The sequence below is a fragment of the Elgaria multicarinata genome, chromosome 2, assembly GCF_023053635.1.
Source record: "Elgaria multicarinata webbii isolate HBS135686 ecotype San Diego chromosome 2, rElgMul1.1.pri, whole genome shotgun sequence".
NCBI lineage: Eukaryota > Metazoa > Chordata > Lepidosauria > Squamata > Anguidae > Elgaria > Elgaria multicarinata.
In genome coordinates, this window is record NC_086172.1 from 36,901,525 (window position 1) to 37,139,488 (window position 237,964).

The 237,964-nt window shown below is 43.0% G+C and overlaps 1 protein-coding gene across 1 annotated transcript; it reads left to right on the forward strand.

Annotated features, from left to right (window-relative positions):
- Window positions 1-59,155: 59,155 nt before the first annotated feature.
- On the forward strand, window positions 59,156-227,376 carry PDE1A (phosphodiesterase 1A). Its single transcript, XM_063116298.1, has 16 exons — window positions 59,156-59,394; window positions 189,805-189,918; window positions 198,074-198,256; window positions 200,812-200,878; window positions 202,177-202,293; window positions 203,430-203,570; window positions 204,509-204,609; window positions 207,388-207,513; window positions 211,035-211,136; window positions 212,331-212,451; window positions 215,473-215,554; window positions 218,874-218,997; window positions 220,746-220,930; window positions 223,864-224,160; window positions 226,391-226,504; window positions 227,135-227,376. Exons 1-15 carry the CDS (start codon window positions 59,288-59,290, stop codon window positions 226,459-226,461), a joined length of 1,938 nt encoding a protein of 645 aa, XP_062972368.1. The 5' UTR covers window positions 59,156-59,287; the 3' UTR covers window positions 226,462-226,504; window positions 227,135-227,376.
- The last annotated feature ends 10,588 nt before the right edge of the window (window positions 227,377-237,964 follow it).

Below are 237,964 nucleotides of genomic sequence, written 5' to 3' on the forward strand. Positions count from 1 at the left end.
GACTGAAAGGTACACATATAAATACTTATCAATTCTTGTTTACCTGGATAAAATCACATCACAGGGTTGTAGCAAACTTAATAATTGTAAAGTACCCCAAACCCCAAGTTCCCAAAAATATTCAACTCTAAAATTTACTATGAAATTGCTATTCATTACAATTCTGCATTTGGCATTGTCTACTTTCTGAAGATGAAACACATCAATTTTCAGGACAAAATGCTGAATTGTTTTCAATTGATGTGAGACACTTAAAAAAAGAAAAGAAAAAGAAAAGTAATCCAAATGTTCTCCCCAGTTACATTTCCTGACTGATTCATGGCAACCATATGCTGGATCTTGTTTATATTCTATGACACTCTGAGATGTACAGTTGTATTTCATTTAAAAGTTGTTTCATACCAGCAGATAGTTTTCAAGCCTTTTCAGAAAAATCAACAGGAACACAAGTTTATAAAGGAGTACCCACAGTCCTGCGGAAAATGATTGCTATTATTATTTATTACACTTTTTCTCTGAAGTGCTGAAAAGCAGCTTACGTGTAGTTCCATGCTGGTCATCAATCCAGAAAGTTTATACGGCCAGTCCTGCTGAGCTTCAACAGCTGAATCATGTGACTTCAAACCATTCTTTCTGAGGATTAATCTAGTTTAGCTAAACTAGAGACACATCTTGCCATAATTCTATATGTACTCCTGGTCTAGACACCACCAGCCATTTATTTGCATGCAAACTGGCTCACAGTATATGAAATGAACAGAAAGAAATAATATATCTCAGAAACACAGAAGGAACAAATATAAACCATAATGTCAATAAGTAAATGCATAATTTTAAAAATCATTCAGTCCATACAACTATGTATGAAATCATACAAATAAACTGAACTAATCCTCCCAGCTCTCACCTGAGTCAAATCTCCTCTCTCTGTCCCGTCCCCATCTCTCACCCAGGGAGGTAAAGATTGCCAGTCCTCATTTAAGCCTCCCGTACACTCACAGTTTTGGTATTATTCAATCTCCGGGCAGGTTCACACAATAATTTTCAGCCACTATGGTTTGCAGTACATACCGGTCACCCCCAGCATCTGTTCATAGTTTGCCATGTTGTCCAAGCCTGCTGAGGATGGGTTGTTGGTGTGGTTAACAAACCACCCAAAGCCCGTGGGCAGTTTAAAACTAATACAGAAAAAAATAAATCTCCAGTCACTGACCAATTTAAAGGCATTTAAACTTTCATTATGGCCAGGGTCTAAAAGCCGTGCCACTGCTTAGAAGGGAGGCCATGGTAGGCCTTTACGCTTCATTGGCGTGTCAGGAGGAGATTGTTTTCTGCCTGTCTCAGACAATTTGCATGTTGTGGTATAAGAAGATTCTGGGAGTTTGTCATGATGTTGTGCTGCTGTCGGAGGATGCAATCACATTCTCAAAGCAGCAGGCAATTTACACAGTGGAGACCGGGAATGTACATAAATTGAAAGGCAGTTTTGAGTGCAGAGTGAGCAACATATGAAGTTTCTAACATATGAAGTTTCTTCTTCATGGGATCTGTAAAGACTTGGTGGTATTATTATTATTATTATTATTATTATTATTATTATTATTATTATTGAGATATCAGGCAAAATTGTTTTGATGGAACTGAGATGCACTTTGAGCTCTCAATCCTGAAGTGTATAGGCCCATGCTGTAACTATCCTAACATATTCCTGGAACAGTATAGCATTAGCTTAGCTCTGACTGTTTTACAAGCATAAATTGGACTCAACAATCACTTTTCATTTTACACTGCAGATGGTGTAAAATGCAAAGTGATTTGTAATTGTAGACTAGGGGCTGTAGCTCAGTGCGATAGAGCTCAGGTCTGGCATGCAGAAGGTCTCAGATTCGATCCCTGGCCACTTCCAGGTAGGGCAAGAAATAATCTGCCTGAGACCCAGGAAAGCTGCTGTTAACGATACTGGGCTAGATGAACCATGGGTCTGACTCATGTTCCTATATTGTATATCCCCCAATTTTTCAGATGATGATGATGATGATGATGATTTGTTAGGTGGACAGAGCGATCCTATGGTTGCTGGGAGAGCATCCCGGGGGCCATAGGATATAGCAGATTTCCCCACCCCTGGCATCCACTGTGGTAAGCTCTGCATCAGCTTCTCCTCCATGATTGCTTTTGTGAACATGGAAGAGAATTGGGGAGGTGTGCTGGTAGCAAGCGAGTGTGCTGGTAGCTGGGTAGGGGAGTGATTGGGTCTGCAGTATCCACCAGCCTCTCCATTCCTGTCCATTTATCTAAAGACTATGATCTAAGTGGTTGTGGAAAAGGCTAAGGCCCTGTACTACCTTTAAAAGGGAGTGACACCTTCTACCACACAACTGTGGGAACTGTAAAGTCAGTCCAATTAAATCTTCAGGGAGCATACAACAGCCTGCATTGGCCACTGACAAAAACTTCGTGTTGAAACGCGTTTGGCCTGTTCATTTTATGTTGTTTCTGTTGGATATTTGTTCCTGTGCAATATGTTATTGCACTTTTAATGCAATATCATTGTTAATTTCAATTTTATTTTTGTACATTAAATATTACTGCTTTATTGTATATATGTCCTTAACTTTTTGTTTAGTACTCTCCCAGATAGGCCAGTAAGTTAGACTGGCTCAGAGTACCATCCAGCTAAAAGTAGCTGACAGGAGGAACAACTGCTTTTGCTTCCTTCATTCCTCCTGCCCTGCCTGGCAGGACACTGATTTCAGAGCCCTTGGTCTATAGAGTGGCAACCCCTTAGGACTGCACCTTTAGTTGTCTTTTCCCAAGTGCCCAGCATGCACTATATGAGTGGAAACTAATAGATTCAAGAACACAACCTAATACCTGCTAAGCATGTAGTGTTTCATATAGATGAGTAAATGTAAAGCAAGTATGCAAGAACAGCTCTGCTGGATCAGCCCAAGGGTCCACCTAAACCAGCATCCAGTTTCCCAAAGTGGCCAATCAAAAGCCCCCGTGAAGCCTGCAAGCAGGACATGATGGCAATAGCCCACCTCTGCTGTTACTCCCACTGAACATGGAGTCATAAGGTAATAAAAGAGTAATCAGTTCTTTTTACCAAAGTAATTACGGTATTCCAGTAGTCTTTAGCTCTTGGGTAATTCCTTCATAGATGTAAAAATCTCCCTTTATACCATGGCAGCAACATTGGCCTGAACCAGATACTGCTATATCTTCTTCATCTTCCATGGAATAAGATGTCATTGGGTTGTCATTTTCAAACAATTTGGTCTTAAACCTTAAGCGAACAAAAAACGTTGATCCTATTATAAGAGGGGAAATCCTCCGTATTTCTTCTGGTGCATAACTTCTCCCCATTTGCTTACAAAAGGCTGCTATTGGGTTTAAGTCACCAATCACAGTGGTTGTTTTCTGTACCCACTAGTAGAAGCCGTAGTAGTAATAATAATAATAATTTATTTCTTACCCGCCTCTCTATTTTGATCGAGGCGGGGAACAACAATAAATGATAAAATACATAAAGTAATACTTAATAACATGATACACTTAGTAACAGTTATTGCCATATTTGATCTCGGAAATGAAGGACTCCTTTTTCTCTTGTTGGGGTAAAGGGAAGGGGAGCTAATGGCCCTCTAAAAGGTGTTGGACTGTCCATCGTCTCTATCCATTTGCTATAGTGGCTCTAGCTCATGGGAGATGGTATCCAACTTTATTTGGTGTATCACAAGTTTTACAACCTTGCAGATGTTTACACTGTAGTGAATCCTCATCAGGCTCAATGAGCAAGCCACTGGATCTGCTCAAGAGTCCAATACAACTCAAAAGTTTCCATATTCCAATACTAAGGGGGGGAAATGGCCCTTGAAATGCAACCACCAGTGATCGTGTGGTTGAAGATAGTGGAAAGCCCAATTAGCAAAATAGTTGGAAAGCCCATTTATCTCCCTGCCACTCCTCTGTGTGTGTGCGTGTGTGTAGAGATTGTGCTCTGTTGTGGTTTAATGGCAATACTTGATCATCCCAATACCAGTGCTGTGAAATGCCCTGCCTTGATTAATTGGACCTCTGTCAAGATTAAGATTTCTTTACCAAGATGAAAAGTAGCACTGTAATTGACGTGGGAACAGGACCCATTGTTCTTTATTCCTAGACTCTCAGTTTGTGAAGAATTAGTCTACATTTTGGCCTAGCTAATGAATGGCAATGTACCATTATAATCTTTTAAGAAACTGGCTGTCTGTGTTTCTGATGTCTGCATTTCTAATGCATTGATCGAATGCATTGTCACGTACAGCGCCAAGGTGTTTCATCATATGACACAATTAATGTAAAGAATGTGAGAAGTTGTCTTAATTAACAGGCAGCTCTTTGAATACCAGTTCTACAATACACATTCAGGCTTGCTGATATACGTTGAATGTCAGGGCAAGAAGGATTCAGATTATCAACTTTGAAGGATGTTTATCCTGTCACTGCTTTTGTCAAAGAAGAATTTGCCAATCAAATGTGCACCGTAAAATGGTTAGACTCTCACTTGCTTTTCAACTTTTATTATTCCCTTATTTTTGTCACCATAATTGTAGGGCTGTCAGTCATTAGCATGAAAAGAACCCTGTATCTTATGCAACAACGACACAGCCATCAACAGCAGAAATGTTAAGTCAACCTTTTCTTAAAAGCACCAAAGAGCTTCTTTTGAAACGGAATTTAACAAAACTTTTAGAAAAGACCCCCCCCCCACTCCCCGCCTGTTTTAGCAGAAGATTTCAAATGAGGTCTTTAAAATGGTAGGCTTGAAAGTCGACTTGTTTACTGCTTTTCTTCATCTTCAAGATGTCACATTTTCCTGTAAACTTCTGAGGGGCGGCAAAGCCTACGCAGCATGGCACAACGCCAAGTCTGCTGTGGAGTCCTGGCACTGACATTGCTTCATTGTTGATCCTCGCCAGCAAAACATGTGCAAGGCTGGGGCTTCATTTGACTTGTGCCAGATGGAGTGGGGTGCATGTGGATTTTTAAGAAGGTCTATAAGGACCATGTCTGAGAGAGAGAGGGTATGTCTAGCTCTCTCGGCTTTCCGGGAGGGAGGGGTGAGGATCTCGCGGTGTTATGCTCGTGAGATTCATCCCCTCATTCTACAAGCAGTGATGTTGTAGACGCCAATTTTTTTTTTTTGAAGATGAGCACTCGAGCACAAAGGTAAGGGATATATATATATATATATATATATATATATATATATATATATATTCCCACTCCACCCGACCCTACCCCTCTGTGCCCTATGCCTGGGTTACTCACAAGGAGCCAGGATGAAACCGTTACAGCGAGCCATACCTCCTGCTGTCTTGGGATCATCCGGAGATCACGGGAAGAACTGTGATTAAAGGGTAGGGTGATATTCTGGGGAAAGGGAGGCATCATCCCTCCCTGCTCCCGGGATCCTCTGTGCATCATGTGGGTGCACAGGGATGATCCCAGGGCAATCCTTGGGATATCGCCCCGTGTAGACATGCCCAGAGGCGGGGGTGCTTTTGTGTTCTGGAGAGAAGGAGCATTCACACGGTCCCATGTTGCTTCCCCCCACCCCCCATGGTGGAGGTTGTTGAGGAATGGAGCTCTGTGTAAGCCCTGTTGCCTTATACCAGGCAGGACTTGACTCTCCACCTACTGAATGGGACCAAGCACAAAGTCATTTGTATACCCCTGCCTCTAAAGCGAGTGGGAGGAGTCCTGTTTAGTTTATATTAATTGGCCCAGTATATTCAAGGCATCCAGAGTCATTTCTTCATATAGCCCCCTATTTTTATGATATCATGCAGCAACACTAGGTTCATAGCTCCATGATAGAGCAGATGCTTTGCATGTGGAACGTTCTACATTTAATCCCTGTCATTTTCAGTGAAGTGGTCAGGTAGCAGTTGCTGGGTAATGGTCTTACCTTAGGCTCCTGAGAACTGCTACCAGGCAATACTAGGCCAGAAGGGCTAATGATCTCATGCCTTATCAGGTCACTATATAGTATAGAAGGGAGAGACAGTATGGTGTAGTGGTTAGAGTGTTGGACTGGGAGATCTGGGTCCTAGTTAGTTGCCACTGGGTGACTTTGGGCCTATCACAACCTACCTCACAGGGTGGTTGTTGTGAGGATAAAATGGAGAGGAGGATGAGGATTAAGTACACTGCCTTGGGTTCCTTGGAGGAAAAAAGGTGGGATATAAATATAATAACTAAATAAATAAATAGGCACAAATAGTCCTTTGCTACTCTTCTTAAACTTGGCCTTACAAATCTGTCTTCTTAGTAATTTCCCTTGTTTTGCACCACCCTATTCACTGCTTTTCCTTGAACATCTTCTAAAAACAAACAGAAAAAGGCTTCTTCCTTCCCCACCCCCACCCCTAGCCAAAGGTCTTTCCAGTCAGCCAAAGACATTTCCGTATCACATCAAGGTTCTGAAGCAGTGTGTTAGAGGTTCTCATCATTGCTTCCAATGAGCATAGGTGCATTTGGAAGGCATTTTCCTGGTCATGAGGACTAGAAGCAACATTTTAAAAAACCAAACACTTAAAAACTGAATTCAGTTAACACTCATTTCGGGATGTGTACTAGTTTTCTTGGGGTACTTTCAGAGGAAACTTTTATTGTGCAATCCCCGTGTCGTTTATGGAATTTGTCCAATGATGTTGTTTTCTACTTGTAACAGTGTTTTCTCACTGTTTCTTCCATCTTTTTTCTTCCCATAAACAAAGCCAGGTAAGGAAGAAAACACAGAAGAACTTCACAGTGCCTTTTGATTGATAGCGCTAAGAGTCCTGACTGTTTCCATAAAATTCAGGCAAACAGAGGTATATGTATGCTCCCTCTCTATATAACTGCTTTGTTCCAAAGTACAGCTAGATTCTTCCTCTTCTTTTATGTTACTGCATCTTTGGGATACGGTGGTCATTAGAGTGGCCGTATGGAAAGGAGGGCAGGGCTCCTGTACCTTTAACAGGTGTATTGAAAAGGGAATTTCAGCAGGTGTCATTTGCATGTGTGCAGCACCTCATGAAATCCCCTCTTCATCACAACGGTGAAAGCTGCAAGAGCCCTGCTCTCTTTTGTATCTGACTCACTCTACAAAAGAGGGTAGGGCTCCTGCAGCTTTAACTGTTGCGATGGAGAGGGAATTTCACCAGGTGCTGCACACACAGAAATGACATCTGCTGAAATTCCCTTTTCTATACAACTGTTAAAGATACAGGAGCCCTGCTCTCCTTTCCATATGGTCATCCTAGTGGTCATGTGTCCTATTTTACAGAGAATGGTCCTCTACTGGAAAGGCATTTTGTTTGAACAGCTGTCCAATCCAAGTCCAGTTGATCAAGAAACACAGGAAGGGAGAGCAGGTGACTTTGAATTTGCTTTGGAAGTGTGTTTTTCTGGCAACGCAACAGCTTTGAAACTCGGGACTTTCGATAAGTATTTTGGCATATGACAGAAGAGAAGACAAAATGATGTCCCTTGGTGCATGCACTCCCCTAAAGGAGCCATCTGAATTGCAGCCCGATCATTCACAAAAGGTCGAATCTGTCTTTCAGCAGAGCCATGTTTTCACTTTATGAGGTCAATGCTACAGCAGTGATAAACACAATGGTTAGACTAGATGATTTGTATGGAAAATGTGTCCATCTTTGCATCTGGACCCCATTAGATACATAGCTGTAGCAGTGATGCATCACAAGGACTCAAACTGAGCAGGCAGGATGGAGAGAAAGAGTCCTTAATGCCAATTGTTGAATGTCTAGAAATTATGAAGGTGATAGTAAGGAGCTCATTAAATAAACCATCTGGGAAGGTTATTCTTTGAAAATGAAATGGCATTTATTCCAGTCAGCTCAATCTGGTCAATGTGAATTCTTCATGTATATACATAAGAAAAAGGCATCTATAAGTTTACAAAACAAAAAGAAGTTGTTCCCTGGAAATGTGTTTTGATGGAATGTACAGGGATCATGACTGGTGCTTCTAACAGTACAATCCTACACGTCTACACAGAAGCAGCCAAATGCTGCAGTCCTGTACTCAATTACCCATGCCATCCTATTCCCACTTACCTGGGAGTAAGCCACATTGAACTCAATGGGGCTTATGTTTGAGTAGACATCTGTCAGATTGCACTGCTCGTCTCCCTTTCCACACTTCTGATTCATTTTCTGAAAGCCAATGAATGCAGACCTGGGAAAATTGGCTTGTGCTGAAACAACGTGGCAAAGACGGCACTGAATATGATATCTAGGTTCAAATCCCTGTACAGAAATAAAAGTAAATTCGATAGCCTTTGGGCCCACTCCACACATGATACAGCAGAACGAGGAGGCTGAATTCTGACGCCTCACAGTGGGCTAAAGCTCTCTACTCCCATTGGCTGGATTTTTGAAGACACAGTCTATTGTTAGGGATGTATGACAATTTCGGTTTTGCTCGCCAAATATGTGAGCATGCCCTGTTTGAAGCCCTAAATGCAATTGCAATAGCAAGCATGGACCCACCGAACATGTTCGCAAATTGCTGGATGAGTGCTCGCATTTGATTTGCATAATGTTCCCGGTTTGATTCTGTGCACCTTCCATAATTTGTGCAAATTTCCCTCTGCAGACTAAAAGGCCTGCATCAGTCTGTGGAGGAAAGTTGCTGAAATTTGGAGAAAATGCAGAAGTTTCACACTCAGACACTGCTTGATTTCCACAATTTTCCTGTCTGTGCAGAGCAAGCAGAGATTACAAATGGGAAGAGGGTTCAGGCATGGAACAAGTGGCAAGATGATGTTTGGAGAATCCTGGTGATCACTTGTTCTCCCCTCCCTATCTATGGCTGCCTTCTCAGATGTGGTGAAAGAGAGTGGTGTCCGGCACATTCCTCTTTCCCTTTGTGCCTCTTAACTAGAAATGAACTTGTCAGGTTGCGCTGACAGACCAACACTTTCTAATTCTGGTCCAGGATTTCAGTTCCCTGTGATAGTAGTAAAGACTGGGATTTCACAGAGCGTTTTCAATTAATCTCGGTGTGAGATCCATCTTCTGGGCAGGTGTATAATATGGCTATTATCAGCCATCAGCTCAACTGGAAAGCTAGCAGAAGAATGAGAAGTGTTTGAGAGCGGTCAGTCAATGAACTCAAATAATCCATTCTTACTTTCAATGTGACAAATAACTGTGGGAGAATTACATTATTTTCATAAACACGCATCCTTGGTCCAGCATACTTTCCCCATTGGGTAGAGTTCCATAGTAGTAGCAGCTGCCACCCCATCCCCCAAATGCCATATGGACAATTCTTCAGGGGGGAGGAAACTTGCATTGTGTATGCTACTGAAAGCCTTTTGAACTTTAAATGAAGTGCAACACAGCTAAAAGGTGTGTTTGAATTTGGTGTGGTTTACAACACAATCCTGTGATCTGATTTGCACATAATGCTAACCCATGGTTTATTTAAACCATGTTTGGTTGTCCTACCCAGGGTTTGTTTAGCAGATGATCAAACAAACTGTGGATTGTTTTCTCCCTGAATTGTTTGTTTCCCTCCTCCTTTACCCACTCTCTCCCCGGAACCCAACTGCCTTTGTGATACTGCAGTACTGGCTTTCAAAGAAGCTGGGTTTTTTGACCTCTCTTGCCTGCTGCCTCTGTAGCCTGGTGAAACAACCCATGAACACCTCACAAAGCTGGGTTTGCACATAAGAACTACCCATGGTTTAAACAACCCACAGTTCACAAGCCATAAAAAATGATGGGTTCTCTTTGTGGGTTGTTTGTGATTAGCAACCCATAGTTAACCTATAACTACGAGTTGTTAATCACACGTTCACACATAATGACAATCCACAATTCAACAATCCCAGTGGTTTGTCATTACTTGCGAACCAGGCCTAAGTCTACTCAGAGGACAGTTCCATGGTTTTCAATGGGGTTTATTCCCAGATTCAGGGGGATCTTGGGCCCTTGGGGGAAGTGGCCATCAACCCTACCCCTCGCTACAGAGTTAGCCTCCTCTTGGACTTGGAGGATGCAGATGCCAAACAGTTATTTAGTTAAGGAGCCCAGATGTTTAAAAGTTCAGCTGCAAGACACTGAAATACCTGCCTGAGAAATAAGGACTTCTCATGAGAAAACGTATACTCATGAGCAAGGCTCTGCTTGTGAGTAGTAGACCATTCTTCAGGTGGCACTGCTGACCTGCAGCTGTGCTTTGGGTGTGATCTCTGAAGGCTCAGGCTTAAAAGCCTTCAGTCCAAGGCACAGAGTGCTAGAACTATGTCTGTGTGTCAGCTGTCATATTCCTGTCTTGTATCTGCGGAAGTGGAAGGCGAAATAACGAGACCAGACAACAGTTTTGGATTTAAAATAGGGGCACATTTGTTAAATTGAGTATAATGGGTGATGGAGGCCTAAACAGGCATCCTAACTAGGTCACTTATAGGCCGTATTGGGATTGGGCGAGCCCATCATATCCAGATGGGTGGTGCATGTAAGTCACCACCCATCGGGTAGGGAGACCTTCTGTCATGTTTCTCAGACGCTTGTACTTTCAATAGGAGATAAATGATGAGGCTTGCTAAGTAATCTACAAAGCTTTTATTAAGCAACAAACATCTCTTCAACTTGAATAGAGTCTACTTCTTTGAAGCGACCGCCCCCTAGGCAAAACTATGCAAACTAAGCAAGACAATTGTCTGTTCAAGAAGAGAAAGAAGTTACTTTTCAAATGCCCGTAACTTCAAAGCGCTTGGTCTGGTGGTCGGGTCTGGCGTGATCTCTCTGACTTTCTCACGGCTTCTTTACGCGCCATGCGTTTCAGCTTCTGGCGAATCCTAGCATTAGTTAGTGTTTCGGAACACTCGCCCCCAGAAGAAAGCTCACTTCCCACTGAGTGTGTAGGATTTGGCTTTGAGGAGATAAGCTCTGAGGGGGGCTGACTCCCAGCTGGGGAACTGCCCATGGGACTTACCTCCCCCACTGGTACGGGCTGGCTGGTGTCTGGCACTGTGTCTTCTAGTTCTGAATCTGATTCTGATTGATTACCTGAAACACCTTCTCCCGAAACAGGGGCAGTAGGTTTAGACATGACACCTTCCGATGTCACTCCCACTCACGTTGCAAAACTCTGAGTAAGCGAGTAAGGTTGGCCTCAGAGGTAACCCTTATCCCATCATCTGGTGTTGTAGGACTCCCAGACGTGGGACTCGGATGTTACCAATCACCTCAATGGTGCCTAAAAAGGGCTCACCAAACCTAACCTTGTTCCCGATGCCCATACACCTGCCACAGGGGAAGACGAGCAACTTGCTTTGTTGACCCCCACCACCACCACACACACCTAGTGCACAAAGCCTCCATCAACCCACTCCACAGATCCTGCAAAAACAAATCATTGCCCGTATCTGACAAATGGACACCTGTAAAGCTGCCTGTAAAGCTCCTCCTGCGAGCTAACTATAAAAGGGTGTTTAACACTGAAATCCCCATGTATTGTTAGGTTTTTGAAGATTTCGCTATTGGCTCTCCTCCGGGCATTCTCCATTGCTCGGTGGTCAGTCGCATTCCGCCAATTGATCCTGGGAAGTATACACAACCAAATTATTACGATTCTTGGCCAACGCTTCCGTATTGCCTGAAAATCTGAACTGGCCTGTAGTATTAGAGCTTTCCCTTTGAGGAGCCCTAGGTCGTTACTTCCCGGGTGAATCATCAGGAACTTTGGTGGAAATGACACCAAGTGTCGTGCAAACAGCGTGGGCAGGAGGAGCTCCCAACGCCTGCCACGACGCCCCAGCCACCTGATGTTGGCATGGTGGCTTAATCCAAGCTGTGATCCCACGCTTGAGGCTTCATCCCATGTACCTGTTTCCCTCAAATTATCCCCTACAGCACTAAGCTGTCGTTGTTGTTGTTGTCATTGTTGTTGTTGCTAGCGAAATCACACCCCAGGCAGCAGCGCTCCTAAGATCCTTTGCATACCAGGAAAAGGGTTTAAGGGGGGAAATGTAAAAAAATCATTAAAAAATCAACGGATGACCCAATCCAATTCAAATTTGGTATGCTTAAAGCTCTCCTTAATATCTATTACTGTGCCAAATTTGATGTCTTTATCTTTAAAACTTATGCAGGTGTAAGCATTTGTTTAATTTGAAGCTTAAAAGTATCAAATCCTGCTCCTGCGCCCCTAGTGGCTGCTTGGAAAACAACAAATGATTCGCTCCAGGAGTAGTAGCAAAATAGGTCGGGTCTGTTGGCTTTATAGCACAATTAAAGTAGGATGCATGGGACTACTTCATAATCAAAGCAGATTATAAACTGGAAAACTTCAGAGTCCTTTGCACGCAACTTGCAGTGATCGCACAGTATAACGCTGGTGTGATAAAGCTTTTGATCTGGAAGCCCTCCACACTGCCCAAAAGATCATGTTGTGGCCACAGATGATGACACTCACTGGGCCCTGTCCAGCCCACATATCTATAACAAGCGTAACAATTAGTGAACTTTAACTAGAACAAACTACTCAATCCGCTATCTTATGTATGACAGGAATGCCTTGGATTTCCACCTGCGAACCGCCTGTGCTTGTTTGTCTGAAAAGCCAATGCTATGCACAGTTGTGGCAGCCCCAATCCTGAAAGAATGGGTATTAAACTTGGTAGTATCAACACCTAGAGTGGTAAGGGCCCTTTTGGTGATTGTCCAGAACTGATATTTCCTCAAAGGGGCAGCATCCTGATGGCACAACAAGAAGCCTGGGGAATTGTTGCGCACTGCAATTAACTCCTGCAATGCCCTTACGGGGCACAGATCTGCCATTGCAGCCAGTGACAGGGATATAAATGTCCCCTTCACTGCTTGATCTGTCTTGGATCGCCTCAAATGAATTTGGATGTTATGTTTTAGGAATTGAATATCGTTGAATTGTAAAGCCCATCCGTGCGTGTCACCCTTGGAGGAAGCCAGGGGTTCTGATATTCGAAAAGCACCAAAAAAAGGCAGTCGGAGCAGCTGCTTGGAACAGCAAAACTTCGTAATTATTGTGGCATAAGGCAGGCCATGTCTGCTTAAGCCTTATCAAGGTCTGTGGAGACAGGGGGTGTCTCATATCAAGGGGTGTCGGCGATGATTTACTCCAACCTTTCAATGCCCTTTGAAAATCATTACTGTTATCCTTCATTCCCTGCATCCTACCGAGCAACGCCAGGGCTGCCAGCTTGCCCACTATTGTTCTGGTTGACAGGGCCTTCTCATGTGACATTATGCAAAATTGTAGGGTATGATCCACAGGAATGGGCCATTCCTGTGAGAGGCCATGGCTGTCTCTAAATGCAGTAAGCTCGCTACCTGTTCTCCGATATGATGCCCTGGTGCCAGGGGCAATCGACAGCCAGACAGAAATATGCTCTCTCAGCGTCATCCACCCAAAAACAAATGCACAAACATCCATACATAGAGAAACAAACATGCACCCCATTCACACATCATCACATAAATACGCACACAAACATGCACTCTCTCTCAGGATCAACCACCCCAAAACACATGCACAAACATCCATAAATAGACATACAACCATGCACCCCGTTCACTCGTCATCACATAAATACACTCACACGTTGCCAAGCTGCACACAAAAACATGCACACTCTCCCATGATCAGGCACCCAAAACACGTACACAAACACGCACTCTCTCTCAGGATCACCTACCTCCAAACACACACACACATCAATTCATAGACATACAACCATGCACCCCATTCCCTCATCATCACATAAATACACTCACACACTGCAAACACGTACACAAACACACACTCTCTCTCAGGATCACCCACCCAAGAACACATGCATGCATCCATTCATAGACATACAACCATGCTCCCCATTCACACATCATCAGATAAATACACTCACACAATGCGAAGTTGCACACACACACACTCAGGATCACCCATTTCAGAACACATGCACACACACCCATTCATAGACAAACAATCATGCACGCCACTCACCCATCACATAAATACTCTCACACACATTCCTCAGGCGGCTCCTACGCTTGTTTACAACATTTTACTAGCCATGCAGGAGCCAGGGGGGGCTTGCAACCTACATTTCTGAAAGTGCGGTAATGTGGTCTATAAGCCCCTCCCACTCAGCGATCCGGGCCTTATCTTGGCCGGCAAAATTGCACCGTCCAAGAAAAGGCACTGGATGGTTGTGCAGGAGCCGGGATTGTCTTGCATGCTTCAATTGCAGAAATGTGGGCTGCTAGCACCTGCCACATGGCAATCCAGGCCTTTTCTTTGCTGGCAACATTGCGCTGGCCAAGAAAAGGTCCCAGATGGCCTCATGGGACCTCATGGGAGGGGCTTACAGGCTGTGTTTTTGCACTTCTGTACGCATGGCCTGCAAGCCCCTCCTACTCAGCAATCTAGGCCTTTACTTGGCCAGCGACATTGAACCAGCCAAGAAAAGGCCATGGATGGTCACACAGGAGCTGGGAGGGTCTTTCAGGCTAAGTTTCCTGAAGTGCGGCAATGCGGCCTACAAGTCCCTGCCACGCAGCGATCTGGGCTTTTTCTTGTCCTGTGCAATGTCGCTGGCGAAGAAAAGGCCCAGATTGTCAGGGCTTAGGTGTAGGGAAGCCGTGATTTTCCAGACATTTGGAGAAAATGTGGGATTTCCCCCCGGACCCTGGGTTGCCCCCTCCCCATTTTTAGGACCTGTTAAGGGTTAACCAGACGGTCAGTCTAGAGGAGGCCAGTATTAACCCCATTGGGGAAGGAGGAAGCCAGTGGGGAAAGAGGAGGAGAGCAAGCCTAAGGGGGGAAGGAAGAGGCCGGTTGGCCAAGAGGAAAAGAGAGCCCTATGAGGAAGGAGGAGGCCAGTGGGCCAGTAGGAAAAGAGAGATTCTTGGGGGAATGAGGAGGCCAATAGGAAAAGTCAGTCCTATGGAAGATGTTGGAGGCCACTGGGCTAGTAGGAAATGAAGCCCCACAGGGATAGGAGGAGGCCAGTGGGTCATTAGGAGACCCGCAAGGGAATGGAGAAGAAGGCCAGTAGTGACTCCACAGGGGAAGGAAGAGGCCAGTGGGCCAGTAGGTAAAGAGAGCCCAAGAGGCAAAGGAGGAGGACTCTGGGCCAGTAGGAAAAGTGAGACACTTGAGGGGAGGAGTGGGCCAGTGGGCCAGGAGAAAGATGGAGCCCCACCCTAACCCTCACCCTCAGCCTAAAATTAAATATTCCAAGTTATTTTTGGAAGTTTAGTTATGGTTTTGTTTATGGTTTAGTTTCCTAGTCAATATACATGTAATTCCTACCTTTAATGATTGCCCTAAGAAGTGACCTCTGCTGGATGCCCAGAGGAAGGTGAAAAACCTCCAGGGTCTCTGGCCAATCTGCCCTGGAGGAAAATTCCTTTCTGACCCCAAAAGTGGCGGTCAGTGCTACCCTGGACATGTCAGCAAGGGCCATCAGCAAGCGAACCATCGCTGGTGCTTCCTCCGGCTGCTTTCCTTCGCAGATGTTTTGCTGGTGTCCTGCAGGCTCCACCATCGTCCTCCATGGAAAGTCATCTAGTCTAGGCAGTGTGATTTGGATTCAATCAATCAGGCCTAAAAAGGGAGGGGGGAAAAGAACTTCAGAGGAAGTCCAGAAATTGAAATGCTCCACTTGGTTCTTTTTAAAGGAAGCGGGCGTGAATATACTAGAAATTAAATAGATAAATTACCTGGCCATAGCTTCAGCTGGTATTGATGCAATAATTTCAGGCTGTCCTGATAAGGCTTACCCACTTTTGATTCATAGTCTAGATTCTTGAACTGCCTCACTCAGCGAGCAGAATCCAGGATTAGAGTTGTTTCATGTCTTCAGGCTTTTATCCACAGAGAAATAGTTTCGGTCATGGTCAGATGGATTTTTTGAAAACTGAGGAGGATAAGAACCATTTGTAACTGATGATGAAAGTGATTGACTCACCTCAAGACAAACTCCTGCGTCTCTCCTGATTTTGTAGGTTGTACTCTGAAAGGGCTTTGGATCCATTCCATTTCCAGAACTTCCAAAATGTTCCATACCTATGCCTCTTGTGGACTGTGATTGAACTACCTGAAAAGTCACAGGCATTATAACCAAAGAGAGCAACAGACTGTCAGGGATGCTTTAGGGTGGATTCCTGCATTGAGCAAGGGGTTGGACTCGATGGCCTTGTAGGCCCCTTCCAACTCTGCTACTCTATGATTTCTATGAAACACTTACCTGGTTCTCATTTTGTTGCCTTGAATTTAATTAACGATGTTTCCATTTTGCTTTGGAGATCCTCCACTTTCCTCCACTTTCAGGCTGGACAGTGGTCAGATTTAAGATCTGCAAATGTCTACTGATGCATTTGATTTTTTCTCCTTCAACTGAAAAATAAACCTGATTAGATGAAGAATTCCTCCTTGAAAAAGAGTCCTTACCTAGAGGTGAAAAAGGATCCACGTGAGAAAATCCATTTGCATGATCTCCACAGCTTTGGGGCTACCTCCTCACACAGATACTAAGGTTCAATGGTCAGCTATAGTCAAGACATAGCCACGGGGGGGGGGGGAATTAATTAATTAATTTACTATAAATAATTATATCTTGTTTTTTCAGGTGGGGATAACAGTAAGAAAATAAATACAAAACCACAACAAAGCAATTAATAACCAACACAAAAATATCACATTCTAAATGATGTCATGATCTTAGAAAAAAGATTAAATGTTTACCTCTCATTCTTGAGACTGGAGAGGAAAAGCAGATTGTGCCCTGAGTACAGAGAAAAGGAAAAGGGGAAATTTATAAAGTCTGCATATTACTTTATTTTCAATACTCATTTGAGAAAATGCTGTTTGCCAGAATGACACATACCTTAATGACAAAAAGATATCCATGCTGAGAGTACAAGGGAAAGTTGGACGGCAACTGGCTTCTAAGAGCAGCTTTTCATTCATCTTCCAGATTCTTGAAGTGCCTCACTCAGCAGGCAGAATCCAGAGGTAGAGTTGTTTCATGTCTCCAGGCTTCTATCTGCAGAGAAATAGATTTGCAGAGGGTCAGATGAAAATTTGGGGAGGAGGATAAGAAGATGATGAAAGTGACTGGCTCAGCCCCAATGAAACTTCTGTCCTGATTTTGTAGATTGTACCCAGAAAGGGCACAGGATCCATTCTGTTTCCAGAAGTTCCAAAATGTTCCTTGCCTTTGCTGCTTGTGGTCTGTGATGTATTGATTAAACTACCTGAAAAGTCACAGACCTAATAACCAAAGAGAGCAACAGACACTGAAACACCTACCGTGTCTTGAATTTAATTAATTACCGTATTTCTTCGATACTAAGACACACTTTTTCCCCCATATAAACATCTCTAAAAACGGGGTGTGTCTTAGAATCGCGGGTCGTTTATTATTTGCTTTGGAGATCTTCCGCTTGCCTCCGCTTTCAGGCTGGCCAATGGTCAGATTTGAGAACTGCAAATGTCTTCTGATGCACTAAATGCTTTCCCCTTCCAACTGAAAAATAAACCAGATTAAATGAAGAATTCTTCCTTGAGAAAGAGGGTATGTCTAGATGAAAGTTTATCCCAGGGATCACATGATGCACAGGGGATCCCTGGGGCAGGGAGGGATGATCCCTCCCTTTCCCCGGGATAATGGGCACCACTTTTATTCCAAGTTTTACTGCATCTTGGGATGATCCCGAGACCGCTGGAGGTGTGGGCTGTCATCCCGGTTTCATCCCAGCTCCTCGTGAGTAACCGTGAGGAGCCAGTAACTGTGCACAGGGCATGGAGCTCCTCAGGGGCTCCGTGCCCATCGGGCGAGAGATGGGGGGAGCGGGAAGTGTTTTATTTTTTAAAAAATTACCTTTTTTGCTGGAGTGTTCCTGCGCTCACTTTCAATAAATTTTTTTTTGCGGCCGCAACGTCCTCTTCCTCCCAGGATGTCGCGCGCCATGTTTAGACTGACAGGGAGGATCTCGCGATCAGCATATTGCGAGATCCTCCCCATCCCTGGTCTAGACATGCCCAGAGTCTTCCTTACCTGGAGGTGAAAAATGCTGTGCTTGAGAAAATCCAGGTGCATGAGCTCCAAATCTTTGGGCCTGTCTCCTCACACAGATGCTAATCTCCAATGGTAAAATGCATTAAATGGTCACTTAAGTAAACAGATGTAAATGTGTGTATGTTAACAGAACAGGCAAAGGATACTGATATGATTGACAAAGGGGAAAATTTCTGGAACTATAGAATGAGAATTGTTAGCCCAGATGGCCTTAACCTGGAGGACAATCCGCAAATATTATACCAATCATACCTTTGTTTTTCCTCCTAAGTAACTCTCACTCCAAGCATTCTAAAATGCCGCTCCTGATATCCATTTCAAGAGCACGGCTACTGTTGAAGGGGGAAGCCGAAACATTTAGCTTATGTATACTTTTAAAAATATTCTGTTGTTAGTCTTTCTATTTTTCTCATATATTTTACCTTTGGACTTTCTGCATCCTCAGTGGATCCAGGGCCTCCTTGCCCTTTTTGCTGTTGTGCCACTTCACGCCAACCTCTCTCTCTTTCTCTGTTTCTCTACATACATATATATGACCTGAGTACAGAGAAAAAGGAAAAAGGGATCTTATAAATTGTTATTTTCTCTTCCTTATTCAACTGAGAAAATGCTGTCTACTGCAATGGCACATACCGTAATGACAAAAAGAGAACCTTATTGATAGAGACAGGAAAAGTTGGATTGCATTTGGCTTCTAAAGTGACACCCTGTCCCCATAAACTATGATCCCACAATTCATTGATGTGGCGATAAGGAACCTCAATTGCTCACCAGGTCAACTGCGTCATCAAGAGTTTGGCGGGGCTGATCTCTTCCTTGGTAGCAAAAAACCAAGATGCCTTACTTACCTCACATTGCTTCAGTGCGTGTGTGTGTGTGTGCCTGTGTTGTGCTACTCCCTGTTACATTAGTTAAATCTTTTTTTCCTCCTGACACAAGGAGCTTGAGCTGTGGACTCTGGGGAAATGGCCTTGTAACTCCTGCTGCCCTTCTCCCATCCAGAACACTAAGCGCATCACAATCAGAGCACATGTCACAAGCACCATAAGTGAGAGCTGTTGGAGGTGGGGGGTGGGGCAGAGGGCCATTTACTGCTGCTCTCACAGAGCTATAATGGTCTGAGGTGTTGCATTTTGGGCTAAAGCCCCAGATGCAGCAATATATGTGGGCATCGCCATGAGGAATTCATTTGTTAATTGTGTGGCTTTCCCGACTACATCTTATAGAGACAATATCTTGGTTTATTACCAACACAGTCATTCTCCCAGCTAAGAAGTAGAATAAAGCTCCTTTTACATGGGAGAGCAAGTATCCACTCCACCAGTGAGCTAGGGCCTTCCCCTTGGGAAGAACACAGGCTCATCTCCCCACCCCCTGACTCCAACCCCCCCACCCACCCACAATATCCTCAGCGGCATTCTGTTCATTTTGGAATGACCAGGAAGATTTCCTCTGAAGATCGTAATTGCCGGTCTGCTAGGTACACTGGTCCCCAAGTTATTTTGGGCTTTACAGATTAATAACATAACCTTGTACGTGGCTCAGTAGCTAACTTGGCCAATTGAGTTGGCTTTATGCATGTCATTTCATCTTAGTTTAGACATTATTAGACTGGTTATGTGCCAGATCATGCTAGATGCTGGCTCCACTTTGTGGATTATTATGGCAACAGTATGTGTGAAGCTTGACATTTTCAAGGATTTGAGACTAGAAAGAGAGAGAGAGAGGAGGTTTGTCACAAGACATTTTGCTGCCTGAAGCAAAGGATAAGATATCACTGCCTTACCCACCCACCCACCCACTGTATGTACAGAGTCTGACTGCATTAGTAGTTGGATCTTACTGTAACTGTGGCATTGGGACAACTTCCTCCAGGATACCTAGGGTGGGAAGTAGGCTAGCTTAGAGGACTCAAGAGGAATGGTAGAAGGAAAGCTGTTTCCACCCCTGGTACCTACCACCTAAGGCAGTCACCTCACTCTGTCTAATGGTATGGCTAACCCTAATAGTTGGCCTGAGGGTTTGATGATGTACAGTAGATTTAAGCTTTATTTCCCTCTTTGTGAATTAGGTAGAGTAATACATTTATGAAGTTGAAGCCCAATGCTCTGCTGTGAAGTAGAACCATCCAACCATTACCCCATTCACCATTTTCAACTTTTTAGTCAATGGGCAATCTTAAATCGAATACATCTGAATGAATGGGTTGTCTAAATAAATATTCTATGCTATAGTCCAGTTACTATCCTGTCTAATGGCCTCTAAGGGCACAATTATATGCATGTTTGGACAGAAAAAACTCCTACAACTCCCAGCATTCCTTAGCCATGCTGGGAGTTGTAGGACTCTTTTTTTTTTAAATCTAAACATGCGTAAGATTGCGTCCTAAGTCTTCTATGACATTAAATGGTTAAACTGACTTCTAGGAACTTTTTTCTTCTTCTAAAAACCAAATCAAATTTGTATAGTTGATTCTCTGAACTATGTTTGGAGATGGTGAAGTAATTATTAAGCAGGGAAGATAATAATAATAATAATAATGATAATAATAATAATTTTGTTAATTGTTTTTACAAAGTTTTTGAACATAAAAAATTATGCTCAAGTCAACTCACAGTAATACAAATCTACAAAGGAAACAGATCTCCTTTCTGCTGGAGTGCTGTGGGCTAACAATTATCCCTCTGAATTCTGTGGAGGTGGCATAGTATGCTTCAGCTGCTGGATTGGAGCTGGCAGTTGTGTTGTGCTACGGAAAAATGGATTCTTTTAATCACTGGGGACGTTTTTGTGTAAAACTGATAATGCAGTGATCTTGCCACTTGTATGGGATCTGATATGCATGATGCACAGTGTAATCCTATACATCTCTACTCAGAAGTCAATGTTACTCCCAGGCAAGTGTCTATAGGATTACAGCCTTGTTCATTTTTTTTCCTGGCTAAAAATCAATTTACTCATATATTTGGAGGAAATTACATTTTAAGATGGCTTCTACAAAGGTTCTTTCTAGCCAGAAATTTAGAAAGCTCCGTTTGCAGAAGTGAAGGGTGAGAAATAACGAGACGAGACACAAGACTGGGATTAAATATGGGCCACATTTATTAAAAGATCTGCAAAAGGTGGGGAAGGCCTAAGCGGGCATAATCTATTGGCCACTTACGAGGCCATTGATGGGATTGGGCGAAGCAATCACTGCCCATCAAGTGACACTTGTTCATTAGCCACCAGATGGGCATCCACCTCCTGGGGTAGGGAGGCCTTCTGGTGTCAACCCCCCCCCCCCAGGCCACAGGGGTCTGAGTGGTTTGAGGAGGGTTGCCCTCAAAGGTAACCCTTATCTCGCCAGCTGGTGCCACAGGGCTCCCAGTGGTTGGCCCTCAGGGATTACCTATCACCACAATGGTGCCTGTGAATGCTCACCAATTTACACCTCGCACCAGATGCTCATTCCTATCAGCCTACCCAATAAAGGTGACCAAATTGAAGAACCAAATCAACCTAATTATAACACCCTACCTGTTTTACAGTGTGAAGTAGGTGAAAAAAAACTCATAACCAAGTTAGATTATGAGCAAAAAATTCCTACTTGGCCTCCAAAAAGATGACCAGTGAACCCACACTGTCTACAGGGAAGGGAGGGAGGGAGCCACACAGCGAAAGAGCCAGCTGGGAGGGAGGGGTGAGTCTGCTTTTATACTCGTTTTATACCTCCCAATGCTAGTGGCGCCAAATGGAGGTAGCCTATGGCTAACCGCCACGTCCCATCATACCACCCTCACCTGCAATTCGCCTTCCCATGCCCAGGCTTGGCTGGACATGGGTGTAAGGCATTTGTTGTGAATGTTCAATAGATCTACAACCCCCTTTCCCACCCTAACCATCCATACTAAAATAGAATAAAGAAGATATCCTAGCATCTAAATAGATGTTAGATGATGAAATGCTGAGTTCCAGAGGTGTATACCCAGCACTTTTCAATTTACAAATTCTTATTCAGATTACCTAAAAGCCTTACAGTATCTATGGAAACACATGCAGAAAAGGGAGGAAAGCTTCAGCTTTCAGGAGCGTTCAAAGATTTAAAAAGTGTGTGTGTGTGTGTGTGTGTGTGTGTGTGTGTGTGTGTGTGTGTTTGTGTAAAACACAATGTTAATGTCATAATAGGTGACCTTGTAATACTATGATGTGGGTGGAAAAGAGAAGGAATGGCACACGTAAGCAAATGAATATAAAAGGTGACTTTCACACTAACTGAATATATTGTAAAAGACTGTTGGAGTGTATACTTTAGGCATAGCTAATGACAGCCCCTGGTGGGGGAAGGGTATGTGTGGAAGGGCCATCCTGGAGCCAAAGAGAATTCTGGAAATCTGAGGGGCCTGTGTGCGCCATTCTCTTCGTGGCTGTTCTCATCCACCATTTTCTCTCCTGTCTCCCAAGTCCTCAGCCTGTTCACTGCCACCTAGTGTGGCCAGGTGTGCTCTTTTACAGAGAATAGTCCTTTATTTGAAAGGCTGCCGGAGGATGGTCTACTATTTGATGGCGTCTTCTATTTGAAGGGCTGGTTTTGTCTGAGTCCTATTTAAATATAAAGAACCATATATGTAGTAAGGGAGAATAGGGGCCTGGAAGTGGGCATCTGGACAGCAGACTGAGCAGGAGGCACACAGGTCACTTCTTCACAATCTTCCCCACTACGGAATTGTATTTCAATTTACATTATAATAATTATCTCTAAATTTACCTTTATACATGTCAGGTAGCCTGTGCACATCTTATGTTGTTTGCTTTTGCCCTCTTTTTTTCTGGGGGCGGAAATGCCTAAGTTGAGACCCACCACTGTTGTGTAGCTTTGTGGCCTATTCTGCCAGCTCAGCCAGACAGATTATTCCACAGAATTGGCAGTGATTGAGTTTGAGTTTGACAACAACAAAATATTTATCTATCAACCATGGATTATGAGGGTCCAGGACACACTCGCTGTATCCCTTTTACCTCAGAATAAGGCCCTTTCTACACCTACGGGTATAGAGGGAGGGAGAGGGGGCGATCCTGGACTTACCTTCAGGTTTTCAGATAAGAAAGTTGTGGAAAAGGATAGTTGCTCACTAAACAATTGTATACGGTCAGGTTATGCCACAAATAAGTGAACACGAAATATTGTAAAAAGTAAACAGGAATCATGAAAGAGATGCAGGTGAAGCTGACAAATAATGAAGTTAATGTATTGCTCCCAAATCATAGCTAAGAACTTGAGGGTGGGGTGGGAGTATGATAACTAATTGCTAGAAGAATTCCAGTCTTCTGATAAATGTACATCAGCAATTTATTTATTTATTTATTTATTTTATTGCATTTCTATACTGCCCAATAGCTGAAGCTCTCTGGACAGTTCACAAAAAGTTCCAAATAAATCATTGTAATATGAGAGGAAATCTTCAGAACTAAATACTAGTTCTCACCAGGACATTCCACCTTTCTTCATAGAACCAAACAATGGTTCTCCCAGGACCATTGGTTCAATGTTCTTATATCAAGTGTGACTCATGTAGGGACTACTTAAGAATTTGACGAAAAAGGTGAAAAGACACACCTGATCTTTGAATCCTCTATTTAAAAATTCTCTGCATTAATACCAGAGGTGTTGTAAACTTACAGATTCAAAATGGAATATGGCATAAAATATGTTAGCTGATGAATCCCATATCATAATATCCCTAGACAAGGACAACTCTGTCACACACGATGATACCTTTCAACATCTAATGATTTTAGTTGTTCTGTTTAACGGTTGACAAACGTTACTAAACAGCTTGGAGCTAATTTAGCTATAAAGCCGACTGTTAATCCTCTGTAAATCATCGGTCTCATCACCCCTACTGAGTGTTAGCAGCTAGCACATTAAGTAAGCACCCTGCTGATTCATCAAGTCTTGTAAATAAATGTGTCTAAGTCCTATTGATTTCCAGTTACACCTACTGTATTAGCCTAAATATAAGCATGTGCTACACACTTGGCTGAGTACAGAAGGTTTAAACATATAGCTGATCTCTGCTGAAATTTGTTTTGTATTACAGAAATAAAATTAAACAAGCAGAGGGGAGAAGATTTATACATTTTTCCTTGGGCATGGTAGAGTCTGCTTAGGTTTAATAAGGGACAGCCATAGCTCAGCCATAATGTCTGCCGACATGTAGCTTCCCATATTCATGGGAAGGTCTCATCTTTTATCTCCACTAGTCAGGCATTCAGAAAGGCCAGTCAGTCAAGACAAAGGCTAGAAATCTGGCAGCATAGAGGGAGATGAGGAAGTTCTGGGCTCCACAATTCAAGAAGGACGCAGACAAGCTAGAGGAGGTTCAGAGGAGGGCAACGAGGATGATCAGGGGTCTGGAAACAAAGCCCTATGAAGAGAGACTGAAAGAACTGGGCATGTTTAGCCTGGGAAGAGAAGATTGAGGGGAGATATGATAGTTCTCTTCAAATACTTAAAAGGTTGTCACACAGAGGAGGGCCAGAATCTCTTCTTGATCATCCCAGAGTGCAGGACATGGAATAATGGGCTCAAGTTACAGGAAGCCAGATTCCAGCTAGACATCAAGAAAAACTTCCTGACTGTTAGAGCAGTACGACAATGGAATCAGTTACCTAGGGAGGTTGTGGGCTCTCCCACACTAGAGGCCTTCAAGAGGCATCTGGACAACCATCTGTCAGGGATGCTTTAAGGAGGATTCCTGCACTGAGCAGGGGGTTGGACTTGATGGCCTTATAGTCCCCTTCCAACTCTGCTATTCTATGATTCTAAGAGGGAAAAAGCACTGTGAAAAGTCTATGAGGAAAAGAAGAGGCTGGCTCTGGTGCTATAAGATATGAAAGGAGGTTTTCTTTATGTATTATTGGCAGAACTGCTTGACTGCCAACGGAGGCAGAATGAATACAACTATGGTCCTTAAAAAATACCTAAAAGGTTTTAAATTGATAATTGCTTCAAATAGGAGTTCAATTTGTTGTATAGCTCCTGACAAAGGATCTCCAGATCTGAAACACTGAGCGTTTGTACAAGTTAAGTTGAAAGTTTTTGGAATTTTTTCATTTTGAATAAGGAAAATAAAGAAAACCTCCTTTCATACCTTATAGACCTGAGCCAGCCTCTTCTTTTCCTCATAGCAAAGAGGGAGAACCAGATTGCTTTCTATTAGAGAGTGGCATTGGATTGGCACTCTGGTGTCACCTAAATACCCAGTCCAGAAGGATTCTGGGGTGTCATATAAGTGTCCCAGCTACAACTGCCTGTAGTCCCTCTTTTTAGCCAGACATTTTGGTGTTTCATGGAACAGCATCCAATGCCTGATTCTCAGGACTCCTGGTTTAAGCCCCATCTCATCTGGCTCCACACAAAATGCAGTTGAAGGCAAGAATGTCAGAGTTGGTATTTTTATATTTGCACTCCAACAAATCATATTCCTAAATGTGTGCTGAAAACAAAGCCATTCAAGATGCTTTAATGCCGAACAGTAGACTTTGACATCAATTGCAAATGATTGTAAACTCTGTTGTAAGCATCTTCTGCTTGATTTGTTGGCTCAAGAGATAATTGGAAGTTAATCTACAAACTTTGTTGAAGCAAAGTAGATATAGAGTTCATCCCTTGGTTTGTGGTGATGTCTTTTACTTATTATACTTTTATTCCCTCTTCTTTCAGGAGTGGTCTACGTGAACCCCCACCATCACCCAGAACTCACCCATCCAGGCAAGTATCAGGTGGCAAGACGCTGTTTTATGTTCAGCTGATTTGCACGTGCATTTACATGGGGAGAGGGACTGCTAAACCTACACTAACAAAAGGACTGCAAAATGCAGTGGAGCACTGCTGAAATACTAGCTATTAATGGATGCTTCCTGATGTGCCATTTTACTGTGCAGTTGCCCTGCCTGATTCACTTAATTTTATGTGTGGGGTTTTCCACAAGGAACCCCCTTTTTTTTGCAGCTGGGCAGCATGTGGGTTTTGTTTGTCTGTAGTTTTGCAAACCATGATCCATCTCGAGCCCCTTTTTCTCACTTATGTGAAAGCACCCTTACTTCCATGTAAGTGTACAGGGTATTGGGCTGCCAGAATTGTACCACCCAAATGGCAGACATCACCATGCGTGTTAAGTAACATTTCGAACACCAGTATATTCAGAATGACCCAAGGTGAACTTCAATATATTAAACCAAAACAAGACAGATGTCCAAGTGAAATAAGAAGGTACAAATAAATCAGGAATTAGAAAGAAAATGACTACATTTCTAAGTAAAAGTAAAACAGCCTATTATTTCTGATGGCTGAGCTTCTGCATGGAGTTTTAGTCATTTGTCACCATTGTAGACCCTGGGCTTAATGGATATTCTTCAACTGTGTCCCAGCACTAGTGCTAATGCTAGCATAAACAATGCTTGCCCAATGTAACTAGCACTTGAAGGGGCAATGGAAAAAAGGCAGCAATTGCCCCGGGGTGGCAAATCGCTGCTTTTTCCCGTTGCCCTAGCAAGTGGTAGTTTCATTGGGCAAGTGTTGGTTTATGCTAGCACAACATCAATGGTACTTCTGCTGGCGTACAACCCAGTGGTCTTACCACCCTCCCCTTAGCTGCCCATTCTGTTTTGAAGCACACAACTTACATTTCTCTTCCCATCCTCCGACTGCCATTCCATGCTTTAAAATGGCTTCTACATTCCCAATACGATAGAACAACAACAAAACTGTTTGCCAACCCTGATTTTTTTAAAATGATAATATGCTGAGCTTGGGCAGTTTTTCATTTTAAATCCAAATCATGGTAGCATCATGAGTAATATAGAGTTTGCTTCTGATCCTGACACATGGGGGCTGTCTAAACACTTGGAAAGCCCCAGGGTGAGTGTCATGGCATCAATTATACAATGCAGCAGCAATCGCGCACCCACCCCGGGACTTTCTGTCAAAGCTGTGGAGAAAAAGCGTTGGGGACTTACCTTGACTTTTTTCTATGGAACGTGGCGAGGATGACGCAAATGCCATCTAAGCCTTGCAGCCATGCAATGGAGGCATGGCTGCGTGGATAGTGACTGATGATTGGTCGCTGTCCAGCCGGGCAGAGGACAAGGGCTGTTATTGGTGCCAGAAACCCCACGCTTTCACTGCAGCATCAAGATTAAAGCGTGGGATCTTGGATCATCATGGTGGCAACTCACGGCTGTAAAGACAGCTCCATTGTTCTATTCCTCAGTGATGAAAAAGAAATGATACCACAAGTGGCATGGACACCAGCATTTTGTTGTAAAGTATTGCCTGGCAATCCAAGAAGACTGACAACAGGAATCCACTGTGATGGATGGCCAGTCCCAAGCATTCCCCCATCCTGCCCTACAGTATCAAAAGGCTTAGAGTTTTATCACACTAGCGTTATACTGTGCAATCACTGCGAATTGCATGCAAAGGACTCAGAAGTTTTCCACCTTATAATCTGCTTTGATTGTGAAGTACTCCCATGCATCCTGCCTTAATTGTGCAATAAAGCAAAAAGATTCACCGTATTTAGCCCCTACTTTTTGAGCGTATCTTCCGAGCTGCCGCTGGATTTTAAACAAATGCTTACATCTGTGTAAGCTTTAAAGATAAACAGTAATAGATATTAGGGAGAGCTTTAAGCATACCAAATTTGAATTGAATTGAGTCATCTGTTGATTTTTAATGATTTTTTTACATTTCCCCCCTTAAACTCACTTCCTGGTATGCAAAGGATCACTCTCGCCCGGTAGCAAAAACAACTGCGAAAGCTTAGCGCTACGGGGATAATCCAAGGGAGGCAGGTATGTGGGATGAAGCTTTTAATCAATCTTGGAGATTCACTCACAAATGATCCACAACTGACGTTTATATTTCTCCATTCCAAAGGGAATTGCAGTTAAATACAAATATCTCAGGAAAGGTAGAGTGTTCTGATTAGAACACACAGGCTTTAGCTAGACCTACTTGTTAGTCCATGACGGAGGGGTGAAGATCTTGCGATGGTTTTATTGCGAGATCCCCCCTCTGTTTACACACGGCGCACGATGACCTCAGACAGAGAGGAGTTGCGCCAGCCATTTTTAAATTTTCTTAAAGAAGTAGCAGCACAGAAAAACCAAGCCTAAAGGGGAAGGTGAGATCCCGGGGCAAGGGAGGGATCATCTCTCCCTGAACCCAGGATCCCTTGTGCATCATGTGGATGCACAGGGATGATCCCGGGGATCAACCCGGGATTTCGCCTGGTCTAGCTATGCCGTAGTTTCTGTCTGCATGATATATGCATCCTGCTATGTTCAATGGGGTTCGCTTTCCCAGATATAGGCCCTGCTGAACATAGCAGGACTTACTTGTGAATAAATATGCACAGCATTACACTCCATGCCAGATATTTCCCTTTGCCAAGTTCTTCATTGTCCACCCCACCCAAGAATACAAAGCAATCCTATGCATGTCTACTTAGAAATAAGTCCCACTGAGTTCAATGGAATTTACTCCCAGGGATTGCAGCCCAAAAGATTAAAATGCAGATATCAAATGTAATAATGAATAATAAATCAATAACTTTGTTGAAATAAGGGATATAATAAACACAATTTAAATTATATAACTGTCATATGTCTGTGAATGAGTTAAATAATGAAGAAAACCCTGTATTTATTGGAAAGTCTGGTATGACTGACAGCAGAGTTGACTTATATAGAGTAAGCATGGCAACACAGCACTTAGTATTGGAGGTAATAAATGTAGGCTAGAGCCAGTTTGAAAGAAGTTCAAATCAACTTAATTTATAATGCTTTTATACCCTTCAGAGAAAGTTATTTAATGCTGTTTAAATACAAACAACCCTAAAGCTCGGTGTGGGAGTGTAACTGAGTGAAAAGAGCCACATGGCACTCCTTATTGCAGAGGGGGAAGGAGGAAGAGGAGGGAGCAGAAAACAGGAATTGATCAAGCTACAGGGCACTCCACCTACAGTGGAAGCATGTAGAGTCTTTCCTATTATCCAGCAATATTTAGTGGTGGTTAATGTTGTCTTTGAAGTCCAAGGGCAGTATGTGAAGATACAAAGGGGAAGGGGGAATCCTGGAGGTGCAGATTTTGCCCCCAGGAGGGCTGGATTTGAACCCCAAGCACGAGGTTCCTTTCCCTGGCCTAGCTGGTATTTCTATAAACATTTTGACAACACCTGGGCTATTAGGGTGAACATATGGAAAGGAGGACAGGGTTCCTGTATCTTTAACAGCTGCATTGAAAAGGGAATTTCAGCAGGTGTCATTTGCATACATGGAGAACCTGGTGAAATTTCCTCTTCATCACAACAGTTAAAGCTGCAGGAACTAAAAGAGGACAGGGCACCTAAAGCTTTAACTGTTGTGATGAAGAGGAAATTTCACCAGGTTATCTATATATACAAATGACACCCGCTGAAATTCCCTTTTCAATACAACTGTTAAAGATACATGAGCCCTGTCCTCCTTTTCATATGGTCACCCTAGGCTAGCTGCAGTGGTACAGGACCTTATGTATAGGGCAATCCAACCTCATTAAATCCATGGGAGTTCAGCCACTATCTCCAGCAGGATGTGAATCACACCCATAATACTGGCAAAAATGTTTTATAATGGGGATTACAAGTGACAGGTGGTGTGGCAGATGGACTCACCAAAGAGAGAACACTGCTTTTGCTAAGCTGGCACAGAGCAAGCCAGTCATAGCTATGCATGTCTCTAAAATAGGGGGTGTTGTAGAGGTACAAACTGCAGGCATGAGATACGGGCATGCAGAATAGAGAATCTTTATGAATTAGTCTAACCTTTTCATCCGTTTGGGTCGTGCATCATTTTTAATGAGTTTTGTTGCCATGAAAACACACAGGAGTCCAACTGACACTGAAGGACTGTACTTTTTTATTTTAACGCACGCTCTCTCAGAAGTTGTGAACCGCTCAGAGAGCTCCGGCTATTGGGCGGTATAGAAATGTAATAAATAAATAAATAAAGTTAACATAGAGATGACCAAAATTCAAATATGTTGTTATAAGTTGTATTGCTTTTTTCCAAGTTATTCAGGGTGGATTATCTGACCCAGAAGGCATCGTTCCCTGTTTCAAATGTGTATATGCTGAACAAATGGTGGGGCAGTTGAATTTTACCTGTCCCTGGATCCATTTCCATGAACTGACAGACTTGTGTAGACACAAGGAATGAACAAGTGTTCCAATGTGCACGTGCTATAAATGTGAATCCTTTGTCTTATTACTGATGGGTGGAATTAACAGGAAGGCCCCGACCCCAACTCAGGCTATTGTAAGGATTGCAGCTAAGTTTAGAAGGAACAGGGAAGCCTGAGGGGGGTTGGGGTGACAGATAATGTCCCTGTTCCTGCTAATAATAATAAAAAAATCCCAGCACTTTCACCCTGCAAGCCATGGCTCCACTACTACACTGGAAATCTGGAAACCTCTTACTCCTGCTCTCTGGTCTTATTTCCTCCCTCATCTGAAGTTCTTTGATGTCTTGGGTGAACTTGGGAAGCTTTGTTCAGGCTGTTATGAGGTAACTTCCTCCCCCCACTCCACCCTGCTGTGAGGTAATTTTTCCCTCTTGGACTGACCCAAGCATGGGATGCAGAGTCCAAAACATGTGTGCTGGACTCTTCTGATGACTTATGTGAGGGTGGAAGTGGGACAGAAAGAGTTACGTACACCCTCTTTCCACACCCATCACATCAACAGAGCTTTGCTGAATCTGCCGTTTGTCCTGGTGCAGCCTTTGTCCTGACTCAGGAGTCGGCCAATTCCAAGAGTTGGGGAGGCTTCATTCCTCCCCTGAATCCACCAGGGTCTGCACTCCACCTCCGCCACTGCTGAAATTGCTGCTGCGTTTCCCGCTGTGGTAACAGCAGCAGCAAAAAAAAAAATGTGGCAACTTTGCTAGCAGAATTGCTCCCCCTGGAGGCTTCTGGGAGCGTAACTCCCCATGTATTTTCTTTCCTTATAAAATTGCCACATTTCTTGCCACCATCACAACAAATTTGGAGGTGGCAGCAGGAGGTCACAGAAACAATCATGGGGGTGGGGGTGGGGAATAACATGAGGCCCGCGTATTGTCCAGCCTTAACTAAATGACTTCCTAGCCTTTAAAATCCTAAATGGATGCCTGTTTTTAAAGTGCTTTTCTTTTCTGCCTCATCAGTTTCCTATAAAACCAAATCCTCTCATTCTCCACCACCTATAGTATGAAAGGCTTACATGAGATACAATTGGCTAACATGGTGTTCTGGTTGTGGCCTGCAATAAACTCTGAAGGAAAGGAAGAGACACCTCTATTGCTCGATTTGCCCTTATATGGTTTACTATTCTATCCCTTTGGCTTTGCCCCTAGATTTCCATGTTTGTTATGAAAATGCAGCAAAACTCTTACTTCCTGAAAAGAAATAGAGTTTGGCAGGGTCTTTAAAGGGGACATGGGAATGTGTTTGTCATCTTAAAATCTATGGATAAAAGCGGTTCAAACCCCTCTAATTTTATGTTGAACCCGGCCTGTTATGTGTAAAAAGAGATTAGATGGGATCTTTGTCTTTTATCCACGAATCCAATTAAAATCAGCATGCAGGAAGATCAGGTTTCCAATAGATGTTGAGTCTGGAGTTAACACCAATAACTTCTATAATTTCCCAAAGATTTTTTTTTTATGGGGAAACATAAAACATGTATTTTAATAGAACAGCTCATTAGTACTTCTGGCTGAAGTCATGAATAAAGAGATCTTTTCTCTTTGGTGTATTATGCCAAAGTGCAAGGAAGCTGTGATAAAGTATAATAAAACAAGTATTTAAACTGGGTTGGAAAAAAGGGAAACAAGGATTTTCTGTGGACTGTGCTTTTATCTTTCTGACACAATCTTGGAAGCTTCAGAAAATAATAATAAGAACTACATGAATCTGCATTTTGCAAAAGCAATTGGAAGTGCATTCAGATTAGGAAAAAACTATTGCATTGTACAATTACAAAACTTTAGGCTGGTGGGATGTTGTATGGTGCATGGTTAGAGTGACCATATGGAAAGAAGGACAGGGCTCCTGTATCTTTAACAGTTGTAGAGAAAAGGGAATTTCAGCAGGTATCATTGTTATGCATGTAGCACCTGGTGAAATTCCCTTTTCATCACAACAGTTAAACGTGTAGGAGCTATACTAGAGTGACCAGATACAAAAGAGGGCAGGGTTTCTGCAGCTTTAACTGTTGGGAAGAAGAGGGAATTTCACCAAGTGCTGCATCCATAGAAATGACACTTGCTGAAATTCCCAGTGCAACTGTTAAAGACACAGGAGCCCTGTCCTTCTTTCCATATGGTCACTCAATACATGGCTAAAATCTCTGTCCTAAAAATTTCTGTCCCAATTTTTTGAAACAGGGGTGCAAAACCTCAGCCACAAGGTCCCAATCCTATATCCCTGGGGTCTCAATCCAGATCCCCAGGGTTCACTGGAAGGCCATGCCCTCTACCCCTAGTTCCACCCCTTTCCCCTGACCACTGATTGTTTGATGGTTTCCCAGCATTGGTGCAGTTCCCCCTTGCCTTCATTCTCTCCTCAGGCTTAGTTACTGGCAGTAAGAGCTTCAAGGAAAAATATTCTGACTCCACCCCCTTTGTCTTTGGCCCTGCCCACTACTAGAATGCTGCCCCAAGGAGCCGTTCTGAAATGGAATTTGGCAACATTTTATTTATTTATTTATTTATTTATTATATCCTGCCTTTTTTCCTCCAAGGAACCCAAGGCGGCGTACATAATCCTCCTCCTCTCCATGTTATCCTCACAACAACAACCCTGTGAGGCAGGTTGGGATGAGAGTTTGTGACTGGCCCAAAGTCACCCAGTGGGTTTCCATGGCCAAGTGGGGATTAGAACCCAGACCTTCCAACTCCCAGTCCAACACCTTAGCCGCTACACTACACATGAAAGCAATGTTGCATCAGCAAAATTAAAGGGGTTGAGATGGCTCACCCCACCCCTGTCATTTGAAAGGGAACATGAGGGGGTTGCAGGCCATGCAAGCTAGTCATGCCATCTGCACATTTTGAGCATGTGTGAAGGGGCTCAACGTGCAGAGCTCCTCCATGTGGGAGAGAACCTGGCCTAATCTGGATTCACCCTTGTGTGGAGGGGCTGTACATATTTACATAGGTATGCATGTAGAACCCCTTCTGATGCACGGGGAGCATGAGGTGTAGCAGCTAGGCATATTGGAGGTGGGGACTAAGCTAGCCTGCATGGGTTCATGGCTCCATGTAGCAGTTTCACAGGTATAAGTCATTACTTTGGGGGGGGGGGCTCTCATGGCCATGTGGGCTGTCTCCACCCACCAATGGAACTCTCCAGCCCCATCTCCTTGTCTGATGAATATTCCGTGGATGTTCATGTATGCACAACAGGGATGGGAAAACCAGCTATTTTTGAGCTCGCTTACATTTTCTGAAAATCACTACGCAGCTCTTTTCAGCTCACTCCCATTTTTGGTTTTGACTTGTTTGGGGGCTCATTCAAATGGGAAAAGGGTGCATTCCTACGCTTATTTTCCCAAAAAGTATTCACTTCCCCCCCATAGATTAAAATGTGAAAATACATTTTTTTTAATTATTTAGTGGGTTTTTTTTTAAGTGATTGCAAATTCAGGAATTTGCAAGGATTTCTTGGGGGTCTGTGTGCCCAGGCTCACATTCATGATTTGCAAACAGAAACGAATGTTCGTACATCTCTAGTTTTCTGTGCATACAGCTGTATGTGCAGAGAAGTTCCTACACTTGAGGGATGCTGCCCAATCAGCAGTGAACCCCCCCTTTTATGTTGTAGTCATTGAGTAATGAACATGTATGTGTGAATTAAACCCCAAGTGGAGAAGGATAACCTCTATGTAAGCTGCTGCCAAAGGCCACATATATATGTGACTGAAAAATAAATTGAGCTGTCTGAAGTGTAATGAACTGTGAATTCATACAGTATTTTCTTCCTTTCGACGTAAGATTGCAATCAGAAAACCTTTGAGATCCTTCATAGGCCTCAGTTCTAGACGTATTTCAACAGGAGAGGACTGAACAGAACAGCTCGTGGTAAGAGAAATTGTCTGAGGGCTCAGTTTTCCTAGGGAAAAATATTCCTTTATGTTTTCGATGCCAGATGAAACCAATACATAGAAAAGAGAGTGAGCCAGACCAATGTCATACTTTGAAGGCTTATAGAGAGAATATGGGGTCTGATTTCCAGCTCTGTAAATCAAGAGAGGGGAAGGGAATACTTTTGGAATTACACTGGCTGTAAGTGAGTGGGATGATATTATCGATTACTTGCCAATCTATACATCTGTTGTGGTTGAGGAGGGTGCAGTGGGAAGGAAGTATAGACTTCCTAGTTTGTGCCTACAGTGATATTTTGTTATATTCAAATATTGGGGAGGTTACAGAATGCCTTTTAAGATGCATGGTAGATTAATGTGATTATTTAAGGGCGGTTTCTTATTTGCTTAACAGTGCAGTCATGCACATCTACTCAAACACAATCCCAATTGAGTTCAATGGGGCTTCAATCCTATATATATATCTGGGAATACGTCCCATTCAACTCAATGGGGCTTGCATCTACACATAGGATTTCTGCGTTAATTACTTCTTATATTCTCTAGCAGATAATGGCCAGATCTACAGCAAGCAGGATATAGCAGTATGAAAGTGGTGTATAGAGGCAAGATCCTCACTACTGCTTTATAGCAGTATTGAAATGCACTGACAACTGCTGGGGCCCAAGACACATGCCATATACTGCTCTCATATCACTTTCATAGTGTTATATCCTGCTTGGTGTAGATGTGTCACGGGCCCCAACAGTTGTCAGTGCACTTCAATGCCACTATAAAGCAGTACTGTAGATCCTGCCAACGCCCATCAGATGTCTCTGTGTCTAAAGAGTATGGCTTATGCTAGGACTGTATTGAAATTAAATTTGGAACCTGAGTCAGTGCCCAGGAATGATGTCAGAACAACAGATTAAATTGCCAATGTGTTTTCCCAATAGGACAGATATAATCCTTCCAAGGTATGAAATGTTTTCAGCCAATGCTTTGCTTGCATAAATGGTTCTACTTTCAGTGAGAGTATACTAAATCTTGTTAATATGGTTCTGCATTCCTGATATAGTCTTCAGTTGCATATATATATATATACACACACACACACACACACACACACACACACACACACACACACACACGTGTGGATCCTGCAAGCAATACAGTGTTGCAGGGTATGCTCACCTCCTAATGTGAGTGCTACTGTGAGGGCTGGCCCAAGACATTTTGCTGCCTGAGGCAAAGGACAAGATGGCGTTCCCATTCCATGTACAAAAGCTGACTGGAGTGGCAGATGAATCTTCCTTCATCACAATGAAGGGACAACGTTCTGCACTGAACTTGAAGGCAGCAGGCTAATTTAGGGGGCACAGAGTAGCCAGCAAGTCTCATAGTCCTCTCCTTGAACATCTTGCTGCACCTACCAGCATTTGATGCCTGAAATGACTGCCTCACCCTGCCTAATGAGAGGGCCAGTCCTGGCTTCTTTTCAGAGTTCCTTTTCCTTTTCTACCTGACTCAGCTTTTTCTGGCCCTTGGATACCACTGAGCATGATCAGTTTTTATGGGGTTGGGGAGGCTGGGGCATTGGGTGGGATGCCTATTTATTTATTTGGTATTTCTGCAAACTTCTGTGTTCTCTTGAGCTTCTTCTCTTGAGCTTCCCTTGAGCTTCTTCCCTTGAGCTTCCCTTGAGCTTCTTTTCTTGAGCATCTTCCCTTGAGCTTCCCTTGAACTTCTTCTCTTGAGCTTCCCTTGAGCTTCTTCCCTTGAGCTTCTTTGCTTGAGCTTCTTCTCTTGAGCTTCCCTTGAGCTTCTTCGCTTGAGCTTCTTCTCTTGAGCTTCTTCTCTTGAGCTTCCCTTGAGCTTTTTCCATTGAGCTTGCTCTTGCTTTTTCCACAGTGGCCCTATTTTGGCTCCATTTCTGTCAGCACTCACCACCTGAGTTCACTATTAGAAGGAGAGGTGTGTATCACTTCAAATCTGTTCCCCACCACCAACACCATCTTACAGGAGAGGATTGAGTTCCCTTTCTTTGACTCGAGATAGGCAATTATTTTGGAATATAACAAGAGGTCAGATCTATACACGAAGCACCACTTCAACTGTTATCCTTCCATCAAGCATAGCTTTTCATTGCTGTATTAGCAGATCAGAGAAAATCAGAAAAAATGGAGGGGGAAGGAGAAATACTCTGCCACAGATGGTTAAAAAACAGCAGACAATATCCTGAATCAGGAGACGTAAACCTTAGCTTTGCAGTGTTTCCTACAATGGGGAAAAGTCAAGCCTGGAATGAAGAAATGTATGCCAGGCCACAGCTTGTGGCTTCTACTTGCCACTTCTTTCCTGCCTACAGCTGCTCTCCTCTCTTCCCCTGTCACTGCACGGTTAGTGCTGCTGGTTACCATGGGCTTTTTTGTTTTGCATAACAACATCACCATTGGTGACAGTGGAAAGGAAGGGTTGAAGAATGGAGAGCAGGAAAACCCCTAAAGCAAGGGACCCTCCAGATATTTTGGCCTACTGCTCCCATCATCCCTCACCATTGGTTTTGCTGGTTAAGGATGATGGGAGTTGTAGGCCAAAGCCTCTACAGGGCCAAAAGTTGCTCCCCCCTGTCCTAAAGAGTTCTCTCCTTACCACCGTTGCTGCAACTGTTACAAACATCTAGCATGTTGGTTGGTTGGCTTGGTTGCTCATTGATCTTGCACCTGTCCCCTCTTTGAAGATGTGTGTTTTGCTCAGAAGACCCAGACCTGCATCGATCCCATCATCTACTCTTCTGTCTCTTGCTTCAGTCCATATGAACTTGTGAACTTCATATATTCTAGTTTTCTTCAAGACATGGGAAACATTTCTTACCATCGCCAGGCTTTTGTCTGAAGTGACTCACAGAGAGTGTTTTGTTCTCTTCTAGTTAAATTTAGAACCGATGTCGTAGTGCTAATTTGAAGACAGGTATAATTTGAAATGTTTCTATCAATTTTCCACCTGTTTTTCAGTAATAGATTAAAATTCTCTCTAATGTTCCCTGGGCTTTCAGGTATCATCCTTCTTCTTCTCCTTCTCCTTCTCCTCCACCACACACATGCTTGTATGCTTCCTGGTACCATCTACACCACACCACATAATCCTTTATCTACAATTCAGCTGTATCTGTTCAGCTTAATCAGACAAAGGGCCAAGGCAGAGTTTACTTGAAATCTGTATCTAGCAACTATGTTTTTTTGTTCATTTTTATTTATTTTTAGAGTAGCTTCAGGGGTCCTGATCAAATCCTAAGCATGGGAGACAGGGCTTTTTAAAGATCTGGATCAGGCCTTCTAAAGTAAAAAATGAACAAAAGATGTAGCTACTAGATACTGAAGGCGTCAAACCAGGCATTTAACAAGGGCCAAACTGGTACCCAGGAATAATCTACTGCAGGACAGACCCAGAAGAGAAAACAGCAAAGCACCAATTATTCTCATGTATTATCCCGGCTAAAACCACTCAGTTTACAGCCCATCTTGGGGAATGGCACTTCTCTCTTACAGGCCTTGGGTGGTAGGCCGGTACTTGCTTACTGATAGCTGCACAGCCAAAAAACATTACACATCCGCAACAACAGATCTCGTTAACAGAGATGCTGTTACAGGACCTAAGAATGTCATCCACAACATTAGAAGTTCATATACTATGGCCGTTGCTAGACGAGGAGTAGCCCGGTGTGAGGCCCGGGCTCCCAGCTGTGCATCCAGATGATGCACAGGGCATCCCGGGGTCAGGCCAGGCTAAGTTCTCCCTTGACCCAGGATAACCGGATCTGCTTATGGCCTGGCTTTTCCGAAGCCCCGGGCTGAGGCCGGGGCTGCGGAAGGTCTAGCTACTTCTGTGGCTTTTCCCGGCTGCTCGCTTACTCGCGAGTAGCCGGGAGAAGCCATGCACTAGGCACAACATTCCATAGGAGTGCTGTGCCCATCGGGCTGGGGGGGAGATATCACAGGGGGGGGGGAAATGGGGGCCAGGGGAAAGAGCGGACCTGGCAGGAGAGATGGGGGGGAAGAGCGGAGCCAGGGTGGGGAGATCACGGACGGGGGGACGTGGAGGGGGCATCGGACATGGCAGGCAGGTGATCGGGTGGACATGGCGAGTAGGCTGGCGAGCGGGCAGGGAGGGCATCAGACATGGCAGACGGGGGGAGAGAAGAATGGGGCCAGGGCATGGCGATCGGGGACGGGCATGGCGAGTGGGGGGAAGATGGGCAAGCGAGTGGGCAGGGGGGGCATCAGGCATTGTGGGGGGGAAATCAGGGGCAGGGGGAGCGGGGAACCCTTTATTTTTTTAAAAAAACCCTACTTTTCCGTTGGTGCGCTCCTGCGCACATGGCCCTTTAAGTAAAAAATAAATAAATGGAGGACGCGACGGGGCTTTCCCTTACCGCGTCGCGTGTTACGTGTAGAAAAGGGTGATGGCCCGCACTAGCTGTAGCGCGGCGTAGCCCCTACTCCCCACCGGATTATCAGGTAGGTCTAGCAAGGCCCCTGGTCTTTTCCCAGTGCAATATGTGCCAGCAATGTCCTACTGCATTGTACATAAGACAAACATGACAGTCTCCACACAAAAGAAAAAGTGGACACTAATTAGACATTAGAAATAGCAATCTTCAAAAACCAGCAGGGGAACACTTCAACTTCCCAGGACTCTTGGTCAGTTGCCTTATGGCTATTCTTGAATCAAGGAATTTCAAAGAGTTCAACACAAAATTTCTGTACAAGACTTCATGAAGGGATTCAACTCTCTTTTCTGTGCTTTGAACAAAGATAAAGTTGTTGTTGTGGTGGTAGTTTTGTTTTTATTACACATGTTAGTTGGCTCACTATTGCCTTTCTGTCCATGCTATTACCCTACAATGTTTTGTGAATGGCCACAGCTAAGCTAATTATCACTGTCTGTAGTTTCTGTGTTTCAGTTCCCTTTGACGTCACTGTTTAGAATCCCACCCCCAGCAAGAGTATATAAATCTGCCAATGTGAGGTCTACAGTTCATCCAACTGATGAAGTGGTCAGTGTTCACAAAAGCTCATGGCATAATATATTTGTTAGTCTTAAAAGTGCTACAAGACTCTTTTTTTATTTTGCTTCAAGAGACTAACATGGTAACCCCTTTGGAAATTCTTCTTCTTCTGTTACTCTTTCCTAGTTTGTATGATATATATTTTAAAAGCCTTGAACATTTACTGATCAAAAGATGGGAAACTAAATAAACAAACAGAAAAAATAAATGGACCACAGAAGTGCTGAATTAGCATACCTGTAAGAAACTGATCAGACCCTTACGTGAGAATGAAATACAGTTACCCAAGCAGAGCAAGTTTAAAGAATCAAGACAGGTAAAACTAAAGTGTGTTTCGAAAGAAGACAACAGAACTTTCACCTGAATGCAGTAGCAGAAGGCGCAAGAGGTGATCAAGATCTGGGCAATGATTTTACAGTGGCAGGAATCCATCACTGAAAATATGCAATCTATGAGTATGACTTTGCATTTTCAGCAAATAATTAACTTTAGCAATGGACTGAGTGCAAACGTCTCTGGAATCATGGCGGTAAAGATGGACTGTAGTTAGCAGGGCAGGCAGATTGCCAGCATCACGTTCCTTTCCTATTTAATCTGCATTTCAGGTTTTATCTGTTTTTAGCTGTGTATATTTATTGTTGTATACTGTATGCTTTCATCTGTATGCCGCCCTGAGATCTTAATGATATAGGGCAAGACACAAATGTTATAAATAAATAAATAAATAAATAAATAAATAAATAAATAAATATTCTCAGATGGCTTTGCCTCACCTTCTTTTCCCTTGGTCCTCACACCCTCCAGTTCTTTCCTTTTAGGCCTCCTCCTTCTTTTACTTCTTCTTCCGTTTTCTTTCTTCAGTTTCTTTCCCACCTTTCTCCTCATTTCTAAGGCCTCAACCTCCCATGCCCCTGCTTCTCTACCCTCCACCCCTGCTTCCACAGCTTTCCTAGAATGACTGCTTCCTCCCTCCCTTTCCTCCTTGGTTCTCTTGCCTCAGTCTGCTGCATTCTTTGCCCCTTTAACATGGCTGCACTTCCACACATTCATATGGGAATAGCCATGCAAATAGTTATGAGCAGAGGAGAGAGATGATTTGATTAGTTGTTGACATCACAAAGGCATTCTGTCTGGTCTGCTCAGCCAGCCTTGTTGTGGTTATTTGCCTAAATGAAAAATAAATGACAGGTTCCCCAAACCATGGGTTCAACTTCTTTAAGGATGCGACTTAATGCAAAAGATATTGCTTACTGTGTTCATGTCTCTCATTTCCTTGGCACAAATTAATATTGATAATTAATAACAGCCCAGGCAAAGTTAGCTGCTGGCAGTACTCTAGAGGACAATGCTACAGAAGGGGAAGTTAATTTCCAAAAACCCCATGGAGTGCAAATGAACTATGGCCTAAGGGTTATCCCAGGAAAATGGAGGGTTCATCCCTGCTTGCTCCCGGGATCCCCTGTGTGGCGTTTGGATGCACAGGAACGATCCCGAGATGATCCTGGGATATAGGGCTGGTGTAGACATGCCCTATGTCTCAGTTCATACTACATGTGGGGAGGGATACTGGCAGGTAGGTTGTGAACAGAAGAAAAGTTTCCATTTGCTGCTCTACATGTTAATATGACTGGCAAGCACATCATTAGCTTATAAAACTGCAAGAGTGGACAAGAGTACTATTTAATAGAGCATATATTTAATGAAGTGGAAAATATAGAAAATGGATAGGATAGGATAGAGTTCAGAGGCTTTAAAATAACCAATGAAACAAAACAGGATTTATAGATTTTCTTTGTCCTTGTGAAGTTAAAGGCTATTCTTAAATAAAGGCACTTTTACAGTACAATCCTATACAGGTCTACTCAGAAGTAAACCCTGTTGCGTTAAATGGGGCTTTCTCTGAGGTAAGTGGGTATTGGATTGCAGCCTTCAATACAAGTCTCCATTAAGTTAAGTTTTTATTCTATAAAGCTAAACCAAATTCTATAAACATCACCTCTTGGCCAGTCTAAAAGTGTTCCAGGAGAAATGAGTAAGGTTTTGATTGCATTTACTGGAACTACCATTAATGGTGATCGTGTTGGAAAATGGTTTCCTAAGTGTCATTTTCCCTTAAAGCATCCTTCCACAATACAGTAGTAACTGATTTTCTGCCAGTATTTTCAATAATACCCTGAATAACAGCTCAGAAAGTGATGTGTCATGCCAAGAAAGTTGTTTGCTACTTTGATTTTGGGGAGGAGGGGCGAGAATGTTCTGAAATTAAGAGCTAAGTAGGTGGGTTAGGTCAGAAATGGAAATGTACAAATACATTCAGTCACAATCTATATTTAAAATTATAAATGTATCAAATTGCAGACAGTATATCCAAGTATGAAAATACATAAAAGAGTCGAGTGTTCCCTAACCTGGTGCCCTTCAGATATGTTGGCCTAGCCAGCATGGTGATTGCTGGAATAGATAATAATCAGAAAAGAGAAAAATAAAATGCCTCAAGCTGTATACAGAGTCTGGTCATATAATATAAGTATAAATGACATAGTGTATATGAACATCTCCAGCAAAGGAGATCGTTACCTTGTCGTGGTGCTGGAGCTTGGGCACCTCCAGGATGCCATGAGCTAAACCATGAAGGGACACCCAAGATGGGAAGGTCATGGTAGAGAGGTCAGACTAAATACGATCCCTGGGGAAGGTAATGGCAACCCACCCCAGTATTCTTGCCATGAAAACTAAATGGATCAGTACAACCAGAGATATGTCGGTATACCATCAGAAGATGGGACCCCCAGGTCGGAAGATGGTCAAAATGGAGGAACAGAGGATAAGTTCAACTAGCCCCAGATGTGATGACGCAGCTAGCTCAAAGCTGAAAGGACGGCTAGTGGCCGACGGTGCTGGTGGTGAACGACGAATCCAATGTTCTAAAGATCAACACACCATAGGAACCTGGAATGTAAGATCTATGAGCCAGGGCAAATTGGATGTGGTTATTGGTGAGATGTCAAGAATATATATATATATATATATATATATATATATATATATATATATATATGGTGTCAGTGAACTGAAATGGACTGGAATGGGCCACTTCACATCAGATCACCACCAGATTTACTACTATGGACAAGAGGATCACAGAAGAAATGGAGTAGCCTTCATAATTAATAATAAAGTGGCTAAAGCAGTGCTTGGATACAATCCAAAAAATGATAGAATGATCTCAATTCGAATTCAGGGTAAGCCATTTAACATCACAGTGATCTAAATATATGCCCCAACCACAGATGCTGAAGAAGCAGAAGTAGATCAGTTCTATGAGGATCTGCAGCACCTACTGGATAATACACCAAAAAGAGATGTTATTTTCATTACAGGAGACTGGAACGCTAAGGTGGGCAGTCAAATGACATCTGGATTTACAGGTAAGCATGGTCTAGGAGAACAAAATGAAGCGGGACATAGGCTGATAGAATTCTGCCAGGACAACTCACTGTGCATAACAAACACTCTCTTCCAACAACCGAAAAGACGGCTTTATACATGGACTTCACCAGATGGCCGACACCAAAATCAGATTGACTACATCCTTTGCAGCCAAAGGTGGCGAACATCTACAGACAGTAAAAACAAGACCTGGAGCTGACTGTAGTTCAGATCATGAATTTCTTATTGCACAATTTAGAATCAAACTAAAGAGAATAGGGAAGACCCACAGATCCGTTAGATATGAACTCACTAATATTCCTAATGAATATGCAGTGGAAGTGAAGAATAGATTTAAGGGACTAGATTTAGTAGATAGGGTCCCGGAAGAACTATGGACAGAAGTTCGCAACATTGTCCAAGAGGTGGCAACAAAAAACGTCCCAAAGAAAAAGAAAACCAAGAAGGCAAGATGGCTGTCTGCTGAGACACTGGAAGTAGCCCAAGAAAGAAGGAAAGCAAAAGGCAACAGTGATAGGGGGAGATATGCCCAATTAAATGCAAAATTCCAGAGGTTAGCCAGAAGAGATAAGGAATTATTTTTAAACAAGCAATGTGCAGAAGTGGAAGAAGACAATAGAACAGGAAGGACCAGAGACCTCTTCCAGAAAATTAGAAACATCGGAGGTAAATTCCAGGCAAAAATGGGTATGATCAAAAACAAAGATGGCAAGGACCTAACAGAAACAGAAGAGATCAAGAAAAGGTGGCAAGAGTATACGGAAGATCTGTATAGGAAGGATAATAATATCGGGGATAGCTCAGACGGTGTGGTCAGTGAGTTAGAGCCAGACATCCTGAAGAGTGAGGTTGAATGGGCCTTAAGAAGCATTGAATATGTTTGCGGACAACTCACAAATTGAATATGTTTGCGGATGATACCCTATTAACTATTAAGAATCCAATAAGAAAGATAGATAGAATTAAACAACAATTGAGTGAATTTGAAGAAGCTACTGGATTAAGAATAAACTGGTCCAAATCAGAGATGATTTTATTTAATTATACTACAAAGGAAGAAAAGGAATGGGAACGAAAGGGAATAGAAATGAGAGTTAAGGAACAGATTAGATATTTGGGAATTAAAATTACAAAAAATTTAGATAATTTAGAGAAGGAGAATTTAATTAAGTTAAAAAAAGAGGTGTTAGTAAAATTGGAAAAATATGAAAGATTAAATTTATCCTGGTTTGGAAGAATAGCATTAATAAAAATGAAGATTCTAGCAAAGATTAATTTTGTGTTTAGGATGTTACCAATAAAAATTTCAGAATCAGAGATAAAAAGTTGGCAAAATATTATAAACAATTATTGTAACGGAGATAAGAAAGCAAGGGTAAATAAGAATAAATGGTATTTAAGTCAAAAGAAGGGAGGAATGGGTCTCCCAAATATAAAATTATATTATGTAGCAAACAGGTTAAGACATATTGTAGAAGCAATTATAGGAGTAGGTGATTTAGATTGGATGGAGTATAAAACTACAAGCAATGTAGAGATGAGGTTGGAAAATGTTTTTTTTAGGGAAGGAGGGAGAAAATGGGTTGAAAGTATAGGTAATCCGCTCCTGAGGTCTCACTGGGAAATTTGGAGTAAATTTAAAGGGGAGCTGCTTCTGAGCAGCTCCCCTTTGTCACTGGTAATAATGTTAAAGAATTTCCCGGAGGAACTGAAGGGCAGATTAAGTAAAATATTAATAGAGAAAAATAAAATGAAATTAAAGGATTGGTTGAGAGAAATAAATACAAGAGAAGATATGGAAGAGGTTTTAAAAGAGAAAAAATTAACTTGGTTAGAGTATAGGCAATTAGAACAGTGGACTAAAAAGTGGGTTAGAGAAAATAGAGATTGTAGAGAAATGACGAAGTTTGAGGAATTAATAGTTAAAAGGGAAAAATGTAAGGGAGGAAGTTCAGCATTAAAAGGGTTAATGAGTGAAATATATAAAATATTGCTGGAAAAAGGGCTGATGGAAAAATGGTATGGGAGACAGACTTGAATGTACAAATAGGACAACAGAGCTGGGAGGGACTTTGGAAACAAAGAGTGTTGAGAAGTATGTCAGTGAGAATAAAAGAGAATTATTTCAAAATTTTGTGGAGGTGGTACCTAACCCCGATTAGATTGAATAAGATAAATAACCAGCATTCAGCAAACTGTTGGAGAGGTTGTGGGGAAAAAGGAACGTATTTACACATGTGGTGGGAATGCGAATATGTACAAAGATTGTGGAAGATGGTGTTTTTGGAAATTGAAGAAATAGTGGGAATGAAGATAGAACAAACACCAAAAGTTGCATTACTGTCACTATTTGAAGATTTAAAATGTGGAAAAGAAATTAAAGAATTGATATCGAGTTTGCTGACTGCAGCACGATTGATGGTAGCTAGGAACTGGAAGATTCAAGGGGAATATTCTATTGAAGAATGGTATAAAGAAGTATGGGATATAGCTATTAATGATAAACTGACTTGTAATATTAAGTGGAGAAAAGGTATAACTAAAATAAACGAGTTTGAAGGAATTTGGAAACAGTTCCTAATATTTGTGTTTTCTAAGGGAAGTGGGAAACCGCCAGCAGAAGAAAGTATGAGATTTTGGAATCAGGAATAGATCTCGAGGTGGGGGGTTCACTTATATGTAAAGAATGATTATGTTATGATATGATATTTTATAGTTAATATCTATTCAATATATATGTAGTCAATATTTTCAACATGTATGTAGTATGTTGTTGTTGTTTTTTATTGTAATGATGTATGTTTAATTAATGTGGAAAATCAATAAAAAAAGAAAAAAGAAAAAAAGAAGTAAAAATTTTTTAAAAAAAGAAAAAAAAGAAGCATTGCTAATAACAAGGCAGCAGGAGATGACGGTATCCCAGCTGAACTGTTTAAAATATTGCAAGATGATGCTGTCAAGGTGATGCATGCCATATGCCAGCAAATTTGGAAAACACAAGAATGGCCATCAGACTGGAAAAAATCAACTTATATCCCCATACCAAAAAAGGGAAACACTAAAGAATGTTCAAACTATCGGACAGTGGCACTTATTTCACATGCCAGCAAGGTAATGCTCAAGATCCTGCAAGGTAGACTCCAGCAATTCATGGAGCGAGAATTGCCAGATGTACAAGCTGGGTTTAGAAAAGGCAGAGGAACTAGAGACCAAAGTGCCAATATCCGCTGTATAATGGAGAAAGCCAGGGAGTTCCAGAAAAACATCTATTTCTGTTTTATTGACTATTCTAAAGCCTTTGACTATGTGGATCATAACAAACTGTGGCAAGTTCTTGGTGGTATGGGGATACCAAGTCATCTTGTCTGCCTCCTGAGGAATCTGTATAACGAACAAGTAGCAATGGTAAGAACAGACCACGGAACAACGGTCTAGTTTAAGATTGGGAAAGGAGTATGGCAGGGTTGTATACTCGCACCTTACCTATTCAACTTGTATGCAGAACACATCATGCGACGTGCTGGGCTTGACAAATCCAAGACTGGAGTTAAAATCGCAGGAAGAAACATTAACAATCTCAGATATGCAGATGACACCACTTTGATGGCTGAAAGCAAGGAGGAGCTGAGGAGCCTTATGACAAAGGTGAAAGAAGAAAGTGCAAAAGCTGGGTTGCAGTTAAACCTCAAAAAAACCAAGATTATGGCAACCAGCTTGATTGATAACTGGCAAATAGAGGGAGAAAACGTGGAGGCAGTGACAGACTTTGTATTTCTGGGCACAAAGATTACTGCAGACGCTGACTGCAGCCAGGAAATCAGAAGACGTTTACTTCTTGGGAGGAGAGCAATGACAAATCTTGATAAAATAGTTAAGAGCAGAGACACCACACTGACAACAAAGGTCCGCATAGTTAAAGGAATGGTATTCCCCGTAGTAACCTATGGCTGCGAGAGCTGGACCATACAGAAAGCTGAGTGAAGGAAGATAGATGCTTTTGAACTGTGGTGTTGGAGGAAAATTCTGAGAGTGCCGTAGACTGCAAGAAGATCAAACCAGTCCATACTCCAGGAAATAAAGCCAGACTGCTCACTTGAGGGAATGGTATTCAAGGCAAAACTGAAGTACTTTGGCCACATAATGAGAAGACAGGATACCCTGGAGAAGAGGCTGATGCTAGGGAAAGTGGAAGGCAAAAGGAAGAGGGGCCGACCAAGGGCAAGATGGATGGATGATATTCTGGAGGTGACAGACTTGACCTTGGGGGAGCTGGGGGTGGCGTCAGCCGACAGAAAGCTCTGGCGTGGGCTGGTCCATGAAGTCACAAAGAGTCGGAAGCGACTGAATGAATAAACAACAACAAATATGAACATACCATTGGGTCACTAAATATTTAGTGGGAGGCCAATCAGTTTGCATAGTGTGAATGTATTAGTCATTATGCATATTCAAATAATGTATCACAGTCAATCATTCTCATTTAATATGTGTGAATGTGTCTATTTGTACATTTCTATCATTTTTGGTTCTGTCTTTGTTTTGTATGCTTTGATGAGTAGGACATTCTCTTGGTTAATTACTTCCCCATGTCTCTCCATAGGCAACCAGGCAGCCATTCCACACTTACTAACCATGTTAGTGAGTGTTTCACTTTCGTCCCATTGTACCTTGGATGGAAGATTGGTCCCACCTTCAGTGCTGAGCTTCAAAAAGGCTATTGTTGGCAATTGTTAACTCCACAGAGGTGAGAGCTTTGTTGATGGCCATTTATATTCCAAGTAAGAGACTGTTTTACTCTATTCACACTGACATCTGAAATTGGGGACTGGCTGCAGTTTCTCATTGATTTGCTAAGGAGGCAATTTTGAGTTGACAAACAGCAGGAAGGGCAAAGCCCTTCACACATAACAAAGCAACAACCCGGGGGTTTGCCACTCTTGCCTTTTCCTGTTGTGGCTTACAGAGATTTGGCTACAATATCACTGCAGCTATGAACACCAAGGCAGAGAGATGGAACACAGCAGCATGATAGTAGAGCGTGAAGGAAAGTGGCTTATAGGCCCAGTCAGTGCCAAGGGATAGGTACATGACATCTTGATCAGCTCATGTAATCAAACCCATGTTTGCTGAGGTGGCACAAATGTTGGGGGATGAGGAACATTGTAAAGGAGAATGGACAGATGAGGGGAATGCTTAACCTTTCTGTGCCACCAATTCTCTCCTGCAACTTCTTCTCCCCTAGCCATTCCCCTGCACAGTTTATTTATTTACTTAAAACATGTATACATAAGAACATAAGAAGTGCCATGCTGGATCAGACCATGGATCTAGTCTAGCACTCGGTTCACCCATCGGCCAGGAATGGACAAGCAGGACATGGTGCAACATCACCCTCCAGCAACTGGAGCACACAGGCTTACTGCCTCGAATACTGGATATAGCACACAACCATCAGGGCTAGTAGCCATTGATAGCCTTCACCTCCAGGCATTTATCCAATCCCCTTTTAAAGCCATCCAAATTGGTGGCCATCACTACATCTTGTGGTAGTGAGTTCCATCATTTAACTATGCACTATGTGAAGAAGTCCTTCCTTTTACTTGTCCTGGATCTCCCACCAATCAGCTTCATGGGATGACCCCGGATTCCAGTATTTTGAGAGAGGGAGAAAAATGTCTCTTTATCCACATTTTCCACACCATGCATCATTTTGTACACCTCTATCATGTCTCCCCTTAGCCTCCTTTTTTCCAAGCTAAACAATCCCAGCTGTTCCCTCATAGGGGAGATGCTTCAGCCCCTTAATCATTTTCATTGCCCTTTTCTGCACTATGCATCCTCATCTCTTAGGAGTCCATTTGGGCTTCTTCCAATTGGGCCATTGGTCTTGTTTAATCTTGGAATCTGGCTATTGAGAAACAGTTTAAACATGGCTTCAGGATACATTTGTAGGGAAGAACTAGACTTCCTTCTACTCTTTGATTCTCCCCTATCCCCTATTTACCTTGGCCCCGTTCAGAAGACACCTTAAACCATGACTTTAACCACGGTGAATAAGGTTTTTTTGCCTTATTCACCATAGTTAAAACCATAGTTTAAGGTATCTTCTGAACAGGGCCATTATAACATACAGTTCCTCCCTGAGAATTGTAAGCCAAAAAACATCCTGCACCCAGACTTTAGCATTCAATTCTTGCGTCTTGTATTTTCCCCACCGGCATATATTTTTCACAAGTATGTCCCATTGGGTTCAGTGAAACTGAGACCCAGGAAAGTGTGTGTCTTACAGCCCAAACCCGTCTATTTTTTCCTCTCTGTTTGTCATTTGTCCAGTCTTAAGTTTGTTTCTTCCCATTTCTGCATTTTTGCAAGCAACATTTTCACCAATACACACATTTGTGTGCGCTTTCCCCTAATATATGCATTTTTGTGTGCATTTTAAAAACTACAAAACTGCATCACAACATTTGGGGGAAAAGACACACTAAAGGATAACTTGGGCCACAGCTAGACCTAAGGTTTATCCTGGGATCATCCAGGGTTCACCCCTGCCTGAGCACTGGATCCCCTGTGTGTCACCTAGATGAACAGGTTTGACCCCTGGACGATCCAGGGATAAACCTTAAGTCTAGCTATGGCCTTGGTTCACATATTGCTTTGGGAAGTGTGAATTTGGTAGGTTCGCATTAAAATATAAATTGAACAAATTTCTCCCCCATCCCTAGAGGAAGAGAATTGGACTGCTTAATTCCTCTGTGGATTAGTCATATAGTAGAAACTTCCCAACCATCTGTAATGAGAGCACAGACACTATGTAATATAAGCCTCTCCATCAAGAGGTTGCATAGAATTTCTTTCTTCTATGGCATCTGTTGTGTTTGTAGGCTTTTTATAAATATCAGGCAGCTTTTTCTTGTTGCTATGGTCCTTGTGGAAATGTAATACAGCCAGAGGGAACATTTCCTTGTTTCCTTGGTTGAACAGTGAAAAGTGAGTATTTGAAATGGCTACATTAGACAACTTCTAGCTGCTTTTATGTTTATGTCTCACCATATAAGATGTATGACCCTGGCTTGATTTAAATGGGAAATGGGCAAACGGTCCCTTTAGCAATTGGTATATTAGTCAAATATATTTTCTATATATTAATATATGATCAGAGGACTGATTAGACTTTCCTAATCTGTTGCCCTCCATAAATGCATATATTTGCATGGCTGGATGGGGCATGCTGGGAGTTGTTGTCCAAAACGTCTGGAGGGCACCAGGTTGGGGAAGGCTGGATTAGACAATTAGGATTCTATTTTAGCAGTCTATTTACTCTTAATTTGGGAGGGGGTCAGATATCATGAATACAGTGGGTTCTTTAGATTAAACAGAAATGGTGTTGCTTATTGGCGCTTCCTGATTCTATTCCACAATTGTAATGAGCTGAATTACATGTGAGGAGAGGGGCGACCATGTGGCATGAATTTATTTATTACATTTTTATACCGCCCAATAGCCGAAGCTCTCTGTAATTGAAAACTTCCCTGCTCATATACTTGGATGAGACAGCACCCTCTAGTGGGTGTTTTGTAGTGCAACTTTGGCTGTATATGGAAGGAAATCCTGAGATATTCAGAAGAATTGGGATATCCAAGGTTTTTTTTTTATTAAGGAATAACCAGGGAAAGGAGTGGGGGATGATCAGAAGGCTCACGTCGTCATCTGCAAACTTCTGTGAGTGTCCAATCATGAGTGTGCTATAAGTCACTCATTTAAAGAAGCCATACTCATTCTACAAAATGCAGAACAGAACAGAGCTCTTAATAAATGACCTAATAATTACTCCTAAGAGCTAAACTACATGTTATGCAGAATTCCATGTAAGGTTTCCTTTGCTTTTTAAAATGAAAAGCAGCCACTGTTGACTCCAAGTAAAACTAGAGGAATGCTGGGTGGGGAGGGAATTAAATAGGGTGACCATATGGAAAGGAGGACAGGGCTCCTGTATCTTTAACAGTTGTATAGAATAGAGAATTTCAGCAGGTGTCATTTGTATGCATGCAGCACCTGGTGAAATTCCCTCTTTGCAACAGTTAAAGCAGCAGAAGCCCTGCCCTCTCTTGTATTTGGTCAAATGACACTTGCTGAAATTCCCTTTTCTATACAACTATTAAAAATGCAGAAGCCCTGTCGTCCTTTCCATATGGTCACCCTAGAATTAAAGCCTTCTCCTGTTAGCTCTTTTGCTCTGAACGTTTCTTTCCCAAGTTGTGTTTCCTTTAATGGAGGAAAAGACATAGGTGCCTCTAACATTTCCCATCAAGAGAAGGGGACAAAAAAAGTGAGATGGCTGATTTTCCAAAGACAGACAGACAGGGAAAGGATGAAGTGACCCCTCCTGACCTCTCTCAGGGGAAAGGAAAGGAAAGGAACCTCTCATGCAAAGCACTTGAGTCATTGATGACTCCTAGAGGGACACCTGCTTTCGCTGACATTTTCTTGGCAGACTTTGTAGCAGGGTGGTTTGCCATTGCCTTCCCCAGTCGCAGTTACCTTTCCCCTAGCTAGCTGGGTACTCATTTTACCGACCTCGGAAGGATGGAAGGCTGAGTCGACCTGAGCCGGCTGCCTGAGAACCAGCTTCCGCTGGGATCGAACTCAGGCCGTGGGGAGAGTTTCTCTGCGCCACACAAGGCTCCTTCTCAGGGGAAAGTTACTTGGAAATCCATGTAATGTTTCTTGTCCAGCTCTCATGACTGGACAAGCCTCTGAAAACTGGTGGATAGTTTCTGCTGAAGGCAGAGCAATCCTAGGCATATCTACTCACAAGTAAGTCCCATTGAGTTTAATGGGATGTACTCCCAGGCCCGTGTAGAGGATAGCATTTCAGCCTTCCTGTTCCATTTATAAAAGATAGGAATATGAAGGGGGTGGGTGGGAAGTCATGCTCCCTTATCATGCTAGATTTTAATTTTTTTCCTTCATTTTTGTATCCTCTTTAGAAAGACAATTGATTCATTTCTACTGTTTATTTAATTAATTGGGTTAGTGCCATTTGAGTTGGCAGCTTGTGTCACTCTTAACTCTTAGTTAATCTAATCATTGTCATCATGAACACTGATCTGTCTGTCTAAATTTCTCACTTTGTTGAACTTTAACCATGGTATTAGCACTATACCCGGCATGATTCTGCATGCAGTATGTTAAAATCCTAGGCTAGTGTAACATTCTTTAATCTGCATCATTTTACACCATTCCGTTAGCAGGGCTGGCACAAGGCTTTCCACCCTCTGAGGCAGGAGAACGCTTCTCCCTCCTCCACCCCACCCCACCCCACTTGGCCACTTCCTACCTCCCTCTCAGTGACTCACTCTGAGGGGTCTTTCCTCAGAGTGAGGCATTAGCAGGGAAGTGGCCCTAAAACAGGGCCGGTACTACCATTAGGCCAACTGCGTAGACCTCAGAGGGGCGCAGTACTGACCTTTAAAGGTCACAGTTTTATAGCTGTTTTAAGGGGGGGGGAACCATAGTAAGTTCAAATTTTGTGCTTTTTATTTTTTCTACAAAACATCTGTTCTTAAAAATCAAAGTTGGCATTTTTTGGTGGGTGGGTGGGTGCAAGTAGCTCACCTTGCCTAGGGCACAAAATAGTCTGACACCAGCTCTGCCCTGGAAGCTGCCTGTGCCATGATAGAAGAGGCTTCCTCACCCAGAATCCCTCGCTCTGAGCCCTCCAAGTGAGGCATTTCAGCCAACAGTCTCTCTGGAGAGCCATGGCAGACACTCTCGTGCTGTAGCATCCGCTGCTGCAGGGGAAAACACAGCAGGGCTTCCCAGAGAGACCCCCTGCCTGATGCCTCACTCTGAGAACTCCTCAGAGAGAGACATTGGGTGGGCGATGTTCTGGAAAACTGTGTTGGCTGCTCTCCAGCTGTGGCAAATAGCTTTAAAAGGGCAGGGGACTCTCCATTGGAGTCAACTGAGGCTTTTCTTCTTTTGGGGAAATGGAATTTTGGGAAGCAACTGTATGTGAGGAGGATCTTGGAATTGTTGTAGATCACAATCTGAATATGAGACAACAGTTATATTTATTTATTTATTTATTTATTTATTTATTTATTTATTTATATAGCACCATCAATGTACATGGTGCTGTACAGCGTAAAACAGTAAATAGCAAGACCCTGCCGCATAGGCTTACATTCTACTAAAATCATAGTAAAGCAATAAGGAGGGGAAGGGAATGCAAACAGGCACAGGGTAGGGTAAACAGGCACAGGGTAGGGTAAAACTAACAGTATAAAGTCCGAGCAACATCAAGTTTTAAAAGCTTTAGGAAAAAGAAAAGTTTTTAGCTGAGCTTTAAAAGTTGCGATTGAGCTTGTGGATCTCAGATGTTCTGGAAGAGCGTTCCAGGCGTAAGGGGCAGCAGAAGAGAAGGGACGAAGCCGAGCAAGGGAAGTAGAGACCCTTGGGCAGGCGAGAAACATGGCATTAGAGGAGCGAAGAGCACGAGCGGGGCAATAGTGTGAGATGAGAGAGGAGAGATAAGAAGGAGCTAGACCGTGAAAAGCTTTGAAGGTCAACAGGAGAAGTTTATATTGGATTCTGAAGTGGATTGGAAGCCAATGAAGAGATTTCAGAAGTGGAGTGACATCGTCAGAGCGGCGAGCCAAGAAGATGATCTTAGCGGCAGAGTGGTGGACAGAGACCAACGGACTGATGTGAGAAGAAGGAAGGCCAGAGAGAAGAAGGTTGCTGTAGTCCAACCGAGAAATAACCAGTGCATGAACAAGCGTCTTGGCAGAAGAGTGATTTGGCTGCAAAAAAAAGCAAATGCTATATTGGGAAGGGGAGGGAATTATGAAATTTGAAGAAAAATCTGGATTTTTCCCATCCTCCCCACCCAAAGGGCAGCTCTACTTTAATGGGAATTAACAAAAACACTTACAGCTCCATCACTTTTAAAGTTAAAGAGATGAAACTTGACACCATGATAGCTCTTAGGTAGGGCTTTAGCCATGCCATATTTGAAGCAGATTTGTTCATTTGTTGGTTTTTAGGAATTTTGTTTAATTTTGAGGTTTTAAAATTATTATTTTTAAAAATGTTATATTTAAAGGTAAAGAGATGAAACTTGGCACCATTATAGTTCTTAAGTAGGGCTTTAGCCATACCAAGTCTAAAGCACATCTGTCTATCCGTTGATTTTTAAGGTTTTTTTTTAAGTTCCAGATTTTAAAATTATTTTGTTTAAAAATTGCTGGACCCATATCCGTCAAGCTCAGGTTGTCAAACCTCCTCTTTGGGGTCTTGCACTTTGAACAGTTTCAGCCCTTGGCATCACAGGGATCTCCAGGTTTTAGCTAAGAAGTCCTAGGTGAGCAGGGCACCTTTCCTGTTGCAGTCGGGCACCGGGAGCTCAGCAGAGGGGTGTCCACAGTCAAAAGGTGAGAAAGGAGACGTCAGTCAAAGTGGCCCACAGGGCAAAACAGAATGGGTCAGAGGCCTTTTTCTCAGAGTTTCACATCATGGGCAATGAAGGGTCATCCTTAGAGAAAAACTCTCATGACTAACAGTGAGGTGCCAGTCAAGAGAGAGGCTCTCATCTTTGCTGATGTCTTGTTGCTGCAGATGTTGGAACCTGGCATGTCTTTGCTTCGCTTCGCTATCCCTTCCCTTCAACTTCACTTTATTCATTTGTGAGCTAGGCTCCATCCGCACTGATGGCATGCAATGCAGAACGTTTGAAGTGCATGTTCAAGAAATATAGATAGATTTGCAGCTTTGGCTGGCTGGCACATATCTTAGAGACAGAGTTAGACTGAAGACAACTCAGAGATGGCTGTAGCTGAGCCCTGACAGTCTGGTGTGCCACACAGAGACTTTTAAGAGCGTTTCAGAATCAAGTGTTGGTGCAGGTTGGAGGCTGTAGACCTTGGCTAGCTGGCATAAGGCTAGATAGCCATGAAGCAGGGATGCTAATGCAGCCAGCGTTACTGAGCCTGCCTTGAGGAGGGCTTGGATTGAATGTTCTTCAAGGACATTACACGGGGGGGGGGGGGGAGGAATGTGTTTGTTTACCATCGCCTCTCCACCCGCATGTTTGTCCCTCATTACTTCCTCTTTTGAAAGAGGAAGTAAACAATTTGCAAGTGGCCCATTCAGTGGGCCATTTTGATTGTGCTGCTTCTCCTGCACACAGCAGGAGAACTTCCATCTTTAAAATCTGTTAAACTTCCATCTTTAAAAATAAGTCAAAATTACTGGGGTAGTTTTTTGTCATGCAAAGAAGGCTAGAAGGGCCAGGAGGCATGTGGGAGGCAGACAATGTTGTGAGAGGGACCTGTGAAAATCCATGAATGCCCAGTAATAAGCATGCAATAAAATGCTCATCTGATGGAGCTGAAAGTCTCTTCCAACTCTATGATTCTAACATAAATACTGCTTTGTCAGAAAGCAATGGAGATAAAAAGAAGCAGCTCAAAAATATTTTTCAGTATCCAACAACAATGGACAGATATTAACTTGTTGACATCCTCTTTTCGTAAAAGTTGTTCTAAAATATATTCCATTCTTTGAACATAATTATCTTTGTTTGGATCTAGATGCAGCAGCATATTGCTGACTTGGAGTTGATGAGTTCAGGTTTTTTTAGCTACTTTGCAGACTGAGCAAGGGGAGGAAACGCTACGTGCATTCTTCAGATAAAAGAAGTATCCCTTGCAAAACTTCTAAATTTAACAGGAATATTGTGAAACTGAAAGATATAAGCGTTGGAAAGATTATTACATGCACAGAACCTCACAGACATGACTCACACTAGTCAAGATCCTATAAGGAGAAATCCAAAGAGGCTCCATGTGCCAGGTGGGGAACCCTCGGTGGGTGTGATTAGGCCTGCAGGCCAGAGGTTCCCCATCCCTGTTATAGGAGATCACTATGAAAAACTGTGGGTATGAATCACACTCTCATGCATGTATGGAAGAGGTTCTGCATAGGGCACCAGCCCTTTCCCTCTTCTCTGACTGATGGCTTGCACACCATGCCATGTGCATATGATAATGTGTTCTGCTGTTTTTTAAACCAGAGCTTCATGTAGACTTTCCATAAAAAAGCCAGTGGTCCCCAAAGGCCCCAGGGCTCTGTGCGTAGGTTATTCTGACTCAGGGTGGGCTGAGAGCCAGAGGAGGCCCACTAGAGCCTTTGACGGGAGGCACACACTGACTTTCCATCCAAGTAATGGCTGCACACACTGATAGGCAACTGGCACGATGTGTGCTCAGACCCTGTCTGGTCATAAAAAGGGGCAGTGGAAGGAAGCCCAACAATGCCTTGAAGTGATCTCTTTCTGTTTGTGCCCAGAATGGGGGCTAGATCCTGTCCTGTGAGGTCTTGTGCATTAATGTGTGGCTTTCAGATCCTTGCAACCACTTCCGGAGTCTGCCTCGATCTCCGCTTGTCAACAGAGGACAGAGTTGTGAAAGTAAGCGAAAGCTCTTCTGTCTATCAGGGCACATGGTCTCTTTCCAATTTAATGTTGAATACTGCGGTTTGTTCAAGAAAAAGGGAGAAATGTTGTGGACAACTTTATTGTGAACAAGCCCAACGTGTTTCGGCCTCTTGCTTTCTGTTAGGCCTTCCTCAGGGGGTTGTAACAATGTCTGCAGAAATTGTATAGACACAAGACAACCTGTTTTAAATAAGCGGTAGTGTAGATCTTGCCCCATTCATACTGGCTGAAAAAAATGTTCTGGGGCAAAAGACTTAGTGGGCTGGGTGCCGCCTGCAGGTCTTACTTTACCTATTTGAGGTTAGTGCATTTTTAAAGAGTTAAATCTATTGGCCTGAATCATGATGTTCAACGGAACATCGCTTTGTAAAAGTTATTGCGAATGAAAGCTCAAAGGCGTAAAATGATGATTTGAAATGTGCTGATTCATTGCAGCGTGGGTGACGTTTGGGAGGTAAACAATTACAAGGAATAAGATAAACATTCGGATTGCAAAGTATAACCACGATCCAGTCAAAGGGAACAGCTCAACTTCCCACTGATTTTCTATGGAAATCAATGGTATCTAGAGAATGGGTCATTTTCAACACATTCCATTTCTTGTTTACAGGACTAGCTGGTGTAATGTAATGATTCGAGTGTTACCTGTGAATCAAGAAGTCCCTGGTTCAAATCTCACCCAGCGATGAACTGACTAGGTTGACTTCTATTCACTTAGCATCTTCTCTGCCCTTGACCCAACTGCAATATGGGGATAATAACATTGGCCTAATTTATAGGCCAGTTATGAGAATTACTGAGGCCATGGCTAGACCAGGCCTATATCCCGGGATTGCCCCGGGATCATCCCTGTGCATCCAAAAGACACACGAGGAATCCCGGGAGCAGGCAGGGACAACCACTCCATTTGCCTGCATTGAGCAGGGGGTTGGACTCGATGGCCTTGTAGGCCCCTTCCAACTCTGCTGTTCTATGATTCTATGATTCTATGCCTGGGATAATCCTTAGGTCTAGCTAAGGCCTGAGATAACAGTGAGTGAAGTAGTTTTAATGTGAGCATAAGAGGAGCCCTGCTGTGTCAGACCAAAGGCCTATTTAGTCCATTCCCACAGTGCCCAGTCAGGTACCTATTTATTTATTTATTTATTTATTTATTTATTTATTCATTCATTCATTCATTCATTATATTTCTATACCGTTCAATAGCCGAGGCTATCCATGGGAAGCCCACAAGCAGGACATGAGCACAATAGCCTTCTCATGCTGTTGTTCCCAGCAATGACAATTCAGAAGCATACTGCTTCTGAACCTGGAGGTTCCGCTGGTGCTTGATACATGTGCAATATAAATGAGGATGTAAATAATCTCATTTTGCAAAAGCATCTTAATTCATGAAAATGGAATATTCCCCTCCAGTTGTCTCCACTACTATGGGAGGGTTGACCAAACGATATATTTTGTTACCTTTCTGGAATCTACCACTTATTATCACTGATGTTGTTGTAGTGCCGGGGTGCCCCTCTGGATATTTTGACTTAGAACTCCCATCACGCCTCACCACTGGCTTTGCTGATGGGAGCTGTAGGCCAACATATCTGGAAGGCCACAAGTTGCCCTCCCCTGCGTATTGGATTTATTCTTTGTGATAAAATAGGATTGTATTTATTCCGAAGTCAAGTTGAACATGATATAAATATTCAAGCTACAGCTCCAATGTTGATCCTCCAGCCACGGTCAGGTGTACCTGTGAACAAAGAAGATGACAAATACAGGAAGGAGAGCTGTAAGCTTCTTTCTTCCAGCACCTTCAGCTTTGCCCATGCAGCTGAAAACCTGGGGCTGGCTCAGAGATGGAGACTTGGCACTCTCTTTCAGGACTGGCAGAACAATTAGCTCTCACTCAGTTTGCTTTTTATTTGCGCAGTTAATATCTCTCCCTCTCCCCCCCCCCCCAGCTCCACTTCCTTTGGCAAGCACTAAAATTCAGCATTCATTTTTCTTTCCTTTTTGGAGTCACACATTCTGCTGTCCTGAAGGAGTCACTGAGCAGCCCGCGTTGCAGCTGCTGTATTTTCAATGGGTTAATTTGACAGCTACCTCCTGTGCTGAGTTGCTAGGAGAAGGTGAATAGTCGCAATTAGAGCCTGCTCCTTCAATGGCAACCTGTGGAGCTTTCTAATTTCCTTTACGCAGGGGATCTGCACACACCAGCGATGCTGGCTTTCTGTTTGTTCGGTCCGCAAGACACTTCTTGTTCCTCGAGAAGCAATTCAGGATAAACTTGAAGGGGTGAAAGCGGTGGCATTTGGGCACATGTCTGCCCCCACCCCATCCCCGGCAGGGCGGGCGCGGACCCGGGATTAGCTTCTACCACCTGCTCCCTGATTGCATCCTGCTTCGCCAACAGCAGAGAGCAGGCATCCTTCTCTCTCCTGGACCACTCTCGAGGCTCACATTTTGTTCCGGCATGGCCAGAGATTCCTGTACCTTTTGAGAAAACAACTGTGCTTCAGTATACAGAACTCCTGCAACTGAACTGCACCACAGACGAGTGGTGGAAAAGTAGCAGGGTGGGGGAGGAGAGAGAGAGAGAGAGAGAGAGAGAGAGAGAGAGAGAGAGCATCAACAGTCAGTGATACATTTGCTGCCTCACTGGTATGGATTAATTTTCGTTGAGGTCAGAAGAGCTGTGTGCATAAGGGGCTGATGTAGAGGATCCCCCGGATGGCCAGAGTGTGGCTTCAGCTACCCAAATGAATAAGCAATTGAGACAGGAGTTTCCCTCTGCTCTGTAATCCTGATAGAGGTTTTTTTTGTTTTGGCTTGGTTTTTTAGGAGAGAAGGAGAGAGAGAGAGAGAGAGAGAAAGGAAAGAGCAGCTGCTGTCTAACATGTGTGGATCTTCTGGCATTTGCGGTGGACTGAAGACAGCTTTTCCTCCTTGCTGCTGAGCCTGACTTTAATTCTATTAACTGCAGGACAATTACAACCATGGGCTCCACAGGTACTACCGAGACAACCCGGGGAATGGACAGCGCTCCTTTAAAGTACCCCATAGGAGGGCATACGGAGAAAATGTGGCAACGGCTGAAAGGAATGTGAGTACACTGCCTCTTCGCTTCATTTTGCTGTCTTTCGGAAAGCAGCTGTCACTTCCGAACATGACTAAGGCATGGACTGGCAAGCCGTTTCCAATCCGTATGTCCTTTGATGTGTAGGGTAAAGCGGGAGGGAATGCTGGGTAGGGTTTGTGGAACTGTTTACTTTGCATAAAGCATGTGTGGGGCAGCAAGGAAGTCACACACAGCATCTTGACATATGTACCTCTTGAACATTGGGAGGTTCCCCTCCTCCCTAAGAGTTGCTGTCTAAGTCAGTGTTGGGTGAGTGGCAGCAACATCACTAGAAGACGTGGGTCCTTTGGTAGTGAACACAGGTGCTTTTGGGCATGGTGATACATCTAGGAAAGCGTACTCAAGTAGGGTCGCTTTTAAAGTAGTAGTTTTTTAATTGCTCACTGTGCAGATGAGGCATGTTCATTGTTTTCTGTGCATTCTTCTCATCTATCTATCTATATCTATCTGTCTGTCTGTCTGTCTATCTCTCTCTCTCTGTAACTATCAGCTCAGCACATGATAATCTCAGAAGCTGTTTTATGGACTCTTTCAAAGCAGGATGCCCTAACCTGACTTCTCCTAGGAGTTGGGTGGAAGAAGAATGCAGGGGAGGCCAGGAGCAGGAAATAAAATTCAGGATCTTACTGTAGCCCTACAAGCATGAACAACAACAAAAAAGCATGGGTGGAACAGAATATTACAACATACAGATGTTAAGGAAAGGACAAAATTATTGGCTGGACAGTGTGTGGTCCTCACCCCTTGGAGCAGAAGGGAGTATGCACACGGAGGGGTTGAACCTCTGAAGTGGGGTCTTGGGAACAAAGCTTGGGAATTATGGGAAAGCTTGCATCATTGCAGCAAGGGAAATAAACCATGGTGGCTTATTTCCCCCGCCGCGTGTGCTGGTTGGGTGCTGGATGGATTTCCCTAATTATCCTTGCTGGTGCAACTTGCCATGTCCTCTGAACCTGGGGCCATGGCTTGTTTGGGGAGGGGCAGCAACCCTCAAATAATCCCACAACAGTCCATGGGTTAATTGAGGGTTGCTGCCTCTTCAAACAAGTCATGCTGCCTGGGTTCAGACAACACACCAAGCCACTCCAGCGAGGGTAATTAGGAAAATCCAGCTGGCATGGGCTGCGGGGTTAACAAGTCACTGTGGCTTGTTAACTACACCATGATTGTACAAACCAGCTCATTGTTTTACAGGATCCCCTCTTGTAGAAGAGAAGCATTTTATTTATTTATTTATTTATTTATTATATTTTTATACCGCCCAATAGCCGAAGCTCTATTTCTGTGTTATCTGCCGCATGACTGAAGACAACAACAACACACTTCACACATTCAAGTACATCCATGGATGACTGCAATATCAAGAGATGACTTGCAGAGTGTGAATGAGAGGTCATGGGTTACAACACCCCATGCAAAATATCCCCCTGCATCACCTCACAATGCTTTTCAATGGAGCCGGTCCATATTTCCAGCCATCAAATGTAGAGAGACCGCGAATCAAGCTATAGTCTGTTACTCAGACGAAGTCCTAAAGCTATGAAATGTAATAGCTCATTAACATACGTTGTTACAAAGGCTTAAATCAAAAGACGTTGCCATCATTTGCGTAAATTGCTTGGAATTAGCCTTGGAATGGGGGCTGGGCAGAATTTTAAATGCTGAATGTCAAAGGCTGAGGCAGATCCTATGTACATTGTTAAGAGCAGGAAGGAGGAAGTGTATGCTTAAATGAAATAAAGATTCAGTGAAGTTGTTTGAGGAAATATAGATCAGCCTCCCCTAATATGGTGCCCTCCTCATGTATTGGGCTACATTCTCCTGACTGGGGATGATGGGAGTTATAGTCCAACCCATCTGCAGGATGGATTATGCCCTCTCCCCCAATCTGTTGTTCCTAAAGGGGGTGGTATCCCCAGTGAAGTCAGTGGAAATGGATCTATTTATTTTTAAAATGTGTACTCTCTGTAAAAAGTTAAGAAAAAGGACTTCTTCACACTGCATATAGTCAAAGTATGGATTTCACTACCACAAAATGTAGCAATGGACACCAATTTGGATGGTGTTAAAAAGCTGATTGGACAAATTAATGGAGAAGGCTATCAATGGCTACTAGTCTTGATGGTATATGCTACCTCCAGCATCAAAGGCAGTATGCCTATGAATGCCAGTTGCTGGGGTACATGGGTGGAAGGGTGCTATTGCATATCCAACTTCTTGGTTAGCCACTGTGTGAACAGAGTGGTGGACTAGATGGACCCCTGGTCCAGCGTGGCTCTTCTGTTCTGATATTTTCTGGACCTCCACAATGTGCAAAATAAAGCAAATCATTACAGAGTGGTGAAAGGTGATCTAGTAAAGTTGTTGTTTAACTCATGCAGAGGTGGAAGAACATGGCTGTGGAAAAACTGGTGGTAAAAGCTGCAGAAAAGATGCACTATGCCAAGAGAGCGCTTTCCTATACAGAACCAGAACCATACTGCAGACTACAGCTGGGACAGGGATATTATCTTTTTAGGGAAGTATGGGGAAACCAGGATAACATCAGAAACTGTGCATGTGGCAGGGGAATGTCTTGAAGGCAGGTTGAGACTGATATATTAAAGTTCAGATTGACACCCATCTGGCTCTTCCTTCAAGACCAGTGCCATCCTAGTTAGGGCTTGTCTTCAAAAGGGGAAAACCCCGGAATGGATCCGCAGTGGCGATAGGTCATTTATATGACAAAGCCGCCATTGCAGAGCTGTCCCAGGGCATTCCCTCGAAGCTCCGAATTTAAAAAGTCAGCGACTTACCATGACTTTTTGCTGTGAGCAAGGTACTGACGTGCATTTGCCATCTGTAGCTTTGCTCTGGATTTGCAGCAGAGGCATGTCCCTGTCAATGGCAACCTACCTCCACCCCTTTATCACTGGGCTCTGCCCCTTTAACATTGGACCTTGCTCTGAAGCTCAAATAATTACCATTTTTTAAAATAGTTGCCTCGTGTGGCACAGAGCGGTAAAGCAGCAGTTTCTGCAGCTGAAACTCTCCCCACGGCCTGAGTTCGATCCCAGCGGAAGCTGGTTTCAGGCAGCTGGCTCGGGTCGACTCAGCCTTCCATCCTCCCGAGGTCGGTAAAATGAGTACCCGGTTAGCTGGGGGAAAGGTAATCACGGCCGGGGAAGGCAACAGCAAACCACCCCACTATAAGGCCTGCCAAGAAAAGTCAGCGAAAGCTGGCATCCCCCCAAGAGTCCCTCCATGACTCAGTGCTTGCACGAGAGGTTCCTTTCCTTTCCTTAAAATAATAATAATCAAGAATTACCAACCCTGAGTGAAATCCAGTTGTGTCTACCCGCCGACAAAAACAGCATCTGCCAGCAAAACATATTCCCCCTCTTCCTGCAACCTGCCACAGCCCACTCAGATCTGCTATGGAGGTTTGGGGAACCCCTGGAGTAGATTTTGGGGGAGGACCTGGGGCTACAGAGGAGAAGAAAAAATGGGAAAGGGTGCAAGCCCACTTGTGTGCTGTTGGCAGGCCTGGAGTCATGATGTCACCAAGCCCCACCCCTTTCACTGTCAGGCTTTGGATTGCTGGAGACCTGGCAACTTTATGTGTCTTCCAACTAGAGTTTTAAAAGCAGCAACTTCTCCAAAGCACTTCACTTTTGCTGGCTTCCAATGATTCTAGTACATCTTTATATATATATATATCTGTTTTGTTATAATTAGCATGGGTTTTTCTTATTAGCCAGCATTTGGTTTCCATTTATAAGCATTAACATAAGATGCTGTTACCATTATAATATTGATTTCCATTTTATAAGAATTGATAGTGTGTTGTTCACACGTATAATAACTATAATGTACGTTAACACCACATAGTGCATTGCTTTGTGTAGAATATTGATGTTGAAATCTGATTTCTTTTGATGCATGAGGGGTTTTATTTTATTTATTGTTGCATTTATATCCTGCCTTTTTTCCTCTGAGGAACCCAAGGCAGTGTACATAATCCTCCTCCTCTCCATTTTATCCTCACAACAACAACCCTGTGAGGTAGGGCTGGGCTGAGAGTCTGTGACTGGCCCAAAGTCACCCAGTGGGTTTCCGTGGCCGAGTGGGGACTGGAACCTGGATCTCCTGACTCCCAGTCCAACACTTTAGCCACTACACCACACTGGGTTCAAGGGAAGTTCCCCTTAGGTCAGGAGTTCACAACCTTTTCCACCCCAAGGGCTGCATTGGGTGTCTGCTGGGGTGCCAGGGCCGTGCATGTGTACACGTGGGCAGGCACAGATACATTCACACACGCAAGTACTAAAACTCTAGGCAGAGTTCTCATAGCTTCATGGGCCACACGGGAAGTAGGCAAGGGCTGCATGTGGGTCATGCACCCCTGCTGTAGGTATGATGGAAAAGTGAGGGAAAGGGACACAAAGGGGCAGAAATCCATGTCTCTTGTAATGGCCGCTTATGTTGGATTACTTGTGTTTCAATGCTTTTCAGGGGCTCATTTAGATGCATTTACTCTGTGTGTGTGTGTGTGTGTGTGTGTGTGTGTGTGTGTGTGTGTTTTAATGTAGTAGGTTTTAAAAAGTAAATTGTGCAGATTTTAAAATCACACAAAGAGGATATTTGACAGATCGGACAAATACTGTAGCAGCATATTGATTGGTTTTATGAAATACCAGTGAGAATCTATCAAATTAAGAAAAAGGGTTGTCTATAATAGTCCTGGCTCTTGGAGAGCTCCCTGTGATTGATATATAAATGAGTAAGGAATAGGTAATTCCTTATCTTATAAAGAGAGCTCACTTCCACTTAGACATAGAACAGGAATTACAAAGGTACATACGGATGTTCCTTTAAACAGGATTTTCTGTTATTTCCCCCCTCCCCTCCCGTAGCACAAGCCCAGCTTGTACAATATGTTTAGTGCTTGGAATATGGATCTTGGCCATCTGCCTTGTTCCCTCCACCATAGTCTTCAGGTGGGCTATCTTTCTTTCTTTTATTTATTTTTCAATTGCAGGAAGAACTTTAATTCAGTTTACATTCCATTTAATTATTATTATTATTATTATTATTATTATTATTATTATTATTATTATTATTATTTTATTTCTTACCCGCTACTCCATTCTGATCAGGGCGGGGAACAACAATAAACGATTAAATACATAAAATTGAATTAAAACAGAATATGCATTGTTAAAAATTTCCTAAAAATAAAAGAATCCCAGCATTTCTCCACAGGCAGGAGGAGGGTTGGTGACGTTGCGAATGTCAGCCAATCAGTGCTATACACAGCTGGTTTCCTGCTGCAAACTGGGAGAAGGTTTTGCCTGACTTAAGATACTGCACAGGAAATAGTACATCTGTTCCCAATGTGGTGAATGCGCTTCTCCAGCAATGTACATCTGTATGTACCCAAAGCCAGTGTTCAATCCTGCACGCTTCTCCAAAGATCTCATTGGGAGAGCAAATGAAAGCCGTAATTGTGAACTGTGATGCTAACAGCAGCTCTTTTCTGATAACAATTTCCTCCCACGAGTCCTGCAGTTCCTATAACTCAGTGGTGATTTTATATAGCAAGGTTTCATGAATGTTTATTGGCTATCCAGAAGGTGAGAATGTGCCAATTTCTCTGGCTTGCAAGTTGGTTAAATTCGGCTTTTAACATCTCAGGTCAGTGGTTTATTTTACAGAGAGAACAGTGGGTTGTTTTTTTTAAATGCTGCTATCTAATATCCACCTCTGGCAATGAATTGCTGTGCTTTTTCCTGTTAACAGTCCAGTTTGAAGCATGCTTGCATTTCAGCTTACATATTGATTATCCCCAAACAGGTGTCTCAAGTAGGGATGTATAAACATGTCACGTCTCTGTCTTTGAATAGTAATAGATTTAGTCTACAATGCATATCTGTCTAGAATGGGTGTGGAAGGGACAAAAACACACACACCAAACTCCTCTACCCCAAGTATATATCAGTGGACAGAAAACGTCATCTTCCACGAAGCTGGCAGAGGACTTGCATTCCTACTTGACTGCATCAATATCCTCTTGTTAAGTTCCTGCAGTGTCGTTTTCATGCCAAGATGTCACACTCTCATCTATTGCTGAAGCCAAAAGCTTTGGTAATTTAATTTCTAAGAAGTTCTGTTATTGCTGTGTTCCTTCCAGACATCACTCAGGGTAATTCTTGCTATAATTAATCAATTATAAACAATTAATAAAATTAAGATGTGAGCAACCATCTGCTGGACGCCTTTGCATGGACCTGGGAGCAGTGTCATCCCTCTTACAGGCAGTGGCCTCATCTACACCAAGCAGGATATTCCACTATGAAAGCTGTATGAAAGTGGCATATAAAAGGCAGGAGCCACACTACGGCTTTGTATTGAAGTGCACTGCAGAAGCCACACTACTGTTATTATTATTATTATTATTTATTTATTTATTTATTTATTTATTTATATAGCACCATCAATGTGCATGGTGCTGTACAGATTATACACAGTAAATAGCAAGACCCTGCCACATAGACTTACAATCTAATAAAGTTGTAGTAAACAATAAGGAGAGAAGGAGAATGCAAACAGGCACAGGGAAGTGTAAACAGGCACCGGGTGGGGTGAAGCTAACAGTATAGAGTCAGAACAAACTCAATATTTAAAAGCTATAGGGAAAAGAAAAGTTTTTAGCTGAGATTTAAAAGCTGTGATTGAGTTAGTAGTTCTCAAGTGTTCTGGAAGAGCATTCCAGGCGTAAGGGGCAGCAGAAGAAAAAGGACGAAGCCGAGTAAGGGAAGTGGAGGTCCTTGGGCAGGCGAGAAGCATGGCATCAGAGGAGCGGAGAGCACGAGCGGGGCAATAGTGTGAGATGAGAGAGGAGAGATAGACAGGAGCTAGACCGTGAAAAGCTTTGAAGGTCAACAGGAGAAGTTTATATTGGATTCTGGAGTGAATTGGGAGCCAATGAAGAGATTTCAGAAGTGGAGTGACATGGTCAGAGCGGCGGGCCAAGAAGATGATCTTAGCGGCAGAGTGGTGGACAGAGACCAGCGGACTGATGTGAGACGAAGGAAGGCCAGAGAGAAGAAGGTTGCAGTAGTCCAACCGAGAGATAACCAGTGCATGATCGAGAGTCTTGGAGTGCACTGACAACTGTTGGGGCCTGTGACACATCTACACCAAGCAGGATATAACATTATAAAAGTGGTATGAAAGCAGTATATGTATGTGTCAATGGGCCCTAACAGTTGTCAGTGCACTTCAATACTGCTAAAGCAGTAGTGTGGCTCCTGCCTTTTATATACCGCTTCCCTACCGCTTTCATAATGGAATATCCTGCTTGGTGTAGATGAGCCTGTCAGAGATCAAATCTCCCATAGCCCAACCACATCAGGGGGGATTAGTAAGAGGAATTGCTAATGTATACAAACTGTTTTGCATGTCCAGATGACACATTTCAAACCAGACTTTTAAGCATTGAAAGTATTTAAATCTTATTTGCATATGTACTTGACTGCATCAATATTGTCATGTTATGTTCCTTCGGTGTTGTTTTCATGCCAGGAGTCTCTTGTGGCTTCTCTGTTTCTGGGTAGAAGATATCATTTTTCACTGGGCGCTCACAGCCACTACCTCTCAGCCTAACCTACCACACAGGGCTGTTGTGAGGATAAAAAAGGGGGGAATTACCTACATTGCCCTTAGCTTTTGGAAGAAAGGTATAAATTAAATAGAAATGTAATCCAATAAAATAATAGACTTGAAAAGTGTAATTGTCTTATAGTTCAAAATAAGCTTCCGTAGCATGGAAAATGGCCAACTGTGCATTGCATGGTGGCTTACTGTGTGCATCTATTTATATATATGTGCAACAGAGATAAGGTGCACCCACTACCCTACTGGATAAAGTAACATATTGGGAGGGAGCTAAATCCAGAAGACTGACACCAATTCTTACAACTCATAGTATCCCCCCGTCCACACACAAATATTTGAATAAGACTCTATGGAGGAACCCTGCAGAGACTTCCTGCCACAATTCCAGTTTTAAATAGCATATATCCTTGTTTGCCATACCTAACAAGAGAGCCTTTTTTCATAATAGCTCCCCCCTGATTCAGTTCCCCTAAACTCCATCCCAGCCAGGAATGGATGCTGTATAACTGGGCTTCCACCAGAAGAGTTCTCCGACTGGTTTTCTCTTTTCCCAGCTCTGAGCACTACTCCCTTCAGCTAATCACCAAAAATGCCATCTCTCTCTCCCTCTCCCATCCACTAGCAGATGCCTTCCTGACCTTTTTAAATTTCCTGGCCAATCATGTTCCCCTGGAGCTCCCAGCTCCCAATCATCCTTGCTGACCCATCTGACCAATCAAAACAAATGAGTGTGATCCTTGCAGCAGTATCCGGTATCAGAAACTGCAATGGCCTTGAGCAAGGCCATCTTGATAGATCAGCCTCCCAAATCTGGTGCCCTCCAGATGTTTTGGACTTCACCTTCCATCAGTTCTGCATGGTCAATGGTCAGGAATTCTGGGAGTTGTCATTCTGTAGGACTCCAGACTGGGGAAAGGTGTGTTAGGTGAATAAACACCTAATATTAAGAAGAAGAGTTGACTGCATTTTTAAAAAGAAAAAAAATCATTACAGTCCAGAAATGCAATAAACATTATTTACATTTTAGCAACTAATCAGACCATATCATCATTCTCCATTTGTTGTGATAAAAAAAATACATGCACATTGACACAAAACATTTTTAACACACACACACACACACTTGAGGGCCACTACATGAGCTGACAAAAGTACCAGAAGATTTACTCTACTGTGACTGAGAAGAATGGACCACTGATGCAGGGATTCTTTTACATGTGCTTGGCAGCATCCTAACTTAGCTCAGGACTAATTTCCCTCTAACGTAAGTGGAACAAGAAGACAATTCAGCACCACTCCCAGGAGATGAATCACACAATTTGAGAGCAATAGAGGAATGATACTCCCACCTCCCCACTGCTGCAGTTTTCTACTTCCGAAAACATCCTTTCCACTTAGACATAGGCCCTTTCTACACCTAAGGATTATCCCAGGAAAATGGAGAGATCGTCCCTGCCTGCTCCCGGGATCCCCTGTGTGTCATTTGGATGCACAAGGATGATCCTGGGGGAAAAGGCAGGTGTAGAAATGGCCATAGTGTAAAATAATGTTGTTGTAATACCATTTTTTTCATAATATGTATGGATAGGTCCTGAAATGAAAATATATTAATATTAATGTATCTTCCTTCTCTTTGTCTATTTAAGTATACTCTGTGGTAGGTTTTATATGTAACTTAGGACCAGGATAGTTAAGAGATCACCTGCCCCCCTATCTACCTGTGAGATTGCTGTGCTCATCAGGTGATACCCTCCTGGTGGTGCCTAAAACTTTAGAGGTCCATGATGGCTTGGAGTAGGACCCATTCTCTGGAACTCCCTACTAGTACAAATTAGACCGACCCTTCTGTGTTTGCTTACAGACACCATACTTGTTCCAACAAGCATTTCCAGAAAGGTCACCTTGTCTCCAGAATACAGTTATAATATATGGTATTTTTTTATATAACCTGCACTATTTGCACATTGCTTAGTTTTTTTAATGTTACCAATTCATAAATATTGTTAAATAAATATACTGTAGTGCATTCCTGTACATGTATCCTCAGAAGTAATCCCCAATGAGTTCAGTGGGAGTTACTTCCACATAAGTAGGCATGGGATTGCAGCCTTAAACAGTGGAATCATACGCATATCTACTCAGAAGTAAGCTCTATGACTTCAATGCGGCTTAAATAAGTGAGCATATGATTACAGCTCAACAGCACAGTTTTGTGCATGTCTATTCAGAAGTCAGTCCCATTGAGTTCAATGGGGCGTACTCCTTGATAAGTGGCTAATTTTGTAAGAAATAAACATTTTTTAATGTTTGTTAAAAAAAAATAAACACTGGACTATAATCAAGCCAGTATCATTTGTTTTTTTAAAAAACCAACTCATTAATGGAGCATTACAGTTCTGATTAAAAAGACTAGAATATCTCTTTTGCAGTTACTCATTTTTGAAAAAACAGATAATCCTTTGGTTAAATATATCCCTAACCATTGTCAAATTTGACTGTTTATGAAGTGAGCCCAGTCATCACCCCTTAACCAATCAATAGCATCCTTCCATTGGCAGGTAAACAATCACAGATAGTTTTGCTATTAGAACAAATGATAGGGTTTTTTTTAGGAGAATCACCAACTAGAAACTAATTGAGTATGTTTTAAAGCAGAAGACAATAATTTGAGATGTCTGTGCTCTCTCCGCGTATCATAATAAAGATCAAACAATGTCTGAACTTTAGATTGCATAATTTGTGCTTCTTGTTTATGCCCTAAATTTCTCTTAATATTAGGTGCTTCCAAATGGCCGGCCCCTAGTGCTACCAGTCAAAATATATTGTGCAGCTATTAAGTCTTTTCCCTTTTCACCATGTTTTGTATGTGTGGAAAGAATAATGATGGGGAAAGTGATGGAAAAATACAGGATGCTTGCAAATAGAAGTTGGCAAGATCAGGGCCCCTGTCAAAGTCCATGAATGAGGCAGGACGATTGCACAATAAAGGCTTCGTCTGGAAGCACTCCTGGCCTTGGTTTCCCTTCTGATATCTTGATTCCATTCTAAAGGCATACTGAATTCAAGGATGGTGATTCTCTGGCAATTCCAAGAAAGCAGCTGTGTCAATGTTCCTGTAAATTTAATCACCTGTTCCCCTCTGATCCTTTGAGCACCTTCCTCAATATCAAGTTAATCTTGAGTGTTGTATTTACCTAGAATTAATGGAAATCTGCAAATCATGTCTTGACATTACCTTCTGGCATATCTTGCTTCTGAGCAAATTAGTGTAAATAATTATCAATTTAATAAATGTTTATTAAAATGGTACTTTGGGCACTGGCGGTCACGTTCAACCTTTCAACATACTATAACATCTTTTGACACAAGCACAGAGTTTTTGAACTTGAGAGCTTTTGAATTTTTAGAGCTTTTGAACTTTAAGGCTGACCTGTGTATTATATCTGTTTACTATCGAGACAGTTTATCGGGATGTGTTCTATCTTCTTTAATGTGGACCTCTCCAGCTAGTTAGTTTTAATTAAAGAGATGCAAAACCTCCAAAAAGAACTCTATTGTAGAATCAATTTATTGTGATAATGGGCTTTCCGTGCAAAATTAATCTCATCCATCGTTTTCTGTTTCATTCCATTTGCATTGCAGCTATTTTATTACTGTAAAGCAGCATCCCCCAACCAAGTGCCCTCCCATCAGCCACAGCCCTTGGTGCCCTCCCATCAACCTCAGCCAGCATGGCCAATGATCAGGGCTGATGGGATGGGACCAGTCAGGGAAAGATTGTTCTAAAGGCCTCAGATTGTTCTAAAGGCACATGTACCTATTCCTGTTTTGTGTGTTTTGTATTGTGCCGTGAGAACTGCATTCATGGCGGCACGCAGTGGCTCTAAATGTCAGGTTTTAGGCCCGTGGGCCCCATCTTGCCTGCTTGGGGTCTCAATCTCACCCTTTGGGGGTCCCCAGGTGGCCACACCGTCTTTCCCCTCAACCAATGATCATTTGGTGGTTTCCCAGCTGTTGCCCGGTTTCCCCCCTATTCTAAAAGGTTGAAATGTCTCTCCAAAGGCTTAGATACCGGCAGAAAGAGCTTCAGGTTAAACTAGGCTGGTATGTTTGGCCCTGCCCCTTTTGCTTTTGGGCCCAACCACCACTGGAATACAACCACCAGTTTGAAAGAAGCTCAACACCCATGCTCTAGCCCATGATGAAGTGCAGCCCAGAGTGGGAACATCCAGAGACGATATGGAGTTATGGACGATATAGTAGTATACTATAGTTCAGAGACGACCATCTGTAATCTAATAGAATCCTTGCTACCATGTTGGAACCCCCAAATTCACCTTGATGTGAATCCTGTGACCAATCTAGCTTGAATTGGTATGCTATCAAAATTGGGAGGATGAGAGACCACTTTCTGGTGCCAAATTACGTTGAAGGCATGGTCTGAATTTAAAGCACATGATGCAATAACTGTGCGGAGGCTAAGCATGGCCCTTCCAGTTTGCCTGGGAGCTCTCTGTATGCCACCTTGAGTTCCATTAAAGAAAGGTTGGATATGCATGCGATCAACCAATGAATAAAATATAAAATGCCTGATGTGCACATTATTCCTACTATAAAAGCTCAAACTGTTTAGTGTTTATGTCACTTTGCAAAAGCCCAGTGCCAATTGCAGAGGGCACATCTCTGATACCTTCAATAATTTGCACTGGTTGTTTTGATTTGAGTGAGCACAAACATCTTGTTGCAGATGTGTTTGGAGTGGTGTTTGGAGACCAACTGTAATTATCCCTTACCAGGCTAGGGCTGACGGGAGTTGTAGGCCAAAACACCTGGAGGACCACAAGTAGCCCATCACTGTAATAATGGCTGCCACATCACACAGTTGGCAACGCTGGAAGAGATCTGTGTAGCTGAATCAGTAAGACATGCATTTCACACATCCAGTAAAGTAAATGAATATAACTGGGGCTTCAGAACTGCTGGGAAATTTGCGTAATGTGCTGTCTCACTGCAAAGACCATCTGTCATGTTAGGCATGAGCAACATTCCCCAGAATAGTGCTTTCCAGAGGTCTGGATTCCAACTCCCATCATCTCAGGCATTGGCTAATGCTGGCAGGGGTTGATGAAAGTCACAGTCCAGAACATCTGGAGGGCACCACATTGGGTAATGCTGGGCTAGAGCAACATTCTTAGGCGGAGAGAGCATTCCACACCCTTGAACATTAGCAGCCACAGCAATAGTTATGGGGATCACATTATGGATTACATGCTGTTGATCAGGGAGACAGTTCTAATTTTTGATGTAGCCTGGGAAGTTCAAAAAACCCAAACAAGGCTTCAGAGCATAGCATGGTCTTATACAGTAATTATATCGGCTTGGTTTTGCACAGGATTGCATGTTACACCGTCTCAAGTCAAAATGGCTTCTTTGTTGGGAAACAGCAAACAGGCATACCACTGAACAGAACATTGCCTTTTGCAGCCTGCTAGATTGCCTCTAATTTACATAACAATATGAGGGAATAACAATTAGTTCCATAATGATGGCAAATGAAGAAAAATAGGGGAGAGGTATGCAGATCAAGCTCTACGAAATGGTTTTGCTTCAATATGCTTTATAAATTTGGCTATTCATCATCTATGCAAGCATAAAATGTACCATGCCATCTTTTGGATAAAAAATATTTCTATAGGCTCTCAAATAATAATTGATGATGATGATGATGATGGGATTGGCTATAGCCAATCTGGGTTATGTAGGGTGACCAACTGTCAGGTTTCCCCTGGATTTTTCTGGGTTTTTGTTCTATCCTGGGTATCGGGGGATTTTCTGTAATTTTCAATAATGTCTGGGAATGACATACTTTCCCCTTTAAGGTAGCTATTAGCGTGGTGGTGGGGAATGACGTGCTTTCCGGAGGCAGGTCATTCCCCCCCCCCTTGCTCCAATTGGGGCCTTAAAGGGGAAAGCATCCCTTACCCTGACATTATAGAAAAGGCCCTGATTGGACAGGTGGAAGCAGGGGGGCGGGGGGCAAGGGGAAGGAATGACATGCTTTTCCCTCCTTTGCTCCAATCGCGACTGCCATTAGCATGGCGGGGGAATGACGTGCTTTCCAGAGTCCCCAGAAAGTGCGCTTTCCTGCCCCCCCCCATTAGGTGTCCTTTTTTTGGGTTTCCCTAATATGATCACCCTAGGTTATGTATTCTTTGATTTTCTTAAGAAAAAACTGTTCAGTTCCAGATCTTGATGGCCCAAGTTCTTTACCTTAATTATTACTTCTTGCAACCCTATCAGCTTAGTACATGTTTTGAGATAATTTTGGAAATCTTGGTATTTAATGGGTTGGGTACAGATTTAGGATCTAGTCCTATGAAGATAGTTGGCAGCTTCCGAACTTGAAGGCTGTCGAGTATCCAATGCATGGTGGCTGGAGTGCAGCAATCCTATGTAAGTCAACTAGTCCTATTGAATTCAGTGGGATTTACTTCCAGGTAAGTATGAATGGGAGTGCAGTCCAAAGGGTGCTGATGTTGCACTTTGTGAATCTGCCTGGGGAAGATGTTCCACAGAGGGGGCCACAGAAGAGAAGGCCCTGTCTCAGGTATCATACTCACTTAACTTTTAGAGGTACATTTCAAAGGGTGTATAGCAGTAAATAGGATGACACTTCTGGGTGTCTACTGCATTGGATCATGTAAGTTATGCTTCGTGGAATAGGGCATTTATATATGAGAGATGGGTGACCTCTTTGCTACTTACCTAGCTGCACTGAAGAAAGTCAGGAGGCCCAGTTGTGGTCAATAATTCCTTAGGAGGCAAATAAGAGGTATGTTATATTTGGGATTTTTCTTTTCTTGTTTTGCCTTTCAATTATTTTATACTAAATAACTTACATACATAGAAACATCAAGTCCTTCCTAATGACCAAGTCAGGCATTGGTCTATCTAACTTAGTACTGTCTTCCTCAGGTGGGCATATTTGGAATTTTGAGACAGTGTTGTGGACACTCTCCTAAAATGGCTGCCTTGGTGGCTTGCCCATTCATAAAATGGCTACCATAGTGGGCATGGCTGGTCACTAAACACTTATTTCCCAGAAGGCAAACTGGGTGACATGAAAAGAAAGGAACTTCCCCATGAACCCAAGTGCACGGCAGAAATGGAGTCTGAGCTCCAAAACATAAAACCATCTTTAAAAATGCCAAATACAGATAGTGCTGAAGGGCAGTATACCAGTCTTCCAGTTTTAATTTAAAAAAAAAAAACTTAAGACATTTAATAAAAATTAGGCAGGGTAGAGAACTTGGTGGGCACTAAGAGCAGTGTCTGTGGGCACATAGGTCCCCCCTGGGCACCACAGAGACCCCAGATTTACTCTGAGTGACAGCATCTCTCAAGGTTTCAGTAGCTTTCCAGGATTTTAGACCAGGGTCTTTCTCAGCCGTACCTCACCTGGAGATGCCAGGGACTGAGTGTAGGACCGTTTTCATGCAAAACATGTGACCTGACACTGAGCTCCAGCCCTTCTTCCCTCTTAGGAAGAAAACCAAACAGACTTTTCATGTTTGCAGTGCATGCTTTGAGGTGCTTCAGAGAACATTGGCAGTGAGCTCTCTTCAATGTAAATATGCCACACCTGCAAATCATACCTGTTTCTCCTAGCTGCCAATGACAATCCCAGTGAGGAAAGACAAAAAACCCTTGTAAAAATCTACATGAAACCTACTGGAAGTAAGTTGAATATTTATTTACTCTTTGATGTTTTAACATTTGTTTGATAATTTGCATTTCCATGACAGGCACTCGCAATATGCCCCCCTCCCCTGAAATATCATAACAGCAATTCCTTCAAAGCAAATTACTTCAAGCAGTCAGTAATGCAGCAGCAGTAGCAATTCTATATCATTTGTGAATCGCCCAGAGAGCTTCGGCTATTGGATGGTATAAAAATGTAATAAATAAATAAATAAATAAATAAATAAATAAATAAATAAATAAAATTTACTGAGAAACAATCCCAGACCTACAAAAGCTTGGTGAAAGAAGAATGTTTTATTCATTGAAAGCGATGATGATGATGATGATGATGATGTAACAATCCTATCTGACAGGTATAACCTAAAATGGATATAGAGCTAGATTAACTCTTACAATGGCCCTGTTAACAAAAAACCCTTAACCACCATGGTTTAAGGAATCTTCTGAATGGCCGATTGTAGTCAAAGACCTGAGGAACCAAACAGAAAACTAGGTCTCCAAGGATGTTGGGTGGCCTCCCCAACATGATACATTTCTATTTGCAGGAGTATTTTTTATTTTTTATGTAGGACAGTGTATAAGCATGTAATTTCCCCACTGTGAGGGCTGCTGTGCTCCCGTTGATTGTATTTGCACCAGTGGGAGGGACTGCTTGCGCAATGGGGATTTGGCATGTCTTAAAGCAAGCTCCGAAATGATCCAAAACACTTCTTTCTAGATTGGGAGAGGTCAGTTGAGTTCCTTTCTGACCTGCCCCGTTCTGGAAATGAGTGTTTCCTTTTGATTCGGGGCTTGCTTTATGAAGCGCTAAATCCCCCTTGCACAAGCTGTCCCTCCTCCTGGTGCATGTACACAATAGGATGAAGTAGTACAGTCCAGCAAGACAGAAAGCTCCATAACACCGGGGGTTAACATGCTCCCTACCTCGCTTCTCTGCCCGTGTTTTCCTTCCTCAAGTTACTTTCTCTTTCAAAAGAGGAAGTACCCAATGAGCATGAGGTCCATTGAGTCCGCTGCTCTAATGGCACTGCTTCTCCTGCACACAGCAGGAGAGAGCAGCAATTCCATGTTTAAAAATGCTTCGGACTTAATGAGGGTTTTTTTGGTTGCGCAAGGAAGGCCAGAAGGGATGGAAGACACATGGGAGGCAGATGACATCATGTGAGGGACCTGAGCAAACTCCATGAGTGCTCTGTAATGAGGGTTCAAGAAAATGTTCATTGGATGGAGCGTAGAGCTGAACCACATGAGTCCCCTGATGGAGTAGCTTGGTCCTAAGAATTCAAGTAGTGTTGCTTCTAATAACACTGGAAGAGCATGGTTCCATTTGGCAGGTGTGAAAGATTGGTACAAACCAGCCAACCTGCCCTAACTGGTTGCCCTCCAGGTGTGTTGGGTTGCTGGCTTGGGATGATAGAAGTTGTAGTCCAACACTTCTGGAGGGTGCTTGGTTGGGGAAAATTGCTGTGAGCTAACGAATGCATCTTAATGGTGGATTTCCTGCAGGTGCTCTGTAACTAAATAGGCAGTAAAATAAGATGGGGGAACTGTGATTGATTTCTTTTGAACCAAAGGGTATTGATCAGCTAGGATCACACTGGAACCTGCAACACGGAGTGATTAGGGCTGAGATGTATGTTCTTAACAGCAATGGGTTTAGTGGAGAGGGGGAGGAGACTGAAGTTGGAGGAGAGCTAATTATCCCATTGGGAAGTGCTACTTGATGGTTGTGGGAGGCCCTTGAGAAACAATTATCTTGCAATCAAGAATTTTTACTCTGGAGAGGCTAATAAGAGGGATGAGATTATTTTGGGAGCAATCATCCTTTTGAATATGTAATATAGATTTTGATTCCATCTTGTAGAGTTTCCAACTGTTTTGTGGGTTCTGTTAATGAGAAGATTATATTTCTACATAGGTCTTGATTGAATTGCATTTTTGTAAGTTATTTTAAAAAGAAGACGTAAGCTGGGGAAAGGAGAGGGAGAGAGAAAAGGATGTAAAAAATAAAAGGAAACGTAGAGAAAAAGTTTTAAAGGTGGATATTCAGTTGTGGTCTAAGAGCAGCTTCATGTATAGCCCAAAATATTTGCAAGTGCATGAGTGAGTCTCCTTGTGTTGTTCTTTCTTTTCTTTTTCTTTCTTTTCTCCTCCTCCTCCCCTCCTCCTTCTTCTACACTTTTACTTTTACTATCCCAGAAGAACTTGCATGGGGGAGATGGATAAGCCTCAGATGTCCTCCTATCTTGTTTGTCTTCCCCATGAGAGTTATCGTTCATAAATTATATTGGAATCAAGAGGCACTAATAGGGTTGTATCCCGTATTAGTCTAACTTAAGCCCCATTCATTTCAATGGGTCTACTTTAAGCATCTCTTTGCTGTTTCTCCTGATTGCACTTGAAAGAACTCTAAACTAGCAGTCATAATACAGTACAATCTGATGGTACAGACTACATGTGTAGTGACAAGAAAAATAACAACGAAATAACAGTATATTGAAATTTCTTCAGTAGGTTCTGGACATAACTTGATTTGGAGGAAGTCAGGAATATAGATAACAGGAGAGAGACAGCGCATCAGGGCATTTTCGGTACATTCACAGTGCGTTTTGTATTGTTTTAACTGCTGCCCATTTTAATGTGGTACTATTTTATTGTTACAGTTATATATTGTTTTTATTGATTTTATGGTTTTGCTGTAAGCCACTGTGAGATTTTGTTGCCCTGAAAGACAGGATATAAATTATTGGAATGAATAAATAATAAATAAACAATAAATACTCAGTCCTGGGTGAAGCATTGACTGGAAATCTCATGGAGATCGAGCGTGGTAATGTAGTGCAAGGGTAGGCAACCTGACCTCCTCCAGATGTTTTGGACTACAACTCCCATATGCCCCAGCCAGCATGATCAATGCTCAGTGATAATGGGAGTTGTAGTCCAAAACATTTGTACGTCTACTAGGTTCCCTATCCCTGGTATAGTAGATAGAATCCTAGATTTGGATCACTAAGGATCAAATCTCTGCACAATCACGGTGTTCATAGGGTGACCTTCAGCCAATACTACCCTTACCTACCTCACAGGGCTCTTGTGAGGATAAAATGGGTTAACCTCATGCTCCTTGCTGAGATATTTGGTGGAAGGGCAACAAGAGACAGGTGGAATGAAATACTACTGTTATCATTTACCTTACTATAATTTGCCTTCTCATGAAAACAAGCAATTACATGCACACGCACACACACACTGCCTGCAATCCAGTGAAGCTTTGGGTGCATATGATTTTCCCCTCTCCTGTGTTTGATGGGATCTTTGTGGGGTCCCCAGCTTCCAGTCCTTGCTTATCTCTTGTTAAGACTGTGAGCAGAGGTGGGCTCATGTGGTAAGCTGTCTTGGCTTTCCTCCAGAGATGGTTTGAGTAGGAGTAAATGCCATGATAATCATGCTGTTTCCATAGATCTGCACTAAGTTGTCTCTTCATTGCCAGTTCTTCTTATATAACTAAACTTCATTTCATTTTTGAATTTTGGAATACTTTCATGTGAAACTCTTCACTTCCTTTTACACTCAGTACATTTTCCAGATTGGAAGGATCTTGTGGGGAATTATGAAGTAGCCAGAGTGGTATGTACAGCAGCAGGTCATCCAGTCATTTGCTAGTCATCTATTAGCTTCCCACACCTTTACTGTACGTAGAGATGGGTAAATCTGCCACTTCTGCTTTCTCCCACATTTAATTTTCTTAAAATCTCAGGTTCTTTGCCTCTTGAAATACGAATGTTAGTAAATTCTTATTAAAAAATGAACTGAAATGACATTCGCATCCATCTACACTAGCCAGGTTCCATAGGTACAGCTATTCCCAACATCTAAGAGCAAAAGAATCAAACCCTGTATGGACAAATCTGTCAGTTTCAGTTTCTCCTACATCTGATTTTTTTTTTTGTAATAAAAAAATCTCAACTTCTTTCTGTCTCATGTATGGAGAACTTTGCCAACGTTGGTAAATTCTTATCAAATCCAACCTGAAACAGAATTCTTACCCATCCCTAAATGTTAGGCATCACAAAGCAGAGGAAGCACACTTGGCCCACACTGAGCACTGCTAAACACTCAGCAGCCACATACCTGCACAACACTGAGGTAGCAGCTTTTGTGTCTATGCCATTGCCTCACAGTACTCTGTTGCAAGGTTGATCGGTCCTGTTCCAGAAACCAGCATTTCTACTAGTTTGGGGACTTTCTCCCAGAAGATCTGAATCTCTATTGCGCAAGCAGTGGGTGCTGCTTATGCACTGGAATCAATGGGGCTGGCCACTTGTGGAACAGAAAGGGCGGTGGGCCCCGCTTGCAGACTGTCACCATTGGATACTCCTGAGTGAAAGGAAGGAAGAAAAACAAATGTGAACATGAGTAATGAGTAACTGCTTCAGGGGGAGAAACGCTGTTCCACCAAGGGTGAGCTATTCCACCTGCTCCCCTCCCCCCCCACCTGGAGGCTTTAAAAGCAAGGCTGGAACTTGTATTTAGTATATTTTTGAGTATTATTGTGATGGTCCTGATTAGTATATTGTTAAATATTGTTGTAGTTCTAATTTTTGTAAACCGCCCAGAGAGCTTCGGCTATTGGGCGGTATAAAAATGCCATAAATGAAATGAAATGAAATAATGAAAACAAATGTAATTTTAGCAAATGAATGTGAATCCATTGAAAATGGAAAGCACGAATGAATGAAAGAAATAATGTTTTTAATAATGAAAACTAATGGAATAGATAGCCAGTGTGGTGTAGTGGTTACAGTGATGGACTGGGAGTCAGGAGATTGGGGTTCTAGTCCCCACTCAGCCATAGAAACCCACTGGGTGACTTTGGGCAAGTCACAGACTCTCAGCACAACCCACCTCACAGGGTTTTTGTTGTGAGGATAAAATGGAGAGGAGGAGGATTATATATGCCACCTTGGGTTCCTTAAGGGAAGGAATGGGAGATAAAAAATGTATGTGAATATAACTCTCCTTGTGATTGTGGACCCTGGTTTAACATGGCCAACATTTGAACTGAGGGGGCAGGGCTGGCATACAGTACATGGAGACATATGAAGTTTGGTCAGCTCTACCCACTTCAAGCCCTCATGCATTCAGGCAGACGTCTGAACAGGGCTTGAGTATCAAGGCATTCTTTTACTATTGAAAACCAAGAAAAAGAACATAGGCTGGGATGAGATATGATTCCCACCATCACCACCAGGCCATCCATTTCCTATGAAGGTGGGAGGGAATTTAGCGGATAGAGTCATCTGATTTTCAGGTGGATACTTACAATTAAACAAGGTGGCTGAGGGGTTTTTCCTGCTTACTTTTTCATTGAGCGCCAGTGCTGCTGGTAGGATTTACAGGCCCAAAATTTATCTGTGTAAATGACTAGTTCACACACACACAAACTATACTCCCGTGTCTGACTATAAATACAAATCATTAGATTGTACGTTAGGGATGTGGCCAGGGTGTGTGTCTATCTGTGGGGGAAGGGAGTGTTGCAAGGTTGTACCCCTACCCCCAAGTACGCTTGAGCCTTGGCCAGGGTGTGTTGGGCCATGATGGCTGCTGAATAGCAAAGTGAAATGGTGAGGGGGTGGTTATTTATTGACTAAAATACTAGAAATCTGGAAAGGCATGAAGGCAAAAGAAATAGCATGCAAATTAAGAAAAACATTGGCTAAGCCAAACAGGATCTCACCCACTTCAAACTGGTCCTTTTTCCTGCCTCTTCCTTTATGCGGTACAATCCTAGGCCTGTTTAGTCTGTTCTCATATAGACATGCATATGACCGAAGTCCTTTGAAACTGCTTCATGCCTACGGCTGTAGTCACTTGAAGCTGGTGGCTCTTTTATCAGTGGGGTGCTGAAGCTCTGGGTTTCAGTCAGAATCAGAACTCTAAAGGAACATAAGAACATAAGTTCCCTGCTGGATCAGACCGAGGGTCCATCTAGTCCAGCACTCTGTTCACACAGTGGCCAAACAGCTGTTGACCAGGGACCAACAAAGCAGGACATGGTGCAACAGCACCCTCCCAGCCATGTTCCCCAGCAACTGGTGCACACAGGCTTACTGCCTCGAATATTGAAGATAGTATTCACAACCCTCAGGGCTAGTAGCCATTGATAGCCTTTGCCTCCAGGAATTTATCCAACCCCCTTTTAAAGCCATCCAAGGAGCTATCCAAGGTGCTGCACCTTATCTCCAAAACAGATTCCACACTTTAGATATCTCTGTTATAGTTCTGACTAAAACCCAGAGTGAATTCACAGCCTCACCGAAATAGAGCCACCAGCCTCCACTGACTCTAGGAATTTCTTCAAAAGTATCCAAAGAAAAGCTCAGTGGTGTACATTAGCCTATCTTCCAGGAATTAGTACATCCAGAAGAGGAAATGATTGAGAAAGAGCATTACTTGAAATGGTGCTCAACGCACATTGGCTCAGATGACCGAAACCACCAAAGAAATGTTTTTAATTTTCCTGAAGCATTTTTGTTTGTTTGTTTAGCATGGTAGGAGGAGGAAAATCTGTTCCTTGAAAAGAAGCAAATGGATTTGCATGTGTGGAGCATCCTAGACGAAAAGAAAGAAAATCTCTCTATTCAGTCTGGAGAGAGGTGTGAAAATGGTAGGAGGGAATGCAAAAGAAACATATTAACACACACACACACCTCAAATGGTGTTCACACCTCACACACATTTCTAAAAACAGGAAATTCTTCATTGGAGGAAATAGATGAAGTGAATGCACCAATAAAGAACACAATCACTTCGTAATGTAGGGTGGAATCCTATGGACTGCGCCTTCTCCACTCATGGCATCTGAGATTCTTATGCCCTGCTGGGCTGAAGCCAGATGGCAGGAGGAGCGGCAGAGGCGACTTTCTCTTCCCTGTCACAGTACTTCATGATATAATCTTAATATACAATAATAAATCAATACAGTGTGTGTGTGTGTGTGTGTGTGTGTGTGTGTGTGTGTGTGTCTGTCTGTCTGTCTGTCTGTCTGTCTGTGTGTCTGTCTGTCTGTCTGTCTGTCTGTCTGTCTGTCTTGTAACAAGGAAACAGGCCCAGTAAAGAGGACACCTTTGGGAATTTTTACTGATAAGGAAATTGGAATGAGATACCCTTTGAAAGAAAAATAATCTAGAGTCTTCCTCTTTTGAATACACCTCTTAGTTATTTAGTAGTAGGGATAGAAGGACCAGTCAGATTCACTTTCTGCAGCATGAGAATTTTTCCATTCTCGAGTCCTTTCCATTCCAAATATGACGAAACCCACAAATTTCAATACATTCTTATAAAAAATGAACTCAAACAAAATCCTCACCTATCCCCACAGAGTACGCATCTAATTTAGTGTGCTATTATCTTCTTGCCTCAACTCCTATGAATTCCTGATTAGGACCACAGTGCATGCAAGAAGAGATCATGGGAGCTCATAAAAAAGATCTACACTGATGGACACAAGTTTGCAAAACTACAATGCATACAAATGTGGAATTAAAAGGGCTCAAACATGCTGTTTGACATTGATTTTTATGGGAGAGGCACAATAAAATTAATTGATGGCAACAATCTTAAATCAATTAGGTAACTCTCTATAGCAGCCATCACAGCAAGCTACAGTTCCCAGCATCCTTTGGGGAAGGCTGTATCAGTGACCCTTGTATAATAAAACACAATATAAGTTTGCAATGTATATATGGCCTTGTGTGTTCAGGTCATGTCAGTTTCAGAGTCTGCTTTGTTCTAAGGCCTCTGAAATGTTAATAGGCCAAATGCTTGTGACAAACATCTGCGCTCGCTTCGGAGTACCCCGTGGTATGCTCAGCGTCCAATGGCCCTGAAGGGGAAAGCTCTTGAAGCAAGGAAGCCATCCTGATGGGAGTTAGAAAAGAGAAGAGACTTTGCCCAACTGTATTAAGACAAAAGCGGGGGCTCCAACAGCAGTAATAATAATAATAAAAAGTCCTAGAACATTTAATTTTTGAAATGGGTATTTCTCAAAATTAGCTTTCCTGAAGGCAGCAATAAATTAAAGTAATGAATGGGTGGTAAGAGGGAGGACAATTATTTTTAATGGGAGAGTAGGATGGAGAGAGTGAAATCTCTTATTGGATAAGATTGTTCCGGGAATGAGGAACATATTATGGAGTGAATTAGGGCAGATTCAGATGAATAATGTTTCCACTGTGTCATTTTATACAATCCTCGCACGGTGGGAACTTTTCCATGTATAGAAATTTCCTGCCATGTACAAAACAAGATAACAGTGAGCAGGGTTCTAATCTAGCTTTCTCCCTGCTATGATAGCCTTGTATCTGTAGTGATCTTTCCCCCCCCACACACACTCACCTGCCCACCCCCCCATGGGGGAGCATTCAATCTCACCATCCTCCACCTGCATTCTGAAACAATTGAGGAATTGAGATTAGTAGAGGGTGTAAATCAGTGTCCCCTAATTAGGTGTTCCTTAAATGTACCAAAGCCAAAAAAGGGGAAAACTCCACAAGAAACGCCCCCAAAAGGCAAAGGGGTAGAAAAAAAGGATGTTAAATTCTAAAAGTAAGTTTGTTCATATTTCAGATATATGAATGTTTGTAAACAGCATCTATGTTTTCAGCCTCTCATTCTTGATGTGTGACTCTGGTCGGGGATCATAGGAGTTGTACTCCAACGCATCTGGAGGGCACAACATTGGGGAAGGCTGGTCTATACCTCATTTGGACTTTCCCATCTCCAATACAATTAGCGTTTGCATGAAAGAGATTGTAGGGCCAAGTGCAGTAGCTCCACCCCCTCCACCGCTTTCCCCAAAATCCTCCATGAGTCAGATGCTGCGAGGAGGCTCTTTTACTCACGTACACTCCCCACATGATTTAGAACTCTGCTCTGCTCTGCTCGGGTACTAAATCACCCATGGGGAGACTACACGAGCAGAGCACGATCCTTGCTGAAGTCATTCACTTCCTCCCAGCGCCAGCGGGCTGAAAGTTTCATCACACCGGGGGTTAACACACTCCCTACCTCACTTTTCCACCCATGTTTTCCTTCCTCAAGTTACTTCCTCTTTCAAAAAGAGGAAGTACACTAGGAGCACGAGGCCCATTGAGTCCGCTGTTCTAATAGCGCTGCTTCTCCTGCACACAGCAGGAGAGAGCAGCAATTCTGAGTTTAAAAAAAACATCGGACTTAAAGAGAGGGGTTTTTTTGTCACGTGAGGAAGGCCAGAAGGGGCGGAAGGCACACGGGAGGCAGACAACGTCATGTGAGGGACCTGAGCAAACTCTGTGAGTATCCAGTAACGAGCGTGCAATAAAACGCTTGTCGGATGGAGTTTACAGTCTCTTTCTCTGTGCTGAGAGAGGCATGGAACTCTGTGCCTCTCCTCTGCATGGAGAAAGAAAGAATAGGCAGTGGACAGGGCAACGGTGTCCTTGAAGATGGCGAATGAGGGGGAGGATTTAGCACGCTCAGCCCCGTTATCCCTCATGCAAATCCAGGGGGGACGGGACGGGACCAGAATGCCCAAAGAGGTCTATTGAGAGCCTCTCAATGACATGAAAAGGCTTGTGGTTCAAGTGTCCCAAAAGAGAAGAGAAGGTGCCTGAAAAAACATCTGCCCAATGTGTTTTGGAAAGGACTTTCTTTCCTCAGGAGCTGCTTATCTTTCTCTAAATGTGTTGCAAAAAATCCTTCCGAATTGCAGAAAGATAAGGGGCCGTTGAGGAAGATAAGCTCTTTCCAGAATAATAATAATATTAATAATATTATATAATAATAATAATAATAATAATAATAATAATAATAATAATACAACAAAATCAGCCCTCTGAGAATATTTTATTTATTTATTTATTTATTTATTTATTTATAACATTTGTATCCCGCCCAATATCATTAAGATCTCAGGGCGGCATGCAGATAAAAGCATATAGTATAAAACAATAAATATACACAGCTAAAAACAAAATAAACCACTGATCAAGTTAAAACAAATATATAATTTAAAAGCAGTAAAAACAATTAAAACAGTTAAAACAATGTGCCATCTTAGTGAATTTAACCATTAAAGACTTTGTTAAAAAGCCATGTTTTTACTTGGCGTCGAAATGAGATCATAGTTGGCGCCAGTCAGACCTCCAAGGGGAGGGCATTCCACAGTTGGGGTGCCGCAACAGTGGAAGCCCTCTCCATTGTCCCATCATAGTGTATGTGTTGCACTGGTGGGATGCAGAGAAGGGCTCCTCCAACAGATTTTCTGTTGTTGGACACGTACGTGCCTTCCCCTATTATTCTTTCTGTGATTAGAGTGACCATTATTCTACTTTACCGAAGACAGTCTCTATTTGAGGACACCCTCTGTTTGGAGGGCTGTCCAGGCCAGGTCTGGTTTGGAGATAAAGACGCGTAAAGAGAGAGATCTGGGGCCGTGGAGTCTCTCATCAACAGTGAGCAGCCAGCCAGCAGCTTGGGCAGGACACCTAGTCACAGTCTTCCTTACTTTCATGAGATCTATTATATTTCTTTTAAATTAGATTAATTGTTTCTAAATTTGCAGCTATACAAATAAATTACCTTATGCTAATTTTATGTATTTTATGCTTGCTGTTGTTCCCTGCCTCGATCCAATCAGAGATGCGGGTAAGAAATATATTATTATTATTATTATTATTATTATTATTATTATTATTATGAAATTGGTGTCCTCTTTTGTCCTCTTTTCTTGGCGACGTGTCAGTGCCCACTCTGCATATGATGGCTGCTATAGAGAGTTGCCCACTGACCAAAAGAACAGCCTGGCCTGTTCTTGGGCCAATAACAGAGGTGGGGAACCTGTGGCCCTCCAGATGTTGTTGGACTACAACTTTCATCATCCCTGACCTTTGGCTATACTGGCTGTCACTGATGGGAGTTGGAGTCCAACAACTTTTGGATGGCCCCAGTTTCCCCATCCCTGATTTTACAGCCACTTGCTGGCCAGTGAAGCTTTTCATAGCATGGAGATGAGCATTTTTATTGTTGGTGATGACTTTTAAAGCTTTCCTTGGTTTAAGACCACATTACCTTAGAAGCCACCTGCTGCCCAACTTTTAAGTTTGGTCTTGGACAGGAGTCCACTGATGTTGGCTTGGCTTACTAGCCATCCATTACATGTGGTTGCCATCCCCTCCACTCCCTTGAGTCCTCTGACATGCACAGGCAGCTTGGGAGAAAAACACTGTCTATGGGGTGAGCTAGGTGCACATGTCACTGGCAAAGTGATGAGTGAGTCTGAAGGAAACCCTGCTCTCTGCCCTGTCCATAAATGAGGTCAGGAAGGTGCGCATGTGAGACAGGGTCTTCTCAGTGGTCGGGCCAGGTCTGTGCAACCCTCTCCTGGTCAAAATCTGCTAGGCTTCTCCACTGCCCCCCTTCAGATAGTTAGTGAACTTTTTCCCATTTCAGCTAGGTTTTACTTTATGAGCTACTATTTAACACTTTCTATCTGCTGCAACATTTTGTTTTTGTACTGCTGCCTTTTAAAAATGTTTTTAACTGGTTCCATTTTCATTGTGTTTTTGTTTATTCATGTTTTGATGTATTTTATTACTTTTTACTCTAGGCTTAGATTGTTGCAACAGAAGAAAATGGGATATAAATATTAAATTGACACTTATGCCTGCACATCAAATTGCTGCTAAAGGCAAAAGAACAGTAAAAACAAAAAAAACAAGCTCCCACAAACTTAACAACCCTAGCACTGGGGTTACTAATGTTTTTTGGCAAGCAATTTTTTTCTGAAAGCTGATTTCTATCAGGGTACCTTTAAACCTGACTGCCTCTTGGATTCTTGAGACTGGGTCCCAAAGCTTTCCCAGGGATCACTTACTTGTCCATTCTGAACAATCTGAATATGGATATGGTTCCTGTTCTAGGACTGACCAAGGATAGCATTAAAGAACAACTGGGATGCAGCAGGCTGGATTCTAGGTAAAGTTCCAAAGGCAAACACTTGACTCCTGTTCAGATGAGAGAGGGGAAAGAAAGCCAATTGGTTGCACCTCATGGCTGCGTTTGGACAACACAATAGTCAATGGTGGGTTAATAGTCAATTCCACAGTTGATTATCAAGGGGATACTCCCCACCCGACATGATTATAATCAACTGTTGTGTGGATTAAGTCAGTGCCAAGTTGACTATTAGGCCTTAGCTAGACCTAAGGTTTATCCTGGGATCATCCTGGGGTCATCCCTGTTCATGTAAATGACACACAGGATATCCCGGGAGCAGGCAGGGACGACCCCGGGATGATCCCGGGATAAACCTTAGGTCTAGCTAAGGCCTTAGTCAATGGTGTGTTTGATTGACACATCTTCCCCCTCCCCCCCAGTCCTCTTGTTGGTATCCCATCAGCCATTGCGAGTTCTGCCAGGTGGACACAAGCAGCAGTTGCAACTTTGGTCACTCTTGCCAGGAGACTCTGTAGATGCTGAAAATAACTAACTGTGTGCAATGAAATAGTCAACAGTGCCTGACAGACGACACAATAATCAATGTTTATTCAAATAATCAACTCTGCACAGCATCTTATATGTGTTGGTTATTTCGGCTGAATAACCAAGTGTGGTGTGAAAAATTCCTGACAGATTACACAATAACCAACCATCTAACTTTATTAGATTGTAAGCCTATGCGGCAGGGTCTTGCTATTTACTGTGTATAATCTGTACAGCACCATGTACATTGATGGTGCTATATAAATAAATAAATAAATAAATAAATAATAATAATAATAATAATAATAACAACATTGACTATTTAACCCACCCTTGACTATTTAACCCACCGTTGGTTATTGCGTCATCCACACCCAGCCTCAGTCTACTAAGAGCGTCATCACATGGGGAAACCACATTTGCTTACCATCACATGTTTGTCCCTCATTACTTCCTCTTTTGAAAGAAGAAATACCCAACTTGCATGTGGCCCATTCAGCGGGCCATTTTGATCCCACTGCTTCTCCTGCACACATCAGGAGATAGCGGCAACTTCCATCTTTAAAAATAAGTCAGACTTACTGGGGTGGGTTTTTTCTCGCTCAAAGAAGGCTAGAAGGGGTGAGAGGCAGACAACTTCATGAGAGAGACCCATGAAAATCCATGAGTGCCCAGTAATAAGCGTTCAATAAAACACTCGTCTGATGGAGCCATAAAAGTTTAAGGCAGCAATCTCTATACCATTTTACCTGGGATTATTAAATCTAACTAATTTGTGAAATTCAATCACATTACAGCACACCTTCAGCCAGTTCCAATCAGAATAGGCTGCTATAGCTACTATGCACACCACAGACAAGTATATAATTATAACAGCTTGGAATTAAAATCCACCCACATACAGCACTCCAAAAGTACATACGAGATGCTCCGAGAACAAACTCCTAGTGTATTTTTAAGGAAAATATGTACTCAGTGTTTCAGTGAGCCCTCTATTCAAATCTTATTCTTGGTTGTAAGCTCATGTAGGATATAATTTTATGTTGCTATTTGGTTTGTGTGTGTGTGTGTGTGGGGGGTTGCGATAGTATTTTATTATTGCATTTTAACATATTATGTTTCTTGAACTGCCAGGAAACATTGTTATTGGACAGCTTATATGGATATTGTGATAAAGAAATAGTGCCTATTTATTGCTTTTAGATAGGCCATGATCCAGAGCATACACACACACATGGTTAGAGACTGCTGATTCCCCCCTCCCCTTATGAATCCCTCATGCTTCACAAGATTTATCTCTGAACAGATCAACAAACTTTGGGTGGGAAAAGGTAGGATGCATCCTGATACTGAACAGGGAGAGCTGAAAAACCACTACACATGCACAAAATAATCTTACGCTTCTCAGAACCCAGGTCAAGCTCAGGAGTTTTACAATGTGCCAGGCAAATTAAGCTTTGAGCTGTTTCTCCCCTCCCCTGTCTCCCTGCCTCCCTCTCATCCCCCGTCCAGTTAAAAAAAAAACCTGAAGAAAATATTGCTGGGAGTAAAAGACAAGGCAGATGGCTATTACAAATTGATTTCCTTAGCTTGGCATTATTAGCCTAGGAAAGCAAGTACAGTCTTGACTAACGCATGGGCATGCCAGCAAGGGGTCTGAACTTCTTCCAGTGCAGCTGTAGCATCCTGTGCCATTGGCGCCAGGAACTGTACATCCCATTAAACACGCTTTCCAAAAAGCGTGCTTTAGCGGGCCACTTTTATTTTGAAGGAAAAACAACCCTGTTGGGTCTCCAGTCCAGTTCATGCTCCTGATCTGGACTGAGGGAGCCTGTGTCACTTTCTTGTTGAATGCCGATTGATATTGGCCCCCAAAAGTGCCATTTGCAGTAAATAGCATTATTTATTTATATATTACATTTTTATACCGCCCAATAACCGAAGCTCTCTGGGCGGTTCACAAAAATTAAAACCATAATAAAACAACCAACTTTACTTTTGGGAGAAAGTAAATAGCAACAGCGAGCAGACTTTGGCGTCAAACTGGTAGCACTCCCAGATCCAGATCAGGAGAATAAAAGTGACAAACTTAACCTTCAGAATAAAAGTGACTAGCTTAAGTAAGAAAAGAAAAAATTACAAGCATCTTTAACATAAATACCCTGTTTGTCCCTTACGGCCCCTTCTCATAAAATATATCTGATTTTAAAAGTTTTAATTAATGCTGTATTTCCAAGTAATATTATTGCTATTAATATTTCTCCACTTTTTATTGTTCAATGCTCTGACATGTTATGGGATGTAGAGCAGTATATAAAATCTGTAAATAAATAAATAACGAAGAAGCTAGTGCTATGTGGTTCCTTCCTATTCCAAGGCCATTGGGTGGTTCATGCCATGGCTTCTTCCTATGCCAATGTCACTCTCCAAGAAACTAGAGGCAAGATGAGGAACCTCAGGCCCAGTGGGAAAATATGGCCCTCTGGGGTTCTCTATCCAGGACTCTTCAGACTCTGGCCATGAGGACACTTGCATACCGCAGCTGCTCCAATGTCGTCTCAGCTTGGGGCTGCTAAAACAGGCCAGGCCCCTTTATGTCATGCCCCTGCTGGAGGAATCCTCTTGAGGAGAAGCTAGAGCTTCCAGAGACAGACAATGCCAAGAAGCCACCCTTGTCAGGAGATCTGGGGGAGCTTGGGCTGTCAGAGGAGATCATCCCTACATGGGGAGGGGAGTCCTTCTGCCTCTGAGGCAGCAGTTGGGCAACCACCTAGGCTTGCCACCTCAGGATGCAAGCCAATAAGGCTCCTTTGAGAAGGAGTATTCGATTACAAAGGAGAACTCCTTGGGAGTTCTGAGTAGGACTTTTGCCAGAGGGCCTGTAACATACTGCAGCTGAGCCCTAGGTGGGGCTCAGAAGACTCTGGCTATATAAGCCTCCAGTATTAGCCTAGCCAATGCTGGAACAACATTGTTTGTCAGTTCCTGTGTTTTGCTTTCTGGAACTTGCCTTGTGATTAATCTTCTGTCCTCGTGACACTTGGACTCCCTTTTGATTCTGCTTCTGGGCTGTGTATGGTAACTTAGCACTTTTGACCTTTGCGTGTGTCTGGATTGTTTCTGCTTTGCCCTGGTCCCATACTGGACTAGAACTTTTGTGTATGACCATTTGCCTGCTTTGTTGCCTTGCCTTTTGGATTTCTCCATAATTTGCTCTAACATTGACTCTGTTTTGGCTATAGCAGGGCCCTTTAAGAGACGCCTCAGTTAGTGTAGTGGCCGAGCCAAACAGCCTAAAGGCAGGCAAATTCCCCCAAAAAGGCCCAGTCTTGATCTGCTGGTCTCTTTTTATCTTGCTTCACTGAGGAAAAAGAGCCCTATTCAAAATCAGACCATAGCAGCGCTCTGCAATCCAGGCTACATCACAGAGCATCATTTGAACCCCCATGGCCTAAAATGGTACAGCAGCATGCTTCATGTGACATAGAAGAAAACATTGTCCAATCCACTGGTCACATTACTCTCCCTTTTCGCCTTAAAAGAAAGATTCTAGCTCACGGGCTGAATCCAGTGTTGGGACTTTCTCACTGTCAAGTCCCTTTGCAGAGCCCCACACCCCACCAAAATGGCTGGTTGACCACTGTGTGAACAGAGTGCTGGTCTAGCTGGACCCTTGTTCTGATCCAACATGGCACTTCTTATGTTCTTAAAATCTACTCCAGAGGATCCTGCAGCCATCCGGAGAAGATGCTCTCTTAACAGTAATGCTGCCCAAAACACCCCCCCCCCTGGTTCCACCAATGAAAGCAGTTCTGTCAGCAAAACTGCTTCACTGGATTTCATGCTACGTGATTACAAACCTATATTTGAAAAAGTAATGGTCCATTAAATGACTATTTAGATTTTTTAAAAAATCAAACTTTTTATTTCGGGGTGGCGATTTGGAAATTAACACAATATCACCACTAATTACAGTTTAACATCTGCCCTGTTATTCAAACAAAAATAGCAGCTATCATTCAATTAAAGACATCTTTGTTGATATAAATTTGCTAAAATCTACATATGTGAAGAAAACAATAGTTCTATCGGGAAAACAACAACAACAACAACAACACACACACACACACATCACGGTCTACTTGATTTTAGATGCGGCCTGCTTCAATGATGTGCGTACATAGATTTAGAAGCGGTGTCCTCTCTTGTGTGACAGAAAAGGGGGAATGGATGCTTGCCATTTGCAGTTTTTATAAATACTTCCATTAATTTTAATATAAAAATTAATAAAAAACTCCTTTCGCCAGCTGAAGACCTTTTTATTCACTCAGTATTTTAACACTTAATTTTAACTTAAATTTAAATTATACTGTTTCAACTCTGTATTCTAACCTTATATCAATTTTGCTGCGTGGTTTTATCCTGGTTGTGCTTTTTATATTGTATTTTGTATTTGTATTTTTAACTTGTTGGTTGTTTTATGATGATTTTAATTTTTGTGAACCGCCCAGAGAGCTTCGGCTATTGGGCGGTATAAAAATGTAATAAATAAAATAAAAATAAATAAATAAATATGTTGCCTGAGTAATGGGAGCACCTTTTACATCAAACAGAATTTTTAAAACTGATTAATCTAAGCAATTAATTAAAAGTTGCATTGTATAAAATATAGAGGTTAAATCCATGACACTAATTTGGCCAGCTAATTAAACGCTTCTCTGTGATGTACAGTCCTGATTAATTTTCCCTTCTGTTGTTCCGGTCGGAGTCGGTGAATATTAAAAGCTGCTCTTGCCTTTGCGGACAGAGCTTGATCAGTAATTATCCCCATGATATCCAGATTTTTTGGCATAACAAAGCCAGGTTTCTGAAATGGAGGGGCTGTTCCAGTGACCAATTCTTCTTTATTACAACCGTGTATTTGATTTGTATATTGCCAGTACCTGTCTCAGTTCCCCCAGCTGTGATGTGGCCATTGGCATCTCTGAACACGTTCTGTGGGGAAGAGAAGGGCTGGCTCCAGGTTTCTGAGGGCCCTTGAGCAGGACACCAATGCCCCCCCTCCCTCAGTGAGTCTACCTTCTTACCGCCATTGTCACCAGCTGGTATTGCTCCTCATCCTCTTTTTCATCATTGTTCCCCCTTGCTTTCTTGACAGGCAGAGAGCCAGTGAGAAAATGGGATCTATTGCTTCTCCTCCTCCTTACCACCACCATTGTCTGGGCCAGAGCAAGTGGGAGGTGAATAAGCAGGTTATAATGGGGGGAAGGAGGAGCAACACCAGGGGACTCTTGTCAGTCGGCTCCTGCTTGGGAGTGGGCCCTCAGCAACCATGCCTACCCTTGACATTGATCCTGGGGAGGAGAATGCCTCCAACTAGACCTGTGATTAATCAGCTACGCTGCATCCAAAAGGCCACATGCAATCTACAGCAGGGCAGAAGGTAGATCTCCAAATATTTTGGACTTCAGCTCCCAGAAGCCCATGCCAGCATGGCCAATGGTCACAAATCCAGAGAGTTGAAACTTAAAACATCTGGAGATTGACTTCTTGCCCACCTCTGGTCTACAGCACAGACATAGAGTCTTTTCATCCCACTTCCTCCCATCATAGCTCTTTCCACCACCACCCAAGCCATGCCAAAGGCCAGAAACTCTTTGGAACAACACACCATGAAGCTCAAGAGGTTGCCACAAGAAAGGAGGGAAGAGTGCATGCACAACCTGAGCCCCAAAAAAACACTTTGTGTAAACTCACAGGATGCTTTGGGATATGGCCTAATGTTTTAAGTTCTGATTCTTGCTCTTCTTCTCTTAGAGATAGGAGTGGGGAAGCTAGATAATTTAGACCCTGGACCTAATTGTTTTATGGGAGGCCTCTTTAGATGTCTGAGTGTGAAGCATACAACTACCATTTCTCTCCCCCGCCCCAAAATGGCCGTTCCATGCTGTACAGCTGCTTCTACATTTCTGATATATTAGAACAACAAAACTGTTTGTGGATCTTGATTTTTAGTTTTTAAAGAATACCCTGAGCATGTGCAGTTTTGCATTTTAAACTCATTTAAATCATAGCACTGTTGTGACTGTAGGTATAAAATGGAGTTTACCTCTGCTGCCCTGATACCTCCAATATGTGCTGCTCTCTGGTTGGTCATTCCAGGGTATTTGTAGGTTGTGGGCCAGTGGAATTTGGCCACAAGATACAGTCCTAGCTGCATTATTATTATTATTATTATTATTGAGCTTTTTTTCTTTTTCTTTTTCTGCATGCAGGAAGTCTCAGATTTAGTCCTTGACCTCTTAAACATTACTAGATAGCAGATGACCAGAAAGAAATCTGCTCAAGACCCTGGAGAACCACTTCTAGTCAGGGTAGCAGTAGAAGCTGGTGGCTCCGATTTCGGTGGAGCTCTGAATCCATTCTGGGTTTCAGCCAGAACTAACCAAAACTCTAAAGAAGCTATCCAAGATGCTAAACTCATTCTGGGGATAGGGTTCAGCACCTTAGATAGCTCCTTTAGTGTTCTGGCTGGTTCTAACTAAAACCCAGAATGGATTTACAGCCTCACCAAAATCGGAGCCACCAGCCTCCGGTGCAAGGCAGTCAATGCTATATTAGATTAGGGTGACCGTATGGAAAGGAGGACAGGGCTTCTGTATCTTTAACAGTTGCACAGAGAAGGGAATTTCAGCAGGGGTCATTTGTATATATGGAGAACCTGGTGAAATTCCCTCTTCATCACAACAGTTAAAGCTGCAGGAGCTATACTAGAGTGACCAGATTTAAAAGAGGGCAGGGCACCTGCAGCTTTAACTGGTGTGATGAAGAGGGAGTTTCACCAGGTTCCCCATATATACAAATGACACCTGCTGAAATTTCCTTCTCTTTGCAACTGTTAAAGATACAGGAGCCCTGTCCTCCTTTTCATATGGTCACCGTATAACTAGATGGACAAATAGTTTGACCTTATGTTGAGCTAGTGATGGGTGATTCTGGCCATTTCTTTTTCTCCTGCATTCAGTTCCCCCCCTTTTAATCTCAGGAACTTTCTCTCTTTAAAAAATGAAGAACTTTGCAAATCTTGGTACATTCTTACCAATAATGAACTGAAACAAAATTCTCACCCCTCTGCACCAGCCAAATTCAATGGGTACAGGAATTTCCAGCATGGAGAGGGCCATGATGTACCTACCTGCCACGTAGCTATTAAGAATGAGGAGCTTATAAAAAAAGAAAGAAGTGGCAACCCTAATTCAGCCCTAACAAAGAATCATAGAATAATAGAGTTGGAAGGGGCTATAAGGCCATTGAGTTCAACCCCCTCCTCAAACATAGTTGAATACATAGGGGTTCAAACCTATATATATATTTTAGAAGAAAGCAGTCCAATCCCAGGGTCTGAATGGATGAATCTGTCATTTTTTGTTCCTTCCATATTTAATATTTTAAATCTCAAGTTCTTTTTGTCTTGAATATGGAGAACTTTGTGTGAATTTTGGTAAATTCTTGTGAAAACTGAACTGAAACGGAATTCTCACCCATAAAGGACAGCTTTCTATGTTCCCCCTCAAGTCTGTGAAAACACAACATCGTTCTACGTATGTGTCAACTGATCTGACTCAACACTAAGTGTCCACCTGCCTTTCATTTTCTTAATATGAAAATGTCTCATCTTTATTGGGCATGCTGCAAAATTCGTCCCAGGGCAATCACTTGACATTTGCTATTGGATAAAGCCTCTACATGGTAATCTCATTGTGTCAAGATTAATATATAAGCTATGAAAACTGACCGTGCCCACCTGCTGCCCCTTTGCACACAACAGTTTTAAGCATTAGGAAGAGTTTAAGAGCCATTATCATTATCCTTATGAAAGGAAAGTTCAATAAACTGATGTTCTTTCATAATTCCTGTTATGTTAATAGGATTGAGTGCAGGCTTTAATGCATGTTTACTCGGAAGTAATCACATTTAGGCCAAAGCATACATTACCTATTATTATTATTATTATTATTATTATTATTATTATTATTGAGTAAGTACAGGGGTTCTGATCTGGGTTGAGAACCTAATGGAGGTGTAGAGAGATTTTAACCCTTTCCTCCCACTGCTGCAGCCCCAATCCAGATTAGGGCCATTTCTACACCTGCCTTTTTCCTGGGATGGTCCTAGGATAGATCATCCCTGTGCATCCAAATGACACACAGAGGATCCTTGGAGCAGGCAGGGATGATGCCTCCATTTGCCTGGGATAATCCTTAGGTGTAGAAATGGCCTAAGTCTCCTGCACCTGTTGAGAGAGAGAGAGAGATTACTTTAATGGATCATGCGCAGATGGGGACCACAATGAGGGAAAGGATTAAAATCCCCCTAAACCTCCTACATGCTAGGATCCCAGGCCAGATCAAGACCCCACACTTACTCTAGAATAAAGGAAAGTAATTAATCAAGGGTACAATCTTATGCATGTGTAGACAGAACAATTCCTACAAGTCCCAGCATTCCACAGGCAGCATGGCAGGCTGGGGAATGCTGGCAGTTGTAGGACTTTTTTCTGTCTAAATATGCATAAGATTGCACCCTTGAAGTAATGTGTGCTTTGGGTCTGAGTTCAATAGTGTTTACTCCCAAGTATGTGTGCATAGGATTGCAGCCTTAGGGTATGTTCTTTACAACCCTCATAATTGCAGAAGTGAAAAGTGACTAGATTTCTTTAGTTCTGCTTTAGAGTGAGCATATGAGTGGAAAGAGACTTGATTTATTCCTCTTTTCCTACATATGTCATGCAGAAGTTGTTGAATCTTTGCACTGCCCAGTGACAGTTTTTGGGAGAATGTCTTTGGCACTGTGGTTCTCCAGTGTTCTTTTTTTAAAAAAGAAAAAAAGGAAGGGAAAAGAAAGATGTTTAGTTCTTTAACTATTATTTTGGTGATAGGAGTGTCAAGATTGTACTTTGAAGTTTAAACACATTTAACCTTTTAAGGGCTGAAAAACTTACTCAAATTCTAGCATTACCGTGACATTATGAGCACATTACAGTTAAGTGAATATGTGTTTGGAAGGGGCAGGGGAGCAGAAAGCCAAAGGAAGAAAATGGGTTGGCTCCAGCTGAGAAGTTCAGAAGATTGTATATTGTACAGTACTTTAAAAATAATCCCAGTGTCAGCCCTTGTATAAACCAGGATTCCCTTTTTCTCTTAATCTAGTATGACTTATGGTTGATTCGCTTTGGCAAGTTGAGTCTTTCAGCCTGTGCTGAATCAACCGTGGGATTGTACCACTGTGAGCTGAAGTCGTGCCATGCTGCTTTCAGTACAGTACCATGAACTCGGTTTGGGGTGCAAGAACCCTGCTGTATTAGGCCAAAGGCCTATCAAGTCTGGCATCCTGTTTCTCACAATGGCCAACCAAATGTCCCTGGGCAGCCCACAAGCAGGACATCTTGTTCTCCAGTGACCGGCATTCATACGAGAGGGATGTTATCCCTGATCCTGGAAGTAGTATATAGTTATGACCAGCAGCCATTGATAGCCTTATCCTTCATGAATGTTTATAATCCTCCTTTTAAAGCTAAGTTGATGTCCATCATCACATCATGTAGCAGCAAATCCCATAGTTTAAATATGTGCTGTGTGAAGGAGTACTTCCTTTGTATGTCCTGAATCTCCCACCATTTAGCTTCATTGGATGGCCATGGATTCTAGTATTACGAGAGGAAGAAAAATGTCTCTCTATCTACCTCCTCCGCCCCATGCACAAATTTTCAGTGGCAGGCCAAGAGCTCCATTTTGGCCATGATAACCACAATATAATTACCTAAAAGAGTTACGACAATCATATAGCAAAACAAACAAACAAACAAAACCTGTCTTTGTGTATATGAGACACATGAATTCTGTCATAAAAATACTATTCTTCAATTATATGTGCACATTTGGTTAGTCACTTCATTGCATTTTAGTATCAATAGCTTTATTGTGGGAAGACGGAGATTTACCATAGCAAAGGAGGTAGCCATTGGGCCTGTTCAGATGACACACTAAGCCATGGTTAAGCCGCTAACACTTTTGCAGCAAATTATTAGTGAGCATGTTTAAACCAATGGTTAGTCAATGTGTTATGTAGTCATCATGGTTAGGAATGGTTTACATACCATGAGAAATTATGGTTCACACGACATGCTAAGCCATAATGTTTAGCTCAAAATGCTTAACCACCGTGGCTTAGTGTGTCATCTGAACAGGCTCATTATGAGAAATGTCAATATATGGAGATAAAAGAAGGATATGAAACTGTGGATAGATATTTAAACAACCTGCTTGAAAGAACAAGAGCTGTCCCAATGTTCTCAAGAAACCGTTAGCACTACTGATGATTTGGAATGTTTTGAGGATTTATGGTGTACTATTATTAGCGGCTGATGAAGGCGTGATTGCAAAAATGTATTCAGCATCTTATATGGAACTTTCCAAGTGATGGTGTTAATTTTCATCCGGCATATGATTATACCCATTCTGAGGTGACTAACCAAATGGAATATGGATATTTCACTAGGAAAGCATATTTTTAGTGCTTTTTATTATATATATATATATATATATATATATATATATATATATAATTTTCTGCTCTATGCTTTTGCCTTAACTTTCTTTGATGTTTAGTTTGTCTGAGTGTGCGTTTGGAAAGAGTTTGTTATTATTTCTTTTTTATCATAATGTGCAATGACACAACAGGTTTATCGCCTGCCAACATAGTTGGAATTCACCACCAACTGGCGGAACACCATTGCTGCTGTGGAATGCAAATGTCGTGCAAATTGGCCTTAAGGTATACATGTTTTTTTGTAGCCTAAAGAAGTAACCAATACCATATGTGACTGACATTTACAATATCCAACCCAATGAATCAACTGATATATGCAGATGAAAGTCAAAATGATAGAGACAAACTAAGACTGAAATTGAGCCATATGATTCCCAAATTTGTACAGTGAAGCTTTCATTTATACCCGAGACCTGGTAGAATAGAGGTTATTAATGTGAACTTGAACTATAAATTTCCCAGTTCACATCAGCCAGAAACTCACTAAGTGGGCTTAGGTAAGCCACAGTTCTCTCATCCTCCATCTGCAATCTAGGGGGTTATAATACTGGCTCATACAGCCCTTGGGGTACCTAATGACTATGTTCTAAAATTAGGAGGGGGCTTTTATTTCACTTACCTGAGCTCTCACCTGGGAACGTGGGAGCCAGTTTTGATCAGTGCTGTGCTAAAAATTTCTCCCATGAAAATTTTGAACATTCTCATTCAATTTGATAGAAAAGAAATTGCTTTTGAAAAGAAATTCAAAGGAGAAGAAATTTCAGAGAAATTCCCATGGGTTTGATTCGAGGTTCTTGTGTTTACCTTACTTATGAGATGCCTGCCTGAGGATTGTGTCGGAGTGTCCTGTCTTTTATTGTATAGTCACCACTCTTACAGCCTTTAGCCTCCTTGGCTTCCTGTACTTCCTGCCCAGGGGAAGACATCATAAATTTATTCTTCCCATAAGGCGTTTTCAGATCAGATAGTGCAGACAGCCTGGGAGGCTGTAGAGCAATGATGAGATGTGTAATAGAAAGAAAAATATAGACAGTAGGTGACTTGCCAAACCACTCAGATATCAGAAAAGTATATTTCCATCCACATATTTACTTCAGCATGTTTGACAAAGGAGAACATTAGAGTAGCAAACAACCATTCCTCTCCCAGGTGTTTCAATCCAGGTGGTTGTTCAAGAGATTGAACTGAGTGCTCTCATCCTCCATGGAGTACATCAACCGCTCAGGAATTTCTTTGAGAGCACAGCCACCAGGATTGCAATCTGGAGTTTAAATACCGCTGAGAGAGGTGGGAGGATGACAGGATTTCAGCTTCCTCTTGAGTCCGTCGCAAGTACAGTTTCACTTGAGTTGTTTTGTCCCTCTTGTCTTTCCTCTGCAGTCGTTTGCTCAACTTCTGCTCTTGACAAATTGCATGCTAGCTTGCTAAATCTCCCTTGAAAAATGATTCCTGTCATTCATCTTGTAATTCCTTCCTCAGTAGCTTTGTGGGTGTTGTCAGCAACCAAGAAGAGGCTCAGGGCCTTTAAAACTTCCAACAACTCTCTTCTTTGCCATCTAGGGTTGATTTAGTTATGAGCAGCGGTAGCCCACGCCATGCTACCCCTTAACCGGCAACCAAAGTCTGCTCCTCAATTATGCCACTGTTCCCTCCTCCCATTGCCTTAAGTCATGTTCTGCCTGTGCGCCGCTGCCACCAGTCACCCACCCCATTCACTGTCCAGTAGGTAGGCAGTAGCATCTTTTGCTCAGCCTTCTCAGCATCACCATTTTCTGGGCAAGAGCGAGAGGCCGGTGAACAAGCAGGTTGTAATGGAGAAGAGGAGGAGAAACTCCAGGGGGAAGCCAAAGATTGGCTGTGCCCATCCCCATGCTGATCACTGTTGAGCAAAAAGTGAGCAAACAGGATCAGTGAGTATGTGCAGGGATTGGAGGGCAGTGAGGCAGAGCAACCAACCATTATACATGTCCAGCAATGGAAACACCACCTGCAAATAGATAGGTCGGTCTGGCCAAAGCTACCACAAGCTGCAGTGATGGCTTTAAAAGAGGATTAGATTAATTCATGGAGGATAAGGCCATCAAAGTCTACTAGTCATGACAGCTAATATATTATCTCCACTATCAGAGATAGCATGGCTCTGTATACTAGTTATTGGGGATCACAAGTGGGAGAGTACTAATAAACTCATGTCCAACTTGTGGGTTCCCCACAGGCAACTGATGGGCCACTGTGTGAACAGAATACTGGACTGCATGGACCCTTAATCTGATCAAGCATGGCTCTACTTATGTTCTCACAGTACATTAGGAAGGTAGGGAACTGCCTTATAGTGAGTAAGACCATTGGTCCATCTAGACCAGTGTTGCCAATGCTCTGGCAGCAGCTCTCCAGGGTTCCAGGCATGAGTTGTTCCAGCCTAACTGGAGATGCTGTCCTTTTGCGGGTGCCCAACCATGCCTACCTTAGACACTGGCACTGCTCAGACTGTTCCTTCTATCTTATCTTACAGGATTGGAGCAAGAGTGACTAAAGACCAAGCTAGGTGTTGACACAGTTGTATGCATCTTTCTCCTGACTGTTTAAAGATTGGAGACTTTAAGTTTTAAGCAGGGGGAGGATAGGGGGAGGAACTGCTTAATCTCCTCCCCTATGACCATTTTTACACTCAAACATTGTTCTGTCCCCTTCACCCCCTCCCGGATGCTTTTTCAACTGAGATGGAAAAGATACATTGGAAATTCCCGTTTGCTGCGGCGATCTATAAAGTTTTGTTAATTTCCACTGAAGTGACTGCAAACAAGGTCAGCCTGACACAGGTTTAAGGCAGGAGGGGGAGTCGTTTCCCTCCAGTTAGAAGAGTCAAATTATCATTGGAGGAGGTGGTGGATGGGGGATTCAGAACCTTTGCTTTTCTTTTTGTTCCTAATCATTAATTACATAGCGTGACTCATTTTCCATAACATACCTGGCAATGACTTTGCTTTCTAATAGACCACTGTAAGAACCTGCTTTAATTTTAATTTCTTTTAAAATACTTGTCGGGGGAAACAATACAGCCGTCCTTTTTGTAACTTTGTGGCTCATCAAAAAAAATTATTTTATTTTTTGTTAATTTTACTGCAAACATTTTTGATTCCCTTAAAATTCCTCTGATGTTTTGCCCAAGGAGGAATCTCCAAATGTATTTAACATTTCTCATTAGGTGGAATTGATTGGCAACTTGATTTGGAACAACTTTCATCAATGGCTTATAGGTTGACTTATTCCATTTTGGTGTGAATTAAATATGATCTCTCTTTGTTTTCTCAGGGGGAACAAAATGACGATGATCTGCCATCTAGTATAATGTGAACTCTCCCTCTTCTCCTGTTGTTAGAGACAACATGGTTGTATGCTAGTATACATACCCGTTTGTGGCACAGAGCATTGGGCAGTATCCAACGGTGTTATTCCGCAAAGTCGAATAGCGCTGGTGGAGCTGCGTTGAATCTTTCCATTGTACAGGTGGTTACCCATTACAGTTGTGCAACTGGCTGTGGAACAGTTCTGTGCAACAGGCTGCACAAGCATAATGCACAGCTGCTTGCGCAATCGTACTCACGCAAACAATTTTCGTTGGTTTCTTCTCTTGTGCACGGTTCATAGAGCACAATTTAGGTAGAAGTAATTGCTTTAGGGCCACAAGTTATGTAAAAGTCATGCCCCATGCAAAATCCAGAGGATGCATAGGTAATGGGGAGCCGTTCCACTGAGGACTGTGTAGGTTGGATTCTTGGGGATCTGATCTCTTTGGAGTCCACGGCGGATTTCTCCATCATCCCTAGATGGCAGTCTCACTAGCTCTTATTTTGATAGCACTGTAGAAGACTTTAATTTCCTTGCTGTTCTTATTTCATGTAAAAAGAACCACACACACATTTCTCTATGCTAGTTCGTCAGCGGCACATTTTTTCCCTCCTCTCTTGCGCCAAGAAACGCATGTGCATGCGGGCATTTTCTTGCTCCTTGGCTCCCAGGCGAACAGATGCTGGATGGGACAAAACAGTAAAATGTTCATGCTTTTTTCCTTGATGGAAAGTTTTCCAGATTGTCCCCGCAGATGGAACGTTTCCAACACACTATCACTTCTTTGGCTTTAAATTGGTCCCAGAGTAGTTCCATCCCGTTGTGTCTAATGAAATCCACTATTCAGCTGACTCTCTCCACTTCTGGCTCTAGGGTGACAGAAGCAGTGACAGGCAGAACATTTCCCGTGGTTGTGACTGGAAGCGGAATCTAAACAGGAACACAGACCATTTTCCATTGATTTGGGCTTGTGTTTGTTTTGTTGCAAAAGGGAAAAAAATTGGGCTGGATCCAGACAATAATACAGCTTTATATGCATTATATTATGCATATAATATATGCATAATACAGCTGGTGGAACCTCACTTCCCTGACCCCTGCAGCCCCCACCACCTAAAAAAACCCCTCCCCCTGAGGATCAAGAGGCTGTGCTGAATGGGGTGGGATGCCTGAAAATTGGAGTCGCATGGGAGATGGAAGGGGATCTCCCAAAGCTGGAAGAAAATTGTTTCTTTGTTTTATAAGAACTTACCAAAATTTGCAAAATTTATTCATACATGAGATAGAAAGAACTTGAAATTTCACTGTCAGGTTTGTCCATTAAGGTGGAGGGCTTTGAGTGTTTAAGGCCCTTTCTACACCTAAGGATTGTCCCAGGAAAATTGAGGGATCGTCCCTGCCTGCTCCTGGGATCCCCTGTGTGTCACTTGCATGCACAGGGATGATCCCTGGAAAAAAGGCAGGTGTAGAAACGGCCAAAGTCTTAAGAGTCTAGTTTTAAATCCTGGTGTATTCAGCCATGTTTGTAGTGCTGAATTGGGGTTGCTGCCTCTTTTGCTGACATTCTTCTTATCCTTAACAGTTATACGGCAGGCAGACAAGCAAGCCTAACTTCTATTCGTGTGGGTCCTATTGGGCTTATTTGGAATAAACTTGCAAAAATATAACCTGAACAAAGTATGTCTTTAGCAAGCATCAAATTACAGAAATAAGCCACAATTAGTCCTTCAATGTCCAAACACAAAAAAATATGGATCATTTGCTTTTAGCCCAGTGTGGGGTTTTTTTTTTTTTTTTTTTGTATCTCCAGATGCTGAATATTTCCAAAAGTCCTTTTTGTAGAATTTCTTAACTTTAATTCACAAGGCAATCCCCAATTTGTAACTCAACATTGCTGTTCAGCATATTAGCCCTGCAATAATAAAATAATTACAACAAATATCAAGGATGCAAAAAACGATTCCCCACCCCCTTGAAATTCTACTGTATACAAATAACAGTTCAATTTACCTTATACAAGGTGACAAGAGCTCATAATTATACAGCAATCTTCTTACATTCAGCTTTCAGCAGAACAAAGTGAGTCTCTTTTAGTTGTTTTCATCTAGCCCTCCTTCTGAGTGAGGACGCTGTCCAAGGGACTAAACCATCTACTCCATAGGGGTTACTCAAGCAGGCATAGTGTGGTTCTCTCCTATTCGAGGAATAGCTGTACTTACTGAATTTGGCCACTGCAGTTGGGTAGAACTTTAGTCTGGGTCACACCCACACCCACACACCAGCTTTGCAAATGTCTTCATAAATGGGACAGAACTTGAGACTTTAAAAAGACTGAAAGTGGGAGAAAGTGAAACTATCAGATTCTTCCAACCCTACCTGTTCACAGTTTAAGAGTCAACTTATCTGAACTTTAGCTAGACTTCCCAGCTAAGCCTGATCTCCACAGCAGTGAAGAAGACGTGCAAAAACCCCTTTAAACAGATCTTGGTTTGCTTTCTTTCTGACCATTCATTACTCACAGCTTAAACTACATGAAACATTCATACTTCAGTCACCTTATGTGAAATATTTGTTTCTTTTTAAACAGCTGTTATATAAAATTAATATAATTTTAGGGGGGAATAATACAAAGAAGGAAAGAAAAGAGGAAAGAAAAGAAAAAGGAAAAAAACTTATGCGAAATATGATAAAAAGATGGCTACATGCCCAAAGTATGAATTCCATATGAAGATTTATCATGAAGATTTTACTCGTTGTGAGGATAAAATGGGGTGGGGGTGGGTAAACCATGTATACTACCCTGAGTTTCTTTAAAGAAAGGATGGGATAAAAATGTAATGCATAATCAAACAAACAAACCAAAAGTAGGAGCTATGGTTTTTTTAAAAAGTATTTGGTGCCACCTGAATTGGCTACAGGAATATCAGATGTTAGGTTGACGTCCCAGAGGCATTGTGGGAGAAAATTAAAATTGCAGGTGCTAGCAGGAGCAGTTTAAACTGTCTCTTTTGCTGTTGCATTTGCCTTGCACTGTTAAAGGATGGAGAGGGAGGAAGCCCACTACACCAGGGGGCACATGAGGACGCTGCCAAACCTGATGCCAGCCCTGTGTTCTGGTGCCAAAATTATTCCCTAAAATTGACTGTGTATGTAGGAGAAATGATTATCAACCAGCTAGGAGTTGACATAATGCAAAGAAGAAACAGACATAAAACAGAATTCCTAAACATGCTCGATAAACAAACCCTGCCAATTGGTTTGCTACCACAGATTTAGATTAGCAGAGGGATAAAATAACATCATCTGTTTTGCCAAATGCATTACATTACACTGGCCATCATTCTTATAGCCCAGTTCTATGCATGCTTACTCAGAAGCCAGTCCCACAGACTTCAGTGGGAGATACTAAGTAAGTATGCATATGATTGCAGTTGTAGCTGCATTGTCCACCAAATCCTTCTTGTATTCTATTGGGCAAAAGTGTTAATGACTTGCACTACTATAGGCATTTTCCTCTTTTTATTGTCCTCACTGCTATTTTACTATAGATAACACAATCATTAGAACATTGACGAATTCCTTTCTTGCTTAGTTTGGTAGCACACGTTTATTCATGAATTTCATAATGCCATATTTCTTCGATTGTAAGATGCCATTGGTTGTAAGACGCACACTAATTTCAGTACCACCAACAGAAAAAAAAACCCTGAGACACATCCGCGATTCTAAGACGCACCCCATTTTTAGAGATGTTTATATGGGGGGAAAGTGCGTCTTAGAATTGAAGAAATAGGGTACTGGTATCCCTATGGTATTCTCCTCAAACCATAGTCAGGAAGAGGAAGAGGAAGAGGAGGAGGAGGAGGAGGAGGAGGAGGAGGAGGAGGAGGAGGAGGAGAAGAAGAAGAAGAAGAAGAAGAAGAAGAAGAAGAAGAAGAAGAAGAAGAAGAAGAAGAAGAAGAAGAATCTTTAAATTATAGTTTATTATGTTTCTGATTTGTTTGTTTATTTCTGTATTATGTTTTTATCCTGAACAATCTCAGGGCAGTATGTGTGGTGTGTGTCTCTCTCTCCACCACCCACACAATTTTACCCTTACAGCAACCATTAAAACCTTCATGATAACCTTTGAATTAAATTCTAACTTGGGGCATGTAGCCATGATTTTATCTTACTTCACCAATGGCAACTCAAATAGGAATGTTTCAATGTGTTTTCAAGTGAGGGTAATTACAATGGTCAGCAAACTGCAGTAATTAGATGGATGCACTTACAAAATGCATGCAAAACCAATTATAGTCTATTCAGACAAATGGCCTAAGTTCCATCTGCTCTGGCCAATAATAATACTGCACTGGCTCCAGACCAAGGAATCCCATGTTTTGACTTGTGTGTATCCCAGAACAAATATAGCATCCGGACTCTCAGGGGGATATATTCCTCCACTCCGTTCCCCACCACCACCCATATCTTTCCTGTCATTGCCCTGTTCATCCTCACTGAAGATACCAAGTATTTAGTGATGGTAAAAAGTACTTAGAATGTCTTTCGAAATGATTTCTGCATTAAAATCATGAGCAGAAGACCATACTAAGGGGGCAGAAGAGCATACTAAGACCATATTTAGCTCAGTAGTAGACTAACTTCTTTCCAGAGAGGAAGTGCTGCCATCTCCAGGTAGGGCTGGGAAAAGGTGTCTGAGACCCTAGAGAGAGGCCGCCCATTAGTACAGATCAGCCTTCCCCAACATGGTGCCCTCTAGATGTTTTCAGCTTCAACTCCCATCAGCTCCAGTCAACATAGTAAATGGTCAGGAATTCTGGGAGTTGTAGTCCAAAACATCAGGAGGGAACCAGGTTGGAGAAGGATGATGTAGACGGGGTAGGCAACCTTTTTTTGATCTGTGGGCACATTTGGTAATTTGAGAAACTGACCTAAGCACCACCACAAAATGGGTGAGCTGCAGATGCAATTGTCAGCCTGCTGCCACCTGCCACCTTCCTTCCCTAAGAATGTTTCTGAGCCCTACATATGGCCCAGAGGCATTTATGGGGATAGAAGATGGGAGCAGCTAGAGGCCCTCATTGTGTTTGAAGTGATCCCAACTTCCAATAAGAGACTTTGTTATTTAAAATTAAAAGCGGGAGAGATAGGGCACCTTCATGGGCACCAAGAAAGATGTTCGAGGGCACACTGGGACTCATGGACACCACATTGCATACCCTGATGTAAACAATACTGACTTAGATGGACCCATAATCTGACTAGGTATGAGGTACGTTCCTAGGGTTGTTTGTATGCTTATGCCGAAATCCATCAATGGGACTTACTCTCAGGAAGTGTGCGAAAGATTGTCGGCTGGGTTTCGCATGATGGTCACAAGCTGTGCAGGTCTCTTTTGGTCTGTGCCTGTTTAATTTGTGAATTTTGTACCATGTTCTTGGGATAAAACTGATACCTTCAACCTTCTCTATGCCCTAGAGTCTTCCACATTGTTTCTGCTTGGCCCCACAGTACTCATAACTTCTGTTTCTTTCTATTCCTAAGCCCTTCAGGCAGGTAGTTTCACGTGCAAGTTGCTCTTGCTTGTTTTTTGTTTTTGTTTTTAAAATCTCAATCAAATCCAAATCAAATAGTCTTTTCTGGCAGGCCTACCGAGATGAATTTTAAACCTAAGAATTTTATGATGCTGTGATTGTTATTTTAATATTGTATTGGTTTTATATGCTCTTTTAACTAATTCTATGTATTATATTGTGTTTGGTGTTGTTCCCCACCTCGATCCAAAGGGAGAGGCGGGTAATAAATATATTATTATTATTATTATTATTATTATTATTATTATTATTATTATTATTATTATCTAGTGCAGTTACTAAAAACACAGCCACTAGCAAACTACGACTGAAGAATCAGAATAGAATTTATTGAATTAGAATAACATGACAACTTAATAATATGTTCTTCCAGGCTGCACTGCCTAGATGGGGAAAAGAGGCAACAACAGAACCCGGAAAGATAGATTTCCTACGATTATTTTTGTAACTAGTCAACACTGCTATCTGGTGGCATCAGCCATGGGACTGCAAGCTGTGCTCCAAATCTTACTTATTTTCCCAGGAAAAGTTTGCCTTAACCCTTTGTAGGTGCAGTCACTCTGCGAGATCCCCTGTTTTCAGAGTATGGAGAAGGGTCCCAAACAATGAGGAATGTCAATATTGGTGTGATTGTAAATTTAGAATTGCTGGCACTCATCATGACAGTCCCCACAGCCACGACCCCAAAGGAGAATCCCCAAACACAGGCGACTGTGTTGATGCATTTCAACAAACCACCTTGAGCAGTTTTCATCTGAGCAGAGCATTGATCAGGCCTGCTACTGGTGGGATTTCATGTTGTTATGTGGGAATTCCCCTTTTTGAAGTCTGTGTTATACATTTCTTCCGTTCCTAACCTCATGTGTTAATTGCAACATTAAATACCATCTCTTCCTGCATGAAACTCTCTGTCAGTTGTGGTCACCTCCTGAGGCCTGCTCTCCATTCTGCCACCACGGGAGATGCAACTGTAGGGGGGCAGGGCATTTTTGGCAGCAGCACCCCAATTTTGGAACTCCCTTCCCCACAAGGGAGAAATTGTTTTACATTGTTGGACACCACTTTCATGGCTTCTTAGCAGATAAGGCAGTATATAAATATTAAATAATAAATCAATAAAAATTAAGACTGTCCCCTTCTCTATTGTGCCCTAGGTGGGTAGTTAAGGCATTTTATTGTGTTTTAGGCAGGATCTACACTACTTTAAAATGGTTTATGACAGCAGCGAAAACTGTCACACTAAATATATAGTTTTCAAACTGTTTTCAAAGTGTCGACATCCTGCTTGGTGTAGATTTGGCCGAAGTTTTATCTTGTTATGCTTGTGTCTGTTTTATTCTGTCTTTGAATGTTCTCTTTAATTCTATCAACATTTTGCTGATGTAAATGGTCTTGGGGGCTCTTTTTAGAGCCAAAAGGTGTTGTAGAAAGGTATAGCTATGTCCTGAGCTGTTGAGGAAGTGAGATAGTAAACACAAGTACCGATGGTGACTGGATCTCAGGAGAACACACTGTGCCAAATTAGAAGCCAGACCTCCTGTGCTAATTCCTTTCCCTTTCAGGAGGGGACAGGGAAGAAAGAACAGGAGGCTCTCTCATTTACCTGCTAGTGGCTGTGAGCAGGTTAGACTATGAAAACAGCTCTTCAATTTGTGAAGCTCTGAGCTTTCACAGAGAACGAATTGTGCCAACGTCACCGAGAAGGCCAAATTTAAGGGGACAGTGAAAGTGCACAGGATCAAACAGGGTGTGCTTCAGCCAGCGGAGGCAGGAAAGTCTTAGCAAGGAAATTAATCTCCTGCACTGTGACGTTGCCAACCTCCTGTGCGTGTTGTGTACATAGAGGAAGAAAAGGCAAGATTAAATCAGTTTTACAAATATTCATATTTGCAATGGGGGGGAAAAGGAAATCATAGCTTACAACTGTTTGCTCACAGCTTTATCACACAAACTAGTGTAGAACTGGTTGATAGTCTGCTAAGACTTTTTTTTTTTTTGGCCTTCGACAGAGTGCCCGAATGAGTCATCGTGCCTATGTGCAGTACTTTCTAGTTTTGCAAGCTTGGAGAAGTCATTAGGTTAAGTTTCTTAGTGTCTTTTTCCATTTGCTGACGTCAAGACAAGGGAATAAATTGAGGTAGGCCTACACATTTGTGTGCTTTCGGCATTGGGAGTTTAATGTAAACATGGGCAGCAGTTGTTGGGTGGGTTTTGTTTTGTTACGTGTTTGAGTTGTTCTGTAGTATAGCAAATTGTGCTGAGGAATACTCATGTGGGAAAAGGTAATTTTAAAATGAAGTACAAAGTGCTAGGGGACAGGCACTCAAAGTTCCGTATAACACATCGTATATGCAGTGGTGGACTGGGTCTAAAAATATTGGTTGCCAGGAGACAAAGGGGCCCCACCCACAACTATAAGGCTATAATTTAATTTTTATAAGAAATAAATGAAATTTTCAAAAAATACATAAGTGGAAAAAAGGTACAATTATTTTTTTGTGAAATAAATGTATATATTTTTTAGTAATTACAGTGTACATATATTATACATATTACTGGCAGTATACGGTAGATACTAAATGTAAATAGTTTGCTTCTACTGAACATTTTACACATTAACATGTAGTTCAAAAGCATATTTCATGCAGTCCACTATATTAAGAGCAATCGTTTGAATTCACTAGATGATTGTGCGAATCTATCAATAATTGCTTCTGCATCCAATTCATCAAACAATTCCTTTTCAGTGGCTAGCAACATGTATGATTCCAAGTTCTCAGACAGTGAATTTCTTAGCCTTGCCTTTATGATCTTTAGCTTTGAAAATGTCCTCTCACATTGGACTTGAGTAACTGATAGTGTGCAGATGACTTTATAAAGTTCTTAAAGGTTATCATATACCTTGTCATGAAGTCTGTTGGATGCCAGAATTTTTAATACACACGATGCGCAAGTGCTACAAATTTTACACTTGTTGCAACTGGAATCCATATTCTCACCATCATTAACCAATAGCTTTAATACATCAAAGATCAAAGCAAAAGAAAGCCATTCCAATATTACTCGATCTTTGCTGATTTGTAGAGACAGCTTAATAATACCGTCCAATGCTTCATCTTCAAGGCCCTTCTCTGCAATAGTTTTAAACTTTGCTGGGTCCAAGCAGGATAAATCTGTATACAACTTTTTGTGTTGTACAAAGTGTGAATCTAGTGACTGGACAATGCGGTCCATTACTAGGTTAAACACATTTACTCAAAAATCAGCTAGAGAATCTGAGGAATTTCCTTCATCATCTAAATGGCTTGGGGCCAGGTTATTTGAAGGAACGCCTCCTCCCATATGTGCCTGCCCGGACCTTAAGATCATCCACAGGGGTCCATCTCCGTGAGCCCCTGCTGAAGGAAGTGAGGTAGGTGGCTACTAGGAGGAGGGCTTTCTCTGCTGTGGCACCCTGGCTGCGGAATGAGCTCCCCAGAGAGGTTCTCTTGTCGCCTACATTGTTTTCCTTTCATCACCAGCTGAAGACCTTTTTATTTTCTCAGTATTTTAACACCTAATTTAACTTACATTTAAACTCTGCTGTTTTTATCTCGTATTTCAACCTACATCAATTTTTGCTGTGTGGTTCTATCCTGGTTGTGCTTTTTATATTGTATTTTGTATTTGTGTTTTTAAATTGTTGGTTGTTTTATTATGCTCTTCATGGTTTTAATTTTTGTGAACCGCCCAGAGAGCTTTGGCTATTGGGCAGTATAGAAATGAAATGAAATAAATAAATAACCTCATCTGCCATTATTTTCTTCTTCCTCTGCCTCTTAACTGGCAATGCTGTTTCCAAAGAGTCAATTTCCAATGTTTGATTTTCATCCACATTCAACTGTGAAATCTTGTCATTACATTTATTTACAAATTCCAAAGCCTTGCTGTGAATGTTATCAAATGTTCTTGTCTGTTCCTTCAACTTTGTTGTAGCTGAATCTACTAAACTCCATGCAGTAAACATATCTAAACCACTGGTCTGTAAATAACTTGATAACAGGGCTGTAGTTTTAATTTTTAATTTTAATTTTTGTGGTTTTAATTTTTGTGAACCGCCCAGAGAGCTCCGGCTATTGGGCGGTATAGAAATGTAATAAATAAATAAATAAATAAATAAATACATAGTTTGAAATATATACAAGTAAGTAAATGCTGTCAATATTGTTTCAAACTTTAGAAGACTTTGAACCCTAGTAGTTTTATACTAATTTTATACAACGAAAGAAAATACGTTATATTTAAATTAAAGGGCATAGGGCCACAGTATATAAAAAATATTAATTAAATACATACCTTTTATAAAGCACATAAAGCTACTAAAAGGTCATTAACATTTTTAACATATTGTCTAATGTTTAAGGGGCCCCACTTGCCATCGGGCAAGCTGACACCCTGGCCAGTCCGCCACTGCGTATATGTGTGTATGTGTGTTTGCAATTAGTGACACTTTAGGAGTCCGCATTACACAGATTATTTCAGCTTTTCATTTTAAATAATTACATTTTGTAGTCTAGTGTTCAGGGCAGGTAATAATCTTATAATGTTACATGCCCCCTCCTGCTAAGTGGTGAGACATGGGAGGTGTTACTAGTTTAGCTTTGCTTTGGGTGAAAGAGCACTGGAGGCTTAGGGGGTTTCTGTGATATTTGCTTTATTTAAAAAATATATAAGCACAGCATAAGGGGAGGCAAAGAGGTACTCTTGCAGAGAACCCTGTATCACATCTCGAGAGAGAGAACAAGACAGAAAGAGCGCGAGCGAGAGAGAGAGAGCTTCATCACACCAGCGTTATACTGTGCAATCACTGCGAATTGCGTGCAAAGGACTCCAAAATTTTCCATCTTATAATCTGCTTTTACTGTGAAGTACTCCCATGCATCCTGCTTTAATTGTGCTTCTTAGCCAAAAGAACCGACATATTTTGGACTCCTTTAAGAATGAATCTTTTGTTCTTCTCCGAGCAGCCACTGGAGGCACAGGATAATGATTTGATATGTTTAAACTGCAAATTAAACAAATGCTTACCTCTGCGTAGGTTTTAAAGATAAAAACATCAAAATTGGTATAGTAACAGATATTAAGGAGGGCTATCAGCATACCAAATTTGAATTGGATTGGGTCATCTGTTGATTTTTTATGATTTTTTACATCCCCCCCTTAAAAACTTTTCCTGATATGCAAAGGATCTTAGGAGCGCTGTCACCCGGGGTGTAATAATAATAAATTATTATTATTATTATTATTATTATTATTATTATTATTATTATTATCATTATTATTATTTCTTACCCACCTCTCCATTTTGATCGAGGCGGGGAACAACAGTAAATGGTAAAATACATAAAAATGAATTAAAACATGATTTAGCTAATAACAAAAATGACAGCTTTACGCTATGAGGATAATTCGAGGGAAACGGGTACATGGGATGAAGCTCAGAGAGAGAGAGAGAGAGAGAGAGAGAGAGAGAGACCCTGCACCCCTCAGGCATTTTCTGCCTTCTCTCTCTCTCTCTCTCTCTCTCTCTCTCTCTCTCTCTCTCTCTCTCTCTCTCTGCTTCTGCCTCATCCCCCAAAATTGCCAACTGCATTTTTTCACATGTACACACCTCTGCCTCCTCAGCTCAGCTATCAGGAATCCAACTTGCAATTCAGCCTTCTCTAGAGGTTTTAGACTACCATTTCCATCAGCCCTGGCATACCCAATGGTCAGGCATGGTGGGAATTGTAATCCAAAACATCTGTAGTCCAGATTATGGAAGCTGGTCACAACTGTTAGTTCCCATTTTGGACTATTGTTAATCTAATAAAAGAACAGCCAGTGGCCATAACAAATAAAAAAGGAAAAGACATAATTTCTAGTTGCACCACAAAGCATCCTTCTGGATCCATGGTTTTAACTTTGTGCTTGTTTTAAATTTGAAAGCCCTAGCTTGGCACCAGGTTACTTGGAGGAGTGTCTCCTCCCAAAGTTACCTACCTGGACCCAAAAGTCCGCATCTGAGACCTTTCAAGTGTCCCCACCATGAGGCAGGTGGCTACAAAGCAGGGACCCTTTTCACCAATGATGCTACATCTGTCAAATGCCCTTTCCAGAGAGGCTCCCCTGGTGCTTACATTATGGCCTTTCCAGCATCAGGTGAAGACTGTTTTTTTTATTTTCCCAAGCATTTTAGGAGCTATTTTAGGGCTTTTAGATCTTTGCACTGTTTTACCTCTGTTTCCGTGTTTATTCTTGATTTTCTCATTGTCTGTTGCTGTTTTTATCTGAATTGTTTTATCATGCCTCTGTATTTTATGTTTCAATTTGCAGACTGTTCAAGGAACTTCGGGTATTGGTCATTGTAGAAATGTAACAATAACAACAGCAATGTATCCTACACCTGTTGTTAATATGGCTGAGGGCCTGGCTGGGAGGTGGTTCCATTGCTTGCTTGCTGTCATTCTCCAGCTTGTGAAGATGTTCTTTTTGAATCACGTGACTCATCTACCACATGCCACTGCTTCTGTGGAACTGCATGACTTTGCAGTAGGGGAGTGGCTACTTTTGCAACAGCTGGGATTGGCGATGGCTGTTTTTGCACTAGGGCTGGTGTCTCTTGGGGGATGACATAATGCAAAATCTGGCCATGGTGGCATTACCAAACTGACACTGGGGATTGATGAGGGATTCCTCCACCCCACCCCAGTTCCTTGTGAAAGTGTACAAAGCATTTCTTTATTTGTAATACTTTTATACTGCTTAATGTAATAGAATCCCTAAGCAGTAATTAGATTTAAAGGGCTTTTCCTTTTCTTTTTATCCTCGGCCTAAACGCACTGGTCCTGATCCATCTTAATATGCTTCCAACTCAGTAACTAGCTACCTGCAATTGAACTTGGTTTACAAGTTCATGGATTTATTTATTTATTGAAAAGCACAGTCCAACATCTAAGATATCTCCCCTCCCCACCCCATTATCTTTTAATAAGCTTGACACAACGGATTAATTCGGAGAGAAATGTCACTGAAATAAAGTTGCATAGCCACATCTGCCGCAATTATCTTTCACATGCCAGCTGGTGTAAAATATGAAGAGTGTGACAGGTTAGTTCTTCAAATCTGGGCCAGATCAACATCAAGCAGGATATTGCACTAGGAAAACGCTATGAAAGCAGTATATAAAAGCTCCATCACACCAGCATTATAGCCCACTCTCATTGGGCATTGTTTCCTGAGGGCTCACATGACGTCCATGTCCTGCTGTGATCTCGCCTCTTCGTCCCCTCTTTGCGAGGTTTCTTGGTGTGGGGAAAGAATGTTTTTTCCGGCAATGCACTTGACCCTCAATATATATTTTTAGCCGATCGTACTCAATCCGATGCTCTGAGGGTGTGTGTTAAAGGGGTGGTACTGCTCATGAAAGGGAGGTGGTGTGCCTTTTCTCCAGCACACCATGTTGATCACTGGAGCAGGCGACTGTGATCAACCAATACACTGTAAGGGGAGGTACAAAAGAGACCTGCAGGGGGAGGGAAACAGCAATTCGTCGGTGCACAGGAGAGATCTAAAGATGAATGAAACATAAGGCTTTCAAACATTAAATAAATGGAGGGGGATAATATGAGGGCAAACGTTTAGGTGTGATGGACCCCTAAGAGGCAGGAGCCACACTATTGCTTTATAGCAGTATTGAAGTGCGCTAACAACTGTTGGGGCCCATTGACACATTCCATATATCACTTTCATACCGCTTTCATACCACTTTCATAGTGCTATATCCTGCTTGGTGTAGATCTGGCCCTGTTCTCTGGAGTTTGTAATTTCCTTTCATATTGGGAAGTTGAGGCCTCATTCAAGGCAATGCAGGACTACCCTGTACCAATGAAAGTGGTTGCTGAATGAATCACTTCCTTAAAGTGCAACCTCAAACCCACTTCGTCTGGCTTTGCCTTTTATTTATATCTGACTACTCCAGTAAAAGTGGTTTGAAAGGGGTTGCCTTAGAACCACAAATCACACTTTAAAGTAGAATTAGCTGTACATGATTGTTGTTGTTGCTGGTGGTGGTGGACCCATGAGACCACTTAAGAAATTCAGATGAATAAAGAGACAGTTTCTTACATTTGATCCAATGTTTGGAGACTGAAAGAAGCCATCTCATCTTTTACATATCATTACGATCGATGGTTCACATTCTGGCTGCGGCCAAGTGATTGTAATCCCCCGAGACTCTCTCTCTCTCTCTCTCTCTCTCTCTCTCTCTCTCTCTCTCTCTCTCTCTCTCGTTCCCATTTGCTAAAATTATGGGGTATATTTCCAGGCAGCTATCCAGTTCTGATGAAGATACATTCTTTTCCAGGAGTGGCTCAAGTGTGAGAATTTTCTGGCAGTGCTTTATTGCATAAATAATCCACCTCCCTTCTGCTTCAGACTTAAATTGGGACGGTGTTGTGCCCCTGTCCATTGGACAGTTCATTTGCACTTAAAATTAACATGCACAGCCAGATCTAGGTCTTTCCATGGAAGCCACCAGACCAAACGCCAAGCTTGGCTAGAGTGGTCTCTTATGCACCAATGAAAAAGAGGATATGCAACACAATAGTAAAAAGACATTTGCATACATTTTGCATATGCTAATTTATATGTATCGATGCACACTTAAAAAAATGCTAGAATTTAAATACAAATACAGTACAATACACCAGAGCAGAGAAAACTGGGACCCATGTGCCTGCTCAGGCTGCAATCCAGGCGCTCATTGTTGATTGACAGCTTCAAGGCCTCTGTTCTCCCTTCTGATGGTTCTTTATTTTTTAACCAGACTTGGACTGCAAAGCCCTTCAATTAGGGGACACCTTCAAATAGAGGACTGACCTCTGCAAAATAGCTACCATAAGCCTGGCAAAGGGCTTCACCATACCACACTTTTTATCTCCCCATTTACTGTGGCTTCTTCTTCTGGATTCTTTACAGGCTAGATCAGCTCCTTTGCATGGATGGACATGTGCTTTGAATCAAAAACGTCCTTTCTCAATAAATTCTATATTTTTCATTATACAGCCACTAGATGGCACTGCTGATATATCGCATTAAAGTTCCTTATCCCTTTATCTCTGAACTTTTTGAAAGCGGGATAAAGAGGGGAAAGTATAAGAGATACCCTGGAGGTTAACAGTGTCATGTAAAGGACCCACAGACTTCCATGAGTGGCCAATCACAAATGTGCAATAAATCAGTGGTGTACAGTCAGAGTCAAAGCCTTTTGCTGTGAGAATAGTTGAGATCATATTTTTTGAAATCCCAACAGTGGAAACTCAAGTAGTCCCAAACCTGCCTCAAGGCAGTGATAAAGCCTACTTTCTACTATACCAGGCCTATAATGTGAATAGTTCCATTCTGTCTGAGCCATGGGAGAAAATATAGCTGCAGTGAGACATTGTGCATAGCTCCTGGGGAGTGGCAACATAAGCACCACACCCCTAGGAATTGTCTTCTGCCTGCCACTAAACCGATGACACATGTTGACCATCTATTTAATATTGTCAACTAGGGAGCATTGACTGCCTGTAGAGATTAAACATATCAGCACATGAAACCCTTTCCCACTGAATTAAAGATTGCGAATATGAAAGATCCTTTTGTGGAAAGACTAAAGGCAGACTCACACAACCATTTCTAAGGTGAAAGACCCAGCCTGAGGGGATTTACATGATAAAGTAGTGAAAGTTTTGCCTGCATCTTCTTGATTGGTCCAGGAGGTGAACGTCAACTCACCCCTACCCTTACCTCAATAAGTAGAACGTGGGTGGCCACTGTGTGTGGCCACATGTGTCTCAAAACCTTTTGTCTCCCAAACAAGATGTCAGGTCAATTGAAGGTCCCCATGAGGAAACATTTATGCTAATTGCTGTCCCAGGAGTCATGAACAATGTGTGAGGCCTAGATAAGGGAAATATTAAATTACAGTCCCAAAATCAAAGTATGACTTGCTGACTATTTGTGTTTTTCAGCTGTTGCTTACTGTATCCTATGGATGTAATGTGTTTTGCTGGCATTATGTAATAGGTCATTTGTCATAAATGCCAAGTTTCAGTAGGAAGACCACAGTACCATTCTTTAGAAAAACATTACATTTCCATTTGGCTGCAACCACATTTTCACTGATTTTTTGGGGTGTGTGTGAGTGTGTGTGTGTGTTGCCATAGAAGAACTAAGGTTCTCATGTTCTGTTTATTCTGTGGGAGCCTGCCTGAAGCGTAGCAAAGATCATATTAGACATCCCAGGCAATGTGGGAGGAGCCCACACTGTAACATTTTACCTTCCCAGCGTTGCCCCCATTTTGGAGGTGGGGGAGGCTAAGGAAGAGCAAATGAAGTGGTAGAATTCTACCACTTTAGAGGTGAAGAGCTTATATTTTTGAAAACTCCCCAAACCCCCTAGCCCAGCCATCCCTGCATGTAGTGAACTAGCACATCCTGGAAAGAGCTATGCTAAACTCACCTCTCTGTTATGCTAGTTTACTCCATGTAGGAAGATTTTTTTTAATGTGGAGAACTCTAGGTTTTGGAGAACTCTCAGCAGTGGTCTCCAGTGGAAACCGTCAGTGGACCCATGGGGTCCTGGCAGTGGCAACAACAGTAGCGGGCAGCAGCACTGTGATCAGTGCCAAGCATGAAGGGGCATTGAAATGTCCAATGATGCTTAAGGATATCTGGATGTCATATTCCTCCAGGGCATTGTGGGAAATTAAAATGGTGGCTCCACAGACCCAGCCGCCTGGAATGAGTTCATTACATCAGTGTAATGTACAGAATGTCTCTATAGATTAACTCCAACAGAATGAATACTATTTCATGAAAGTGGGTGATCTGTAAAAATTCTGCTACATTTTGTGCACACTATCTTTTGAAGTGTGGCCAGACTGAAATGTGGGGTTCAGTTTTGCCAGTGAAGAAGAAAGTCAGTCAGGTTTTATTTTCCTAACTCGAATATAATTGCTCCGTTCGATGTAGTTAAGGTCCCGCCAGCTGCAAACATCGCATTGTTCTCCAGCCAACTGTGGGCTATTAGGCTGTGTCAGTGCCAGAAATTATGAGCGGTGGTTTAATATAACGCATAGTTATAGCCGCACATCAGCCAAAGTGAATAACAGCCAGACTGTAAAATAATTACAACAATGTCTTGAAGAGAAGCCAGGCGCAGAGACCAGAACCATCCGTCTCCGCTAATTTGTATACAGTTCTTTACAACAGCACAAAAACTTTCTAAAGGAAGTTGCTGAAACAGCTGGACAACTTTTATTTTGAAGAAAGGAGAAAGAGAGAGGGAGAAAAAGAAGTAAAACTTCTAAACGAACTGGACTTGTTTTATCAAGTGAGGCAGCCTCTGAATCGAAGACTTTGACCAGTATGTGCAAGAGAAATGTTCTCATGACTGGAATAATCTAACACTTTTTTTTTTTTTTACCTGGGTTAACAGTTGGCAAAGTTTTGCATTTTCCTCAGGCAGCTGAAAGGATTCCAGTGCACTCCTCGGCTTCAATCAACTTGAGCTCCAGACCTTCTGTAGCAGCCTGCATGGTTTGGTGTTGCTCAGACGTGATGTGCTCTCTATGGCCACATTTTGCTGGACTGTCAGAGAAAGGGAGGGAGGTTTTCCCCAGCACCAAAAAAAAACCTGGTGTGCTCTCTTCAGTACAGTAGCTAAGAACAAGTTTCCTGATTGCTCCCAGCTTTTCTCTGGAACTATTTTCAGGAAGAGGCAATTCCCCCTCACACACACACACTTAAATGGATGAATGTGTTACAATTAGGAAAAAGCATCTCCAGAGACCAATCTTTAGGTAAGTGGTACCATCATTCCTCTGGACTGAAGTAATTCTGAACTTTTCCCTCTTGCCTTTCTTCTCACTGACTCGGGTTTCTGATATGAAAGCAAACAAGAAGCTTTGAAGAGCAGGAGTCTAAAGTTTAACTCGCTCTGGGTGCCAGGGACGTTTTGCGATGATTTGGCCACTTTGGGGGCAAAGCTGGAGGCAACTTTCTGAGACTTTTGTAGAAGCTTAGAAAAAGAAAGCCCCCCCAAAGAAACAAGACCTTCCCCAAATGTCATCAACTTCCTATCAAGTTTTATGTGGGATTTTTCATGCTTGTGAAAAATGCCCCCAAACATATTTCTTTTCTTAAAGCCTTGCAGTTGCTTGGATGCATTCTGGAATGGCACAGCACTCTAAATGCAGCACATTGTTCATGTTTGCTTTAGCTGATTATGTTTGTGTGCCAAGAATGTAATTCCTATTAATGACACATCTTTGGAACTTCCGCAGGGCAATGTTATGCGTGTCTACTTGGAAGTAAGTCCCAGGGAGTTCAGTTAGATTTACTCCTGGGTAAATGCGCTTAGGATTGTAGCCTTGGTAGGATGTTTGACTTGGAAATGAAATAGCACTGCTTTATTTTATATTAAATAAATAAATAAATAAATAACTACTCAATCAGCATGACACTTTGCACATTTACTCAGCAGTAAGTCCCATTTATGTCCATAGGACCTACTTTCTATTAAGTGTATGTAGGATTGTAGCCCAACTATATAAAGATCTTCTCTTTGCAAAATAATGTTTAGTGCAGCAGAAGTACAGTAGACTTTATAGCTAAGATTTTGTTCACAGTTAGGCTGATTAGACTGAGCTTGAAATCCTATAGCCACTTACCCGGATGTAAACCCAACTCAATGGGATTTACTTTTGTGTAGACATATATAGAATTGTGCTGTTAAACAGACTAGTTGTGTAGAATTGCAGGCTTTGAACACAACCATTTCCTTAACCAAAAATCAGGACCAACTCAAGGACATTTACATAAAATCCAATCCAAATACTAGTAATTATTCTGTAAAACTATCAGAAAAACCTATGAATGGCAACTATGTATTTTATGATATGGGTTTCATTTAATTTATTTCTGATTTGGGAACTTTGTTCACATTTCCACTTGAAGCATTCTATCCTTTTTCAGGTGTGTTGTTGTTGCTGCTGCTGCTGCTGTTTTACAACCATAATAGTTTTCAAATTAGTAAGCCTTGTATAAGCCTGCTACCATGCTGAGCAATAAATTATGTAGTGAAATAAGTGTGTGTGTGTGCGTGTGTGTAACACCTCTGGGAAGAACATGATGACAGTACAGAGATCTCATTGCCAAAGTGCTGCTATGATAAATGAATATATGGTTGCAATGGGCCTCAGAAAGGCAAACTTAGTCTGCAATTCGATAAGGCCTGAGTATCCACCCAAAAGTTAAATTCTAAAGATAAAATGGATTGTACTCTCAGTTGGCTCAGATGGAATATTTTAGTTCAATTTGACTTGTTATTGAAGACAAACACCCAGTGTTAGCAGTGTACTGCAAGCAATATTTTCAACCAACCTTTGCTACCATCCAAAGAGCCCATGCTGGCATAGGGGTTCGCCACTTGCAAAGACTTCCCCCATTCACTTCAGGCAAGGCAATCACATTCTATTGCATGCAGGGAGCTTTTCTTTCCATTGAAGTGAATGAGGAAGCCCCTTGTGTAGCATTCCTGTACCAAAGAGCTCAGGGTATCGTACAAGGTTCTCTCTTCCCTTCATTTTATCCTCACAACGATCTTGTGAGGTAGGTTATCGTGTGAGAAAGTGACTTTCCCAAGTCACCCTGTGAGGTTTATGACTGACAGGAATTTGAACCTGGGTCTCCTAGTCTGCACACAAGCTCACTACTGGCTTCCTGTATGCGCACTGGAGTGTGCACAGCACCCAGAATTATGAGTTTCTTCAGTTTGAGTATCATGGCTTTTATACATTTCACACCCTGCTGATTATCATTCTTTTAGGTCAGTTTTACAAGTCAAAGAAAATACTGTAACTCATTTTATGCTGCCGTAAAAGATTTTTAGTCCAGTTGTTAGAACATTTCCTTGAAATTTATTTATTTATTTATTGCATTTCTATACCGCCCAATAGCCGAAGCGCTTTGGGCAGTTTACAAATGAAAGTAAGTGGGAATGTACAATTCCAAGTTAAGGCTGCAATCCCATGTTCAGTTTATTTATTTATTTAGAGTATTTTTATCCCGCACCTCAGCCAAAAAGGCTCTCGGAGCAGCTTACAATGGATCAGTAAAGAAGACAGCCCCTGCCCTCAAGCTTACATTCTAAAAAAGACATGACACACAAGGAAAATGGGATGGGGAGGGAAGAGGGAGAATAGAAAAGGAAATTAAATAGACTGTTAAGACTACAGTTTCCTTGGAATAAGCTCCATTAAACTCAATGGGGCTTACCTGAGTAAGCATGCATAGGAATGCATTGCTAGCATGCTTAGGAATGCACTCTGAAATAGGATTGCACTTTATATCTAATAATAATAATAATAATAATAAATAATAATAATAATAAAATTACTGTGGTTATAAAATAAACTGTGGGAAAATCGCTTGTGACCTTTTTGTGTGGGGGTACTGATATGATACTTATAATGACCAAGATTGCTTGGCAAAGATGTTGTACTTGTAGCCTTTGGCTGCCATCCTGTACTGAGGTAGGCTACTTAAATCCCAATTATTTTAATGGGTTTAAGCAGTCTGGCTGTGTGCAGGGTTGCAAGCTGTATGTATTACTTATTCAACCGTCTATCCTGTAATGTATTGTTTTATTTTATTTATTACATTTCTATACCACTGAAGCATATCAAGAGCCTGACATGATATACTTAAAGACTAAACCTCACACACAATGACAATTAAGGCTGCTGTCGTCGTATAGCCACTTATCTGGGAGTAAGCCCCATTGAAATCAGTGGAACTCCAAAGTATATATACATTGATTGCGCTGTAATCAAATATAAACAGAGCAATATTTTATTGTGTTTCAGTTCCAGGTGTAAAAGCCCAGCTCAAATGCAGTTGCTTTTGCACTGCTCTCAGAGGGTTAGATTCGGGCAAGTCACACAAAGTTCCATTGTTTTGTAGGATGGATAGTGAGGTTGCTTGTTCCCACATGGTGGCTTCATCTACACATGAGAAAGAAAGAGGTAGGACTGAGGAAAGAGTCCAAGATTTGTAGTAGAACGGACTGTACCATTGCAGACTGCAGGTAGCGATTACATCTTTACTGTAAAAAACAGTAGCTGGGCTAAGACATGTCTCCCTGATTTGTTTACAGGGAATCCATTATGATCCCAGAATTCGGTTGCATTTGTTGACCCGGCCTATTTAAGGTTCTGCTCAACCCTAATACAGGAAATATTGCATTGGTAATACAAATTTAACACCTACATTGGCCAGAATATACTTTCGAGTGAATTATGGCTTCCTTTTATTTTTAACAGCATTCACACAAACATGAAAGAGGCTTAAGGGTACATTTAGAGTCATGTTTGAAATTATTATTATTATTATTATTATTATCATCATCATCATCATTATCTATAGTTTCAGATAGCTTGGACCTATTGACTGCTTAATGGCTGGCAACCACTATATTAGATACTTAGAACAAGGACATATAAAGAAAAAGCGGATAGGACAGGTAGGTGGTATTGGAGACCCAGATGCAATGGGGCAAGCCAGAATGTAAATGACACGGGATTGGAAAATGCAAGAATCAGAACAGGCTGTTGATGGAAACAATTGGAAAATCAGAATGATTTAAGTGTGGATATTTACCTGCTTAAGAGGAAAGGGAGGGCAAAGAGGGTCTTTCATAAAAATTTTTTATCATGATCTGGGAATTTGTCAAGGGGGACCAGATACCAGGGTGACAGGGATTGCAGCAGTTTACAAAGTAATGGTGAATCCCAACTTCATGTATACACTGATGGGATCCGAGCTGAGGGTAACTGACTGAGAAAGAGATCTTTGGGTTGCAATGGATAACTCAATGAAAAGGTCAACCCAGTGAGCGGCTTCTGTGAAAAAGGCAAATTCCATGTTGGCATAACTTAAATACTAATAATGTATATATATAAATATATATATATATATATGCTTCCATATAATACCGCCTGTATACAAGTCTATGGTGTGACCACCTTTGGAATACTGTGTACAGTTCTGGTCATCGCACCTCAGAAAGAATATTGTAGATTTAGAAAAAGTGCAGAATAGGGCAGCCTATTGGTCAAGAGGATGGAGCAACTCCAGTGGAGGACATGGCTCTTATGAAATGCCTTCTCAACAGATACTTACCCAGCACCTTCCTTGATGTCTTTTCCATGCCTCGCAAAGAATTTTTCATTTGCTCAGGCATTCCAACATGTTTTATTATAGCATGCTTTAGTTGTGTGTTTTTCTGTGGTATATTTTACTAACTTTACCAGTTTTTTGGCTGCTGCTTATATTGTTCTTTTATAGTGTTTTATTGTTGTATTTGCTTTTATTGTTTTAAAGTGCTAACCATGCTGGGAATCTTAGATGGAAGGTTGGCTCATAAATTCACTTAATATTATTGGTGTTTTTATTGAGCCACATGCCTGCCATAGATCTGTGGCTGCAGTAAAACAGTTCGAAAGCAATTGAGGGGGAAAGGGAATCTCTTCTCTCTTTTAAAAGTTGCAAAGGGGAAATACCCCTGGAAAGGAACTGTAAAGCTATGCTGGACTATTTTAGAAAATAAAACTACAGCATGGATGGTATTTCCCACTTGATTCTGTTATGGATGAGGGCAGCTCTGTTGCTTCATAGAATCACAGGACATGAGAACAGGAAGGCACTTGCGGGGACATCTTGTCCAACTTCCATATCAATGCAGGCTGCAACTTACAGCATCCCTGAAGATCTCCATCCAGCCCCTAAGCTCCACCCAACGGTGGAGCTCCACCCAACGGGTGTTTTATTGCACGCTCGTTACTGGGCACTCATGGAGTTTGCTCAGGTCCTTCACGTGACGTCATCTGCCTCCCGTGCGCCTTCTGCCCACTTTGGCCTTCCTTGAGCAACAAAAAACCTTCATTAAGTCCGATGTTTTTTTAAACTCGGAATTGCTGCTCTCTCCTGTGTGCAGGAGAAGCAGCGCCATTAGAACAGTGGACTCAATGGGCCTCGTGCTCGTTGGGTACTTCCTCTTTTGAAAAGAGGAAGTAACTGAGGAACAAAAACACCAGCGGAGAAGCCAACGTAGGGAGCATGTTAACCCCCGGTGTGATGTTTAAATATCTCCAGTGGAAGAAAGCTCATCACCTCCTGAGGCAGTCTGTCAAACAGCTCGTACCTTTAGGACGTTTCTCCTAATATTTGCTAAAATCTGCTTCCCTGCAATATCCATTTGTTGTTTATTGTGCTGCCCTCAGGAGCAACAGAGAGCAAGTCTATGCCATCTTCTTTGTGGCAGCTCTTTAGATAGTTGAAGACAGCTATCATGTCCCCATCTTAACCTTCTCATTTAAATATGCACAGCTCTTTCAAAAGTTTCTTAGTGGACTTTGGTTTCTGGACCTTTCACCATCCCAGTCCTTGGAATATGCTCCAGTTTGTCGATGGTCCTTCTTAAAATGTGATGCCCAGAACTTGACACAGTAATTCAGAGATGGGCTGACCGGTCTAGATGCAGAATGATTGGTTCTTGTGCTCTGGACTCTATGCTTCTGTTCATGCAGCCTAGGATGGGGGTGCTGTTTGAGAAACACACTCTGAAAGCCCCCCTAGTAGGCACATGGAACGACATTGGTATTAGAAATCAGTGCTGGCATTAGCATGGCAGAGCAATCAACCATCCCTTGTATAGTGCCAGAACTTCTCTTAGGCTTCTGTATGGCACAACTATCCCAGCTTTGTTCTCATTGGAAACTGTATCACACCTCTTCCACTGCAACAACTTGCTATTTAGGAAGCTGCCTTATAGCCAGCAAAACCATTAGTCCAGATTAGCCAGCTCCCAAAGAAATTGGCACCAGCTGAAATTGCTTTTTTTTTAAAGACACAGAAGCTTTCTCTTCCTTTTCATCTATTTACCCTCCCATATATATTCTTTGAGGAAGGGTGACCAGGTTCAGATGCATCTGCTTTGTTCCTGTGAACTTCAAAATGGCAGGATTTATACAGGGTATTCTTGCAGTTCAACCCACCAGAGCCAATTTTAAATTGCTTCTGAAGGTCTAAAAGGGCTCAGTTTCTGTGACACCAGCCTTCCCTTCCACCGGACGTCATTGAGAGCTTGGTACAGAACCAGAGGTGGGTGAACCAGTCCATTTCTAGCCTGTCACTTTTGTATGTGTTTGATCATGAATCCATCCCATCCATTTTTGAATTCATCTTCAAATTTCTTTCTTTTTTAATTTGCACAAAAAATAGCATTTTAAAGAGTATTTGCATATTTAAGACAAATATCTAAATAACAATATAAGAACACAAGTCCAGCACTCTGTTCACACAGTTGTCAATCAGCTATTGATCAGGAATCCACAAATACTTGCATTTAAATATGTTTACTTAAATGCATTTAAAATATTTTCTCCCAAAAAACACATTCCTAAACCTATATTTTCTTTCAAAACACATGTCTAAATGCATTTTCTCTCAAAAAGCCCATCTTAAAGCATTTGGATGTAATGTTTGAGCCAAGAACTGTATCAGTGCATCCAGGAAGTGCAAAAGCTGGGGGAGAAGTAACAAATGGACCAGATTTCATTAGAATACAGGAACATAAAACAAATGAGGCCTTTGTGTATTATTTTTTATAGTCCTCACATTAGGCCAGGAGGTGCAGATCAGTTTGCAAAGATTGAGTTCCTCCAGTATCCCTACAGGGCTTGATTTAGATTTGTAAAGACACCATTTTAATTGGCTGAAAGACAGGCAGTGTCTCCAAACAAGTTCCAATCTTGAGCAGGGATATGCTGAGCCCCTCAGACGTCCCAAGTCTGAACAAACACATTCTGTAAGACGCTTTTAAACATTATACTCACTTAGCTCCATCACACCAGGGTTATACTGTGCAATCACTGCGAATTGCGTGCAAAGGACTCCGAAGTTTTCCAGTTTATTATCTGCTTTGACTGTGGGGCAGGAGGAGGATTTGATATGTTTAAAGTACAAATTAAACAAATGCTTACATCTGCATAAGTTTTAAAGATAAAGACATCAAAATAGGCACAGTAATAGATATTAAGGAGGGCTTTAAGCATACCAAATTTGAATCGGATTGGGTCATCTGTTCATTTTTTATGATTTTTAACATTTCTCCGCCTTAAACCCTTTCCTAGTATGCAAAGGATCTTAGGAGCGCTGCCACCCAGGGTGTAATTTAACTAGCAACAACAACAACAACAGCTTTACACTATGGGGATAATTCGAGGGAAACAGGTACGTGGGATGAAGCCCACTGTCTTCAAATGCTACCCTTGAAGATCTTTTTTAGCCACCTCAATGTGGGCCTAAATCATTTAAAATTAGGGATTATTGATCTCACTGAGATTCTCCCAGTACCACTTTGAAACTCATCTCACCTTGATTATACTTTCATTTGCACCTAGGTTTTGTTTTGTTCTGAATGGGTAAAGTCCACATTGCTGTGCACATTTTTAAAAGTGCATGCTCTCCCCCATTGATTGAAGCATGAAAATACATCATCATCATCATCATCATTATTATTATTATTATTATTATTAATATTATTATTATTATTTTGTATTTTAAAGTACACATTTCCCCCAAAATTTACATTTTTGCGAATGTGATCACTAGCTTGAGAATGCGTGAACTTTTAATTTTTAAAAAAGTTTTTGTTCTGGTTTGCAAATGGGACGAGTTCTGATGATTTGTGAACTAAAATGAAATTCTCATAATCTTTATTTTAAATCAGCTCTCATTCTTATTCCCATGATGTATTAGGTATGATCCACACCTGGGAAAAATCTACACTACTACTTTAAAGTGGTTTATAACGGTATTGACAGCTGTTGGGACCCAGGACATGCTCCATATACAGTTTTTGAACCACTTTCAAAGTGTTATCTACTGTTTGGTGTAGATCTAGCCCTGACTGAAGTCATTGGCAAAGCTCACCCTGCTTTTAAGAACAGCGAGTTCTGTGGTCATGTCACTATTTTGTAGGATTGTTTTCCATTCCCAATTTTTGCTTTTCTTTTTACATATGCAAAGCACTACTTCATTAGATTATTTGTAAAAATGGAATTGGATTTACTTCCATGGGAACTAGCTGAAAGTTCATTGCCTGTAACAACACATTACATATGTGTGTGAATTCCATTGAAATCACTGGATTGCCTAACTGATGAGTTTAACAGCAAGGTAACAGGGGGAAAACACACAGACCTATTTCAAGAGTTCAGGAGATTGTGAGCTCCATCACACCAGGCTGAGACTGTGCTTTCATGGTGAATTTCATGCAAAAGACTCCCATGACACACACCTTTTAGTCTGCTATTGCGGTGAAGGACTCGGATGACGTCGACTATGCCCTGCTGTGATTGCGGTTCTTCCCCCCCTCTTGGCGACATATTTTGCCCCTCGGAAAGTGTGATTCTTCTTGAACTCTGAGTGGCCACTGGAGGCATGGAAGGATGACGAGGAGCAGAGCCGCCTCCCTTGGCAGCCCTCAAGCAGGTGCCACGGAGCTCAGAGCAGGCCCAGCCCTCCCGGGGCGTGCACTGGAGCAGGAAGACAGGGAGCAGGGCCTTCCTTGGGAGCCCCCAAGTGAGCGCCATGGAGCCCAGCCCAGCCCTCCCAGGGTGCACGCTGGAGCAGGGCGGAGGCATGGAGGCTGCTGTGATGGAGCTCAACAACAACAACAACAGCAACAACAGCTTTCATACGCTATGGGATAATTCAAGGGAAAACCAGAACAAAAGCGTAGGTGGAATTAAGCTTTGTGTCTGATAGAATATAGAACTTTTCATTCTGGGCAACTCTGAGCTGAAGTTCTGTTGTATAAGATGATCTACTTATAGCCCTCCCATAGTCAGCCGTACTTCTGACGAAAAGAACTAGGAATCTATAGTTGTTCTCTGACTTCAGTAAACTATAATTTTGCCTGATGTTCTTTGTGATGTTCATCACAAAGAATACATTAATGCACAAAGGCTTCATTTACTTTATATTCCTATGTGTTTTGAGGCATACAGACATCTGGAACAATACACTGCTTTAAAATATATATGACAAAACTGTTGTTTTTTCAACCGAAAATATAACATCGTTAAATGGGTTTTTACCTCTTGGTCTGAATGTCCAATTAGGAAAGCGGGGAAGGACTATAGACAAGTGTAGATTAAGTAAAGACTGCAAGAGTGTCCATTTGGTTCTATTTGCATGTCACTAGACTCTTTGGCTCTTATCACTTGAATGCACGATTCAGCCAAACTTAACCATGTTTAATTCCCATTGGTTTCAATGGTGAAGAATTAAGCAAGTATTTAAGTCAATTGGACTTAAAAGTGCTTTGGGTCTTAAATATATCCTTTCATCTATCAATGGGACTTAAAGGTACCTTTGGCTTGAAATGAAATGAAGGGCAGTTCTATTGCAAGACTATTTATATTATGTTGTGCCGGGTGAAGAAAGAACTATCTTTGAATTTTAGCTCTAGCTAAAGACATTTCTTTAATGGGTGCTAATTACTAAAAGATGCTTGCTCAATGGCTTTTGATGGCTGGTGGCTATTAGTTACTGGTACAGCCCATATGATTTGGTGGGGAATGAACTCCGGCGGAAAACTATATTGAAATTGTAATACAGCCAAAGAAGAAGAAAGAAGTTTGTGGTCTTAGCTAGATGGGGCTTTATCCCAGGGTGAACCTCAGGATTGTCCTTGTGTGTCTACATGACACACGGGGGATCCCCGGATCAGGGAGGCAGCATCCCTCCCTTGCTCCAGGATAGAGCCCTCCCCTTTGGCCCCGTTTTTCTGCGGTCTCGGGCTGAGCCTGAGGAACGTGTAGCCCGTTGCCACGGGTTGACCCAGCTCCATGCGATTCCTTGCACAGAGCTGTGAGCCATGCATGGGGCACAGCTCTCCTCAGGAGCGCTGCACCCATCGGGGATAGGGTGGGGGGAGCTGGAATTTATTTTTATTTTTTAAAAACAACGCTTACCTTTAGCGCACGAGCATACGCACACTCCTTCCTCTAAAAAATTAAAAAATGGCGGACGCAATGCCTCTCCTTGTGATGTCGTTGTGCGGTGCGTGTAAACAGAGGAGGGATCTCGCGTTAAACACAACGTGAGATCTTCCCTCCTCTGTTGTGGGATAAAAGGTAGGTCTAGCTAAGGCCTCTATCTAACTATCTTTATAAATTTATAGGTAAGAAGCAGCATTTTGAAGAGGTTACTAATTCATGTTGTTAGTTTTTGGGAAACAGATGCTGCTTTGGAGACTAGCACTGAGTGCTTGTTTGCTCCACCTTTGCCATCTTGTTTTATTTTTTTGTAATTAAACAAATAATCCCAACCCTGCCTGGAGATGCCAGGGATTGCCAGAGATTTAATTTGGAGTCTTCAACATGGAAAGGTACTATACCACTGAGCAGTAGTCCATCTATTTGCTGGATCCATGTCTTCTTTCATACCCTAGCAGCACTTTGCTTGAAGTACATCCAGCAACAGAAGAATATTAAATGGGGCCATGAGCACAAGGGTCCTGGACTAGATGGACCCTTGGTCTGATCCAGCATGGCACTTCTCATGTTCTTATGTTCTTATTTTATCTGCCAGAAACTGAAGAATGCACCTGTACTGTGTATAGATTGATCTGAGGCAGAGATAAGAACATTCTTTAAAATAAGGGGGAAGTGGAAGGGTATGTCCTACTTTTGTTTTGGTATTTTTCAGGCTATTCAGATTCATTTAAACAGCTGCCCAAACATTTGCATTCAACTTCTTTAATTGTTCTGCTTTAGGGTAGAATGACAAGATGATCCCCACAGATATGTTGTGGGCAACCCAACTTTAAATAGAATGGGCTTTTAAATGGATTTGGAAAACAGTAAAGCACAGCACAGATCCCTATCTCCCCGCATATATTTTGAAAGGGCGACATTAATAGCTGTGAAACACAAGATTAGGTAAGTGCCAGGTGTTCCATTGTGTAAAGTTAGGGCTTGAACTTTGGAAGTGGCATACAATGGCAAAAATATGTAATGTGCTGATGTAGCTAAATTTTGTAAATAGTGGCTGTTGCTGGCTTTGTTTTTTTTTAAAAAAAAAGGTATTTAAGTCCAATCGCTGGACTTGACCAGGCAATGCAACGAGAATATTAAGAAAAGGAAATACTTTGATTTGTTATCAATGTATTGTTTTCTTAGGTTGAAAAGTTTTTGACTGTGTTATGATAGACACCTTATGTCTATCATAACACTAGCATTTTCTGTGTGTGGCGTGGGTGGGTGGGTGGGCTTTTAACAGTAATCCTATGAGTCAATATACTTACACTTCCCGTATTTATGTTTTGCATGCAAAGCCAAGTGGGAGTCCACATTTTTCACCCCAGAGGAAAGGTACAAACAATTTATCAGCGGTCTGGCTCAAGCAGGGCCGGATTAAGGCCAGCTGATGCCCTAAGCACAGCCCAATAATGGTCCCCCCTTGGCCCTTCCATTGCTCAGCCAGGAAGACATTAAGACTCAATAAGTGCTGAAGGTGAAATAAGACATTAAAAACTTAGTTTTCTTCAAGGCCATCCCCCACGCCAGAACACACAACTATATTAAATATACAACGTTTTTTATATATATTTATTTAACACTAAACAGCAGCAGCAATACAAGCCAATTACTTACTTATAACTAGGGCAACAGGAAAAAAAATTTTTTTTCATCACTGTTTTATGTATTTTTAATAAAACTGTTATAAGGGGAAAATGCAAATGCGAAAATTTAGATGGCTACAGCTATGGTACCAGTACTCTGTGGTGCCCCCCTTCCCTTGGTGTCTTAAGCACGTGCTTATATTGCTTAAAGGTTAATCCAGGGCTGACCTCAAGAGGTGATGAGTGCCCGATCCTCCAATTTCAGTGGTAGTGATATGTGTGAACAGTGGTAGTGTATCATCTCTATATTCTTTCTCGATTTGATCATTTTGTAGGTGACTTCAACACCACAAGACGTGGTGATGGCCACCAATTTGAATGGCTTTAAAGGGGGTTGGATAAATTCCTGGAGAAGGCTATTAATAGCTACTAGTCCTGATTTTATTTATTATTATTGCATTTATATCCCACTTTTTTTCCTCTGAGGAACCCAAGGCGGTGTACATAATCCTCCTCCTCCTCTCCATTTTATCTTCACAACAACCACCACCCTGTGAGGTAGGCTGGGCTGAGAGTCTGTTACAGGCCCAAAGTCATCCAGTGGCTCAGTGGGGACTAGAACCCGGCTCTCCCGACTCCCAGTCCGACACTTTAGCCACTACACCACACTGGCTCTCACTGATGGCTGTGTGCTGCCTCCAGTATCAGAGGCAATAAGCCCATATACACCATTGCTGGGGAACATGGGTGGGCGTGCTGTTGCACCATGTCCTGCTGGTTGAAAGCCGGTTGGCCACTGTGTGAACAGAGTGCTGGACTAGATGGACTCTTGGTCTGATCCAGCATCAGGGCACTTCTTAGGTTCTTATGACTTCCTACAAAACTGTTTTGATGAGCCATCCTTCCCCCAACTTGATGTCCTCCAGATGGTTTGGACTACAACTCCTATCAGCCCAGACAGCATGACCAGTGGTCAGGAATTATGGAGTTGTCCTCCAAAACATCTGGAAGGTACCAGGTTGAGGAAAGTTGGTTTATCAATATTGTTTTGTAGGAAGTCACACTGAGAAACGTAAGACAATTTGAAAACAGATTAAAACAGAGAAAACAGCTGCTAGTGTGTTCCACTTTGAAATACATCTTAGGAAGCGAAAAGCTTACAGATATAGAATAGTTATCCCTGTTGACCTAAAGTGAAAATATGCAGAGTGCCACTCTCTGGCGAAAAAAGACCTGTCTTACCAAAACTCTTTCTCCTGCCTTGAAATATTACAGCTCTAATCCCATCGAACAGAGATCGACTATATTCATAAGCCCTATTCAGCATCTGTATGTACGAGGGACACATGAAGAAGAGGGGAGCAGGGCTGCACCCCTGTCCTCACCCCCTCAACACATGTGCATTCAGCACAGCAGCTGCAAACAGATGCCAACCTACAGGTTATGGAGTCCTGCCAGGCTTCAATTGCATGGCGCACCTGTGCACATACAGCTGTACATGATTAGGTGCTCCTTTGCAGAGATTGCATTGTACGCCTGTACATCAAAGGGGTGGAGACAATGGCGTGTGTCACATTCGAGCTGAGGCTAGCACTGCACTCCTGCTCCCCTTTCTCCATGTGTACCTCGCATGCATGCACGGAGAACGTCTGAATGAGTCTCCAGGATGTTACAACCCCCTGCCAATTGTTCACACCTTCCAAGTGATGTTTCCTTCCAGCTTCTAGGCTGCACCAAGCCACACTAATTGATCTTCCATGTAGTGGTCTACAGTTCACCCTTTCAGCTGAATTTCCACCACTCCCTTCCATTTTCTGTCATTTTTTTATGCCCATTGTCTCTACTATTGTCCTGATCCAGAGCCCCATGAACTCTCTGATACAGACACAGAGTTACTTGATTGGTTACTGTGAAAACAGGATGCTGGACTAGATGGACCTTGGGTGATTGGTGAATCCATATCCCATCAGGCCATCCATCATCATTAAAGAGAGTTTAAGACACCACAAGGGAGCAGTAAATGTTGGCTCAATTCAGTACTAAATGCTACGATCACAACAATGTTTCTAAAATGTTGTATATTTTTTCCATTAAACTAGCTAGTACTCTAGCATACTTTATTTAATTCTTGAAAGTTTTCTCCTTTTATGTACATTTTAAAAAGTTAATAATGGAAAAAGTGACACAAGCTGTCTGGTCACCTAAGAATGATTATGTTAAATTTACCATTTTGAAAGCAAGTAAAGCTATAAATAGTGCAGGGCATGAAAAGAAACTCAGATACTACTAAATTGGTGCCTACTGAGGATCCAGAGAACAGCAAAAAAAGATTTTGCAAGGAGCGAGCTCCCTCCACCCCAAAAAAGCAACTATTTGTAGAGAAAATGTTATTGTCACAAGAAGAAAGAAAGAAAGAAAGAAAGAAAGAAAGAAAGAGTATCCATTCTGGCTTTTCTATTGGGTTAAGAATTCCTCCCAAACTTCCAAATCAAAATCATTTGGTCTGGAATGGGTAGACTATTGCATATGCTAAGGCTGACATTTAATAGCAGGGAACACTGATATGACCTTTCCAGTGCTGAGCTTAATACATATTAAATATGCCTTCTTTATTGTGATTGGAAAGAGATGTGGGACTCTGAATTGGCTGGCTTTCATTGCTAGTATGCAAAACAAGCATTAAAGAAATTGAGTCTTCTAAGTGCTCAAAAAAAGAATAGGGATAATAATCTTTTCTTTCATCCCTACAAAATGAATGGTGAAATCCTTTTTGTTCGGTACAAAGAAGACCATTCAAAGTACTTCAGTTGCTATGTCTTTTTCTTTTTCTTTTTAACAAATGTAATATTTTTATTTTATTTTTAATTTTTATTTTTGCAACCATAGGATATAAAAATACTTTCTGTTGACTTAGCTAATTATTTTGAAATTATTGTTATAAAAATGTGATGAGAGGACAAACAGAAAAGAACCAGCATCAAACCCTGCAGCAATCTCAAGCAAATATATACTCAAGTGCTGTCCAACGAAACTGGTGATTCCAGGAAAATGTCAAAACTGATGGCAAAGAGTATTGGGATAAACGCCGATAATGGATTATTTCCCCCTCCAGCTCTGTACTGTTTGGCACAATCTAAAGATATTGGCAGATAAATTAGGGTGGATTATTATGAAGTCCACCAAGACAGAGTTCTGTTGAGGAGACTAGTGTGAAAACTGTTTTAATTGAAAACCTTTTAATTTAAAAAAATCTGTGACACATTACCATTGGATGTTTTCCTGTATCTTTTCCTAGGTTCACGTCCAGATTTAGTCATACTGAGAGTATTCCCATTAAATCGGTGATACTTAAATTAGTCATAGCTACTCTCTATCGCATTGATTGCAACGAGTCTTCTCTTAAGTATGAGTTAAGGGTATGACTGGATCTCACCTCTGATAAATTATGCAGGAAGATGAAAAAATGAGATATATGATTGGTTAAATGTGGCCTCCTGGCCCCCCATGGCTACCAATGCTGAACCTGCTTTGGCAGTGGAGAGGGTGGGGGAAGCAGAATGATTGCTTGAAAGCACTGACTGAAGTTTGGCATAATTTTGTGGTGGGACAGCAGAGGGCAGGAATGTGCCCCCTATTGGAGTTATGGGGGCAATTTACTCCAAACCCCCAGAAGTTGCCCATCCCTGGGTTAAATTGAACTTCTAATGTACTAACAAGAGAACCTTGAAAATTTTGCAGAACTTTGCTCGCCAGGGACTTGTGAACTGGCCTTTCAGGAGATTGACAGCGGGGGGGGGGGATAATTTTCAGTGTCTGAGTCAATTTGATCACTGCAGCATTGCAAGGAAAGCAGAAGAAATTTAGCATTGGCTCGCTTTCAGCAGACATTAGCTGAAGTGCCAAACGTTTGTAAGATGAATGAGTATGGTTTAGAGCTAAAAATGCATTCGAGAAAAAGCCTGGTTTGGACTGTATTATGGCTATGCTTTTTTGAAGCACTAAAAATGCAGAATTTTAAGGATATTGAATCACACCTGGAAGTAGTGTGTGTGTGTGTGTGTGTGTGTGTGTGTGTGTGTGTGTGTGTGTGTGTATGTATGTATGAATGAAACCCCCCCTTTTTTACAATTCTTTGGCAGAGTGACATTTTAGAAGGTCGCTATGTCAAGATAACATTTCCCAGAGTAAATATGCATTTACACATAGCTTACAACTGTCACTCCATGCACTTTTCCTCTGTTAACAAAGATGTCCAACATAGTCTTGGCCCTGTTTTGTCTTATGAAGCATCTGGTCTTTCTGCTATAAGAAGGCTCTTACAAACTGTTTAACCCACTGTACCAGCTACATATGTAAGGAACAAACTAGTCTGGGTCAACTAACAGGAGGATTCCTCTAGCAAAACATCAGGGCTCAGATGCTTCATAAGGCAATTCAGGACCAGGAAAATGTGGGGGAACTTTGTTGGTCCCAGGCCCTCCATCTTCGCCATCTGGATTTGGGCCTGAAAGACTACAGAGAAGTATGATTGCATGGAAGGTAAGTTGTTAGCAAGCACAATTTGTGATATTGCATAACATCATCACTGATCACGGGGCATGTTAGACATGAGCCCTAGTTTCCAGTTTCCTTGCTTTGTGAAACTTGAGCCAACATGAGATAGCCTTAACTCTCGTCTTAAACTGAGAGTTGGCTGTCTGGGGAATGCTGGGAGTTGTAGGACTTTTTTTCTGTCTAAACATGCATAGGATTGTGCCTTAATTTATTAATATATTTATTTCACAAATATATAGACTGTCAGAATGAACAGCTTCCCATGTCTTTTATTGGGTAGACTTTCCAAAATTATTATTATTATTATTATTATTATTTATTTATATAGCACCATCAATGTACATGGTGCTGTACAGAGTAAAACAGTAAATAGCAAGACTCTGCCGCATAGGCTTACAATCTAATAAAATCATAGTAAAACAATAAGGAGGGGAAGAGAATGCCAACAGGTACAGGGAAGGGTAAGCAGGCACAGGGTAGGGAAAAACTAACAGTAGAAAGTAACAGTAGAAGTCTGCACAACATCAAGTTTTAAAAGCTTTAGATATGCAGAACAACCAAAGTTATGTAGCATAACATGGACTTTTGAGGCTCAAACCACTTGTTACTAGGAGACACATGGTTCCCTCCAATACACATTTCCCTAGGTAACCTGTAGTTGAAAAAAAAAGATGTGATGTGATGTTGTTATGTTAGTATTTCCTCACTTTCTGCAAGTCTTAGCCAATGACATTGCATGTTACTGGGAAGGCATAGGTTTAGGTGCACCCATATGTTGCTTGAGTCTGAGATATTGAACAAGGGAGACAGAAATGAGGATGCATGTGTAAATATCTGAGGAAGCAAAAGGAATAGGATATGAAGGAGAAGAAATAGGATTATGTAAAGTTGGAGGGGCAGGTAGCTATAACAAAAACAAAACAAAAAGAAAGACTTCCAGAAAATTAAAACTTATCAAAAGGGATGTTTGAAAAGGAAGGAAAAAAGGGAAAGTGCAATAAGACAATATTAATCATCTTTTATTGCTAATATGTTGTCTTCTAGTGTTTAGCAAGAGCAAAGCAGGTTTTGTTCCCCCCCCCGCCCCATCTTAGATGCCGTTCAGTGTGACATCATATTTTTGATGACTTTTAAGATTTAGGTCAAATCCTTCTACAAAGGAAGGGTGATTCAGTCTAGTAGACTAGAACTCTGTTTCAATGAGCTTTACAGGATTGGTAATTTATCCATAAGTTGGAATGTTAGATTGTGAGTCCTTATTTTTCCCTAAAAAAAATCACATTATTGAGAAAGCATACATTAGGATGCAACTGTGTTTTTCATCAGCTTCTCACAAATACCAAAACTTCTCCCTTGATTGGCTGAGAACTCCTACTATAATGCGATAAGTTTTTTTCTAAAGGTGGTGGTGGTGGTATCCATACATTAAATTAAAAGAACAACACACCACCCAGCTGCATCAGTAACTCAGTGGAGTGGCGTGTTCTTTTAATTTAGTATAGTTTCCCTATATTTTCAGATATCATTGCATTTTTGCTATTCTTCTCAAAGGAATGCTCAGTCTTTCTGAACCTGGTGCCCCCCCCCCCCCCCCAGGGGCCTGGGCGGGATACATTGGCCCAAGAAAGACCAAAGGCCTCCGTTGCAATACAGACCTATTGTCTACTTGGAGCTATCCATGGTCCTGCTGTCCCTACCTGACATGAACTACCTGCCTATCTAAGCTACTGTCAGGTGCCCATTGTTTCCTGTGGGTCAGTACTCCACTGCTCTCCATTTCCATTATCTTGACACATGTGGGTATGGGAACAGGTGCCTGCTAAGATATACACGCAAACTCAATGAAAAATAAGCTCACCAATTTCACTGAAGAAAGTGAGGTCACTCTATGCAGGGCCTCCTTAGAAGAAGTTAGACCACATGGATGCATGCAGACATTGCTTATCCTTAAGGTGCTAAGTCATGTAAGGGCTACTTGAATTGGTTGAACTAGATTGATTCAGAGTAAGTGAGAGAGATTTGTAGCCGTTGCCAGAATGCTACAATGCTTGTTGCGTTCAAATTGCATTGCCTTGACTGTCTGTCTATCCATGACAATGTTAAGCGAAGTATGCAGTAACCTTTGTGCTAATGCATCAACATGTTTCACATAGATTATTGTAGTGATCCATTTCACATGCAAAGCCTGAGCAAAAGACAGAACTTTTCATAGCTGAGTGGTGAGCAGGTCAAGTAATTCTTCACTGTTTAGAGCAGCCTTCCTCATTAAGACTCTCCATAAAGTACATGAAGTATGTGAAGAAGGAAGGATCTGTTGTTGGGGTTGCTCTGTGCTGCTTTGCTGACTGCTGTTATGAAGCAATTTCATGTCTCATATAGGGTGACTAACTGTCCGATTTTGTCCAGAAAAAGGGAGGCCACATTTCCACACTTCCAGAAACATGGCCTCCAGCCCCTCCCATTGCCCATCCAGGCTTCTTCTGGGTCGTCGCAATGGCGAGTTTCAGATTTCTACTTTCTTGTGGAAGTTAATTGTTATAGCATTGGGTGACTGGGAGCTTCCATTTACAATGGGAGTGTCCCCATTGTACTGTTGGTATGTCACATTTGTTGGAAATTAAAACGGTGTCTCTCACACCCGGTCAGTCAGCACTGATTGGGGCAACAAAACAGACATTTTTAAAGGGGGCAGGTGTCAATAGTGGGCTTTACTGGGGTGCTGGAGCCCCAATATCAGCCCAGGGATACTGTATTCTGACTCTTGGCTGTTCCCAGTCTGGTGCCCTCCATTCAACTCCCATCAGACCCAGTCAGCTTGGCCAATGGTCAGAAATATTGGGAGTTGTAGTATAAACATCAGGAGGGCACCAGGTTTGGAAAGTCTGGTGTACATGGTGTTTCCCCCCATTTTTATCTTGTGATGTAGTCAGTCTGAGAAGCAATGACTTACCCTAGGTTACCCTTTGAGCTTTATGGTTGAGCTAAGTAGTGATCTGAGCTGTCTTCTCTAGCCTAAGTTCAGCACTCTGTCCAACAGCTGTGATGCTTGGATTCTTGTTCCTATGCATACTCGCAGTAGCAAGTGAGATCCTGCTCAAGGCAGTACAATAATTGTATGGGGAAGGGACCTTAAGTTGGGCAATTGTGTCATTATGTGAAGGGCAGGGCTGATGTGCTAGGAAATGGTTGACTAAGCTAAAAAAAAAAAGTTAAAAAGTTTGTACTTTCCCCCTTAAAGAAGTCAGATTTAATCTGCCTTTCAACCCAACATTTCCCAACACAGCATATGTTTGTATTATTCAAAGAACATTTCTACCCAAATCTACCCCCCATGATCCACAGAGCCTTGGCCAAATGAGCGCTAACAAATAATATCCCCAGGTTCAAGCAAATGTCATCTGTAGATTCTAGGATGCATGAAATTTTCAGATTGAAGCTTTGTTTATGTTATTAGCTTTGAAAGCTTCATTTGTGTGATTTGGCTGAAACAGTTCTTCTCTGTGTCGCAAAGGCCGATTGGGCTGGCATGTCTCAATACTACTATTCGGTTAAGCAAGAAACTGAAGAATAGCCTCTGTACATTGTACAAAACACATAGGTTGAATTATGTACACATGGCACCACTATTTCTACCACACCAGATGTTGAGCTTGGTGAAAATGGACAATGGAAGACATTTTGAGGCTTCTCATACGTTCCAAGCATGACAAGCAATGATTATGTCATTGAATGTATTCCAAATCACATCAAAACATGTCAAAAAATCTTTTTAAAAAAAGAACATGAGAGTGAGACTTTGGCATTGATGTGGTTTCCTAACATGTTTATTCTTTAAATATACTCCTCCCAGTGAAATGGCTCCCTGTGCACAATGGAATTCTATTACGCAAACAGAGCAAAATCTCCTACAACTAGGAGAGAATCTACACTGGAGCCTGTTTTGTTTGTGAGGCACCACTGTGCTGCTATTTTTCCAAAACACAATTGCTGCTCTGGGGTCACAGTAATGAATTCAGCACAAGTGTGTTGTAATCGTGAGAGAAGTCGGAGGAGTTTGAAAGGTCACATGTATTTTAATGTTCATGTTTAGAGCACAAGCACAGGCCGCAAGCCTTAGTATGGCACTGCAATTGCTGGTGAAATGAGAGGTGGTACGTGGTGTTTCAGTTTCTTCCTTCCTTCCTTCCTTCCTTTTTCAGTCCACTAACTGCATGTGCGCCTTTGCTGCTGCGCAGCAATGGAGCTTAAAAATAAAGTATGGTTTTTCACTGCTATGCAGATGTTTAGATCCGTAGTGAAAAATAGCCACAACACCCCCAAATGTGGATTTCCTGCCTGCAAATCCTGTGAAGAGTATTGCAAGGAAAGAGCAGGAAATGAAAGGAGGAGGAGGAGGAGGAGGAGGAGGAGGAGGAAGAGGAGAATAGTAGATGCTACTATGAGGGGGGAGAAATATTGCAAGACAGGTTCTTGAGTGGGGCTGGGCAAGGAGCTGCTTGGGGAGGATCCATGCTCATGGGGGGAGCAATTTCGCCATCCCAGGGATGGTGGCAGGGGGGTTGGGCACATTTTCTTTTTCTTTCTTTTTAAAATCTTTTCCACCATGCGACTGGGCTCCTCTTAAAATAAATAAATAAATGGCAGCTGCTACGTCCTTCTTCCCTTCCGGGACATCACACAGCTGTCTAGATGCTGGGAAGGATTGTGGAAGCAGGTAAGTCCACAATCTGCCCCCTCTCTCTACACCCTTAGGTGCAGACATGCCCGTTACCTCGGCTTTCTGCTTCTGTTTTCATCTCACGGTCATGATTTACTCCCTTTACATACTCTTCCCTTCTCCCCTTTAACCATGAGTTCTCAGTCACAAGATGGTGCAGAGGTCTGCCTCTTCTCATAACGTGGTTTCCTCTTTTCATGCTGAAACAGAAAACTGGTCCTTTTGTTACTAGTTTATTTCCATTTCAAATTAAGCTGTGGAAATCCTTGGAAAGTATGAGAGGGGTGCTGAAGGTTGACAACGTCAAGTAATTGACCCACAAACTTCCATGAGTGGCCAATCACGAGCATGCTACTGATTGCTCATTTAGAGAAGCAGTTACTTAAATCATAGTACTATCATGAATATAGGAATAAAACAGCACTGGCTTCTGCTGCCCTGATCCTACACACATTTACTTGAGAATAAGCACCATTTTGCTGTAGAAAAATACCACATATATTTAAAGTAAAAATAATAAAACGAACATCTGTAACCATGCATAGCCACCCTATCTAGAAAATGTTTTAAAAATAAGAAGAGAGGAAGGATGCTGTGGGAAACCTGTAGGCACTGGAGGCCCCATCTTGCTGGCTCAGGTGCTGATGGCCGGCCTGTTTGTCACCGCCAGAACCGTGGAGGGAAAAGGCTCCGTAGAAGGAAATGTATTTTGGGTTGTGAGGAGGACAAAGCGAGCAAGAAATTGGAATAATTTACTTTCCGTGTGATATTACTTTATATACACATTTTCTTTAGTTGTAGAATTTCTCATTTTCATCCCATCTTTAGCACCCCTATAGAGAGCTGGAGATATCTGTTACTTTGTGCCCCCATCAGGGGAAGTGGACTATATTTAAACAAATATCATTGCTTGTTATTTACTACATGCTCTAAGCCTACCCACCCACCCACCCACCCCCATTTCCTTGTGTACTTTTCGGGATGAAATGACCCATCTGAGTTTTCTCAGATGAGGAGAAGGTTTACAGAACGCAGGGAACGCGAAGCGCATGGGAAAATGCCTCCAGTAACCTTTTCCCCATTCCTTTTCTCGACTGCGTAAAATGTGTCTGCTTCAGCCTACGGTTATTAATTACTCAGTTGCTATCTTGACATGGACATGCAGCAGAGAGTGACTTCACAAAGCGACATTAGTAACGTTTGCAGTGGGGGAGGGGAAGCATATGAAAAGGACTTTAAAATAAATATCCCACTCCCAATAATAGAAGAGGAAGTGAGGCATAGCAATTTTGGTCCTGCAATCTGGGAACCTGCTACGATCAGACTCTTACTGTTTTACATGATTCGCCTATGATCTGCTTCGTGTTAATTTAAGGCCTTCCATTGTAGTAAATTCTCTTAGAAATATGCCTCTCATAACATAGTCACAAGTCACACGTTAAGCTGATTCCTGGAAGTTCAGACAATTTATTTTTCAGTATAACTAGAAACTATGTCATGAATAGGTTTGTCACAGCCCATGTGCTGTTTTCTATGAATCATTGCCTGCCATAACTGACCGTAGGATATATGATCTATACCAGTGGTTCCCAAACTTTTTCAGGTCACCGCCCCCTTGGTTCCACAAACTGATGCCCAGCGCCCCCCTACCCTACCCTATAAAAATCATTATTCAGAATAGTGGTTTTCAACGACCCACCAAGGAAGATAATAACAATAAAATTCAAAACAGTAACAATTAATTGAATACTTTATTCAAAATCCAATTGGTGTGCCCTGCCATGCTGGCTGCAAACAGAGGCATTCGCTCTCTTTTCCCTCCCTCCCTCGGCAAGCCTGGGGCAGGGGCTTCCCATTTAGAGGGGATTCTAGGAGTTGAAGGACTTTTTTCTGTCTAAACATGCATAAAATTGTGCCTTTAACTTATCATGTCACACTAGCATGAATACAGGAATCAAATAGGATTTCCTTCTTCAGTGGAACACACTTACTTAGGAGTAAGCACCATTTTGTTATAGGAAAGGATAATGTATTTTAATTAAAAATTTAAAATAATTATCTGCCACCTGGTACAGAGTTTTCCTATGGAAAACCTGGCTGGGACTGAAGTAGAGGGGCACTAATTTTACTGTACTTATTGTCTTTAAATATGGTTAAATATCCCACAGTTACCTTGCTATTCTATTTCTACAATTCATTTTCTCCTGTCTTTTCTTCACCCTCTCTTCGTTTTCAGGCTGAATCCTATGCACATTTACCTCAGAGTAAGTTCTATTGATCTCAGTGGGGCTTACTTCTGAGTAGACATACTTAGGATTGTGTTGCAGCTCTGTTTTTATGGTGACACAAGATACACACATACCTTGTTTACCAAAAGAACGCTTGAAAAAAGGGGGTTGGACACCCTGAAATAAGCAAGGGCAGATAGGAATGGTTTCAGCAAGCATTCTGGAAAAAGGTGCTGCTGAATCTTCTTTAGCCAGGAAGGACCTGGGGAATTGCAATTCTCTCTCCCTCCCCCTTTTCTTTTCTCTCCCAATCCTGTTGTAGTCCAGATTTGTTGTGGGGCGGGAGCACACACAGAGACACACAGCATCTCTCTCTCTCTCTCTCCAACCCCCCTCCCTCCAAGCCTCACAATAGCTGCCGGGCTGATTACGACAGGAGGGCAGCAGCTCAGAGGGGAGATGGCCCCAATCTGCAACTCCTGACAGGGGAAGGGAGCCTGGTGATACCTTGCAGCAGGACAAGCAGTCCTGCTCCCCACCCAGCCGGCTGGCTGACTGCTGTTCTTGGCAGCTGCTCTGCCACCCGCTGTCCTCCACGTACTCCTTCCTCTCCGCCACATGGCTGCTGCTCCCGCCTTGTGCAGCAACTATCGCGAGAGGTCTGCTGGGGCAGCTTGTAGGAGGGAGCAGCTCTGGCCGAGGGAGCGAGCGAGTGAGCAGGCGGCGGTGGCTCCAGCAGGAAAGAAGCCCTGGGCCCTCCTAGGCAGGAGAAGAGTGGGCAGAGCAGCTGAATTCGCCGCTGTTTCCTGCTCTGCTGCCTCCTGTGGGCGCTTCCCCCACCCCCTACTTCTGGTGGGGCCGCTGTGGGCTTGAGATAGGAGGAGAGAGCAGCTGCGTGAGTGAGAAAGTCCTTCCTGAGCAGGAGCGGTGTGGGGAGAGCAGCTGAATTTGCTGCTCTTTCCTGCTTGGTCCCTGGGTTTTAGGACCTTCTGGAGAGACCACCTTGAGCGCCCCCCTGCCGCCCCTTTGCCTGTTAGTGCCCCCTGCCAGCGCCCTCCTGCCATCCCTTTGCCTCTTAACGCCCCCCTATGCAATCCCACCGCCCCCAAGGAGGCAATACCGCCCACTTTGGGAACCACGGATCTATACCAAGCAGGATATAACACTATGAAAGTGGTTTGAAAATGGTACATGGAATGTGTCCTGGGCCCCAACAGTTGTCAGTGCACTTCAATACCATTATAAAGCAGTAGTGTAGTTCCTGCCCAGGTTTTACTGGATCAAAGTCTCTTCTTCAAGCAAAACCAATACTACTTAGAGCACAATATAGTCCAGGGGTGGGGAACCTCAAGCCTGGAGGCCAAATCCAGCTTTCCTGGAGGCCCAATTTAGCCTTTCAGGGTTCCGTAGGTGGTCACCCCCCTTTCCTTAAACCCCTGGTCATTTGGGGGGGGGGGCATTCCTGGTTTTGTTCAGTTTTTCCCCTGTTCTAAAAAGTTGAAATTAGTGCTGTCCCAAAAATTCCAACCATTCTATTTTCAGCATTTCATGGGGGAGGGGGGGGGAATGAAAACTCAGGCAAAAGAGACTGGGAGAGGTAAGAATTTCAGAGAATTTTCTCCTTGAGGAGGGGGACAGGGTTTCCTCATACTTTTTAAAATATAGCCAGTTGTTAAGGGGTCTTCTTACTTTCTATTTTTTTAAAAACACCCCGGCATTTTCAGGAGCCCAGGCAGGTGAGGTCACATGGTCTCCAATTGGCAATCTCTAAGAACTGTTGGGCTCCTCCAAACGCTGACGGAAGGTGGGTGTTTTTTTTTTTAAAAAATTAAAAAACCATGAAGAAGGCCCCTCAGCAACCGGACACATTTAAAAAAGGCATGTGGAAAGGAGAAAGTTATCTGAATTTCCCCCCCTCTCTGTGAAAGAGTCAGAAAAAACAATGCCTCTCTCGCAGGGAGAAAGTTCCTGAAAATAGAGGGCAGGATTCGGCCCAGCGCTAGATGAAATGTCTCTCCCAAGGATTAGTTACTGCCAGTGGGAGCTTTCAGCTACAACATACTGGGTTTGGTTTTTTTTACCCCACCCACTTGCCCTCCACTGGCATGCAGCCCGCAATATCTCCAAAACTGTTCTCCATCCGTGGTATAGTTCTATATACAGTTATGGCATTGACCCAAATCATATGGGTAGCTGAAGAGCTAGCCCAATGGCATAGTCTAGAGGCTGGCAAGCAGATGCCCTCCAGATGATCTGGACTACAACCCCCATAAGCGCTTACCAGCATGGCCAATGGCCAAAGATGATGGGAGTTGTAGTTTAAACCATCTGACAGGGGTTGCCTACCCCTGGCTTAGAGGCTGAGCTGTGGAAAAGGATGCCCAGGTTCAAACTTTGTAATCTTCCGTGAACTAACTAGGGAGCCTTAGGCAAGCCTTTCTTGCCTTTGGACTGGTATCAACTCACCCCAGCTTTATTAACCCTCAGCTGACATTTGCTTTTAAAAGTCAGCATTTACTTTGCGATGAGAGAGTCGTAGAGCACAGTTTAAATATCCCTGTCAAACTGCTTATGGCTGCATCCAGCCTTCCTTAAACAAACGCTAGGAGTGGCTTACACAGTACGACCATGGATGCATGGATGCATGGAATCCAATCAGGTGAGCAGCCTATCAGAAGGAACATTTCCCTCCCTTCCCATCACCATAATAAGATGTCAGCAAAATCTGCCTGAGATAGATCAGACAGATACATACAACTTGCAGAGAAAACATGTGGGTTCACAGAATGCAGTCCTCTTCAACCACTTGCTACTGCATGAAAAAGATAAAACACCAAAGTGTCTTGTGGCACCTTAAAGGCAAAGAACTAAAAAAATTGCTGAGATCTAAATCTGATATTATGTGAGCAGATGTTTGCTCACAAAATGGGAGTTTTCCTCCCCCTCTGCAGCCTGCTGAATCCCATATCTGCTCCAGAGGGTCCCTCCAACCCTCTGGAGAAGATTTGAGGCATTTGTGGAGGGAGGGCTGCAAAGGTGATGGAAATCTGATCCACCAGTGGTGCCTATGGACACCCTTGGACAGAACCCTAAGATGTTTGGGTTAGTTTTGTTACAACAGAATGAACAAAGCTAGCCACCGTCCTGGAAACTGAAAAAGGTAGATTTGGCCAGCCTTCCCCAACATTGTGACTTCCAGGTGCTTTGGATTACAACTCCCAATATTCTTGATTTTGGACATGCTGGTTGGGGCTGATGAGAGTTGAAGTCCAAAAGATCTGGAGGACACCAGGTTGGGAAAGGCAGTTCTAAATTAACATTAATGCTAAATGTGTGCCAGTAACTTGTGCCATGATATTGATAGTGTTACTTCAATAGGAAATTCATTACTTTTATTTCAATATAACTGAGCTGGATGTCTTCAGACAACATAGTTCCATCAGAAATGTAGCTTCACCTAATTCCCAGTCAGCAGATGCATCTGTGCGTCTCAGATGTAGGTTCCCATATTCACAATAGAGTGGGCAGCTCTGTATATTCAACCTCATTATTCCAAGAATATTTTTGCTTACAATGTGGCTCCTTGCACTGATCTGAATGGCTGCATTTGGATATCACATTAAGGCAATAATCCTGGTTTAATAAACCATGATGTGAACAAACAGCATGCTTGCTCCCATTTCACCTAGGTGGGTAAACAAACCAAGAAGTTTTCCATTCTATCCAGTCTCACGGTTGGCTGCGTGATTGTGTGAACAGGCCCAATGACAGATGAACTCTTGCGTGGTACTTCAATGAATAGGAGCTTGCAATAACAGCAGCGAAGTGGACAGAACGTTTTGCCCCCCAGCTGATATAGTGGGAGGGGACTTGTTTTGTATTTAATAGAAGCTCGTCATTGGGATGATAGAATAAAATTCTCTCCAATTATTAAATGAATCTGAATAGGTGACACACAAAAGGGTTGTCTTGATCTGTTGTTTTTAAATGGATGACGTTATTTTTATACTGTTGTCTATATGTTTCTGATGGCTTTTTAAATTTTGTATACTTTTTTAATGTTGACTGTTTTTAACTTTTGTAAACCGCCCAGAGAGCTTCGGCTGTGGGGCGGTATATAAATGTAATAAATAAATAAACCAAATATAAATTGGTCTGTGATTTTGAGTCACCACCATTCTGAATAAAGAAAATAATCAGGAAGGCATCCATCCATTGAACTGCATACATTCATGAAAATGAACTCAGTGTGCATTAAATGTGTGACATAATAGTTCTCAGACTTCTTGATGAATGGGAGATGGGGACAAGCCTGTCTAGCCCAGCATTTCGTTTCCCTTGGTGGCCGACCAGATGCCTCTGGGGAGCCCACCGATGGGTCATGCAAGCCATAGACACATGTTCCCTCCAGTGGAGGCTGGTGGCTCCAATTTTGGTGGGGCAATGAATCTGCTCCGGGTTTCAGTCAGAACCAGTCAGAAATCTAAAGGAGCTATCCAAGGTCCAGAAGCGAAGCAGAAGCGCTTCTTTAGAATTCTGACTGGATCTGACTGAAACCCGAAGTGGATTTACTGCCCCACTGACATTAGAGCCACCAGGCTCCACTGCTTCCCTCTGATCCTGGATGTCACATATAGATATCAAAATGAAAAGCCATTGATAGCCTTATCTCCCATGAGTTTGTCTAACCTACTTTGAAAGCCATCTAAATTAGTGGCCATCACTGTATCTTGAAAGCAAATTGCACAGTTTAACTATTTGATGTGTGAAAATGTTGCTCCTTTTGTCTGTGGTGAATCTCCCACCATTCAGCTTCATTGGATGACTGTGAATTCTATTATCTATCCACTTCCTCCACACCACACATAGTTTTATACACCTGTAGCTTGTCCCTGCTCATTCGTCTTCTCTCTAAAACCTAGGGGCTCTGACAAAGCTCAGTCAGAAGGCTCTAGGTCCCAGTTTCAGTCCTGAGCATCTCCAAGTCAGATGAACAGAGAACAGGTGATGGGGGAAGGCCATCATCCTGAGACCTTGGAGAGACACTGCCAGTCAGAACAGACAATATTGGACTGGCTGGGCAACTAGTCTGGCCTGGTTTGAGTTATCTTCCTTTGTTTCTATGAGAACAGAAAGTTCTAAGGAAGGACTTCTTCACATGGCACATTGTTAAATTGTGGAAATCACTATCTCAAGTTGCAGTGAGGGCTATGAACTTGGATGGCTTTGGAATGGAGTTAGAGAAATTCATGGAGGATAAAGCTACCAATGGCTACTAGTGATGACGTTTATGTATTATCCCCAGTATCACAGACAGTATGCCCCCAAACACCAGTTGCTGGGAAATACAACTGGGAGAATACTGATGTCCTAATTGTGGGCTTCCCATAGCCTTCTAGTTGACTACTATGGAACAGAATAATAGAATTATAAAGTTGGAAGGAGCTGTTCAGACCATCAAGTCCAACGTCCTATCCAGTACAGGAATTCAATTTAAAGCATCTCTCACAGAGTCTTTGCTTGAATATGATCTACTAAGGAAGTTACTTGACTGAAAAATGGAATAAGATTGCTCTGGCAGGATTTGTTCTTGACAAATCCATGTTGGCCCCCAGCGATCACTGCATTAGTGTTAAGGTGCCCACATACTGGGGTACATGGGCCTTTGGTCTGTTCCAGCAGGGCTCTTTTTATGTCCTTGTGTGAGCTGACATGAAGAAAGTCTTGTCTCTGTGTTGTTACTGCTCTAACTTGCTACATAAAAAGAGGGCACCATTTTAAGACCACTTTGCATAACCACAGATATTTCACCAGAACCAGCCAGTGCATTATTGGACAGAGGCTTCTGTTACACTGACCTGAGTAACTGGGTCTGTACACAAAACAGATGGTTCAGGTTTTTGCTTGTGTCTTCTAGAAGATGGTTCATGTAGTCAGATTTGACAGCTCTAAACCAGATCTTTGAACAGTGCTTGTAATGTGATGGGAAACTGGTGCATACATTAAACAAAACTCCCCCAACCCAGAATCCTCAAGTTGTGTTGGATCACAACTCCCAGGACCCCCCATCCAGCATAGGTAGGTGGGGGATTCTGGGAGTTACGTTACAACATATCTGGAGGGCACCAGCTGGGGAAGGCTGCACTAGAACATTACTGACGTGTCTCCTAACACTCCATTCAGCCTTTCCCCTAAAGTAACAAAAAGTTATTGTGTAAACATGAATCTGAAACGTAAATAAGTCACATTTCCATATTCAAAAGATTCATAATAAGCAATAAGTACTTTTTTCTGACATAAGTACCAGACACAACTGTGCCCTAGGCGGTATGTTATTTTGTGGGGGGTAGGACATTCTTTTCTTTTTTTAAAGATCACTTATTGCCTAGCAAATAGGACTCAAACCTTTCAAAACAAACTGTTGGTTAACTTGATGCTTGTATGATCCACTAGAATTGGCATGGTGGAATTTATATTAGCAACAGAATAATATACATCAGAGAAATATGGTTAATCATTTCATTTTTATGTTCAGTTGAGTTACATTTTCGAAATACAGTCTGACCTTTGTTACACCCAGAGACTTCCAGTGAAGTTTGCATGGGTTTTAGCCAAGAGCAAAATTTGGCATTAAACATGCCTATGTTCTGTTTGTAGAGTAAACAATGTTTGCAGAATGGAATGAATATCAAGATGCTTCTAGAGTGTTGCTGGAAAGATCTATTTAAGGGGCTTCATATGTCCTTTTCATAAAAACACACACACTTTACCCATCAGTGCTGCTCTTTAAGTGCATTCCATTTTAAGTTTTTTAAAAGTGATATTTTAAGCGTCGTGGCAAACAACCAGTATCGGCAGTAAATCTGGGCTAAAGGACCAGTGCAAACATGCTCAGTGAAACTTGAAGATTGAGGTCTTAGCAATGTGGGAATGAGCTGGATGGATGGCCTGCTACATGAACGATTCATTGCACGGGGCTGAAGTTACAGGAAACCAGGCCTTAGCTAGACAGGGCGAAATCCCGAGGCAATCCCCAGGATCGTCCCTGTGCATTCACATGACGAACAGGGGATCCTGGGATCAGGAAGGGATGATCCCTCCCTTGCCCCGGGATCTCACCCTACCCTTTGACCCTGGTTTTTCCATGGAGCTGGGCTGAGCCCGAGACCATGGAATGTGTGGCTGGGTATTGCAGTTTGTCCCGGTTCCTTGCAAGGAGCCAGGACCCACGCATGGGGTGCAGAGCTCCTCAGGACCACTGTGCCCATTGGGGATGAGGTGGGGGAGCGGGGAAAATATTTTTTTTAAAACAACAACAACACCTTACCTTTGCGCATGAGCGCTTGTGCACGTCTTCCCCTTTAAGAAAAAATAAATAAAATGGCGGGCGTGATGCCTTTCCCTCTGAGGTCATCACGTGTCACGTGTGAACAGAGGGGTAGATCTCACGATAAAAATATTGCGAGATCTTCACTCCTCCGTTCCGCTAGACTGGTAGGTCTAGCTAAGGCCACAGATTCCAGCTGGACATCAAGAGAAACAACAATGGAACCAATGATCTAGGGAGGTCGTGGGCTCTCCCACACTAGAGGCACTCAAGAGGCAGCTGGACAGCTATCTGTCAGGTATGCTTTAAGGTGGATTCCTGCACTGAGCAGGGGGTTGGACTTGATGGCCTCCCAACTCTACTAGTCTATGGCCATAGCTAGACCTAAGGTTTATCCCTGGATCGTCCAGGGGTCAAACCTGTTCATCTAGGTGACACACAGGGGATCCAGTCCTCAGGCAGAGGCGAACCCTGGATGATCCCAGGATAAACCTTAGGTCTAGCTGTGACCTATGTTTCTATGATTCACCACTGCAACCTGCTTACTCACCTGCCTCTTTCTCTGGCCCAAACAGTGGTGGTAGTGAGAAGGTGGAGTGGTAGATGCCGCTGCCATCTTGCTCACTGGATCTCTACCTGTTAAGCAAGCAAGCGGGAACAATGATGAGAAAGCGAATGGGGAGCAATAGCAGCTGGTGATGACAGTGATGTCCAGAAGGCAGACTCACTGAGGGAGGGGACCCATTGACTTGTCCATGGACCCTCAAATCCTGGGGCCGGCAGTTATGAGGGCCATGGCAAACCAGCATGACATCAGCCAACATGGGCATGCCAGAGGCCCACCAGGGCTGATGATGCTTCCCACTCTCCCCTTTGTTCTTATTTTTTAAGACATTTCATAGCCTGTGATGGCAGGCAGCCAAGCATGGACCAAAAATGTCTAGATACACAAGTTGCTGGGGAATATGGGCAGGAGGGTGCTGTTGCACCCATGTGCTGCTTGTGGGTTCCTGGTTCACAGCTGGTTGGCCACATATGTTCATATGTGCAGACGCTCATTTTTTAAAATTGTTTTTACTTTAAAATAGTCCTTATTCCCACATAAATGTGTTTACCATCAGAACAACAGGAGTAAACACCATTTTTATTCCTGTTGTTATCATGAGCCAGGATATAACTGAGTTTAAAATGAGAAACTGCACATACTCAAGAGTGTTTCTTTTTAAATTAGGGTCGACAAAAGAGTTTTCTCCCTTTCTAACATACCAGGAATGTAAGAAGTATAATGAGGGGCTGCAGGGTTGGAGAAATGTTAACTATGTGCTTCACAACTGAAATAATGATACCTATGGCCATCTAAAGCCCTCCACCCCACAACCCCCAAAAGACCATTACATCCAGGGTCTAGAATGACCTAGCGACGCCACTGCCTCTCCGCCAAATGTTCTCTCTCCATGCAGAGGGCTAATGAGTGAACAAAGCTTGTGAGTTCTGTGTGAGCACATAGTTGAATTTCAGGATTTGATACCACAAGACGTAGTGTTGGCCACCAATTTGGATGGCTAAATTAAAGAGGTTAAATTCCTGGATGAGAAGGCTATCAATGACCACTAGTCCTGATGGCTATATGCTACCTCCAGTATCAGAGGCAGTTTGCTTATGTATACCAGTTGCTGGAGAACATGGGTGGGAGGGTGCTGTTGTATCCATGCTCTACTCGTGGGTTCCTGGTAGACACCTGCTTGGCCACTGTGTGAACAGAATGCTGGACTAGGTGGACCCTTGATCTGATCCAGCAGGGCTCTTTTTATGTTCTTATTTATTTTATTTATTTATTTCTTACATTTCTATACCGCCCAATAGCTGGAGCTCTCTGGACGGTTCACAAAAAGTAAAACCATTCAAAGCATAAAACAACAGTATAAAACTATAATATAAAATACAATATAAAAGCTCAATCAGATCAAAACAGCAGCAATGCAAAATTACAAATTTAAAATACCATGTTAACATGTATTTATAGATTGCTAAAATGCTGGGAGAATAAAAAGGACTTCACCTGGCGTCTAAAAGCATATAATGTAGGTGCCAAGCGAACCTCCTTAGGGAGCTCATTCCACAGCCGGGGTGCCACAGCAGAGAAGGCCCTCCTCAGGGGCTCATGGAAAAGGACCCCTGAGGATGACCTTAGGGTCCGGGCAAGTACACATGGGAGGAGGCGTTCCTTCAGATAACCTGGCCCCAAGCCGTTTAAGGCTTTCAATGTTAATACCAGCACTTTGAATCGGGCCCGGGCCTGGACTGGCAGCCAATGAAGCTGGAAAAGGACTGGTGTAATGTGGTCTCGTCGGCCAGTCCCTGTTAGTAACTCTGCTGCCCTGTTTTGTACCAGTTGAAGTTTCCGGACCGTTTTCAAAGGCAGCCCCACGTCTAACGCATTGCAATAATCCAAATGAGAGGTTATCAGAGCATGGATAACTGTAGCTGGGCTATCTCTGTCCAGATAAGGGCGCAGCTGGTATATCAGCCTAAGCTGGTAAAAGGTGCTCTTTGCCACTGAGTTCACCTCTGCCTCAAGTGACAGTTCTGGATCCAAGAGCATCCCCAAACTACAGACCCAATCCTGAGTGACCTTTTTATTCACTCAGTATTTTAACACTTAATTTTAACTTAAATTTAAATTATACTGTTTTAACTCTGTATTTTAACCTTATATCAATTTTGCTGCGTGGTTTTATCCTGGTTGTGCTTTTTATATTGTATTTTGTACTTGTGTTTTTAACTTGTTGGTTGTTCTATGATGGTTTTAATTTTTGTGAACCGCCCAGAGAGCTTCGGCTATTGGGCGTTATAAAAATGTAATAAATAAATAAATAAATAAATAAATAAATTTAGGGAGTGCAACCCCGTCCGGGACAGGGCAAACATCACCTCGCCGGACAGATGAACCGCCCGCTAACAGTACCTCCGTCTTGTCTGGATTGAGTTTCAGTTTATTAGCCCTCATCCAGTCCATTACCGTGCCCAGGCACTGGTTCAGAACAGCCACTGCCTCACCTGGGTTTGATGAAAAGGAAAGGTAGAGCTGGGTATCATCCGCATATTGATGACACCTCAGTCCACATCTCCGGATAACCTCCCCCAGTGGCTTCATGTATATGTTAAACAGCATAGGGGATAAGATAGAGCCCTGTGGAACCCCATGGCTTAGGAGCCACGGCACAGAGCAATAATCCCCCAGCACCACCTTCTGGAATCGGCCATCCAAGTAGGAGCGGAACCACTGCAACGCAGTACCTCCAACTCCCAGCTCAGACAACCTATCCAGAAGGATACCATGGTCGATGGTATCGAAGGCCGCTGAGAAGTCTAGGAGAATCAACAGGGTCGCACTCCCGTTGTCTCTCTCCCGGCAGAGGTCATCCCACAGGGCGACCAAGGCAGTTTCCGTTCCAAAACCAGGCCTGAAACCCGATTGAAATGGATCTAGATAATCCATTTCATTCAAGAGTGCCTGGAGTTGTCCTGCAACCACCCGCTCAAGCACCTTGCCCAGGAAGGAGATATTAGCCACTGGCCTGTAGTTGTTAACGTCCTCCGGGTCCAGATTAGGCTTCTTCAGGAGTGGTCTAATTACCACCTCTTTTAAAGAGGCCGGCACCGCTCCCTCTCTCAAGGAGGCATTTACAACCTCCTGGACCCAGCCCGCGATCCCCTCCTTATTTGATGTAATGAGCCATGAGGGGCAAGGGTCAAGCACACAGGTGGTCGACCGGACTTGGCCAAGCACCTTGTCCACATCCTCGGGCCTCACTAACTGAAACTCATCCAATAAAACTGAACCGGACGGTGCTCTGAACGCCTCTATTAGTAGAACTGCATTAAGTGTGGTGTCCAATTCATGACGAATCTGAGCGACTTTATCTTCAAAGTGCCGTGCAAACTCGTCACAGTGTGCTAACGAGGGTTCCACCATCTCTCGCCCTGGCCCAGAGTGTAACAGGCCGCGAACCACCCGGAAAAGCTCCGCCGGACGACACTGAGAAGATGCAATGCTGGTGGAAAAGAACTGTCTCTTTGCCACCCTCACCGCCACAGAGTAGGCTCGATAGTGAGCTCTAACCCGTGTTCGATCAGACCCAGCACGAGTTTTCCTCCACCTGCGTTCTAGCCGTCTCCCCTCTTGCTTCATTGCCCTCAGCTCAGGTGTATACCAAGGAGCTGACCGGGCTCTGCTCAGAGGGAGAGGGCGCTTGGGCGCGATCATGTCAACCGCCCGAGTCATCTCTGCATTCCACAGAGCGACCTGGGCTTCGACAGGAGCACCAGCCATACCAGCAGGAAAATCCCCCAGAGCCCTCTGGAATCCATCAGAGTCCATTAGCCTCCGGGGGCAGACCATTTTAATAGCCCCCCCCCCTTGCAGAGGGGAAAGGCTGCCGAAAGTCTAAACCTCAATAGGAAGTGATCTGACCATGACAAGGGAGTAGATGTTAATTCCCCCACTTTCAGATCACCATAATCCTGCCCAGTCGAGAAAACCAAGTCAAGTGTGTGTCCCTTTGCATGTGTTGGGCCGATGACATGTTGAGACAGCCCCATGGTTGTCATGGCGGCCATGAAGTCCTGAGCCGCCACGGATACAGGAGCCTCAGCATGGAAGTTGAGATCCCCCAGAACCATCATCCTGGGGGTCCTCAACACCAGATCTGAGACAACCTCCGTCAGCTCAGGCAGGGAGACTGTTGGGCAGCAGGGGGGACGGTACACCAGCAGAATCCCTAATCTGTCTCGAGTACCCAACACACAGTACAAACACTCCAGACCAGCACTCGACTGAACAGGAAGCCTAGAGAGGGAGATTGTATTCCTATAGACCACGGCAACACCCCCTCCCCGGCCCTCAAGTGCTGGTGCTGCACCGAATACCCAGGAGGGCAAATTCATAATATCAGTTCATACGTTTTAGCACTTACTAGAATATTCAAGCGAGATTAGCCATTCATTTCTAGCTACTCTGAACCATTCCAGTTTCAGCTTGGCTCAGGTGACTTTAGCATAATAAAAAATGCTGATAAGAGTGCTTGATGGTGTCATTAGGTGATGAAAAAGAAAGCCCACAACACTTTTTTTGCATTTGCTCATCTGAAAAGCTGGCTAAAGGGAAAAAAAGGGGTGGGACCCACAGCCAAGGCTTGAGCGCACTCCCCGTCATGTTTCATTACGCCCAGTTAATCATTTGTGCAGCCTTTGCTAGTCAAACCAAATACTTCTGTTTGAAAAAGGGTTCTAGAAAATGTTAAGTGCTTGTAATAAAGTGTGCAGCAGCGTTGGCAAAACGGCCGGGGTCACATCTAGGACCACATTCTGCCTCCAAGGGATTGAGAGTTGCTTCTATTTAATTATGGCCGCTTACTTTCATTAAAGGTTGGAATCTGACCAAGAACCTGATGTTGCTGAAGTAGCACTACAGAGATTGGGGTGTGTGGTGTGCGGGAGACATCCTCCTAAAAATTGTCTGCTTCTCCTATCCTTTTATCAATAGGAAAGAGAACAAAGTCACCATGTTAAGCGGATTTAGAGAGCATGGATGTTCTCTTATTTCATTATTTTTGAGATTCAGGAACAGGGCAGGGACATGCAACAACTGATAACAGTTTGACAGCCTATTTGTGCTTGTTCAGAGGTTGTCCTACAGACTTTAATGGAACTGACTGCCAGGTAAGTGCTCCAAGGGTTGCAGCCTTAGGGTAAGAATTGACTAGGATCAAACTGTGAATACCAGTAAAAATTGGAATGAAGATCTGACGATGTGGTAACTTTTACACTGATTTAGCATTGCAGGACCAATATGTAAGTACCGACAATGCAATGGAAGAGTTCCTAAGTCCAGAGTCTTTCCCACTTTGAAAATGGAGAGCTAGTTAAGCAGAGTAGGTGGCCATTATTCATCAATATCTGGCCAATGCTCCTCTGTGTCTTAGAATCTCAGCAACAAGAAGAAGATTGGCATGATGTCAGTGGCAAAGTAGATGAGATACCATTTATGCAATTAGCAGATCTGGCTCAAGATATTTAGCTGCCTGAGGTGCAGAACAAGATGGCGCCCATTCCAAATACAACAGCCAACTGGACTGGAGCTGAATTTTTCTTTTTAATCTGACTTTAAAAAACAAAACAAAAAAACGGCTGTGTGCAGGAAAAGTGACGTGATAAAAACGGCTCCCGAATGGGCCACGTGGTCTTTGTTTACTTCCTCTTTCCCCTCCAGGAAGAAAGAGGAAGTAATGAGGGGGTGGAGAAGTGACGGGAAGGAAACACGATTTTCCCCCATGTGATGACGCTCTGAAAAGACCGTTGGTCTCAACAAGGCTCTTATGTTGTTACCAAAGAACTGGTAACGCACATACGCTAGAGTGACCATATGAAAAGGAGGACAGGGCTCCTGTACCTTTAATAGTTGCATAGAAAAGGGAATTTCAGCAGGTATCGTTTATATATATGGAGAATCTGGTGAAATTCCCTCTTCATCACAGCAGTTAAATCTGCAGGAGCTACACTAGAGTGACCAGATTTAAAAGAAGGCAGAGCACCTGCTGCTTTAACTGTTGTGATGAAGAGGAATTTTCACCAGGTTCTCAATATATACAAATGACACCTGCTGAAATTTCTTTTTCAATACCACTGTTAAAGATACAGGAGCCCTGTCCTCCTTTTCATAGGGTCACCCTGACATACACAGATCGTTGAAGCTTTCCTTACAGGAGCCCTGTCCTCCTTTCTATATGGCCACCCTATTTAAATACTGACATTTCAGATTTTTTTAAAAAAAAGCTTGGGATGCCAGATACCTAGAAATTTTTTTATGAATCACATGGTTTGAGAATGGTGTTCTTTTGTGTTGATATGAAGCTCCAAAAGTAAAAAAGAAGTTTAAATTAATATTTAGAACTTATCTCAAAGCAGCAATGATAGGTGCATAGCAAACATGGTATCCCTCCTCCTCTACTTTTGTGGCGGTATACCAAACATGGCCCATTTCCCAGAACCTTTCAAGATAATTTTATGTCTGGTCAACAAATTCAGTACTTGCAGTATAGGAACCTGCATCTTGGCTCAGAAAACATATCTAAACAAAGATGCCTAAAATATGACAAAGTATTTATGAGCTTAATAGAAAATAAGCATAATTAGAATTTAGACTGAATAATATTTGTCAGCAATTGTCGGAACCAATACTGAATGTCATTTCTCTGGCTCTAACAAGCAAATTAAATAGCATGGGCTGTGGGTTGTCATGACATGAAATGAGGAGAAAATCAGAATATGTTCATGACGGTCTCTAGAGTTGTAAGTAGATTCAAAAGCGAGTGGGGGGGGGATCAGGGCCAGTCCTGCCATGTGGCAGAGTGAGTCAGCTGTCTCAGGCATCTGTTTTTGGGTTGTCATGACAAGGGCGCAAATTGTTAGCTATTTAATGTATTACTGTATTTTTACTGCCAGTGACTGAAGAGAGGCCCTTATAAGAGGTCCTCCCAGGTTCCAAATTAAGTTTACCAGCTTTGGGTATTCAGCACCTTGATTTGGGGGAGGGAGGGTGGCATTTGCAACTCCGCCTCAGGCAGCAAGACGTCTGGAGCTGGCCCTGTAAATAATGGTTGCTTACAAACATGTGATTCCCCCCTTTTTTTCCAAGACCCATTGAAAGATTGAATCCTCTTTTTTTCCCCTGGACTTGTGTTTACTGCTGTGTAGCCCTATAAAGCTGCTCAACTGTACCTATGAGAAAATTGTAGATTATTATAAATGAAACTTCCATTTCTGGTGCTTTCTCTTTTTCTCTCCTTCGCCTCGAAAGAAAACCGATGCTGAAATTAGAAGCAGAAAATTTCCTATCATTCAGGCCAAAAGGAGCATTAAACAATAGAATCATGGTTTGGGAGTGTATTCCTCTTCAGACTAGGTTGTTAGTAGCAGTTTTATCTTTAAAACAGCAGGCAGAGCAATCCTAAAGCTTGATGTGGAGAGTAAAGGAGAAGTGATGAAGGAGTGGTGTTTGCCTCCCTTCTGTCCCGTGATTGTTTGTTTTAAATTATTTCCCTCCCATTGCAAACAATGGGAGGGAAATTATTAATCCCTATGCTAGGCTCTATGCCTAGCATATTTTTTCCTCTATGTTGTGTGTGTGTGTGTGTTTAGAACATAAGAAGAGCCATGCTGGGTCAAACCAAAGTTCCATGTAGTCCAGCACTGTGTTCACACAGTGGCCAACCAGCTGTCGACCAGGAACCTACAAGCAGGGCACAGTGCAACAGCACCTAACGCCAATGTTCCCCAGCGTCTGGCCTTGGATACTGCAGGTAGCACATAGCCATCAGGACTAGAAGTCATGGATAGCTTTCTCCAAAAAAATATCCAACTCCCTTTTAAAGCCGTCCCAATTGGTGGCCAGCACTACATCTTGTGGTGGCGAATTCCATAGTTTATCTATGCACAGTGTGAAGAAGTCCTTCCTTTTTATCTGTCCTGAATCTCCCATTGATCAGCTTCATGGGATGACCCCACTGGGTTCTAGAGTCTGGCAGGGTTTTGGATACTGTGGATCCAAAGCTTTTCCTGATCCACTCCCCCCACGCCCCCGATGTCAGAGCTCCGACACCAGAGAAGTAAGAGCTGTGGAGGTTTCGGAGAGGGCTGGGCAGGGGTGGGTTGGATCTAAGGTCAGACCTCTCTGTCCACCTTTGGAGAGGGAGGTCAGATCTATCCTGTGCCCCCGCCCCCCAGGAACACCTTCCCAGAGGATGCCCTCTGACTGCATGGGGTGCTCATATGTCCTCTTTTAGAAAGGACAGTACTCTATTTGAAGGCCTGTCAGAGGACAGTTCTCTGTTTTAAAGCTGGCCTCTGTCTGAAGGGCTGCCCAGTTCAAGTTTGGCTTAAAGATAATGAACCATCAGAAGGAAAAGCTGGGCCTTCATGTTGCCCATCAACAGCACCTGGACAACAGACTGAGCAAGGCACACAGGTCACCTGTTCACAGTCTTTCAAACTCTGGAGAGCTGTACTGTATTTGCATTAAATTATATTTATTTCTAAATCTGCATCTATACATATAAATTAGCACAGGCACATTTTTATACAAATCAGTGTCCTCTTTTGTCCTCTTTTTGGGTAGTGCTTTTCCTCCTTTTCGGTAATTCCTGAGTGGCCACCCAATTTCCCAAGGGCCAGAGGATTGTACCATAAATGGTTCAATTAAAGCATTTAACTTGCCCCCTGGGAGAGCAGCCTCTCTGCAGCTTTGGCAAGACATTCTTCAGTGGTGCCTTGGCACACATGTCACCCCGGGTTGCCTTTTGATGGTACAAGCGAAGAAGGCTTCTTCGTATGCTAGATTCCGTACTTGTTTTCCAGCTTCAGCTATAAGACTTGAGGGTACCAAGTGACCTTGCTACTTCGGTCCATTAACTTTGCAGTTAACATATGCTAAGCCATGCAGCTATCCCAACCTCTCCATATCGTGAAACATTGACTGGGATTGTTGGTATTTAAGCGCCTGAAACAAACGACGTGTGTGCGTGTGTGATATTATTTATGGGCCTAATGGTTTATTTCTTAAAGCATTTGCTTACTGCACTACTACGTCATGGTTCTACTTCACTGAGCTTAAATTTAGGGGTCAATTAACACCTTGCCCCTTTTAGTTGAACACCAAATTTTTCTCTGCAAATGTACAGCTACAAATGTAGGCAAACAGGTGTTTGGAATGGATTTGCCTAGTGTAGGACATACTGTGACAAAGGTAGGCAGTATTTATATCCCTACTCACTGGCTGACTTGGAGTACTTGCTCCCACTTGCACCAAATAGCAGCGCCCTTGAGACACATGGCCCAGTGTGCTATAAATGACTGTTTATACACCTATAGCCATCATTGGTTGCTTCCAACCAAATTTCCCTCTTCCATGGGAGGGACTGTGGCTCAGTAGTTGCACACCTGATCTGCATGCGGAAGGTCCTTGGTTCAATCCTCAACATCTCCATTTAGGCCTGGAAATATCCCTTCCTAAAAGCCTGGAGAGCTGCTTCCAGTCAGTGTTGGCAATACTGGGTGAGTACAAGGCAACTTCCTGTGTTCCTACATCCTTCTTCAAAACCCACCTGGGAAGACTTTGACTTAACTCACGGATAGGCAAACATTTTGGCCCCAAGGGCACATTTGTTTTGTTTTTCTGGACTGGAGGGCACATTTGTGCCTGCAGGCATTTGTTTTCAGGATTCTCTGTTTCATGCCCCCTTCCTTGTCCTCCTCCCATCTCTTTCTTTCCCACGACCTTTCACATCATGTTCACAGCCACCTCCTCCCTAGCCAGAAATATCCTCCTCTTTCTCCTCCGGCTGCCACGCTCACTGCCACCACCTCCTCCCTCCTCCAGCAAAAATGTCTGCCTTACTGTGCCCTTTCCATTTGCCACCACACTTAATACCACCTCTACTTTTTTCACCCACCCGAAATGTTAGCCACCATGCTCCTTCCCCCGCCTCTGCCTCCACCATGCTCACCACCACATCCTCCTTCTTCCCCCACTGGGAATGTCCTTCCCTGGCCATCACAACCCTTTCTCGTTGCCGCCACCAAAGAGGAAGCGAGAGGAAGGGTTGTGGAGGTCCGGAGGGGGGTCATGTTGGGCAACACGTAGCTGACCCTTGACTTAACTCATTACTATGCACCCCTAACTAACATGGAACCTAACTTTGTATAATTGCATTTGTGCATAAAATTGAGATCAGATCCTCATTAGAGTAGGATCTGTCTTTCTGAACTTATGTAATTGTGGAAAGCACCATGTTCTACAGCTGTGCACAAATGGTTTCCTGAAATTATCCACCCTATTTGTGGGGAGAGATACTGGTGGTGATGACATCCAGAGGAAGGAGAAATTTTCCAACAGTTTCTGGAGAGCGGAGGGGGGGCACATCATTAGCAGTGGCAGAAGAACCACTTCCTTCTCTTTTTCTAAGGCCTTCTGGTGGTAACCTGGCCGTCATTTTGCTTTCACCATTATGCCCTGAAACTAGCATAATTTCAGGGCATTTGTGTGGGTGTGGGTGTGTGAATGTTCAACATTCACACTCAACAGGTGAAGACTATTTGGAGGAAATTCTGTGGAATGGTCTTCTTTTCTTAGGACCGTGAGAAAAAAAAACCTCAGAACTTTTCCCAGAAATGTATCTTCTGAGAAGCTTGGGGGCTGTCTTCGTGATGACGCATTGGTAGCCACAAGCCCCCTAAACCCCACGCTTGTACTCCTGTGGGTTGTCCCCACCCTAAGAGCAAGCATGGGGTTTGCACCAGAGGAGCAGCCACCACACCTGTGCACCACCGCGCCCGTGCACCACCGTACCACTGTGCATTGCCGCATGGGTGCTGCCGTGCATCCGTGCCCCCTCCAAGTGGTTTTTAAAACCTTTTTAAAACCTTTTCTTTTCACCTTTCCATGCCAGAGAAATGCAGAGGCATTCCAGCAGCCATTCAGCTCGCTGGCCCACCCCTCTGTCCAGGCAGATGGCAACCAATCAGGGGTTACCATCTGCTCGGCCACACCCCTGCTGCGACTCCAGAACGGCGACAGGCGCAAATGTGCTGCCGTTGCCTCGCTGCATTGGAAAAAGTCAGGGTAAGTCCCCAATTTTTTTATTTTGGACCTTTGGGGGAAAGCCCAGGGTTGGCTCTGCAATGGCTTCTACATCATATAAACAGCACAGTGCCACTCCAGAGCTACCCCTGGGCTTTATTCTCGTATAGACACCTCCCTTTCCTTGGCTTCTCTCTAGCATCCTCCAGGCTCCTCCCTCAGGATTTCAGGATTTCTTAGGTTGCTTTTCCTCTCTGAGGGATAATGGATGCCTCTCTATCTTACTGCTTTGGTTCCTTACGCTTGCAGTTAATCTATGCTAAGCCATGCAACTACCCCCAGCCCTCCCTATTTATATTATTTACTAGCGAGAGGCAGCCATTTTCCCTCCGAGAGCATTGCAGGAGGACATCAACTTCTGAAATCTTGACCAACAAAGTAAGGCTGACAGGACAAGAATGTGTACAGCTCCCCTACTTGTATTTTATCGATTTTTAAAGAGGTTATTCATCATTCATATGCACTCCTTTGAATGCCATGTAATAGTCCCCAAACAGAAAGAGTTTACAAAGAACTGAGAGACAACCAGGAAAAGAAAATATATATATCTTTTTTACCCTTTTGGGCTAAGATTTATTCTTGGTGTGCCAGAGTGACAGTAAGCAAATCCAGTTCTTCCTGCTAAAGCAGCTTTGAGCTTTCAAGGTTTCTATCTTTAAATGACAAACATTGCTTGGAAAGAAATTTCCATGCACCTGCCGCTTGACCCCAAACCACAAATAACAGGACAGGAAATGATAGCTCAACTGCTTTTTTATATACAGTCTTTTTTCCATGGTACATGATTTGCACCACTGTATTATTGGTGTGGGCTGAATTTTCAAAACACTCTTAATTCTTTTTGGGGGTGGAAAAAATAACAACGTGGCAGATGTGGGAAATGAATCTTTCTCAGGATCATCCTATATATGTGTTTGGCCAGGGCTTCTGGTGTGATGGATCCATGCTGCCTCTTGCTCTGCCTTGAGCCCCGATGCTGCAAGATTTATCTGGCCAATTGCTAAGAAGATTCCTGTGTGCTTTATGGCTGCTTGCTTTCCTTGTGTGTGAGATAGATGTGCAGAAAGGATGAAGAACGCTTGATTGGAGCCGTTGCTGCTTAAGGCTTTGGTCTAGGGGGTAGGCAACGTTCTGGGGCCCCCCGGGCCGGGCAAAGCTGGTAATAGGCCCGGGCCAGATGGGAAATGTAGGCCCCATTTCAAACTGCTCATTAAGTATTTTTAATCAGTTCTAAATATTATTTATTTATTAAATTTATATACTGCCCTCCATAGCCAAAGCTCTCTGGACGGTTTACAAAAGTTAAAAACAGTGAACATTTAAAAAGTATACAAGATTTAAAACTATCAAAAATATAAAAACAACAATATAAAACAACAGTATCCATTTAAACAACAACAGTTCTGGGGTCCATTAAAAAGCAAGCAAACTTAGCATTTGTTGTTAAATGCTGTTAAATGCCTGGGAGAAGAGAAAAGTCTTGACCTGGCGCCAAAAAGATAACAATGTTGGCACCAGGCAAGCCTCATCAGGGAGATCATTCCATAATTTGGGGGGCACCACTGAAAAGGCCCTCTCCCTTGTTGCCATCATCCGAGCTTTCCTCAGAGTAGGCACTTGGAGGAGGACCTTAGATGTTGAGCGCAGTGTACGGTAGGTTCATGTTGGGAGAGGTGTTCCATCAGGTATTGTGGTCCCAAGCCATGTAAGGCTTTATGTGTTAAAACCAGCACCTTGAATAGGGCTCGGAAATGTATAAGCAGCCAATGCATAAATACATATGAACTAGAACAGTTTATAAAAAAGGTAATGGCAAGCACTTTTATTCAAGATGTGTATAAGACATCACATCTTCACATTCAGAAATACTTTACGTGCTTTTCTTTGGGCAAATTCATCAACAACAATAGAAAAATCATGCAACTTTGCCTTGTCAACGTTAATGTTCAAAACTTCTAGTGCATTCAAACGTTCTTGCACCATTGAGTAGGCCCCCCAAAACCATAGGCCCATGCCAACTGGCCCCACTGGCCCACCCTCTGCCCAGCCCTGGGGCCCACTGCATTCTTCTGGCCTTGTGAGGAAATCCAGACAGAGAGAAAGCAGCTGCTTCTCTTCTTCCTTAACTTTGCTATTGTTTGCTTGCTCACTCCTCTGGGACAGAGGAAGGGGGCAGGTGGTCAAGAAACAATGGAAGAGGAGAAGTCTAGGGAGCTCTCAATGGTGTGTCTAGTAGTGGACATGGACCTTGGCAGATGCCCAACCATGCCGACACCTGACACCATCCCTGACCATTGGGAAACCTGTTCTTTGAACTCCTGGTTATGTGTCTCATCCAAAGGGTGAAAAATTGTCCCCGAAAGGTGATGCATATTTGCTCTATAGAGTGTCAGAATGTACATCTTTCCCCTTTGGAAATGCTGAATCACAAGATGGGCCATATGTGCTCCCAAAACCATTTATTGGGTTTGGATCCAAATTTAAACTGGATCAAAAGTTCCACTGGTAGAAGTGGACTTGCCTGCTCCCTCCTTCCCATAACATTTCCTTCAACCCCTTGAAAATGCTGCAAAGGAAGTCAGGAGACCCTGCTGAATGGGGTGAGCTGGGGTGTGTGTGTAGGAGAACCGCCACCCCCAAATGTCAGGCAGAGGGGCCTTCCATGAGTGAACCCTTCTTCTCGCAGAAGGTCTCTTCCTCTTGCAGAAGGCAGATCCTGGATCCAACCCATTGTGTTTGCAGCTCTGATTTAGAACTAACATTTGCCAGGTATTCTTCACTTTGTTCAGCTGGCTAGAATGGATGTGCTGAGAATTCTGTACGGAGAATTTTGCCTGAAAATGGATGTTGGTACAGGAGAATGCTTCTGCCCTGCCGTGATCTTAACCATCTCTTAAACGAACAATGAATACCACAAAGGAGCTACACTTGACCTTCAGAATGCCTGCCATTTCCTGTATATATATCTACACACACACAACTTCGGCCCTCCCAAGTATTTGAGGCTATCCGTCATCTCACACTGCTGTATGTTGAAAATGTAATGGAGTAGCTACTCTGCTGGTATAAATTGGGCTAGCTCTGTGAAGCTGGAGTGGCCTTCATCTAGCTCTTGAAGCACCTGGGGCTATAACTCAATGTTTTCAATTTTCTCTTCCTTTCTTAGTGAAAAGCACACAGAAAGATCGAACTTTTCCCCTTCCAGGGCATGGCTAACACTGCACTGCATCTCTTTTCTACATGAAAGGTTGAAAGCTTTTATAGCAAAGTGTACCAAATGGTTTTCATTATAAAAAGAGTTCTTTAGAACCCAGTCCATGGCTTTCACACTCAGCACAAGGTTAGATATGAGTATGTGGTTCATTGGAAGCATTCCACACTGATACGCTTAAAGTAGAGTTGTTACATAGTTCGACTGAGAAACTGTTGTGGCAATCTCACAAGCCACGGATGGGGAGCATGTGGCCTTTCAGATGTTTTTGGATTCCGACTCCCAGCAGCACCAGCCAGCATAGCTAATGGCAGGGATAATGGGATCTGGAATCCAAAATCATCTGGGTGGGGGGCGTCATAGGCTTCCTACTCCTGTCATAGGCTAAGGAAAGGAAAACATTTAGGAGAAGGAGAGTAGTATGCCAATGGAAAATCTCTTTCATGACATTTGGGAGGCAATTTTTGTTGGTGTATTTTGCTGGCTGGCTGGCTGGCTCCTTGCTCCCCTCCAATACTTTTGGGATTTATGCTCATGCCCTTTGTTACAGGCAATATAAATATACTAAGTTCAGCCTTGTGAGCAGTTCAGTTTGCATCGCATTTGAAATACAGATCCAGCTCCTCTTTTTCAAAGAGGTTGCTTTTTTTTTGGTTTTTTTCCAGGACGTGTTGACTTGTGATCTAGATGTACATTGAACAATTCACATGGCTGTTGACCTGCAGCAAGCCTGTGCCCTCTGTAGTTTATAATCATTTTGGCACTGGCTCAAAAATATTTAGATTTGTCCAAATTTGTCACTGGTCCAAGAGCATGTTGAAGATTAAAGTCATGAATTCTTGATGACATGCTACAAGGACTGCCTTGTGAGACAAGAGCAGAATGATTTGCATCTGGTTTTCCATAACATGGTGGTTTTTCATATATGTGACACTGACGTAGACCTTTACCAGCTCTTAAGAATTTCTTAGGAGCTGGCAGGATTCTCTTAATTCACTCATGTCTGTGAATTATCCTGTAGCACTTAAGATGACAGTGTGTGTGTGTGTGTGTGTGTGTGTATGTGTGTATGTGTGTGTGTGTGTGAGAGAGAGAGAGAGAGAGAGAGAGCACTCTGGGCCAGGGCGAGAGATGGTGGAACCCTCGGTAGCACGCTGTGATGAGTTTGCACGGCACTTTGAAGATAAAGTCGCTCAGATTCGTCATGAATTGGACACCACACTTAATGCAGCTCCACTAGTAGAGGCGTTCAGAGCACCATCCAGTTCAGTTTTATTGGATGAGTTTCAGTTATTGAGGCCCGAGGATGTGGACAAGGTGCTTGGCCAAGTCCGGTCGACCACCTGTGTGCTTGACCCTTGCCCCTCGTGGCTCATTACATCAAATAAGGAGGGGATCGCTGGCTGGGTCCAGGAGGTTGTAAATGCCTCCTTGAGAGAGGGAGTGGTGCCGGCCTCTTTAAAAGAGGCGGTAATTAGACCACTCCTGAAGAAGCCTAATCTGGACCCGGAGGATGTTAACAACTACAGGCCGGTGGCTAATATCCCTTTCCTGGGCAAGGTGCTTGAGCGGGTGGTTGCAGGACAACTCCAGGCACTCTTGAATGAAACGGATTATCTAGATCCATTTCAATCGGGTTTCAGGGCTGGTTTTGGAACGGAAACTGCCTTGGTCGCCCTGTGGGATGACCTCTGTCGGGAGAGAGACAGGGGGAGTGCGACCCTGTTGATTCTCCTAGACTTCTCAGCGGCCTTCGATACCATCGACCATGGTATCCTTCTGGATAGGTTGTCTGAGCTGGGAGTTGGAGGTACTGCGTTGCAGTGGTTCCGCTCCTACTTGGATGTCCGATTCCAGAAGGTGGTGCTGGGGGATTATTGCTCTGTGCCGTGGCTCCTAAGCCATGGGGTTCCACAGGGCTCTATCTTATCCCCTATGCTGTTTAACATATACATGAAGCCGCTGGGGGAGGTTATCCGGAGATGTGGACTGAGGTGTCATCAATATGCGGGTGATACCCAGCTCTACCTTTCCTTTTCATCAAACCTAGGTGAGGCAGTGACTGTTCTGAACCAGTGCCTGAGCACGGTAATGGACTGGATGAGGGCTAATAAACTGAGACTCAATCCAGACAAGACGGAGGTACTGTTAGCGGGTGGTTCATCTGTCCGGCGAGGTGATGTTTGCCCTGTCCTGGACGGGGTTGCACTCCCCCTAAAGGATCAGGTCCGTAGTTTGGGGGTGCTCTTGGATCCAGAACTGTCACTTGAGGCACAGGTGAACTCAGTGGCAAAGAGCACCTTTTATCAGCTCAGGCTGATATACCAACTGCGCCCTTATCTGGACAGAGATAGCCTAGCTACAGTTATCCATGCTCCGATAACCTCTCGTTTGGATTACTGCAATGTGTTATACGTGGGGCTGCCTTTGAAAACGGTCCGGAAACTTCAACTGGTGCAAAACAGGGCAGCAGAGTTACTAACAGGGACTGGCCGACGAGACCACATTACGCCAGTCCTTTTCCAGCTTCATTGGCTGCCAGTCCAGGTCCGGGCCCAGTTCAAAGTGCTGGTATTGACATTGAAAGCCCTAAACGGTTTGGGGCCAGGTTATCTGAAGGAACGCCTCCTCCCATATGTACCTACCCGGACCTTAAGATCATCTACAGGGGCCCTTCTCCGTGAGCCCCTGCCAAAGGAAGTGAGGCAGGTGGCTACTAGGAGGAGGGCTTTCTCCGCTGTGGCACCCCGGTTGTGGAACGAGCTCCCCAGAGAGGTCCGCCTGGCGCCTACACTGTACTGCTTTCGTCGCCAGCTGAAGACCTTTTTATTCACTCAGTATTTTAACACTTAATTTTAACTTAAATTTAAATTATACTGTTTTAACTCTGTATCTTAATCTTATAATCAACTTTGCTGTGTGGTTTTATCCTGGTTGCGCTTTTTATACTGCATTTCGTAATTGTGTTTTTAACCTGTTGGATGTTTTTTGTGGTTTTAATTTTTGTGAACCGCCCAGAGAGCTTCGGCTATTGGGCGGTATAAAAATGTAATAAATAAATAAATAATAAATAAAATAAATAAATAGAAGAGGACTTTAAAAAAACAAACTCAGATAATATAAAGCATTAGGCAGCAGCAGTTGCATATTTATTTAATTTTTTTATAACAACAACAACAACAACACAACAAAAGAACACTTGTAATGTCAGAACTCACTGTAGCGGTTTCCAGCAGAATTTTCCAGAGTAGCCAAAGATGGATCTGTAGCCATGCAGAGTCTCAGAGTCTGTCTGTCTGTCGCTGTCTCTCTCATCCTTGCTCCAAAGGACATTATTTTTGCCCAAATCTGAAATAAGAATAGAGTGGGAAGTAGAAAGATAATGAATGGGCAGTAAAACCCACCAAGTTACGCCAGTGGCCCGGAGAAACGATTCCCTCTGTCATTATAGAACTTAATGTCAGTATCTTTTTGCTTTCTTTATTTATTGGAACATTCAGATCAGCCTTTAAAAGGAAAGTTTCTTCTAGAGGAATCAGCGGGTAGAATCCCACTGAAACTTAATGTAGACCCATTGAAATGAATGGGGCTTAACTTAGTCTAGCGTAAGTCCCATTCATTTCAATAGGTCTACCCTAAGTAGAACTTTAGTTGGATTCTGCCCAGTGCTCTAGATTAGGAAGCTCTCCTGCAGTTGCACCTAGCTGTTAGTTACACTTTCTCCTGCATTCAAACTTTTAAAATCCCCCTCATGAAAATGAAGAACTCTGCAAATTTTGGTAAAATAAAACAAAAAATGAGCTCAAATGTAATTCACCTCCATCTGATCCAGCGAAATTCAATAGGTACAGCATGGAGAAGACCAGGATGTGCTTGCCTACCACGTGGCTGTTAAAGGTGAGCCTGCCAGAAAACAAGGTAGTGGCAACCCCTGTTCAGTACTTACATGGCTGAAAACATGGGGAGAGAAACACAGGCTTTTAGGTACCATGTATTCAAAGCTGTAGGCCCGGATGGGCAAATTTTCTGTCAGTTTTGTTTTCTTCCACATTAAGTTCTTTAAAAAAAATACTCTCAAGTTTGTTTAGTCATGAACATGGAGAACGTCGTGAATCTTGGAATCACAACTGAACTGAAACTAAATTCTCACCCACCTCTAGTTGCTGTGGAAACTCTCTCTTCTTTGTTACCTGGTGCAGGCAAAGTCCATTCTGATTCAACAGTCTGACTTTTTTTAAAAAGAAGTATGGTATGTTTAACCGTTGTTTAGTTTGCATTTGTTTGTTTCCTGGCTCCGGCATGATAATATCTCACATTTTATGGATTTGCTCATTTATTTGGTATGTTTAGTTAGGCTTTTGTGTATTTTGTAATTAGTACTTTTACATTGTATTGTTGTTATGGTTTTTATTGTTGGAACGACTGTCTTGAGCGTGATTCGCAGAAAGGCAGCATATGACATTTAATGTACCATTTACACATACGTACATGCATAGGAACACTGTCGTGAGTTCCCAGTTAGCCCCATGGCTTCATCTGTCTGCATAGGCCGCACTCTAGGAGAGCAGGAATAACACTGTATCTTCCCAACCTGGGAGTATTCCATGACAACATATACTTTCCCCAGCCATGCTGTTTGGTTGCTGGCTAAAACTCAGTCAGTGCATAGGGAAAATGTCAGTGAAGACCGGTGGCTCTGATTTCAGTGAAGCCATTCCGGATTTCCATCAGACCCAGCCAGAACTCTAAAGGAGTTATCTGCGGTACTGAGCCTAATTCAGGGATATGGTTCAGTACCTTGGATAGCTCCTTTAGAGTTCTGGCTGGTTCTGACTGAAACCTGGAATCGATTCACAGTCCCACCACCACCAGCCTCCACTGGAAAATATACTTAAGTGGTTTATGAGGAAGTGGTTTGTCCCCTTTTCCAATAAACTACTAGGCATATTCTTCCTCAGTGCCAGCCACTTAAGATGGCTTCCTCATTGAAGGAACTGCAAGGATTAGGCAGACGCTGCTATGCAGCATAATAGCAAAAGGGCCAAACCAGTGTAGTGTAGTGGCTAAACTGTTGGACTGGGAGTCGGGAGATCCAGGTTCTAGTCCCCACTCGGCCATGGAAGCTCACTGGGTGACTTTGGGCCAGTCACAGACTCTCAGTCCAACATCAATTTTCACGTTAGAACCCTCAAATTAGGCACCATGACACCTCATGTATGTATACACATGCATGCCAAGACTCAAGCAAATCTCATCATCCCCTGATTTTTGGGGAATTTTTGAAAATCGGACACCCCATTTTCAGACATGGACTGTTCTCCGACATTTTGACAGATAATTTTTTTTGAAGTGGGCACCCTCACAGATGCCATCTAGATCCACATTCATGCCAAGTTTCAAGCAAATCCCATCATCCCCTGATTTTTGGCGGGGCTTTAACTTTTTAACTCACCCCAAATCAAGTCCCATGCTAGAACTACGTCAATTTTCACGTTAGAAACCTCAAGTTTGGCACCATGACACCTCATGGACGTATACACACGCATGCCAAGACTCAAGCCAATCCAAGTCTCCCCGGATTTTTGGAGAATTTTTGAAAGTTAGACACCTCAGTATCTCAGGGATTTAAAGCTGCAGACAGCTCAATGGGGCCATTTCAAAGGAAATCCCAACATGCCATGAATTGGGGAGTAGATAAACCTATGAATCTTCTTTCACACTTGAAAAATTGATTTGGAACTTCAAAAAGTCTAAGTGAGCGCAGGAAGGACTTGTCCCCTGAGACAAAGCAAGACACACAAAAACCATCCCTGCAAGGCGGGCACAGAGGAGGAGGACAGGCGGGCAGAGAGGCAGGCAAAGATATGCCATAGATCTATGGGGGAGTCAGTCTCGGCAGATACCCCAAAACAACAGCACACAGGCGGAGGCAGGAAGGTAGGCAGGGAGCAGAAATTTCTGGGGGCACAGGGAAGTGAGCCAAGGATGCCAGTAATGCAAACCATCCCTGTGAGGCGGGAGCAGCACAGAGAGATGCATTTTCTTTTGCATCCCATAACTAGGAGGCTAGGAGGATAAGAGTAAAGCCTTGCTTCAGAGTTGATTGACTGCATTGTGATCACAGCCATTATTAAACAGCAACAAAATAATAATGTTATTAATAGCAGTACTAATTAATATTAATAGCAATAATAATAACAACAACAACAATAAGGAGTTGAACCACAATGAAAGCCTGCCTGACTTCACTGAAGAGGAAAAGCCAGGAGAGCTTGGGCTATGGGGTGTAAAATGGAATAAATACATACATAAACAAAGGAGGGGTGGAATTAAAAGCAGCAGTGCTGCTGAATAAACAACAAGAAGAATTTTTTTAAAAAGGCTATGTCTGTCTTTTACCAGTAAGAGGGAAGTGGACGTGCCCAGGGGGAGGGGGTAATTAAGAAGCTACCTGTTACTTCAACTCATAACAGGCATTAGCTTCTCCAGTCTCTCCACTGGTTACTCTTTGGAGGGCTCTGATGACCCTCCAAGGAGTGCACATGCCCTAGGGGACCTCATCCCCTTGCACCACATCTATTCAGTTGTTCACCAAGGTTAGGGTGGGTAGCAGTGCTGTGTTTCCTATCTGACTGTTATTTATTTGCTTAGTATATGATTTCAGGTTGTGTTTGTGCATTTGGTGGGGATACAGTTTTAAAAAACACTGGGAAAAGTCCGTTCAGACTAAGAAAGAGAAGTTTCCCAGTATCCCAAGTTACTAAGACGGTCCCTACCCACAGGCTTAAAAATCTTAAAAAGACACGACACACAAGGAAAAATGGACGTGGACTAATGAGGAAAATAGCACACGGTCTTTCAGGATGTATACCTTGCTCCCTATGTTGGGTTCTCGCATTCATTCCTCTCCAGACGGTCCCTACCTGCAGGCTTAAAAATCTTAAAAAGACACGACACACAAGGAAAAATGGATGCGGACGGATAAGGAAAATAGCACACGGTCTTTCAGGATGTAAACCTTGTTCCCTATGTTGGGTACTCGCTTTGAGCATTTATATTTGTTCATTCCTCTCCAGACCAGTTTACATGCAATCACTTAAATAAGACAGTCCCTACCCGCAGGCTTAGACATGACACACAAGGAAAAAAGGATGGGGACGGCAGAGGAAAATGGCACACGGTCCTTCCTGCGCTCACTTAGACTTTTTGAAGTTCCAAATCAATTTTTCAAGTGTGGAAGAAGATTCATATAGGTTTATCTACTCCCCAATTCATGGCATGTTGGGATTTCCTTTGAAATGGCCCCATTGAGCTGTCTGCAGCTTTAAATCCCTGAGATACTGAGGTGTCCGATTTTCAAAAATTCCCTCAAAATCAGGGGATGATGGGATTTGCTTGAGTCTTGGCATGCATGTGTATACATACATGAGGTGTCATGGTGCCTAATTTAAGGTTTCTAACGTGAAAATTGACATAGTTCTAGCATGGGACTTGATTTGGGGTGAGTTAAAAGGTTAAAGCCCTGCCAAAAATCAGGGGATGATGGGATTTGCTTGAAACTTGGCATGAATGTGGATCTAGATGGCATCTGTGAGGGTGCCCACTTCAAATTTTTTTATCTGTCAAAATGTCAGAGAACAGTCCATGTCTGAAAATGGGGTGTCCAATTTTCAAAAATTCCCCAAAAATCAGGGGATGATGGGATTTGCTTGAGTCTTGGCATGCATGTGTATACATACATGAGGTGTCATGGTGCCTAATTTGAGGTTTCTAACATGACGGAGATATCGAAAGGGGTGTGAATTGGGGTTATGGGGGATGCGTTAGAGGTTAAAGCCCCTCCAAAAATCAGGGGATGATGGGATTTGCTTGAAACAAGCAAACAAACACACACACAACCCAAGCTAAATCCTAATCTAATCTCCTCCAACTCCAAACACAGCAGCAGCACCTAAAAACTAACTCCTTTCTCCACGAATGCAAACCCACAAAGAGACTGAAGGAGAAAGCTCTCAGGGTGGCTTTGCCTTAGTCCCCCCTCCAACGCTGGGATTGGTGGATGCTTCATGAGGTCATCAATTCTCATCAGGATTGGGAGTTGAATGTGCCTGTCATCGCTACAAAAAAAACCAAAAAAAAAAAAAAAAACCCTGCCGGTTTACCCTCTGTCCCGGTTTTTTTACCCAATTTTTCCAAAAATTATAGCAAGCAAACCGCACCACGCAGAGAGCTGAGAGTAGGCTCAAAATGACCCCCAGCCACGACTCTCTAAGCACAAGAAGTTTCAGAAAGATAGCTTAAAAAACAACATAGTTATCCCCTTTTCTTTTCCGCAATGCAATCCTATGGGCGAAATGATCCAAAATGGCGGGCGGATCGCTCCGCGAAAAGAGAAGCGCTTCTCCTATGGCCGCTTCTCTTTGCCATGCTTCTAAGGGTCCGCAGTCTGCTTCTACTCCGCCTCTGGGCAAGGCGGAGCAGGCCAATTCACTTCTGATTCTCCAATTCTAATCGGAGCGGAGCACACCCCTAATAATTTCTCCTCATGAGGGTGTTTCCAGACACATAGCTACTAGTGCTTCCAGTGAAAGGCACTGTGCAGTTATTCTGTCCTTCACTCTTTAGGATGCTTCCAGATTTTTATCATGTCATTGCCTTGCGTCATTCACTGAATTTTAGCAGGGGGTCCAGATATCACCATCTTCCACTTGTAACCCTCCCGTGTTTTCCCTTCTGCCTGTTTCCTTACCGCAGAAAATTTGTTAAGGAGGAAAAGGTGGGAAGCTGCCTTCCAATCAACAGCAGCATGTGGGCAAAGAAGCAGGAGAGGAGGAGAGTTGGCAGGCAGGTACCCTCCCGGCTGACTTTGAATGGGTGGCCTAGGAGCCCTCTGTCTGGAAAGAACCCTTCGTGGGTTTTTGTGGCAAGAAAAGAGGGAAGAAGTCATGGGAAAACACAGGACAGTTACAAAAGGAGGACGACAATGTTTGGATGCCTCATAATATTTCATGCTTGAGGCAAGGCCACTGCACAACAAAAGCTTCATCTGGGCCGTTTCTACACCTGCCTTTTTTCCTGGGATCGTCCCGGGATCATCTCTGTGCATCCAAATGACACACAGGGGATCCCAGGAGCAGACAGGGATGATCCCTCCATTTGCCTGGGATAATCCTTAGGTGTAGAAAGGGCCCTGGAAGCACCCTGGGCCTCCACGAACTCTCTCCCCCACTGGCCTCTGCCTCAATTGCATCTGCACTTAAATCTTCTCTCTTCTTGCTTTAGTTTCTGGAGCCCCTAACTCCCCGACAAGAAAACAGCCAATGGTCTCACTCTCTCTTTCAGGTATGGACAGCATCTGTGGGAGGGCACCAAGGCCAATTTGTCCTTTAGGTGGGCCGAATCTATTTCCCCCCTTAATTTATTACACTTGCATCAGGTGGTTCACAACAATTAAAATCTGTATAGTTCACAACAATTAAAATCTGGGCAGTTCATAACTAAAGGATCTACTTAAGGGCACATGACTCTGTCAATCTTCTCGCAGGCATCATCATCAGTGTGAGGTCACAGTGGCCCGTCTTCCTTCTTCAGGCTGGCTAAGCATCACCACGGTGCCACATTGGACAGGCTCTCTCTCATTGAACCAGACAGCAATAGCAGTGTGCGGGCACCATGTCTCTCCCCTTCTTACACCGGGGCAGACAGAAGCCAGAACGTGTGGGCAAAGTCTCTTTCTCACTGAGGTGGGCATTTGTGGGAACCTTGTTGGCACAGCCTCCATTTGATTTAGGTGGGTGGTGGTGGCAGCATGCGGGCACAGTTAACCCACCAGGGTCTCTGTCATTGAAACTGACAGCACCGTATGGGCAAAGAAGCAGCAGGCAGGAGAGGAGGAGGCCTGGCAGGCAGGTACTCCCAGCTGACAGTGAATGCCCCAGGGTGGCATGGCACCCAATGAGGTACTGGAGATCATGGATGTGGGTATAAGAAATGTTGCCAGCACCCCAGGTGCCACAGAGTGGAAACATGATGAATCAGCCAGAGCTGGCCACATTATTTGAGTGAGAAACTGGCAGGCTGAAGGCAGAGTGGTAGAGAAGACACGGCAGGTGGATAAGCAGCAGCAGTGGTGGACATAGGCAGGCATTATCTTTTGCCGCAGAGACCATTGTAGCCTCAGTTTATAGTATGTATCATGGCAGGGTGGGGGGGTGGGGAGGGCAGAATATGAGAGAAAGGTCAGATGGTGGATGGTGGGCAGAAGAGAGGCCCAAACTAAACTTTATTTATTTGTTTGTTTACTGAATTTTAATCCCAAAGCTGTTCACAGCAATAAAACAGAGAGAGAGGCCCTACTATTAGACTAGCAAACTAAAAGGCTGGGACACACAAGTGAATGGGGACACACTTGACTTTATTTATTTATGGCATTTTTATACTTCCCATTAGCTGAGGCTCTCTGGGCAGTGCACAATTAAAACAACATAACTCTGCCCATAACTGCAGAATCCCCCCCCCACACACAAATTGCCAGTGTGACACCCCCCCCCCCCCACACACACACTGATGTGGATCAGGGCAGTAGAAAAGCCTAAAATCTTTGCCCTGTCTGTCATTCTAAATTGGATTGAGCCTCCTGCGGTCCCATTTGGTTCAATAAGATCTTCTTCTTTTTTTTGCAATGAAAATGAAAATTGCTTGCACAGATGGTGGTGATTTGGATCAGGCCCACAGCAGGGGAGAAAAGATTAATCCTCGAGACCTTATTTGCAATACAAATTGCAGGTATGGGCAGTGGTGGTCTGAATCAGGTCCATGGCAGGAGACAAAGGAATAAAGCCACCATACAAGCCTTGCCCAACCTGGTGCCTTCCAACTGTTTTGGACTACAAATCCCATCAGCCCCAACCGGCAGGGCAATGGGCAAGGGATTAGCCCAAAGCATCTGGAGGGCACCAGATTGGTGAAGGCTGCTTGAGTCCCAATCCAGAGTGGAGCCCCCTGCTGGCATTTTGGGGCAAAACTCCAACAATGCTGCACTCAACTATGTGGTTCTGATAAAAGAAGGAGACTGTCATATAGCAGCCAGGATTTGGACAGGAAGAGTTGGGAGCAGAAAGAGAAGTGATATGGGCAAGAGGTGCAATGCTCACTTTGGGGTTGGCAGCATGCCTCTCAATCCAAGTCCTACGCCAGTTCAGGGAGCCCCAGCAGCGGAAGGTTTAATCTTCAGGAACGCCCAGCCACCAGGGAAGGGAAAAGTATAGGAGGAAATCAAAATAAAAAATCGCAATAAAAAATCGCAAAAAACCCACAAAATAACACCCAAGTAAAACTAAAGTGGAAGGATTGAAGCACAGAGAATAAATGTAAAAAGGAATGGATTTGGAATGAGGGTATCGCTTGGGGAGGAAAAATGTGCCAGGCACTCGGCTCACAGAATTGGCAGCAGAAAGGATCTCAGAGCAACAGCACCCATTTAGTGATAGCATTCCCAGTGCCCCATGGTCTGGCATTGCCAAGCAGGGGAACACCCAATCCCATCCCATGGCAGGATTTCCCAGTGTGTTTCCCTGTGCCATCAGACGCTTTTACAAGGACAATCGGCCAGAAGGGATGACAATCGTCATTATTCTTGCTCTTTCCTCTCTTTCCTAGCTGAAATTGCTGCATCGTTTTCTTCCCAGTCTCATGGCAGTCTGCTGTAAGCAAGACTAAAACTGCATTTCATTTACTGTCTATTTAAAACTTTAATTAATTTAGTAGCTAAAACAAAATTGACTGATTTTGATTATTGCATTCATTGTACATCTTGAATGTGTGGCACTTTGAATGCTACACAGATTATTTTTGTTATCTTTTCAGCAGCTTTAGCAGGAACATGTGTATGTAAATGCTGCAAGAGAATTGGGAGTCATTAGGGCAGAGAAACAGTTGGGTTTTTTCTAGGCGAAGGTCCAAATGTTTTCCAGAAAATAAATAGTTTTATTTTTAACTTAAGGCACCATTTATTTCCAATCGACATTCCTCATTCCAGAATATCACAGTTCCATAGTATGTATTGTGGGGGAGCAGGGATTCCCTTATTTCAAAAAGAACACAGATTAAAATTTCTTTGTCTTGGAATTCTGATCTTCAGTCACTCATAGAAATGCACAGAATTCAGATTATTCAGTTTTGTAGAGTGAATGAATGGGCCTGTTCAAGACAACGTTAGGGTGACCCTATGAAAAGGAGGACAGGGCTCCTGTGTCTTTAACAGTTGCATAGAAAAGGGAATTTCAGCACGTGTCATTTGTATATATGGGGAACCTGGTGAAATGTCCTCTTCATCACAACAGTTAAAGCTGCAGGTGCCCTGCCCTCTTTTAAATCTGGTCACTCTAGTATAGCTCCTGCAGCTTTAACTGTGGTGATGAAGAGGGAATTTCACCAGGTTCTCCATATATACTTGTTACATTTATTTGTTACATTTATATACCACCCCATATATACAAATGACATCTGCTGAAATTCCCTTTTCTATGCAACTGTTAAAGATACAGGAGCCCTGTCCTCCTTTTCAGATGGTCACCCTAGACAACATGCTAAGCCATGGTTATGCTGCTAACCCTTTTGCACCAAATAGTTAGTGAGCATGCTTAAACCATGGTTATGCAGCCATCATGTTTAGGAATGGTTCACATGACATGATAAGTCATGGTTCACATGACACGCTAAGCCGTAATGTTTAGCTCAAAATGCTTAACCACCATAGCTTAGCGTGTTGTCTGAACGGGATCAATGAATGAATTGTTTATTATGTTCATAGTTTAATACACATTTTTGTACAAAAGAAAGATACAGCTAAATAAGAGTAATTAAATAAAAGCAATAAAATTTGAAATGGGGCCAATATAATCCCCCCTTGTTTGCATGAAATAAGAAAGCACCTAGCAATCTTCCCAGTAACATAGGATGAATCATCCTTCAAATGGAACGTCACCAACTCTCCAGAAGGTCATCCCAGGAGAGTTTTTAATAAGGTGGAAATTAGCCTCTCTCGCAGTCTTTATATGGTTTACAGTACAGGAGTACATAATCAACAGACTGTACTTCACCCATTTCCCATGGACACAAATCTTCGTTAACTGAGAGTTGTGTAGCATGGTGTTCCTTGACATACTCCTTGTAGAGGAAATTTTGATTTTGAACCAAAAGGACACAAACTGTCCTCTAATTCCTGTTACAAAGAAATAAGCTTGTAAAATTGATGGGAGTGTGTGTGTGTGTGTTTTCCTGGCGAGTCATTAAAGTTAACATAAATATTATCTGGCCTCAAAAACCTAATACCAGAGTGCCGGAATGCGAAGTATAAATTTAATCCTATGCATAACAGAGATAAAAGTAATACGTAATGTTTAGCTCCCTTGCTCCCTTGTGACGTCTGTGGTCCGTCAAACGTGCCAGTGCATCAAATATAGATGGCAAAGGCACATAGAGAGGAATTCTTGCTGGCTATTCTGCTCGCAAGTCTGCTTTTCCCTTCCTGCAAATGTCTGCCAAAGTCAAATTCTGAATGCCTTCCAGAAACAATACAAGACTTTGTAAAAATGTAAACAGAGATCTAGTAGTTGGAAATAATAATGGGACAGCTTTAATTGTGTCGTTTGAGGATGAGGGACCTATTTAGGCCCCCAGGATAAATGATGCTCAATGTGTCCAAAGAATTCTGACTGTTTCGTATTGCCGAGAGAATACTTTGCCATCGGCCTAGTGGAACATTGTGGTCATCTTTTCTTTTTACAGTACATGGGAATGTGCCTTACGGCTGAAAGGTTTGTTTTCTTAGGAAACCAGTTCTTTTTCTGGCTCATTTCAGATGTTTTAATTTTAATAGTTTATGCCATATTATGCTTGTGGTAGTGGTGAAGCCTCTGTTAACCATCAGCTGCATGTTCATGAACATTCAAATATCCCAGAGAACATAGCTCTCAGATTATTTGCAATCCACCTTCTGTGAGAAAAGGGAAAGTTGTCAGTTTGAAAGGAATTAAACTCTCACACAGGCCTGGGATCAGAAGTCATTTTGTGGGCCTGACTGACTGGGAATAGGTCAAGAGGATAGGGAACTAAATTACGTGAAGTTTAGAGGCAAAGTACATAGTTGTAATAGACTAGATGAGTGTGAACAATCAGAAGCTTAATCCAGACAAGGTGGAAGTACTGCCAGTTGGAAATGTAATTCAAAGTACAACAAAGTATTATCTGAGTTTGGGATGTTTTCTATAGTAGCACTGAGGCTTTGGAATTGCTTCCTGGGGAGGTTCTTTTGATTCTAGTTTTTCAATGGCAAGAAAAATAGTATCTTATTTCAGAGGGTCTTTGTGATCCTCTGACCTGTTTTTACTGGAGAGCATGGATGTTGGCTATTTTGCAGGTCTGGGCAAGGAACAAAACTGGGAGGTTGTGTGTGTGTGTGTGTGTGTGTGTGTGTGTGTGTGAGAGAGAGAGAGAGAGAGGGGGGGGGAGAGGGAGGGAGAGGGAGAGAGAACGTGCTGCCATACATGACTGGTATGCATCATGAGTTACAAGTTGTGCCAGCCAGATTTAATAGGCATTAGTTTGAGGCTTGACAATAGGCTAGCTGTCTTAGGGGCAAATTTCTACAGAAGAAACATAGAGGCAGGGATGCTTTTATAATGTGTCTTAGGGCCAGCATACCTTGGACAACGTTTTCTCCCAAATAAGTTGGCATGCTCTCATCCCAGATGAGATACTTCTGGCATGTTAGGCCACCTGGGAGGTAAGATGCAGCGTATCCCCAGGCTGTCTAAGGATCAGGCAGCAGGGAAGGTGGCTCAGCCCTAGTGATGCAAGGAGCATTTAACTGGGGAAAGAGGTGGAGGCGTTGTTGGAAGCCAAGCTGGTACAGGGGAATAAGCTTAGACTGAGGCCTTTGCTAGACCAGCCTATATCCCGGGGTGATACCCAGGATCGTTCCTGCGCATCCAGATGATGCACAGGGGATCCCGGGCTCAAGGAGGGATCAACTCTCCCTGGCCCCGGGATATAGGCCTACCCTTTGGCCCCGCTTTTTCCCGCGGACTGCGAGCGTGTGGCCCGTTTCCGCGGCTTTCCCCGGCGCCGCACGATTACTCGCACGGAGCCAGAAGCTGCGCACGGGGTGCAGCGCTCCTCAGGAGTGCTGCGTCCATCAGGGCTAGGGTAGGGGGAGCGGGGAAATCAAGTTTTTTTAAAAAAACAAAAAAAAAACACCACTTACCTTGCTGCCTGTCCTCTTGTGCACAGCCAGCCCTTTAAACGTTTTTTTAAAAAATGGCGCGGGCGTGACGGCTCTCTTCTTGAGCTCGTCACGCCTCGTGTGTAAACGAGGGCGAGATCTTGCATTATTCATAACGCAAGGTCTTCCCTCCTCTCCCCCGGATTTTCAGTTAGGTCTAGCAAAGGCCTGAGTAAGACCTTCTAGCTCACTGACTGGAAGCAACACTCCAGGGTTTCAGGCAGGGGGTATCCCTGCTTTATTGCAACAATTAAAGCTGCAAGAGCCCTGCCCTCTTTTGTATCTGGTCTCTCTAGTATAGCTCCTGCAGCTTTAACAATTGTGATAAAGGGAGAATTTCACCAGGTGCTGCCTGCATACAAATGACACCTGCTGAAATTCCCCTTTCAATACAACTGTTAAAGATACAAGAGCCCTGTCCTCCTTTCCATATGGATGCCACATGCTGAACAAGGTACAGAAATAGGCCCTCTTTCATCCTCCTACAAATATATTTAGTGGAACTAGTGCCAAACGTTATGCTTCATTTCTTGATTGTGACATTCACTAGAGCGAGGGAGCGTGAGAGAATGAGGATTGCTGCTCAAAGAGAGCGAGATTCTTACAGTCGTGTTGTTGTTATTTCCTGAGGTGATGAGCTTCCAAACCTGCCTAGTTCTGTAGTTTAAATGTTGGGGTGTGTTTTCATCTGTGTAATGATGTGTTACTAACCCCCTGAACTCCAATGACATTTCAGCCTATTTAATTAGCTTTGCTGATAAGGGGAATCGCTATGAAACCTTAAAGCTGTTCTGGGTGATTCTCAGCACACACGTACTCCCCATGGATTGGCCTTAACCACCTCCGCCTGCTGTTCTCCCTGATATGTCAGCGAGGTTGATTAACTTGGAAAATGAAAAACACCGGCAATGCCCACTTACTTAGCCATACATCTTTTGCCCTTTTGTAATTTTTTTGACCTATTCTTAATTGCTCTGGGCTTCTTTTCTTCCCCATGTGACTCTGTGCATTCAGATTATGTCTAGCTCTATTTTATTATGCCTCCTTGGATAAAGATGTAATATGCCCATTTATGGAAGATGAACAATGATCTCAACTCATTGCCTGATCTACACATCCTGATCTACACATCCTACACAATTTACAGCTTCAGAATGTACATAAGGGGTTGCATTGCTGAGTGCTCCTCGCACACCACAACCTCCCTGCCAATGGAAAGCTAGCATATCAGTAAGAAGAGTTCTTTACTTCTTTCTTTGCAATAGACAAGTTCTTCCATGTGTATTTTTTGTTTATCTTTCTAATTCATCCCTTATCCATACTCAGAAGTATTGGCTATTCATTTCTTTCCGTATGCTCTCTTTTAAAACATCAAATGTGAACTGCCAAGCTTGAGAATACATACCATGGTGAATATCAGCTTCTTGCGTTACCTGGTTAATTGATTTCCCTTATCAGTACTGTGATCTAATGAGCAGTCTCTACAGAATCAAGATGATTTCAAACCCGAATTCTTAACAGATTTTGAACCTCACTAATTGTTTAGGGATGGGTGAACAAGCTATGTCTTGCTCTTGATTTGCTCTTGCATTTGTGATTTCTGTTCACAAATGCAATTGCAAATCAAGTGCACAAAACCAACTGCTATCAAACATGAAAACTGCACAAACAATTCCCAAATTTGCGCAAGTTTCCAAAATTTGCACAAATTCTCCCCATAAGCTAAAACATGGGTGATTTAAAATGTGTGTATTTTGATAAAGATGTGCATTTTAAGAAAGATGTGCATTCTGAGAAAGTTGTGCATTTTTCCGGTACACATTTTGTGAACATGAAGACATGTTCAGGAATTGCAAACACTTTCTGAGAAAATGTGCTCCTGTTCTCATTCACAATCAGGATTGCAAACTAGGCATTTTTGAGCAATTTCCAAATTGAAACAAAATGAGGTTTCCAGTTGTCACTACAGAACAATTTAGCATTATGCGGACAGAAAGAGTAGGAATTAATCTGTAATAAAAAGCGAATATCTTGTCTAAGTGGCACATAGTTCATTAGGCTGTCTGCTTGGACTAGAGTCAGGAGTACACAGGCAAAATGCTAATGTTGCTTTTAGGCGACATTAATTTGCAGTGTTTTAACCTTACCTTTTAATTTGTTGTGGTTGTTGCTTTAAAAAAAAAGTTCATTAGCTGCCTTGCAAACTTCTGGGTTGAAAGGTTGTATCTGGTCAAGAGGGCAAGGCTCCTGCAGCTTTAACTGTTGTGATGAAGAGGGAATTTCACCAGGTGCTGCATGTATACAAATGACACCTGCTGAAATTCCCTTTTCTGTACAACTGTTAAAGATACAGGAGCCCTGTCCTCCTTTCCATTTGGTCACCCTAGCCAAGAGGGGACTAGAATCTGGATCTCCCAGTCCAGTACTCTAACGACTACACCACTTTAATGTTAAAAATAATAGTTTAAACTTTCCACTCAAGCTAATGAAAATGCATGTCAAGAGGACAATTTCTGTGTTACAGCCAAATGCAAAGAAAATTCATTTGTGTACAATTTATACACGCCCAAGATATAACTATACACGCCCAAGATATAACAGCTCTTAAAGAATGCAAAGGTATCAGGGTTCAGTCCTTCCCACACCATCCCTGTTTGCTGTGATGTGCAAGCCAGGGTTGGACCCCAGGGTTGTTTAGCCCCTTCCCATCCTGCTTGTTGTGACGTGTGCGCAAAGAAACCAAGAGAAACTTCCAGTGCATTGTGGGCTGTGAACATACTTTATCATAGGCTGAAACTACATTAAGAAAATGTAGTAGGATTTTGCTGAATTGACATTTTAACTACCTTGAAGTGATTCAACTAACTACAGGATAAATTAATATTAATAGATCCTTCATGTTCTAAAAAAAGAGGACTTAATTTTAATAGCTTTCCAAAACACAGCTTTGTCCAAACTAAAAACAAATGACCAAATTTACTAAGGGCTAGAGATGGATGGAGTGCTTCTCCATTCCCCGCAGTTTAATTCCTGAAACATACTTCAGAAGCAGAACTGCAAAGTTGCACTTTCATAAAAGGGATCTATAGCTGTTTTTGTTTTTAAAATAACAACAACATGGCCATAGCAGAAAAATAAAGATACATCACCATGGGCGCATAGAACTGAGTTGACAATACAGTTAATTGAAGATGTGGAAGAGGGTCAAACATACACATTTATGGCTTGGTGAAGTCTGCTGCAATGTTTGTGGGTGATTTGCATGTTGCAAACAATAAAGCCATCACAGAACAAACAGCTGTGCTGCTTCTAGTACTGAGCAATCAAACGACCAGAAGTCAGGTGTACCTGCATATTAGAACTCTTCCTGTCCATGAACTAAGAGATATGTCTTAAAACCCTGAGAGTTTGGAGGCACACACACCAGGGTCTTCTTGGCCTCAAGGGCTTCTCAACTGATTTCACAAGATCATAAGAAGAGCTGTACTGGATGAGACCAAAATTTCATCTAGTCCAGCATTCGGTTCACACACTGGCCAACCAGATTCCTATGGGAAGGCCACAAGCAGGGCATGAGTGGAAATTTAGGCATTTTGCTTCTGATACTGGAGGTAGTGTATAGCCATCATGACTAGTAGCCATTCATAACCTTGGCTAGGAACATGGAGGTTCCATCTTGGCTGCAGACAGCTATTGGCCATGATAGCTGAACAACACCTACATGTTCAGAGGCATCATACCTGGATAATACCAGTCCAAACTCCCAGATGTCTGGGAGTTGCTCCAGCCCGTTGATCATTTTGGTTGCCCTTTTCTACAGTCCTTTTTTTTCAATGGAGAGGCCAGAATACATTTGTTTGTTTAAAAAATGTTACGATCCTCCTTACGCTCAAATGATCTCCAAGGGGTTGTCTTCACGGCACTGGGTTGGAGCTGTTCCGCCGCCAAACCCCACGCTGTCGCTGGTGTGCGCTGGCAGCAATTTGTCCTTACAAGGGGAGGCAGCAGCGGCTTTCTGGTAGCCATTAGGCTTGCTGCCCCCTCCCCCTCCCGCAGCCTCCTGCAACCAATAGGAGGTCCCCTTCTGCTCACCCTGGCTGGAAAAATCAGGGAGGCAACTGACAGTTGGAGCAGAATGGAGCTATCTCCTTGCAGATGATTCTTCTTTGGCAACGGCTGGGGTCCAGGGTGACCTTCCCCTTGCTGTGACATTCCTTACGTGAGGGAGAGGTAAAACAAAACCTCCCAGTGACAACCTCCCTTTACTGCTTCTTCTGTTGATTGGAAAAACTTTCCACACACAGCAGAGTGCAGGAAGGTTGTTTGGAAAGGCCGTTCGTCTCAGAACCTGAGCCTCGGGCCTTTATGTTAATACACAGGCAGCAAACTACACTGGGATACTTCAGTGCTATGGCACTTCTGACATACTGAGCACTAGGAGAGATTTGCATAGCCTTTTAATACTGCATCTATAAAATTTAATCAAGCTTTATCAAATATTGAGCACAGGTCTATCAAAATCCTAGAGGATGGACCTTGGGGCCTCATTATTTTCAATTAATTATTATTTTTATATGTAGGCACTGAAATATGCCAAAGGGAGTACACCAATGTAGCTTAATGTTTCACACAGGAGGCGGAAGTGTAAAACTAATTTTCTCAAAGGAAATTAAATGGCTACTAATGCTGGATCTCATTTAAAACGCATCTCTTTATCCCAAAGCTTGCACAGCATCAGCATGTGAGCAAGAAGACAGACACAGTCTTACTGGAGTTAATGCAATCATATTAAAAGTGATCCTGGCCATTCTCCCCCCCCCCCCCCCCCCGCAATTCGTTTTCACTGATGTGATTTAAAGGGGAAATCCTGGACTGCATTCCCAAGAAAATGAAAAACCTAGCTATGCTTTCTGAGTTTGCATCATGTCAGCTTTATTTTATTTTATTTGTTTTAAAAATATCTAGACTAATAAATTTCTAGGCTGTGCACAGTAACATAAGTACAATATAATAAAAACAGTGTATCATCATCCTTCATCTAACATATATATTTATGTCAGAGCCATTGTGCTCAGCTGCTATTGCTCCTCACCTTCTTTCTCATCATTGCTACCAATTACTCGCTTGACAAGCAGAGAGCCAGGGAACAAACGGTCAGGGGCATCCCTTGGGCCAGAGTAAGAAGCAGGTGAACAAGCAGGTTGCCATGGTGAAGAGGGTGAGCAAGTCCAAAGGGATCTTGTCAGTGGGCCCTTGTTGGTGTGTGGGCCCTTGGCAGGTGCCTGACTGTCAGGTATAGGTACAAGGCCAGCCTTGTACTTAGTGGTTAGACTGATTAGGAAAAAGTTTGAGAATGTCAGATGTTCTCTGCAAGCTTATCTCTGTAAGCAGTTCCCATGGGAGTAGCTGGTTCACTCCTTGGCCTTGAAGCGGCTGGTTCTCTGGGAACTTCAGAGTGTTTTGGAAAAGGTGGGGGCTGCTCTTCGAAGTGAGTTATAACATCCCACCCTCTTGGCACGTGGGCATGGTTTACAAGTCAGGGGACCTCTCTGTCAAGTGACTTTGAATAGGCCTTAAAGGCTGGTACAAAAGCTTTGCTAGGTTTCATCTCTCAGTGCAACACCTAACCTCCCTCCTGCTTTAGATTCTATCTCCACTTGGGATTTTGTGCTAGACCTACCTTTAAATCCAGGCAGGTAGAGGGGCCAGCCCACGCTAGAAGTAGCACGGGCTGTCACTCCTGTCTACATGCGATGGGGTCTAGGAAAGCCCCGTCGCGTCCGCCATTTTTATTTTCAGTTAAAGGGCTGCGTGCGCAGGAACGCACTACCGCTAAAGGTAGGTGTGTTTTTTTAAAAAATGGGGGCCCTGCTCCCCCTTCCCCCGATTTCCTCCCCCCATGATCTCCCCTGGCCTTCAATCCCCCCCGATGTCCCCAGCCTCCGTTTCCAGCTGCCACCGATGTCCCCAGCCTCTGTTTCCCCCGCCGCCAATGTCCCCAGCCTCCGTTTCCTGCCGCCGCCGATGCCCCCTGGCCTGTGATGCCCACTGCTGATGTCCCCAGCCTCCGTTTCCCGCCGCCGCCAATGTCCCCCAGCCTGTGATGCCCGCCGCTGCCGATGTCCCGCGCGGCGGGCATCGCAGGCCGGGGGACATGGCGGCGGCAGGAAACGGAGGCTGGGGACATCGGTGGTGGCGGGAACGCTGCAGCCCTTCCGCCGCTTTTCCTGGCTACTGGGAAAAATGGCAGACCTGGCTACATGCCTGCGGTCTCGGGCAGGAAAAACTGGGCTAAAAGAGGTGCCGGTTACCCCGGGCCCAGGGAGGGTTTACCCCTGCCTGAGCCCGGGATACCCTGTGCGTCATCTGGATGCACAGGGATGAGCCCGGGCCTTGCACTAGGCTAAAGCCTCGTCTAGCAAGGCCCTAAGAAAGCACTCTGCACATGGATGCTTTGCTATTTGGACTTTGGATATCTAAGCATTGTGCCATGAAAAGTAGTGAGGCTTTTCATAGACAGACTTGCATATGCTGTGAGTTCTGTGTTCGTGCCCAGACTCAGATGGCAGGGAGTTCCCAGTCCTTAGCAGAAGGATGGGACTCCTGGACCTGAGGCTTAACCTTTCCTGAAGTCGTGGTAATGGGGTCAGCTCAGTAGTGGTAGGCTGAGATTGACAAGTGTGTGACGGATCTTTCTGCCCAGCTCTGGTGGCCCAGAGCAATCTTTCCTGGGACTTTGTTTTAGGAGATTGGCTCTGTCCCTTTGAGGTGCCAGTGTATGTGGTGTCTGGAGAAGCTCAATGCTGTTATTGGCATACCCTATTCACCTCCGCCTCTCCGAAGGTTTGCCTTAAGAATCATTTCAGAAAAAAGAGCCTAAAGCTTCCTAACCATTGTTCAGCTTTAAGTGTGTTTTGGAGACTCTGTAACTAAGCTTGTCTACCGTGTGATTTCCTCAATAAAAGAAGTCTCACTGATGTGCATGTTTCGTGACAGCTTGCCTACACATGTGAATGCCAGAGGGAACAGGCATGAGCACGACACCAACCATGCCTTCCGTTGATGCTGGCCCTGAATACTGGGTTTCACCCTAGGGAGATATAACTGAACTGGAATAAATACTGTGAAAGGCAAAATATAAAGGTCTTTGATAAATAAATGAATCAAAACATCTGTTTTTATTCTGCTGTTCGCCGCTCTGAAATCTTTGGATGAGGACTGGCATACAAATATTGGAAATAAATATATATAAATAATACAAATAAATCAAACTCAGCAGAGATGGAGCAATGCCAACTAACAAATAGTTCCAAATCAGCCATAGTTGCCTAAATGGCTGTACTTTAGCAAACATTTCAGGAATGGGCAAACTTCTTGACAATTGCACCATGGTAAACTGGCCATCTGTATTTATACAGTGTCACCGCAGATAGAGAGCAAAAGTCCACCAGAGAGTTTTGTGACTAAGTCTTTAGCATGCTAAAAGCCATCATGGCACTCAAGGAGAGTATAGGTGAAATTTCAAGGTCAAAATGCTGAGCTCTCTCTACAAATGACTTGCCCTGAAGGCTTTGTTAGATGTATTGGTTCCATATTTTTCTTTTGTTTTGTCCTTTTTGTGGAAAAAAAAAATTAAAACAGAAAAATGCACCTGACCAAAATAAACAAAGAAGAGCAAGAGAGCTTAGATTATTTATATCCATAATACACACGAACGCTCTAACAACAGCATGTGTTGTAGTTTTAAATAGTCGTGAATACCAAACAATGAAAACAGCTGTAGGTACTTTGAAAATGTTCACTTCAGTGTTCTAAACAAATCTTTCCAGAGGACAAACATGTACTTCAGCCTATATTTATTAGGCACAAGTAAAATGGCCATCATAATTATGGTGGGATGTTTGGAGTGGGATGAGATATATATATATATATATATATATATATATATATATATATATATTGCAAAGATGCTTAGAGGTGAGTTGGATATATCTCCATGTCAGCGGTGGGGCCGATACTCTATTTTGTAGAAGCTCTTGGGCCCCATGGTCCAGTAGTGGGCGGGGTTGGAGACAAGAGGGGAGGGGCGAAAGACCAAAGGGGCGGAGCTAAAATACCAGCATGTTCTAACAAAGTTCTTTACTTCCAGTTATGATGCCTCAGGAGGGGCATCTTAACCTTTTAGAATGGGAAAAATGTGCCCAAAAGCGAGGAAACCACCACACAGTGGGTCATTGGGGAAAGGAGTAGGATGGGCAGAAGGGGACATGGCCATTGGGATAGGGTGACCATATGGAAAGGAGGGCAGGGCTCCTGTGTCTTTAACAGTTGTATTGAAAAGGGAATTTCAGCAGGTGTCATTTGTATTCATGCAGCACCTGGTGAAATACCCTCTTCATCACAACTGTTAAAGTTGAAGGAGCCCTGCCCTCTTGACCAGATGCAAAAGAGGCAGGGCTCCTGCAGCCTTAACTGTTGTGATGGAGGGGATTTCAGCAGGTGCTGCATGCATACAAATGACACCTGCTGAAATTCCCTTTTCTATACAGTTGTTAAAGACACAGGAGCCCTGCCCTCCTTTCCATATGGTCACCCTACATTTAGAGTCAGATTGAGACCCCTGGTGGCCAGATTTGGCCCTTGGGCCTGATCTTATGCATCCCTGCTCTATGCCCACTCTGCATGGGGGTGGGGGTGGGGTTGTCCTCACCTCAATGGTGAACCCAATAACAGTGACTTACTTTTATCTAATTAAAAATGAATCTAATTAAAAATGAAAGTAAGTTCTTAGCAAAAAACGAACTGAACAAAATTACCACCCATTCCTAGGGAGGGGCAGAGCCCCACACACTGGCCCTGCCTCCAGCATACCTGTCCCTGCTGACTGCTGCCTCAGTCCGTTGCATCTTTTGCACTGAGTCTGAACAGGGATTCTCCTGAATCTGTTTCGAATCCTCCACAAAATCAGGGACCCCAACCTCACAGGTTCCCTGTTGCATGGAGGATTCCAAGTGTGCCCAACTGAACATGTAAAGAATTCCCCTTCAGACCTTCTGCCCAACATACAGGAGGCCAGACGTTGCAGCTGAGGGGGATGGGGACATTGGGGGCAAGGCTAGCTTGTGTGACCCTGGTCCCCCCTTCACACATGCTAAGAATGCGTGAAGTCAAAGAAGTGAATAGAGCTTATAATAATGTATCTATATAGCGGGTGGGCAATGTGTGGGCCGCATGTCTCTCCCTGTGGCACCCCCTTTTTTTTAAAAAAAAAGTATCTGTAGTGACTATGGAGCACCAAAAAGGTTAAATTTAGCTTGTGAATAAGTTAAATTGAACAATTATAGCATTACAGAGTGGTTTGCCATTGAATTTTGGTAGGAAACCAGCAATTTTGGCCCTTTGGGGTAGGCGCCCTACAGAGAGTGCTGCACAGGGGTATCTTGGGATTGAAAATGGTCCCCGGAGCCCCAGAAGTTGCCCACCCTGCCGTATATGTTCAGGCAGTATTGGAGCTAGAATGTCTTATAATGTCTACAACATTTCTATCTAAAATATGGCAAACTCAGGTGGCTCCCCTCCTTCTCTCTCATTTTAGATTTTGTTTTTGTTTCCCTGCCTCACCTAACTTTTAGTTTTGCTATGGTAGAGTAAGTTGTAAGTGTACATGGTTAGGTATACCACGTGGTGAACTTTAACCTGCTGTCTCCTGTTTTTAGCTGGGGGTGGAACTGACAAAAATCTTCAGGGGTAAGGAGTGACGGAATACCTAATGCTTTCTTCCCAAGCACTGATGGATATCTCCTCTGCCACAAGGGCTTTTCTCATTCACTTCAACAGAAAGGGCAGCCTGTGTGTCCTTTCACCAAAATGAATGGAGACATTTGCACGTACGTGGTGGAGCTACATGTGTACACTGGAGTGTATTCAGAGCTTGTAATCTGTGTAAGCACATCAAGGATTTTGCTATAGAGCAACAAATCACCTTCCACAGAATTTGGAAGGCAAATATCCTATTTATTTCCATAGAATGGGATTGCCTGCTAAAAGGACTCTTGGTTTTGCTTTCAATCATCTCCATTTTGTTTTGTTTTTTTCAGATTAAGATGTTTAGTGAAGCAGCTGGAGAAAGGTGATGTTAACGTGGTTGATTTGAAGAAGAATATTGAATATGCAGCATCTGTGCTGGAGGCGGTATACATCGATGAAACAAGGTAAGATGTCAGTTACCTCTTCATTGATCTGTCTGGAGATAGTCCCCTAAATTGAGAACCAGGCAGTCCCTGGTTCAAACTTCACCTCTGCCTTAAATTCAATATGTAGTCTTGAGCAAACCACTATCTCTCAGACTCAGTTGCACTACCCTTACAAGGCAGTTGTAAAGATTACCGAGAATGTATGAAACATGCTTTGAGAACTCAAAAGTGTTATCTAATACATTCCAAATATTATTGTTATTAATCTGAGCCTACATGTAGAATCTACAATACCTTCGCTGCGTTACCTCATGCCTTTTCATGACCTTTATTCTCAGTTCAAGAGAATAGGATGGTCATTGGAAGAGAAGGTTGTACTCTTGTGTAGTTCAATCACTCTGATCATTCTTAATGCATCTGTGATAAATTAGATTGTTTTTATTGTTACAAATGCAGATGTTCATCCATTTTAACAATCCTAGTACCGATACTTGAGTTTTATTGAAACGATTTCACAGCTAATTTCATGTCTTTGATTTTTACCGCTTGAAATGATTTTCAGGACTGCCATGTAAATGAAACTGAATCTCACGTGAGACCAATTTCCAGTATGTTTACCTAAGTTTTACATTTCACCGTCTTGACCTTTTAACATTTTATTCAGGACTGAATGTCCTCCTAAGTGTGGCTGCCAAAATGTCTTCAGCATCACTTGGATAGAGCATGCTCGTCTGGTCCTATTTCCTTATTAAATTTAAGGTCTGGACTTCTCATAATTCCAGGGTGCCAGCTTTGTTATATGAGATGTGATGTAGATGTAATTTGTATGACTTTATTGTTTAGATGTACATACTAAACTTTCTACATCTGGAGTGAATAACTAGGGAATAAAGCAGTGCTTGCTCCAGGTTTTGGAGGGCCTCCTTCCCTCAGTGAACCTACCTTCTCACTGCCATTGTCACCAGCTGCTGTTGCTCCTCATCGTCTTTCCCATCTTGACAGGCAGAGAACCAGTGTAGAAGAGGTAATGGCATCTACTGCTCCTCCTTCTCACCACTCTGCAGGTGAATGAGGAGGTTTTTATTCATTTATTTATTGCATTTTTATACCGCCCAATAGCCAAAGCACTCTGGGCAAGGGTGAAGATGTGGAGCAAGTTCACCCAACCTCCCTGCAAGGTAGGCTCTGGGCCAATTGTCCGATTACCCAGATCCCCACCTCCCTATCCCCGTACCAAGATGGTATTAGCTGGCCCTTCGGAGAATAACCACACATACCACAGACTAAGGACTGAAGCAGTTTTATTAACACACACTAAAGCTAACACATAAGGCTCCAGTCAAAAGCACACTCAGTGTCAATGCACAGACATGCGAATGCAAAGGAAAGGGAAGGAGAAGCGCGGATGAGGGAAGAGGTTTAGGGGAAAATTAGCAGCAATCAAACACATAAAACGTTAGCCCACCGTAAATCACGCCTCAAAGGCGGCTGGTCAACTCTGGAGCGTCCAGGCACTTAAAACACAAAAAAAACTTCCTATAAACCTAGCAGTTACCCGGCTTGCTGGGGATCCTCCACTCCACACGCATGTCGTTCCAGGGAAGATGTTGTTTTTTTCAGTGGCACAAGTGAGAACTTAGGCCTTCTGCATTCTCTATGCCTTCTGCCTTCACTTCAGAGTGACTACAGAAGGCATAGTATCCAGGCTTATTTATATCAAGGCACATGCTCATATAGTTAAAAAAAAGATATTGTGATCAGACTTGAAAGTTCTGAATAAAAACTGTTCTGATTAATATATTCAAACAGCAATTGCACATCAACCCAAGTATCCATCTATCTGCAGAAAGATATATAGGCACTGGATACATATGTTTTTGCAAATGGATGGATGTCTTCTGAATATTAAAAGTACTTTTTTCAGTAAATGTGTTTCTCCATATAGGGTCTGAATTTATAAGAATGGGCGACCATGGGAGAATGACAGATTTCTGAACTCATGACAGCATTTCCCATAATAAATAATTCTGCAAATTCACCCTCATTATGGCATGAAACACATTTTCAAACTGGAACAGGTGCACTACATTTAGCTGTAAATAACAGGCCTTCATGCTGCAGTCCTGAGAATTTTACTGGCAATAAATGCCATTGACATCAGTGGGATTTACTTCCAAATAATTTGGTTTAAGCTCAAAATGTGCATGAGTGAAAAGTATCATCCTGGATTATTATTTTTTAATATAGCCCTAGACATGTATAAATCCACACTGATTTCCCTACTGTCCCTGGACTACTTCTTTTAAGAGACTAGTTTTATTATCATATACTGGTACTATTAAAATATTTTCAAGAATTCAGGGAAAACATCTGAATAAAACATTTATCAGTTTCCCCAACCACTTCTGGGCAATTGTTGTTAAAAAAAAACCTTGTTATGGTCCAGTATTTATATAAATAGAAAGAGGGGAAAAGAAAAAAAGATCTCCTACAGACGATATTGTGGTAAGTGTCAGAAATAGGGTGAATGCTGATGTTTATTGGTAATTCTTCAGAAGCCCAGAGGAGAATGTTAGAAAATACTGACATTACAAATCTCAAAGCTAACAGAGTAGCCTTAGTAAATGTCCAAATATCGCCCTAATTTTCATCATTAACTGACAGAAGGAATTTACCATGCAACATGTGTAAATGTCAAAAATGAGTCGTTACTCTAAATATTTTGACATTTTTGTTTGACATCATAAAATTTTAAGACTTACCAGTAAATAGCAACATTTGCCAAGTCTCTGGCATTCACTATAACAAATATTTATTACTGTAACTACCTCCTTCTGAAATAATCATTGTTTACAGTGACAGAAATGGCACTGTAATTTTTGTGAACCGCCCAGAGAACTTCGGCTATTGGGCGGTATAAAAATGTAATAAATAAATAAATAAATAAATAATAAATGAATATCTAGCTATAAGAAACCTTGCGCAGGACTTCTAATATGCTGTTTAAACATAGCGACAAATTACTATAATGCATAAAGGGCCATAGTTAATACTAAGGATCATATAATAAATCAAAGTAAACATTCCATTGTGGAAAATCCAAATGGCAGTTCCATTGCTGCCCTTAGAGTACTGATGCCACCACCATTGCCTGGTAAGCGTGAAGGGGCCCATTAATGTAATAGAGGCCCACCAAAGGCCAGTTTGCCCAGGGCCTAATCTACACCAAGCAGGATATTGCACTATGAAAGCTGTATGAAAGGCAGGAGCCACACTACTGCTTTATAGCGGTATTGAAATGCACTAACAACTGTTGCAGCCCACTGACACATACCATTAGGGTGACCATATTTTGGAAACCAAAAAGGAGGACAACATGGTTGCCCCCAAGGGGGCGTGTCCAGCACCAAGGGGGCGTGCCCACCCGAACATAGCCTTGGTCACATGTCTGATTTTACAGCACACATTTAAGACAAATCTGTTCTACATAACATCTTAATGTTAAAATCACTGAAATAAAGAACAAGTGAGATTCAATGTATCTGAAATTAACTTCACTCACTCCTACTTTTGTAGGTTTTGCTGTACTTTGAAGCTTTTGCTATACTCTGTGTGTTACATTCTCCCCTTCCCTCAAATATCTTTTCTGACTGTATCTTCACTCATTGCAAGCTGCTATTGTTGTTAACAGGGTTTGCTACTGGCCCCAGATCTGTTTCAAATTTGGTGTGGCTAAAGCTCTGCCTAAATCCTATCATGGTATAAAGTTTCATCTCTTTAACTTTAAAAATGACGATTTTAAAAATAATAATTTTAAAACCTCAATTTTAAAAAAATTCCTAAAAAAATCAATGGATGAACAGATCTGTTTCAAATTTGGTGTGGCTAAAGCTCTGCCTAAATCCTATCATGGCATAAAGTTTCATTTCTTTAACGTTAAAAATGACGATTTTAAAAATAATAATTTTAAAACCTCAATTTTTAAAAAATTCCTAAAAAATCAATGGATGAACGGATCTGTTTCAAATTTGGTATGACTAAAGCTCTGCCTAAATCCTATCATGGCATAAAGTTTCATTTCTTTAACGTTAAAAATGACGATTTTAAAAATAATAATTTTAAAACCTCAATTTTTAAAAAATTCCTAAAAAATCAATGGATGAACGGATCTGTTTCAAATTTGGTATGACTAAAGCCGTTCCTAAGAGCTACCATTGTGCCAAGTTTCATGTCTTTATCTTAAAAAATGACGGAGTTATAAACATTTTTGTTAATTCCTATTAGAGCTGCTCTTTGAAAAAAATCTGGATTTCCCCTCCCCTCCCGGATTTATCATCAAAAACCCGGACAAATCCAGGCAAATCCGGTCATATGGTCACCCTACATACCATATACCACTTTCCTACTGCTTTCATAATGCTTTATCCTGCTTGGTGTGGCTCCTGCCCTTTATAACATTTTACTAGGAGGAGGGCTTTCTCCGCTGTGGCACCCCGGTTGTGGAATGAGCTCCCCAGAGAGGTCCGCCTGGCGCCTACACTGTACTCCTTTCGTCGCCAGCTGAAGACCTTTTTATTCACTCAGTATTTTAACACTTAATTTTAACTTAAATTTAAATTATACTGTTTTAACTCTGTATTTTAACCTTATATCAATTTTGCTGCGTGGTTTTATCCTGGTTGTGCTTTTTATATTGTATTTTGTATTTGTATTTTTAACTTGTTGGTTGTTTTATGATGATTTTAATTTTTGTGAACCGCCCAGAGAGCTTCGGCTATTGGGCGGTATAAAAATGTAATAAATAAAATAAATAAAAAATAAATTTCATACCGCTTCCATAGTGCAATATCTGGCTTAGTGTAGATTAGGCCCAGGTAGAGTTACCATATTTTGGAAACCAAAAAGGAGGACAATATGGCCACCCTCAGGAGGCGTGGCCACCCCAACATGCCCACCCCTGAGGCGGGGCCTACTCAACATGTCCGGCCCCCAAGGGGGCATGGCCTTGGTCACATTTATTTATTTATTTATTTATTTATTATTGCATTTATATCCCAGCTTTTTTTCCTGCAAGGAATCCAAGGCGGTGTACATAATCCTCCTTCTATCCACTTTATCCTCACAACAGCCCTGTGAGGTGGGTTGGGCTGAGAGTCTGTGACTGGCCCAAAGTCACCCAGTGGGTTTCCATGGCTGAGTGAGGACTAGAACCCGGATGTCCCGACTCCCAGTCTGATACTCCCAGTCTGATACTCTAGGTACTACACCACACTGGCTCTCACACATGTCTAATTCTACACCTTACAATTCAGACAAAAATGTAAATATTCCCCACCCCAATATAATTCCTTGTGCCATGGATGACCATATGGAAAGGACAGGGCTCGTGCATCTTTAGCAGTTGTGTAGAAAAGGGAATTTCAGCAGGTGTTGTTTTGTATGTATGCAACACCTGGTGATAGTCCCTGTTCATCACAACAGTTCAAGCTGCAGGAGCTGTGACCAGATTCAAAAGAGGGCAGGGCTCCTGTCCCACAGCTTTAACTGCTGAAATCCCTTTTCAATACTACTGTTAATGATACAGGAGCCCTGTCCTCCTTTTCATATGCTGATCCTATCAACAACAGCTGTCCCCAGCCTGGTGCTCACCAGATGTTTCAGACTTTAACTCCTATCAAATCTATAAAACAAGGCCACTATCACCATTCCATTACCATTATTACCATCCATTACCATTATCATCATTATCAGCAGCACCATTATCAGCAGCACCATTATCATTATCACCATTATCGCCATCATTAGCAATATCATCATTATCATCATCCATTATCATTATCACCATTATCACAATCATTAGCAATATCAACATTATCATCATCCTCATTCTACACGTGGTGCACGACATGCCTGGAGGGCGGAGAATGCCGCAGCAGCCATTTTGAATGTTTTTTTCACCGAAACAGAGCATAGGAGCGCTCCAGCACAAATGTGAGTATTTTTTTTAAAAAAAAACTCACTCTCCCCCTAGCCCAGCCACCCCCGATGGGCAATTTTAAAAATAAACCCCCTCGCCCTCTCCCTAGCACCCCCAAGGGGCACTTTAAACAAAAAACCCTACCCTCTGCCCAGCACACCTCCAATTGGCACAGAGCCCACAGTATAGAGCAGCTGTGGCAATTTTGGCTGATCTGTACTTCAGGCTCTATGATTTCTGTCCATTAACCACAGTCATTCCGTACTCAAAGTAGTTTATGGGGTTATTAGCAACATCATGTTCCTCCAGTTTCACTTCTGAGTCTAACCAGCACTTTGCCACCACAGAGTGGTAAAAACGTGGCATTTAATTGTGGAAACATGCCTCCCCCCCAGTTTTCCCACTTGTGTATTTGTGCTATTCTGTTATACCACAGTGCCACCTAGAGGTTATGTTGCAGAAAAACAGGAAAAGAAATGCTCTTTGTGTAAAGCTCCGATTTCAATTCTGCGACAAAACCAAAAGCATTGGTGGAATGGCCCTGTTTCCCTTTTTATCTTCTTCTCTACATCCTTCTGGAATGGGGCATTAATGCATTTGGGATAAGATCGCGAGCCTCATCGATCAAATGCTTTTATTTCTTCACCATTAAATTATATTCCAAATACTTTTATGCAATATCATGATGCTTGCACTTTTATTTTATTTTTAAAGAAACTTGCCTCTACAAGGTTTATAAGACTATTATAATATAAACCAAGAACAGCAACAAACAATCAACAATAACACACGAGCAGCAAAACCCTTGCTACTTCTAACGAACAGCATGGTCCAATTGCTTTTAAATTGCTTAATTCCCCAAATCAGCAAGAGTTGCAAAAGTTCCTGAATCTCAGCAGCAAATCAGACTGAGACATCTATTTTTCATCTTTTTTCATCCCTCCTGAGCCTCAGAAGGACTGTTGTGGAAAAGGCTTTGCTCCCCCCTCCTACAGTCCTAATTTCTTTGGACAAAAGAATTCTGAGCAAGGGTTCCCTGTCTTACTTAACAAGTGGTCTGGGGTGGGGTGGGAGTCCATATAAAAAGAAGCATTTGTGTGCAAACGATCATGGGATTGTTCACTCTCTCACTGTGCCAGTAGCATGATCAAAAGAAGAAAAAGAATCCCAGGAGTGCAAAATAATTGTTATTCTTCCTATAAAAATCCCGTGTATGCATGTGTGGAGTGATATCACTCTTCCTTGGTGAATCAGTGACATCTTTCAGGGAGATATATGGAAGATTTAAGCTCTTTTCCTTGCCTAGAAGATTATTCAGATATATATATATATATATATATATATATATATATATCTCCCTGACTTATTGAGGGAAGTGGGGAGGGTGGTTCTTCCTAAAGAAGAACACAAATGAATATGAAATATGGGTATGAATATGGCTGAATTTTATCTGAATAATACAATTTGTTAGGCGGGTTGCACCTTTTCTTATTTCTTGCATTGCTGTATGGGGTGGCTCTCTCTTTTGATGTCCTGATATGGTTGAGCTAAGATCTATTTCAGTCCTGACTGGTAGTTCTGTGGTAGAACCCCTGCTTTGCAAACAAAAGTTCCCAGTGTCAGGATCAGGCCCAGTCTCCCTGGTGTGTACCCCGAATTGGACTCAGAGGTTGAAGAAGACCAACCAAGAGAGAAAGCAGGAGAGGAAATTCTCCAAGACTCTCCAGGAGTTAAGGAGGAATCTTCCCAGGAGCTTATTGGACAGGAGGTCCAGGCTCAGAGATCATCTTCCCTGCCTGTAGGAACTCAGCCTTTGTAGGAGGGGGAGGGAACATCAGAACTGACAGATCCCAGAGTTCACTGCAGGGTCAAACGGGTGGACTTGGGAGGAGGTGGGAGATGGTCCACTAGGTTAGCCACTCACCAGAGCTTACAACTTGGTGCTAGGTGGGCTTCAGTAGGGAGCTCATTCTATACTCGGGGGGTCACCACTGAGAAGGCCCTCTCCCTTGTTCCCATGTTCCAAGCTTCCCTTCAAGGTGGCACTCGGAGGGAGGCCTCAGGTGTTGATCGTAGTGTCCAGGTATGTTCAGATTACCTAGGAACCTACAGGACTTGGTGCTCATTTCCCCATCCATACTAACTGAAGTGGGTGGTTGTTCTAAATTCTTTAATGTATACAACATGTACTTTTAGGAGGCTCTTGGATACGGAGGATGAATTGTCGGATATCCAGTCGGATTCAGTCCCGCTGGAAGTACGGGATTGGCTAGCTTCTACCTTCACAAGGAAAATGGGGATGACGAAAAGGAGGCCAGAGGAAAAACCCAAATTTCGAAGCATTGTGCATGCTGTACAAGCTGGGATTTTTGTAGAAAGGTGAGTTCTCTGGCTTTATGAATAATATAGAAGTGAACTGTCGATATCAACCACTAGGCATGTGACACAGTGAGCAAGAAGTAAACACTTAGCAGAATTTCTAATCTCTGACTTCTGGTTCAAAAGCAGTTATCAGCTGAACCACAGGCTGGGTTCCATCAGCCCTGATCTTTGAAAAGCTCTGGATTCAGACTGTGAGACTTATGCTCATTTATATCAAAATATGCTGAAATTGGTGCTTGGTTTTAAGCAACAATAAACACATTAAGGACACAATCCTATCAATGTTTAGTCAGAAAAATGTCCTACAACTCCCAGCATTCTCCTGCTAGCCATGCTGGGAATTATAGGACTTTTTTCTGTCTAAACATGCATAGAATTGTGCCTTATGACTACAGTCCTAGACATACTTATTAGTAGGGATGTGCTCCGCTTCTCCTCGAACTGGAGAAGCAGGAGCGGAGCGGGGGGCTTCGCCTACCCTTAAGGTGGAGGCGAAGAGGATTGGGAGACCCGCGGAGCGTTGCGGAGCAGATCGAGGTGAAGGCGGATCCTTCGCCTCGATCCAGAGTTCTGCCAAAAAGGTAAGTGGGGTTTACTTGGCCCTGCCACGATGGCGGCAGGGCCAGGTAAACCCCCCCTCCCTCCTCTCCCTTACCTGCATCCGTCCGCGGTCCCATGGCTGCTTTAACTGAGCCCAAGGACTCAAACAGGAAGACTAGGCTGAGTTGCGGCCTAGTCTTACCTGGCCCTGCCGCCGCCGCCGCCCGTGCGGCGACTGCGGCAGAGCCAGGTAAGGGACCAAGGGGGAGGGGGGTCTTACCTGAGTCCATCGCAGCCCATCCCACTTCCAACCAGGAAGTGTAGGCCGCAATCGGTGCCTACAGTTCCTGGTTGAGCCGCGGGCTCTAGTGAAACTGGGATGGGCCGCGACGGACACAGGTAAGCGGGAGGAGGGAGGGGGGCCCTTACCTGATGCCACTCCCCGCCACTGCGGAGCTCTGATTCGGAGCCGGAGCTCCGCAGCGGAGCAGAGTGGCCCCCAGGCGGATCGAGGAGGGGCGGAGCGGGCCTGATCCGCAATTTGCAGATCGGCCACGAAGAGGATCGGGGGGTCCGTGCACACCCCTACTTATTAGGGAGTAAGCCCTTTTTAATTTAGTGGGGCAAACTTTTGAGTAGACATGCATAGGATTCCACTGTAAACATCAATCCTATACACACTTCCCTGGGAGTATGTCCCATTGAATGCATTTGGGCTTACTTCTGAGTAGAGATGTCTAGGATCACACTGAAATTCACTTGGAGTTACACCTCCTGTTGTTCACAGTGAAAGCAGTGGACTGTCATCCTTTTAAAAGAAGTGAGAGACTGGTGTTTGATGTTTACCTAGGCTTTTATTTGGAAGTAACCTAGGAGCAGAGAGAAATAAAAAAATATGGGGGTGGAAAGAATGGCATTGTTAAGCAGCGTCCTATGTGTCTTTCATTTATGGGTGTCTTCATTTGTTTTAGTCCTCTTTTATGATAATTTGAAGATAGGTCTGAAAGCCTGACATATGCTAAGCACCTAAAAAATCTGTTTGTTATCATTGTCCCAGAAGGAGTTATCTTAAGTACCTGTGGTCATAATGAATTATTGAAAGGACATCAGCATAACACAATCAGAGACACAATAAATTATAATATTAACTGATATGACTATAAATTGATATGTGCAGTGGTGTCCTACTTTGGGGAGGGAACTTTTCTCAAAGTTGTGGCCCAGTCTTTCATACTATCTTAAGAGTTTTTTAATTTATTGAATCTGATTTCAAACTTCGGAAAAAACTTCATGAGACCTGCTTCCAACAAATAAATACATCCCTACTAGTTTTCAAGGGCCATTTCATTTCAAGAGCCAACAGTGTGATATGGCTGCAAGAAAGCCAAATGCTATTTTGGGCTGCATTAATAGAAGTATACCTTCCAAATCACATGAGGTACTGGTTCCTCTCTATTCGGCCCTGGTTAGGCCTCATCTAGAGTATTGTGTTCAGTTCTGGGCTCCACAATTCAAGAAGGATGCAGACAAGCTGGAGCGTGTTCAGAGGAGGGCAACCAGGATGATCAGGGGTCTGGAAACAAAGCCCTATGAAGAGAGACTGAAAGAACTGGGCATGTTTAGGCTGGAGAAGAGAAGATTGAGGGGAGACATGATAGCACTCTTCAAATACTTAAAAGGTTGTCACACAGAGGAGGGCCAGGATCTCTTCTTGATCCTCCCAGAGTGCAGGACGCGGAATAACAGGCTCAAGTTAAAGGAAGCCAGATTCCAGCTGGACATCAGGAAAAACTTCCTGACTGTTAGAGCAGTACGACAATGGAATCAGTTGCCTGGTGAGGTTGTGGCCTCTCCCACACTAGAGGCCTTCAAGAGGCAGCTGGACAACCATCTGTCAGGGATGTTTTAGGGTGGATTCCTGCATTGAGCAGGGGGTTGGACTCGATGGCCTTATAGGCCCCTTCCAACTCTGCTATTCTATGATTCTATGATTTCATTTTCATTTCTTCTAGAATGTATCGAAGGACCTCTAGCATGGTTGGTTTGGCCTATCCAGCCGAAGTGATAGCAACTTTTAAGGTGAGATCAATTTGAGAACTGTACAAAGTAATATATTTATTCTGAGAGGGAGGGAGTGGGGTAGGATCTGATTATTTTCAGTATATATTCCAGTTGTTGTTGTTTTTTGCTGAATCAGTAAGGTCAAGTGGTTCTCCTTTTCTTTTGCCTGATTTCATATGGAGGTACATGAACCCACAGATACATGTTTGTATGAACTATTAATGTACGTGCAACGGCCACAGCCATTTCTTTGATTGTAGCTGTAGTTGCCACTGTCACAGACAAACATGATAGATTCAAATGAATGGAGTACACATTTTTGGCATGAAGGGAAAATAAAGCACCATTTGCTTGGGTGAATCATCTTAAGTATTTCAATTTTAAATACATATTATGCAAAGGAAGATTTTGGTACATTCACAAAAGGTTTGGGATTGTATTGCTTTTGTAATTGTTGAGTTGTGATTTCATTTGAGAATTACTTGAACAGTAAGGCAGATCCGACAGGAAGGGAATCATCGATATTTTGTCAGTATTCCTTAACGTCAGGGTTAGCCCACTGTGTCTCCTTCTAGACTAGCATTCTCATGGGTGTGGTAGCTTCAGTACAGAAAGGTTCTCTCTGTCCTTGTGAGGGATGTTCAAAGGGTGGTGACCAGAAAATGGCCCTTTTTCTGTGGTAGCCCCCCAAGTATGAAATGCTCTCTCCAGGGAAGCTCACCTGACACCGACTCTGCCATCTTTTTGGCATCAGGCGAGGACTTTTCTCTTCTGGACGTTTGGATGGGCGATGGTTTTAGGCAATATGGACGATGAGCATTTTTAATAGATCTGTATTTTCTTAATGAATATGTTATTATATATTACAGTCTTCATCAACCTGGTGCCCTCAATATATTTTGGACTACAGCTCCCATCAGCCCCAGCCCTCATAGGCAATGGTCAGGATTCCTGGGAGTAGTAGTCCAAAATGCTTGGAGGGCACCATGTTGGGGTAGATTGATATATTCTATTCTTTGTATTCAGGACTCTTTTTAATTGTGTGAAGCGATACATAAATTTAATAAACTAAGGAAATAAAGTAACTAACCGAATCACATTTAAGTAAATCTAATCTTAATGTAACTAGTTAGGATGGATCTATCTATATCTATATCCAAGCTAACTGCGTTAACATTAGGTTGGTCACATACAGTATTCATATAGCACTTGTTAGTTTAATCTAACGAAGTTTATAAATTTTTCAGAATTATTTGTTTGCTTTGAGGAGAGAAGTATGAAAATCTTTTGTTATCTTCTCCCCTTCTTCCTTTAAGGATGTTGATAAATGGTCATTTGATGTATTTGCCCTAAATGAAGCAAGTGGAGGCCACAGCCTGAAATTTATGATGTATGAATTGTTTACCAGATATGATCTATTGAGCCGTTTCAAGGTAAGGAAAGTTCTCTACAAAATACATATCCCCCAAACCCAAGGGATACTTCAGGTTGCTTCTTTCCCAACCATTTTTTGTAATCTCAGGCCTTTTGTCATTTAATGAAGTAGAGTGCAAGTTTCTTGTCTGTCATGAGAATGGCCAACTGTTAGCCACAGTGTGCATGATTTCCATGTGTGAGGGAAGTAACATTTGGAAAGGCCCTAAGAGATGGGAGCCTGCTGAATAAATAACAACATTTGGAAGACGTTGCACTCAGCGGGCCACCTGTTAAGTGCTCAGGTATTTATTGACTGGTTGCTTTCCAGCTTGGTCTAAAGACTTGAGAGGAGTTATGATTCTCTCTGTGTGTTCGGTGTCACTCAGGATCCTAAGCAGAAAATGGTCGTAGTATGGGTGCCTTTGCTTTGGAATGATTTGGGGGCAAGTGTGCTGAGGCTATTAAAGGGAGAGGGGCATCCTTTCTATGCAGAGCTGGTTGCTACTTCCAAGCTAGATGATTACACCGATCAAGCATAGCTCCGCTTCTTTTGTCACCAGACTGTCTGCTAGATCCTTGGGCATTTTTGCCTCAGCATGTCACACCAGTCCTTCAGCCTAGGCAAAGAAGAGGGCAGATTGAATGGCAGAGTAAGAGAAAATGCATGTCTGAATGGGAAATCGAAGGGGGAACAGGCCACTCTCATCCATCTCCTGCAGTGTGCCCACTGTGGTGATTTCATTCTCGCTGGTTTCCCACCTGATGCTTCCCATCCAGACTATAAGGGACAGTGAGCAATAAACCACTGTGAGCCACACATTGTGCACGGCAAAAGTCAGCCACACTGAGAGGAATAGTAGCTGCATTTTGAAGTGATGCACTTTATGAGCTCCCCACAACTCCAATTTAGCATTTGAGCACAGGAGAGATGGATGTTTGCTGCCTGGAAGTGGCCTGAAATGTTCACATCCACATCCGTTATCACTGCAGGGCTAAAGAACTTGTGTCTAAGCCTTACTGCATTGCTTTTCTTTGTCCTGTTTTATTGGTGGCATTTGGAGGTGGGAATGGCAAGATGAGCTGGGCGCGTCCGCCTTGCAGACCGCACACTTGAGATCTGACATTTTTTGTCTCTGACGTTTGCCTCTTGCAGATCCCTGTTCCCAGTCTTATTTCATTTGGAGAAGCGTTGGAAATTGGCTACAGCAAATACAGGAACCCTTACCACAACTTAATCCATGCAGCTGACGTTACCCACACTGTGCATTGCATCATGCTTCTTACTGGTATCATGGTAAGGGACAGTGCGATGAGCCCAGCCTGTAGGAACTAGATGAGGTGACTTGATACATAGCCAAAGAAGGCCACTAAACATGGACTGGATCAAGATTTGTGTGCTTTTGATTTCACAAACCAGAGGTCACGATCCAAAGGATGCCTTTAGACAAGCTCCAAGGTCCATTTCCAGACACCATCAGCATTTGGCCTAGACAGCGTTTTGTAGTCACTAGAAAAAACCTTTTAAGGCCAAAACAAACAGTATTTTAAATGTGAGACTACCAGCTATGTGGGTTCCCCCCCATGTTTACTCTAGAGTAGGTGCAGGGGCCCTGATCTAGATCTTAAAAGCTCCTCTATCTTCCATGCTAGGATTATGATCCAAATTGGGGGCCCTATGAGTAAAAAAGGGGGAGATGTACCGCTCGACGCATTTAAAGGAATGTCTGTTTGGCTCCCAGTGGCAGCTAATAATCTCAAGGGCCTGTGCATATTTTTTTTTGAGATTCTCCTCTCCCAAAGGAAAACAATCAGTTTGAGCTTGTAACCTCATCTACCTCTGAGCATCTTGATGGCAGCAATGAATGAGGAAGAGGAAGAAGTTTAGATGTTCATCCCAATCAGGCAGGAAATCTGTAAAGTGACTATAGCTTTAGGTTTAAGGCTACATGGATACATGCAAAGGCTTTGTAGTGTTAGGGCAGCATTCCACAACCTGGCAACCACCAAATCCCATCATCTCCAGCCAATGTAGCCATTCACCTTGCTGACTGTGGGTGATGGGAGTTGTGGCCCAACACATCTGGAGAATGCTGGGTTCTAAGTTATACTTTATGCTCTATTAAAGAAGACCAGGATTATGTAAGAGATATGTTGAATATGTATTGGCGTAATATTTAGCCAGAGATGAACTATTTGCACTACATATGATGGGGTGTTCCTTTTCTTGACTAGCACTGGCTCACTGAACTGGAAATATTAGCCATGCTTTTTGCGGCTGCAGTCCATGACTACGAGCATACTGGGACTACAAACAACTTCCACATTCAGACCAGGTAGGCCTGCTGCATAAGAGATATGCACACCTCAAATGAGGAAGAAGGAAAATGTTGATGTGGGGGAAAGGTTCTGATTGTTGCTTTCCTCTGATGGCAAACTCCAGAAATACTGTGCAGGAGCTTCCAGAGAGGCAGAGGGAGAGAAGGAATAGAACAAAGGCAAAATGAACTGAGAGACTACAGGACCTATTCTTCCTGGAGATGCTTTAGGTCTTCACAATAGTGAAAGAGAACATAAGAACATAAGAAGAACCCCGATGGATCAAACCAGGGGTCCATCTAGTCCAGCACTCCCAGCTGTTGACCAGAAACCCACAAGCAGGACACAAGTGCAACAGCACTCCCATCTTCCCTGATCATTGGTCATCCTGCATGGGGCTGATGAGGGTTGGAGTAACGATATCCAGACAGATGTATATAGGAAAACTACTGATGCCAATTCCTTTTGGGCATATGACAGCTTCCACCCTTATCATCTAAAATGGAATCTACTCTCAGATGATAAGATTGCATAGGAATTGCAGTAATAATAGGGATTTCTCTATACAGGTTAAAATTAATATCTTAGAACAGCTTAAGCAAAGGGGATATCCTTCTAGAGTCTTGAAACATGCATTGTATAAAGTTAAGAACCTGGATAGGAGAATGCTATTAGAGCCCAAGCAAAACCAAGGCAGTGTCTGGAGATCTGGCCTAGTGAATCAGGAAAGGTTTATAGTGCCCCTAACATATGATGGATATACAACACAAATTTATGTGTAAATCTGGGCAGCTTTTGAGTGTTGGTGTAATGTCACCTGCAAGCTTACAATTTCCCTTCCCCTGATATATGATAATAAAATTCACATGGACACCAGGAAATAAGTCTGGTTCTCACTACCAAAGATGCTTTTGTGCAGTTGCATTGAAGGCCCATTGGCTTCATCATAGGATGCGATCTCTGTGCTGCAGCACTTAATAAAAAAAATATGATGGGAATTTGTTTCCCATTGCTGCAATCTGAGCATCCTGCCCTTCCCGTAAAGAGGACTGAATTTTCCTCAGACAACATGCCGCTTGACCAGGGTTCTGTTTAGGGTTACTCTCTTACCACACAGCTTACTCAAAGATTAAACTTCAAATGCTCATTGTTATTTATCCAGTGTTGTGCTTGCTCCTATGGTGACCATGTCGAACTAATGCTTGCAAGCTACAGCTAAAAATAACTTTTTACCACTTAATCCAGTAATTCCAAATTTAAACCAATTTTCTATTTTCATCTTAAGTAGTATGGCTTGGAGGGGCATAAAAGTGGGAGCTATTTTTCTGCCTTTTCCCATTCAGTCTTGAAGAACAAAAATAAAATTCAGCAGGGCTCTAGTTATAGTGGAATTTCTCACCCTTCTCTCATAACGGAATCTTGGACCGGATTTATTAATACAGCAGAATGTGACGGCAATGCAGTGGAAGCTTCCAGAAGTGGTGGGAAATGACATTTTTGAATACTTCCCTGTCCTTGACCCAATGCTTTGCTATTCTGGCCATAGCTAGACAGGGCTTTATCCCGGGGCGAACCCTGGGATCATCCCTGTGCATCCACATGACGCACAGGGGATCCCGGGATCAGGGAGGGATCGTCCTCCCTTGCCCTAGAATATAGCCCTTGCCTTTGGCCCCGGTTTTTCTGTGGTCCCAGGCTGAGCCCGAGACCACAGAATATGTGGCCAGGTGCCACGCGTTGACCTAGCTCTGTGCAATTCCTCAGGAGCGCTGCGCCCATCAGGGGTAGGGGGGGGAGCAGGAAAAATAATGTAATTTTTTTTTAAAAAAACTTACCTTTAGCTCACGAGCGTTCATGCACTGCTATCTCTTTAAAAAATAAAAATGGCGGGCGCGACGCCTCCTTCTGAGGTCGTCGCGCATCTCGTGTAGACAGAGGAGGGATCTCGCGATAAACACATTGTGGGATCTTCCCTCCCCTGTTGCAGGCTAAACAATAGGTCTAGCTAAGGCCTCTATCTATCTATCTTTATAGATATATTATATATTTGTGTGTGTGGTATATATAATCACAACAGAGAGGCATCTGGGATAGAATCTGTCATCTTGTTGTGCTAGTTTGCTTTATTTGCAAGAAACGTTATACATGCGAGAGCAATCAAAATGGCCCCTCTGACCTCTGCCACCTCATTCTGCTGCATGTTTGGACCATACTTTTGCCCTTCAAAGTATCTGATTACAAACGTTTCTGCCGGTGTATCTGTGATGTAGCAACACCCCAGCAGGCCTGATATAATCTCATGTCCAAATGAGGGGTCCACCTCCCTGCTCCAGGTTACAGCTCATTGACATACACGAGTGGAAATGGGAGGCAGAAAATGGGGCTCACTTTGCCACCTGAAGCAGCTGCTTCACAATGCTTCATGGTAAGATTGGGCCCAATGCCTGTGGTCACCACTGCCTCTAAATGTTTTACTGCAGCAGCTGGAAAAGTGATCACACTACAGAATACAAAAGTGTTTTTTCTCTTGCATTTGGCCTCAGTCAGATATAGCTCCCTTTACTAACATAACAGATATTAAACGGATATTGTCTGTTTTTGTTTGTATTTTATGCTTTTTAGGGTTTAAAATTTTTGTATTTGTTTTTAATATTCACTGTTTTTAACTTTTGTAAACTGCCCACAGAACTTTGGCTATGGGGCGGCATATAAATGATGATGATGATGAAAATAATAATAGATAGATTAACCCATAACGATGCTGTGAACTTTAGTTTATTACCCTCTGCATTTAGGTCAGATGTTGCCATTTTGTACAATGATCGCTCTGTTCTTGAAAACCATCACGTAAGTGCTGCTTATAAGATTATGCAAGAAGAAGAAATGAATATCCTGGTGAACCTAACCAAAGATGAATGGAGGTAAGACTGGCAGACTTGTTAAGAATGACACTAATCATAGGCCTGGTTCCTGTTATCTCAGCATCCACAAAACCACTCCCTGTTGGCTGGGTTTTATGTCGCCAACGTAATGGAATAGGTTGCCACTGGGTATCTCTCAGGCCCCTTTGTTGCAAGCTTTTAGGAAGGCCCTGCAGACTTAATTGTTTTTTTCTGGCTTTCCTTCCTTATGTTGGACTGTTCTGGTTGTAGCTGCAATTGTGTTGTAGATTTTAGTGCTGTCATGGCCAGATGTTTTGTTGCTAGTGTGGGTTGTTTTTATGAATCTTTCCTGTTTTATCACTCTATCAGTTTCGCTAGATGGGATTTTATTGTTGCAAGTTGCATTGGGAGAGTGCCTGCCCTGAAAGTCAACCCAGAAATATTTTAAAATAAAATAAAATGTATGGAAACATCCTCCAATGTGGGTGGCCTGCATCATGTGGATTCCCCCCCCCCCATGCCAGTGTTGCCCCTCAATAGAAACATTGCTTTGGTGATATGAGAGCCAATCCTACCTTTTCCTAGATTGTGTGGAGTATAGTTCAGGTGAAATTTGCCATTGCGGAAAGACAACCTGTCTGGGATGTCCCAGTGTGGGCTGGTGAAGTGCCCAGACCACAATGCCCATCATTGCCCAACCCACAAATCTGATCTTGGACAATTCACCAATTCCACAAAGTGGCAAAGGAGAGGAGCAGATCCCGGTGCAACTACAACTTCTAGCTTAGTGTCTGAACCTGTGGCAAATGCTGAGGAAGGACAGAATCATGGCCTCGTTATCCAGGCTATGGGGGCAGTGACATCCTGGAAGCACCAGATTTCTTGCAAGAGGCCTGGTGGCTGCAGAAAGCACACATGGCTTCCATGCTCTATTTAAAGAGGGAAAACAGCTAATTGAGCAGGATCCTAGGGTGACCATGGCCTTAGCTAGACCTAAGGATTATCCCAGGCAATCTTGGGATTGCCTGGGAGGGGTCATCCCTGCCTGCTCCTGGGATCCCCTGTGTGTCATTTGGATGCACAGGGATGATCCCGGGACAGTCCTGGGATATAGGCCTTGTCTAGCCATGTTCCATCTTTCCTCTTTTACAGAGAACAATCCTCATTTGAAGGGCTGCCGACGGACTGTCCTTGATTTTGAAGGTGTCCTCTGTTTGAAAGGTCACCCTGTCCTATTCCAGTTTACAGATAAGGAGCCATAAACACAGTTGCCTTTTGCTGCAGACTAGAGAAGCTGTTACATAGGTCATCCAGCCACACACTATGTACTCTAGATTTATTTATTTATTTATTTATTATTACATTTTTATACCGCCCAATAGCCAAAGCTCTCTGGGCAGTTCACAGAAGTACAGATGTACTGTACTTCTAATTACATTATAATAATTCTTCCTAAATTTCCATGTAAATTAGCATATGCAAATTTTACGCAAAGTGCTGTCCCTTTTTTGGATGATGCATGTCCCCTTTTTTGGGTATCCATGTGTGGCCACCCTAGCCCTTGACTTGACTAATCAAACACAGGAAGGCAAGTAGGGTAAGGCAAAATGGGTGGTTGTCCAACCTCGTATCCCACCATATTTCAGGCTCAGCGAGAATGAGGTGTCAGAGAGCAAAAGGTATTCTTTTGCCCTAGGCCCTCTACATAGACACAGCATGTGAACTATTTCCTGCTCCTAAAGTCTTTGGTCCTAAAACAAGGAATCAGTGGCTCCGCTTCAGTATTTTATTTTATTTTATTGTTATGTAGAAACAGGCAAAGCTCTCTGTTTCCGGGCAACATTTTTGCCCATAGCTGCAGAAATTGTGTTGCTGGTGCTGAGGGACTCTGTTCTATACAAATGTTCAGAAGGGACTTGTTGATTTCCAGCCTCCAGTTAGGTCAAGCAAGGCAGGAATTTTCCCTACCATATGTTACCATGGCTACACATTGTCATTTAGGCAGAAGTAACAGGCCCAAGGATTCATTTGGTAAAACTACCACCAAGCCACCAGAATTAACAGTAACTTGAAATCAGCACTGAAAACCAAGTGGTCGTTTTACCTTGAGAGTTTATATTTCGCCTTGAGCCAGAGAGGTACACCAGATTTTCAGCTGCGGGTTCTTTATAATCCTAAATGTTACTGCTGTTAGAAAGCGGAGCTTCTGTGCCCACCATATTCAAGAAAATGTTTTCAAAATTGGCGAGTCACAAGATTTTATATCCCAGCTGAAAGGGGATACTGGTAGCCTTACATAGAAGCTTTGATCAATATAGGTTGTTCAAAGCTTCTATGGATCAAGAAAGCATAGCAAAAGGATGTTTCCTTTACCATGCTTACTCAAAAGAAGAAGCAAGAGGGACAGTAGCAGACAAAGAAACACCAAGGCCTGCTCCAGTTGGACTCCCCTCCACTCCAAGCCTAGGCCAACTGACATCAACTGCCCTCTGGGAAGGAACATCAGATTCTGGTTCCTGCTCAAGTGGAAATGGTTGTTCTTTGTTTTTTGAGCAAGTGGTTCTCGCTGTACAAATCTACTACATAAACAAATAAATGAAAATGGAAGATGATGTTGAATTGAAAAATAAATACATAATTGAAAAATAAATACATATTGGAGGATCCCAAGAGAGTGCACTTTAGGTCAGTGAAAGGTGGTAAAACTACACCCACCCACCCTTCAGCACTTATAATCACCTCAAAGAATAGGGAACACCTATGGAGAAAATGGTCTTCAAAAGCATCCCCACAGGGTAACGGCTGAAGTCACAATGTCCTGAAATAAGCTTATTTTCAAGGATGTAGTAGAGTGTCATATTACCAGGTGGAGGTGATTTTGGAAGACCGTCCTACCACATGCACATTAAGATGGCAAGCCAACAACTGGGTGCCAGCCAGCCATGCGGTTGCCTTCCCAGCCACTTCCCACAGCTCCTTAAGAAGAAGAGACTTCTAAACCTTGAAGACATTGACTTTAAGGGCAGGGATCGGCAACTTATGGCCCTCCAGATGTTTTGACCCTACAACTCTCATTATGCCTCACCATTGGCGATGCTGTCTAGGGCTGATGGGAGTTGTAGGCCAAAACTTCTGGAGGACAACAAGTTGCCTATCTCTGTTGAAGGGTATCATTTGGAGGGGAGCGTATGGCAGAGTCTTATCCGCACATCGTTCTGCTGACTGCCATGGTGGAGAAGTAAGGAGAAGCATCCCATCCTAAGTTTCTGAATGGCACGTAATTACAGTTCACACTTTTGAAATGAGGAATAACAAAACAGCAGGACTGAAACAGTAATAATAGTAGGGTTGTGTTTTTTAAGTATACATCTGCCATCAGCTCTCCTGGGGGCTGGGGGTGTTTCCAGTTAATAATAATATGAAGTGCTTTTTTATTATTTTTTATTATTTTAAAATGTTTTCTGTTGTGCCAAGAGATAAATTAATTGGTGCTTTGTCATCAAAACGTCTCATTACAGAATAAAATACAATTGTAAATTAGTAACTTTGATTGCCTGCAGGGAGCTACGGAGCTTAGTCATTGAGATGGTCCTATCTACGGATATGTCGGGTCACTTCCAGCAAATCAAAACTATGAGGCACACTCTTCAGCAGACCGAGGGGTAAGCGGCTTGCCTGCCTCCCATTTTTGTCTTTATAGCGCTCATGTTGTATAGCAGGGGCTCTCAGTCCAAAGGCCATTTTGGAGAAACTCTCTGGGGGTGGGAGTTCCAGTGGTGGGAGGGGCCAGAGGCAAAAGAGGCGGGGCCAAAATACCTAAACACCTCGGCATATTTTAGCTTATAGGTTTTCCTGTTATTAGCTAAGCCTTAGGAAAGGCATTTTAACCTTTTAGAAGTAGTGCAAATCCCGTGTCGCCACAGAGGCTAGTAGTCTGGCAATGGTTGGATCAAAATGCCTTGTTCTTTTTAAAAAAATATAATTTACCATTTCTTCAAGTTTGAGGTCGAAAACACATGATGTAAGATTTTCCTCTCTCTTCTCCTCTGGTGTCTTTTCAGTTCTTTCTCCTTAGCTTCTCTTCCTCCCCCTCTAACTACCCTACTTCTTCGATTCTAAGACACACTTTTTCCCCCATATAAACATCTCTAAAAATGGGGTGTGTCTTAGAATCGCGGGTGTGTCTTAGGGTTGTTGTTTTTCCTGTTGGTGGTACTGAAATTAGTGTGCATCTTACAATCGATGGCGTCTTACAATCGAAGAAATATGTTATCACCAACTTTTTCTCCAGTCACTTTCTCAACATTCTGGGCCTGTCCTATCATTGGCCCAGCACTCTGAGACCTCACAGGAGCAAGCAATATTACACGTGATATACATACACACAGTGTCACATGTGTGTTACATGCACAGTCTGGGGCACATACGTTAACCTCCCCTTTGCCTCATCCCTCTCCCTACTCCCTTTCTGAGCTGCCCAAAGCTTGAGCTTTGAGCTTTTTTGTACTCTCAACATTTTCTGCACGTCTACACTGCTTAAGCTTCAATTTAAACAAAAGTGAGCAAAATTGGTCTGGTACATCTCTAGTAATAAACCTTTCGCTACCATAGTCTTATATAAAATGGGGAGGGGGGGAACCTGCACAAAAGCCAGGACATTACCAAATGATCAGTATTCAGGAAAAAGGGTTGGGGCCTTCTGCAGAACCCCAGAGGGCCAGATTGGGATTGCAGGAGGGTTGGATTTGGCCTAAGAATCTGCAGCCCTGTTGTATAGTTGAAGCAGAGTTTATGTTCTTGAAAATGTCTTGCTGTTGCTGCTGTAACATAATGAGAGAATATCTTTGAATGGACAGGATAGACAAAGCCAGGGCCATGTCCCTGATCCTACATGCGGCAGACATAAGCCATCCGTCAAAGTCCTGGGAACTGCACTACCGGTGGACGAAGGCATTGATGGAAGAATTTTTTCGACAGGTACTGATCCCTTCCCTCAAGTCATACACAAAGATCTCAAAAACTGTGGCTAGCACAGTCAGGCATTTGTATAGCTACCTGACTGCCCCTTATTTATAACATTTTTTTAATCCCACCTTTCAATTAAAATACTAATCATCCCGATTTAGAAATGATATTGTCAGGATGCAATAACCAACAGCAAGAAAAACAGTTAAAACAATAGAACAGCAAGAACAAAATAAACAGGCACCAGCATTCGAGGGTTGTTAATAGAAACCAGGAGAGGCCCACACACAGCTCAGGCGTGGGGCACATCCCCGCAATTTGTGGGTTAATCACAATTTGCTGCCGGACACCACTGTTACATCTGAACAGAGTCACAGAGAATGCATGTTTTGTTTTGTTTCAACAAATTCACAACTGATATGGAAATGGGATGGAACAAATGTAATATAAAGTTGAACTTGAGAGATTTGTCCATCGCTAAGGGACACACTTGATCGTAGCTGCATTTTCTAAAACCAGCATTTTTATATGTATGTATTTTAATATAGCCAAAAATGAATGCATTTTTCAACTTTTATCCAGTTTTTGCAGGTCATTTCCCCTAAGATAAAACCATCTTATGCTCACTTGTCTGCAATATATGCATTTTTGTGGGCACCTTTCTGTACTATATACATTTTTGCATGCAGTTTTAACGTGCAGCCTTTGATCACAAACTCCAGAAAAATGCAGATCTCAACATTTCACTGCATTTCAGTTTGAGTATGGATTTGGGTAATGTGGATTTGGTAAGTTCACATAAAAATGTGAACTCAGTGGCTTTCTCCCCCATCCGTAGTGTCCCCCTAAATTGCAAGGAAAGAATGAATCATGTATTGCGTAGAAGAACATTGATCTTGCCTTCCCTAAAATTGGTAGGACACATTCGGCCTAGACTTAAGAAGACACACACACACACACACACACAAAATTTGGGCACAATTCTATGCATGTTGGCATAGAAAAATCTCCAACTATTCCCAGCATGCAGGCTGGGGGATGTTGGGAGTTGTAGGACTTTTTCCCTTTTTCTTTTGCCCTTAAGCAGTTCCCTGAGTGATGAGAAAAATCTGCTAAAAAGCCATCAAGGCAATGTACAAGAATTTTAAACAATATATCCTCTGAAAATAAAATAAAAGCAGTAAAAACATTAGAACTTTAAAACTACACATTTCGAAATTAAAGATGTGAGAATTTACACCCTTTCTAAAGGCTGAGAGAGTAGGGGGAGTGAAATCGTAGTTCTATTTAGGAAGACAGACCAGACCAGCGGAGGCCTGTGGTGCCTCCATAACATCTTCTTTATTTACACAGTTAAACAAGCAGAGCATACTGGAACGAAATTCTCCTACAGCAGGCCGTGAAACTGCTGATCCTTCATTGGATTCCCAAAGACAGCAACGTTTTAGACCCCTACAGACTCCCTAACACCTCCTGGGCTCATTTCAGTACAGCTAAACTCCCAGCTCAAACTGTTTAGCACTCTGTTTCAGATTCAGGTTTGCTGGGAACTGATTCTCTGCCCCTGTTTGCTGTCCCATCCCCAAGGCAGGGGAGAGAGATTCCCAAGTCATTAAAGGAAATGTCCACAGTCATTAGGAAGCATTGGCACTTCCTTGGCATCTATTAATCTGTAATAGTGGGTTTATTGATGCTAATCAAGAGAGCAAACACCAGTATGCATATTCTCCCACCCATTCCAGAGAACTATGAGCACAGCAGCAGGTTGTACCACAAGAAGTGGTCACAACAATACTTGGTTTTTATTTATTTGTTCTGCCAAAGAAGTAATCAGCTTGGTTACTTCCTGGAAAGGAGGTGCGTGGGGTCTGGCCACCTTCTTCCCCCTCTAACACCACCTCTCAAGTGAGCAGTACTGTCATAAACCAAAGACGTTGAAACATGTGTTAGGCAGGGTAAATAAAGAACTTAAGAATTGCTCTGATGGACAGTGGTGTATTGGTAAAACCTAAAGTGCAGGTCCTCATGATGGCAGTCCCATAGCCATGCACACACACACACCCCCCACAAGGAGAGTCCCAAAATTCAGGCAGCTGTCTGGACCCATATCAACAAACCAGTTCTAGCAGTTTTATATCCACTGGAAGCAGGCCATTTCTAAAGCTAGTGGGCCTTAATTGTCCATTCAAGACCAAGTCCCCCTAAAATACTTTGTATGAAAACATGGAACAATCTATTGCTGCTAGGAAAACCCATTTCCCCTTAGCTATTGTGAGGATTGCAGGAGGAACAAGGAAATCTGAGGGTTGATTTTTATGACCTCAGCATCCCTGCTAATAAAAAAGTGCTGGTGCTGCATCCCTGTGAGCCTTGGCTCCACTACATCACTGCTGATGGATCGGACCAAAGAGCCAACTTATTCCAGCCTTCGGTTTTCAGCAGTGTCTAGCAAGATACCTCAGGGCAGTCACAAACATGAAAATGAGAGCATCCTCCTGGTTTCAGCCCCCAGCATCGGGTACCAGAGTTATACTACCTCTGGACATGGCTAGCTATCATGGCTATTATCTATGGATAGGAATATCCTCCATGACTGTGTTTCCAGGCACGTACCTGGGTGGTGGATGAAGGTTTCCACGCTCCCTCCCAACAGCCACATGTGAATCAGCTTCTCAGCACTGCGGGGCAACTATCTTGGTTTGCATCCCACCATACGGACATAATTTAACACTGACTAAATTCAAGCTCATCTATTGTCCATGGCTGAGAAGTCCACGCACTCATGGGGTGGGGGGGTCCCCTTCCCTGCTGCGGGAAACACTGCTCAAAGAGCTCCATTACAAACAACAAGGGAGGGGTACAGTGCCAAAATGTGTGTGAGTCAAAGGTTTCTTCACTGTATTGCCTCCTGCTTGGTGTACTTAAATTAGCTGGGAGTATATTGAGGTGCAGTCCATGAATTCTCACAGTTGCTCTCATTTGTATATGTGGACTCATAGTTTTCATTGTGTGCTTTCCGCCCCCACCCTTTAGGGAGACAAAGAAGCAGAACTGGGGCTACCATTTTCTCCTCTCTGTGACCGCAAATCCACCATGGTGGCACAATCCCAAATAGGTAATGCATGGTTGTTGTTGTTATCATCATCATCATCATCATCATCATCATCATCATCATCGAAAGAAGCAGTGCTGTGATCATTCTAAAACAGGGATGTCCAACGTTTTAAGGCTGATAGGTCATTTGCTTCAGACACCAGGGGCTTGGAAACCATTTCATTATTCACACTCTTGCTACTGGAAGAGGATCTCATAACATCCAGAAGAACCAGGGAGGGGGTCTTTTCCCTTTAAAGGTCTTTGACTCTGAGGAGAGGTAGAGGTTTGGGGCAAATATGGGAGTATGGCTATAAAGAGAAAAGTGGAGTGGGGTAGGAGAAGGCAGCATAATACAAGTCCCAGGAGTTTGGTCTGAAGGCACAGGATAGAGCAACCTAGCTGAAGCTGAGCTGGTCAGGGTCTGGTCAGTGTTTGGATATGGGAGACCACGTAGGGAGGGGAGGTGTGCCACCACCATTGTGTCCCATGGAAAAAGGCAGGATATAAATGTTATCCTAAGTAACTGTGGATCAGTAGGGTGATCAGGGGTATTACTTATGCAAGATTTGCAGGCCAGGCCCTGTGGGACACACATTTTCATTAAATCTACATATGCTAATTGATATCTGCATATGCAAATTTAGGAATAATTTCTAGGGTTTATTTTAATTTCACTGGAGGCAAAGCCAGCGGATTCCTTTCTCATTCCAATCATTTCAAATAAAATAAATTCTTCCAATAATTTGTACTCTGAGCCAAATCATCCCAAACCAATGGAAAAGGGCATTTTAACTTTAATTGTTATGCAGGGGGAGATTTGGACGACGTGTTGGAGCACATGGGACAGGGAGATATAACCCTTCCCTCATCAGCTGCAATCTCCCTTAAGCCCCCACCCCCTGCATGGCAATTAAGCTGAGAAGTGCATCTTCTATGGACACTCAGGGCTCTGCGGAGATGCATGGAGAACCCTGAGAAACAGATTCAAGGCCTGGGCCCCAGCAGTGCATCTGAGGCTGATGAAGGAGCCACCATCACCTATGGACAACTTGTGGCTCTCCAGAAGTTTTGGCCTACATCTCCCATGATCCTTCATCGTTAGCTATGCTGGTTAGGGCAGGTAGGAATTGTAGGCCAAAATGTCTGGATATATCTCTGATCTATGGTGAACATCACATTAAGAATTTTCCAACACCAGTTAGCTTTTCCGATGCAGGTGCTGGGAGAATTCCAACCTATCTCTAGCCCTGGTTCCATTGCACATGTATGGGTGAAGAGGAGTCTTCAGGGGCAGATCCACACACAGGCTTCGAGACGCCCTGAAGGCGCTTTAGGGCGCCCCGAAATCGATGATGTACACCCTACCTTAACTGTTCCAAGAAGAGACGGAGGAGGAGGAGGAGGCAGCCTTGCATCGCCCCTCGCGGGGATGGGATGAAGAGTTGCCGTGCCCGGCGGCTTCGCCGGGGAATCAGCTGCCGCCCACCTACCCGCCAGCCTCCTTTTGCCGGCGAAAGAGCCACCCGGGCCCACCCGGGTCGGAGAGCTCGGCAGAAGAAGCCGCCGGCGGCTTCCGCCTGGGTCATAGAGCTCGGCGGAAGCCGGCGGCGGCTTCTTCCGCTGAGCTCTCCGACCTGGGTGGCTCTTTCGCCGGCAAAAGGAGGCCGGCGGGTAGGTGGGCGGCAGCTGATTCCCCGGCAAAGCCGCCGGGCGCAGCAACTCTTCATCCCGTCCCTGCGAGGGGCGATGCCGGGCCTCCTCCTCCTCCTCCTCCTCCTCCTCTTCTTGGAACGGTTAAGGTAGGGTCTACATCATCGATTTCGGGGCGCCCTAAAGTGCCTTCACGGCATCCCGAAGCCTGTGTGTGGATCTGGCCCAGGTTGTGACTTTTGCATGTGATCTCCTTTTAGTTCATTTACCTGGCTTGGGCTAGTAGTTGGCTCTCATGAGCAGTTCTTTGCATGAGTGTGTCAGCTGCAGTCTTTTAGGAACTGGCCCTTAACCGCAGGTACATGATGGGCTGGCAGTGTTCAGAACATGTGCTTGGATGTGTACTCTTCTAGAACAGCCTTCCCCAGCCTCATTTTTGGGATCAACTCTCATCATCCCTTACCATTGGCCATGCTGGCAAGGACTGATGGGGGTTGTAGTACAAAACATCGGGAGGGCCCAGGCCAGGGAAGCCTGCTATAAAGGGACTTCGTGCCGGCCAATCGTTTCTCAGCCACAGCTCTACGTAGTACAAGTTCTCATATTTGGTGCCACTTCCCATCCCATCTCAAAGTGCTGGTGGATCTTCTCATTCTGAAAATGGCCCCTTTCCCTCCCCACAGTAAGGTAATGGGCTACTGCTCTCCTTTATGCCTGATGCATTTATTTAACGTGTCGAGAGGACGTGAAATCTATTGCTGTTCAGTGTAGTATCAGATTTTTGCCTGTTCAGTGCTCAGCGGGGGATAATGCTTTGTTCTCTGCGTAATTTCTTGCCTTGACAAGCGTTTTGAAAGGGGTGGTGCTAGGGCGGAACAGAGGGAGACATTGTTCAGCACTGACATCTCAGAGCTGTGGGTTGAATTCTGTCTCCTGGGGATAGTGCTTGTTCCATTCACTGATTTGACAGAACTCTGCTCACGCGTTGTGACCTAACACTTGCGCAGACGGATTAATAAACAGTAATTTGAAATATCAACTCACACGTAAAGAACAACCTCGTCCGCAGTTCCTGCAGGTGGTTGCATGCTGCATACACGGGCATCTTCTGCTGAAAAGGGAAATGGCCCTGAGCACTATCCTGGGCCCACAAGGGGGCATCCAGAACGGTACAAAAGCTTGCTTCCATGCAAGGACTGGCTGGATCAAGGAGGATCCCTTGAATGTCAGGCTCAAATCTCTCCTCATTAGCAAAGTTAACTTTGCAACTCTGGGCAAGCGATTAAATTCCAGGCAAACGGACTTCAAAAGGGTCTTTGTGAACCGGATGCTGCAATCCTACATGGTGGGTGGGCAATTTGTGGCCTTCCAGATGTTGTCGGACTACAACTCCCATCATCCATCAATTTTGGCTATGCTGGCCAGGGCTGATAGAACTTGCAATCCATCAATACCCTTTCTGTTTAGAAACACTTCCCTAGCTGTAAGTGCTATGGGAATATGGGGGCTTACTCCTGAGTAAAGACGGACAGGATTACTTTGCGTATGCACCAGTCTGAATTTTTGGGGGTAAGGTTGAGAGATGAAGGTAACAATTACATAAAATAAGTATTCATCCTTTCTTAGTGACTGGGTGTGCAAAGTAAAGACTAATAAACACTTTTCTCTTTCCTCCCACTGCTCTGCAGGTTTCATTGATTTCATAGTAAAGCCAACATTTGCTCTTCTTACTGACTCGATGGAGAAAATAGTTTTTCCTCTTATAGAGGAAGCTTCAAAATCTGGAAGTCCTACCTTTGTGTCAGCACCAAGGTTTGAGTTTTTTTTCCCACCTTACATTTTAATTACGGAAAACTGAAATGACCCTGATATAATATTGCCACCGTGTGGCCATATTTATAACTGCACTATATGATTCAGGACAGAAACAATCTGTGCATATGGAAGGAGAGGCAGAAAACAGAAAAAGCTGGATTTGATTTTATGGGTTCATAGTCTGTTTTATATATAAATTGGGTTTTCTGTGTTTGTTTACTGTAAGCTGCCTTGAAAACTTTATGTTATGAGGTCACATTATACAAATGCCATAAATAAATGAATGAAAAATTATTAAATTCAGAGAAACTGAAGATGATTTATTTAAGAAAATACTGGAGGCAATGGTGGGGTATACATAATTTTAGTTTTTAGAATTCATTTCTAGCATGTACATTACGCTTGCTATGTTAGCAAAATCCTGTATATATTTGATTCATATTCTGTATATATGTGTTTCTCATCAACTAGTAACAGAATCTAAATTCAAAGCTGAAGGATTTGATATCATATGATTTACAATATATAAAAGTTAATAACCCAGTACAACTATTTAACAAGGGACAGAGGACTACAACACCCAGCAGGTGCCTTAATTCTCCTAGTCTAAGTACAGTGTGATCCTCTATAGCAGCCTTCCTCAACCTGGGGCGCTCCAGATGTGTTGGACTACAACTCCCAGAATGCCCCAGCCAGCTGGCTGGGGCATTCTGGGAGATGCAGTCCAACACATCTGGAGCGCCCCAGGTTGAGGAAGGCTGCTCTATAGCTAATCAGAAATAAGTTTCGCTGGGTTCGCTGGGACTTACTCCTGGTTAAGTTGGAAGAGGTTTGCAGCCTCGTGCAATCCCATGCATGTAGACTCAGAAGTAAGTCCTATTCCCAGGTAAGTGTGGACAGGATTGTGATGTTTGTGCTCTTCAGTTGATTTAGGCTGCAATCCTTTGCACATTTTCCTGGGAGTGAGCCACATTGAACTCCATGAGACTTACATCTAAGTAGATATGCATAGGATTGAACTGCCAGTGTAAAAAATAAAGGGCTTAATCCTTCTCACACTCTTCCGCATGTGGGCTTTGCTTGTATCAGTTAATGGTTATGGCATGCAATTTATTTCATTATTTTACTTTACCTATAGCTGTGATTACATTCCATGCACTGGAGATAGCCTATTTGTTCATTTATTTATTAATTAAAACATTTGTATCTTGCCCTATATCATTGAGATCTCATGCTGGATAAAATCAATTCAAACAGTATAACACAATACATAATTTACACAGCTAATTTATACAACCATTAAAAATAAATATCAGAGGGGAAAAACAATAAAAAAACAAATCAAACTGTGTGCCACTTTAGGCAAATTTATCCCTCAAAGGCTTTGATAAAAAGCCATGTTTTAACTTGGCACCGAAACGAAGCCAGCGTCTGTGCCAGTCAGGCCTCCAAGGGGAGGGTAGTCCACAGCCATGGTGCCACAGCAGAGAAGGCCCTCTCTCATGTTCTTCCATAGTGTATGTCTTGCATTGGTGGGACGCGGAGGAGGGCTTCTCCAACAGATCTCAAGTTTCGGGCAGGCATATATAGGGAGAGGCACTCCCTCAAGTATCAAGATCTCAAGCTGCTTAGGGCTTTAAATGTCATCGCCGACACCTTAAATTCTGACCTGAAGCATATGGGCAGCCAATGAAAATCCTACTCTGTGTTTCAATCGACTTATTTTCCCTCCCCTCTCTTTCTAGTGAGAATAGCATTGGAGGAACAGGAGCTGACATGCACAAACGAATAAGTATTAAAAACTCTGCATGCGTCGGCGGGACTTGCTCAGAAAACACTTTAGCGACTGTGGACTTAAAAAGCTTTAAGGACACCTTATTTCAGATCATCCAAGAAAACAAAAACAGGTGGAAAGATTTGGCAGAAAAGGGTATGTTTTCCCTTTGGACAAGTACTCAGATCCATTCTCGTCTCATTTGGTTGACCTATATCAGCCATTCCCAATGTGGTGCCCGCCTGATGGCTTGAACCACAACACCTATCATGGGATGACCTGCATTGTAGTCCAACCCATCTGGAGGAGACCAGATTGGGGAAGGCGGACCTATCTTGTAATGATGGAACATCTACTTTTATCTGCATTTATTATGTACGCTTGGATGGTTGCACTTTGTACATGCTGCGGGTCATGTGCATGAGGAAAATTCAGTCTCCCCAATCCAGCAATCATGGATGGATGGACTGAATCAGGACTAGTTTTTGTGCAAAATTGTAGACAGATCCGCTGTTCACCTGATGGAAGCCATGGCTGCACTTCTAGTGTTTATGCCACTAGGTGGCGGAAGTTCATATCTGGGAAGCCTGTAAATTGCACAAAGAGTACTAGTTGGTCCATGCATAGGAGATGGGGATCTGAAGTTCTCTTTTGAACAACAATTAGTCAAGTACAAGTGAAATGCAGCCTGCTTCCAAACTGCAGTACATTTATCAAAAGAACCTCAGTAGAGCACTGCTGGATCAGTCATTGGATTAAATCCCTCTCATTTCAATGGGTCTACTTGAAGTAGGACTAAGATTGGGGGCCTTGTTAGACCTGCCGGCTTACACCGGCAGGGAGGCGGGGCCGAGGCGCGCTAACGTTAGCGTGCCTCCCCCAGGCTACCACACGGCTGACGCGTAGGGACGTCGCGTCCCTGCGGCGTCCACCATTTTTTAAATTATTTTAAAGGGGCCGGGTGCGGCCCGAAGATGGCGGACAAGATAATCGCACCCGCCCTCCCCCCGTGCCACCCACCCTGCCACCCACCCTGTCATCCTTCGCCCCCCCCGCCGATGGGCACAGCGCTCCTATGAGCGCTGTGCCAGGTCCACGGCTTTTCGCGGCTCCTCGCGAGTAAGCGAGGAGCCGCGAAAAGCCGCGGAACTCTCCACACTTTCCTCAGCCCCGGCCTGAGGCTGGAGCTGGGGAAAAAGCACGCCATAAGCGCATTGGCTTATGGCGCATTGGAGGAGGCCTCAGCGCGGCCTGTCTCCGGATTCCCCTGTGCGTCATCTGGACGCACAGCAGGGAAGCCGGGTCAGAAGGCGCGCTAAGGCCTCGTCTAGGAAGGCCCCAAATATAATACCAGGGGTCCTTCTAGTCCAATATCCTGCTTCCCACAGTGGCCAATCAGCTGTTTGTAGGGTGCCCAAAAGCACAACACAAAGGCAATGACATTCTCCTACTCTTTCCCCCTGGAAGCAACTGGTATTCAGAGGAACACTGCTGAATCAGGAAAGTCCATTTAAGGCACAATCCTATGCACGTTTAGAGAGGAAAAACCTCCTACAACTCCAAGAATGCTGGGGATTGTAGGAGTTCTTTTCTGTCTAAACATGAATAATAACAACAATAATAATAATAAATAATTCTTTCCTGCTTCCTCCTCTGGATCGAGGCAGAGAACAACATTATAACAAGTGATCTATCAAGCTAATAAGGAATAACTGGTGCTGCACTGGGCAGTTTCAGCACAGCACTGGAGAAAACAAGGACTACTTAGCGTGTTGGGACGTGCTCTTTTGAAGCTGTTGAGTAGGCACAAACGTCTTGTTTCAGATCGAGTGTTGTGTCTTCAGTGTAAAGTTTACTCTCTCTGGTCTTGTTTTGTTATTATGATGTGGTGTGTTCCTTTCCTGATCTGAACTCGAAGCAGCAGTTTCAGATGGTAAATTCTGTTCCGTTACACTTCATACCCAACAGCTCAGCGCCCCCGCTCCTGCACCGCATAGGATTGCACCCTTAGCTATCTTGGCTAATACCCATTGAGGGATCTGTCCTCCGTGGATTTTTCTAATCCCATTTTACAGGCGTCTCTGTTACTGGGCCACTGCATCTTGAAGTGTCAGATTCCGAAGATGAATGATGTGTCCTGTGAAGAAGGATTTTCTTTTTTCTGTTCTGAAACTATTGTCAATCCATTTCAGCTTCTAAATATGTGACCCACCCTGGTTGTGCTTTTATATTGGCCTGGTTCAGACAACACGTTAAACCATGCTGCTTAACAAACTTCTAGTGATTAAAGAGGGAGAACAAAATAGCCCTGCCTGAGGCAAGAAGACCTGCCTCTTCTTTCCCCCACCCCCAGCTTCCTACTGCATTAGCAGTGGCAGCACAGTGGACCTTCTCCTATCAATACCGATTCCTCAGGGTGAAGCATTTTGGGCAAGTGCCACTATCCCTTTGCTGAAACAGTGGGAAATGCTGCTTCAAGGAACTCTTGGCCACCTCATCTATAGTGCCTCACTCTCAGGAAGGACCCCTCAGAGAGAGGCATTTGGCCTGGCAGACTCTGCAGGGAGCCCAGCCAGCAACTTCCCTGCTGTGGCAGGAAAATGACCATTGGAGTTCTCCAGAGCACATCCGCCCGATGCCTTGCTCTGAGGAAGGGCTCCTCAGAGTGAGGTGGTGGACCTGGGAGGCTGGCATGTTGGTCCTTGTTGGCAGCAGCTCCAACTCACAAAGCCAGCCAGGCCACCAACCCTTCTAAGCTTCCCCCGGAGTCACATACTCAGTGTGGCTCCTGGGAGGGCTGGCTGTGAACCTAGGACAAATTGTTGACATGTCAAGCCTAATGCAGACCTCTGGCCATGTATTTAGACCTTCTGTTTTTGGAGCTCCGGCTTTTTTTAAATTTATTTATTTGCCATCTCAGGCCAGAAGCAAGGACAGGAGTTTTATCAAGCTTCTGATGGGCTACCATACATGGCTATTGGGGTGCATTTGGCTGGTTGAGTCACAAGCTGCACAGCCCCGTCCATGGAAAATGCCACGACATGACAAAAAAAACCCCACCAAATGTGTGTTTTGTTCCCTTCCTGTAGAAGATGTGCGAAAAACTGGTGGGCTGAAAAAGGAGCAGCAGAAGGACCAAAGCAAACATGCCCCGGACCCACAATTAGAAGACGGAACAACAAAGACACCCAGTGGCAAGAATCAGGGAAGCCATGATGAAACACCCTTATCCATAGACTTGTCCCGTCCATCTGTAGTTCTTCAAGTGCACTCTCTCAATTCTCTTTCCAACGCACCCGGCTCTGAGACTTCCCCAAAGCTTTCTTTGAATGCAAAAGGAACGGCGGACGTACAGCAAGAAGCGCAACCCAACGTCCCACTCAATGGTAATGCTACATCACCAAGCACGTATCAGTTCATATTTTTTTTTCCATTACTGCGTTCTGCCACTGCATTTCTTCCATCCCTCTTAAGTCTTTGCAAATAGGTTGTTCAAACTGCAGTTCATGGAAAGTCCCCTCTGCCAAATAGGGATGTTGGAGGAATCCGTCCAGGGGTGGGTCTCACTGAGCTGTCATCAGCTCGGCCCCTTGAACTTCAGTTCGATTCCCCACAAGCTGGCCCAACTCAAGCTGCATCAAATTGGGCCAACTCGTAAATTTCCAACGGTTGTTTAAAAAACTTGTAAATAGAATTTTGCCCAAATTACAGCTAAAATTTGTGCACGTTTTTATTTACGGAAAAGCAAACCACCGCCACCACCCCATCCCAGGAAAAACTCACATCTCAGCTCACAGAGTGCCAGATTTCCTGGCAATGTACATTCCTACTGCCAAGGTTGAGCAGAAGGTAGATCTGGGTCTACTGGTCGATCGCTGGAGATTTGCAGTAGATCAGCAAGGATTTCTGTTTAGCAATTGCAGCAACAAAATGACCCCCCCTCCCATGTTTAAATTATATTGCTCAAATTAGGGATAACCAAAGTGGATTTTCATGTAGAAGGACTATGAGATCTGGGAATCCAAGCACATTCCTGGACTTAGAATTCTTTAATTCTAAGTGTAAGTCCTTTGCTCCAGCTCCAGTTGGAAGACCTTGGGGCTTTCATGGGAAAAAAAGAAACACTAAGGGAGGATGCCTTAGACAAGAATGCACATATCTCTATGTGAAAGCTAGCCAGTGTAAATATGCAGCTGGATCCAATAATTTCTTATTATAAGTTCAAGAGTTCTGATGGACGTACATTATTCCGCTGTCTGCAAGAACCTCTCATTCATTTCACTAGAAGAAGCTGATCTTCATCAATACATACAGAACTGCTCCCTTTATTGAAACGAATGGAGCAGCCAGGCATTAAAGAGCTCCACATGTGTTTCAGAACACGTCCTGGGCTGTGTGGATCTTCTTCTGGCATACCATCATATAGCCTCTCGTCCTTTTGATTTCAATACGTGTAAATCGGAACTAATTCCTAAGTTAAAGATCCAGAAAAGGAAATAGCCCTACACCCCCCCAACACACACACAAATATATATTGGGTGCATGATTCTGTCTGCATTGAAATACTCATCTGGATCCCTCTGAAGTAGCTGATGCATCCTTTGATGTGTATCGGGATGCACATTCCAATTCAGGGCCACCGGTTGTTGCATGTGAACCGCCCAGAGAGCTTCGGCTATTGGGCGGTATAGAAATGTAGTAAATAAATAAATACATACATAAATGTGACTAGTTACCCATGAATAGACTTGGACAAGGCCTTGGATTTTTAAATATATGATGAAAGATTTGGTGGATCATACTAAAGAAATGCGAAAGTTGTACTTACAGTGCAGTTCTATTAATGTTTACTCCAAAGTTAAGTGCCACTGAGTTCAGTGGGATTTATTCCCAGGTAAGCATGTACAGGATTGCAGCCTAATACTATTTTAATAGGAGCTTTTGATATTAGTTGAACATCAGGGATGCTGAGAACGAATGTTAACCTTTTCTACGTAAATAGCAATGGCTGGTTTCTTTTTCTGGCTGCATCCTTCTCTTTCTGTTATTGCAGCACCTCCCGTTAATTGTGGCATTTAATATCGTCCAAACCTCATGGGCCAAGCTGAATTTACTAAAAATAAGGGACAGGTTCCATTGCTAATTTATACCCCCTTACCTGAATTCAAAGGGATTTACTCCTGAGTTGACATGTATAGTATTGCAAATAAGGGAGAGGTAAGAATGCATCATCAGTTGAAATTAATTGTGCTTCGTTTGAATGTACAGTGCCCTTTTCTTTCGGTGGGAATTCCTCAACTATGCAGCATCATTTTCAAATGATTGTTATATTTTTCTCCCACCCCCTCCTTGGAATATATGGGTTCACCCCACACTAATTTGTCCTCACAACTCCGCAAGGGAGGTTAGGCAAGAATTGGTGACTGGCCCAACGTCACCCACTGGGGGTCATGGCTGAATCGGAATTTCAACCTGGGCTTCCCTGGTCATAGTACAGCACTCTAATCACTATGCAACACTACCTCAGGGAGCCTGGTTGCACAGTAACCACCTAATGCAAACTACATATAGACTTTATGCGTTTTTTAAAAAGTTATTTGTGTTTTCCCTTTCCAGGAGAGTCTAACCTCAGTGAGAACTCAGGAGAGCCCCTCAAAGAGCAGAAACCGGTTGTGCTGCGCAACTAGATGAATGGCATCTTAACAGTTCCTTCTGCTTTGGGAATGAGAGGTAAATTTTCCTACCTCTTCTTCTCCAAATATCAGTACCCTGAAGATGTCTGTTTTGTTCTTTCTGCAGATGAAAATGTTCACCTTGTTTGCAGTACATTCCTGTCCAGGTCTACTCAGAAGTTAGCCCAACTGAGTTCAGTGGGACTTACTCCAGGATTGGACCCTTAGGGAGCAATCCTGTTCATGTTTAGACAGGAAAAAATGTCCTACAACTCCCAGCATGCCCTATCCAGAACTTTTTTACTGTCTAAATAGGCTCCAGTCTTATGTTCACTTTCCTTGGAGTAAGTCCCATTGATCGAACTTTTAAGTAAACATGGACAGGGATGTACTGCAAAATGTTCTTGACACTGGAAGACTTAATTTGGATTATAACTCCTCAATGCAAATCTCAAGTGTTTGTTTCCCGAAGAAAACAGGAAAGCGCGTGTTCCTCTTTTCTCTAAACTTAAATTACAAGAAGATGCTATTTGACGAGGCTAGGAAAATAGTGTACTGCATTTTCCTTTTGGCAGTGTGTATTTCGTGGTACTCTTCTAAATCTTACTTTCATTACTCTGCAGCGGAATGCCTGAAGTTTCATGCAGTGGCAAAACTCAGTCATTTCCCCCCTTTCTTTTTATTGCAGGATGAAACAGAACAGTACTAAAATATCTTAATTTTCCTCGAGGCTGTTACCTTCTCTGTCAAATCATCCTTGGACCATCCTACCTATATGCACAACTGATAGATACAAATGTCGGCATTAAATACTACGAAGCCCTGAGCTGGTAACTCAAGGCACTTACAGCTACACTCAAGATTCAGAATTATTTTATTTCTTCTTCTTTTCTGTCGTCCTTAACTGAGTTGGAATACATTTTCAGCCAATACCCACACACACACCTTTTTTTAATTTTAAACGACGAATCCAGTCACTACAATATCACCGTGTACAAAATTGACTGGCAGAGACTTCATGGAAGCCAGCTGCTAAGTGGATCACATGTAGATGATCGGAGGACAGTACAGTGGGGGTCACAAAGTGAAGTTGTTCCAGACAGCGGCAGCCTTTCTTTTGGCAGTCCGGTTGCGTAATGACATTCATATCCACATGTACAGATTTTTTTTTCTTAAAGAAGAAATATATGTTTGTGGGGGCGGGCAATTGAGAAAAGCTGTACTGCAGAATTCAGGAGTCACAGAAAGCCTCTTGAATACATCGTGAATGTATTGATGCCATCACGTCCTTATGTGGTGGAAATCTGGCGTTTTTATTTAGCTAGCCATTAATTTTAAAGGAGCAAAAAATAAATCTATTTAAAGCTAGTGACATAATAGTAGGTCAGAATGTATGACAAGATCAAAACACTACCTTTGGTTGGGCTCTAGGGAGAAACCATAGTCTCTGAGCCGAGCATGTGCTTTGCATGCAGAAGATCTCTGGTTTTATATCCGGCATCTCCCGGTAATAATGACCTTAAACAGCAGGGTTGTGCAAGGTCTCTACCTAAAGTCTTGGGGGTATTTCCAGACAATTAGAAGGTATGGCGCAGCAATCCCGATTTTTTCTCCTTAGCGGATTTTCTGCATTACGGAGAAAGACAGAACAAGCAGAGAGGAAAACATGGGAGAGTTATGAGTTGAAGACAATGATACCTGGACCCCTTGTAAAATTTCAGGAATGAGGCAGGGCAATAAAATCCTTGTCTAGAAGCATTACTAGACTAGGCAGAGTAATAGCTTGACTCTGTTTAAGGCTGCTTCATGTGTTCATGGGAATGCCATGTTGTATCTTTTTATAGAGAAAAGGTCTACCAATTATTTGGGCACGTGATCTTTATGTGTTCAGAACCATGTGCAAATGGGTTGTGGGCAACGTGGAAGAAGCGATTCAGGCCAGGCTTGTCCATCGCCCTGAGGACAGTACTGAGACTGCCATGGAGTCAAAGAAACTACTATGGCAGTTCTGCATGGCTACAATGTTTTCTCTGCTGCTTCTTGGCTTCCCCCTGTTCGAGCTGGGCACATTCCACACTATCAGGAATATTCTAAGAGAATACCAAGAAGTCATAACTCATGTCAGTTGCCATGAAAGCCATATGAGCTGTGCATATTACATCTGAGTTATTTAATTAAAAAAAACAACATTTGATGCGTGCATTTTAAGAATATTTTTGTGAATAAGGGCCAGAGCTTGCATTTAGCATGGGCTTTCTGTACCGTGCAGTAAACAAATGACCTTTTAGAGAATAAACTGTATGATATACTGTATAATGCAACATAGTTTTGCTAAGTCTTCTCTCTCTCTCTCTCTCTTTCTGTATTTGAGTGTGTATACATACACACACACATATACTGCTACTATTAGGTAGCACCAAGAATTGGGATCATTCCCTGTATCTTCATGCTCTTGCAGAAATGTTTTTCCATTATAATAGCCATTATAGTGAGCAGTTTGCTTCAAATGGGTGTATGAGAGATGCAACAAATGTGTATGTATATTCTGGGCCTATCCGTAGGTATTACTCAGGAAAACACCCCCAGTGTGGAGCCCTGTGTGCAAACAGATGTACACATTGATCAGCTTCCTCCGCTGAAGTGAGAAAAAAAAGAAAGACTTTATGGCCAGGAGAACTCTGCACAGGCAAAGGATCCAATGTGCCTACAGCAAGTCATTCATCTAGAGCACTGGCTCTGAGGGCAGCTTTGTCTCTGGGATTCCCATCTGAAGTTTTTAAGGACACAGGATGAAACCTTTGTGCCATCTCTTTCTGCAAAGATGCAGCAACTACATCCTTGCACCTATTTTTCCAACGGAAGCATGATAAGGAGCTTACAGATGAGTCCCTGCATGAGTCTACTAGGTGGCCAGGAGATTAATTTGAGCTAAGGCTCAAGAGCCCTAGGATCAGGTCTTACCTCTGGGTGGTGGAAAGTGGGATTTACTAATTCATTTGTCTTAGTTTAAGGACTGTACACATTGGGACCAGTTATTTGGAAATGAGGACTAAAGAGAACTAAGGATTCAAAGGACCTACCGAAATTGAAAAAATGAGCAGTGGTGCAATTAGGTAATTCTAGACTCTGGATATACAGGGCTGTAAGATACAGGGCTGTATCTTACAGGGCTGTTCACACAACACACTAACCCAGTGGTTGAGTGTGGGTTGTTTTGAACCGTGGGCTGTTTGTCAAACTGTGGCCTGGCATGTTGTCAGAATGCAGCACGCTTTCTGCAGGGTGAGTTATCATATTATCTGAAGGGTGGGTTGTTAATTACCCTGAACAACCCAACAACAAACCAGTGGGTTTCAAGGTGGCTTGTTCAAGAAAAATAAGCCATACTGCATGGTTAACAAGCCGCCCTTGTGTGAACAGCCCCTCAGCTTCTCCTGTAGGGAAAACTGGGCAGGGCCCCTACAACAGACAGCTGAGGGCTGCATGAGGGCTGTGGGAAATGCACCCCGTTCTACTGAGTGGAGTCTTGGTCTTCAGCCCCAAAGTCCTTCCCTGACGGCACCACAATAACTGGCCAGTAAAGGGTGAATGTTCATGGCACTTTACACTGTACTTATGTACTGTTACAGGGAAAGAAAATGGAGAAACAAGTTGTTCATATACAATTTCTGTTCATTTACCAAGAAGGAATGAGTGTTGAGGGTCTTCAGCTTAAGCCCAGCTCTTATAGCAGAGAACATGCATTAAGGGCACAATCATATGCATGATTGTTTAGACAGAAAAAATGTCCCACAAATCCCAGCATTCTCCAGCCAGCCATCATCTGTCTAAGAATGCATAAGATTCTGCCTTAATCTTGCTGTATCCATGAACTGCTTTTGAGAGTATGCTTCATTCTACCGGTTGCCTTATTCTGAAACCAACCTGATGCCCTCTTACTCAACCAGATTGAAAATATTGGAAGAATCTCTTTTAGAACAGGCAAAATGGGGCTGGCAAGTTCTTCAAAAGCATCCAAGCAACCCCAGCTTCAAACATGAGTGAAGGCTACAATTCCCAGGATTCTTTTGGAGAAAACGATGGGATAAAAACAATGTGCTTGTGACGTATGTAGGGCCTTATATGGAAGTGTTACTAAACACTCCACAAAGGCCTTAAGGAAAGTGAATTCCATATTATCACAAGCAACTGTTGAAAGGTTTAATTACCAACATGTATGTTGTATATTTATCTTGAGCTATCTGGTGTACTCTCTAACATAGTCATGGAGTATCATGTTGGCGTTTAAAAAATAATAATTTTCACTGTGGCAACCGTCATGGAATGTATGGGGGAGGGTATTTTTCTGCTGTACTTGCCTATGATAAGATGGCTAAATAAATTACATTGGAAGGCAATGTTTGTACAATACTGACATAGCTTGGCTATATAACGAAAACGATTGGGTCACTGCCTTTAGCTGTGTTTGGCAAAATTGATGCACTATATATATATATAAATGCCATTGGTTTCTGTGGCTTGTGATTTAGTAATTTCATCTATTCCTCCCCCTGCACTTCTTCCTTTGCCTCCCATCGTAGAAAGTATACACCATTTATGCTACATCAATAGCTACTTTCAGACGTTTTCCTCCATACATTCAAGTAATGCTTGGAGGGGACCAAGCCCTCAGATGTTGCCTGACCCACTGCAGGTGTCGTCCTAAACCTGCAAAAATCAGGACTAGGTGCTTTTTCCATTCTGTTCAGTTTCATTTTTATAACTGAGGTCTGCATGATTGTTTGGCCCTGCATTTTCCCCAGACCTGAACAATCCTGGACCCAAATGGATGAGTAACCAGAGGCAGTTCTCAATTAAATGGCACTTGTGAATTCTCCCATCTCAGTTTTCTGCCCTATGAGTTTTAAAAAATCAATTCTTGAGCATTAGAGGAAGTCTCGTATGTGCTGCTGTTCTCACATACCCAACAGAACTATATTATGAATTTTGTCCACCTCCCCTTTATCAAAATGTGGTAGACCCCCACTTGCTGGTTCCTAGTTCTATAGCAGTTCTTGAGGATCAGTGTAAGCAAATGTGAACTTCTAACATCATCTAGGCACAAGCAATTGTTATTAAAGAGAGCTGAAAGCCCTCAGGTATGCACACTCTTTTCTTTTGCTGCACTGTCATTTCTGCTCAGACAGGATTCTTTAGGCACTACTAAACTAGGAACAACCTGTGAGCAGAGAAGGTAGTAGGATGCCTGTATACATCTTAAACAACGACAGCTCTACTTTCTGGTCTCTGAAGGGGGTGGAGATGGAAACACAGAATGTCTCTGACTTCATTTCAGCTGCCTGCAGCAATAACATGGCACACTTTAAATGCCCACTTCCTGTATTCATGTACACACACACACACACACACACACACACACATACACACATATATATATATATATATATATATATATATATATATATATTAGGGTGACCATATGAAAAGGAGAACAGGCCTCCTGTATCTTTAACAGTTGTATTGAAAGAGGAATTTCAGCAGGTGTTATTGGTTTATACAGAGAACCAGGAGCCCGTCTACACTTGTCTAGATGAAACGTAACAAGTTGGCAGAGATGACGTCAGCAGTCACGTGATGCTGTTGTTGTTACGTTTCTTCTGACTTTTAAAACCGTTCCACTTTCTGTTAAAATCGTTTTAAAACTAACAATGTGCCCCAACCTTTCGTTGTATTCAATGCCATCTTTCAAAGTCATGTCTCGTGACCATGGTCTTTGCTTCCTGATTAGGACGTGAGAGCTTTTCTAGGGGAGGGAGAGCTGGCACAACGCGACCAGGGGGAGGGGGAGGGAGGGCGGTGAAAGAGGGGACAGAGGCTTAATTTTTTTAAAAAACCGCTTATCTTTCGGGGCGCACATGGCCCCTTTAAGACGCTGCAGGGCTTCCCTCGTCCCTACGCGTCGCCCCGCCTCCCTGCCGGCTTATCCCGGCAGGTCTAGCTCAGAGTCACCAGAAGAAGGAGGTTTACTTCAGAGCCGGTATGAGCATAATGAAGAACGTTCTAAAGAAGAGTGTGCCGGGGTAAAACGATAGAAGAAAAGGTATTTCGATTGACTGGGCTCAAGTTGCATTTTGTAACGTAGCAAGGGAGGACGCAACAATGCACTTAAACAACAGTGTAATGAATAGTGTAGATCCTGCCCTGGTGAAATTTCCTATTCATCACAATAGTTAAAGCTGCAGGTGCCCTGCCCTCTTTTAAATCTGTTAATCTAGTATAGCTCTTGCACCTTTAACTGTTGTGATGAAGATGGAATTTCATCAGGTTCTCCATATATACAAATGACACCTGCTGAAATTCCCTTTTCTATGCCACTGTTAAAGATACAGGAGCCCTGTCCTCCTTTTCATAGGGTCACCCTAATATATATATATATATATATATATATATATATATATATATATATATAATAGTTGGGAACAGTCTGTTCTCTCCAGGATGAAGAAGAACTGTATTATTAATTTGCATAAAAAGAACAGTTTGTCTCTTACTTACACTTAAAGCTCCATCCGACGAGCGTTTTACTGTATGCTTGTTACTGGGCACTCACGAATTACTCACCTGATGTCATCTGCCTCTCGCCCGTTCTGGCCATTATTACGCTGCAAAAAAACACCTCATTAAGTCTGGTTGCTGCTCTCTCCTACCAAACTGAATGGGGCTAATTACTTCCGGTTTCCAGGAAGTGACGTGGGAGCGGCGACAGAAGAAGCGACGGGAGCCATGCATTTGACTAGATGCGATGAAACTTTTATCTTCTGTAACTTGTACACCCTTCACTTGCAAAAAAACATTCTAAGACATGATGGTACTCTTTGTCCCACAAGGTATCTGGCCATTTTCAGATTATTCTTAAGTTCATTTTGCTAGTGAAACATTATAATGTTGAAAAGAAACAAGCAAAGTAACTCTCAGGCCTTAGCTAGACCTAAGGTTTATCCTGGGATCATCCCAGGGTCATCCCTGTTCATGTAAATGACACACAGGATATCCTGGGAGCAGGCAGGGATAAACATTAGGTCTAGCTAAGGCCTCAGTTACCAACATGTATGATGCAGATGAGGGACTTGCTCAAGAATTAGAAAATGGGTCCCCAGGTGCTTATTTGGCATTTTAAGTGGAGGAAAGTGGCAGAGGGGATAGTTGCAGGGGGAAACAGCAGGCAGAAAGGTTCATTGACTCTTCTGCTTCTGTTGTTTCTCTGATACAAACCTGCCCCCTCTCCTGCCAACGCACTGATGAGAAAACAGGAGGGTTACAAGGGGAAGAGAGTGTCTGGAACCATCCCACCACCACCACAGTAAAATTCTGTGATGGAGACAGGGCGATGGCCCATGCAAAGCCTTGTCTGTAAGCACCCTTAGCGCTTCCTGGAATGGGGGCCATAGAAATGGATGGGACTTAGTTTAGTCAGTAGACCCATTGAAATCAATAGGACGGACTATAAGTTTGTTCTGACTAACTTACGTCCCATTGATTTCAGTGGGTCGACTCTTAAGTATGACTAAGTCTGGATCCAACCCTGTATGTTTTATTTGGCTCTAAAGTCAGAATGAGGAGAAATGGCAATTCTCAAAATCAGAGCAAGTTCAAATATATTACAAATCATTTGCAACAATGTAGTGGTTCCAACTGCAGCATACCCTGGCAGGCCAAAACCTTGACCTGGCGGTTTACAAATGGAAGAGGCTGATAATCGCCACCCTTTCTGCTTAGTGTCATTATTTAGCCCATTATATTTTGTAGCTCCCAGAGAGATTAGCCATGCATTAGGTTGCTACAGAGGTCAGATCAATGAGTGACTAAGTACATATACCTCATTTGGCGGTCTGGCCATCTGCTGTCGAAGATTTTGCCTCAGTTCTTAAATATCCTTACTGTTGATTTTGAAGCAGAAGCTTTGGAACTTTATGGATTGAACAGCAGTGTGCTAATGAAGTATGCCAATCATCCGGTCATGACATGTAGCCTGTAGACATATACTGGTATCCCTCACCAGAGGTGGAAGTCACAATGAAGAAGAACTTTAAGGCACAAAGGAAGGGAATTTATATCTCAAAAAGAACATTTGAGATATGACACAGGTGCATTGGGCATAGAAGGAATGTGTTGCATTTCCCATATATGTTTCTGGATTGTATAAACAAGAGCAGAATATAAGTGAGTCAACTGATTTCTGCTTTTTCTTCTCAACAACAAAAGTAACAATACCTGTAATGACTAAATGGTAATCATTTGGTGTTGCTAATTAAGCTCTGATTCCCACAAATATAAAAAGATTTTTTTTTTATTTATTACATTTATAGCCCACCTTTCTACCTTTTGCAAGGAAGCCGAGGCAGGTTCAATGGTCTTCATCTCCATTTTATCTCACAACAACCCTCTAAGGTAGGTTAGGCTGAGAGTTAGTGACTGGCCCAAAGTCACCCAGTGAGCTTCATGGCTGAATGGGGACTAGAACTTCCCAAATCTCCCCAGCCCCAGTCCAACACTCTAACCATTACATCACACTGGCACATATAACAATATATGGTCTGAGCACAGATACATCAAGTTGGAAATAGGCTTTATTGTCGGACACAGAACTTGACGGATGATGCTGTGTCAAGTTTCCACCCATTTCCCTGAATGTGTTGCTATAATTATGTGTGCTATGACATCAGTATGTCATGGGTCATATCCAGATTTAGGTGTGTGCAAATGGGCTGGTGGAAGAAGACTTTCCCACATCTCCTCCCATAAGATGCTACACAGAGGGAATGGGACCTTGTTGAATAGAATGAGCTGTCAGGGTGAGGGAGGAATCTCTGGAAATCAATTGCACGCTCCTTCCATGATCACAGCCCTTCTGCCCATTGAAGGGCTGGCGACTAAAGATGGAGGCTGGGAATGTGCAAAACAAAACAACAACACGTGCCTAAATCGTGCAGGAGGAGAAAGTGTTGTTTCTGGTGGTATGCCTGAGACCAGCATAGTGTCTTGCTCTGCACAGAGAGACCACCGACACTTCCGGGTTCCAGATAGACCTTCAAGATTGACCAGCAATGCTTAATACTTATGCACGAGGTCCACAGAGAAGTTTTTCCAATGGTTGCTCCTCACCTTTAGAATTCTTTCCCCCAAAGGCAAAGGGAGCAGGACAAAAGGGTTGGGGCCAAAATTATAAGGAGGTCACACATGATTTAGGTTGAAGCCCCTCCTGCCAGTTGCTACGCTTTAGGAGAGGCATATCATCCTTTCAGAATGGGGGAAAAGAACTGTACACAAGCTGAGAAGCCACCAAATGACTGGCGGTTTGGAGAAAGGGGTCTGGGACCAGGGGAACAGGGTGTGGCCATGTGGGGAAAGATGGAAGGATGGGTTGGGAACCCAGGTGGGCAGGATTTGGTCCACAGGCTTCAGGTTCCCCACCCCTGTTCAATATACAGACAAGGACAGATTGCATCAAAGGCCATAGCTAGATGGGGTGATATCCTGGGGATCGTCCCTGTGCGTCCACATGATGCACAGGGGATCCCGGGAGCAGGGAGGGGTGATTCTTCCCTTTCCCCAGAATATCACCCTACCCCTTTTTTGCGGTTTTTCCACAGTCTCGGGATGATCCCAAGACCGCGGAAAGTGTGGCCCGCCATCGCGGTTTGTCCTGGTTCCTTGTGAGTAACCATTGGGGGGGGGGGGGAGGAAGCGGAGAAATTATTTTTTTAAAAAAAAAACTTAATGTGGCCGTTTCTACACCTGCCTTTTCCTCCGGGATCATCCTGGGATCATCCCTGTGCATCCAAATGACACACAGGGGAACCCTGGAGCAGGCAGGGACGATCCCTCCATTTTCCTGGGATAATCCTTGGGTGTAGAAAAGGCCTGTTTTGCAGACGAGTGCTCATGCGTTCATTCTCCTTTAAAAACTAAAACAAAATAGCGGACGTGAAGTTGCACGCCTGCATGTAAGTGAGGGCGACGATCTGGCGATCATAAAATCGTGAGATCGTCACCCTTTCACCCCCTGATCTAGCCATGGCCCAAGATGTTTGGCAGGATATCCTTGCCATCTTAAACCTTTCCTGTAAAATCCCCAGTACAACAGAACATATGTAGCAGTTGAAAATGAGTAGCTGTGCAGAGGGCAGTTTTTATCCTGTGGGGCCTTGCATACAGACAGTTCAACCAAACAGCATGACCAGAAGCTGATTTGCTTTTAACTGCAACCAGACCAAATTGGTTTTCGTCCCAAGTATTCTGACTTAATGAGATTACGGATAGGCCTTGCTTCTTCCATCGCTATTTCATGTTTTACTTAAACGTTGTCTGTTCGGGTTCTCACTAGAAGCTAATGACATTCTCAGTGTCATTTCTTACTTTGATAAGCCCTTTAAAATGTAAAAGACATTGTTCATTCCTGACATCTCTGAGCGGTGCGATGAGTTTTCTCTCCCAGGGATATGACTTGTTCTGTTCACTGATTTGACAGAACACTCCCACGCAATGCGAAATAACATTTTGCTTCCACCGAATAATAAACAGTCATTTGGAATATCAGCTCAATGGTGCACGTCGCACAAAGTAATATAATGTTGCCCACAGGCCCAGTAAGGATTTTTTTCCCCAGTCCCCCCCCCCAAATAATTAACTCCATCAATAATAGAACGCTTATTGCAGATAATACCTTATCATTATAAGATCATAAAAATGCTGTCAATAACGGTGAATATTTTACCATGAATGTATTTGCTGCATGTGTTCTGTAGAAATTACCATGATAAGAGTGGGGTGGGGTGGGGGAGGGAATTGCTCCTACTCTGAGGAAAGTAAAATATAACTGTAACAAATAAATAAAAAAATAAATATTTGGGGCACAATCTAAATATTTGTGAACTGCCCAGAGACCTTTGGCTATTGGCAGTATAAAAATGTAATAAATAAATACTGTAGATGCAGTGCCTGTATGCAGAGTATTCCCATAGATTAAATCAACTTTTCCCAACCTGGTGCCCTCCATATGTTTTGGATTTCAACTCCAACCAGTCCCAGCCAGAATGGTCAATGGTTAGGAATGTTGGGAATTGTAGTCCAAAACATCTGTCAGGTACCAGATGTTTGGGGAAGCCTGGACTAAATGAAGCCACTAGGCAGTATTTTAAACTATCTGTGTCCCAGCTGGGCCCATTGCTTGGACAACAAGAAATGGAAGTTCTGGAGACAACCAGGAATGAATGAAAATGTTCCTTTCTAGAATGGGGCAGGTTTAGGGTGACCATCTGAAAAGGAGGACAGGGCTCCTGTATCTTTAACAGTTGTATTGAAAAGGAAATGTCAGCAGGTGTCATTTGTATATATGGGGCACCTGGTGAAGTTCCCTCTTCATCACCACAGTTAAAGCTGCAGGAGCTATACTAGAGTGACCAGATTTAAAAGAGGGCAGGGCACCTGCAGCTTTAACTGGTGTGATGAAGAGGAAATT

Bases quoted from the DNA above. Each gene is read 5' to 3' on its own strand.
- PDE1A (XM_063116298.1), top strand. From the start codon at position 59,288: ATGGGCTCCACAGGTACTACCGAGACAACCCGGGGAATGGACAGCGCT. The intron at 200,879-202,176 runs GTGAGATCAATT...TCTTCCTTTAAG, and splicing joins AAGTGATAGCAACTTTTAAG to GATGTTGATAAATGGTCATT. The intron at 204,610-207,387 runs GTAGGCCTGCTG...CTCTGCATTTAG, and splicing joins AACTTCCACATTCAGACCAG to GTCAGATGTTGCCATTTTGT.